General features: G+C 43.4%; 1 protein-coding gene across 1 annotated transcript; it reads left to right on the plus strand.

The window, feature by feature from the left end:
• The first annotated feature begins 31,356 nt into the window (after positions 1 to 31,356).
• Positions 31,357 to 209,865, plus strand: KATNAL1 (katanin catalytic subunit A1 like 1). Its single transcript, XM_073613365.1, has 11 exons — positions 31,357 to 31,760; positions 54,712 to 54,883; positions 70,427 to 70,587; positions 77,032 to 77,197; positions 142,941 to 143,068; positions 153,082 to 153,187; positions 158,750 to 158,908; positions 171,255 to 171,381; positions 181,947 to 182,081; positions 197,856 to 197,982; positions 209,463 to 209,865. The coding sequence occupies exons 2-11, from the start codon at positions 54,722 to 54,724 to the stop codon at positions 209,659 to 209,661; spliced, it is 1,470 nt and encodes a 489-aa protein (XP_073469466.1). The 5' UTR covers positions 31,357 to 31,760; positions 54,712 to 54,721; the 3' UTR covers positions 209,662 to 209,865.
• The last annotated feature ends 78,493 nt before the right edge of the window (positions 209,866 to 288,358 follow it).

Here is a 288,358-nt window from a genome sequence, read left to right on the forward strand (position 1 = left end):
GTGCATGGGAGGAACATAGATGGGAATGGGTTGGACATGGACAGGGCATGACTGGTCTTATCATGAGGGTAGAGTGGGCGGAGCCTTGGCTTGACTTTTATTTTGACACGCTAGGGCTTTCCATGGAATGTGAGATTCATTAGAGCACTGCCCCAATGATATTATGACACCGTGCTGTAGTCTGATCAGGAGAAGCATTATGCAAAAGAGGACAATGGAGGCATTTTGAGACAGAGGAAGCAGCGTTACCTCCTGATTAAAGGAAGAGGACATGAAACCTTTCAGCTACTGGGGGGAAAGGTAGATTTCTAAATAAATTTGCTTTCATGTGCAAAACAATGAGTGACATAATTAACATATTAGAGAGTTACATTACATATTTATTTTCTGGTTTTGACAATATTTCTTTTTTAAATCAACCACAAGAATAAAATGAAAGACAACCCCCCCCAAAAAATAGAACTAAAGGGGTATTAGAGGGGTTGACTGCCCAAAGAGCTAGCAATCATAATTAAAGCACATTTTTATAAATGCCCCTAATCTTTCGCCAACAGTTTGTCAGCTTCTAATTTATTGTCATTATGGCTGCTTTGTGTCCCTCATTTTAGAGTGTGGAGCTGGGTTATTAAAAAAAAAACCCTTATGGTCTTTCTAAAGCTAGCCATACACAAGTAGAATTTTGTTAAAAAATTTTCATTTCAAGAACGTTCCCCTGATTTTCGAACATTTGTGGGGTCAAATAGATGTTTGTTTTTGACCACAGTGATGAAAAATGTTGAAGCTGCAAGATGGAAGATCTTTCTTCAAGTGAATTAAAGAGGAACTTTAGTCTGAAAATTTAGTCCTGCTAGATCACTTCAGGCTGGCCCCTTTTAAAGGTATAGTTATGTAAAACATAAAAAATAAGTGTCTACACTGTGTAAAATCCAGTAATGCACTGTCTCATCCTGCTCTGCACATGCTCAGTTTCTCTCCATTTTTAGGCTCTTGGTAGCATGCAGAGGCTGATCTGCTGACCGCCTTAAAGCGGATTTAAACCCTCCTATCCTTTACATCCAAGGAAGCTGCTTCTGTTTGATCTGCAACTGCCACGGTGCTGCACATGTGATCAGTTATGACACCAGCCATTTGATGGTTTGACAGTTTGGTTGAGGACAAGCAAATGTGACAGCAATCCCGGCATTCCAGGAATGTAACTGTTTTTTTGAAACTGTTAAATCATAGGGTTTAGTTACACTTGATGATTTACTGCTGTTCAGGGGCTCTGGACTTCAGCAAAATGGCAGCCTCTGACAAGCAGGAGCAATGCTGGAGGCAATTTACAGCACACACTAATTTTGGTAGCATAATTATTAATGTGGAATGTATGTTCCTTGCTAAAGAACATTATTTTTTATCAAGTAGTTATGGGTAAAGTTTCACTTTAATGTCTAACAGTGTATGTGATTTTTGTTTGGGAAAGCCTATTCACTCCAAAATCGAATGTTAAAAGCAAATGTTTTTTTAATTACTTTTGATCGATATTCATCAAGTTAACTGTACTAATGAGAATTTTTGTATGAATGTTCAAATATCAATTGGTGTATGGCCAGCTTTAGCCTACTGACCATAGTTTAACCACTTGCCGACCGCCTCATGCATATATACGTGAGCAGAGCGGCACGGGCAGGCAAAATCACGTACCTGATACGTGATGCCTTCCCGCGGGAGGGGGGTCCGATCGGACCCCCCCCGGTGCCGTAGGCGGTCGGCTCTTGTTCGCGGGCGATGAGGGGTCAGGGGGAGGCCATCCATTGATGGCCACCCCCTCCCGATCGCTCCCAGCGAATCAAATGCTTCCTCTCCCTCTGTAATGTAAACAGAGGGAGAGGAAGTGATGTCATCTCTCCTCGAGCCGGTCTTTTTGATCCAACGCCGAGGAGAGAAGACATCCAAGTAAGTGCACCAACACTACACTTCCAGTAGAACACGCAGGCACACTTTTCACCCCCCTGTCACCCCCCGATCACCCCCCGATCACCCCCCTGTACCCCCTGTCACTCTGACATCAATAGCAGTGTTTTTTTTTTTTTTGCATTGGTGTCAGTTTGTGTCAGTTATAAGTGTTAGGGCAGTTAGGTTAGCCCCCTTTAGGTCTAGGGTACCCCCCTTTAGGTCCAGGGTACCCCCCTAACCCCCCCTAATAAAGGTTAACCCTGTGATCACCCTCCGTCACCAGTGTCGCTAAGCGATCGTTTTTCTGATCGCTGTATTAGTGACACAGGTGACGCTAGTTTAGGGAGGTAAGTATATAGGTTCGCTGTCAGTGTTTTATAGCGACAGGGACCCCCATATACTACCTGCTAAAGGTTTTAACCCCCTGATTGCCCCCTAGTTAACCCTTTCACCAGCGATCACCGTATAAGTGTTACGGGTGACGCTGGTTAGATAGTTTGTTTTTTGTAGTTTATTATAGTTTATTACAGTTTATTATAGTTTATTATAGTTTTAGGGCACCCGCCGTTTATTACCTTATAAAGGTTTAACCCCCTAATTGCCCGGCGGTGATAGAAGTTAAGTTTTTAGGATCAGATAAGGTCTGCGTCGCCCCAGGCAGCGTCAGTTTAGCGCCAGTACCGCTAAAACCCACGCACGCAGCATACACCTCCCTTAGTGCTATAGTATCTGAACGGATCGATATCTGATCCGATCAGATCTATACTCCCCAGCAGTTTAGGGTTCCCTGAAACGCAGTGTTAGCAGGATCAGCCCAGATACCTGCTAGCACCTGCGTTTTGCTCCTCGGCCCAGCCCAGCCCAGCCCACCCAAGTGCAGTATCGATCGATAACTGACACTTACAAAACACTAAGCACACATAACTGCAGCGTTCGCAGAGTCAGGCCTGATCCCTGCGATCGCTAACAGTTTTTTGGTAGCGTTTTGAATCAGTCGCTGACAGTCAGGAGCTTTTTTGCCTGTGAGTCTCACTAGTGTACCCCTAAATTTAGAGGCCAAAATGGCAAATCGAAGGTACACTAGTGAAGAGGCCTACAGGTTTCTGAGCATGACAGATAGTGAAGAGGAAGTCACTCATCTGTCAGATTCAGGCTCAGAATACGATCCTGTAGAGGACAGCGGCTCCATGACAGATAGCTCTGACGACGGAGTTGTGGTCCCTGCTAAGGTCAGGCGTACCAGACCCCAAACTTATTCTGTCCTTGAAGTGCAAGAACCGCAGGGCTCTCGTATGGAGCAGAGAAGTACTAGTGCCGCTATTCCTTCTGGTGAACTGGCAAGCACCAGCGGCCTAGTACACCCTGGTCGTACATCCAGCACTGCAGTAACACTTGGTGACGTAGCGAGTCCCATAAGTGCAGTTCAAGCTGGCGAGGTGGCAAGCACAAGTAGTGTCCCGCTGCCACCAAGAAGACGAACACAGGCCCGTCGTGCCCATAGTGCCCTTCCTGCTGCATTCGCCAATCCGAATTGGGTACCCACCACTTCTGCAGCACCCGTACTTCCCCCTTTCACTGGCCAACCCGGAATTCAGGTGGAAACAGTTGACTTTACGCCACTGGATTTTTATTCACTGTTTTTCACCGAAGATCTCTATAGATCTATTGTGGACCAAAGCAATTTATACGCTGGTCAATACATCGCTGCTAATCCCCAGTCCTCCCTTGCCAGAGATTGGAGACCAATTACGGTCTCCGAATTTAAGATCTTTCTGGGCCTTTCCCTCCTCATGGGGTTGAATAAAAAGAGTGAGTTGCGGTCATATTGGTCCACTGACCCAATTTACCATTCACCCTTGTTCTCTGCCTCCATGGCCAGGGCACGATACGAGCAGATTTTGCGGTTCATGCACTTCAACGACAATGAACTCTGTCGTCCTCGTGGAGACCCTGCATACGATCGGCTCTACAAAATTCGGCCCCTCGTAAACCACTTCAACCAACGTTTTGCAGACTTGTTTACTCCCCATCAAGTTGTCTGCGTTGATGAGTCCCTGGTTAAATTTTCTGGCCTCTTGTCATTCAAACAGTACCTTCCCAGCAAGCGTGCCAGATACGGGGTCAAGATGTATAAGCTCTGTGACAGGGCCACAGGCTATACATGTAGTTTTATGGTTTACGAGGGCAAAGATAGTCACGTTGAGCCGACAAACTGCCCTGACTACATAGGAAGCGCTGGCAAGATAGTGTGGGACTTGGTGTCACCCTTATTCGGAAAGGGGTACCACTTGTACGTGGACAATTATTATACGAGTGTGCCACTTTTTAGCCACCTTTTTGATCATCAGATTGGAGCATGTGGCACCGTGCGACCTAATCGCCGGGGCTTTCCCGACGGCTTGTAGATTCCCGTCTTAGGCTGGGGGAGAGAGCCTGCTTGAAGTATAATAATTTGCTCGCTATGAAGTGGAGGGATAAGAAGAATGTTTTCGTTCTCACCTCCCTTCATGCAGACACGATGGTCCAAATTCCTACGGCGACTGGTGTTGTGGAGAAACCCCTCTGTGTCCACGAATATAACCTTAATATGGGAGGGGTGGACCTCAACGACCAGTTGTTGGCGCCGTACCTAATTGCCCGTAAGGCCAGACGCTGGTACAAAAAGGTGTCTGTTTATTTATTTCAATTGGCTTTGCTGAATGCTTATGTGCTATACAGAGCTTCAGGACGGACTGGATCCTTCCTTAAATTCCAGGAAGAGATCGTCAGAGCCCTTCTGTATCCAGACGGTGCTCCACCTCACCATCCCCAACCAAATGCAGTAAGCCGGCTGCATGAGAGGCATTTTCTTTATGCCCTCCCGAGTACCCCTACCCAACGAACCCCCCAAAAAAGATGTCGTGTCTGCAGCAAGCGCGGATTTAGGCGTGACACCCGGTATTATTGTCCCCTCTGTCCTGGCAATCCTGGTCTTTGCATTGGTGAATGTTTTGAACGCTACCATACACTAGTGGAGTATTAGCGTAGGGTACAGCACTGCACAGACTAGGCACACTTCCACAGGGTCTCCCAAGATGCTGTCGCATTTTGAGAGACCCAAACCTGGTACCAGTTAAAAAAGTTAAAGTTACAAAAAAAAGTGAAAAAAACACAAAAAAATATATAAAATAAAAAAACCAAAAATAGTTGTTGTTTTATTGTTCTCTCTCTATTCTCTCTCTATTGTTCTGCATTCTATACTGCAATGTTTTATTGTTATGTTTTTATCATGTTTGCTTTATAGGTATGCAATTTTTTTATACTTTGTTTTTTTTATTGTTAACCACTTTTTTGTTTTCAGGTACGCCATTCAGCTGCAGAGCGGATTTATTTATCTTGACAGCAACAGCGTTTGCTCCCACGATATATAAAGCCGTGTCTCCAGCGCTGTCGGAGGTGATTTCACCACCACAGTTACATACTTCAGCATATATGCCGAAGCGTGAGGGCAGCAGTGGGTGGAGGAGCGATTTGCTCCTGCCTTTTGCGGGAGGATGCCCCCATGCTTCGGCATATATATTTTTTAGGTAGGCACAGGTTGCGTTAAATGTTTTATTTTTTACTATGTTTTTTTTGTATTTTGCTTTGCAGGTATGGTAAGTATTACTGTTATACTGTAATGTTACTTTGTTTTTTAGTTAACCATCATTTGCTTAGCAGGTACGCCATTCAGTTGCAGCACGGATTTATTTATCTTGACAGCAACAGCGTTTGCTCCCACGAGCTGCAAAATACTCACCATGCCTCTCAGCAAATAGCTTGGGGTGTCCCCGTACTCAGGAGAAGCAGCAGAATGTATTTTGGGGTGTAATTCCACATATGCCCATGGCATGTTTGAACAATATATCATTTAGTGACAACTTTGTGCAAAAAAAAAAAAATAAATTGTCACTTTCCTGCAACTTGTGTCAAAATATAAAATATTCCATGGACTCAACATGCCTCTCAGCAAATAGCTTGGGGTGTCTACTTTAGGTAGTGAGGAGTGAAATTACAACTTTACGCCCTTAGAAATCCTGAAGGCGGTGCTGGGTTTTCGGGGCCCCGTACGCAGCTAGGCTCCCAAAAAGTCCCACACATGTGGTATCCCCGTACTCAGGAGAATCAGCAGAATGTATTTTGGGGTGTAATTCCACATATGCCCATGGCCTGTGTGAGCAATATATCATTTAGTGACAACTTTGTGCAAAAAAAAAAAAAAATTCTCACATTCCCGCAACTTGTGTCAAAAAATAAAATATTCCATGGACTCAACATGCCTCTCAGCAAATAGCTTGGGGTGTCTACTTTCCAAAATGGGGTAATTTGGGGGGGTTTTGTGCCATCTTGGCATTTTATGGCCTTCAAAACTGTAATAGGTAGTGAGGAGTGAAATCAAAAATTTATGCCCTTAGAAATCCTGAAGGCGGTGCTTGGTTTTCGGGGCCCCGTACGCGGCTAGGCTCCCAAAAAGTCCCATACATGTGGTATCCCCGTACTCAGGAGAAGCAGCAGAATATATTTTGGGGTGCAATTCCACATATGCCCATGGCATGTTTGAGCAATATATCATTTAGTGACAACTTTGTGCAAAAAAAAAAAAAAATTGTCACTTTCCCGCAACTTGTGTCAAAATATAAAATATTCCATGGACTCAACATGCCTCTCAGCAAATAGCTTGGGGTGTCTACTTTCCAAAATGGGGTCATTTGGGGGGGGTTTGTGCCATCTTGGCATTTTATGGCCTTCAAAACTCTGATAGGTAGTGAGGAGTGAAATAAAAAATTTATGCCCTTAGAAATCCTAAAGGCGGTGATTGGTTTTCGGGGCCCCGTACGCGGCTAGGCTCCCAAAAAGTCCCACACATGTGGTATCCCCATACTCAGGAGAAGCAGCTAAATGTATTTTGGGGTACAATTCCACATATGCCCATGGCCTGTGTGAGCAATATATCATTTAGTGACAACTTTGTGCAAAAAAAAAAAAAATTGTCACATTCCCACAACTTGTGTCAAAAAATAAAATATTCCATGGACTCAACATACCTCTCAGCAAATAGCTTGGGGTGTCTACTTTCCAAAATGGGGTCTTTTGGGGGGGTTTTGTGCCATCTTGGCATTTTATGGCCTTCAAAACTGTGATAGGTAGTGAGGAGTGTAATCAAAAATCTATGCCCTTAGAAATCCTGAAGGCGGTGCTTGGTTTTCGGGGCCCCGTACGCGGCTAGGCTCCCAAAAAGTCCCACACATGTGGTATCCCCGTACTCAGGAGAAGCAGCTGAATGTATTTTGGGGTGCAATTCCACATATGCCCATGGCCTGTGTGAGCAATATATCATTTAGTGGAAACTTTTTGTAAATTTTTTTTTTTTGTCATTATTCAATCACCTGGGACAAAAAAAATAAATATTCAATGGGTTCAACATGCCTCTCAGCAATTTCCTTGGGGTGTCTACTTTCCAAAATGGGGTCATTTGGGGGGGTTTTGTACTGCCCTGCCATTTTAGCACCTCAAGAAATGACATAGGCAGTCATAAACTAAAAGCTGTGTAAATTCCAGAAAATGTACCCTAGTTGGTAGGCGCTATAACTTTTGCGCAAACCAATGAATATACGCTTATTGACTTTTTTTTTACCAAAGACATGTGGCCGAATACATTTTGGCCTAAATGTATGACTAAAATTGAGTTTATTGGATTTTTTTTATAACAAAAAGTAGAAAATATCATTTTTTTTCAAAATTTTCGGTCTTTTTCGTTTATAGCGCAAAAAATAAAAATGGCAGAGGTGATCAAATACCATCAAAAGAAAGCTCTATTTGTGGGAAGAAAAGGACGCAAATTTCGTTTGGGTACACCATTGCATGACCGCGCAATTAGCAGTTAAAGCGACGCAGTGCCAAATTGTAAAAAGTGCTCTGGTCAGGAAGGGGGTAAATCCTTCCGGGGCTGAAGTGGTTAAAGGCAGTGGGGTTGATTTACTAAAACTGGAGAGTGCAAAATCTGGTGCAACTCTGCATAGAAACCAATCAGCTTCCAGGTTTTTTTTTTATACTGTAATTGAACAAGCTGAAGTTAAAAGCTGATTGGCTACCTTGCACAGCTGCTCCAGATTTTGCACTCTCCAGTTTTAATAAGTCAACCCCAGTATATTATGGTTGTAAAAAATTCTCCTGGGGCGAACCTGTTGGAACATTCACTGCAACAGCAAATCTTGAACCCACAGGAATCATCTTGAACCCATGGTAGCCGTGAATCTAAATCTCATCCCTAGTTATTGCAAATGGGGAGACAGTAAACAAGATCATCTAATGGTACCAAATAGATGCAAATCTGTCAGTATTTGAAAATTAATGTGGACTATGTAGATAACACTGGGGATTTTCTTCATTCATTGTAAAACACAATTGCAGTTTCTACAAAAAGCATGTATTTAAACTGATGCTGCACGATTATTGAACTGTACTATGTTGCCTTGTTTATAACTTAGCCTCCAGCTTCTACAGAACATATTAGACCCCAGCAATATGCTGTAAAGAAGATTGCTGCTCTATGTGTGAAAGCAGCGGTCTCTCTGCAGCTGTCCAAAATGCTTCCTGCTGAGTCAGAGTTAAAGACTTTTTCTCTCACACAGATAGCAGCGGTTATCACTGTAGCATTATGCTAAGTTTTGAGATGGTCTGTTGAGGACAACCAAGTTGGCAAGTAGGTACCTTCTGCTCTGGTGAAAACCCTAACCATTCTCATTATGATATGCATAGTACAAAAAAATAATATAAAAAATGAAGCATTATGGGGTTATATATTATCCTTTGGAACAGTAATTAGTTAAATCACTAATAGGAAACGTGTGTCCATTCTTGTAAATCTTCTGCTATTGCCAGTGACTCATCTTTATAAAATTTCACATATATTTGCAAATACTGTAGCGCTTTAGTGTCTGTGATTGATATCATTTTCTGTTATACTTTGTGGGTATAACTATTATTCATAAAAAATAATGCTGTTGCTTGAAAGTAGAAAATAGGCAGGCGAAATCTGATGGTAGAGAAGTTAATAAATTTGATAGGAATAAGCAGTGTCGAAAATTGATAGCCATAATGGGACAATATATTCAAATGTTCAGCACCACGGACAGAGAACTCTGTAATGGACAATGTACAAGTATTTGTGAAACAAGTATGCACTGATGCACACGAGGGAACTAAAATCCACTACACTTCCAGCAACCTCTAAAACCAAAAGCATGTACATACAAGGCCATTTTTAAACTGGTAAATGAAGTAGAAAACAACTGTATATATTGAATCAGCAGATATTGTAAGTATTGGTGTAATGTTCACCTCAAAGCAATTTTTATGACTTTCAGGTTTTTTTTTTTTTTTTTGCAAACTTACTTTTCATCATTTTCATGACTTTATTTCAAATTAATATTAATAGATTTTCCCTCTAGTTGTGATTTGCATATCAAATAATCAGCATCCCATCTTGAAATGAGCTAAAATATAATCTCATGAAAAGTATTTTATTTTCATTTTCAGCGGAATGATAGACTTGCTTTGAGAAAGAGGAACAGTAGAAGACAACAATCGGGCAGCACTGTAGAGGGAGGAACCTGTATATGTAATGACTAGATATGGCTGCACCTATGTACAGTGATGATTACAAATTGTAAATAGTGTGAGGTACTGGCTGTCAGGATATGGACAGTGTATATGTGCCATATAGGTTTCTAATTAACACATGGTGAGGTCTCCAGGGTTTATGACTAAAGTGGAGAAAAAAAAAGTTTTCTTTTCACAGACTCGTAATAAATTCTGTTCTGTGTCCTAAAGCCTAGTGGGTTAACGGTCCGGACAGGAGCATTGCTTGGTCCGTGACCGGACCGCGGTCCGCTAATTAATGACAGCTGGCCTAGAGGATTTGTACAGCTTTGAGTGGGAAAAACGTACTAATCCCAACACACACGTTCCTGTTGAAATGGTTGTGCTTCTAACTGGGTGCTGTAGTGACCAATGGCTGGAAACAATTAAAGTCAAAATGAAAAATGTCACCAGCACACCAGGGATCTGCCTGATGAAGGGGTCCTGCGTGGCCCCGAAACCTTGCTTTCTGCTGTAATTAAATGATCACTAATAAGACTACTTTCACACTGGGGCGCTTTGCAGGTGCTACAGCACTAAAAATAGCGCCTGCAAAGCGCCCCCCGAAAGAGCCGCTCCTGTCTTTCCAATGTGAAAGCCCGAGGGCTTGGCTTTCACACTGGAGTGGCGCGCTGGCAGGACGCTAGCAGGTCCTGCTAGCAGCATCTTTGGAGCGGTGAAGGAACGGTGTGTATACCACTCCTCCACCGCTCCTGCCTCCTGCTGCAAAAATAGTGGCACTTTACCACTGACGCACCCACTGCCCCAGTGTGAAAGGGGCCTAAAACTTTATACCCATGTTGGAGATCCCTGGTTTCAGTAGCGGCCCGTCCATTAGGGGTGCCCCCTCTATCCATGACTGCCACATCCTAATTAATGCTCTATGATCCCCGACCGCTACCCCTTATTCATGCATCCGGCCCCCTTCAGGACGCCGGGCGCATGAATTACAGTGGCAGGTTTTTTTTTTTAAGCACCTGATTAGAGCCAGAGGCTCTAATAGGCTTCAAAACAAGTTGGGCTTGTGGAGCAGAGCATTGCGCCATGAACCCACCCAGGTGTTACAACAGCAAATTAATATTCGCTGTTGCAACACTGATCCTCCTCCTGGCCTGATACCCGTCACCCAATTGGCTGAAAGGACGGGTGATCCTATTGGATGCCTAGGAGGAGGGGAGGAGATGCACGGTGGAAGATAAGAGGAGAAGACACAGGAGCCGCTGCCCGCCACAGCCTGATGTCTGCCGCTGCCCAATTTCTGCCGCTGCCCAATCCCCACCGCTGCCCGATGTACCCGCCGATGCCCGATGTGCCCGCCAATGCCTGATCCCCGCCGCTGCCTGATATGCCCACCGCCTAGATGGGGTAAGTGCCGCTGGACCGGCAGACAATGAGGGGGGGTTTGAGGAGGTGCCACGAGACAGGGGTGGTTGTTTGCCGCCCCCCCAAACAAAAAACCACCAGCCACCACTGAATGGTGTGCTGGTAACATTTTTTTCTTTCGGTGGGATAAAGACTATATTTTCAGGGTCCACAGCTCAAGTCATAGCCAAACCTCATTACTAGTCTCAGATGTCCATGGGCCTTTTAGCTCACTGATGCTCAGGGGTCTGTCTTTCTTTCTGCTGCGGGTATCTGCTGCTTGGTGAAAAGTCTGAGTTCTAACAGATAACTAAAAAGGTACACGTGCTGGATGTTTGTTTTTGGGAACCCATTAGGGGCACCCTGTTCATCCGTTTTGTTAGTGACTTGACAAGTAGATGTTTTTTTTTTTTTTTATGCTATAGACTTCCTTTTCTGCTGCCAGGACAAATCTGCTTGGACTGTACCTGGATATCTCTGACTTGTGCATGCCATGTTTTCCACTGTGGATACCAGTAGTGTGTGCCAATCTAATAAGAGAAACAATATTTTCAAACACTAATACTACCAGGAATTGGATCACCTGCTAGTGGTACTGTGGCTCCCAGACCTGTAGGTTGTAGTTCCAGTGTCTGCCCGCAGGTGTCTCTCAGCAGCCAGCAGTCCCTGGCAATTAAGTATCACCTGAAGCTGGCTGCTGGGAGCATATTTAAGTCCCTCCTCTGCTACTCCATTTTGCCTTGGTGTTCTGCTGTGCGCCCTTGATCTGTGTGCCTCGTGACTTGCTGATGTTTTACTGGCATTATCCTTAATAAATCATATTGTTTTTATATCATATTTGCACCTGGTGTTCTCTGTGCAAGGCCATACATTTATGGTCACACCTATTTCATAGGATACCAACACTTGGTATTCCTGACTAATACATTGATGATAAAAGGGACAAAGCCACAAAAAAATAATGTGTGGTCAACAGAGATGCCCAGTAGCTAGAAAGGTGCTTCAAAGTGGATTCTCTGGGAAGGAGTGTATTTGGTTGGAATACTGATATTCATACTCATACTAATCACAGATTAAAACACACAATCAGTACCTTTCATGGTTCTTTAGTTGCCACTTCATCAGGAAAAGTTCTAAAGTACACTTTAATGGGTGTGCATTCCTTTAGCTCAGAGTAAATTTCTTATAGTTTTACTTAATATCAACTAAAAAGCTGTTCTGGGTCTCATTCATTATGCTATTGGCATCAGTAGCTTAAATTAAAAACTTAAGAGTTCAGAGCAGTCAACTGTTAACCTAAAGAAATGTATTTCTTAATGAACAGGAATTTAATTCATTTTTTGTTCTGGTTCTCTTGTTCAAGGTCATATGTAATCATCCTCTGGCATCAGGCTCTTACTTCATGAGCGCTCCTCAAGGGCATCAGCATAAAAAACAGATCTGCAGTATAACCTTAGGAATCCACAAAAGGAAAATAACAAACAATCTCAGAGCTATACCTGAGTCTTACTATATTAGTGGGGGTGTAACGTCAAATTCGGCTACCCATCACATTTTGCTACCCGCTGGAATGCGCGTGCGTGATGCCACCATATGCGTTCCAACACTGTTGTAAGACCACTTTGCCACAGGGCCCCTCGCAGGCTCGCTTCGCTTGCCACGCTTCACTCGCCACGCTTCGGGCACGGCCTCGCATCGCTCGACATAATTATAATCTAACTCTGTGTCCACTTGGATGGTGGGGCTTGAACCTGGACTCAGGGGTGTGGCCACAAAATTCTGCTCAAGCGCAGATCACCACAGTGTTGGACCGCATATGGCGGCATCGAGCATGCTCAGTCTAGCTGGTAGCCAAATGTGATGGGTCGCCATATGTGATGAAACAGGAGCAGAAAGACCATGCCTGCTAGGGTATTTTAACCTTTTTTCTCTGCTCCCGTCCAATGCAGTATATATATATATATATATATTTTTTTATATTTTTCTATATTTATATTTGTTTACACATTTTGGTTGTTGAAAAGTAATGGGAAAAAAATTCTAAAAAGCAAATGGCATGATAAAATATCACAATAGGCTTTTTTAATGTTTATTTTTATTTGTTACAGGTATTTATATAGCATTGTTAATTTTACACAGCACTTTACATATATATTGCACATTCACATCAGTCTCTGCCCTCCAGGAGCTTACAATCTAAGGTCCCTAACTCCCATTCATACATACTATGGCCAATTTACCTACAAACATGTCTTTGGATTGTAGGAGGAAACCCACATAGGGAGAACATGCAAACTCCCAGCAGGTAGTGTCATGGTTGGGATTCAACCTGACAACCCTAGTGCTGCCAGGTGGAAGTGCTAACCACTTAACCACTGTGCTGCCCTAGTGTTGGCTGAGGAAACCCAAGGAGCAATAGCTTAGTTGCCAACAGTCGCGATTTTCCCGGGACATTCACGGGTTTCAGGCCCATGTCCCGGGCTATGGCTGTCCCGATCAGTATACCGAAAAATCAGTTTGGTCTCGAGCAGGGACAGACTGGACTGGGGTGTCTGTTCCCACTTAAAAAAATTTGCATTGCTCCGTTGTCATCCAGTGTCATCCCAGGCCGCCCACATAGTCAAGTGGATGGACTAGGAGTCGGGATCGGGTGATTGAGGGAGGGATCTATCACAAGTGTGCTACTCTACACTGATTATAAATACATTACAGTCTGGGTAAAGGTATTATGTGTTTTATATTCTGTTATTACATGTGATGTAACTTGATATTTTATACAGCTCAGTTTTTTAATGAATAAACATGCAAAACCATAGTTACTTAAACAAATGTTTGAAAGTCTTACTCAACTTGTGCACATAGCATCATTCCCACTTTATTCTTTACATCTTTTGCAGAGATGTGATGTATATATATATATATATATATATATATATATATATATATATATATATATATATATATATATATATTACTATATCCATACTTCCATGGGGTGCATCCATAAATAGATTTCTTCATGCCATAGTTTCTTCTAATATGTTTGTTTTGGAAATTTCTTCTAATAATTTGTTTTGGAAATTTAAGTTTTAATCTATGACCCTCTACAAAGCTAAATAAGATTTTTTTCTAACCTATTGAATAGTTGCCAAAATTCTGAAAAAATGTATAGGGACACTTTTTAACTGTAGGTAGAGTCTTATTTTAATGAGCGGTGGGGCATTAATTTGTAGAAGTGGTCTGGGATGGGCTGAAAAAATGTGGCTCGTGAAAATGTGCGTGGTTTCACTTATGCTCAACTATGGGAGTGGCTTAAAGGGGTGTGGTTAAATTGAGTGTGAGATAACTTACATAGTGGAGAATATATAAGGAAAGGGGAATGGAGGGAGAAAGAAAGAAAAACAAGAAACTCTGCACAGATCTCTGATCACTGATACCAGCCTCTAAATAAAGTTATCTGCGCAATACTCTGCAGAGGCTGCACCACATTTCAGCCAATGGGTACACTGTGGGTTAGACTGTCCAGGTGCATGGAGCTGTTGTCTACATGAGTACTGGTTCAGGTGAGGAAGAAGGAACCTCTATGTAGTGGGCGGCATATCTCTCTTTCTCTCTTTTTTGGCTGTTGTCAGAGAACTGTGCAGAGTTTTTCACAGCAAACTTTCCATATGGGCTGCTATCAATCATCAGAGAACTGCGCAGAGTATTGCACAAAACAGGCTATGGGGGGCTGATATCACTGATCAGTGAAATCTGCAGTGTGTTGAACAGAAAACTTCCCATATGGGCTTCTATCAGTGGTCAGAGAACTGTGCAGAACATTGCACAGGTCTGATCCTGGGGAGCTGGTATTAAGGAACTCACGGATAACTCTCTTTAAGGAATGGTATGACTGATGAGAGAAATCTGCAGAGTATTACACAGGACTCTTCTTAGGGGTCTGGCATTAGGGAACTCTGCACAGTATTGCACAGATAACTTTATTTAGAGGCTGGTATCAGTGATCAGAGATCTGTGCAGTTTCTTGTTTTTCTTTCTTTCTCCCTCCATTACCCTTTCCCTATATATTCTCCACTATGTAAGTTATCTCACACTCAATTTAACCACACTCCTTTAAGCCACGCCCAGCAGTGAGCATAATTGAAACCACTCCCATTTTCACGCGCCACATTTTTTCAGCCCATCCCAGACCACTTCTACAAACGAATGCCCCACCCCTCATTAAAATAAGACTCTACCTACAGATAAAAAACTGTCCCTATACATTTTTTCAGAATGTTGGCAACTATTCAATAGGTTAGAAAAAAATCTTATTAAGCTTTGTAGAGGGTTATAGATTAAAACTTAAATTTCCAAAACAAATTATTAGAAGAAATTTCCAAAACAAACATATTAGAAGAAACTATGGCATGAAGAAATCTATTTATGGATGCACCCCATGGAAGTATGGATATAGTAAAATATATATATATATATATATATATATATATATATATATATATATATATACACACACATATACATACACACACATCACATCTCTGCAAAAGATGTAAAGAATAAAGAGGGAATATATATTGCCCATTACTCTCTTCCATAAAGGACATGAAAAGATACCCCTTCCTTTCCAACACAGAAAGGAGAGGCTGCTTGGGCACCTGGAAATCAGGTAATTTTACAAATTAGCAGTAGCGCAGCATGAAAATTTTCAAAGCACCCCTTGCTCATGCTATGTGCACAAGTTGAGTAAGGCTTTCAAACATTTTTTTAAGTAACTCTGGTTTTGCATGTTTGTTCATTAAAAAACTGAGCTGTATAAAATATTAAGCTACATCACGTGTAATAACAGAATATAAAACACATAATACCTGTACCCAGACTGTAATGTATTTCTAATCAGTGTAGAGTAGCACACTGTAATTAATCTCGTTGCCATTCTTTCCAAACACCAACTTGAAGAATCACTGGTGGACCTTTAAATCAGCAGATGAGTGCCACCATGTGGAGAAAAGTATTAATCCGAGCAGATGTGAAATGAGATGTGAAATCAGCAAATCTTTGGAACTCTCCTTAAAATAACTAAAGACAAAGAAAGTAAATCTGTTTCTTTTTCAATGTCCTTTAACAGACCAACCTGTTCAGCAAAAGTGACAACTTAGAAGGTTGAAACAAGCCATTTAACAATGACAGGAGTGCTTGCAATGGTCATTTTTTATTTATTTATGTAAAACCTTTTTCCCCAAAGGAAAAAAATATGTTGCTATACCTGCCTGAAAAACGTTAGCTGGAGTTTGGCTTTAATTTGATATTTCACCCAAATTTGCTAGTGCATCTAATGCCGCGTACACACGAGCGGACTTTTCGACTGGACTGGTCCGACAGACCGAGTCCGGCAGACAATTCCACCATTTGTGGGCTTCATTGGACATGCAGGGTACTTTTTCGTTTGAAAATCTGATGGACTTTAGATTTGGAACATATTTCAAATCTTTCCGAAGGACTCGAGTCCGGTCGAAAAGTCCGCTCGTCTGTATGCTAGTCCGATGGACGAAAACCGATGATAGGGCAGCTATTGGCTACTGGCTATCAACTTCCTTATTTTAGTCCGGTCATACGTCATCAAGTACGAAGTAGGGACTTTGGTGTGATCGTGTGTAGGCAAGTCCGTTCATTGGGAAAGTCCATCAGAAGTCTGCCGAAAGTCCGTCGAATAGACCGTCGGACCAGTCCGGACAAAAAGTCCGCTCATGTGTACACGGCATAACACCACCCTCTCTAAAGTATGGCAGTGCTGCTGTCCAAAGCTGTCAACGTTGCTCCATCCATCCAGAGTGGAGCTACCTTAAGACAGGAAGTGTGTTACTGGCTGAATTACCAGATGACAAAAAAGAAAAGCATAAAAAGAAAACCGATGCATCCACAACATTTAAGGATTGGTAAGCTGCATATAATAAATATTTGATTTTGGGTTTATATACACATATTACTATTTACTTTCCATAGGTGAAATTTGGTTTGGTATTCCCCAGTGCTGAGTTTCAGGTCTGTGCTCCCTAGGCTATGGCTATATTGGTTAATGGTGGTTCCAATACTTGGTATAAGATTGCTGATTACTGTTGGAGGTTGTATGCTGCCCACATGTAACTTGAGCTACATAGAGCTTTGTCACAACAGTTATGGTAAGAAAAATATATAAAAATAAAAATAGACCACATTAAATGCAAGCTATGTCAGATCATATTGTTTTTTTTCTATGCTTCAATATTTTTTTTAATTAAAGGTTTTTCACAAAACAAAATTAAAGAGATTTCAGCATTGATTCTGAACAATGCGTAACAATTTGAATAACATACTGTATAAAAATGGAAAGTCATACTTTATAATTACATAAGTACAACGAGAAGGACATATTACCACAATCCACATGGCTGTATGCCAAACTCCCTGAGACAACTTGCCTCTTATGTTTCAGAGGTATATAACCATAATCTGTAATAATGATGCTCTAATAACCACAGTCTTGATTGTTAATCTCAAAACAGGCTGCAAAACCTAGACGTCTCAGTATGTCCTTCTATGTTATGGTATCAACTCAGTTTAACATGATACAGGGTACACTCATTTTGCTAAGAAATATGCATGCTCCCATTCAAGTAGAGGAGGATGCTCCATCCCCCAAAAACGTGGAAGCACGCAGTCTGGGCCCCTCAATACCAAAATCCAAAAACGGGAAACCAAAAAGAATAAAGAAGGGATGAAACGAGGAACCAAGAGAAGAAAGGGGAAGGGAAAGGATTCTGCGCTCTGGTCCATGTCAACCAGAAGGAAAGCTAGGCAGTGATAGTCCGGGGATCATAAGTCAAATATCCTATCCATGGACCCCATACCTTTTCAAACACCCTCAATTTATCCTGTAAGATTGCTGTCAACCGTTTATTAAACATAAGCTATCGTAATTTTAGCAGAAACAAATATAAATGTGAGGAGTCGTCTCTGAGTTTTGGAGGCCTCCTCAACCTTACATCTCAGTAACGTGTGTTTTGGGGACAGGTTAATTTGAGTAAGAGTAAAAATTAAATTGTAAAAATTGATCCAGAACCACCGTACCATGGGGCATTGCCACCATATGTGGTAGGCGGTCCCTTCCTGCCCACAGCCCCTAAAACACTTAGAGGAAACCCCCGGGACAAAAGTAGCCAATCTGGCCAGTACCAAATACCACCTCAGTAATACCTTATAGTTTGCTTCTACAATAGATGTGTTGATGAGTGACCTCGAAGCTGCTAGCGCTATCGAGTGCCATTCCTCAAGTTCAAGGGTTTCCTGGATATCCTGTTCCCATCTAGCCATATGATCATATTGGGGTTTTTTTTTTTTTTTTTATTTGTCAAAATGTCGTGATTGTATTCCATGACTATAGAAGCAGCATAGTAGTAAAGATTCAGAATATTAACGTTAAAAATACATAGCTGCTACGCTTTATTAAAATTTCTGCAAGCATTCATGATTGACTGTTATTCTTCTTACATAACGGTCCTATTAATGCTGGATGCACCTTCATTAGGTTGTAATATGGATTGTGGAGATCAGTTGGAAATAAGAAATGTTTCTGTTTGCATACTTCCTGCTTGTATTGCATGTGGTAGGCACAATAGATTGTAAGAACTGGGAGACAGTGACTGATATGAACGGAACTACAGTATGTACTCTGTGCTATGTATTATGTTAATGAGATAAAACTAGTGGATATAAATACCCTGTAAATAAACTATTATTTAAAACATATGAGCTGTGATTTGAGACAGCTAACTTTGTATATGGAGTTTTTGGAAACAGTCTAGCTTCATGGTTTATGTGGGGGTGGCAGGGTGGGCTCCTGGCGGAGGGGGAGGCTTACTTACTTTCTTCTTTCCTCTTCCTTTTTTTTTCCTTTCCTTTCTTTCATTGTCTTGTGTAGCACTACCCCCTAAGGAGCCACTGTTATCTAACAAGATCTTTCCAAAGTTTAGTGCAGAGGCAACCAGGCACACAGCAACAGTTCACTTACTCTGGCTCAGTAATCAGTCTAGGGGATGTCTTTTTAGGATTTTTATTGTTGAAGAACTTGGATGGGATATATGGTGATATGGGATATTTCAAATTTCTGAATATTTGTAGGAGGACACTCTATTTTGCTATGCCTCTCTGAATAGTCTCTATGCAGGAAAAAGTATAGATGGCAGAACTGAGTCCTTTTTTAACAGCTATCCCAATCAGAGCTGCCATTGGCTCTTCCACCCAAAGGAAACAGCACACAGTCACTAGGACCCTGAGTTTAGGTCATTATTCACAATGTCACAGGATCACCAGATTTCTTTCTAAGTCATAATTGAGGGAGAGGTTGATGCTCACAATTAGAGTTGGGCGAACAGTTTGAGCCGAGAAAAAGTTCGGCCCGAACATTGCCTGTTCGCACGTTCTGCAAACACCCGAATTTGTGGGGTGCTCGACAGGATGTTTGCCTGCCGAGCGCCCCACAATGCGCTTCAAGATGTACAGTGCATTCTAAGCAAAGCTTTGACCAATCAGGGTACAGTGAATAGCTGGTTAAGGAGTGGGCTAGGAAGCCGGCCGCTGCATCCTTAACCAGTTGCCTACTTTGGACATGTTAGTATAAATAAAAGCACTGCTCTTGCAAAAATTTTCTTTTTAAAGAGGGGGCGGGGTCACCCATTACGTAACCTCGCCCCCTTCTGACGTCACGGGGAATGCCACAGGGAAGTCCCGTCAAGTCCCCATGCGTCAGAGGGGGGTGAGGTCACCGGGTGGCCCTGCCCCCGTTATTTAAGAACCGTCAGAAGAGGAGAAGCGTCACACAGCGGGAGCTTCCCTCCATGCCATCATGGATGCGGAGCGGCCCGAGGAGAAGAAGATAAGAAGACGCCGCGGAGGAAGATGCAGGACGAGAACACCGGAGGAAGAACCAGAAGAACCAGAAGAAGAAGAAGATGGAGGACGAAACCGCAGGAAGATAGAAGATAGAAGAAAGAAGATAGAAGAAAGAAGAAGCATTTAAATAAAGGAATTGTCAAAAACTGTCTTTTGTCATTTTTAACGTTTTTGACAGTTTTTTTGTGAAATGGTAGGGGTACTTTGTACCCCCTTACCATTTCACACAGGGGGGAGGGCCAGGATTTGGGGGTCCCCTTGTTACAGGGGGCTTCCAGATTCTGATAAGCCCCCCCGCCCGCAGACCCCCACAACCACCAGGCAAGGGTTGTGGAGATGAGGCCCTTGTCCCCATCAACATGGGGACAAGGTGTTTTGGGGGGCTACCCCAAAGCACCCTCCCAATGTTGAGGGCATGTGGCCTGGTACGGTTCGGGGGGGGTGCTCTCTCTCATCCCCCCCTCTTTTCCTGCGGCCTGCCAGGTTGCGTGCTCGGATAAGGGTCTGGTATGGAATTTTGGGGGGACCCCATGCCATTTTTTTTTTATTTTGGCGCGGGGTTCCCCTTAAAATCCATACCAGACCTGAAGGGTCTGGTATAGATTTTGAGGGGGACCCCACGCCATTTAAAAAAAAAAACATTTGGCCGGGGTTCCCCTTAATATCCATACCAGACCTGAAGGGCCTGGTATGGAATTTAGGGGGACCCCCACATCATTTTTTTTTTTAATTTTGGTTCGGGGTTCCCCTGTGGGGAATTCCCATGCCGTTTTTATCAATGAACTTTTATGTGTATTGTCGGACCGGCAATTCATTAATAGCCGCGTGTTTTTTTTTTAATGATTTTTTTTCCTTTGAAATGTCATTTTGCTGTCAGACTGTTCTAAACATGGGAAACATCCACCCCTTTACAGGCATACTATAGACACCCCCCAGGTACAAAATTTAAAGGGATGTTTCACTTTAAGCATTATTAAAATCACTGCTGTCGAAAAAACGGCCGTTTTCAAAACTTTTTTTTGCATTGATCCATGTCCTCTGGGGCAGGACCCGGGTCCCCAAACACTTTTTATGACAATAACTTGCATATAAGCCTTTAAAATTAGCACTTTTGATTATTCATGTTTGTGTCCCATAGACTTTAACGGTGTTCGCGTGTTTGAACAAATCTTTTGCCTGTTCGCAAGTTCTGGTGTGAACCGAACAGGGGGGTGTTCGGCTCATCCCTAATATATATATAAAAAACAAAGAATTTTTGCCCGTGGGACTTTAAATGAAGTGTCCATGGTGATCACATATAAATAGAAAGAGTATATAAGTAACAAGATTTATTGGAATAAATCATAAACATAGGTGACAGTTACATAAGAACTAAAGACATAACCATCATGACATAACATCAAAGTATAAAAAGTACAGATATACATGATACATCTCTAATCCGACGCGTTTCGCGAGCTCTCCTCGCTTCATCAGGGGCTGATGTGTATATCTGATGTCTGTAATAATAAGTAAAAATGTATTGAAGTATGGTTTGTAGTAGGACAACAACATGAAGTCAGAGCTAGTAATCCGATACCTACTTGTCAGGCACTTGACCCCAAAGAGGGCGGCCCCAGGCAGGGGGCGGCGGGAATGCATCTCCCCCGGGAGCTGAGGGGGAGGAGACCACGACGCGGAGGTCCAGGATCAGGCACAGGGCAGGCATGGCGAGTGAATGGAGAAAAGAAAGATGGACCCGACTGTCACCCATAATAGTTGAAGAGCGTACTCACTGTAATAAAGTATAACAAAAATGTATCTATATCTAAGATAGTGGCAGTAGCCATATCCAAAAATATATACAATAGTATGCTTGAGTATGGTGGGTGCAGGGTGTCCAGCAGAGCATGAAAAAGAGAGTATTTATTCCAATAAATCTTGTTACTTATATACTCTTTCTATTTATATGTGATCACCATGGACACTTCATTTAAAGTCCCACGGGCAAAAATTCTTTGTTTCTTTATGCAATATAGGGATGGAGGTGTCTCATGTTAGGGAGCAGCTCTCAGACTTTCTCCTTTTTTTTTTTTTATATATATAAAAAACAGTAAAGTTAGCCCAATTTTTTTGTATAATGTGAAAAATGTTGTTACGCCGAGTAAATAGATACCTAACATGCTTTGAAATTGCGCATGCTTGTGGAATGGCGACAAACTACGGTACTTAAAAATCTCCATAGGCAATGCTTCAAAAATGTCTACGGGTTACCCATTTAAAGTTACAGAGAATTGTGCTAGAATTATTGCCCTCGCTCTAATGATCGCGGCGATATCTCACATGTGTGGATTGAACACTGTTTACATTTACGGTGCGACTTACAAATGCGCTCGCTTCTGTGTGAACACGGAGGGACGAGGCGCTTTAAATTTTTTTTTTCTATTTTGTTTTTTTTATTTTTACACTGTCTCTTTAAAAAAATATTCTGATCATTTTTATTGCTGTCACAAGAAATGTAAACATCCCTTGTGACAGTAAAAGGCAGTGACAGGTACTCTTTATAGAGGACTCTGGGGTCTATAAGACCCATAATCCCTTCTTTGCTCTTAAAAGCATTCAAAACGCCAAGTTTGGCAGTTTTGAATGCTGTCATTTTTTAAAATTTGGCGTCTTTAAGTCTTCAGTAAAGCGGAAGTGATGTCAGTACATCGCTTCCAGGTTACTAGAGACGAGACCCGATTTGACACGAATTCCGGCTTCGTTCGGGTCTCCGACCAGCTGGCATGTCCCCCAGTGGGACGGGAGGGCCCGGGAGAGCCGTGGAAAGGCAGCAGGAAGGGGGGGGGATGTCCCCTCCAGCTCCTTGGTATAACAGCCGAGCGGTTGTTACCCCAAGAAAGCCAACCGCCAGCTCTAAAAAACGGTACCGGGGTGGTGAGTGCAGCTGCATGCATCACCCCGGTACAACCCCTTCAAGCTGAGGCTGCATATATGCGTATGGTCGGCGGGAAGGGGTTAAACTTACCTGCAAACAAAGCCCTCGTCGTCCCCGCTGAAGGCTGCATCCATCTTCACCCGTTTTCTTTCCGGATCCGCGGATTCCAGCTGTGTGACTGGCCGGAGCTGCGTGATGTAACTCCTGTGCATAGATTATAAGTTCAAAAACAAAAGGCGTGCCAAGGTTGCCCACACCTGTTATAGATTCTTCACTGGCACCTGTCTGTACTGAACCATTGAGCCTAGTACCATCTTTATGCAACTGTTTATGCTTGGCATGCATGTAGTAGACTACATGTAAAATGACTCCTAAGAACATTCAAAAGATATAGAAATGCTTTAGAATATGAAGGATTTTGTTTTCCATTTTTCAATACAGAATCAGTATATGTCAGTTATATCATATATTTTATATGATCTTCTATGATTTACCTGTTCTGCGCTTCCAATTGCTCAATTAAAGTAACCTTTTTTTTTTAAACACTTTCCCTTCAAAGCCAGAAACGCAGAGTAAAACAGTAGGAGATAAGATCAATGAAGGCAGATGTTGGCATTTTTGAATACCTGGCCTGTCTGCAGTATGTTATAGCCCTACCTATGATCCCTTAGATGTTAAGATCTGAGAACCTGGAATATATTTTTAGGTGTGATGTCCATTGTAGTCAAACAATTCCCTGGTCAGAGATGAAAGAGAGAAGAAACATTTGATCAATGCATTTAAAAGGAACTTCATATTTTTTTCTTATTCCTGTTGTCTAGTTCTACAGATGGGCATACTGGCATTCTCTAAGCAGAAAACATAAGATATTTCAGTCACTGTGTACCAGCTGACATTCCATCACTTCTATTCCCTTAAAAAGTGTAAAATGTCACAGGGTAAGCTATGGTACTATCTATGGTTCTCTTGTTATTGACATTCAGAAGGCAATATATAATACTAAAGGGGACCATAAGCACACCGTTACTCCCTTCCACAGCCCACATTCTTGGCGGTCCCATCAAGATCTCGCCCACTTTCTAGGTGGGCTTATTCTTATATATGTGGGAATCCCCCCATTGCAGCTGTTATCCCCTCAGTTATCCAGGACAGTTGGCATGTATGAATTAAATAAAGAAAATATTAGTATTAGTAATATTTGTACAGAGCTGCACCTGGCGGGCGTGATGAAGTCATAGGTCTGGCCCCGCCCGATGCATTTTGTCATCAAACAGTGTTCCCTTGACTATGCTGTTTGACAACTAAATGCATTGGGTGGAGCCAGACCTATGATGTCATCAGGCCCGCCGGGTGGATGCTGGCAAGGCTCTGTTACTTGCTGTTACAGAGGTAAGAGCAATCACAGTATGTGTGTATATATCTATTTTTTCGAATGATCATTTGGCGGTTTCTCGCTATGTGTGGCCTCTGTTCCACCCTTTGAATGTGGATGCTGTCAGATCTAACCTTGGAGGCATTTGAATTCTGAGGCTGGCAGATTGCTTTAACCATGGATTGATGCCTAGAGGCTTGCTTAAAAAAATGCTTGTTTGATTTCTGTTATGGGGATCCTGTTCATTTGTTATGAGGTCATTGTTACCTGTGGTGGAGGGCACAAGGTGTTTGGTAAACCTTACAAGATATCTACAAGGGATTGGTGGATTTTAAATGTCTCACCTTATTTCTTTGAACTTTTTTGAATTGGGTTGAAGATTATCACATCACAGAAGTTTAAACACATTTTTATACAACTTTGGTTTTGTGGCATTTATGCATTGTATGTAAGAATGGGATTTCTTCTTGACTTGCATTTTCATGCAGCAACATGCAAGCGTCTCACTGCATCAAAACAGACAAGGATCTATAATACTAATATTCTTTGATTTTTTTCAAGGTTCAACAATTATTAAAAAGAAAGGTGGTTTTATGGAAACGTTGTAAACATTATGGTAGAGCATGGAATCAGAATGGATTACACATTTAAGGATTGTCTCCCACTGACCAGAATGGGAAAGCAATGTGACGAATCATTTAGTATTTTGTTCCTGTTGAGCCCTCAATGTGCAGACTAATCATTGACTGTAGAGGAGTCGGTGATGGCATACAAACTGCATCTCTGCAACACACTTCAAAATGTTGATTCATTTGTTTTTTTTAGTTACCTGGGAGTTTTGCCAGCGTTACCAGCAGAATATTTTAATTCGGTAATGGACAGTGATAGTGTCTTCCAGACGATTCATTCATGATATTTTATAGAAAAACAGAGATTAGACTGTAGACATAAAGCTTTTAATATGCCTTAGTACAGAAGCCACAGATAAAGAAAACCATTCACTGTGACCAAATATAATGTTTACTTGAAAAATACTGCAATTAACCTAGTTTTTTTGCCCTTGGGAAGATTTCCCTTCCTGTGCAATAGCCAAAACAAGACATGGGTGGAACTACTTCTAAAGTGAGGGAATCCCTGGTTGTCACCAGAACTATTCTCACCATTGGAAGATTCATCCTCCTGTTCCTGTTCTAGGGACAACAAAAATTTGAGATTTTCTTTTACTTTGATAGTGATTAACCTGGACAAATTGAGAGGGGGAATATCCTGAACTGGGACACAGATAGAAATAAAGATCAGACAGGTGTTCTCATACCTCTCCACTGTATCTAAAACAAACAAAAAAGGCATGTCCTTTGTTCCTGGATGTAAGACATTGGTGGAGAGCTATTTCTTACACTTACACCAACTATGGAGCACTATTTCTCCCTCTTGTACTAACGTTAGGGCACTATTCTTCCCATTGACACCAATGATGGAGCACTAATTCCTTCCACTCCAATGATGGGGCACTATCCTTCCCACTGACAACAATGATAGGGCACTATTCTACTCATTGGCACTAATCATGGAGCACATTTCCTCCCCCTTAAACCAATAATGGGGCACTATTATTCCTATTGACACCACTGATGGAGAACTATTACTGCCACTGACACCAACTATGGAGCACTATTTTTCCCACTGATACTAACGATGGGGCACTATTCTTCCCATTGGCACCAATGATGGGGCACTATTTCTCCCACTGATGTCAATGATGGGGTACTATCCTTAGTGACACCAATTATGGAGTACTATTTCTTCCACTTATATGAATGATGGGGCACTGTTCTTCCTACTGACACTAATGATGGAGCACTATTCCTTCCAATGATAACAATGATGGGGCACTATTCTGACCACTGGTACCAACAGCTGGGCACTATTCTGACCACTGGTACCAACAGCTGGGCACTATTCTGACCACTGACACCAATGATGAAACACTATTCCTTTCACTGATACAAATGACTGAGCACTATTCTTCCCACTGGCACCAATGATTCAGTACTATTTCTCCCACTGATATAAACAATGGGGCACTTTTCTTCCAATTGACAACAATGATAGGGCACTATTCCTCCAAATGATAACAATGATCAAACACTATTATTCCCATTGACACCAAAAATTAGGTACTATTCTTCCCCTTTGCACCAATAATGGGGCTATATTCCTTCTACTGATACCAATAATGATTGACTATTTCTCCCACTGACACCAATGATGGAGTACTACTTATCCCACTAATACTAACAAAAGGCACTGTTCTTCCCATTAACACCAATGATAGAGCACTATTCTCTCCACTGATACCAATGTTGAGTCACTACTTCTCTTTTACTTTTACTTTCACTGCTCACAAACCCTGGGACATTTTTTTATTCCCACTGACACCAGGGCATTTGTTGTTCCCACTGGGCACAGTCTGGCTCCCTGAGGTCTAAAGAACAGTGAACTGGTCCTTTGTTTAGAAAGTTCAAGGACCCCTGAGTTAAATCACAACCACACACTCTGTTAGTTTAACAGCCATGTGTTTCACCATCTATCAAACATTAAATTGGTCAGCGGGTAAACTTTTGAGTGATCGATCACTGCGCCAGTGGGTACTGGTAAATTGACCACAGAAAACAAGACCACAACTACACCTATCATGTGCATCTCACTAAAAAAATTACAGTTAAATACTTAGTCATGTTGAATAAAGAAACAAGTCCATCTAGTTCAACCAATAGATAAAAGCAAACAAATACGAAATCCCCATATATACAATCCTAGACCCACAGTTGATTCAGAGGAAAGAAAAAAAAAAACAAGACATGATTCAATTTGCTTCAGCGGGGGAAACAAATTCTTCCTGATCCCCCAGAAGGCAATCGGATATTCCCTGGATCTACAAACCCTGGTGTTATTACCTATTCTTGTAAGTAGCCATTCACATTTGTGCATTTAGGAATGCATCCAGCTCCTTTTTAAATACAATCTACTGAGCTGGCCAGAACTAGTTCTTAAGGGAGTCTATGCCACATTTTCACAGCTCTTGCCTTTGATAACGTCCTGTGGATGGGACAAAACACGTCAGTTGACCACGGGTGGTGACGTCAGATCCGGCCGATGACACGCAAGTGGAGGTGGACTTCCGGTATCCGGTTTTTATGCTTATTTTACTTTGTACAAATATGAGTGGATTGCTGTGTTTAATCCAATTTTTAATAAATGGAATTACGCTATATACCTTCCCTTTTTTTTCCTGCCATTATACTATACATGTGGAAAGTCTCTATAAAGAAGGAGCCTCAATGGAAGACTACTAATCCCAGCATCTAAGAGGATTTGCAAAGCGTATATGACTTCTGTCATGGGAGTCTATAGCAGTTGACTACACATGAGGACAATCTATTATAAAGAAGGAGCCTTGTTGGAGGACAACTAATCCCAGCATCTAAGAGGATTTATAAAAGCACATATGACTTCTGTTATGGGAGTCTATAGCAGCTTTTGAGTGAGTGGGCACATAGGAGGGACTGCACTGATTCTGTCTACAGCACTTGGCACTACAGCTACAACTAATATTCGATTAAAAAAAACACCAATTATGATGACATTTTTTAAATAGATTTTTGAATTTTGGACATTTAAATATTGTATATATGAGTTTAATGTACTTGTTTAGATGCATTTGATATTAGGATTCACAGTGAGAGCTCCCTTTTTTTCACACAATCACATGATTTAAAGGCACCACACCTTTAAAGGACGTTGTGGGACAAAAATGTCCCACGACGTCCATTTATCTTCTTATATCGCTCCGCCGACGGAGGGAGGGGGCTGTTGTCTCGTCCCCCCCTCTTTTCCTGCAGCCTGCCAGGTTGCATGCTCAGATAAGGATCTGGTATGGATTTTGGGGGGGACCCCTACACCATTTTTTTTTAAATGTTGGCGCAGGGTTCCCTTAAAATCCATACCAGACCTAAAGGGTTTGGTATTGATTTTGGGGGCACCCATATGCCATTTTTAAAAAAAATTTTGGTTCGCCTAAATATTCATACCCAAAGGGCCTGGTAATGGACAGGGGGGGGTCTCCCTCTTTTTTCAATGAATTTAATCTATATTGCCGAGACCCGACAATTCATTACAGCCGCGATCAGTTTTAAATGACAATTTTTCCTTTAGAAATGTCATTTTGCATTTTTACTGTTTCACTTTAAGCATAAAAAAAATCACTGCTCCCGAAAAAACGGGCATTAAAAAAAATTTTTTTTTGCATTGATACATGTCCCCTGGGGCAGGAGCTGGGTCCTCAAACACTTTTTTATGACAATAACTTGCATATAAGCCTTTAAAATGAGCACTTTTAATTTTTCATGTTAGTGTCCCATAGACTTTAACGGTGTTCCGGCGGCTTTCGAATTTGCCCCGAACACAGCATATTGTTTGGTGTTCGCAGAACATCCGAACAACCAAAGTTCGGCCCTAAACTTATGCTCGGGCCGAACCGTTCGCCCATCCCTACTTGTGAATGATCTCAAGGTAGTTACAAAGTAGGTGAGGTTGAAAAAAGACACAAGTCCAACCTATGTGTGTGATTATATGTCAGTATTACATTTTATATTCCTGTATGTGGCGGCCGTTCAGGTGCTTATTTAATAATTTTTTAAAACTATCGATGCTCCCTGCTGAAACCACTGCCTGTGGAAGGGAATTCCACATCCTTGCCGCTCTTACAGTAAAGAACCCTCTACGTAGTTTAAGGTTAAACCTCTTTTCTTCCAATTTTAATGAGTGGGCGTGAGTCTTGTTAAACTCCCTTCCGTGAAAAAGTTTTATCCCTATTGTGGGGTCACCAGTACGGTATTTGTATAGTGAAATCATATCCTCTCTCAAGCATCTCTTCTCCAGAGAGAATAAGTTCAGTGCTCGCAACCTTTCCTCATAACTAATATCCTCCAGACCCTTTATTAGCTTTGTTACCCTTCTTTGTACTCGCTCCATTTCCTGTACATCCTTTCTGAGGACTGGTGCCCAGAACTGGACAGCATACTCTAGGTGCAGCCGGACCAGAGTCTTGTGGAGCGGGAGAATTATCATTTTATCTCTGGAGTTGATCCCCTTTTTAATGCATACCAATATTCTGTTTGCTTTGTTAGCAGCAGCTTGGCATTGCATGCCATTGCTGAGCCTATCATCTACTAGGACCCCTCGGTTCTAGTGAATCAATGTACAGGCCCCTCTGAAGTTTGCCAATTAACATGTAAATGAATCAGAGAGGGATTGGGAGAAAGTGCTGTGGTCAGATGAGATCAAAATTGAGCTCTTTGGCATTAACTCGACTTTTCATGTTTGGAGGAAGAAAAGTGCTGACTTTGACCCTAAGACACCATCCCTACAGTCAAGCACGGAGGTGGAAACATTATGCTTTGGGGCTGTTTTTCTGCTAAAGGTACAGGCTGACTTTGCATTGTGGGGCCAATGGATGGGGCCATGTATTGTATACTCTTGGGTGAGAACCTTCATCCCTCAGCCAGAGCACTGAAGATGGGTCGTGGATGTGTCTTCCAGCATGACAATGACCCAAAATATACCGGCAAGGCAACAAAGGAGTGGCTCAAGAAGAAGCACATTACGGTCATGGAGTGGCCCAGCCAGTTTCCAGACCTTAATCTAATAGAAAATGTATGGGTGGAGCTGAAACTTCGAGCTGCCAAGCGACAGCCGAGAAACCTTCAAGTGTAAGTTCACCTTTACATAAAAATCTGTAAGGTGAACTTACACAGGACCCCCTCCTCACCCCCCCTGGTCTCGCTGATCTGGACGGCGGCAATATCCCATTCTAAGCCCCGGGATATCCGCGTTAGGAGTCTGAGGCTTAGAAATTCCCTCAGATGAATGTCCAAAACGTACCTGATCAGGAGGGAGGTTACGGAGCATTCTAATTGGTCAGCACCGTCACATGGGCGGCGCCGACCAATCAGCAGCCGCATAGCCCATCCTGTCGTCTGGAAAGAAGATGCGTGGATGCCTAGGGGATTTCTAAGCCCCGGACTCCTGATGCGGATATACCGGGGCTCGGAACGGGAGATTGCCGCGGTCCATGTCTTACCTCTGTGATTGCCAACAAGGGTTTCTCCACCAAGTATTAAGTCATGTTTTGGGGATCAAATACTTATTTTACTCGCTGAACTGCAACTCCATTTATAACATTTGTATCATGTGTTTTTTCTGAATCTTTGGTTGATATTCTGTATCTATCATTTAAAATACACCTATGATAAAAATGATAGACCCTTCATTTCTTTGTAAGCTGGCAAACCTACAAAACCTGCAGGGGATCAAATAGTTTTTCTTTCCCCACTGCATATGACCCCCTCCACCCTCACTTCTCCTTTATACTTACCTGGGCTCTACCTCGCACCTTCGCTGTGTCTGTCTGCAATGGCAGAATCAAATCCTGTGAGCAGAGAGCGGAGCTGAGCCGCGCTGTGTGTATCAGTGGATGCACACAGCTCAGCTTGGGATCAAGCCCACAGGTGTGCCCCCATATAGCAAGCCAATAGGCAAGGGGGCACACAAAGAAAAGGGAGGAGCCAAGAGTGGCGGGGGAGGGGAGCAGAAGAAGGGGTTTGGGGCCTCTCTGTGCAATTCTACTGCACACAATAGGTAAGTATGACATGTTTGTTATTTTACAGGGAAAAAAGCCTTTGCAACTGCTTTATTACTCAGTTTATAGACAAAACAACCCAAGTGTAACCCTAATGCTCCTGTTATATAAAAGACACCTAGATTTTTTTTTTTATTTATTAATTTTTATTTTGTTTTGCTTACATATTGATTATTAATGCATGTTAATATTGATCTGTTTTGGGGTGGAGACGCACATTGTACATGTATCTGTGGTGTAATCGATCGCTGGATTGATGGGTGAGATCTGGCTGACATTACTAACCGTCCCCGGTGTGCTGGATGACTGGGAGCTCTTGTAGAACAGGTACATTGCACACCATAGAAGGACATGGTGGTGATCTCAGAGGATTAGTCCTCATTTCATACCTAATACAAAGGAAGCCCTGGAAGCTGTATTGTTCCCAGTGATGAGCCCTGTGCTCTACTCTACCCAATAGCCTGTTGTATAACTGACACCCAGACTCCTCCCCCCTCCTGGGTCGCAGCATCCGGCCGCAGCCATGACAACACCCCAAACATAGCCGCCTGCCAGACGAGGCGTGCTGCTTCTCACCTATACACCGGCTATTACCGAGGCCAGCCTGACACCCCATAATACCGCCCGTCCCCGGAGAAAAGCCCCGCGCAGCAACCCAATCATAATCCCTCAACCACAAGTCTCCACCAGCTGGATCGCCGACCCCCGCGCGGGGCATGCTGGGAGATGTAGTCTGCTGCTCGTGCACTGATTGAGACCTGTGGCCTTCTAGAACTACAAATCCCGGAACCCCCGCGGCCGGCTCCTCCATCCCTGATAACAGCTTCATTTATCCCTATTGTGGTGCTTCTGCTGGGTGAGAGGACGGAGCTCCCTCCACTGAGGAGGTAAGACTGTACTGTAATCATACACATACTAAGGAGAGAAGACTGGGCTGTCATAGTACATAAAGGGCTTCATTTACTAATACTGGGGAGTGCAAAATCTGGTGCAGCTCTGCATAGAAACCAATCAGCTTCCAGGTTTTATTGTCAGAGCTTAATTGAATGAGCTGAAGTTAAAAGCTGATTGGCTGCCATGAACATCTGCACTAGATTCTGCCATCCCCAGTTTTAGTAAATCATCCTTCCTCCAGGGAGGGGATGGCCGAGTTCTGACATCAGTCTGATACTGGGATTTATTAGGGATTCCTGGACCAGCGGGTTGGAATGACTTCTGTTTAGGTTCATTACCATGTTATGGTGGAGCATGTCAAGAAGTCTGCTATGTGGTGCATTTATTGGTGAAAGGTTCTCCTAATGAGTCACCAAGGGTCCAATAGACCCCTGATGTCTCGCCTGTCCCCCAATGAAATGAATGCAGGACTGGTGCAAGGATTTTTTACACCTTAGGCGAAACCTCATTTTGCTGCCCCCTGACCCCACCCACTTTTCCCTGCCCTTGTATACCCACCTTTTTAATGAAGAGCCCAGATGCAGCCTCACCAGCGCCCATCAATGCAGCCTCACCAGTGCTCATCAGATGTAGCCTCACCAGTGTCCATCAAATGTATCCTCACCAGTGTCCATCAAATGTATCCTCACCAGTGTCCATCAAATGTATCCTCACCAGTGTCCATCAAATGTATCCTCACCAGTGTCCATCAAATGTATCCTCACCAGTGTCCATCAAATGTATCCTCACCAGTGCTCCCATCAATGCAGCCTCACCAGCGTTCCCATGAAATTCAGCCTCACCAGCGCGCCCATCAGATGCAGCCTCACCAGTGCTCCCATCAGTGCAGCCTCACCAGCGCGCCCATCAGATGCAGCCTCACCAGCGCGCCCATCAGATGCAGCCTCACCAGCGCGCCCATCAGATGCAGCCTCACCAGCGCGCCCATCAGATGCAGCCTTACCAGCGCTCCCATCAGATGCAGCTTTACCAGCGCTCCCATCAGATGCAGCTTTACCAGCGCTCCCATCAGATGCAGCTTTACCAGCGCTCCCATCAGATGCAGCTTTACCAGCGCTCCCATCAGATGCAGCTTTACCAGCGCTCCCATCAGATGCAGCTTTACCAGCGCTCCCATCAGATGCAGCCTCACCAGCGCTCCCATCAAAAGTAGCCTCACCAGCGCTCCCATCAAAAGTAGCCTCACCAGCGCTCCCATCAAAAGTAGCCTCACCAGCGCTCCCATCAAAAGTAGCCTCACCAGCGCCCATCAATGAATGCTTGCTTCCATTCATTCAGGAGTCGGACACACAGTCCGCCACCACTGCGCCTCTGACACTATGTGTGAATGGAGTGGCCGCTGCCTGCTGATGCTGAGACTGCTGAGTTGCTTGCTGCTGAGACAAGCGAGTAGGAACACCAGTGGCCGGGCGCCCTAGGTAGCAGGGTGCCCTAGGCGGCTGCCTAGATTGCCTAGTGGTAGCACCAGTCCTGAATGAAAGCAGTGTAGATTGCACACTATTTGATTCTTCCCCAGCCATACTGGATGAGGACAGTGGCACTGGGACTAATGGTCCGCACACATGATCCGAAAATCAGATGAAAAATACCACTTTTGGATTGATTGTGCAATAATCGGATCGTTCGTACAGAGCTTTTGAGAGCTGATCACAACAGTTCATTAGATATTATCTGATCAGACAAACGCGAAGATTTTTCTTGTACGATTCTTGTTTAATCAGTACAGTTGTTGTCCTAAAATACAATGGAAATACACTACAACATATTACATAACTTTTGTAACTTTAGTAAACTCTCCATTTTCAATATGTAACTAGCATGCAAAAAAAAAAAATCTGCCGTGCGATTTTCGGATTGTGTGTACGGGCCATTAGTAATGACAGGAAGGGGAGATTAGCAAACAGATGTTTGCTGGTTTCCCTCCCCTGTACCTGGCAGTACCTACCATGCCAGTCCCAGGTCCATTGATGGGCACATAGAGCTCAGGAAGCTCAGGAAACATGGTGGGGACGTGTGGGGGGACTAGAAGTTCCCGAAGTGTATGGAAGCGATCAGTCAGCTCTACAGCTGCTGGATCACTTCCATCTGAGAGCTGACAGCTTGTCGGATTCAGCCTGGGTTCACAATTGTGCCTTACAGGCACTGCATGTGATTCGCACAGGAATCGCACAGCATTTCTGTGCACATCACATGCGATATCTGTGCGGTGCGATTTGAGCCATACATTTTGTACAGCTCAAATTGCATCACATCGCATCCACACCAAAATGGTGCAGGACCCCCTTTTTTTTTTTTTTCACTGCACCTTAATCGCATTGCATGGGGGTTCACCCCCATGCGACTCTGGCAATTGCACTGCATTTTGCGCTCTGTTTCAGGGTGTTGTTAATCTAACATTGACACCCGTAGCAGATCACATGAATGCCACGCAATTCAGCTCCCGCTGCTGTCAGTCATAGCCAGTGAGCCAATGAGGAGGGAACAGGGGGCATGGGCGAGCAACGTTTTGTGTGTGAATGGACAGCCTGCTCGAGTTCCCCCATAGCAAAATGCTTGTTATTGGGGTCACTTGGCAGGGGAAAGGAGTCAGGACCCAAAAAGAAGAGGATCCGGGCTGCTCTGTGCAAACCCATTTTACTGAGCAGGTAAGTATAACATGTTTGTTATTTTAAAAAAATTACAACTTTTAGATACATGGATCAAAATTAAGCTGGTTCAGCGGGGACCGGCCAAATTTAAATCCATGTATGGGGCAGTCTGGTTGTACAGAAATCGATCTACTGATTGACTGACTGCTGTACAACCAGCCTGTTGGATTTTCTTCACTCAATCAGTGCCGCCGGCTATAGCTGACAGTGCTGATCTGTGTATTCTGATAGTAGGGAAGTCTCCCCATTGTCAGAATACAATAGCTCAGCAGAGAGTATTCCCCCATCCATCTCAAACATGTAGATGGGGGAATCAAGAGTTTTTTCATTCAACCCGCTACTTGAACTAAAAAAAAAAATTGACTCGTGTATGGGTTACCTTACACACATTTCCAGCAGAGTGCATGTAAAACCCCCCACTGCCACCAACATACTGCATAGTGTGGCAGTAAAAGGGTTAAAAATACTTGCTTGCCAGCACAAAATGCAAATATGCTGGGCATACCTGCAAAAATCCTAGGCTGCATCATTAAAAACGGCATTAAAAAGTGTATGCAAACCTTAAAGCGGTTGTGAAGGCAGAAGGTTTTTTTATCCTAATGCATTCAAAGTCAGTAAGCCAATGAGGAGAGAGAGAGGGGGCGGGGCCGGGCCGTGGCTCTGTGTCTGAATGGACACTGTGTTGATTGTACATTCTGGCCCCCATCCACAGGATAACTGAACTCATGCACATGAGCAGGAGTGACATCATCCTGAGCCGGCCAATGAAGACCGCCACAGCCTGGCACCTGGAAGTAGGTGGGTGGAAGGTGCCAGTAAGGACATTGGGCAATTAAAGGAGAGTTAAGTATCATTGTTTTGTTGTTTTCGTACGTAGGTGCATCTGCCGCATGTGTTTATGTTCTTATAAGTATGTACATGGGGGAAACATTTTTTTATTTTATTATGTTACTTAGAGTGGTTCTAAATCTAAAATGTTTTTTTTACCAAAGGTAAATAACATTTTGCCAGTTGCTGTGTTAACCTCCCCAAACACTTATGTGTATTGATCCAGCGCTGTGCCCATCTGCAGTTCCTCTCCCCTGTCATTTTCTTATCACAGAAGGATCGGGCAGCAGTGGGAGCCATTGGCCTCCCTCGTGCTGCTCTCAGTCAAATGGGGGGGGGGGGGCGAGTGAATTGTTGGGGGCGTGGCCTGGTCAAAGCCCAGGCTGAGGTTACCACTCCATTCATTGCAGTAGGACATCATAGATGTGCGACTTCCAGGGGTCACCCTTCCTTTCTTGAACCTTTACAGGAGCCAGGACGGGCTCCATCCCCTGTCAGCACTGTAGCAGCAGAGGCACTGTCTACATACCCCCTCCCTATGGAGCCTGAGCGACCCACACACTTTTCCCTCCCCTGACCCCCCCACCTGTACAGTTTATGTCTTCATACACCACACAGCGGGCAGGGGTGGACTTGTAATGGATCTGTGGGTGGTCAGATGTAAATGGACTTGTGTCCATCAACATCAGTTTACCTGATCTGTAACATTAAGACCCCTTTCACACTGGGGCGCTTTGCAGGCGCTACAGCGCTAAAAATAGCACCTGCAAAGCACCCTGAAACAGTCGCTGCCATCTCTCCAATGTGAAAGCCCCGAGGGTCTTTACACTGGAGCGGTGTGCTGGCAGGACGCTCAAAAAAGTTCTGCTAGCAGCATCTTTGGAGCGGTGTATACACCACTCCTAAACCGCTCCTGCCCATTGAAATGGGGCAGTGCGGCTATGCCGCCGGCATAGCGCTGCTTTGCGGTGGTTTTTAACCCTTTCTCGGCTGCTAGCGGGGGTAAAAACCGCCCTGCTAGTGGCCGAATAGCGCCGCTAAAACGACGGTAAAGCGGCGCTAAAGATAGCACCGCTTTACCGCCAACGCCGCCCCCGTGTGAAAGGGGCCTTAGGTCTGGAAAAACGCAATCCTTTTCAATTTTTTATGTTTCTGGACCTAAATGGACATGGAGGTAGTTGTAGACCTACATGGCCATTTCAATTAGGTCTGCTTGAAAAACTGACAGACCCCCCTAATTGGAAAGCTTGGGTGAAAGGTTCTTAAAGCGGAGTGTTTGGGGGGCAGTAAAAACGCAGCTCTCCTGTGCATTTTTACTGACAACCCGCCCCCCCCCCCCCCCCCCCCCAAATGCATGTACAGTAGTGTCTTATGATCATCAGCATTAGGATAATCACACAGCACAGCAGGTGATCCACGGCTCTGTCAGTGTGGCTGTTGGGTGCTGATCTTGTGCTACAGTGTGTAACTCACAGTACATCCATAAACTAACAAAGTCAGCACCCAACAGCCATGTGGCACACTATACAGAGCCATAGATCACCTGCTGTGCTGTGTGATCACCTAATGCTGATGATCATAGGACAGAGTGAGGATTCTGGAGGCTCTATCCAGATATTAATGTGACATTCACTGTGTGCTGAAGTGCCCCATGCCACCCGCCACCATTAGGATTAGCGCTGCTGCTTCTCCCTGTTAGTGTCTCACATCAGTCTCTGTACCTGTCCTGGGGGAGCTGAGCATGTACATAAGATCACTCCGCAAGGGAAGGCACTGGAACTTTAGTTTAGCAGCGAAGGTTGCGGTGTGGAATTACAGTATGTACCTGCGCCCCGAAAATGATTAAGGCCCCTTTCACACGGGGCGGATCCGCTCAGCTCATTGGGGGGATCGCTCCGTTAATCCCCGCTGAGCAGGCGGATGACAAGTCTGTCTCTGCTCACTGTGCAGGGACGGACCTATCAGAGCCCCGCTGTTCTCAATGGGAAGATCGGATGAAAACAGACAGCATGTCAACTTTCATCCGATCCGCTGGACGGATGGCGAACGTTTTCAGTGGATCTTATCGGATTGCAGGCGGACACATCTCCACTAACATGCGCCTGCTCATGCAAGTCAATAGGTGGCCCGCTCAGATCAACCTGAGAATGGACAGGCGGATCTTTGCAGGCCGATCATGTGAAAGGGGCCTAAGGCCTCTTGCACACTGCATCTTGAAAAAGCTCAGTACAGCCTTTTTTTTTTTTTTTAACTGAGCTAAAATACAGCCTATTAATTGTAATGTGCCTATGCACACAGGTGCGTAAACAAGCGCCATGCATTCTGCAGTAAAAATAAAATAAAATGATCAGCTTTTGTGGTCAGTTATTTACGCCTCATGCACGTGAATGCACACAAATGCCCATTTACATATTGTGCAGAATGAGAACTCAAGAATAAGTTTTCGCCCATTTGCGCAAAAATGCATGCAAAGTTGCGCAAACACACATACGCGAAAATACGCGCAAATACATAAAAAAAAAAAAAAAAACATCTGAAAAAGTAGATGCTCAAACAGAGTATCCTGTGCAAGAGGCTTAAAAAGTTCATGAAATGCTCGCACCTCCTGGACCCCTCTGTTGACCTGCCGGGACTCAGGAATATGTATTTATACACTCCCTGTGCATTTAGGAGCAGGGGTGTATTTTAGTAAGCCATATTTCTTTATGAATTGTACTGCCTTATCAGCAGCCCTGGGTACGTCGCCCGACTTTGAATGGTTATACTGGGACAACGCCTGCAGCTGCAGCCATCATCCCGGTATTGATTTTTTTTTTTTTCAGAGCCGGTGGAGCTCTTTCTTGTGCAAGCAATCCTAGCGGCTAAATAGCATCCCACTGTTGCGCGTAAGTGGGAGGACGTCATATGACATCCTTGTGGGATTCTGCGTGCTCGGAAAAGGGTCTGGTATAGGTTTTGGGGGATTCCCCTTAAAATTCATACAAGACCAAAGGGTCTGGTACACCTTGGGGGGGACCCCCACGCGTTAAGCCTCGTCAGGCGTTTCTCTGCCTCTATTCAAAATAGAGGCAGAGAAACGCCTGACGAGGCTTAACGCTCTGTATACAGAGTTAAACCACGTTTAACAGCTTTTACCGGCGTCTGGCATTTTTACAGCTCTAGTGCCGGTCATCAAAACGTGCTGGTCCTGGGTTGTTTGTTTGTTTTTTTTTTTTTTTTTGGAGCTTAAAAACGGCTATGCCACTTACAGCTCAAAAACGCTTGTCTGTGTATAAGGCCATTGAATAACATGGAGAGGCATTTTTACGCTGTAAAAAAAAGCTCCTAAACGCGGCTGTAAAAACGCCCATGTGCATGAGGCCATAAAGTCAGCAGCTGCTGACTTTTAATAAACACACATTCACCTGTCCCACAGTCCAGCAATGCGGCCCCCCAAACCCTCGGTTCTCTCCCCTCGCCGCCAGTATCACTAGTGTGGGCACCCGGCTGTGACAGCTTGCGGCTTCACAGCTGGGTGCACACTGCGCATGCATGATGTGCGCTGTGCATTCTGAATGGCCAGGCAATCTTCTGGGACCTGTGACGTATCCCAGAAGATTGCAGGGAGGGAGGGGGAGAGGAGAACTAGGCAGCCTGAGTGTAAGTGGGAGCTGGGTACCTGTCAAAACTAGGTACCCAGTCCCCCCCCAAAAAAAAGACATGCTAAAAGTGGCATGTCAGGAGTCCTTTAAAGTGGAACTTCCACTTTTGGGTGGAGCTCCGCTTTAAGTGGTTAGTATAGCTATATCTACATATTAAATATCTATGTTATAGCACCTCATTATGGTTGCATCTGCACTTAAGGATTTCTCTCTGTCCCCCCTAAGCTTGCAGTGAATTTCATTTAACACAGCTCTCTGTGATGGTGAGGCAACAATGCTGCACTGTTCCTGAATTCAGAGCAGAGTTGCCGCTCTCGTGTAGGCTGTGCCTGTTTACTCTTTAGTGGGGAAAAAAAAAAAAAAGATGTTTCAGAGGGCGTGGCTATCAGTATTATCACAAGCCTATAGCCTGTCAATCAGCACCTGGCCACACCTAGTCCTGCCCACTGCTTTCTAGCTCTACAGCACTGCCTGTGTTGTCATATTCCTCCAACTGTGAGCTGCAGTGACTGGCACTGGGGTGTGTGAGACACAAATAATGGAGGAACTGATTGCCAGAAGAGGTAAAAAGAAGTGTTTGTGTGTGTGTTATGTTTTTTTATTTTTTTACTTTGAGGGTTTTGTGTACCATAGTAACTGACATTTGTTTAGAATGTCGTATGGGAACCTATAGTTGTAAATTATTGTACATTAAGAAAACTGTATACAATGAGACATGATGCCAACCATCATGGGAAAAAAAATGATTTAACCACTTCAGCCCTGGAGGATTTTACCCCCTTAATGACCCAGACCATTTTTTGCGATACGGCACTGCGTTACTTTAACTGACAATTGTGCGGTCCTGTGGCGCTGTACCCAAACAAAATTGATGTCATTTTTTTTCCCACAAATAGAGCTTTCTTTTGGTGGTATTTGATCAACACTGCGGTTTTTATTTTTTGCGCTATAAACAAAAAAAGACAATTTTGAAAAAAAGAACAATATTTTTTACTTTCTGCTATAAAACATATCCAATAAAAATATTAAAAAAAACAAATTTCTTCATCAATTTAGGTCAAAATGTATTCTGCTACATATTTTTGGTAAAAAAAATCACAATAAGTGTATCTTGTTTGGTTTGCGCAAAGTTTATAGCGTCTACAAACTATGGGATATTTTTATGGCATATTTATTATTATTTTTTTACTAATATTGGCAGCGATCAGCGATGGGTTTTTTTTTTTTTTTTTTTTTTTGTAGCGGGATTGCGGCGGACAAATCTGACACCTAACTGACACTTTTTTGGAGACCAGTGACATTACAGTAATCAGTGCTAAAATTATGCACTGTAATGTCCCGTACACACGGTCTGACATTGATCACACATTCCGACAACAAAATCCTAGGATTTTTTCCGACGGATGTTGGCTCAAACTTGTCTTGCATACACACGGTCACACAAAGTTGTCGGAAAATCCGATCATTCTGAACGTAGTGACGTAAAACACGTACGTCGGGACTATAAACGGGGCAGTAGCCAATAGTTTTCATCTATTTATTCTGAGCATGCGTGGCACTTTGTCCGTCGGATTTGTGTACACACGATCGGAAATTCCGACAACGGATTTTGTTGTCGGAAAATTTTATAGCCTGCTCTCAAACTTTGTGTGTCGGAAAATCCGATGGAAAATGTGTGATGGAGCCTACACACGGTCGGAATTTCCAACAACAAGGTCCTATCACACATTTTCTGTTGGAAAATCCGACCGTGTGTACGGGCATTACTGTATTAATGACACTGACAGGTAAGGGGTTAACACCAGGGGGATCAAAGGGTTAAGTGTGCTCCTAGCTGATGCTTGCTAACTGTGTGGGGGTTGCTCTGACTGGATGAAGACAGATCCATGTCCCTGCTTAGCAGAAACACAAGATCTCTATCTTCTTCCGTGTCAGAATGGCGATCTGCCTTGTTTACATAGGTAGATTGCCATTCTGCCTTGCTCGGGAGCAATCGCGGTTGGCCGGCAGACATCGGGTCAGCCAGACCCGCTTATTTGCTCCCCCACTGTCCAATCAGCACACTGTCCAATTGGCGTGCGCTCCCTCCAGAGTCAATTGCACGAAATCACGTACAGGTACATGGGTTTTGCGCAATAGAGCCGACATGCTGCAGTACGTTAGGTGGTCGGCAAGTGGTTAAAGTGATACTAAAGTGTTTTTTTTTGGGGGGGGTAAAAATAACACACCTGGTATACTTCCCTCCTCTGTGCAGTGGTTTTGCACAGAGCAGCCCAGATTCTCTTCTTCTTAGGTCCCTCGCCGGCACTCCTGGCTCCTCCCTCCTGCTGAGTGCCCCCACAGCAACCAGCTTGCTATGGGGGCAACTGAGCCGAGCCGCAGCTCCCAGTGTCCATTCAGACACAGAACCGCGCCCAGTCCCGCCCCCTCTCTCTCTCCATTGGCTCACTGACTTTGAATGCATTAGGATAAAAAACCTTCTGCCTTTACAACCGCTTTAAGGTTTACATACACTTTTTATGCTTTTTTTTAATGATGCAGCCTAGGACTTTTGCAGGTATGCCCAGTATATTTGCACTTTGTGACAATCGTAGCTCTTAGTGTGCCTACTTCTTGTCACCACTGGTGCTATGTTCTCTGCTGCTTCTATGGATTGATGGGTTCTCTATTCGTTCATTAGTTGGCTGCTGATGTGCCCAGGTTGCAGGCAGGTCCCTGATGTCCGATGTGCAATGCAAGACTATCGGTCCTGTATTGTATGTGATGGCATCATAGTGCAACCGCCGGTTGTAGGGACTAGGCTGGAGAGGAAGGCTGCTGGAGCAAGGAATAAGGTAAGTATTAAGGCCTATTCCTTAACCACCAAGACCTAAATAGAGATGCCCCACTGCAAGGGTATTTTTTTCTGGTGCCTGGAGTTGGGCTTAACTTGGACCCAACCACCTCAAATCATGTCTTAAATACTAATGCATTACCTAAATGATGCCCTTGCATTACGTAAATGAGGCCGTCTTTAATATTGATTGGACCCTGGGCAAAACTTTTCTTGGGGGGCCCCCCCTCCATGCAGTTTTGCTCTCGACCTGCTCTGAGACATACAATATAACAATAGCAGCTAGACTCAAAATCGGTTTACTGAATCAGATCAGGCAGCTATTGCGATTGGTTGCCAGAGGTTACAGTGTATCATTACTGTTCACTGACTGGTTGCTAGAGGTTACAGCACACATTATGGCTCACTGATTAGTTGCTAGAGGTTACAGCACATGATTTCTGCTTGTTGATTGGTTTCTAGACATTACTGTGGATATGACCTCAGGGGAGCATGATATACATACGAATGCCGCCGCTATTTACATATGAATGCCGCCGCTATTTACATCTGAATGCTAAATTTACAACACAGGGTCTGCTGGTGAGTCATCTGTACACAACAGTAGGGCAGAGCTGGGCAGCATTAGTAGCAGCACTTCACACTGAGATATTGGAACACAGCACAGGACTAAAACCTCAAGGGACGAGGGAATTTAAACCAGGATAGTTGTCAAGTATGAGGCAGCTACTTTGGGCCCCACAACAATGACAGGGCCCAGGGCAGCTGCCCCTTTTGCCCTGCCTTAAAAACAGCCCTGTTGAAGATGCTATATTGTACACAACACTGTACTGTACTTTGGAGATGGTGCACTACAGCATAGAATGCCAATTCTGAAATCTTCAGAGGGATCCCAATATTTACTGTGCAGTAGTGCAAGCCACTCAAACACAGCACAGTGCACAATGATGAGGGATTTTTGTCAATTTCCGACTAGCTGCATAACTCTAAAACATTGGCCAAATTGGGGGCTTTTCTGTTTTAAAAATGGAGAAACATTACATTTGTGTTGATCAAGGACCCCCTGTACCAAGGGTGAAGAGTCTTTATGATCGTTGCGGTTTTTCATTTTGACTGGTTTTCTTTTTCTTTCTGCCTAAGTAACCTATTGGGATGTAGCTGGTTTGGACAAACCACTGGTCATGAAGCCAATTTTCTAGTAAAACTTCAGGGAGGCAGATAAATCCAGACACAGAAATACGGCAGCCAGGTCAGGAGTACAAAGACAAGTGTGTCTTGCCTACAGTCAAGCATGGTGGTGGGAGTGTCATGGTCTGGGGCTGCATGAGTGCTGCCTGCACTGGGGAGCTACAGTTCGTTGAGGGAACCGTGAATGCCAACATGTACTGTGATATACTGAAGCAGAGCATGATCCCCTACCTTCAGAGACTGGGCCACAGGGCAGTATTCCAACATAACGACCCCAAACACACCTCCAAGATGACCACTGCCTTGATAAAGAAGCTGAGGGTAAAGGTGATGGACTGGCCAAGCATGTCTCCAGACCTAAACCCTATTGAGCATCTGTGGAGCATCCTCAAATGGAAGGTGGAGAAGCGCAAGGTCTCTAACATCCACCAGCTCTGTGATGTCGCCATGGAGGAGGGGAAGAGGACTCCAGTGACAGCCTGTGAAGCTCTGGTGAACTCCATGCTCAAGAGTGTTAAGGCAGTGCTGGGAAATAATGGTGGCCACACAAAATATTGACACTTTGGGCTCAGTTTGGACATTTTCACTTAGGGGTGTACTCACTTTTGTTGCCAGTGGTTTAGACATTAATGGCTGTGTGTTGAGTTATTTTGAGGGGACTGCAAATTTACACTGTGAGACCCCATTCACACAGGGGCAACACGACTTGCAGGTCGCCTCAGCGAGGCGACCTGCAAACGACTGCCCGGGCGACTTGCAAGACGACTTCTGTATAGAAGTCTATGCAAGTCGCCCCAAGTCGCCCCCGAAGTCGTACAGGAACCTTTTTCTAAGTCGGAGCGACTTGCGTCGCTCCCCTTAGAACGGTTCCATAGCACAGAACGGGAGGCGACTTGTCAGGCGACTAGGTCGCCTGACAAGTCGTCCCTGTGTGAATGGGCTCTTATACAAGCTGTACACTCACTACTTTACATTGTAGCAAAGTGTAGATTCTTCAGTGTTTGTTATTTTAATTTAAGAAAAGACTGAGCATTTACGATCACTTCAAGTTCCTAGGGATGGAGGGATCTGTACTTGAGTTTCTGGGTGATGGAATATCTCCATTTTGAGGTCCTGTGTCTGTGGTCCTTAGGAAGGGGTTCCATCCCCCCTACTGAAATGTTTTATTTTATATTATGTAGAATGAAACAGAAGCGGGGACATGCAAAAGTAGACAAGTCAATTGGCAGGGAGATCTCACACTTGCAATATCCGAGACAAAGATGAAACCAGGAGCTGAATAAGCTTGCCATGCTTCACATTTAATTAGAAAATATTACTTTTGGGTGGACTGACTCTTTAATCATTTATAGCACAAATATTTAGACTCTCCTCTACCCTAGTTAGGCTGATTTAGAAGCAATTAAAACGTTTTTCTGCACTCAGGAAAAGCAAGAAAACAGCATGCAGTTTAATGTAAGCTTGGTGACAGATTTCCTTTAAAGAAAACCTGTATAGTATAGCTTTGTAGAGTGCCTGTTACCAGAACAAAGACACAAAACTTCAAAAGCATTTATAGTTTTTGTCTAAAGTCGTGTTTCCCAGGAAACAGCAGATCTCGTTTAGGAAAGTGCCTAAAGGAGCAACTGCCTGTGTAGCCTAAAGGAATGACTGGTCTCCTTTCATTTCCAAAGCTGCACTGGAAGACTGTCTTGTATTCTCTTTGCAGAAGGTAACGGTACCCTCTTCATACAAAGGGATTATGTATTTTATATTTGTGTTTATGTTCAATAATATTCAATATACAGTATATTCTGTGCATAGTTTTACAAAAAGATGAATGATACTAAACATATACTGTAAATTTCTTTATAAAATAAAATTAAACTAGGAAATACGTAGAAATTTAAAATAAAAGTAATCTAGGTAAATGCACTGTATTACCAAAAGTATTGTGATGCCTGCCTATACACGCACATGCACTTTAATGGCATTGCAGTCTTAGTCCATAGGGTTCAATATTGAGTTGGCCCACCCTTTACAGCTATAACAGCTTCAACTCTTCTGGGAAGGCTGTCCACAAGGTTTAGGAGTGTGTCTATGTATGGGAATGTTTAACCATTCTTCCAGAAGTGCATTTGTGAGGTCTGGAACTTATGTTGAACAAGAAGGCCTGGCTCACAGTCTCCACTCTAATTCATCCCAAAGGTGTTCTATTAAAACATTCGAGGAGGAATGTGACTGTATGTGGAAATGCTTGATCTGTCTGACCCAATTATAGCAAACGAAGAAAAAACACCTGGTACCAAGGGTACGGTGAGGAGCCACTTTGGGTCGTTAATAGACAGATCAAATGGATAGTATAAAAATATAAATTTTATTACAAAATATCAATAATATACAAGTACAAACAATACATACAGAGCATAAAAGTCATATCTTATACCCTGATTGATACAATTGTATAGATGAATCGCCATCCTGGTGCAAAGGACTGGCACCAATAACACCTTACATGTTATGGACTGAAAGTCCTTCTTCAGAGATTTTATGTTATTGATTCAAATGGGGGTAACATTTCTACAAAGAAAAGGAAGTATATAAATAAATTCATCTTTAGTACAAAGTAATAATATTCATAACTGTTCATCTAAATAGCAAACCATGCAGCTCCTAGACATGACATGTGATATAATACATGAATTAGTTTTCTTACATGGCAAACAATTCACATAAGGCAAATATCTGAAGGAATTGACTAGTTCAGGAAACTCATTGGCCAATGGGACACGCACCCTCCAAATCCACCAAGTAACCAAACCATACATAGGAACTGGGGCTTGCTTCACTACGGAGGACTCAAACATGGTGGGGCGCAAAGTGGTCACCCACCAAAACTGGAACCATTGCTGTTATGAGGTGATATAAAAAGATGTATATATGTATCAAAATCAGATTTCTGTGGAAATGTATCCAACAATCAAATAAAGGATGCAGCAATCATATGCCCCGACATCTCAAAGAGTATATTTGTGCAGGGCAAAGAGTACCAGAACCTGTCAAAAAATAGTTGAACTGACCTTATAAATGGATTGTGGTTGCTCATAACCGACCGCTCCCTCAGCATCTCAAAAGAGGCCTGGGGGCCGGTATATGAGCACCTGTGAGGGGAAGAGGAGCCAATCGTGGTCACGAAGCAAAACAGCTGGTGCAGAAAATGGGAGGGCACCGCACGATATCATTGTGCGGTCTGTCTCCCTAGAGTTCTCTGGCAACACGGCGTGACCCTGCCCCCCAGATTGAGGGGTGGGACCACGTCATGCGTCATGCCACTGATGCGCAATGGCCACGCCCGTGCTTCACTGGTGGAACGCAAGTGTACGGATGCCCAGAGGGGACCAACTTGGCCAAAAAGGGGATGTCCAGAGCCACGCCACCTCCATAAAGTGGTGGAAGTGGGTCAGGACCCCTGCGTGCCGGGAGTAAAGAAGTCCAGTCCAGGTCCGTCAACGGATGGACAGGAGAACACCATGCCCACAAACCAACCAGTATAAATTACAAGAAGGGGGCATCTACTCTGCTGTAGATAGTATAACAGTCAAAAAATTGGTCAAACATGGTTAACAGAGCCCATAGGACAATTGAAATATATTGAAATGCAAAACATTGAAAAAATTAAGTTAGTTTTAAAAATCATGATAGTACCCACCATTACAGCGATAAGCAAATAGTTCATACGTATTTGGTTAATATAGAACATAGTACAACCACCAACTACTACTCCTAAAGTCCCTCCCTTTTTCTGCACCAGCTGTTTTGCATCGCCATCATGATCATGATTGGCTCCTCTTCCCCTCACAGGTGCTCATATACCGGCCCCCAGGCCTCTTTTGAGATGCTGAGGGAGCAGTCGGTTATGAGCAACCACAATCCATTTATAAGGTCAGTTCATCTATTTTTTGACAGGTTCTGGTACTCTTTGCCCTGCACAAATATACTCTTTAAGATGTCAGGGCATATGATTGCTGCAACCTTTATTTGATTACTGGATACATTTCCACAGAAATCTGATTTTGATACAGATACATATATACATCTTTTTATATCACCTCATAACAGCAATGGTTCCAGTTTTGGTGGGTGACCACTTTGCGCCCCACCATGTTTGAGTCCTCCGTAGTGAAGCTCCTATGTATGGTTTGGTTACCTGGTGCATTTGGAGGGTGCGTGTCCCATTGGCCAATGAATTTCCTGAACTAGTCAATTCCTTCAGATATTTGCCTTATGTGAATTGTTTGCCATGTAAGTAAACGAATTCATGTATTATATCACATGTCATGTCTAGGAGCTGCATGGTTTGCTATTTATCTGAACAGTTATGAATATTATTACTTTGTAGTAAAGATGAATTTATTTATATACTCCCTTTGTAGAAATGTTATACCCACTTGAATCAATAACCTAAAACCCCTGAAGAAGGACTTTCGGTCCGTAATATGTAAGGTGTTATTTACACTGTACTGCCAGTCCTTTGCATCAGGATGGTGATTCATCTATTAACGACCCCAAGGGGTTCCTCCCTTTACCTTTGGCACCAGGTGTTTTTTCTTTAACCACTTCAATACAGGGCACTTTTGCATCTTCCTGCCCAGGACAATTTTCAGCTTTCAGCGCTGTCGCTTTTTAAATGACAATTGCGTGGTCATGCTACACTGTACCCAAACTACATTTTTATCATTTTGTTCCCACAAATAGAGCTTTCTTTTGGTGGTATTTGATCACCTCTGCGGTTTTTAGTTTTTGCTAAACGAATAAAAAAAGACCGAAAATGTTGAAAAAAAAAAAAAGTTTCTTTGTTTTTGTTATAAAATTTTGTAACTAAGTAAGTTTTCTCCTTTACTGATGGGCACTGATAAGCTGCACCGATGAGGCGGCACTGATGAGGTGGCACTGATGGGCACTCATAGATGACACTGGCGGGCACTGATAGGCGACACTGGGCACTGAAAGGCTGCACTGATGGGTACTTATGGGTGGCACTGATGGCACTTCTAGGCACTGAAAGACAGCACTGATGGTCATTGATGGGCATTGATGGCTGGCACTGATTTCACTGATAGGCATCACTGGTGGCACTGGCAGGCATTTTTCTTTGGCACTGATTGGCAGCTGCCTGGGCACTGATTGGCATTTCCCTGGTGGTCTAGGGTGGTGTACCTGGTGGTCCAGTGTGGTGACCATCCCTGGTGGTCCTGGCAGCATCCTGGTGGTCCTGGGTGGGCATCCGAGGGAGGGCTGCACTGATAAACAATCAGCACAGACCCCTCCCTGTCAGGAGAGCAGTCGACCGTCTCTCCTCTACTCGCGTCTGTCAGACGCGAGTGAGGAAAAGCCGATCTACGGCTCTTCCTGTTTACATCATGATCAGCTGTGATTGGACATGGCTGATCACGTGGCAAAGAGTCTCTATCAGAGACTCTTTACCTAGATCGGAGTTGTGGTGTGTCAGACTGACACGCTGCAACAACGATCGCCGTGATGCGCACCCCTGGGGGCGCACAGCGGCTTGATATCCTGAAAGATGTTGTATGACGTCCGGTCAGGATATCACAACCACTTTGCCGACGTCATTTTGCTATATGACGGGCGGCAAGGTGTTCTATTGGGTTGAGATTAGGACTCTGTGCAGGCCAGTCAAGTTCCTCCACCCCAAACTCACTCATCCATGTCTTTATGGACCTTGCTTTGTGCACTGGTGTACAGTCATGTTCAAACAGGAAGGGCCCAAACTGTTCCCACAAAGATGGGAGCATGAAATTGTCCAAAATATCTTGGTATGCTGATGCCTTAAGAGTTCCCTTCACTGGAACTAAGGGGCCAAGCCCAACCCCTGAAAAACAACCCCACAACATAATCCCCCCCACCAAATGATTTGGACCAGTGCACAAAGCAAGGTCCATAAGGACATGGATGAGCGAGTTTGAGGTGGAAGAACTTGAATGGCTTGCACAGAGGGTGGGCCAACCTAATATTGAACCCTACGGACTAAGACTGGGATGCCATTAAAGTTCATGTGCATGTAAAGGTAGGTATCTCAATACTTTTGGTGATAGTGTCTCAAAAGTATATGGGATTCTGGTATAACACATTGGGATTTTGCAACATACTGGGGGTTATTTACTAAAGGAAAACCCACTTTGCACTGCAAGTGCACTTGGAAGTAAAGTCGCTGTAGAACCGAGTGGGACATACAACGAAAAAAAAAAAAACAGCATTTTAGCTTGCACATGATTGGACGATAAAATCAGCAGAGCTTTCACTCATTTCAGATCTACCCCTCAGATTTAGAGTGACTGCACTTCCAAGTGCACTTGCAGTGCAAAGTGGATTTACCTTTCATAAATAACACCTAATGCGTGTTTTCTTTTTTAAATATGAGCTCCAGGCCAGCCGCTAAATACTCAGTTTAAAACATCTAAAGGCATAGTTACACCTGACGAAGGATTTTTAGCCCTGTTCAGGCAGTCTTGTTATTAATCTACCTCTGGTAGAACAGCCAAGACCTCGACCTTCTCTGCGACAGCTGTATGGTCCGCAAAATACCTCCAGCCTGCTGATTGGTTGATGATGGAGCAGCTCCCACTAAATTATGACTAAAGCCGGCCATACATGGGTTGAATTCTTAAAGAATTTTCTTTCGAAAATCGTAATTATGAATTTTTCACAGTTCCGTCTGGGGAGTGATCTCAACAGTGCTACGCCAGTCACCTCTTAGGTGCTTGGGACCCGGTGCTTGTCTTGTGGCAACAGCGACTGAAGCCTGTGCCCACAGCCCCACATGCCCCACAGCTACACTGCACTCTCCTCCTCAGTAACCTATCCTGCTTTTCTTCAGCCTCCGTTCTCTATCAGGTACTGTCAAGGAGGGGGATTTGGGGGTGGGAGTAGAGCTCTTTACTGGGGAGGGGACGATTTGGGGGAAAAGGGGGCACCCCCTGCACTTTGCATGCAGTGCATCCTTAAACCCTGCACTCTGTACACAGTGCACACTCCTGTATCTATACCAAATGCTATAACTTTCATGCAAACCAAATGTACACTTAATGGAATTTTATTTTACCAAAGATGTTTAGCAGAATACATTTTGGCCTAAATTCATGAAGTAATTTGATTTTTTTTTTTTTTCAAAAAATTTTATTGGATATGTTTTTAAAGAAGAAAATACTAAAATATAAATAAAAATGCAGTGGTAATCAAATTCCACCAAAAGTAAGCTCTATTTGTCTGAAAAAAAATATATAATTTTAACCGCTTCAGCCCCAGAAGATTTTATTATTATTTGTTTATTTGTATTCTTCTACATATTTTTGTTAAAAAAAAATTGCAATAAGCGTATATTGATTGGTTTGCGAAAAACTTATAGCGTCTACAATATAGGGGATAGTTTTATGGCATTATTATTTTTTTTTTTACTAGTAATGGCGGCGATATGCAATTTTTTTTTTTATTTTTTTATCATGACTGCGACATTATGGCTGACACATCGGACAATTTTGACACATTTTTGGGACCAATGGCATTTATACAGCGATCAGTGCTATAAAAATGCATTGATTACTGTAAAAATGTCACTGGCAGGGAAGGGGTCAACACTAGGGGCGATGAAGGGGTTGTGTTCCCTAGTGTGTGTTCTAACTGAAGGGGGGAGGGGACTGTCTAGATGAGATGACAGATCGCTGTTCATACTCTATATGAACAGACGATCTGTCTCTTCTCCCCTCAGAGAACCAGAGATTGTGTGTTTACACACACAAATTCCGGTTCTCGGTGTGCCCCGAGCGATCGCGGGAGACAGGTGGTGATCGCGACCGCCGGGCACTCGCATTGGCTCCATGGGTGAGCAGGGGGAACGCGTGCGCTCCTAGTGGCCGAAATTGGAAGCGACGTAACATGACGGCAATTCGTTCAGCCGAGCCACGTTGCCGCAGTACAGCTGTGGCGGCTGGTCGGCAAGTGGTTAATGTGCGTACAGTGTTACATGACCGTGCAAATGCCAGTGAAATTAGAGCAGTGCCAAATAGCAAAAAATGCTCTGGTCATGAAGGTGGCAAAATCTTCCGGTGGTCAAGTGGTTAATGTCCCTTAAAGCGGAGGTTTGCTAAAAAAAAAAAATATTAAAAGCCAGCAGCTACAAATACTGCAGCTGCTGACTTTTAATATATGGTCACTTACCTGTCCAGGGAGCCCGCGATGTCGGCAGCCAAAGCGTGCGGCTTTACTTCCTGGTTCCCTACTGCGCATGCGCGAGTCGCGCTGCGCGTCCTCTCGGGTCCCTGCTTTGTTCTGTGTCTCACAGAACACAGCGGTGGAGGAGAGCGTAGGTGCCGGAAGTGGCGTAGGTCACCGCAAGCTCTGCGGTGATCTATGCCAGGAAGTGGGAGCAAATACCTGTATTAGACAGGTATCTGCTCCCTCCTCCCCCCTGAAAGGTGCCAAATGTGACACCGGAGGGGGGGAGGATTCCAAAAAGTGGAAGTTCTATTTTTGGGTGGAACTCCACTTTAAAGACCCTCCTTCTGTTAGTGCAGCTGGTGATACTGCTGTCGCCTTTTTTTAAATTTTTTTCATCCGCATGGTAATTTTGCATTGAAATACTATGTCACAACCGCAAGCCAAGAATTTGGCTTGTGGCTGCTACGCAGCCCCATTGAGCTCAGTGGGCATGTTTGACAGGCGATGCTGCCTGAGAAACTTGACATGTCGAGTTAATTGCCAGACTATGAATCTAAGCATCAAGTCCATGGCAATGTGTACTCACCCAAGCAGCTGTTATGTTCATTTAAAGGTAGGTGGTCAGGGAGCAGTTCTGTTTAATCATCCTCTTTTAGGCCACTCCCTCTATTAGAAGCAATCTGGTCATGCCCATTACTCTTTGGCATGCGTAACAGATCTTGCTTTTTTTTTAACTGTATGGTCCTTTCACACCAGCGGACCGGTTGGGGCTGCCTGTCCGTTTTTTAGGTGGACCTGATTGTTCTCTTTAGGGAATTTGGATGGAAATGGACTGCTTGTCTGTTTTACATACTCCTGCATCCAATCCGATCTAGGCCACCAAAAACAGATGTTCCCCATCCGTCCGGCAGATCGAATCGTTTGACAGTGTGTGTCCATCTGACCGCTCCATAGAGAACAGCGGGCCGTGTCTGTGTCTGCTCCGCATAAGTGGAGCAGACACAGACCTGTCATCTGCCTGCTCAGCGGGGATCAGAACAGGCGGATCTGCTTGAAGGAGTCCATCCTGTGTGAAAGGGGCCTATCCCAGTAGGCAATAATGGGAGAGTATTGTATAAAAAGATTAACAAAATTTATTAATGTAACAAATTTTAAAATATACCATGATATCACTAACCGCTATAAAGGTAGGGTTGGTCCACAAGACAATAATAGATGGGCCTATCAGGTGCAATTTGACAGCCTCCCGGAAATTCAGGTAGGCGCTGTGGCTGTTATTTGGCCATAGCGCGGATGTCAAGTGGTTAAACAAAACAGAGCAGGGCAGCACTGCTAAGCAGACATTTAGGCTCCGTTCACACTAGTGTGATTTCAGATGTGACTTGAGTCGCACAGAAATGCATGACAATGGAAGTCACATTGTTTCCAAAGGTGTCCATTCACATCAGTGCAATTCAGCATGGCGTGAATTTGGAAAAGGTTCCTGTACTACTTTGGTGAGATCAGGGTTGCCAACCTCCCGCAATTTGTTTTACTGACAGGACTTGGAAAAATTACTAACCGAGTACATTGTCTGTTGCACCTGCAGGGCTCTAATGAGGAAGGCGGCACTGTCTGCTTCCCTTTAGACATGATTTCCCTTTTTAGGAGGAACTCACCAAAAATGACACGTTTGATGCAGGGGATGCCCAAAATCTGATTAGTATCTTAGTGCAGACTTCTGGGAAAAATCAGTAAGCCAATCACACAAGCAGGAAATGACATTTCTGGGGGACGTTCTGTACACCAGCTGTGTACAAAACGCCTCCAGGGGCCATATTGCATTTTACAGTAAGATTACAAAGCTGCAGATTGAAAAGGAAAGGTAATTTTTAGGGTTGAATGGATATCGGTATTGGTTCCGATACTAAGCATTTGAATGAGTACTCATGCAAATGCTCGGATACCTAAAACTGATACCTTTTCCGGTGCGGTTTGAGCTCATACAAAATGAATAGGCTCAAATCGCTCTGCAAAGAATCGCATGTGATTTCAACAGGAATAGAGTGCGATTCCAGTCCGAAACGCATGCAGTTTCCCCCACTGCTCCTGTGTGAACCCAGGCTTGTCATAGTGACTCCAGTCTGGGTTCACACAGGAGCAGTGCGGGAAACTGCATGCAATTCGGACAGGAATCGCACCCCATTCCTGTTCAAATTGCATGCGATTATTTGCAGTGCGATTTGAGAACATTCATTTTGTATGGGCTCAGATCACAGCCTCAAGGGTATCGGTATTGGCGAGTACTTAAGAACAAGTATCGGTACTTGCTGATTTAAAAAAAAAAAAAAAAAAAAGGATCTGTGCAACCCTAGTCATTTTTAATAACATTCGATCAAAAAAATGACTTGTGTTGCAATTATATATGTTATAATATTTTATTTTTTTAGCTTTCCTCTTAAGGTCTTGTTCACACCAGCCTGCACACTAAACACAAGCTCTCTGGTGTGTGTTGTGTAGGGGCAGTGTGATGTGTTGTTACAATGCATTATGCTGTTTGCTTTATTGAAATTGACGCTTCATTCAAGTCTATGCACTGCAGCATGTTGCACTACATGAAATGCAGACATGCTACAATTTTATGCAGCTCATCACACTGCACCTCAAGAGTTATGGTGCAATCAGGCTACATAGAAAACATTTTTTTTTTGAGTACCCTTGCGTTGATCCTACATTGATCTATACATATCAACCAACAGATATTGTGTGAACGAGCGTAAAAAGGATGTTAAATGTGGCGTTGTATGGAGGCGATCAGCCTGTGGCACTGCTGAGGTGTTATGGAAGCCCAGGTTGCTTTGATAAGGGGGCCTTCAGCTCGTCTGCATTGTTGGGTCTGGTGTCTCTCATCTTCCTCTTGGTAATACCCCACAAATCTGTGGGGTATTGTCAAGAGAAAGATGAGACACCAGACCCAACAATGCAGACGAGCTGAAGGCCCCCTTATCAAAGCAACCTGGGCTTCCATAACACCTCAGCAGTGCCACAGGCTGATCGCCTCCATACCCCCCTGCATGGATGCAGTAATTCATGCAAAAGGAGCCCCAACCAAGTATTGAGTGCATACTATACTGTACATGGACATACTTTTAAGGAAGCCAACATTTCTGTAATAAAAATCCTTTTTTTTATTGGTCTTATGTAATATTCTAATTTTCTGAGATACTGAATTTTTGGTTTTCACTAGCTGTAAGCCATATTCTTCAAAATTAAAAGAAAGAAATGCTTGAAATATATCACTCTGTGTGTAACACTTCTATATAAAATATGGGTTTCACTTTTTGAATTTAATTACTGAAATAAATTACCTTTTTTGAGATGCACCTGTATGCAGATTTTTATTATCACTAAAAGATATAACCAACATCTGAATTTTTTTATATTAAGTTTTATTACTAATTTTCTCAACAGTAGGCTTGAAATTTTGTGTTTACAGCTGTGCGTTTTCTGCAGAACGATGTGACCTTTTCTACTGAATTCTGTCTACATTCTCTAGACTCCCAAGAATGAATCTGGCCGAGATGTGCGACAATGCTAGAAAGGGCAGAGAATACGCACTGCTTGGAAATTATGACTCATCTATGGTTTATTACCAGGGAGTAATCCAGCAAATTCAAAAACACTTCCAGAGTATTAGGGATCCAGTGGTGAAGACCAAATGGCAGCAAGTGAGTGCTCTGATTGTGTGCAGTGCTGTGTTGTTACCTTGTATTGTATTCCATGCCTTACACTGGGACATATTATGACTCAAAGAAAACTGATTTAAGTTCATGTATTTTACACCTGGGATAGGGTGGCACAGTGGTTTAGTGGTGAACACCTACAGTGCCTTGAGAAAGTATGCATACCCCTTGAAATTTTACAACCAAAAACGTACTTTATTTTATTGGGATTTTATGTGATAGACCAACACAAAGTGACACATAATTATGAAGTGGAAGGAAAATTATAAATGGTTTTCCAGATTTTTTACAAATAACTATCTGAAAAGTGTGGCATGCATTTGTATTCAGCCCCCTTTACTCTGATACCCCTAACTAAAATCTAGTGGAACCAATTGCCTTTAGAAGTCACCTAACTAGTAAATAGAGTCTACCTGTATGTAATTGAATCTCAGTATAAATACAGCTGTTCTGTGAAGCCCTCAGAGGTTTGCTAGAGAACCATAGTGAACAAACAGCATCATGAAGGCCAAAGAACACACCAGACAGGTCAGTGATAAAGTTGTGGAGAAGTTTAAAGCAGGGTTAGGTTATAAAAAAATATCCCAAGCTTTGAACCTCTCACGGAGCACTGTTCAATCCATCGTCCGAAAATGGAAAGGGCATGGCGCAACTGCAAACCTACCAAGACATGGCCTTGCACCTAAACTGTCAGGCCGGGCAAGGAGAGCATTAAATCAGAGAAACAGCCAAGAGGCCGGTGATACCTCTGGAGGAGCTGCAGAGATCCACAGCTCAGGTGGGAGAATCTGTCCACAGGACAACTATTAGTCGTGCACTCCACAGATCTGGCCTTTATGGAAGAGTGGCAAAAAGAAAGTCATAAGAAGTAATGTTTGCAGTTTGCAAAAAGCCATGTGGGGGACACAGCAAACATGTGGAAGAAGGTGCTCTGGTCAGATGAGATCAAAATGTAACCTTTTGGCCTAAAAGCAAAACTCTATTGCCCCGTACACACGGTCGAATTTTCCGACGGAAAATGTGTGATAGGACCTTGTTGTCGGAAATTCCGACCGTGTGTAGGCTCCATCACACATTTTCCATCGGATTTTCCGACACACAAAGTTGGAGAGCAGGATATAAAATTTTCCGACAACAAAATCCGTTTTCGGAATTTCCGATCGTGTGTACACAAATCCGACGGACAAAGTGCCACGCATGCTCAGAATAAATAAAGAGATGAAAGCTATTGACCACTGCCCCGTTTATAGTCCCGACGTACGTGTCACCGCGTTCAGAATGAACGGATTTTCCGACAACTTTGTGTGACCGTGTGTATGCAAGACAAGTTTGAGCCAACATCCGTCAGAAGAAATCCATGGATTTTGTTGTCGGAATGTCCGAACAAAGTCCGACCGTGTGTACGGGGCATTAGTGTGGTGGAAAACTAACACTGCACATCACCCTGAACACACCATCCCCACCGTGAAGCATGTTGGTGGCAGCATCATGTTGTGGGGATGCTTTTCTTCAGCAGGGACAGGGAAGCTGGTCAGAGTTGATGGGAGGATGGATGGAGCCAAATACAGGGCAATCTTAGAAGAAATCCTGTTAGAGTCTGCAAAAGACTTGAGACTGGGGCGGAGGTTCACCTTCCAGCAGGACAATGAATCTAAACATACAGCCAGAGCTACAATGGAATGGTTTATATCAAAGCATATACATGTGTTAGAATGGCCCAATCAAAGTCCAGACCTGAATCCAATTGAGAATCTGTGCAAAGACTTGAAAATTGCTGTTCACAGACGCTCTCCATCCAATCTGACAGAGCTTGAGCTATTTTGCAAAGAAGAATGGGCAAAAATGTCACTCTCTAGATGTGCAAAGCTGGTAGAGATATCCCCAAAAAGTCTTGCAGCTGTAATTGCAGTGAAAGGTGGTTCTATAAAGTATTGACTCAGGGGGGCTGAATACAAATGCACGTCACACTCGTCAGATATTTTATTTGTAAAAAATTTTAAAAACCATTTATCACTTTACTTCCACTTCACAATTATGTGCCACTATGTGTTGGTCTATCACAAAAAAATAAATATTCAAGGTGTATGAATGCTTTTTCAAGGCACTGTATGTGTTGCACCACTGGGGTCCTTGGTTTGAATCTTGACCAGGACAGTATTTGCATGGAGTTTGCATGTTCTCCCTGTGCTTTTGGTAATTCCTCTGGGTACTCTAGTTTCCTTGCACACTCCAAAAAAATGCTGGTAGGTTAATTGTCCCAAGTCAAGCAATTGGGGAGGGTCGAGGAAAGACTTGGTGATCTACTTTGTAAATAATTAGCAAACAAAAAAATCTATCAAAGGCTTTCAAGAGTATCGGAAGTGGTGCCCAAAGAGCTGGCCCATAGAACTACAAAGAGTTGGATACTACTAAAGGATTTATGCATACATACACTAAAATACTATGGACTATTATTATACAGGATTTATATAGTGCCAGCAGTTTGCGCAGCGCTTTACAACATGAGGGCAGACAGTACAATTACAATACAATTTATTGAAGGAGGAATCCGAGGGCTCTGCTTGTTAGAGCTTACAATCTGGGGAGGGGGGGGGGGTCAAGAGATACTAAAGGTAATAACTGTGGGGGATGAGCTGATGGAGAAAACAAACATACATTTGTTAGGTGGAGGCAGGATAGGCTTCTCTGAAGAGAAGGGTTTTCAGGGACTGTCTAAGACTAAATCTACACTATGCTTCGCTGACCGTGGTAGCAGGAAACCACAAAACCGCGTTTTTGCCTTGATTTACGTTTTCCCACAGCTGACAGTCAAAACGTTCCTATCCTGAACATGATTCTTCCATGTTCAGGAGATGGAGGTTTAACCTCACCTAAACGTGGCAGCTCCTAAACTCTGCTAAAAGCCTAAGTGTACATGGACACTCTTTTATGGAGTTGAGTTTAGGAGCTTTGGCAAAAAAACCATAAAAGGTTCCTAAACTCAAGTTTAGGAGCTGCTAATGTACTAGAAGCCTAAAAGTGGACAGACTAAAAGATAGGTGGACAGATTGGGGGTGAGCATTGGGGAGATGACAAGGGAGCTAGAGAGCAGGTGGTCTTGGGAGGAACGAAGAGAATGATTAGTTGTGGATGGCTTGGGAAGTTGTTGCTCATGTTTGGAGTTTAATTTGTCGGGTGAGCAGCAGCCAGTGGAGGGATTGGCATAGAGGCATAGCAGGCACTGTTGGTAAGGTGAATGAGTCTGCAGCAGCATTCATGATGGACTGAAGGGGGGGAAAGCCTATGTAGAGGTAAGCCAATGAGGAGGGAGTTTCAGTAGTTCAGGTGGGAGATGACCAGGTAGTGAACTAGGAGTTTTGTAGCATCGTATCAATGTACGTGTTTATCTGTGTGCAAGTGTGCTGCAAGCATGAAGAGAAACAAAAAATCACTTTAATGTATATAAAAGAGTTAATGCTGTGCTATCACCTATAATTTATGTGTGAGTGATAACCATTGTCCCTAATTTGATGTTCTGTGTGTTTTCAGCAATCATCAACCAATCATAAACGATAAAATAGCAAAAGTCTATATAATCGTGAATGTAGTACCATAAAACTTGTGATGTTTATCACTCGCAGGTAAGTGCCGCAAGAACGTGCAAGTAAAAATCGTGTCCTCTCCCTGGCTTGTGGTATTTTTTTTTCTTTAGTGCCTCTGCTTTTGTGCTTAGCACTATGACTTCCAGAACTACCACAAAGGTACCAAAGGTTCCACCCCCAGGCGCTGGGAAATCCAGTCATGACTCCACACTGTCATCCTCTCCAGAGATACCAGATGTGGCAAGCCAGGGTGAGTCATTGGAAGCAATTGGTGGTGCTACTGCTTCTCACTCTTCAGCCCCTGTATACGTAACTGAAGATGCATTTTCCTCTGCCCTGCAGGGCTTAGAAGGAAGATTAGCGGCTTTAATTGCATCCTCTATCCAAGGGGATAGGAAGCGTGCTAGAGGGAAGGGAACCAAGGGAACAGTGGGGACAGGATGAGATATTGCCCTCAGACGATTGAGAGGAAAAACAAGCCGATCATTCCTCTGCGGAGGAAACAACAGTTGATGATTCAGCTTCACAATCTGATGTACAAATCCTTACGGAAATGGTTTCGCTCCGCTTTCATGCTAACTGAAAGTCCGGTTTCTTTCTTGGGTTCTTTGAAACCTTTACAGCCTTTGCATGCGTTTCCGGTCCATGCATTACTAGAAAAGCTTATTTATGCTGAATGGGGTCATCTGGATAAGCACTTTCTCCCTCCAAAGAGATTTTCAGTTCTCTATCCCATGGAGGAGAAATTCACCAAAAAATGGAAGGTTCCAGCAGTTGACGCTGCGATTTGCAGTGTGAATAAAAGTTTAAATTGTAATGAAGACAATGCACAAATGCTTAAAGATCCAACAGAAAAAAAGTTGGAATTCTTGTTAAAATCTTCTTTTTCCTTGGCGGGGACCGTTACTCAGCCTGCATTCGCAGCAATTGGCATCTGTCAATCCCTAAAGGGCCAGTTCACAGAGGCTCTTAAAGAGCTCCCTGCACAGCAGGCCCGTGAGTTGGCCGAACTACAGGCATTATGTTTTGCCATAGACACTATGAAGGACTCTATTCACAAGAACAAGAACAGAAGAGAACTTCTGGCGTCCATCGATATCCGGTATGAATATCTGCATGTCCCTATATTTCCCACTTACCAAAGGTTTCTACGATTTTAAGTAGAACAGCAGCACTTTCAGTTTTGTAGCCTTGCCCTTCAGGCTAGCTACAGCACCCCGGGTGTTCACAAAGGTACTGGCCCCACCTCTAGCCAGGTTAAGGGCACAGGGCATAACAGTCTTGGTTTACCTACATGATTTATTGTTAATAGACCAGTCAGTGGCTCGCTTGGAGCAAAATGTACACATTACAACCAGTTAGCTGGAAAGTCTGGGTTGGATCCTCAACCTAGAGAAGTCTTCCTTAAAACCGCTAAGAAAGCTGGAGTATTTGGGCCTGATCATAGACACAGCCCAGAAAAAGGTGTTCTTGCCTCTGGCAAAGATCAGCTCCATACGAGAGCTGGTGCGGATGGTCAGGTCAAAAAGAAATTCCTCAATTCGCCTTTGCATGAGGTTGTTAGGAAAGATGGTGGCTTCATTTGAAGCAGTCCCCTATGCCCAGTTCCATTTGAGACTGTTGCAAAACAGTATCCTGTCTGCTTGGAACAAAACGATCCAAGCTTTGGACTTGCCAATGCGGCTGTCCCCAAGAGTGTCCCAAAGCCTCAGTTGGTGGTTACTAACCCAGAATCTGCTAAAAAGAAAATCCTTCAGACCAAATATCAGGAAAGTAGTAAAAACAGATGCCAGCCTTTCAGAAAGACAAAGACAAAATTACTGTCCAGGTACAGTCCTCAAAAACTGAAAGAGCCTTGCCTATCAATATCCTAGAGATTCGGGCAGTGCGTCTGGCTCTGAAAGCCTGGACTTCCAGGTTAAGGGATTGTCCTGTCAGGATCCAATCCGACAATGCCACAGCTGTGGCTTATATCAATCACCAAGGGGACACCAAGAGTCTCTCAGCGCAGAGAGAGGTGAACCATATTCTAACTTGGGCAGAAAAGAATGTTCCGTGCCTATCAGCAATCTTCATTCCGGGAGTAGAGAATTGGCAGGCGGACTACTTAAGTTGGCAGCAGTTATTCCCAGGGGAATGGTCTCTTCACCCCAACATTTCTCAGGCCATTTGCCAAATATGGGGGACTCTGGATGTAGATCTTCCAGCGTCCAGATTCAACATGAAGTTGATCAACTTTGTGTCCTGGACAAGGGATCCACTCGCATGTGGAACAGATGCGTTGATGACCCTCCTATTCAGTTGCTGCCTTGACTTCTTTGCAGGATCAAGCTGGAAAGAAGGCCGGTAATTCTGGTAGCACCAGCATGGTCATGGTATGCAGAAATCGTAAAGATGGCAGGATCCATGGTCCCTTCCACTAAGGCCAGACCTGCTCTCACAAGGGCCGTTATTCCATCCCACTTTTACGAACGCTAAATTTAAAGGCCTGGCTATTGAAACCCACATTCTGAAGAAACGTGGGCTTTCTGGGTCAGTTATCTCTACTTTGATTAATGCAAGGAAGCCAGCGTCCAGAACTATATATATTAGAGTCTGGAAGGCTTATGTTTCCTGGTGTGAATCCAAGGGTTGGCACCCTCGGAGATATATCATAGGCAAAATTCTTGCCTTCCTACAATTAGGCGTAGAGATGAAGTTGGCTTTGAGTACTATTAAAGGCCAAGTCTCAGCCTTATCGATTTTATTTTAAAGACCGCTTGCTACGCATTCTTTAGTCCAGGGTTTTATGCAAGGGGTGATGTGGATTAATCCGTCAGTTAAATCACCTTTAAGCTCTTGGGACTTGAACTTAGTTTTGTCAGTGTTACAAAAACAGCCATTTGAACCGATACAGCATATTCCCTTAGTCCTTCTGACAAGGAATCTGGTATTTTTGGTTGCTATTTCCTCAGCAAGGAGGGTTTCAGAATTGGCTGCTCTTTCTTGTAAAGAGCCATATTTGATTATTCATGAGGACAGAGTGGTGTTACGCCCTCGTCCAGTCTTTTTGCCAAAAGTGGTTTCAGGTTTTCACCTAAACCAAGATATTGTCCTGCCATCGTTTTTTCCAAAACCATGTTTCAGGGAAGAGAAGTCACTACATTGTCTTGATGTGGTGAGAGCAGTGAAAAATCTATTTAAAGGCAACTGCTCAGATTCGTAAGACTGATGTCTTATTTGTTCTGCCAGAGGGTTCTAAGAAAGGACAGGCAGCGTTGAAATCCACTGTCGCTAAGTGGATTCGACAAGTGATAATTCAAACCTATGATTCAAGGGGTATGATTCCCCCGTTTTAAGTTAAGGCGCCCTCTACCAGGGTGGTTAGTGCTTCTTGAGCAGTGCGTCACCAGGCCTCCATGGCTCAGATCTGTAAGGCCGCAAGTTGGTATTCAGTGCATACATTCACAAAATTTTATGAGGTGGATGAAAAGGAGGTATGAGGATATCACCTTCGGCGCAGTGTGCTGCAGGCAGCAGTACCAGTCCTCAGGTCTGGGGGTGCCCTACAGGTTGTCTATTCTTCCTTTCAGGTAGCATTGCTATGAGACGTCCCATTAAGTAATTACTTAGGCTCTGTTTCCCATGATGTACGATAAAGTAAATAGGATTTTTATAAAAGCTTACCTGTAAATTCCTTTTCTTGGAGTACATCATGGGACACAGAGGTCCCTCCCCTCTTTTATGGGGTTTACAGTGGGGGCGGAAAGACCCCCTTTAATTTTTCACTCTTCAGCTCTAGGAAGGGTTCTGGTCGCCCCAAACGTCTTCCATTTAAGGATTATGGAGGCCACTGTACTCTTAGGAACCTTAAGTGCAGCAGAATTTTTTTTTTTGTAACCTTGGCCAGATCTGTGCCTTGCCACAATTCTGTCTCTGAGCTCTTCAGGCAGTTCCTTTTGACCTCATGATTCTCATTTGCTCTGACATGCACTGTGAGCTGTAAGGTCTTATATAAACAGGTGTGTGGTTTTCCTAATCAAGTCCAATCAGTATAATCAATCACAGCTGGACTCAAATGAAGGTGTAGAACCCATCTCAAGGATGATCAGAAGAAATGGACACCACCTGAGTTAAATATATGAGTGTCACAGCAAAGGGTCTTGGGACCATGTGATATTTCAGTTTTTCTTTTTTAATAAATCTGCAAAAATGTCAACAATTCTGTGTTTTTCTGTCAATATGGGGTGCTGTGTGTAGGTTAATGAGGGAAAAAAATGAACTTAAATGATTTTAGTAAATGGCTGCAATATAACAAAGAGTGGAAAATTAAAGGGGGTCTGAATATTTTCCGTCCCCACTGTAAGTATGTTGCTTTGCTACAAAAACTGAGGTACTCCTGGAAGGAGGAGGGGTTATATAGGGGAGTGAACTTCCTGTATTGGGTACACCAGTGTCAACACCTGAAGGTGGCCCATAACCCATTAAGTAATTACTTAGGCTCTGTGTCCCATGATGTACTCCAAGAAAAGAATTTTACAGGTAAGCTGATAAAAATCCTATTTTCTTTCTCGAACATCACGGGACACAGAGCCTCAGTAATTACTGATGGGTTATATAGGTATCACTGGTGATTGGACACTGGCACACCCTATCGGGAAGTTCAACCCCCTATATAATCCCTCCCCCTTGCAGGGATACCTCAGTTTTTACGCCAGTGTCTTAGGTGATAGTTCCCGCAAAGGACCAGGGATTGGGCTTCTATTCCAACCTTTTTACGGTCCAAAAGCCAAATGGGGATGTCAGGCCCATTCTGGACTTAAGGGATCTGAACCGATTCCTAAGGATTCAATCCTTCCGCATGGAATCAATTCGAACAGTAGTTCCCACCCTGCAGGGAGGAGAATTTCTGGCATCAATAGACATCAGAGATGCATATCTGCATGTGCCCATTTTTCCTGCTCATCAGAAGTTTCTGCGCTTCGAGGTAGGAGGGCGCCATTTCCAGTTTGTGGCTCTGCCTTTCAGGATAGCCACTGCACCTCGAGTGTTCACAAAGATCTTGGCTCCTCCTCTGGCCAGATTAAGGGCTCAGGGTATAGCTGTCATAGCATACCTAGACGACCTGCTCTTGATAGACCGGTCGGTAGCCTCTTTGAATGGAAACTTGAGGACCACAGTCAGGTATCTAGAACACCTGGGTTGGATCCTCAACTTAGAAAAGTCTTTCCTAAAACCAGTAAGAAGACTGGAGTATTTAGGTCTGATTATAGATACAGGCCAGGAGAAAATATTTCTACCCCAGGCAAAGATCACTGCTTTGAGAGAGCTGATTCTGACAGTAAGGACCAAGAAGGTTCCCTCAGTCTGCCTTTGTATGAGGCTACTAGGGAAGATGGTGTCTTCATTCGAAGCAGTTCCCTATGCTCAGTTTCACTCAAGAATGCTGCAACACAGTATTCTGTCGACCTGGAACAGGAAAGTTCAGGCATTAGACTTTCCGATGCACCTGTCTCATGCGGTGAGTCAGAGCCTCAATTGGTGGCTCATACCCGAAAACCTGCAGAAGGGGAAATCGTTTCTACCGGTTACCTGGATGGTGGTAACAACAGATGCCAGTCTGTCAGGTTGGGGAGCAGTTCTGGAACAGGCTGCGGTCCAAGGGGTATGGTCCAAGACAGAGAGGACCTTACCCATCAACATTCTGGAGATCCGGGCGATACATCTAGCTCTAAAGGCCTGGACTATCAGGCTACAGGGTTGTCTGGTCAGGATCCAGTCCGACAATGCCACAGCAGTGGCTTATGTCAATCATCAGGGAGGCACCCGGAGCCGAGCTGCTCAAAAAGAGGTGAACCAGATCTTAGTCTGGGCAGAGATGCATGTGCCATGCATATCGGCAGTTTTCATCCCGGGAATAGAGAATTGGCAGGCGGACTATCTAAGTCGCCAGCAGTTACTTCCAGGGGAATGGTCTCTGCATCCCAACGTCTTTTGGGCCATATGCCAAAGATGGGGGGTTCCAGATGTAGATCTCTTTGCATCCCGATTCAACAAAAAGATAGACAGATTTGTGGCAAGGACAAAAGATCCTCTTGCATGCGGGACGGATGCGTTGGTGATTCCGTGGCATCACTGATTTACGCATTCCCGCCTATTCTGCTATTACCACGACTCCTTCGCAGGATCAGGCAGGAAAGGAAGTCGGTACTTCTGGTGGCCCCCGCTTGGCCCAGAAGGACTTGGTATGCAGAAATAGTAAGGATGACAGTAGGTTCCCCGTGGACACTACCGGAACGCCCAGACCTGTTATCTCAAGGTCCAGTGTTCCATCCTGCCTTACAAACGCTAAATTTGACGGTTTGGCTATTGAGACCCACGTTCTGAAGAGTCGTGGGCTCTCAGGTCCTGTCATATCTACCTTGATCAATGCAAGGAAGCCAGCTTCCAGGATGATTTATCATAGAGTCTGGAAAGCTTATATAACCTGGTGTGAATCCAGAGGTTGGCATCCCAGGAAATATGTCATAGGTAGAATTCTTGATTTTCTACAATTAGGATTAGAGATGAAGCTGGCCTTGAGTACCATCAAGGGCCATCAAGGGCCAGGTTTCTGCTTTATCAGTATTATTTCAGCGGCCACTTGCTTCGCATTCTTTGGTCCGAAACTCTATGCAGGGGGTGATGCGTCTTAATCCTCCGGTTAAAGCCCCCCTAAACCCCTGGGACTTGAACTTGGTCCTGGCTGTGTTACAGAAACAGCCTTTTGAACCAATAAGTCAGATTCCTTTGGTCTTGTTGACAAGGAAGTTAATTTTTCTGGTGGCCATCTCTTCTGCTAGAAGAGTATCAGAATTAGCAGCTCTTTCCTGTAAGGAGCCTTATTTGATTATACACAAGGATAGAGTGGTACTACGCCCTCATCCTAGTTTTTTACCGAAGGTGGTTTCTGATTTTCATTTAAACCAAGACATTGTTCTACCTTCCTTTTTTCCAGATCCCTGTTCTCCGGAAGAGAGATCTCTACATTCGTTGGATGTAGTAAGAGCAGTTAAGGCCTATCTAGGGGCAACTGCTCAGATCCGCAGGACGGATGTTTTGTTTGTGCTGCCAGAGAGTCCCAATAGAGGACAGGCAGCGTCAAAAGCTACCATTTCTAAATGGATTCGACAGTTGATCATTCAAGCTTACGGTTTGAAACAGAAGATTCCTCCGTTTCAGATCAGGGCACATTCCACAAGGGCTATTGGTGCTTCTTGGGCAGTGCATCACCAGGCCTCTATGGCTCAAATCTGCAAGGCCGCAACCTGGTTCATACATTCACCAGATTCTATCAGGTGGATGTCAGAAGGCATGAGGATATCGTCTTTGGGCGTAGTGTGCTGCAGGCAGCGGTACAGGGTCCTCAGGTCTGATTGCACCCTACTTGGTCGTGGTTCCTCCCCCTCAGGTAGCATTGCTCTGGGACATCCCATCAGTAATTACTGAGGCTCTGTGTCCCCTGATGTTCGAGAAAGAAAATAGGATTTTTTAAAACAGCTTACCTGTAAAATCTTTTTCTTTCGAAGGACATCACGGGACACAGAGGTCCCGCCCCTCTTTTAATACACTATATTGCTTGGCTACAAAACTGAGGTATCCCTGCAAGGGGGAGGGATTATATAGGGGGTTGAACTTCCTGATAGGGTGTGCCAGTGTCCAATCACCAGTGATACCTATATAACCCATCAGTAATTACTGAGGTTCTGTGTCCCGTGATGTCCTTCGAAAGAAAAGGATTTTACAGGTAAGCTGTTTTAAAAAATCCTATTTTTTTTTTCAAAAAAAGAGCGCTTGTAAGACCGCTGCGCAAATACGGTGTGACAGAAAGTATTGCAATGACTGCCATTTTATTCTCTAGGGTGTTAGAAAAAAATATATAATGTATGGGGGTTCTAAGTAATTTTCTAGCAAAGAAAACAGTTTTTAACTTGTAAACACCAAATCTCAGAAAGAGGCTCGGTCCTTAAGTGGTTAAATCTGTGACAAGCACTGCTAGCTGCTCTCCCTAAGTGGTTAATGATTAACCACCCATTGTATAAGCAAGCAAACGAACATCTATCTAATGTAGTGCTGTGGTATAAGGAAATTATATAACCAGGTGCACTATGAAAATTTTGCTGAAAACCACAAATAAAAGTTAAAGTGCCAAACTAATACACAATTAATATTATTAACACAAACCAATGGTAAATATGCGTATCTATAGTTTAAATAGTCATCAAACTTAAGCAAAGTCCCATGAACATGCTTGTGACAGAGCCAAATAACTTCAATAATGTAAACCAAGTCTTCCTTGTGCACCTGCCTATGAAAACAATCACCAGTGCTCCAACATAAATATATAACCTGGCAATCCAGGGTCAAATATAACTTCAAATGAGGATATGACACGTCCTCCACAAGGTTCCACCGACTCCAGACCCCTGGTTCCATTCTCAGTGTCTCCGCTCCGGATTATTCAGTGATGTATGTAAAGACTGCAGGAAGGAACTCATCGTGTTTGGCTTTATTAAAGTGCTCCCCTAGGATTTGCACTCCCATATTCATGTGCCCTCTGGGCACTCAGGATTTCCAGCCGTATGGGATACTGAATGGAAACGCCACTGTTCCGATGCCTGGAACCAGCATGCATTCCAAACACCCGGAAGTGACGTCACCGGCTGTGCCATCGGCATAGCAAGTCCCTTCTCAACGCGTTTCACCCAATTGGAAGGTCTCCTGAAGATGCCCGATGCAAATTTTCATAGTTCACCTGGGTATATAATTTCCTTTTATCACAGAGCTGCACAGGATATATATTAGTTTGCTTATACACTGGTTGGTCAATCATTATCCATTTAGGGGTGCAGCTAGCAGTGTTTGTCACAAATTTACTTACATATTAGTTTTATATGATAATATACAGTACATATGCATTTGGTTCCTGTATATACGTGTTAAAAGACTATGAGAACTTACATAGTGCTCACTGTTATTTAAAAAAAAAAAAAAATCATAAACATAGAAATCCACTCACATGTAGCAAGACCAGACATGAGCATATACAGCATATAGCGCTAAAGTTCCCATCTGCATCCGTCAGGGTGGAGGGCAATGGATTGGATCCTTCAATTTAAGTCTGTATTGTTAGCTTGCTCTCTCACTCTGTGCCATGAAGCCACAGCCAAGGCGTGGGATACACCATGGTTGATGTGTTTTTCTACTTGCGCATTCTTGCAGCACTTACTTGGGAGTATGGGACTACTACATTCATGATTATACGGACTTATGTTGTTTTATTTATAACTGGTTAATTTTTTTTTTTTCTGATTTAATTGATGATTGTTGAAAACACATAGAACGCCAGATTACAGACATTGGTTATTACTCACAGATAAATTATTGGTGATAGCGCAGCTTTTACTCTTTTATGTATACTAGAATACACTGGTGTATATTTAGTTTTGCTGTGGTCTGAATTATTAGGCATTCGTAAAATCATTGGCCAATATTCATTAAGACCACTTTCACACTGGGTCCGTGGCCACGTTAGCGTTAAAGTGCCACTAGTTTTAGTGGCTATTTAGCACTGTTTAAGCAGCGCTTTTTCAGCCGCTAGCATGGCGCTTGTAACCCAAAGAAGGGGTTAAAAGCGCTCGTGTTGCAGCGCTTCCGAAACGCTTTTCAGGTGTTTCGGAAGTGCTGCCCATTCATTTCAATGGGAAGGGCGCTTTGGGAGCGCTAAATACAGTGCTCTCAAACCGCCCCAAAGATGCTGCTTGTAGGACTTTTCCTAACATCCCGCAAGGGCATTGCCCCAGTGTGAAAAGACACACTGAAATTAATGGGAGGCAGTTTTCGGGCACTATTTCTAGCGCTAAAACATCTGAAAACTGCCTCAGTGTGTGTGTGTGTGTGTGTGTGTGTGTCCGTCTATATATATATATATATATATATATATATATATATATATATATATATATATATCTATATATCTATATCTATATAATATATTACACCTACTAGCACATTATGTGAAATTTGTCTTGGAACGAAGCCCCTCCAGAGATGCGCCAGTGACATCACCGGCTGCATCTACAGTAAATATCTCCTAAATGATGCAAGTTTAGAAGATATTTACAGTATCTAGAGGTAAGCCTTTATTCTATGCTTACATATAGATAAAAATTATGCATGGGAGTTTACTCCCACTTTAATACAAGTGCACCTGTATTTTCTTTCTATCTTAAATTTAAAATTGCATTTATCATTTTAAAATCTATAGCTCACTAAACTAAAGGAATAGTTGTTGTTCATAGCTTATCACATTCTGGCTGCTTAGAGTTGCTGTTTTCTATGATGTTCATATCCCTTTAATCTCCGTGGGCAATGTTGCCAATAGCATCTTTCCTTTGCTGCAGTTTTTTTACCCGATCCACACTGCGTTAAGAATTTTATGAACTGGCAGGATGTACTCTTTTGACTTTTCAATAAAGTCTCTTAATAGCTGCCTTCTCTCAAAGTGAAACTTATGTATTGACTGTATTGTAACTGTAATGTCTGCCTTTATTTTGTAAAGCACTGAGCAAACTGTTGGCCCTATAGAAATCCTAATAATAATAATAATATACTGTGAATTTTAGGAGACTTTTATTTTATTTTTTTTTACTGGAGAATCTTCCCTGCATCTTTTCCACGGATATTGAGATATGCCATACCAGTGAACTTCCTTAAAGGGGTTGTAAAGGTACATTATTATTTAAAAAAAAAAAAAAACAACAAAAAAAACCAAACATGTCTATACATGTCTACTCTGTGCAATGGAATCACACAGAGTGGCTGGGAACCTTCTCTTTTCGGGTCCTGCGCTGGTGCTCCTGGCTCCTCTGTCCAGTGTCCCCATGGACGCAGACAGGGACTCGGCCCCCACCCCCGCAACATCGTCACTGGCTTTGATTGACAGCACTGGGAGTCAATGGCTTTTCTGGTGCCCCAATGAGACCTGGAAGTGAGGGGAGAAAAGATCTGCTGACATGCACGGCGCTAGATTGAATGAGGTCTCAGGTAAGAGGGGGGGGGCTGAGGGAGCGATGTTGACACCTAAACATTTTTTACCTTCATGCAAGGAATACATGAAGGGAAAAAAAAATAAAAATTTCACATAATTTTTTTTATTAAGCATATCAAATAGTGCACATACAAAATGACACGTAGGTGAAACAGCATGAATGATGAATGATGAGAATATACAATTCACAGTATACCAGTCAATAGCTACTAGCCATAGAAGACTCTAACCAGAGTCCCAGATCCAAACCTGTAACCCAGTAACTCTGCTTTTTTTTTTTTACAATTGTACTTCAATGATAACAACAGGAGGAAATTAGCTGAATGCCCTTCCCCGCCCACAAGGGCCCACAGCCCCAGCAAGACCAGAGCACCCACCACCTTCCCCCTCAGGTATCATAACTTTATACATAAAACCATGGGCAATGGTACATAGAGTATTTTACTCTACAACCCCATCATTTATATCAGTGTGTTGTACCTATACCCCCACCCTCAGATCCACATCTTCCTCCAATCCTTCGAGTCAACCCACCTAAACCACGCCTTCCTAAAGGTAAAGAATGTTTAGACTTTACAACCACTTTAAATCTCTGCAATGGTTAGCTTAAAGCAGTAGTAAACCGAAGTTTAGGTAATAATTATGTGCTAGTATGCATCCCATACTAGCACATTATGACAGACTTACCTGAAAATGAAGCCCTCCAGCAGCACGCTGTCACCGCTGTGACCATCTTCACCCGGTCATCTTTCCAGGGTCATGGGCTTCACGATATGAATGGCCGAGATGATGATGATGTCACTCCCGTGCATTCTTGTGGGAAGCACTTGGAGAACACTGATAAGAACATGTTTGTAATGTTATGTTTTCTTCTTGCAGGTGTGCCAAGAGTTAGTGGAAGAATATGAACAAGTGAAAATCATTGTAAATACGTTAGAATCCTTTAAAATTGAAAAGCCTGCAGATTTCCCTGTTGCTTTACAAGATGAACCGGCGAGGGACCCAGCAGTCTGGCCTCCACCAGTGCCAGCAGAACACAGGTGAGTGTGTATATAATGGTGCAGAGTAATGTTAGCACTGAGAATCTCAGATGTTGGGAACATCTGTCTGGCTGCCTTTAACCTATGCATCCTGGAGAAAACTATCTGCAAATTCAAAACCTTCTCTTAAAACTGTTCTCTTGGTTCTCATAAAGGTTTTGCATTGTGATATTTTTGATATAATGAGGAGTGCTAATAGTTCCTGAAGCTGTAATCCTTTACAAACCTATTTTGGTCCTACAATAAACACACAGAGCAGGAGTTCTGGCTTAAGGGCCCATTTACACTGTAATGCCCCGTACACACGGTCGGATTTTCTGACGAAAAATGTGTGATAGGACCTTGTTGTCGGCTCCATCACACATTTTCCATCGGATTTTCCGACACACAAAGTTTGAGAGCAGGCTATAAAATTTTCCGACAACAAAATCCGTTGTCGGAATTTCCGATCATGTTTACACAAATCCGACGGACAAAGTGCCACGCATGCTCAGAATAAATAAAGAGATGAAAGCTATTGGCTACTGCCCCGTTTATAGTCCCGACGTACGTGTTTTACGTCACCGCGTTCATATCGATTGGATTTTCCGACAACTTTGTGTGACCGTGTGTATGCAAGACAAGTTTGAGCCAACATCCGTCAGAAAAAATCCTAGGATTTTGTTGTCGGAATGTCCGATCAATGTCCGACTGTGTGTACAGGGCATAAGTGTTAGTTATCAATGGGAAACCTGAGGCTGGGACAGTGCACACAACCAGCTTGATGAAATTAACTTCACATTAGAGGTCACCCCCTCACATTAGAGGCCTCGCTTTACATCTAAATCCCCCTATACATACGTCCCCACCATCACAGAGCCCCCAAATCACACAGTCCTCCCATCACAGATCCAACAACCACAGAGTCACTTCATCAAATCAGAAGGACCCTAGCTTTTGTCTCCAGCAGCATGGCAGAAACTGGAGGAAACAGACTTCTGTCCTCTTCTAAATGTTGGTGGCCACCCTGTATGGTGCTTTGCCTTGGAGCAAGGACATGCATTGCCATGGAGTGGCTGAGTCGGGTACTATTACCATGGCAATAAATAACGCTGTGCGTCCTGGCCCTAGAGCAGGGGTGTCAAACTGAATTTCATCATAGGCAGCATCGGCATTATGTTTGCCCTCAAAGGGCTGGTTGTATTTGGAAGACTGGATGTCCAGAGCACCCCACCCCATCTTACATTAGATGTCACGAGCCCCCCCTCATCATAAGTCAAGAGCCCCTCTGTCCTCCCTTACATCACAGTGCGCCCCCTTACTTTGTGCTGCTGCTGGGAAGAAACTGGTGGCAGAGCTGGAAAGCAGAAAATGCAGGGGCTGGAGGAGGACCAGAGGAGGGCTGGAATTAGTTGGCAGAGTCTGCGGAATGCTGAGACCAAGGTGACAAGGGGGTGCTGTGGCTGCACAGAGAGGCATAGGAGCTGGTGGAGGAGTTCAGTCCTCCACTCTGCTGCTGACTGCTGAGAAAAGTGGGGGGGTAGAGATGAAAGGGGTCCTGCAGCTGGTGGAGAGGTGCAAGGGCCACATGAAATGGCCTGGCGGGCCACATTCGGCCCTCGGGCCTTGTGTTTGACACATGTGCCCTAGAGTGTCATTGGTTGTTTTACAATGCTGGCAGCTGGCCCAAACTGCATTATGCCAACTCCTGATGCTAATAGAGGTCAAACTGGTCCCCAGGCACGCGGGGGAACCCAAACAGCACCCCAGGGTGCCACAGCGTCCTGGTTGGGAAACAATATGTATAAAACCAATCTTCAAACTCTCAATGCTTTAATATTTTTAATGGAACTTCAAAAGTAATTTTCAACATTTTAAAATCAGCAGCTTTTATTTAAACCATAAAAGAAGATGAAAATAAAATTAAACAGATCTTGTGCAATAAAATGGTTTATTTATTTGGTATAAAAATAAATTGACTTAAAGGCTTAAAAAAGAGGAGAATTTGCTAAAATGCTAAACTCCTCATGTAGTCCTTCATCTGGATGGAGGTGCCATCAAGAGACAGAGATTGCTGCTTCCCCTGAGCTCTTTCTAAGGAGTCCTGATGGGACAACTGACAGCCGCCAACAACTGTACTCCAGCCCCACCAGTGGCCACAAAGTGGGCTACTATTGCCTGTCTTCTCCTGGCCTGAGATGCGCTGTTCCTTTGCAACGAATTGTGAGTTGCCAATTTGTTTTTATACCAAATAAATGTTCTTGCACAAGATGTATGCGCTGGACAGGAAGTAGCTGATAAGAGAATAATAGGGGATGTGCAGCACTGAGATACAACAAAGGATAAGCAAAATGTATATTTAAAAAATGTCAATTATTCATGATACATAGTGCAATAGTAAACAAAATTTTGCTCAGTCAGGGTTTCTGCTGTAAAAACGCTCCAGGAAACTACAAAAACATTTTTTTTTTCCTGCTCCTAGACGCGGAAGCTCCAAAAACGATAATAGCCTAAAGTAGTGTGCATGGACACACATGATAACACTATTTAGCTTCTAGGAGCAGAAAGTAGAAACTGTTTGGTGTATTAAAAAAAAAAAAAGGAAAAAGAAATGCCCTTACACTCGAGATGGCTGTGAGTAATTTTCTTGTTTATTGCACAGCTAACATAAGCTTTTGTATACTGACTGCTATCTCTATGTACCCATGAGAATGTAGTTGAAGCAAAGTTTAAAAGGGAACTCTACATGTAAATAAAATACAAAATGGTGTCTCTACAGCAGGGACGTCCAACCCGTGGTCCACGGGTCACATGTGGCCCACAAAGCCCTCTAAAGTGGACCACAACCTCAAACCAGAGAAGCGCATACCCATGCTCTGGGATGGCAGGTTGGCAAGCCCAGATCGCAATCAATGGGTTGCCGACCCGCCATCCAAGAGCATCAGGGTGCATCAAGTCGGCGCCAGCAGCCGGAGAAGCAAGCTGCCATGTGGAAAGCAGAAGCTGCATAAGCTGATGCTTCCTCTATAACGCTGCCTCCTGTCCCATGCAGAGTGATACCTTATGCACTTCACCTGGGACCTTTTTAGCAGCCTTGAGAGTGATGGCAGCAGAACCTGGGAGAAGAAAAGGTCAGTGTATTAAACACATACACCGCTCTTTTGCAATGGGCATATTGGCACCTATATAAGAGTTAACAACTATTAGGCTGCTTTCACACTAATTGGCTTTCCTGGTGGTTAGCTGCACTGAGCCATAGACTTCTACTATATCCTGCAGGTTTGGTGCACTTTCAGAAAGTGCACCACACCCGCAAGATATAATAGAAGTCTATGGCAAAGCGCAGCTAGCCCCCAGGAAAGCTGCATGTGCACTGCGTTGCACCCGTGGTGCGGGTAAATCGCAGTGCATCAGTGTGAAAGCAGCCTTCTAGGGGGCTCAGGACAGTAAGGGCTTGTTTACATTTGCTGTTTAAGGGGGCAGTAAAACCCCATAGTTAAGACATTTTTATCATACACCCCCAACCACTAGTGCAGTGTCAGGAGTTGCATTGGCAACTCTGCCCCATGCTCCAGGGGACCCATGCAGCCTCCCTGTCACATTCTGTTTTACAGTTGGACAGAAAGGGATGTGGGGGTGGCATATATAGAAACCAATCCCTTTTCACTTTCCTCCTTTGGCCACTGAAATAGACATAGGGGTTGATTTACTAAAACTAGAGAGTGAAAAATCTGGTGCAGTGTGCATGGTAGCCTCTTCTAACTTCAACGTGTTTAGTTAAGCTTTGACAAAAAAAAAAAACTGGAAGCTGATTGGCTACTATGCACAGCTGCACCAGATTTTGCACACTCCAGGTTTTAGGCTTGGTTCACATATATGCGAATTGGATGCTTTTTTTAATCCCATCCAATTTGCATAACATGCCAATCGGACCGGCTTTCAATGGAGCCGGTTCACACATGTCCGGGGGGCCTCGGTCCGTTTTTTAAAAAAGGGTCCTGTGTGATCTTGGGTCTGGTTTAGGTATGAATTCAAGTAAAAATTAAAATCTAACCGGTGAACAAAACCGCACTGGACTTCTGACTGCAAACTGCAGCCGGACATGTGTGAACCCAGCCTTATGAAATCAACCCCATAGAGTACTTAAAAAGTTACCAAAGCCAGTGTTCACACTAGTGTCATCCACTCTTTCTTCTTGTGATTTTGATTAAACAGTAGGTAAACATCCATTGGGGATTGGTCCCATGGAAATGATGATCCTGATTTGTATTTTAATGTCTTCATTAGGCTATTCAAAATAAAAAAAATTTGACATTTCTGAACCATTTAATTTCATTGTGGCCCACGACCAGTTACCGAATCACTTAAGTGGCCCTCACTCTTCAAGAGATTGAAAGCCCCTGCTCTACAGCATAACTCTGAGTGAGGCCTACTTGCTCAAGGTTTCATTTTTTAGTCAAGCCCATCAAAATCAATAGGCATCTAACACTTCCTTAATCCCAGATTGATAACGCTTCTGTTCAAAGATGTCTCAGTTTTAAAAGAGAAGTATGGTCAAACCTTTTTGGCCATACTTCTCTCATGTAGGGTCCAAGGAGTACATTTTTTTTTTTTTTTTTTGTGCACCTGTGACCCAGAGTCAACTGATGTTGGGTCCGATTGACAACTGACTCTGCCTTTCAGCACAAAGCTGAGAGCCGTAGCCAGCTGTGCCCACGTCTCCCTAGCTTGGCGTTTCAGTGAGTGCTGAAGAAGCAGAGCAGAGAGCAGGGACTGACAGACTCTGCTTGGAGAAGCCAGAGATCTGACTGATCAGTGGTCATTGGTCATATGATTGTTTAATACTTGGTCTTAGAGTTGGCATGGGATGTTGCAGCATGGAGGAGAGTATGTATGTTTGGGTTTTTTTTTTTTTAGTAGTCCCAATCTTCTCTTATAAGACCAACACAGGTACTTTTGTACCAGTGCTGTTACATAAGGCACATTTTAGGGCAGGCTAATGCCACTTTAAGATTGCAAACCACTTTTTATGATTTCATCATTTCATTTATATTGAACATGTCAATGCTATCATTATGTCCACCATTCACAAACCCCAAAATCCATCATTATCTATCTGCAAAGCTTTCACAGTCTGCTTGCTGGAATCATGCTTCAGATGAATCTTCGATCGGTTTGACCTTGTAATAAATACCTAAAGCTATTTATTGTGGACGCTGTCTTTTTTTTCTGACATGCATTTCCTTGCAAAAGCTTCATTTGGTGGTTTTGTGCAATCAATAATACCTCCATTTGCTTGTAGGATTGTTACATCTGCTCAGAGGGATATTTTTATGAATTATCTCTTGGTTAGTCTGTTTTTATTTTCGATATGTCTGGTAGCTGAATGATTCCATCCATGGTGGTGTAATCTGTCTCAGAGCTACATTCTGCCACCTTTTATTTAAAAGCAGCGTGTTGTTGCGGAGCTATGAGACAGACGCATTTAATATTAGATTCTGCTGTAAAGACATCATTTGTCTGGCATTGACATGTGGACAAAGTTACTGGCAAAAACAGCTCATCTTGTTTTTTACAGCATTTGGTCTTCAGACAGCTAAAGCAATCCATTTTATTTATTTATTTTTTTTTTATAGTCATTCTATTTGTTCTATTTTCCATTAAGGTAGTATGGGATAAACATAATACCGGGGGTAACGTTTATATACATAATTGCACATCAGTTTGTGTATATGTGTTGTATGCAAAAATGTTAGCATTGATCTTTTGGTCTGTTTTGCATAATCATGCAGCCAAAATGTGTACAAAAAAATATCTGTCTTTAAGTTATTTTAAAGAAGTAGGTTAAGGGGCCGAGTCGGATCCCCGTGCTTGTCGCTCATTGGGAAAGGAAAAATCGTTTTTCCTTTCCTGATGAGCAGCTCGGCGCTGTTATCCACAGCTGACACAGTGCACTGCGATTACCTGCGGTTATGTGTGGATAGCTGCGCTAAATCGCTCTTGGACGCAGTCAATTCTATTTTTTCTATCTGCACAGAACCGCATGTATCTAATTTGCAGCTAAACGCAGTGTGTGAATGGGGCCATAGGAAAGCATTGTGTGTTTTTAGCTGCGGTAGAAAATGAGAAAATCCGCAGCTAAAAGCACCATTCTATCCGTCCGTGTGAAAGGGGCCTTAGTGTCCAGGAGCTCAGTGGTGCCATTTCTTTCACTTTCTATACCATTGACTTCTGTGATTGAGACCGGAAGTGAGGGAATAGTTCTTCGACAGGGACAGGCAACACCTGTAAGAGGTTAAAACTCTATCCAAACCTAGGAAAAAAAGGTTTAGCTGGAGCTCTAGTTGTGCATTCATAAGAACCAGCTTTAATTTTGATTGTTGGTGCTTACACAAGATTATAAGTGTAAAAAATGTATTGTTGTGAGAGCTAGATAAAAATAACATGTCTATGTTGTCTCCTCAGGGCTCCTCCACAAGTTAGAAGACCCAACAGGGATGTAAAGCCTTTGCGGAAAGAGCCTCCAGCAATACAGGCTCATGGGCCAGTGGGAAGAGCACATCCTATTTCAAAGAATGAGAAACCCTCAAACCGAGACAGGGATGTCAGAGGCAGGGCGAAAGATGACAAGGTAAAAATTGTGCATTCTATATTGTTACTTTTCAAAAACTGTAAGAGGCAAAGTGGATCAACTTCCTGTTTTTACTGCTCCGCCGATCACCCATTTAAATCCTGACTTTTCAGCCAGATGGTGTAGTACAAGCTTTGTGGCCGCATCAAATTTAACCTGACTTGCAGAGTTTGATAAACAGACTCTCCCATGGAGGTTAATGGGACCACGCCGCTTGGCTTGCAGTTGCGGCACAGTACTTCAATACAAAATCCACCTTGGGATTTACAAATGCCTCGCTTTTTAAAGGAGGGTAGAGATTGCTGCCTTTGTGAAAGAGCTCTAAGGCACAGAGCTTGCATACTGTAAGGGCTTATTCATATTTGACTAAATTTCTAATGCTTAACAAACGCTCCTTAAGCGTTTGTATGGCATTAGTATGGACGTCAGACAGGCATCAATGAGCTTTAGTATGGGCATTAGGCAGGCGTTTTACAAGCTTTAATGAGGAGTTAAAAATGCTCCCCAAATGCCCTATGAGCAGTTTTGAAGCGTTTGACAAGTGTTAAAACTGCTCCACAAACGCCTGTTCCATTACAGTAAATGAACTGATCTTAATGCCCCGCAACCGCCCCTCAACTGTCTGCCAGAGCATTTGCGAGGCCTCACCAGACTTGAATGGGAGACGTTGAAAGGCCTCAAACGCCTCCTGATTCGACATGAGGCTTCAATTTTGAAGCGACGCTAACGCTTAGTGTGAATAGCGCTATGTGCTGTCTATTGTATCTTGTGCATAGGCGTTTAAGGGGCCTTTTAACGCCTTTCAAATGCCTCCTCTTAATGCCAGTGTGAACTCAGCCTAAAATTCATTGCTTTAGATATGTCGATCACCAATGCAGATTCTTTAAACAAAAGCACTGTTTAGAAAATAACAAAGCTTATACATGGGCAAAAAAAAAAACCTATTCAGTACATCTTTGCAAATACATGCAATCTCCTCATTGTATATCCTTTGAAAAACTCTACAAGTACAGAATGAAATTGAGGACAGAGGACCATTTAGCGATCCCTCCAAGGCTCCTAGTGTTGCATACATCCTTACTGACTGGCCCCTCTACTTCATCCTGATCCTTCCTTACTCTGGCCATACTCTGATTCCCTATTTTTACCCTCTTGCCCCCTCTAGTTAACCCCATCACTCTCACAAGTTGATCTCTAGTATTACATTATGTTTCATTGTATGTTACTGTTCGTACTGTTTTATTACCCGTCCCTTCTGGAATTAACTTCCCTTGTGTTCACTGATGCAAACTTTGTAAAACCTCTAAAGAGGTCCAATAAAGATTTTGTGTTAAAAAAAAAAATAAAAAAAAAGTCAAGGAGAGGAGAAGTGTCTCTGTAAGGGCTCATTCATACGGGCGTACAGCATACGCTCATGCAAGGACTGTTAGCCCACACAGGGATGCACAGGTTTTCCGATCATCCCTGTGCAGGCAGTCCCATTCATGTCATATGGGAACCAGCGGCTGCAGGTACACAGACACTGATCCCAGTTTGACATCTGTGCGGATATGGATGCACGGCCCCGAAGAACACTGTTTGCGTTCAGGGTTGCACACCCCTATGGATGTCAAATTGGAAGCAGTGCTGCACATGCAGATGCTGCGTCCCAATTGACTTGAATGGGACTGCCTGCATGGGGATACATGGAACACCTATGCATCCTTGCACGTGCATATGTTGTAGTATGCCTGTGTGAACCGGGCCTAATCCAGCTTAAGATATGGACCTTTGGTTATGGAGCTGGAGGAAGTAAACATTGAACTACAAATACAGATCACCACACTTGCGTTCCATTGAGAACTACGATGCCCTCTGTCACAATGGCAGATGGGACTTTTCGTTTTTACATTCACGGATCCTGTTTGGCATTTCTGGCAGAACCAAATTCAGAATAATAGATGATGCTACGAGGAGAAGAACCGTGAAATGCAGATAAGCTTGAGTGAGGCCGTTAGAGGATGGGGGCTGCAGAACCTCACCATGCTACATGGTATATCCTAAATATGCGTGTGACATGAAACCTGGTATGAAAGGTGGATTTAGCCCTTATAGTGTATCTTATCCCAAGAATAAAAATATAATATATTGCAACCTACTTATAGTTAGATATGGTGGCTTCACTAGTTTTCTTTTATCAGGCTTTTATCTTTTATTTTCACCTGTTAATTTTACCAGTAACATACTTCCTGTCCTAGGTTGACACAATTCTCAATCACCATAGTGTATCTATGGAGGAGCAGTGTTGTCACTCTAGGACAGGACTACAATAACCTCCCCCTCTTCTCTGTACCACATTGGTTCTGTAGTCCTCAAATACATAGTGCATTCATAAAGTATTCAGACCCCCTGCACTTTTTCAATTTTGTAATGTTGCAGTCTGATACTACAGTTGTTTAAATTCATTTTTTTCCCCTCATTAATCTACGCTCACTGCTCCATAATGACAAAGTGAAAACAGAATTTTAGAAATGAAAATATCACATTGGCATAAGTATTCAGGCCCTTTGCAACACTTGAAATTTTAGCTCAGGTGCCATCCATTTGACTTCATCATTGCTGAGATGTTTCTATACCTGCATTAGAGTCCACCTGTGGTCAATTAGGTTGATTGGACATGATTTAGAAAGGCACACACCACTCTATTAAAGGCCTCACAGAAAACAATGCATACGGTATCAGAGCAAAAACCATGAGGTCAAAAGAACTGCCTGCTAAGCTCAGAGACAGATTTCTTTGGAAGACACAGATCTGGGGAAAGCTACAAAAAAATCTGCTGCACTGAAGGTGCTCAGGAGCACAGTGCCCTCCATTATTCTTAATTGGAAGAATTTTGGCACAACCAGGACTCTTCCAAGAGTTCACCCAGCCAAACTGAGCAATCAGGTAAGAGAGGTGACCAAGAACCCCATGGTCACTCTGACTGCACTCCAGAGATCCTGTGTCGATGGGCCAAATTTGCAAAAGGACAACCATCACTGCAGCCCTCCAGCCCTCTAGGCTTTATGATAGAGTGGCTAGATGAAAGCCTCTCCTCAGTGCAAAACACATCAAAACCCACTTGGAGTTTGCTATAAAAAGTACCTGAAGGACTCTCCAGACTGTGAGGAACAAGATTCTCTGGTCTGATGAAACCAAGATTGAACTGTTTTGGCCTTAATTCTAAACATTCTGTCTGGAGAAAACTAGGCACCATTCATCACCTGCACAATACCGTCCCAACAGCGAGGCATGGTTGTGGCAGCTTCATGTTGTGGGGGTGTTTTTCAGCAGTAGGGACTGGGAGACTGGTCAGGATTGAGGAAAAGCCGAATGGAGCAAAGTATAGAGAGAACCTTGATGAAAAGCTGTTCCACAGCGCTAAGGACCTCAGACTGGGCTGAAGGTTCACCTTCCAACATGACAAAGATACTAAGCACACAGGATCCAAGACAACACAGGAGTGGCTTAGGGACAAGTCTGTGAATATCCTAGCGTGGCCCAGCCAGAGCCCTGACTTGAACCCTATTGAATATCTCTGGAGAGACCCGTAAATATTGAAATAACAAACATGTTATACTTACCTGCTCTGTGCAGCCCGGATCCTCCTCTTCTCAGGTCCCTGGCTAGAGCTCCTGGCCCCTCCCTCCTGTCGAGTGTCCCCCACAGCAAGCAGCTTGCTATGGGGGCACCCGAGCCTAGCTGGAGCTCCATTTATCCATTCAGACACGGAGCTGCGGTTCGGCTTCCCTCTCTCTAGTGATTGGCTAACTAAGTTTGATTGACAGCAGCGGGAGCCTATGGCGCTGCCAATCAGGAGGGAGAGTCCCGGACGGCTGATTCACTCGTGGATGTCGCTGGATAGAGATGGCGCTCAGGTAAGTATTGGAGGGGGGGGGGAGCTGTTGCACACAGAAGACTTTTTATCTTAATGCATTCAGATATAAAAAACCTGACTTTACAATCACTTTAAAATACAACTAAAGGCAAAACCTTTTTTTTTTTAGTTTTTTTAGTTTTGGATAGAGATGGATTAGAATATCTGTCAGGGTTTTTTTTTTTTTTTTTTTTGTTCTCTGTGTCCATTAGGGAGATTTATAATTGAAAATATAACAAAGTAATAGAGGTGAAATCTTCCTATAGGGACACTAGTTCTGATGACCTGGGGGTCCCCAAGTGATTCCCTAAATTTCCTAGAATTTTCCCCCGCCTCCTGTTTTGGCTATGGTGCAGGAAGTAGAAGGTAAATCTCCCAAACAGGACACAGATGGCAAAAAACACTGACAGGGGTTATGACCCTCCCTTACTCTGTCCAAAATGAAGAAAAAAGTTTTGCCTAAAGTTCTACTTTAAAGAGGAAGTCCCATTTATTGTTTTTACCTATAGGTAAGCCTTACCTATAGGTACTGCAAATATATTTACTCTATATGTAGCTGTTTATGTCATCAGTGCATGCACTCTAAAGGAATGCCCACCCGTGCCGTTTCTTCAGAACCCTCTGGCATGACCGGCGGCTCCCACGTGCATGCATGGGAGTGACGTCACGTGGCTCCGGCCAGTCACACAGCCGGAGTCCGCGGACCCGGAAGGAAGATGGGTGAAGATGGATGCAGCCTCCATCAGTGATGACTGGGGCTTTGTTTGCAGGTAAGTTTAACATAATGTGCTAGTATGCAATGCATACTAGCTCATTATGCCTTTACTTTTGCAGGTCAGGAAAAAAAAAAAAAATGGCACTTCCTCTTTAACCTTGCAGTGCCCCCTTCCCTCACTGAAAGGATTACAAGGTCTTTTGCTCTAGTAGGATAGGAATAAGTACAAAACTTCTTATTTTTTGCTCACCCCCTCAACTGAAAATCTCCTCTGCTCTTTAATACCTCTGGAAAGTGAATGGGTGCAATTTTAACAAGCAACATGGACAAAATAAGTGGATTTACATACCCTTTGTCCTAGCCCTCTCTCATGATACAGATTTAAATGTCTGTTTTGTACAGTAACCATTACATTTCAGAAAAGCTTATTTTTTTTTTTTTTTTTTTTAATATTTATTTAAATTATTCTGTTGCCATGGTTGTTATCCCTGGAGACAGCGCATTCAAGACAATGCAAAAGTAATAATAGCCTTTGTTTAGCAGTACTTATCACAGGCAGAGGCCTCCCTGGAAAAGCGGCATTTTTACAGTAATGATATAGACTGTAATTTACTACTAGCAGCAATCTCCCTTTCCGGTTCTGTCTATGGCACAGTCTAGTGAAGATGCGTGTTGCAATAAATTGATGACGCTGCGGAACCATAAAAAAAAAAAGGAGAAACACGCAGCATATTGATCAGTGCTGCTTAATAACTCCCACTTGCCTAGCAGCATCTGCTGTACATTTTGTGTATCTGGCAGGCCTGTGGTTGTGTTCCTGCAGTAGTTTCCACCGATAACATCAGAGGAGTCACACAGAAAGCATGAAGAAACAGAATTTTATATGATCAAGGCAGCATTTCTAGAACAAGCTGACTTCATAATACTTTCCTCTGTTTGATTTTTTTTTTTTTTCATTTAATAATCCTATAATAATGTAATTACATTACTGAAAAAAAGTTTGTGAAAATATCTGAGCTGCCGCCTTTGCCTTGTCACACCTGTATGTTGAACACAATTCTTAAAGCATAACTCCACTTTTGTTGAGGGGGGAAAAAAACATTCCCCTCTGGGTGATCAATGTACATTAAAAGGATTTTAACAAACGTTGTTGCAGATTCCTACCTTTTGTTATTCTGAAGAAATCCCTGTGTGTTTGTCTGTATCCATGTGGGAGAGTGAGTCTTATGGGAGTGGTTTCATAATTCTCAATCAGCTGTGCACCTGCAGGGCTCTAATGAGGAAAGCTGCAGAGTCTGCATCCCTTTAGACGTGTTCCTATTGGGAGTATCTCACCAAAAACAACATTTTTGTTGTAGTGGATGCCTGAAATCTGGTTTGTATCATAGTGTGGACTTCTGGGAAAATCAGTGAGCCAATCCCACATGCATGAAATTGTGTTTCGGGGGGGGGGGCGTTTGGTACAAATTCAAATCCAGTGACACGGGAGGCGGGGGACAGGGCCGAGTACTGCTGTCTGTGTCAATGGACGTGGGGGCACTCGATGAAGAGGAGGAGCCAGGAACGCTGTTGGGGGACCCCAGAAAAGGAGGTTCGGGGTCGCTCTGAACCTTTACAACCACTTTAAGTCAGTTTTGATAAATCGAAGATTGTACAGTTCTATTGTAACATGCGTGAAGAACTTAGAGACTATGGGGTTGATTTACTAAAACTGGAGTGCAAAATCTGGTGCAGCTCTGCATAGGAACCAATCAATTTATTTTTGTCAAAGCTTAATCAAACAAGCTGAAGTTAAAAGCTGATTGGCTATCATGCACAGCTGCACCAGATTTTGCACACTCCAGTTTTAGTAAATCTACCCCCCCGTCACATTGACTGTTTAGGGGAAAATGATGGTATATTTGTAAAGGGCACCTCCCCCATGAACACCCTGATACCCCACTTGCTATCACTGCCTCTGCTGCAGCTAGCAACAATACCAAATGCTTCCAGGTATAGGGGAGCATGAGACCTTCTGCAGTATGAGAGTTCTTAAAGTTTTAAAAGCCAAATTCTCAGCCTGAGACTGTCACATTAATGGAGGAGAGACATTACTGCTCTCCTTCACATCAAACATCAGCTGACACTAAGGATTTCAAGCAGCGGCTAAAACAAGGGCAGGAGCGGCGAAGGTAATGCTAATTGGGTGAGTATCAGGGATTTGGTGCCAGGAGGAAAGGCAACCCATCCCATCATTATTAAAATCCAACCAACTGAATGTACCACAAAATTATTAAAGGATTGTTATGTAGACAAATGTGGCAAAATGTAACTTTTAAGCAAATGTACACTGTACAGTACATAGAGGAAAACAATCAATGAATGGAGGCCAGGCGGATGAACAAAATGCCTTCTCCATTCATAGGTCATGTTTCATTCATAGAAGCTATAGCCCAGCTTCTGTGAATGGAAGAGGTGGGCATAATAGGCACTATTGATGACTGCATATGACAGGTCCCGTGGCTATATTAACCCCTGCTGCACCAGAAGATTACAGAGGTGGGTGTGGGGGGGATCAGAGTGCATATGTGTTAAGATGAAAAACCTTCTGTGTGCAGCAGCCTCCCCAGCAGCTCCTAATACTTACTTGAGCTCCATCTCTATCCAGCAATGTCCTTTGGCTGTCCAGGGATCTCCCTCCTGATTGGCCGAGACACAGCAGCAGCGCCATTGGCTCAAAGTCAGTTAGCCAGTCAGGAGAAAGAGGGGGCGGGGGCCGAACCACAGCTCTGTGTCTGAATGGACACACGGAACTCGGCTTGGGTGCCCCCACGGCAAACTGCTTGCTGTGGGGCCACTCGACAGGCAGGAGGGGCTAGGAGCAGCAAAGAGGGACCTGAGAAGAGGAGGATCCAGGCTGCTCTGTGCAAATCCACAGCACAGAGCAGGTGAGTATGACATTTAAAAACAAATACAAAAAACAAACAAGACTATAGAGTCACTTTAAGAAAATTTTAACTATGCAGGAGAACAGTTAAAGAGTTCACTCTCTTTCCCTCGTAATAATGTAAAAGATTCCTGCCAATATGTATTTTCAATTCGTTTTAATGCTGAGCCAGAAGCATATATTGCTAATTTTACTGAGAGGAGGAAAAGAAAAAACAATTTACTGACCAGACTATAGGTAAACCTTATCCTATGATGGTGGAGAACATTCATAGGACTCATTTGAACATTAAAAAAAATGTATCCTCTTACCTGTCAATTAAGGCTTGAGAGGACAGAAACTATCAATTACTGTAGGGATATGCAATTAGCGGACCTCCAGCTGTTGCAAAACTACAAGTACCATCATGCCTCTGCCTGTGGGTGTCATGCTTGTGGCTGTCAGTCTTGCTATGCCTCATGGGACTTGTAGTTCTGCAACAGCTGGATCCCAACAATCACCCAACTGTAGGAGGTACAAGGTGGAATCCATAAGCATACTATACTTGAGCTTTTCCTTTGTAGTGCCACCTAGTGGCAGAAATGCATTATTCTCTTGTTTGAGAACTGCATTTAGAAGTACAGTGTTACTTGAATTGTATTCCAGGATTTGATTGTCTTCAGCTGAGAGAACTTTCAATAATTTAAGACTTTACATAAAGTCTCAAATCTTTCATTAGGTCTTCATGTTATAATGTTTGAAAACCATGTCATAGATATATTCTTTATCATTGTAAAAGAACATACTCAACACTTTATTTTTTTCCCAATTTTTCCGGGGGAAAAAAAATGGCTTTGAAAAAAAAAAAACTGAGGAAAACCATTTTTCCGTTGTTTTTTTTTTTTTTTTTTCCAGGCCTTCCCATCTTATGTCCCAGTGTCCCCTCCACTGGACGACCCAGAACATTTTATTTTATTTTATTTTTTACTAAACTTAGACTTTAATGCAATGGGTAATCTTAAGCAGGTTGTTCAAGCACCACATTCTAAAAAATAAATGTGCTGAAAAAGTTTTGTGTACAGAAACAAAAAATACCTTGTAACCATTTCCAGGCATGTCAAATTTTTTCTTTCCTATTGCCCATTTCTCTATATGCAGCCAGAGAAAATCCAAAAGGGAAGAATGTACTTGGAAGTATCATATTCCTCCCCCCCGCCTGTAAGACTGATAGATAAACAATTCTGTGCTAAGGGCAAATTGCCAATAGCAAGATCGCTAAATAGTCTGCCTGTCTGTTCCTGATGGAATCGCTTCCTTTGTAGGCAGACGCAGCAAGATGGTGCTCTCTTGCTTGCCCAAACACAGCCGAATCTCGATCACTAATGATGGGAGCGACATCTTGCTGCTTCGGCTACAGAGGTAGTGAGTGATTTCCTTAGGGACAAACAGGTAACCAATTAAGCTGGCCATACAGTCATATATTCCACCATCTAGCAGATTCCTTTATTCGCACTAAACAGCATGGATGAATGAATCTGTAGCCAAGAGTATTGTATTCTGACAACCAATGCCGGCGACTGTCACAATACAGTGGACACTGCCAAACAGTGACTGCATCTGCTTTTGCTGCAGTCACTGTTCGACCTTGAATTAACTGTCCAGCTTTTTTGATTTTTGGGTTGAAGGGAGTAGGGCCATTTCTCAGAAATTGTCTGAAATGTGACCAGTGTATGGCCAGTTTATTGATCTGTCACTGCTGATTTAGACAAATTGTTAGCGGCATTATCGCTAGCGACAGAGTCCCCCATCAGCCTTACTTTTTAATATCTTAATAAAATTTTGGGCCAGAGGGGGCAAATAGAGTGTGTGCTCCTAAAGGACATTTATTTTCCTAAATGGAAATTCAATATATTCTGATGACAGGGTCTCTTTGACTTTTGAGAATTTTCTGTTACTGTCAATAGAAGTGCACATTTAGTAGAACATTTTGGCTCCTAGATTTTTTTCTTATGTCATGTCTCAACGGATTCGGCTACAGTTTGTAATAATACATAAGATGTAGTCCTTTTTATAGTATTTGCTTAGAAGTGCCAAAACATCTTAAACACTTTACAAAGCACATATAATCATATTGTTCTTAACCCACAGGAGCTTAGAAAGTATTGTACACTTAAGCGCTTGTACATTTGAGAACAAATAACCTACCAGAATGTGTTAAGTTGGTGGAGGAAACCCAAACAGATACTAGTTGAGTAAAAGCCATAAATGTCTGACAGAGACATTAATGGCCATGTGTTGAGTTTTTTTGAGAGGACAGAAAATTTACACTGTTAGGGCCCCTTCAGACGTGCGGATCCGTATCCAGCCATCCGCTTGCTCAGCAGGGATCGATCCCAGCGGATGACAAGTTTGTCTCTGCACACTGTGCAGGTATGGATCTGTCAGATCTCCACTCTCCTCTATGGGGGGATCGGATGATTATGGACCACCTGTCCGTTTTCATCTGATCCGCAAGACGGATGAAAAATAGGGTTTCCATCCATCTGAATTTTGTGGAGCGGATCGGGGCGGATCAGATGTCAGCGGACATGTCACCACTGACATCCGTCGCTCCATAAAGATGTATGGAGCGACCTTTCAGATCCGCTGAAAAAACTGACAGGCAGATCTGAACGGTCCGCATGTGTGAAAGGGCCCTTATACAAGCTGTACACTCACTACTTTACATTGTAGAAAAGTGTCATTTCTTCAGTGTTGTCACATGAAAAGATAGAATAAAATATTTACAAAAATGTAAGGGGTGTACTCACTTTTGTGAGATACTGTATAGAATACCTAAATGCCTTTTTTTTATTCTTTTAAAAGTGATCATGTTACCTGTTTTAATTTGCATGAGGGTCTTGGAGAGGTGGAGGTGAAGACTGTAGTGGGGCAGAGAAGCAGCAATACACCGTCCTTCCCAGTGAAGAGCTATGCAGGGAATTATTGGCAGAACTCTGACCATTGGGGTACGGGCAGGATGTGCTCCCAAGTAGAATGCAAAAAAGAAAACTCACCACTCCGCGATGGATGTGCTTCCATGTCCTGGTGTGGTCAGTTTGAAATAAGAAAGCAGAAGGGCTGGCAGGATCACCAGGTATTTCACACAAAGGTAGCAATGAAACTAAAAACAGGATACTTTTTTTAATATAAGTGTGTTGGGCTAATAAGCTGAGTATTGGAGCAGAATGGATGCCATGCATGTATGCTCCAGTTTTGATAAATTCCCCCCATTGTGTTTATTATTTGGTGCCTTAGTACACATAATGTACCATGTATACAAAAAATGGAGGGGGGCATTGACCAGCGTGTGATGACTCTCAAGTCTGGTACACACCACCACTACATTGCTGTACTAACACAAGCGATGCTAGTACAGCGATGCCCCCCCCCGCTGTGCTATTGTGTTTACAAGCACTGATTGGATACTGGGCGGTTGTTGGTTTTCAAGCATGCTCCTTTGACAGAAGCTGGCATTAGGGATAAATTTGTAAAGCAGTGCATCTGACATTCACCAAACATACACTGCAGGTGAATCTTTCAGGGTCATGCGTTTTAAATGACAGTGACTGATTCATCACAAGTGACTGTTTAGTGAAGTTACTGCTTTATAAATATGCCCCCACCCACAAGTGTATTATAAAAGGGACTGGGGTTATTTTATTACCTTCTACTTGATGATGTTCCTCTGTTGCTTTGTATTCCGGTGCCCTGTAGTGACCATACTGTTCATTTACTACCAGCAAACGTGCTGAAGAACCCGAGTAGAGATGTCCTTCTGTAGAACAGCCATTATGGTAAATGATATGCAAATACACTTGCTTGACATTGACAGGTTGCAACAAAGCACGCCACCTAAAATTTTATATGAAATCATTTCAGTTTCACTTGTTAAATATTAGAGTTGACTCCTGAAATACTAATGCGAGCCACAGCATTTTTTTTTTTTTTTTTGCAGTTTGTATGTTTTAGGTTGGATGGAAATGTTTCATTTTTTTTTTTTTTTTTTTTCTGGATTTTGAAGTCATTTGAAGTTAGTTTAAAAATTTGAAGAACAATTGACTGATGCTATTCTAATTTGATTACTCTTTCATTGGATTTATGTCTTCCTCTTGGTAGTTTTCCTCACCTGATTGATGTGAGGATGAGGATAATAAAGGCAGAAACTTCAATTGCTTTAGTCTGCTTTGATCCTAACTTTGTCATCCAACATGAAGACACAATTGTTTTTTTCTTTCACATACTTTAAATGTACCTGTTTTAAAAAAAAAAAAAAAATAATTGTATGGCTTTCTCTTGTTTTTTTTTTAAAAGGCTGAAGTTTTTTTTTACCTTCATGCATAGAGTGTTCAGCCCCCTTAATACTTGCCTAAGCCCGATCTTGATCCAATAATGTGCATGAGAGCAGCGGCTCTCCCAGGTCTCATTGGCTGAAATGGCTCCCGCTGCTGTCAATTACAGCCCATGAACAGGGAGTGGAGGTGGGACTGAGCTGTGCTCTGTGTGTCTTATGTACATGGATAGTGGGGCTCGGGAGTGAGCAGGCACGAGTGTCCCCTTAGTAGAGCTGCATGATTATTCATTAAGAGATTGCAATGTCGATTCAACCTCCCACACGATCTTAATCCAGCATATCCACGATTCTATGTAACAAGTGCGGAGCAGTTCCCTGACTCACAGCTGTCAAAAAAAAAAAAAAAAAAAAGCAGCCGGCAACGTTCATCAACGACATTGCTCAGCGCTGAAAGAGATAAAAAGAAAACGTATATATTTCTGTTCATTTACAGAGCGAAAAGGATGAACTTCTGTCTGCAAATGAAGTAAAGCAACCTTGTCAATTAAAACATTTTTTTGTTTTTTTTTGTTTTTAATAACCACTTGCCGACCAGCCGCCGCAGTTGTACTGCAGCAGAATGGCACGGCTGGGCGAAACAACGTTATGTAATGTCGCTTCGCCCTGTGGCCACTAGAGCCACGCGCATGCCCGCTGCTCGCCCCACGGAGCCGATGCGAGTGCCCGGCAGTTGCACACAGAGAACCCGGGATCTGTGTGTGTAAACACACAGTTTCCGGTTCTTTGAGGGGAAAAGTGACAGATCGTCTGTTCATACAGAGTATGAACAGCGATCTATCTCTTCCCCTACACAGTCCCCTCCCCCCTTCAGTTAGAACACACCTATGGAACACAATTAACCCCTTGATCGCCCCCTAGCATTAACCCCTTCCCTGCCAGTGTCAAAATTGTCCGCCATGATGTCGCAGTCCCGATAAAAATTGTAGATCGCCGCCATTACTAGTAAAAAAAAAAAAATTAATAATAAAAATGCCATAAAACTATCCCCTATTTTGTAAACACTATAACTTTTGCGCAAACCAATCAATATATGCTTATTGCGATTTTTTTTTTTATTTTTCACCAAAAATGTATAGAAACTTGTAAACACCAAATCTCTGAAAGAGGCTCGGTCCTTAAGCAGTTAAGCAACAATTTTTTATTAATGTATTGGAAAGGTGTTTTTTTTTTTTTTTTTTTATCTGGAGATCCTACCAATAACAGCAATTCCTGTTGCAGAATGACAACTCCAAGCCACTGTCTCTCAATTGGCAACAGTATTGCCAACTTGTGTGCATGCTGGCTGTTGAGGTCCCCATCTGTTAGACCAGACAAGCAGCCCAGTGGCTAACTAATAAAGCACACATGGCAGGCTGAAAAATCTGGTCCTGCTAATTGCATTCCTTCAATTGGCCATTGGTCTACCTATTAGGTTTTTTTTTAAATAGGAAGGGCTGCCACTTTCTAAGGGCTCATGCACATCCAAACAGTGTAAAAAAAAATTGTGCGTCTTTCAGTGCCCGGGGGTCACAAATGGTGTGTACAGCCCGCTGCCAGCAACACAGACTTTCTGCAATGGGTACATACACTATATTGTCAAAAGTATTGGGACGTCTGCCTTTGCTCTCCCTTTACATGAACTTTACTGGCATCCCAGTCTTAGTCCGTAGGGTTCAGTATTGAGTTGGCCCACCCTTTGCAGCTATAACGGCTTCAACTCTTCTGGGAAGGCTGTCCACAAGGTTTACAAGTGTGTCTATGGGAATGTTTGACCATTCTTCCAAAAGCACATTTGTGAGGTAAGGCACTGATGTGGATGAGAACGCCTGGTTCGCAGTCTCCACTCTAATTCATCCCAAAGGTGTTCTGTTGGGTTGAGGTAAGGACTCTGTGCAGGCCAGTCAATTTCCTTCACCCCAAACTTGCTCATCTATGTCTTTATGGACCTGGCTTTGTACACTGGTGCGCAGTCATGTTGGAACAGGAAGAGGCCATCCCCAAACTGTTCCCACAAAGTTGGGAGCATGAAATTGTCCAAAATGTCTTGGTATGCTGACACCTTAAGAGTTCCCTTCATTGGAACTAAGGGGCCAAGCCCAAACCCTGAAAAACAACCCCACACCATAATCCCCCTGTCCACTAAATGATTTGGACCAGTGCACAAAGCAAGGTCCATAAAGACATGGATAAGAGTTTGGGGTGGAGAAACTTGACTGGCCTGCACAGAGTCCTGACCTGTGGACAGCCTTCCCAGAAGAGTTGAAGCAGTTATAGCTGCAAAGGGTGGGCCAACTCAATATTGAACCCTGCGGACTAAGACTGGGATGGCATTAAAGTTAATGTGCGTGTAAAGGCAGGTGTCCCAATACTTTTGACAATATAGTGTACATTGTTGTGCGCATATGGCCCTGTTTGCAAATACTGCTCAAATTTGTGTACAACTGCTGTGCATTTTAGCCTGTCATTGATTTAGACAGTCTGTACTTACCACCTGTGACTTCCAAGGTCCAAAATATGCCTTTTTTTCTCTTATGCTGTACGGTGAATGCATCCCATGTTCATGCGCCTTTAGAAAGTGACAGCCTTGGCCTTTCGTTAAATAGATTACTTGAAAAGTGAAGTCATTATCTAGGCCTTTTTATGTCCTTGCTAATGAAATATGTTTTTTTTTTTTTTTTCTACACTGTACGAAGAGCAATTTATTTTTGTGTGCATATGAGAAGATTGTCATAAAACGCAGCCAGACTGCAGTTTGTGTAGGATTCTGAACACGGTTTTGGGAGAGCGGCTCATTAGTGTGTGACTGGCATGCAGGCACACTGATTGAACAGCAGGCTTGCTTAGCAACCAGCCACAAGTGTCAGCAGAAGTGTTGCAGACGGCACCGCCGTTCCGATCATTTTTAGATCCTGCATAAAGGATTCTGTCCTGTGGGCTTTGCTTGGTGCCTTATTAATGTCTTGTAGAATATAGGCTTTATTTACCTCCTTTGTGGTCTTCTGAGATAAATGGGAAAATGGCTCTTGCTTGCTAAAAATCATGCTTTTTAAATTTCCCTGCACCTTAAGCTTTGCCAAAATAGGCTTGCAGCTTAATTATGCAATAAAGGATAAGAATCTATTCGGTAGACATAGTTATGTGAGCAGGAGTGGCAGAATTCTGCAGTCTGATTCATTTACAGTGCACAGCACATATTTTTTATTTTTTTTTCTGCAGACAATTAATCTGCTTGGCACAGGTTTAGTTTAAATTATCATGGAGGAGGGAGGAATGGGGTTACTACAAAATAGTATTGTGCTCATCTTCCAGGATGTACTTGTGTATACCTTAATACTGTCTGGCTTTTCTAATCATTCTGTGCAAGGAGCAAATATGTGCAATAGTTTGCAACTACCTATAGTTAACCACCCTTGATTTTCCAGCAGCCGACACAGTTGAAAGGCTGGTGCCATGTAAGCCGGCTAAAACATAATTTTATTATTGCATGTGAACAACAGTCAAAAAGAAACATCATCAGGCTTTAATTAGACATAATTAAGGCCCGACGGACGAAACGCGCTGGCTTTTTTGACTGTTGTTCACATGCAATAAAAAAACAATATTTTAGCTGACTTCCATGGCACCAGACTTTGGGCTTTTTTGCATGGACTATATGGAGGTTTGCAAAGACTTCACAGGCTGAGTGCTGTGTTCTTGAGGCTCACCAGGCATTGCACAGGAGGTAGTAGCTTGGATGCACCTGTTCTAGCTGAGACAGTTAGCTGAACCTTTGCTATGAGTTATGATTCATTGTGCCAGCTAACTCTGCACACCGATACATAAAATAAAAATCTTCCTAGTAATAAAAAAAATTAGGAATCAGCTCTGTTGTGATGCGTTTTGCGCTGTGCTCAGCACCTTCTTAAAGTATAAGTGCACCCTAACAGTAAAATCCCTACATCTACAGACATCCACAGTCTAACACTAACCTATCAAACCCTGTAAAGAAGAAATTAGTATACATACCTTTTTTGAAGCCAATGCGACCCGATTCCACACTGAGCTGTCAGCTGCGGGTTCGCTGTGGAGGAGGGTGCAGAGCACACAGCCGACAACGGAAGTCCCATAGTAGGTCTATGGGTGACGTCACTCCCTAATTATTTCACAGCCATTGTCGGCTATCTCCTCTGCAGAGCTTCCGTCTCTGGAGATCATGTCGGATCGGCTTCAAAAAAGGATTGTATACTAATTTCTTCTTTTATAGAGCTAGATAGGTTAGGCTTATATTGTGTATGTCTGTAGATGTAGCGATTTTTAGTATTAGGGTGGACTTTTCCTTTAAAGAGTGTGCAACACATCAGTAGAACTTGTTTCTGCTGGCTTTTAAGGCCTGTTTTACAGGTGTTTTAGGCTGTTTTTTTTTTTGCCTCTAAACTCCTCTTCATGATTGCCTATGTGTCTATGCACACATACAGTAGGTGTTTAGAGGCAGGGGATACCCAGTAACAAAATTTTTTAGTGTTTAGGATTAGCAGTTGCTAACTTACATTGTATGTCGGATCACATTTGAAGCCTGTAGTCCTGGATCCGAAGACAGGCCAAAAATAATGGAATAAGTGTGCACTGACCTAGAAGCTTTTTGCTGAATCATAGAGTCCCATGTGTTTAATTTGTATAAAATGTATACAAATCATGCATACATTTTAAATTGACCTTGCTAATCCGCAGTACTGATAGTGTCAGACATCTAGATTTGGGTCACTGCCTCCAGAATAAAAATGTGGGGAAGACTCTTCAGAGTTGCATGTTGAGGGTATAGTGAAGGAGCAGGTTTTTGAATAACATCTTATTGCTTATTGGTGATGGTGGGGGGTTTTACACTCCCATACAAATCTACAGGAATTCAAAAACCACTTAAAGTGGATGTAAACCAGAATTTTTTATTTTTTTTAATTTAAGGCTTGCACCTTGTACAGTATAGGATTTCATGTCATCTGTGCCCAGTCTTGCCACAAAGAGTTAATCCAGCTCTGAGCAATCCTCTTATCTTTTTTCATTAAGATAAAAACTGACACACAGAAAAACAGTAGTCAGTTCTTCCCCCTTGCTGTGAGTGACAGGTGATTTTACATATCTCATGAACAAGCCTGAGAGAGACATTCAGTGTACTTCCCATCCCCCCTCCTTTGTTCTCCAGCTCTCCCAGGAATTGCTGCTCCACATCTCAGGATGATTGGGCATGTCAAAGTTGAGCTTTCTGGGTTTTGACTGGATGTTAGTGATCATAGCAGTGTAAGAAATACACAGGATAAAATGCATGTTGACAAGAGGAGTGTAGAGGTGGGCGGGGAGTATACTGACATCACTTCATCTACATCACTTCAGGCATGTATATACCCTTATAGATCAGCACTATGGCAGTAGTTTAGAAAGGATGAGAGTGGGTTTACATCCACTTTAAAGCAGGTCAGAAGTAAGTCAACTGCAGGTCAAATGCACCGTCAGTGAATTCTGAATGCTCTCTGAAGTGTCTCAAACCGATGTTAAACTAATACCATCAACTTTAGCCTAAAGACCATCGATATAGGCCCTTTTAGCAGTGAGCAGAACTAGTTTATTGAGTCTCTCCTTATCAATCCCTATAATCTCTTATCTTTAATCTCTGTCTCATGTTTTCTTAAAAACTTTAAAGAGACTCTCCCCTCAAGTACCAACGTCCCTGTCTTTAACATTTCACACTTCTGGGAATTTAAAATGCCTGTGTTTCCTTTTGCGCTAAATAGTTCTTCTGCTATGTCAGAAATCAATGCATGCGGTAGGGGATGCAGGCATTCAACAATCCAAGGAGTGTTTCATGCTGAAGACTTTGCAGGAGACTGTAATGCTTAAAGGCAGTGGGATTGGCTTCTCGCCAAAAAGGTAAGTATCCATTGTCTTCTCTTGCAGGTTCCAAGCTTTTTCAGTTTTTGAGAAGTGACAGAATTGCTTTAAAGCTGAACTCCAGGCAAGCGGCTAAGCACGCTATTGAAATACATACATGGGGAACTGTAGCTTGCTGAGCAATTTGTAATTCTGCATAGCCACTTTAAAATTCCAGACACCTTGCCAACCAGGTTCTTGACAAGCAATGCAACAGTAGTACATTGTGGTCAAGAATACATCCCCAGACTGCTACCGATAGTTGGAAATTGAGAGAGCAGCAGCACATTGATGATGTCATTACTTAGCCCACTCTGCTGTTTCCCCCTTATACCATGTTTTTTTTTTTTTTTTGCGTGTTGCAACAAAGCCTGAATGCTGTTGTATGAAGTACTAGAGAAAGCTGATATTAAGACAATTTCAAATTTACACAAGTTGGATTTAATAAATTTACATAAGTGTGTTAATTTGGTGTTTTATGTCTCTTTTTAGGCCCCTTTCACACTGGAGCGGTTTTCAGGCGGTATTGCGCTAAAAATACCGCCTGAAAACCGCCCCTAAACAGCCTCCGCTGTTTGTTCAGTGTGAAAGCCCGAGGGCTTTCACACTGAAGCGGTGCGCTCGCAGGACGGTAAAAAAAGTACTGCGAGCGCTTCTTTGGAGCGGGGAAGGAGCGGTGTATTCACCGCTCCTAAACCGCTCCTGCCCATTGAAATCAATGGGACAGCGCGGCTATACCGCGGTAATACCGCGGCTATTGCCGCGCTGTACGAGCGGATTTAACCCTTTTTCGGCCGCCAGCGGGGGTTAAAACCGAACCGCTAGCGGCCGAATACCGCTGCAAGAACGACGGTACAGCAGCGCTAAAAATAGCGCTGTTGTACCGCCGACACCCCCACCGCCCCAGTGTGAAAGGGGCCTTAGAGTTTAGCTTCAATAGTAGTATACATTGCGTTCATTTTATGTGCTTTGCTTCTCTGACACATTTTCTCAATCTGAGGCAACTTTAAGTGTTTGAAGGCCTAATTCTTCCTGAGCCCCTTGCCCAATATGCAATTGATGATAAAGTATACTTTGCTTCTAGCAGCAAGACTCTAATGCTTGTAAGTGCTCTGAATAGCAGTTTCTTGGTACAAGCAAGTACAAGCACCTGGCAACTCCTGATGGATCAAAGTGATTGAAACCATTAGAAGCTGGATAAATATGACATCACAGCTTTTCTTTAAATCAGGTTTGACCTGTTAGGTTGAAATGGAAATAATATTGAACAATTACGAACAAAGCACTCTACAGCTTTAAAACTGTTTGAAGGTTGAAAGCAACAAGGTACTCATAAGATTAATATTTTCTTCCATCACAGTTCTCTGTTGCTAATGCCTGCCTTTCTCCCAGTTTTGTCACTAACCAAAAATCTAATTAAGCAAAAAAAATGGTTAAAATGGACACAATGGTTAAATGAGAACTGTATTTGTATTTAGTCTATATACGACCACTTCTGTTTGGTCCATTCATGTCAGGCTCCCATTATGCGCAATGGGGCTTCTCGCCTGCATCAGTTTGAATGAATCCCCACTGAGTTCTCTCCCAAACACGAATTAGCATGTAGAGCAGGGATAGGCAACCTTTCAGAGGTTGAGGTCTACCTGCACAACCTGGAAAAAATCAAAGACCCCAATGAGTCAATGATCTATCAAACTCATTGACTATTTATACACAGACACTAATTGTGATTTAAAAAGCCACAAATGTGGGACATTAACCTTTTAATTGCCATTTTAACCTGTGTGTGTCACCTTCTGTGTCTGTACCAAGGCCAAACATTCCAGGGTATGTAAACTTTTTATCTGGGCCATTTGGGTGATTTCTGTTATCATTATGATTTAAAAAGGATCCAAAAAACTATGTGATAATAAATGGCTTCATGTGATTGTTATCCTTTAAATAAAAGATTTTTTTGGCATGATCGGTCATATTTTCAATATCAATGCCAAAATGTCACAATTTCTGCTAGGGTATGCAAACTTTTGAGCATGACTGTATCTCATGTAAGCCAAGGACTGTGTAAACTCAAACAACTACTCCAGATTTCATGAAAATTTGAATAGGAATCATTTTGTAGATGTATCAACTCTTCCATTAGCCTGGTTCTATCTACCTCTCTAAACCAGTCCAACATAGTTGGTGTTTTCTTTGATTTCTATTCTATTTATTTTGGGATTCATTCTTTTGCTGCATTCAATAAAAATGAGATAATAGAAATGTTATATTTTTTTTTTCCTTGGCTTACTAGTAAACATTGCCAGGGATCTTGCCTAATTTCAAAATTGCTAATCATCTTAATTATAGAACTACAATTGTGCTCTTAAAGTGGTGTTCCGGCCGAAATTCTACTTTTTGAATAAAAATACCCCTATAATACACAAGCTTAATGTATTCTAGTAAAGTTAGTCTGTAAACTAAGGTCTGTTTTGTTAGTTTATAGCAGTAGTTTGTTATTTTATAAACTTACAGCAGGCCGTGGCCATCTTAAGTGTGGGCATCTGAAGCCAGACTGTATTTCTTCCTGGATCTCATCCTTGCAGATCTCACACATGCTCAGTGCAGCACAAGCAGTGTAATAGGTTTCAGGTCAGGTTTCCATAGCAACGACAGTTTCAGAGGAAGTTGCCGCCCCTTCCCAGAAGGCATTGCAAACAGGAAATGATGCGATGGGCCGCGGCCAGGGAGGAGGAAGTGAAAAATGAATACAGCAGATATACAGTAGGTGCTGAGAAAAAAAATAAAAAAATATCCAATTTGTTTACAGTGCACAGTTTAGTGAGGGATGCTGAAGAGTTGTAAAAGTGGGTGGAACTCCACTTTAAGTTTACATACCCTGACAGAAATCTTGGCCATTTTTCAGAGAATATGAATGATAACACAAAAACATTTCTTTCACTCATGGTTAGTGTTTGGGTGAAGCCATGTATTATCATTTAACTGTGTTACATAGTTACATAGTAGGTGAGGTTGAAAAAAGACACAAGTCCATCAAGTCCAACCTATGTGTGTGATTATGTGTCAGTATTACATTACATATCCCTGTATATTGTGGTCATTCAGGTGATTATCTAATAGTTTCTTGAAGCTATCAATGCTCCCCGCTGAGACCACTGCCTGTGGAAGGGAATTCCACATCCTTGCCGCTCTTACAGTAAAGAACCCTCTACGTAGTTTAAGGTTAAACCTCTTTTCTTCTAATTGTAATGAGTGGCCACGAGTCTTATTAAACTCTCTTATGCGAAAAAGTTTTATCCCTATTGTGGGGTCACCAGTACAGTATTTGTAAATTGAAATCATATCCCCTCTCAAGCGTCTCTTCTCCAGAGAGAATAAGTTCAGTGCTCGCAACCTTTCCTCATAACTAAGATCCTCCAGACCCTTTATTAGCTTTGTTGCCCTTCTTTGTACTCGCTCCATTTCCAGTACGTCCCTCCTGAGGACTGGTGCCCAGAACTGGACAGCATACTCCAGGTGCGGCCGGACCAGAGTCTTGTAGAGCGGGAGAATTATCGTTTTATCTCTGCATTTGATCCCCCTTTTAATGCATGCCAATATTCTGTTTGCTTTATTAGCAGCAGCTTGGCATTGCATGCCATTGCTGAGCCTATCATCTACTAGGACCCCCAGGTCCTTTTCCATCCTAGATTCCCCCAGAGGTTGTTTACTCTTTTAAATCCTAATCACAGCAGAAACTACCCAAATGACCCTGATCAAAAGTTTTTTTTTTTTTTTTTAACTTTCAAAATATTTTATTGAGTTTTCGAGAGAACAAAAACAAATATACAAAACCTTAGCATTAAATGCAGGCGTACATAGGAGAAAAAATGAAACCCCTTAGGGGCTACTTGTATACCTTATGACAGTAGATACAACTAAAAAAAAAGAGTTGCGTCCTTGCATGAAAACCTACAAATGACAAAGTTAGTTCGCATGGATCCAAAGACCCAGAGACAAGGATTAGTTTGGTGAGGAGGAAGTAGGAGAGACCGTCTGCACCCCAACTGGGAACACACTGTGCCTGAGCGGAGTACTCCCACTTGCCCCTGACACCCCCTTAGTTATTGCTAAAAGTCTCTGGGCATCAAGACAGGGAGTCATGACCTACTATCTATGCTGTCCTTGGGAGCTGGGCTCCCTGAGGTCTCTGCAATGGTCTGACTTAAGGCTGGAAAGTATCAACTTGAAAGATCAATCTGCTAAGAAACAAGAGAAAGGAGATACAGAGAAGAGAGAGAGGTGAGATTGGGGTGATAGAGAGGAGAAGGTAGACAGAAGCCAAACCCCGGGAGGGGACCCCCCAAATCCAGATACTGCTTGATGCTTCAGGGTATAACCCCTGGGATCAAGGAGATGCCCAAGAAATTAGCCCATGGTTCCCAGATAGCTTCAAATTTCTCTGTGGTATTATTCAGGGTACTGACCACCTTCTCTTGGGCCATGATCCATGAAATTTTACGGGAAGCCGCTTTGAAGGACACCTTGGGTTGTTTCCATGCCTTGGCTATAGATAACTTAGCCCCCAGCAAAATGAAGTGAATCAATCTACGGGACAATTTTGGAGTTTTGGGTAAATGGTCGTTTAAGAGCGCTATGGCGGGGGTTCTTGGGACCTGTACTCCGGTGACTTTTTTAATCATATGGAAAATCCTATGCCAGAAAGGCCTCACCCGTGGACATTCCCAAAAGATATGGGCCAATGAGCCCCTAAGAAGACAGCCCCTAAAGCACCTGGAGTCCGTGGAGGGGAACATTCTGGCCAGTCTCTCCGGTGGAAGGTACCATCTTGTGATGACCTTTACGCTGGATTCCACCAGTGAGATGTTCAGGATGCTCTTGTACGCCCTATTATAAGTGATCCTCCACTTCTCCAGGTCCCACTCCAGGGCTAAGTCAGACTCCCAAGCTACCATGTATGGAGTCTTGGCTGTTTGATTAGAGCGTGACCGGTAAATGATGGAGATTCCACCCCTCTGCTCCGTAGACCGACCGCACCATACTTCGTAAGGGGTGAATGAGTGGTTTGATGGATTATCTTTACCTCTATGTGTGAGGAAGTGTCTGATCTGCTGAAAGCGAAAGTTCTCAGAGTCAGGCATCTCTAACTGACTCACACAGAAGGCTCTGGTTATAGGCCCCATCGATGTGAAGTAGTGTCCAATCCGGTACATCCCCTTGTTCAGCCACCAACGGAATGCTTTAATGTCGGTTCCCGGGGGAAAGTCAGGGTTATTGAAGATTTGAGCCAGTGGTTGTTTGCAGGATGTTATGTTTGGAAGGTTTCTTAGAGAATCCCATAAATGAAAGGATTGCGAGAGGATTGGGGATAGTATGGGGGGACGTTTCTTAGGGGGAACCCATAAAAGAAAATCGATAGTAAAAGAGGGGACTGCCTGTCTCTCAATCAGTATCCAGTCCGGTCTCTCCGCCTTCGTGTACCGTCGAAATCTGAGCTAATCTGGCCGATTGAAAGTACCACAATAGATGCGGAAGGCCCGACCCTGATCAAAAGTTTACATACCCTGGTGATTTTGACCTAATAACATACACACAAGTTGACACAAAGGGGTTTGAATGGCTATTAAAGGTAACCATCCTCATCTGTGATGTGTTTGCTTGTAATTAGTGTGTGTGTGTATAAAAGGTCAACGAGTTTCTGGACACCTGACAGACCCTTGCATATTTCATCCAGTGCTGCACTGACGTTTCTGGTTTCTGAGTCATGTGGAAAGCAAAAGAATTTTTAAAGGATCTGTGGGAAAAGGTAGTAGAACTGTATAAAACAGGAAAGGGATATAAAAAGATATCAAAGGAATTGAGAATGCCAAACAGCAGTGTTCAAACTTTAATCAATAAGTGGAAAATGAGGGGTTCTGTTGAAACCAAACCACGGTCAGGTAAACCAACTAAAATTTCAGCCACAACTGCCAGGAAAATTGTTCGGGATGCAAAGAAAAATCCACAAATAACTTCAGGTGAATACAGGACTCTCTGAAAACATGTGGTGTGGCTGTTTCAAGATGCACAATAAGGAGGCACTTAAAGAAAAATGGGCTGCATGGTCGAGTCACCAGAAGAAAGCCATTACTATGCAAATGTCACAAAGTATCCCTCTTACAATATGCCAAACAGCACAGAGACAAGCCTCAAACCTTCTGGCACAAAGTCATTTGGAGTGATGAGACCAAAATTGAGCTTTTTGGCCACAACCATAAACACTGCATTTGAAGAGGAGTCAACCAGGCCTATGATGAAATGTACACCATTCCTACTGTGAAACAAGGAGGTGGATCGATGATGTTTTGGGGATGTGTGAGCTACAAAGGCACAGGAAATTTGCTCAAAATTGATGGCAAGATGAATGCAGTAGGTTATCAAAAAATACTGAATTTGCAATTATCAGCCAGGAAGCTGTGCATAGGACATACTTGGAAATTCCAACATGACAATGATCCAAAACACAAGGCCAAGTCGACCTGTCATTGGCTACAGCAGAATAAAGTGAAGGTTCTGGAGTGGCCATCTCAGTCTGATGACCGCGATATCATTGAGCCACTCTGGGGAGCTCTGAAAACGTGCAGTTAATGCAAGACAGCCCAAAAATTTACAGGAACTGGAGGCTTTTTGCCAAGAGGAATGGGCAGCTTTACCATTTGAGAAGATAAAGACCCTCATCCACAAATACCACAAAAGACTTCAAGTTGTCATTTATTTTAAAGGGGACAATACACGGTATGTAAACTTTTGATCAGGGTAATTTGGGTAGTTTTTGTTGTGATTATGATTTTAAAAAGAGTAAACACAGTTGATTGATAATAAATGGCTTCAGCCAAACACCAACCATAAGTGAAAGAAAATTTTTCGTGTTATCATTCATATTCTCTGAAAAATGGCCAAGAAATCATAAATTCTGCCGGGGTATGTAAACTTATGAGCACAGCTGTATATTTAATTTTTTTTCTCTTTCGTTCATCGACAGACACAGCGCCTCCTTAATCTTGAACATTGGGTTATATCGTCTCTGCAGGAGTAGGACTAGGCAGAACAAAAAACACCTGGCTATGCCCATGGGCTGTCCTCAGTCATTATATAACCCCCTCCCTGCTCTAGGTAGAGGAGGGGGTTATGTATTGTATATGTATAATATACAATACATACAATATATGTATATGTATTGTATATGTATTGGGAACACACCAACAGGTTGATTCCCCTGAATGTATGTGGAGATCTCTGTACAGTGACCAGCGGGATCTGTGAGTAAATTTAGCATGAAGAAACATTGCGAAGTGTTACCTATAATTGGGAGTGAATATAATTACTTGCGCACTGCTGGAATCTTTTCACGTTGCCATGCTTTACTTCACTTGAATCTGTTGCAATCTCCTATGTACAATGAATGAATATCTGAGCAGATTGGATCAGTATTGTGCATTTTATGCCGTTTTTCTTCAATGATGTTATATCTCCTTGTTCTCAGTGACTACTTACCTGTATTAAGCAGTCGGGACTGATTATAACCTTCATTACACTCACATGGAATGCGGATGTATAAATATTTGACTGCATTATGATATGCTCATGTTCAATCCCGTTGTCTTTTCAGCCCCACTGACTGACAGACTTATGACCAGGGTAGCTTTGTAGATATTATAGAGTGTGGTTCTTATTCTGTGCATCTTTCCATTACAGGATAGTGTGATAGTTTACATGTGTTTTACACAGATACACACTGCTCTGTTTTAGGAAAGCGCTGCAGGGATCCCGTTTTTTAGCTGGCTTTGAGACATTATTTAGGAATCAAGGTATTCAAAGTAATCAAAGTACTTCTTGGGCCTTCCTTCATCAAGCGTCAGTATCACAGGTTTGCAAGGCGGCCACTTGGTCGTCAGTGCATACCTTCAGTTAATTTTATAAAGTAGATATTTTGGCATCTATGGATGCTTCTTTTGGTTGCAAGGTTTTGCAGGCTGCTGTTTAAGAGAGCAGTTCCCTCTTGAGGAGTGTTTTTTCTTTTAAACATTTTTTATTTCAGATGGGGCACCTGTGACCCGGTTAAGGCTCCTGTGTCCTGGTTAGGGCTCTTGTTGTTAGCTTGGGTTATTTTGCCCACCCCTCATTTTTCTTTGGCACTGCTTTTGGATGTCCTAATGGTTAAGAGTAAGGAGGCGCTGTGTCCATCGATGACACGAAAGAGAAAATGGGATTTTTGTACTCCCGGTAAAATCCATTTCTTTGAGTTCATCAACAGACACAGCACCCACCCCTCTATGGAGTTTTTGATACTTCTATTACTGCTTGCTACTAAACTGAATACCTAGAGCAGGGAGGGGGGTATATACTGACTGAGGACAGCCCTTGGGCGTAGCCAGGTGTTTTTTGTTCTGCCTAGTCCTACTCCTGCAGAGGCAATATAACCCAATGGTCAAGATTAAGGAGGCACTGTGTCCGTCGATGAACTCAGAGAAATGGATTTTACGGTGCGTACAAAAATCCAATTTTTCCAATATAATTGAATCATTGGACACTTCCACCAAATATGGGCATGTGTTCCTTTACATCCCATTTTCTCCAACACTCCGATGCTTGCGCTGGATTAATCTTATGTAGTTTTGAATGAACATAATGCCACCTAGTCAACAGTTTGTAATTAATATCCTCATGTCTATTGAAGTTGAGTGTACATAATCAAAAGCATTATGCTTCAAGGCCTTTGGGATAGTTTGATTTAATTCATGCTCCCATCCTTTCAAAAAACATGAAGCCCCGGTGTCCAGGTGCAACATCAGCACCCTATAAATATTAGAAATACCATGTCTAATTATCCCCCCTGATCTATAAATCTCCATCGGATTGAGTTTATAGATTGATCGGAGTGGTCTCGGCAGAGAGTGCACGAAAGGCCTAAACCTCCAGGCATCCCAAGATGAAGAGCCATACCTGCTTCGTAATTTTGATAATGACCAGAGGGAATTTCCATTCAAAACCTCTTTTAATCTCAAGCAATCTGAAGTTGTCAATTTTAAATAGGCTTGATTCTCTTTCCCAGGTGCAAAATAATTTGTACCTGAAAGTGGCATTAAGGGCTGTTTTTTTGCTTTTCTTAATTCTATGCATTAATAGGATAGTTCTCAAAACATTGTCTCTCACTTCCCGCCCAGGGATAAATCCTGCTTGATCCTTCTCTATCCAATCTGGCATAAAGCCGCTCAGCCAATAATTTTTTTTAACAGAAAATTTTTATTAAAAAAAACAGCATTACATTACAAGATAATTTAGTACATTCAAAGCAGAGAGGATAATGACAGTAAAATCTAACTTCAACCTGTAGTCTCTGTTTATCAGATATTCCAGTTGTGCAGATGTCAGAAATATCACTTAACATACACCTTATTGCATTATAGTATTATACCATCGTAGATAAAATTATGTAAGTAACCAATTTTCAATCCAGCCTGATAGGGAGGGGGGGGGAGAGGAGGGAGGGGAGCTAAGGATAGGGAAGGGGGGCAAGAGGGAACGAGCACAAGGGGAGTAGGCAATGAGATATAGGATGTCCTCCAATGAGTTTCACAGCATAATAATTATGGAGTAGGGGGTTCAGGGACCCCAGAGGCGTCTACCCAAGAGGACCAGATTTTATCGAACCTCCCTGGGCATTGCCTACTTTCATATGTCAATCTATACAGGGGAAGTACCATGTTCACCGACCTTCTCCACGATGCCAAAGTAGGAGGCTCTGCTAGTTTCCATACCAGTAAGATTTCACGCCTAGCATAATATAATGCAAAGGTAAGACACAATTTACTATATCTGTCTCCCTCAAGATCCTCCAAATGGCTAAGCAATAGTATCTGAGGATCGACCGGTACATTTAAACCTGTAACATTGCTCAGTGTGGAGGCCACTGCTGACCAAAAGGGTCTAAGTTTGGGACAGGACCAGACCATGTGCCAAAAGGTGCCCACCTCCTGTCTGCATCTCCGACAATTGGGGTCCCTTTGATTGTAAATGCGCGCCAGTCTTTGTGGGGTGAAGTATGCTCTGTGTAGGAACTTAAATTGTATGAACCTATCTTTTGCCGCGATCATGGAAGGAATGTAGGAGATTAAACACTCCTTCCATTCCTCTTCATCCAGGGAAGGAATATCAACCCTCCACTTTTCCCATGTCTTAGTTAGTTTGGTGTCATACTCTACTGTGAGATATAGATATACTGTTGAAAGTGGCTTCCCCATCACACTAGAAATCAAGAGCCGTTCAATGGAGTCTGGTTCCAAAATAAGGGTGGCAGGGAACTGAGCTTCAAAAGCGTGCTTTAGCTGCCTGTATCTAAATTGGAAGGAGGATGGGATAGCAAATGATTGCCTCAGGGCCTGGAAAGTCATAAGCCTACTGTCCTGAACTATATGTTTTAGTGTAAGAATACCCTTTTTTGCCCAGAGAGAGGGGTCTGGTATACTGTGAAGGTGAGGGAGCATGGGGTTACCCCATAGGGGCATATGAGGTGAGATATGATTAGGTTTCCCACATATCTTCCTAGCCTCCTGCCAGACCCTTACGGTGGTTCGCATCGGAGTTGTCATGGACGGACTAGCCCTAAGTCCACGAAACGGAAGGTTGCTCAGGGCTGCAAAGGAACCTAAAATGCTGCTTCGAGAGTGACCGCAGGATTCTGTGTGGGCTGGGAGAACCACCACCGAATCGTAACAAGAACAGCTGCCCAGTAATAAATTTGAAAGTTCGGTGGTGCCATTCCCCCCCCCCCCCGATAGTGGGAGAAATAGGATCTGCTTAGCCACCCTGGGTGGCCTCCCAGCCCATACAAAGTGTATCAGCAGACTCTCCAACCTTCGGAAAAAGGCCCTAGGAATGTGTGTGGGTGTGTTGCGGATAAAATATAAATATTTGGGAAGGTAAATCATTTTTAGCAGGTTTACTCTGCCGACCGGGGTCAGTGGAAGGGAACGCCAAGCAGCGCACCTAGCCGTTAGCTGTGTCATAAGTGGTCGCAGATTGTTGTCCATATAATCCTGGACTTTACCACTAATTTTAATCCCTAGGTACTTGAAGTCCTCTACCCATTTAAGCTGCGCGTGTGGAACCCTAGGAGTCGACGGGTGGAGCGGGAACAGTATCGACCTATCCCAATTAATACGGATCCCTGAATACCCGCTGAATCAGTTGATCAGACCTAGTGCAGTCTGTAAGGAGGACGCCGCATCTGCTAAATATTATATTTAGCAGAGCGTCGTCCGCATACAGCGAAATCTTCTCCTCGATTGGGCCCACCTGAAGCCCCCTCACCTTGAGGTCGGCCCTCAGCAGTATAGCCAGGGGCTCCATCGCCAGAGCAAACAAGCCCGGGGAAAGGGGACACCCCTGTCTCGTACCCCAAAATAATTTATACTTCTCTGATAGGCAACTGTTGGTGCGTATTCTGGCTGAAGGGCTATGGTATAGCATGCGGAGCCATTTCGTGAAACCCGGGCCAAACTCAAATCGCGAGAGCACCTCCCATAAGTAGCCCCACTCGACGGAATCAAAAGCCTTCTCCGCGTCGAGTGAGGACACCATTTCCCTAGATGTCTCATCTGCCCTGTCTATATGAGTATAAAGACGTCTAATATTAATGTCCGTACCTCTCCCGGCCATGAAGCCTGTTTGATCCCTGTGGATCAGGGCAGTGATGACTAGGTTAAGCCTATTGGCCAATACTTTTGCCAGTACTTTTGCATCCACATTCAGGAGGGATATGGGGCGATACGAGGGGCATAAAGTAGGGTCCTTCCCTGGCTTGGGGATCACCACTATGATCGCTTCACTCATTGTATCCGGGAGTTTCTCGAGGCGCGTCGATGCAGAGAAGAGGCCCTGAAGTTTGTCTACTAGTTCTGCAGCGTATTGTTTGTAAAATTCTACAGGGATACCATCGGGTCCCGGTGTTTTCCCCGTCTGCATTGATTTAAGTGCCTGGAGTATTTCTAAGGATGTAATTGGGGAGTCAAGCTTGTCACGATACGTTACTGTAAGGGTTGGGATATCAATGTTATCTAGGTATGCTACCAAATCCTCTTCTCTATAGTCTGCCCTGGATGTGTAGAGGGATTCGTAGAATTCTGCAAAGCAGCTATTGATCTCTTCTGGTGTGTGGACTATCTGTCCCGAGGGGTCCCTGATGTGGGAAATGCTCATCCCCCCGCCTGTTCCCTGGAGAGCCAGGCCAGCAGACGGCCCGCCCTCTCCCCCTGCTCAAATATCCGTTGGGATTGAGCTAACATTTTTTTCTGGGTAAGAGAGGTACGAAGACGAACCACCTCCGTCGTCATAAGTTGTAATTGTGAATAGTGTATAGGGTCTCGGGTACGAACAAAGAGAACCTCTGCACTACTCGCCTCCCTCTCCGCCTTTACCAACTCTGCCCTGTGCTCCCTGCAAACTCTGGCTATGATGGTCTGGTAGTGTCCTCTCGTCGTGGCCTTGAAGGCATCCCAGACAACTGTGGGGTCAGCCGAGGCCACGTTTACCGCCCAGAAGTCAAGCAGCTCCGTTCTGAATCGGAAGTCCACAGCAGTGTCTGAAATCCAAAATCTCGAGAGCCTCCATATCTTGTCTACAGGACCCAGTGAAAGGTCCAATGACAACAACAGGGGCGTGTGATCAGATTCCTCTAGGCAATATTCGTATATCTGTGACCCGTGGGAGGACCGGACTTCCTGCGAAGACTAAGTCTATTCGGGAGAACGTTCTATGAGAGGCCGAGTGGCATGTGTATGCCCTGGTCTGGGGGTGTCTCCACCTCCAGACATCAGTCAGGCCATAGGTATCCGCCCACTCAGTCAACCCAGGGTAATGATGTCCCGCAGACGTTAGTCCATCAAGATCCGGGTCAGGGACCAGATTAAATTCACCCAATATGATATTGTTATCAGATGCAATGTCGGCTGTTTTGCTGGTGATCTGGTTGAGCACCAGCAATGAAGCCGGAGGAGGCAAATATAAGCCCACAATGGTCCACGTTAGAGAGTATATTTTAGCATGAATGATAACATATCGACCATCAGGGTCCAGGGCCAAATCCAGGAGCCGTAAAGGAAGAGATTTCAGTATCAGGATAGTAACACCCCTGAAGAAACTGGAGTGTGTAGAGTGGTAGTGGTAGCCCACCCACGTTTTTTTTAGGGCCAGAACCCTACTTCCTATTAGGTGCGTTTCCTGGAACACACATATATGTGGGTTATAAGCTTTAATGAATTGGAACACCAGGGAACGCTTGACCGGGGAGTTCAGTCTCCTAGTGTTCCAGATGATGATGTTAAGGGAGGACATGGTTAGTCAGAATGATGATAATGTTAGGATCAATGTAGGTCACGGCTCCTGAACTGGACCCCTGGACCCATAACGGACACACCTAGAAACATTGCAATGCTGATGAGTCAATTTTTTTAGTTCAATTATAAAACAAAAACAAAACCAAACTGAAAACAGCCCAACATCTAACGTAAATTAAAATAGCCCCATTAGGGGAACTATCAACACCCCCCACCCCACCCGACCCCCCCCCCCCCAACTGAGGCGGGTTTCAATCCCAAACCGATTCAGCTCACCAGCTACAACAGGGGGGTCCGTGGCTGCACACGGGGGGGTAAACAGCAGTTCAAGCGGCCTTCCAAATGTGAGATCTCCGCTAATGGACTATAACAGGCTGTGAGATATTAAAAGTCAAACGGAGGAGAAGTAAACCATGTTGCAACCCCACAGTAAAGTCGATCCATTATTAAGAGGATACCTAGAACAAGAACTTCAGTGCTCCTCAAGGGGGCATGCAAGTGTCAAGAAGCTTCATATCTCAACAGTCTCCTGACCATATTCTTTGGCAGGGGCATTAACTTAGAATTTCCTGGTAGGGAATAGTTAGTTACCCCCCTCAAGACCGAACACACCATGGGGTTGAACTGGGCACAACCTGTGCAACAAAACTAAGTCATCCATGGAGCAATTCGTGTAGTGACTCAGACCTGGGCCCAGGTTATTATGAGTAGACAATGAAGGGGACATTCGGCACATTCCGGTTAGTCGGTCAGCGGATCTGTGGTAGCAAGTCCAGCCAGGCAGAGGCCTCTCTCGGTGTGGTGAAGAATCGAGTTGTCTCGCCGTCCTGGACAATCAGACGAGCAGGGAAGAGTACACTGTAGCGAATGCTGCGTGATCTCAATGCCACTTAAACCTGGTCAAACGATTTCCTGAGTTTCTGGGTCTCCACCGAGTAGTCAGGGAAAATCATCAATTTAGTGTTCTGGAATCTGAGGTCCCCAACATTTCTGGAGGCGCGGAGAACTTCATTTCTGTCTCTAAAGTTGAGGAGACGGAGTATGAAGGTGCGGGGAGGGGATCCAGGAGGCCCTGGCCTAGGCGGCATACAGTGTGCCCTCTCAACTGTATAGTAGGGTGACCATCGGGCCTCCGGTAGAAGGTCACGCAACAAGCCTTCTATGAAGGAGGTAGGATTGTTCCCCTCCGACCCCTCCGGTAAACCGATAATACGAAGATTATTGTGCCGGTTTCTGTTCTCCGCGTCTTCGGCTCTGTATTCTAGGGCCTTTACTTTGGTTTGAAGCGTACGGAGTGTTACTCCATGTTCAGCCGTGGTGTCTTCAGTGGTACTCAGTCTTTGTTCCGTCTCAGTAACTCGCGACCTGAGTTTGTCTATATCTTGGATTAGACCCATATCCAGCTGGACAGCTTCAATTTTTGTTGTTAACGTGGATTGGCAAGTTGCGATGGCCGCCATGCCGTCCGCCACTCAGGGGGGACGAGAGTCGTCCGACTCCATGATGCTCATCTGTGAGGCTCTATGGGCGCTGCGTGTGGTGTGAGCCTCCGGAGTGGGACAGGTGGCCGTTTGAGGGAAGTCCGACTGTGGCGGAAAGGTCAACCTTTTGCCCCCTTTACTGTATTTTGCACTGGAAGACCTGCGCCTCATTCAGAATTCCGAAGCCCTGATCTGGGCAATATTCAGTAGCTGGCAGTGGGAGCCTGTCAGTGGGTTCAGGGGTATTCAGGCAATAGGTGCTGAGCTGTACATGTCCCCCAGAGAGTCTTCCCCCTCACCTGCAAGTTAAGTAGTACAGGAGCTATCCTCTTCAGACTTCCACAGGCCTACAGGAACATTCAGCTCATCCACAGCGTGTCTCACCCGGGGTGTCAGGGGTGGAGATGGTCTAGGGCCTGTTCCGCTGTCCAGGTAGAGGTCTCCAGCCATCTCCAGCCGTCTTAGGGCCCCCTCCTCCAGGCCCCTGGGATCAGTAATTTAGCATATCATTTAATATCATCTTTAATGATATTGGCCTGAAGCTGGAGCTTAATGCTGAGTCTTTCCCCTCCTTAAGGAGGAGCGAAATGTAAGCCAGTGGTTCTCAACCTCAGTCCTCAAGTACTCCCAACAGGCCATGTTTGCAGGTTTTTCTTCATCTTGCACAGGTGCTTTAAATTAGTCAATGACTTGGTATTTTGGACAGCTATTTTATCTAAGAGAAATTTCCAAAACATGGCCTGTTGGGGGTACTTGAGGACTGAAGTTGAGAACCAGTGATGTAGGCCACTAAAGCTTCCGAGTGCATTTCTTTACCTCCCCTCATAGAGTTCATATATGCCTGAAAATAAGGTATTAAAATCCCCTGGATTTTTTATAATACAAAAATGCAAACCTATCTGGTCCTGGATTCTTCCCAACTTTAGTACTTTTAATTATCGCTTCTATTTCTTCTTTGGAGACTTCCCTATCCAAATTAGTAACAATTTCTTCTGAAAGCATAGGGAGATTTACCTCTTTCAAGTATTGTTCTACTTTATACTTCCTCCATTGAGTTTTCTCAGTATTTTGAACATTAGAACGCTCAGATGTGAACAAGGGCCATTTAAATTAATAGGATTTTGATTGTTGGGCATTTTGGAACTTTTGAGATAACATTTTCTGAGTGTTTTATGAGCTGAAAACGCTCAGGTGTGAATGGGCCCTTACAGCGGCTGTACATCAGAGGAGTGAGAGGCAGCACCATGCTGGATGTAGGGCGGACTGGGAGCTGCTTTAGTTCTCTTTTCATGATTGGTTGCTAGTAGGAATGGGCTCGGGCGTGTTCAGGATCCTAGTCCCAACCCACCTGCCCAATCCCGCCAGGAAGCAGACACTGCACACCGCTAATCACAGGCAGTGAGACATTTCCCGGTCTGCAGCTGCACAGATCAGGAAATGTCGCACTGCCTGTTGATTAGCGGTGTGCAGTGTCGGCTTCCAGGTAGGATCGGGCAGGTGGTTTGGGACTAGGATCCTGAAACCGCCCCAGCCCATCTCTAGTTGCTAGCAACCAATCACCTGCTGGTTAACTTGCAAAGTTAACTAAAGCAGCTGCCATGCTCCCACCCTCCATCCAGCATGGTTTGGCCTCTCACTCCACTCTGCTAGTGAAAGGACAGCGATGCCGGCAGAGACTAGAGGAAGCATCGGCACATTATCTACTTGTCGGCTTCCCGTGATTGACAGGTAGATGGCACTCGATGGGTTGCCGACTCCGGATGTAGAGTATATGGCCAGAGTAAAACTTTCTTGGAGAATATTTCTCCTGGAAATTGTAACGTAGAGCATGCAATTGGGGAGACTGTGCCAAATCTTATGGATTATACCTTTTTACAGCTGTGTTCCTTTCACTTATTAACCGGACTTTCTCTCATAGGCCTAGCTTTAGAAAATACAGCTGTTTGGACCAAGCAGATGCGTGTTAGGAAATAAAAAAGTGCTGAATGTGTGTACTGCAGTGTTGCTTGATCATTTGACTTTGCTGGCTGTAAAATTCTCTATTTATTACGCGTTTAATGGAAAGTTTGAATTTTTTAGCTGACACGCTTTCAGTGCGTATTCTGTGTTCATTGGGCACTAAAGCGTAACATAGCAACAGTTATTCTGCATATCCAGAGAAAGCCATTTATACAATAGAACTGTTTGGGTTTTCTTGTGCAGATTGTTTCCCCCGGAGGCCAAATCACTTTAGTTTTTGTTACAGGGTCACTTTGGAGCTTTTCCATTTAACTGAGAAGAAATCCTACAATTTAAAAAAAAAAGTTTTTAGCAGAACTCCAACCAGTCATTTCTGAATTGATATTGTGACCAGTCTTATGATCATAATTCTAGATAATTCTTAAAGTAGAACTCCACTAAAACTTTTTTTTTTCTTTTTTCCTATCTTTGGCTAGAGACTGTTGTTAAAATCTAATCCTTAAAGCGGTTGTAAAGGCTGAATATTTTTTTCTTAAATAATATAATAAACCTGTTATGCTTACCTGCTTCGTGCAATGGTATGGAACAGAGCGGCTCCCTGCCTCCTTTTCTGGGGAGCTCCTTCTCCTCTCTGAGTGCCCCCATAGCAAGCTGTGAGTGTGATTTTTCTCTGCAGTCTAGTTCCTCTGCTGTTTGCATGAGTCACTTCTGGAGAGATTGCTCATGCTGAAACTTATCACAAGTCCAGAAAAGACTTATGAAGTCACAGTACACAATCAGATAATGGACACAGCTACAGAGACATTGCACAGAAAGTTCCTGAGTCATGGCACACTCTATGCTGACCTTGCATTTCTGGACCCAAGAAACTTCACTCAAAGTCCTCGTCTCTTTCACCACTGATGTTCCAAGAACTTGGTAAATGTCTGAAGTTTGACAGTGAAACAAGTGCTGAGAATCTACAGTGTGAATTAAGCAGTTTTGCTCTTCAGTGGGAAAGATTAAAAATATCTCCACTAGATGAATACAGGGTAAAAACATTGGAGAATGAGAGTGAAGACGAGCAGGTTGAAATCCAATGTAAGAAGTGTTCCTCATGTAAAGAATGCCCGCTGTGTTGCTACCAGATTCTCAGGAGGTTCAATCTAATGTCAAATGCCTACCACCTCCTAAGTCTTGCATACCAGTTCCTAATCACCCTGTCCATCACTCAGGTTGCTTGTGAGCGTACATTTTCAACACTCAAGTTCGTCAAAACCAGACTCAGAACCAAGCTGTCACAAGAGCATCTGGAAGCTTTTATGTTGATGTCAACAGAAAAGGACATCCTCTGCTCTTTTGACTCTGAAGCATAGGCGTCCTTAAGGTGGGGCTATTGAGGCTTGAGCCCCAAATGTGGGGCCAATAGCCCCGAGTGTCTAAGCGCCGGGTCCTGCAGTAGGGTTGCCACCTGTCCGGTTTGGACACATGTGCCCGGTTTTCAAGCCGCCTGAAACCCGTTCAGCCGTCCTGTGATCAGTGGCCCCAGCTGCAAGATCAGCGCATTCCGATTCCCGTGCCCGCCGCGATCAGTGTTATATCACATACAGCCTGTACGAGCACTGGGCAGCAGGCGCTCTGTCATTGGCTGTGCAGGCGGCAGACATAAGGGTCTGTGATTGGCCCGGTGGAGCTGCTGACTGGTCACATGTGGAGGCGGGGAGGGGCTGGACTGTGGGTGATCGCGGCCGCCCGGAGCCCCGCCTCCCTGCCTGGCGCATGCTGTGTCTCCTCCTGACTGAGGTCTCTGCCCTTCTGTCTGTCAGCGTGTCACTCTCTGTAAGCCCACCCCTCTGTCATCCCGCCCCTTTCTATAAGCCCACCCCTTTCTGTCACCACCCCCCCTCTCAGCCCACCCCCCCCTGTCAGCCCACTCTTCTCCATCAGTGCGCCCCCCCTCTCTTTTAGCACCCCCCCTCTCTGTCAGCCCACACCACTCTGTCAGCACCACCCCTCTGTCAGCAGTGCACCCCTCTGTCAGCAACCCCTCTCTGTCAGCAACCCCCTCTCTCTCAGCACCACCCCTCCTCTGTCAGCCCACACCTTCTCTGTCAGCACCCCCCTCTCTGTCAGCAGTGCACCCCCCTCTGTCAGCGCCCCTGTCAAGAACAGGTGTGACCAGATTGTGTGGGCTGCAAAGAGGAAACCAAAACACATGTAAAGTGAAATAAGAATAATGTTTATTTAAGATAAGTGATATAAATAAACAAACACCCCAAATACAAATAGTGCTCAACCAACCAACAGAAACCCATAGACAACAGATAATATATACAGCCAAAGGGAAGTACCAAAATCAAACACGTAAGCCAGGCCAAGGTCATACACAGGGGATCAGCAACTGAACAAGGGCAGGATAGGAGAGGGAGATAATGGATGGGATATGGATACAAGGGAATAGGAACACAGGAGGGACGGAATCAGGATGGGATCGGATACAGGCTCAGGAGCAGGCTCAGGTTCAGATACAGGTTTACAGGATACGGGATAACAGGTCAGGGCACAAGGAAGAAAGATACCAAGGCAAGCCTATGAGGGCTTGCCGGGTATTTATAAGGCTGTGGTAATTGACCTCATGTTACAGCTGAGCGCAGAGTGTGCTGTTTGCTCCACACTGCCGGAGTGCACCCGCTGGTGGACACCGGTACTACGGCCCAAGGATGCAACAGTGCCACCAGCAGGAGAGACCTCTTACTACAGGTCCCAGGTGTTGGAAGACACCCGCTGGTGGACACTGGTACTGCGATCCAGGAAACCGATAGCGCCACCAACGGGTAAACCCTCTCATGACAGTACCCCCCCCCAAAGGAGCGGCCTCAGGATGCTCCAACAAGGTGAAATTGTCCAAAGTTCATGGCCTCAAACCGAACAGATGAGGGCACATCAGGCTGGGCATCAGGTACATCAAACTGGACAGCGGGTGCATCCGGGCAGACAGCGGGCACATCCGGGCAGACAGCGGGCAGGTATATACCAAGCTGGGCAGCGGGCACTTCGAGCTGGGCAGCAGGCACGGGCACTTCGAGCTGGGCAGCGGACACTTCGAGCTGGGCACCGGGCACTTCGAGCTGGGCAGCGGGCACTTCGAGCTGGGCAGCGGGCACTTCGAGCTGGGCAGCGGGCACGGACACTTCAAGCTGGGAAGCTGGCACATCAGTCTGGGAAGCTGGCACATCAGTCTGGGAAGCTGGCACATCAGGCTGGAAGGCAGGCACTGAGACATCAGGCTGGAAGGCAGGCACTGAGACATCAGGCTGGAAGGCAGGCACTGGGACAATAGGCTGGAAAGCAGGCACATCAGACTGGGAAGCTGGCACATCAGACTGGGAAGCTGGCACATCAGGCTGGAAGGCAAGCTTCAAGACATCAGGCTGGAAAGCTGGCACATTAGGCTGGAGAGCGGGTACATCAGACTGGAAGGCTGAGACATCCGGCTGGAAGGCAGGCGTCGAGACATCCGGCTGGAAGGCAGGCATCGAGACATCCGGCTGGAAGGCAGGCATCGGGACATCCGGCTGGAAGGCAGGCATCGGGACATCCGGCTGGAAGGCAGGCATCGGGACATCCGGCTGGAAGGCAGGCACATCAGACTGGAAAGCGGGCACCGAGACTGCGGGCTGGAAGGCAGACATCAGGACAGACTGGACAGCGGGCACATCAGACTGTGAGGCAAAGACATCAAGCTGGGAGGTAGGCGCCGAGACATCAGGCTGGAAGGCAGGCATCAGGACATCAGACTGGAAAGCAGGCACATTAGACTGGAGAGCAGGTACATTAGACTGGAAGGTGGGCACATCAGACTGGAAGGCAGAGACATCAAGCTGGAAGGCAGAGACATCCGGCTGGAAGGCAGGCATCGAGACATCAGACTGAGAAGCGGGCATATCAGACTGGAAGGCAGAGACATCAAGCTGGAGGGCAGGCACCGAGACATCCGGCTGGAGGGCAGGCACCGAGACATCAGGCTGGAGGGCAGGCACCGAGACATCAGGCTGGAGGGCAGGCACCGAGACATCAGGCTGGAGGGCAGGCACCGAGACATCAGGCTGGAGGGCAGGCACCGAGACATCAGGCTGGAGGGCAGGCACCGAGACATCAGGCTGGAGGGCAGGCACCGAGACATCAGGCTGGAGGGCAGGCACCGAGACATCAGGCTGGAGGGCAGGCACCGAGACATCAAGCTGGAGGGCAGGCACCGAGACATCAGGCTGGAAGGCAGACACCAAAACACCAGGCTGGAAGGCAGGCACATCAGACTGGAAAGCGGGCACCGACTGGCAAGTGGGCACATCAGACTGAAAGGCAGGCATCGAGACATCAGACTGGAAGGTAGATATATTAGGCTGGAAGGCAGGCACCGAGCCTTCAGGCTGGAAGGCAGGCATCAAGAAATCAGACTGGAAAGCGGACACATCTGACTGGAAGGTAGGCACATCAGGCTGGAAGGCAGGCACCGCGACTTCAGACTGGAAAGCGGGTACATCAGACTGGAAAGTGGACACATCAGACTGGAGGGTAGGCACATCAGACTGGAAGGCAGGCACCAAGACTTTGGGCTGGAAGGCAGGCATCAAAACATCAGACTGGGAAGCAGGCACATCAGACTGGAAGGAAGACACAGGCTGGAAGGTAGGCACCGAGACTTTGGGCTGGAAGGCAGGCACTGAGACATCAGACTGGAAAGCGGGTACATCAGACTGGAAAGTGGACACATCAGACTGGAAAGCAGGCACATCAGACTGGAAGGCAGGCACCGAGACTTTGGGCTGGAAGGCAGGCATCAAGACATCAGACTGGGAAGCAGGCACATCAGACTGGAAGGTAGGCACATCAGGCTGGAAGGCAGGCACCAAGACTTTGGGCTGGAAGGCAGGCATCAATACATCAGACTGGGAAGCAGGCACATCAGACTGGAAGGAAGACACAGGCTGGAAGGTAGGCACCGAGACTTTGGGCTGGAAGGCAGGCACCGAGACATCAGACTGGAAAGCGGGTACATCAGACTGGAAAGTGGACACATCAGACTGGAAGGTAGGCACATCAGACTGGAAGGCAGGCACATCAGACTGGAAGGCAGGCACATCAGAAAGGAAGGCAGGCACCGAGACTTTGGGCTGGAAGGCAGGCATCAAGACATCAGACTGGAAAGCAGGCACATCAGACTGGAAGGTAGGCACATCAGGCTGGAAGGCAGGCACCGAGACTTTGGGCTGGAAGGCAGGCATTGGGACATCAGACTGAAAAGCGGGTACATCAGACTGGAAAGTGGACACATCAGACTGGAAAGTGGACACATCAGACTGGAAGGTAGGCACATCAGGCTGGAAGGCAGGCAGATCAGGCTGGAAGGCAGGCAGATCAGGCTGGAAGGCAGGCACCGAGACATCAGATTGGAAAGCGGGCACATCAGACTGGAAGGTAGGTACCTCGGGCTGGATAGCAGGCACTGGGTTGGCAGGTTTAGGTGGGTCATCAAGTTCAACTGGCATGAACGCAGGCTGGAACAGGTTGGTTGGTGTGGAAGCAAGTTGGGTTACTGGCAGGATTGTGTGAGTGGGGAAGAACTTACGTTTCTTCTTTGGCTTAACTGCTGGAGATCTGTAGGTGGCTGTAGGACTGTAGACAGGAGGTGAGGCATACTGAAAGGAAGTTCTTGTGGGGAAGTTGCAGGTATTAGAGAAGAGGCAGGTGGGTTAAAGGCAGGATAGGTGCAGGAAGTAGAAACAGGGCATTGATACCTGGTGGGGAGCAGGGTTTATTGGACTGCAGCTGAGGTTGCCAGGGGTGATGGGAGAAAAGACATCTGAGCAGGCAGGTGTTTAGTAGCAGGTCTGGTTTGTGGAGAGCTGACAGAAGCTGGGCATAACAGGTCTGACCATGCCTGAAGTACAGGTAGCACAAAAGTGGGCTCACATTCCTTCTGTCTGACCAGCGACTGCACTTCATCTATACAATCTTTCAACAACTGTTTGGGACAAACCGAATAATGCTCAAAAAAGGATGCAGAGTCATCCTCCAACAGCCATACTAAGGACGCAACCTGGTTAATGCTGAAGGGGGGAGAAAAGTCATCATGGCCCTTTGGGATACAAGGCAGAGCCAGCTCTGTACACATTCCAATCAAAGGCTGAACATCCTCAAACCGTATACTGCCCTGATCGACCACAGAGTGAGCTAAACGGATAATCTCCAGCAGCTGATCACTGGACCACCCTTCCAATGTCTGGCGGAGATATTCAGAACTCTCTGTTGCCAGCAGAGCATAATAAACAATTATATCTGAATTCATCCCAGCAATGTGAAACAGAACCGAGATGGTTCCCCTGTGCAGCCACTTCTGGTCAGAGATGGCCTTGGTATACTGCCAAGAACAGATGTGACCAGATTGTGTGGACTGCAAAGAGGAAACCAAAACGCATGTAAAGTGAAATAAGAATAATGTTTATTTAAGATAAGTGATATAAATAAACAAACACCCCGAATACAAATAGTGCTCAACCAACCAACAGAAACCCACAGACAACAGATAATATATACAGCCAAAGGGAAGTACCAAAATCAAACACGTAAGCCAGGCCAAGGTCATACACAGGGGATCAGCAACTGAACAAGGGCAGGATAGGAGAGGGAGATAATGGATGGGATATGGATACAAGGGAATAGGAACACAGGAGGGACGGAATCAGGATGGGATCGTATACAGGCTCAGGTACAGATACAGGAGATACAGGTTTACAGGATAACAGTTCAGGGCACAAGGAAGAAAGATACCAAGGCAAGCCTATGAAGGCTTGCCGGGTATTTATAAGGCTGTGGTAATTGACCTCATGTTACAGCTGAGCGCAGAGTGTGCTGTTTGCTCCACACTGCCGGAGTGCACCCGCTGGTGGACACCGGTACTACGGCCCAAGGATGCAACAATGCCACCAGCAGGAGAGACCTCTTACTACAGGTCCCAGGTGTTGGAAGACACCCGCTGGTGGACACTGGTACTGCGATCCAGGAGACCGATCCAGGAGACCGATAGCGCCACCAACGGGTAAACCCTCTCATGACAACCCCCCTCTGTCAGCACCCCCCTCTCTGTCAGCACCCCCCTCTCTGTCAGCAGTGCACCCCCCCTCTGTCAGCACCCCTTCTCTGTCAGCAGTGCACCCCTCTGTCAGCCTCCCCCTCTCTCTCAGCCTCCCCCCTCTCTCTCAGCATCCCCCCTCTCTCAGCGTCCCCCTCTCTGCCAGCACCCCCCCCATTAGCTCACACCCTCTCTGTCAGCCCATCCTCCTCTGTCAACATCCCCCCTCTGTCAGCACCCCCCTCTGTCAGCCCACCCCCTCTGTCAGCACTCCCTCTGTGTCAGCAGTGCACCCCCTCTCTGTCAGCCACCCCCTCTCTCTCCTGCCTTCTCCCCCTTTCACTCACCCCCCTTACCTCCTCCTCTCTCACTTCCCCTTTCTCACCTCCGTCACCTCCCTCCCCCCACCTCTTTTCCCCCCTCAGGGGGTGGAGGCACCCCCCTCTGTCAGCCCACCCCCTCTGTCAGCACCCCCACTGTGTCAGCAGTGCACCCCCCCCTGTCAGCACCCCCCCTCTCTCTCCTGCCTCCTCCCCCCTTTCACTCACCCCCCTTACCTCCTCCTCTCTCACCTCCCTTTTCTCACCTCCCTCCCTCACCTCCCTCCCCCCACCTCTTTTCCCCCCTCAGGGGTTGGAGGCCCCATGATTCCCAACAGCTGCCCTGTGAGTGAGTGTACCAGTTCAAATGTGTCTTGCCGACAGTGGGCACAGCGATGCAGCATCTGCCTTTACTTTGCCTTCTCCCCAAGCCCCCCCATACAATGGAAGGAAGGAAAATGGCACTACAGAAGAGCAGCTTCGCTCCGCCCCCAAACTCCGGCTCCCACACTTCCTGACTCTAAACGGCTCTTGGTAAGGCAGTCTAATGGTTGTCTTTAGGGGCAGGGGATACTGACGGGGGGGTCACTGATCTAATAGAGATCTCTAAGGGGGGTGCTGATGTAAAGGGACTCTGAGCTAATGTAGAGAGGGTGCTGACTACTGGTGACTCATTAGATCAGCAGTCAGTGCGTGTCAGGTAGGTCAGTGTATGTCAGCCAGGTAGGTCAGTGTAGGTCAGTGTGTGTCAGGTAGGTAACACCCCCCCCCCATACAACCCCGCCGCCCCATCATTCCCCCCCCCCCGGGCCGGGCTCTGACCTCGGGCTGAAGCCCCTGGTCTTTTTGCCACCTAGCAACGCCCCTGCTCTGAAGTGATCATTGACAAAGTTGCAGAGAAAAGTGAATTGTTTTCTAAGCTTCTTCTCTAGGCCCTAACAGTGATTTTGGACCTTTTTGGATGGTTAGCCATTTATACTGCCTTGTTAATTCGCATTGTATGTTAGAGTGGATTTTTCCCTGTCTTTTTAGGTTTGTGATTCCCACAAGTTATTGATTGAACTGTTTCTTGTTAATATTATATTCAAACATAAGATGTTATTTATAACTGTTTTCCTTATTTATGACACTGCCATTGAACGAAGTGTAACTTATACATTTCATTCCAAAGGCGTCTAATGTTGGAATGCATCTTTTTCTCTAAATAATAACAAAAAAAAGCCGTTTATACTTGCAGTGGAATGTTTTTACTTATTTTTTGCGCAATTGCGTATAGTTTATATACTGTTTTTGTGTGTGTTTGCAAAATTAAAGTGGGTCGGTCTGGATGAAGTCCAGGGCCAAATTTTTGTCCCAGTCCAGCCCTTGATGCAGCCGGTGACGTCACCAGTGCATGCGCTCTGAAGGAATGGTGTACCCATGCAATTCCTTCAGAGCGGTGGTGTAAACAGCGACTCCTGGGCGCATGCGCAGGAGTGACATCAGCTATTCATATCGCCGAAGCCCGCAAACCGGGAAGACTGGGTAAAGGTGGAAGCTCCTTCAGCAGTGACAGCGCACCGCTGGAGGGCTTCATTTTCAGGTAAGTCTGTCATATCTCATCCCACTTTATGACTTAAACTGCCTAGTCCCCATTTTTTTTTTTTTTTAATGCAGTTTACTGCCGCTTTAAGGGCCGGTTCACACCAGCCATGTAGAGGTTAAAGTGGTTGTTAACCCTTACATTTAACCAGTGAAGTGACTAGGCTCAGATTATACACGAAAATGAAACAAATCATACATAAGTAGTACCTGTTTACCTGCAGCCCTCTATTCTCTACAGTCTTGTAAAATACATAAATCAAAGGATTTTTCACATCTCCAGGAGACTGAGATCTGACCTTGCATGCTCTGCAGAGCTAGAGCACAGAGCCCAGTGAAATCTGAGCCCTGATTAAAAGGAAGGGCCCCCCCCCCCCCCTCCATACAGCACACATGATACAATGCCCAACTGAGGCTGTGAATCACAGGCTGTGTGCTAGAGCTTCCTGCCTCATCCCGCTCTCTCTCTTGGACTTGAGAAAACCTGTCAGGTATGGTTTTCTTCTTCCTTTTTCTTTGCGATGGCAATATAGACTGAACTTCCAGTTCTATCTCTTTGTCCTGCTCCTGCAATGTTTAATTTGCCCACAGAACAAATTTCTCTGCAGCTGCGCTAACTGAGGCAAAATCTCTTGACATATTTTTAAGACTTTCATGTGTTTCCATACCCATTCTATTAGCAGACAATATATCCATCCCCTGTGTTTGAAGGTATTTGGACAGTGGTGAAGTCTTCTCAAATAAGGTTTGTGCCGTCAGTATCATCTCATACTTCAGCAGAGCTTCTACAAATCCTTGTGCTTGAATGTGAGCAGTCGTTTGTAAGATAATAGCTTCTTGTATTGCTGTCAATGCAAGAATGACATCCACCTAGAGACAATTGTCTGGATTTGCAAATCATTCAAACACTTTCCTGAGAGTTTTATCCTTGGTCCACCACCGTGTCTCTCCAATTAGTGAGAGTCGTCTCTGGTGCTTATCTTGGCTCTCACTTTCCCATACATTCATCCTTTTATATGATTCACGAAAGAACACTGCAATGTCATTAAGCACTGCAAAAAGTGATCCACATTGAATTACTGTTTGGGTTGTGTCAGCCAAAACTAGGTTAAGAACATGGGCACAGCACAAAACATACACTTAATTTGGTGAAAATTTGGACATCGGAGTAGAAAAGCCTTTGTAGCGGCCTTGCATGTTAGAGGCACCACCTGTAGCATGTCCAATGTACTTGCTCAAGTCCAAATTGATCTTCTCCGCAAGCTCAGAAACAATATCCACAAAATGTTGTCCAGTAGATTCCTTACACTTGACAATGCTGATGAGCCATTAATGAATGGTGTCTGTAACATATCGCAAAACAATAGAACATTGGTCTTGTGAGGTGATGTTTTGTGTGGTGTCTCTCACAGTGGTCTGAATAAGGTGCTGAATGGCGTCAATGACAGAATTAATGGTTCTTGCAGACAGTAACGTAACCAGGGAACCTCTGCCTTTTGCCCCAGTCTGATGTAGCTTCTTAGATTTTTCAATGCATTATTTTAAATGCTCTTTCAGACAGACGTCATACTTGATTAACAGGAGTATAATCTTCAAGAAGTTACCATGATCAATATTGCTGTCATCAAGCATGTATGCAGCCTCATTCTGACCTATAGCTAAGTCCTCTTTTGCCAATCAATTTTACAACATCAACTACACGCTTCGGTATTTGTCGCCTCTTTCTGATTTGTTCTCTGTGTGAGGACAGCTGACTTCCACTAAGTAAATGTTTAACGTCATGCTCTTTTCATGTTCCTCTACGCGCTGATGCACATGTTTCCAGTCTGTCATACCACTTATGAATGGAGATTTGTCAGCTAACTTGGCAAATGCTATGCAGACAGAGCAATGTAATGCATGGCGTTCTTGGCAGTAAGTAAGCCACCGTCTATTAGTGCCATCCTTGCACCAGAACACTTTCTGTACTGATGGATTTCTTGATGTTTGTTGAGGATGATAATTAAAAAATATCTTCAAGTTTTCCTGGTGGGGACGAATGTAATAATCAATGTTTTCCTCGGTGACTTCACTTTCCTCTGTGTATGCTGCCATTTCTACACTCTCTCCTTGGTTTACATCTGTCATCTACTCTCTCATGCTTTGTCTTCTCCTCTCTCTCTAATCCTCTGTCTTTTTTCCCTCCTTCTCTCTCTTGTCTACACTCATGTTCCTGCTCATCTCCTCTAACATCTTCACATTCATCGCCTGCCTCGTGCTCTCTCTCCTCTCCACTCTCCTCTATTGTGGACCCAGCCTGAGAATGGACATATAGTAAGTCACAACTGTAGGCATAATATGTTCCAAAAAGTCCACAAATCTTTATGTTGTTTAAAAAGGAATAAAAAAATTAATGTCTGACTTACCACAGCAGTCAGGCCTGCACTGTTCTCAGCTTTTGCTGATGTTCCAGCAAATAATACATCTAGTTTACACATTTAGTGGCATCTGCCTCAAGTGCTTGCCTTTTTTTTTTCTCTTGACTTCTCAGCTCCTCCTTTTACGTTTAGTCTTGTGTTTTAACATGTTTGTTGTTACATGTCACACCTAATGGGTTTAGTTAAAGTGTTATAGGGCATGCACACGGTCGGACTTTTCGGCTACAAAAGTCCAACAGCCCGTCCGACAAACTTTCGACGGACTTTTGGCGGACTTGCGACGGACTTTCTAACGAACGGACTTGCCTACATACGATCACACAAAAGTCTGACGGATTTGTACGTGATGACGTACACTGGACTAAAGTGAGGAAGTTAGTAGCCAATAGCTGCCCTAGCGTGGGTTTTCGTCCATCGGACTAGCATACAGATGAGCAGATTTCTGGGTCTGGCGGAGTTACGACGTAAAGATTTGAAGCAAGTTCCAAATATAAAGTCCGTTAGATTTGTGTCTGGAAAAGTCCGCTAAAAAGTCCGAGGAAGCCCACACACGATTGGATTGTCCGCCGGATTTGGTCCGTCGGCGTCTGTCTGACTTTTGTAGCCGAAAAGTCCGACCGTGTGTACGCCCCATAATACATTATTTAAACATTTCTCTAGAATTTCAAAACTGCTTATATACTTCTGGAGTAAACTTCTATTAATCTTATGTTATTATCCATGGTATTAAGGTTTGAACATGCAATACAGACACATATATACCTGTCGTGAATTGGCAAAAGAATTGTAAAATCTAGGACAGGGCAACTGATCTGGAATAGGTTGTTGCATTGCAGATTTTTCATCTGCATTTCCCAAATACAGCAATGTGCCATCTGAAAAGTTTTCTTGGAAAAGTTTAATAGTGATTTTAACTTTTGTGTATTTTATTATTTTGCAGATTGGGAATGGAAAGTGTGATGGATATCAATGCAGATTGGGAAGGGATAGATAGGAATTAGGATGGATATAGATGGGATTAGGGGCTCCTCTGCTAACCAGTGAATTTAATGATTATTTTGCTGCCAAGAATGTCAATGGCTGTCTCAGTGTAAGGAGCTAAAGCGCTGCAGACACTAGTGCGACAAATAAGTCTTGGCATTGGGATCGCAGAGCTGGTGAAGGACTAGGGAAAGGACTATTGGATGTGAACATCGTTCCATGGGAGATGGACCATAACAAGTGTGCCTGGATGTCATAGGTCTCAGTACAGAAGATCTGTTGTTGCACAGTCATTCTACATTTGTGGCTGATGGACAGGGTCAGGGTCAGCGACTGTCTAATTCCACTCAGTGCATACTGCACATCTCTCTGTTATACTCCTGATCTGCTTAAAGGAGAAGTCCAGCCTGAGCTTGTTTGGCGGGGCTTCTCCTGTGGATCACAGGAGTGCAATTCGTTTCACACTCATGTGACCCATTTTCAGCAGAGAGTGGGCTGAAGTCTGCTCTCTACTGATGTCACAGAAATCAGTCCAGGCATCACGTCATCATGACAATAAAGTCTGGACCTGTCAGGTGCTTGGACTGATACATACTTCTCTTTTAATGAATTAAAAACTTGGCTGATGGTTGTTGTCAGTTTATATTACACAGAAACTAGCCTTTTAGTCCATGATGCAGGAAGCTCCAGAGAGTGGCAGCAACAGCAATGGTAGCAGTGGCAGCTCCTTCTCCAGCCATACCCCAGCCGATATTAAAGAAGAGGACTGCAGCCCAAAGGAGAGCCCTCCAGAAGTGTCCTGTTCACCTATTTCCAGGGGGATATCAGCTCAGTGGTGGATGAGCACTTCAGCAGAGCTCTCAGCCAACCCAGCAGTTATTCCCCAAGCAGTGCTGCTGCCAAGACTGCCAGTACTGTCACTGGTCACTGATGGATGAATGTACTGCCACTGGTCACTGATGCATTGATGGCTGACCAGTGGTCAGCCATTAAAGCATCAGTGGAAAGTGGCAGTACATTCATTCATTATCAGCGATCATGACCAGCAGTGACAGCACATTAATTCATCATTGACCATGACCAGCAGCGGCACTAGTAAATTCATCAGTGAGCATGACCAGTGGCAGTAAATTATTCATCAGTTACCGTGACCAGTGGCATTAAATTATTCATCAATTACCATGACTAGTGTCATTAAATTATTAATTTAATGCCACTGATCACGGTAACTGATTAATAATTTAATGCCACTGGTCACGGTAACTGATTAATAATCGGTTACCGTGACCAGTGGCATTAAATTATTCATCAGTTACCATGACCAGTGGCAGTACATTTACCCCTCCCCTTCCCCCCACCATGCTGCATATTACAGAAATCACAGACACTGACAGATAGTAACAGACTCAGTTTATTATTAATCATGCAGCCTGCATCCCGTATAGCATCCGAATAGCTTATTTATTGCTTCCTTACTTGTTACTTGAATCACACTGATTACTGACTTTGTCCCTGTCTGTGCTGTTGTCTGGACTTGCAAGGAATTAGCTGGTTCCTCCTCGGTGGTGCTGGCTCCTCTTGGTTGCAGTCTTGCAGCTGAGTTTGGGCAGCAGCTCGCTACGCTAATCTCATGTCCCCGGCGGCCCCTGGCCGTGAGTGAGGTCACGCTGCCGGGGCAAGGCTGTAACCTTACGGGGAGTGGCAGCGTCACGATGATGGGCGGTGCTTGTGTGTCGGGTACACGACCGGAGCATTATTGTAACATCCATCCATGAGAGAGAGACGGGTAGTGACACACTGTCTAACAACCGGCCCACTGAGCCATCGGCCCACTGGGAAACTCCTGGTAGTCCCAATGGCCAGTACAGGCCTGGCTGCATCTAAAGTAAAGAGAGAACACCCCACTATATACTTATGTGTTCCCAATCACATAGCATGCCTAAAAAATATATTTTAAAAACATGTTTCTTACTTTTTAAATTTTTCTCAGGAGAAGGTGTCATGGCTGACCAAGGATTTTTGAACAATGTTAAATTGAGTCTGTCCTCGTTAACCACTTGCCGCCCACGCTATACCTGAAAGACTGCTACAGCCCGGGCTTAAAATTGCCGGGAAGGCATCCATAGATATTCTCCCATTCTCGTGCTTCCCACATGCCCCCTGGGGCGCCTGGTCGGCGCACTCTGTAAAAGCTGTCTGTGAGACTCGGCTGATCATAGATCAGGTAAAGGGACAAGCAGGCCCTTAACCACGTGATCAGCTGTCAGCCAATGACAGCTGATCACGGAAAAAAAACAAATGCCGGTTATCGCTTTTTTTTCCTTCATGCTGTCAGCGTGAAGGAAAAAGAAGTCGTAGCTGCTGTTAGAGGGACATCAGTCCCGAGCGTGCTGCAAATCAGTGCCCACCAGTGCCACATATCAGTGCCCACCAGTGCCACCTATTGGTGCCCATCAGTGCTGCCAATCAGTGCATTATCACCAGTGCTGCCTATCAGTGCCGCTTACCAGCGACCATCAGTGCCGCCTCATCAGTGCTCACCCATGCTGCCTTATCAGTGCAACCTCATCAGTGAAGGAGAAAAATTACCTGTTTGCAAATAGTTATAACAAAATATGAAAAACGTTGTTTGTTTTTTTTTCAAAATGTTCAATCTTTTTTTGTTTGTTTAGCAAAAAATTAAAACCTCAGTGGTGATTAAATACCACCAAAAGAAAGCTCTATTTGTGTGAAAAAAATGATAACAATTTCATATGGGTACAGTGTTGCATGACTGTGCAATTGTCATTCAAAGTGTGAGAGCACTGAAAGCTAAAAATTGGCCTGGGCAGGAAGGCGGTATAAGTGCCCAGTAAGAAAGTGGTTAATATACAATGCAAAAAGGCTAGATTCTAAACTTTAACCTTTTGTTTTGAGATAAAGTACAGTTGTGGCCAACTTAATTTTCCTGTCCCAAGGACCTACACCTGGTCATGAGAACTGCTTATCTGAGTGTCAATCTAGTCATGGTTGGTAGAGATGGGCTTGGGCATGTTTGGGATCCCACCTGCCCCATCCCGCCAGGAATCCGACACTACACACCACTAATCACAGCCAGTGAGACCTTTCACGGTCCGCAGCTGCCCAGATCGGGAAATGTCTCACTGCCTGTGATTAGCCCTGAGCAGTGTCGGCTTCCTGGCGGAATCGGACAGGTGGGATCCTGAACACGCCCAAACCCATCTCTAATAGGTTGGGTATAGTGTAACTAAAACAGATACGGCACTAATCTTTTACAGTTTGAAGACGTTAGAAAATTGTTAGTTTCTAATGTTTTATTCCCTGTAAGTTTAGCACCATTGATAAAGTAATTTCTTTGATCACTCTGTTGTTGTTCTCCATACAGCATGTTTATTTTCTACACTTGTAATGCAATGAGGCTTAGCCAGCTTCTAGAGCTGATCCTCCCTCTTCCAGCCAAATTGCTGCTGTGTGAAGCATTACAGAAAGCTGACATCAAGACAATTTCATATTTGCTCATGTTGCATTTATTGAATTTTACATAACAGTATTAATTGTTGTTTTGTATGTCTTCTTAATGTTTAGCGTTAATAGTTCTGTACATTGCCTTTTGTGATTATGTGACAGCTGTCTGAGGCAGCTCTAAAACATTAGATTTAAGACTTCCTGTGCGCCTTGCCTAGCAAGATGCAGGTCTACTTTGAGTGACTCAGATGTAAAAGGCACTTGACGATAAAGTATACTTCACTTCTAGCAGCAAGAGGAGAAAGTGTGTAAGCGCTCTGAGTAGTAGTTACTTGGTGCAAGCAAGTACAGGTACCTGGCAACTCCTGATGGATTAAAGTAATTTAACCTACATTTCCTGTGATGCTCATGCTCTCTGCAGTGTAGTTGAGCATCATGGGAAACGTAGTTTCAAACCATCTGGGGTACCAAGGTTTGTCATCACTGCGCTAGGACCTGACTAATATATGACATTGTGTTCTTTTTGTTTTTGTTTTTTAATCTTGTCTGACCTGTTAGATTGAAATGGAATTCATTTTGAATAAAAGCGATGTAAAGCTTTAAACTGTTTGAAAGTTGAAAGAGGCAAGATCCTCATAAGCTCATGGTCTTCTCCCATCACAATTCTCTGTTTCTACTGCCCCTTCCCGCTGCTTTGTCATTTAAGTCCTAATTTAAACTTTAACAGCTATGAGTATGGAATGAAATACAGTATATTAATTATCACAGAAAAGCAATAACTGAATGGTTAAGATGGACACTTTATGGTTAAATGAAAACTATTTGTATATAGTAGTCTACATAGGACCTGTTCCGTTTGGTCCATTGGTGCGTGGACGCCGGTTGGTCCATTGGCGCGTGGACGCCGGTTGGTCCATTGGTGCGTGGATGCCGGTTGGTCCATTGGTGCGTGGACGCCGGTTCTGTTAGCATATGTGGCATTTCCTTACCATACAAATTGACCAAAAAAGGTGCAGCGTAAAAGACAAATTAGGATGTAGTTCGAGGAGAGCAGAGACCAAAATGGCCAATCCTTTGAAGGCAAATGAAAACTAAATGTAAGACTTACCTCTTAAATATGCATTAGCATGTAGAGAGTTTAGTGAAGATAAGACTTGTTTGTAGAACATAGAAAGGAATTGTTGCGTACATATCTGCTAGAGTATGGAGTATGTAAAGTAGTGCATCCAATTGGGGAGACTATGCCAAATCCTATGGAGTAGGCTTTTAACAGTTGTGTTCCTTTCACTTAATAAACCTGATTTTCTCCTAAAGGCCTAGCCATAGCAATTACAGAGGTTGCTTGGACCAGGCAGATGCGTGTTAAGAAGTAAAATGATGCTGAGTGTGTGTGCTGCACTGTCACTTAAGGTGGTTGTAAAGGTAGTGGAAATATCTCCTAAACGTGCACCGTTTAGGAGTTATTTCACTTGTAGTGCACCGATGATGTAGTCGGTGCATGCGCTGTGAAGAAACAGACCTCCGTGCCGTTTCTTCTCCCAGCGTGTGCCATTACTGACGGCTCCCGCGCACGTGCGATGGAGTGATGTCACGCGGCTCCGGCCAATCACAGAGCTGGAGTCCGCGGCCCCCGGAAGGAAGAGGGGTGAAGATGGATGCAGCCTGCACAGGGGACAGCGATGGATTCATTTGCAGGTAAGTGTCACATAATGGGCTAGTATGCATTGCATACTAGCCAATTATGCTTTTAATTTGCAGGCTTTCAAATCAGGGTTTACTTCCTCTTTAATCATTTGACTTTGCTGGCTGGTAACTTCTCCATTAATTACATATTTAATGGAAATCTAGAATTTTTCAGCTGGCACATTTAGTTCAAATTCCGTGTTCATTGGACACTAAAGCGTAACATAGCGACAGTTATTCTACAAATCCAGAGAAAGTCCCTAATAACAATAGAACTGTTCGGGTTTTCTTGTGCAGATTGTTCCCCGGAGGCCAAATCACTTTTTACTTTTTGGCTTTTTGTTAAAGGGTCATTTTGGAGCTTTTCTATTTAACTGAAGAAATCCTAGAAATGGAAAACAAGTTGTTAGCAGTACTTCAATCAGCTGTGCGCTCGTTTCAAAACCTGTGCAGTCTTGTGGACAGAATGATGGATAACTGTTAAAGTATAACTCCAATTAAACCTATTTTTTTCCTTTAACTATTTCTAGAGGTACAATTGTTAAAGTGGATCTAAGCCTTAAGTAGAGCTGCACGATTCTGGCTAAAATGAGAATCACGATTTTTTTGCTTAGAAGATAGATCACGATTCTCTCATGATTCTCGCGGCATAACATCATCTTTCACATTAAAACAAAAAAAATGTTTCGTCTTCTTTTTTTTTTTTTTTTTTTTATTCATTGAAGTGTATTTTTTCCCAAAAAATTGCATTTGAAAGACGGCTGGGCAAATACAGTGTGACATAAAATATTGCAGCAATTGCCATTTTATTCCCTAGGGTCTCTGCTAAAATATATATAATATTTGGGGGTTCCAAGTAATTTTCTAGCAAAAAATATTGATTTTAACTTAAGAAAGAAGTGTCAGAAAAAGATTTAGACTTTAAGGGCTCTTTCACACGGAGGATCCTTATGTCCGTTTTTCATCCTTCCGTCTTCGGATGAAAACGGACATACATATATCCCTATGGAGCGTCGGATGTCAGCGGTGACATGTCCGCTGACATCCGACCCACTCCGATCCGAAAAGTGTAACGGAGGAAAACCCTACTTTTCCATCCGTTATCGGATCGGGCGACGACGGACCCTACGGTCCGTCATCACCCGATCCCCCATAGGGGAGAGCGGTGCTCTGACAGGTCCGCCGCTGCATAGTGAGCAGCGACGGACCTGTCATTTTCCTGCTCAGCGGGGATCGGCGGAGTGATCCCCGCTGAGCAAGCGGGTGTTCACGGGGCGGATCATCACTGATCCGCCCCGTGTGAAAGAGCCCTTAGTGATTAAACTTCCTGCATTTACACGTTGTTAAAAACTTGGCAGATTGCCCGGATTATTTATTTACACAGAAGTTCTATCCCTTTGATCTAAGAAGGAAGCATTAGTTACAATGTTTTAAGTTAAAAGACTTGGTAGGATGCCGATGCTTTTTTTTGACAGCTGAGTGAGCAGATAAAGTCTCTCCACTTGTTTATATGAAAGAATTGGCAAACTCTGCAGGAGAGATCGTCAGGGGGGGTGAATCGAGATCACGATTTTTTAACGATTAAATGTGCAGCTCTAGCCTTAAGTGCATTACTTTTGTTTTTTTAAACATTGCCTTATTAAGAAATGCTGCCTGCTACTTTTTATAGCGCTAGCATTTCCTGTTGAAGAGACTAGTCATCCCTGCCAGCAAGGTGTGCCCTGGGTGGTGGAGAGATCTCCCCAACACCCCCTTTTTTCTGCATGTTGTGCTTATGTTCTGTAGTCAGGCAGACTTTCCTGTGTTATGGGAACAGGAAGCTCTTCAAGCTGGGGTTATTATGTCACTCGTAGAACTGACAAAATACCCTTGGCAAACAAGTTCATTAAACATGGTTTTATAAATAGGAGAAATAAAAAGAAATCCTAAAAATAATAATTAAAAATCTCCCCTACGTGGAAATTAAACCCAAAACCAAAATTGTAAAAAAATATAAAAATATATTGCAGCTTACCAACCATTAGACGTTGTGGCTGCATTTGTTTTATTTTTACTTATTACTAAACCCAGGACCCTGCATTCACTATATCTGGTCTCCACCAGTACACAAAAAATGGAAATGCAATTATTTTAGTAAATATAAACGGCTAAATACCATTTCTCATCAGCAGTATATAGCAGTCTTGTGACTTCTATCAGTGTCTGGTTAAAGCTTGTAGGAGGTGTTTTCATTCTCCTCTGACTGTTCTATGTGGCTGCATGACCCCTGACCCTCTGTCTGGACAGTGCTCATTGGCCCTGTGCTGATCACATGCACCCTTCCAAGAAAAAAAAAAAAAAAAAAAACTCTCCAGCAATATACACCAAACTGATCATGTGCAGAGTGACTCCAAGGCTCTTTACTATCAGGAGATGGATTGGGGACAGAGGAAGGGGAGGTTCAGAGAAGACAGGATCAAACAGCCTTTTTACACAATGCAGAGGATTAACCCCTTAGGTTCCACAGTGAGTATAACAAGTATGCTTTACTGCATATACAGACTGATTTTACTGTTGTGGGTTTAGTAACACTTTAAATAAAACCTGATCATTGTAAGCACCCCTGCCAGTGTTAAACAGTTTGCCTCATCTCTGTAACTGGTATTTCTACAAGAGAGCTTTTTCTTCTGAAAAAACACAAACTTACTGACCAGATCAACAGGTGAAACAAATAGAAAAAAAAAGCCTAAAAAAGGAAAACAAATGCAGGCATCACATCTAAGAATTGATAAGCTGCAGTATAATACATGTTTGTTATTGGGTTCCATTTTAAAATGTATCCAAGGTTGGATTTTTCTGTCATGAAGATAATGAAGAATTCTTTAAAATTGCATCCATTCATCCCATATGTAAATATATGTGTAAACTGTAGTGTATTGATTGGTCTCTTCAACCAATTATACTAATAACAGGGCAATGCAGGATAGTCTTTAAAGTAGAAGTTCAGCCTACTAACTAAATCTACATACAGCTACATTCTAAGACTAACTTATTTAGCCCTGTAAGGAAGAAATTGCTATACGTAGCTTTTCTGAAGCCGCCCCGGTCCCACGCTGAGCTGTCAGCGGCGGCCTCAATGTGTGGGAGTGTGCAGGAGAGGCAGCTGACAACAGAAGCCCCATAGTAAGTCTACGGGTGACGTCACTTCCCTGCCGTCTCCTGCACAGAGCTTCCGCCTCTGGAGACTGGACCAGCAGCTTCAGAAAAGATATGTATAGTGATTTTTGCTTTTACAGGATTAGATAGGTTAGTCTTAGAATGTGGCTGCAAGTAGATTTAGAGATGGTTAGTTTTAGGCTGAACTTTCACTTTAAGATGTAAATAAACACACTTTAGGATCTACAATAAGATTTTAACAGATTAATTCAAATAAAACTGTATAGAACTTCCATCTTGGAGCAAATAGGTTGGTGTCCATATGTTTCTCCAAAGCAACACATTGCCAGGAACTTTTTCAACCTTTCCTCATTAAAGGGGAAAATAAGTGGAGGAAGGTAAGAATTTTTCAGCATGTTAGACAACCTGTCCACATTCTAATAAGTATAGGTAGCCTTTAACACAGGTTTATTGTAGTTTGGTAGGACATTGCAACAAAGGTGGCCAATATAATCAATGTATAATTTTGACTTGATTTGATATGGGATTTGTACTGCGCCGAATGCGCTCCGTTAGGAGCGCGTCTAGGCGCACAAAGACGCTAAAATCAAGTGAGATTTCCAAAAGAACGTTAAAAAAGGAGCCTAGGGTGAGTAAAACAGAGAAAACAGAGAAGAACCCTGGGGGGGGGGGGGGGGGGGGGGATTGGAGGGACTAACCCTCCAGATGGGGGAGGAAAAAGAGCATACAAAATCCATATTTTTGTATGATTTCTATTCTTCGTTCAAAATTCTTCTTTCTATTTTATATATTTAGGCTAACCTTTGCACAACCTGAATGTTACAAGCCATGCTCAGATGGTTAGACTTTCTAAGTACCCACACCTGGGCATGGGAACAATTCCTACTTAGCTGAGTGCCAGTCTAGCCATGTCTGGGAACAGTATTACTATGACAAATATTTTACACTGAAAGTTGTTGACTAAATTTCTAATCTTACTATATGTTCCCTGTATGTTCTGCACCATATATCCTGCTCTGCGTAGAGTGTCTACATGCAATAATCACTGGATATTAATTTTGGAGAAGAAAAAAAAAAAGATTATGCTTGATAGAACTATTGATGGTATATTACTAGTATATCTGTATGTCACTCATTGTAGACACTTCCCATCCAAACTGTACTCTTCTTCTCTTATGACTATGTTCCCTTGCTGCTTGAACCAGCAAGGTTTAGCTCTGTTGCTTGTCCCTTGCTAGCAACACAGATTCTGCAGCATTTCTTCTAGCGATTTCCCTTAAGTAAACTGTCCGTTGCATTTTGATGATGCCACCATCTTGCCACTGTGACATGACCCTAAAGACCCATTTTAGACTACGTGTTGCGCTAACTAGTCTAGTGGCCAGTCCATTCATTTTTAAATGCATCATATTCCCTTATTTTAATGCAGATCAATGTGACCGATAATAGAGTTTTGGGTTGACTTTCAAAATTAATTATATGGCAGCACACCATAGTTTGCACGTAAACCGGTGTTGCAGTGCATAAGGAGATAACAGTAAATAGTCACAGCTTTCTCTTCTCCAACTGAGCAAAAGCGGTCCTGATGAGCATTCTAGTGTATACACAATTAGGCTTCATGCTGTCGCGTCTACTCCAACGTAGGTGGTCAAACACTATAGGTGGCTACTGTGTTCTTCACATATAGCAACCACCTTTCCCATAACGCAAGCAGGTCTACCGGTACTCAGTTGCCCCCAGGTCTTATATACAATGCTATAGTGCCTGGTCACCCCACCAGGGCAGGCGCAAACTGAGCAAAGCAAACAGGTACTTGCGATTAGCAGACAGGTAGCGTGGTTCTATAACAGTCCAGGTAAAGGCAAGCTTAGTTTAGGAATAGTCCAAAATCTGGTCCAAGGTAATACGCAGGTAAATCCAAACTAGCAGAGCAAGACAGACAGGAGGCTTGATCAGGGATTACACACGTATTACACTCTATCACAAGCATGCAAGTGTAGCTTTAGCTGGCTTATAACAAGTTTGAGTTACCACCCAGAGACTGACCACATCAATCAGCTTGCAAGTGGACAAAGACCAGGAGAATGCCATAGCCAAAACCTGGATGCTGGAATGAGGAGCAGGAGCGCTAGACGCTCCTGACACATGCACACTGTATTTTGTTGACACTTATAGGAGTTTAGCAGCAGCAAAAACACAGTAAAAAGCCGTGTTTTTGCATGTGCATTTATGCATCCTTTCACGTCTGCCATTAATACTCTATTGGCCAGAATTCTGGCCATTAGAACACATTAACGTGGGAATGCGCCTAAACACGCCTAGCGTTAATGCACGTTTAGGAACTTTTGCTCATTTTTTATGCTCAAAAGCTCCACTCCACTCCTTTTTGCCGCTAAACGCCCCTGCCTGTAAATCCCTCTAAACTTTTGTGTGTACATGGACAAATAGGTTAACATGGGGGCTCCGTTAGAGGCAGGAAAAAAAAAAAAGCTTAAATGCCTGTAAAAGCAGCGTTTTTGAGCTCAAGTGTGCATGAGGCCATTTTCTGCAGTTGCTTCAGTGTATAATAAAATGACTGATATAAAAAACGCATGGAACCTTTTAATGTTTTTCTCTAAGCAAAGATGAGGAGTATACAGGGTTAAGCATAAATGATTACACCCCAACAGAGTTGTCAAAAAACCTTTACTTTCAGAATCAACATTTTCTATGGGACACTATACTAGATAATACTCCCACAAATGCGGACCATTGATTGCAACCAAGATTTGTTAATTTGCACACACAAAGTATATTTCATGGTGTCAGCAATGGCACCACATAAAAGAGAAATGTCACAAGGTCTGAGAAAGAAAATAATTTCTTTAAGCTGGGTTCACACTGTCTTCGCAAGCTGCTCACGGCAGGGGTCCAGTGCGTCCCTGTTCTTCATTTCAGGGACAAATCAGGCCCACATTTTTGCCTGAATTTGGACTTGAAACAGAGCCAAAGATGCACAGGACCCTTGTACAATTCGCTCTGCAGCCACCCGGAGCTGTGTGAACCAGCTCCATTGAGAGCCAGGCTCACTCTCCTGTCATGCGAATCGGATGTGGAAAAACTTGCGTCCAATTCACACTAGTGTGAACCCAGCCTTACACAAGAAAGGTGAAGGCTACAATATCAACAAAGCTTTACTTATCAGTCAGAATACTGTAGCAAAAGTGATACAAAAATTCAACAAAGATGGAACTGCAACCATCTCACTGACGTCCAGGCTGTTCATGGAAGTTAACCCCTCTACAGGAGTGTCCTCTGATGAGAAGGGTTGAAGAAAATCACCATGCAAGTTCACTGCAGTTAACTAAAGAAGTAGAAGCCAGCCAAACTGGAGTGATTGTTTCCTGTGACATAATACGGCGTACACTGCAGAGGAATGGCATGCATGGGTGTCCTCAATGAAAGAAGCCTCTCCTAAAGCCCATGCACAAAAAGCCCACCTAGAATCATGCTGAAAAGGAAGACTACTGGGACTCTGTACTTTGGAGTGATGAGACCAAAATAAATGTTTTTGGAACTGATGGCTTCAAAACTGTATGTCGCAAAGGTGAGGAGTACAAAGAAAATTGCATGGTGCCTACAGTGAAACACGATGGTGGCACAGTGTCCTTCTGTGAGGCTGCATGAGTACTGCTGGTGTCGGGGAGCTGCATTTCATTGATGGTATCAAAAATTCACAGATGTACTGCTCTATATTGAAAGAGAAGATGCTACCATCACTCCATGCCCTTGGTCGTCATGCACGTTTCCAACATGACAATGTTCCAAAACACACATCTAAGGCCACTGTTGCATTTCTGAAGAAGAACAGGGTGAAAGTGATTCAATGGCCAAGTTATGTCTCCTGATCTGAACCCATCGAACACCTATGGGGAATTCTGTAGAGACAAGTTGAGCATTACTCTCCATCCAAATCCAGACCAAGAGGTCCTTTTTGAAGAATGGAAAAAGATAGATGTTGCAATATGTCACCAACTTGTTCATTCCATGCGTGGAAGTGGGGTTGCACTTTTTTAAGACCGAGTACAAGTACTGATACTTTTTTCCAAGTACTCGCCCATAACGATTACTGATGCTTTTTTTTTAATGTTATGTGACAGTGGCACTAATATGCAGCACTGAAGACACGTGGACTGTGTCAGTATTTTTTTTTTTTTAAGATTTACAATGCTTTTTTTTTTTTTTTTTTTTTGTGAGGAGGGAGTGGGCGGTGTCAGTGTGGTTTTTTTTTTATTTTTTTTATTTTTACACTTTAACCTTTTTTTAATATTTTATTTATTACAATTCTTTTTTTTTTTATGATTTTCTTCTTTTTTTTTTCAGCACTGTTGGGGGTGACTTTGCTGAGATATCGGGGGGTCTTAACAGACCCCTAACATCTCTTTTGAAACAGGGAAAGGGACTGAGGACACAGATTCCCTAGTCGCTTTCTCAGCAGCCTCAGCATTAACAATGAATGAACAGGAGACAGAGGCTCATGTTCATTAATTAACTGAAGCAGAGTAAACACTGTTTACCATGCTCAGTAACAGTTATGAATGATCACTGACTCTGTACATTCAGAAAAGGAAGGAGTGGGTAAATAACATATTTACTAGCTCCTTCCTCCGCTCTTCATCCTGACAGATCGAGCATGATGGGGGACCAAGGAGCAAGGAGGGGGACCGGAGCACGGAGGGGGACTGGAGGAGTATATTGCGGACAGTCAGGGACATTGGTGTGGCACCGATCTCCAGTATACACTTCAATAAAGCAGCTGAAAGCCGCGGGAGAGAGAGGAGGAGGAGAAGCAGCTGTCAGATGTTTTATTGAAATCTATACAGGGAGATCGGTGATTGTAACCCCCCCCCCCCCCTCAGGCGCTGCACTGATCATCCCTGACTGTCCAGGTATCAGATTAGGCATCAGAGCATTTGCCCGAGTACAAGTACTCGGGCAAATACTCTGTATAGGTGCAACCCTACCTAGAAGGCTTGGTGCTGTTCTTACAAATCATGAAGGTCATACAGAATACTTGATGTAGTAGTTTTTGTTGTGGGGTGTATTCATTTTTGCATCAACTAATTTGAGTAAAACTGAAGATTTTGTAATCCAAGTTATATTATTAACCTTACTTTCATGTAATGAGCTAAAAAAAATGTTCTATAGAACTCAATTTTGTCAACATTTTGGAAATTGTTCTTGTGTTCATTCAGATATTGATTATAATCTTACTTTTCAAGCACTGTATAATAGGTGTATCTACGGTATGTAATCAGATCTGAATGTCTCTTTTAGTAATGGTCACTAGATGGCAGGCAGGAAATGGTTTTTAAAAAGTGTGTCACATAGAATACTGCAGCTTTCTAAAATTCAGTAGGACAAGCAGAGATAAGTCTATGCACTCGACTCCTTTATAATGTTGTCTTGACAGCTCTATAAAAGATAGTGTTTTCCTTATAAACCTAGAGATGAAACCGAACCTCTCTGATAATTACATGTCAACTGTGAGATATTCAAAGAATCCAAAGTAACTGCAGCTTTTCAATATTCTAATAAGATTTATTATACTTTTTTTAATATAGAGATTATATTAGAATGTAGTTGGCTATTCAGGTCCCTGTGGAAGGCTTGTGATTAGTGTGAACGTGTCATGGCTTTACAAGGACTCAAAGCCCCAGGCCTTCAGACTATCATTTTTAAACTATACTTTTGCACAGGTTCTATCCCTAGGTTGCCCTTCCTAATATTTACAGTAAATAAAGATGGAGACCTCAGTACAGAAGACTCAATGGTAACAGCTAGCAGTTTGCCAGTGTATTTGCTGCAATTGTAACTACACTGCATCTGAGCGCCACAAACCAAAAATGCTGTTTAATTGATTCTTAATATTCAAAGCAAACTCCCCCATCCATCCATGTCCCTATGCTTTATTTTGCTGGGAAATCACTTTGCAACCCCCCCCCCCCCCCCCCGGCTTTTCTGGTCTGGATGTGGCCATGTTGAGTAAGGGCAGATAATTCTGGTTACTTACTGGAATTCATTTGCCCTTAGCTCAGGCATGCAGGTAGGCATGTGCTTAGCTGAGGAAACCCCTTCCACCCTCACGAAGACACCTGGGATGTATGTAATCATTTGCCTAGGCAAGAAACCAGGCAGTAATTGAAGAAATGTAAAAAAACAAGTAAATGTGATCTATTTTCCTATCTATTTACTAATGCTAACAGCATAAGGATTTAAAATAGTCAGTGTGACTGAGAGAGTAAAGTTCCGCTTGAAGTACCGTGCAAGTGTGAGGCAGCTTAGACTTCAGGCTGGCCATCCATCCATCCATTCATAAGTTTATGTTCAGGCAGCCCACAGAAGCATAGTAAACATGGGGCAAAGTGGGTTGACAGACTGCAAAAATGTAGTTTTAAAAAAGTATACTGTATGTAGGTGCAAAGAAAACTGTATTCAGTACATGTCTCCAATCCGTGCATATTTCTTCATGTTTTGTTGCTTTAAAAATACTGCAAGTACAGAAAAGTGCCTATTGATCTGCTAAAAATCCAGCGAGTTTCTGTATTTTCTGCCTCTGCTGCACCAAATTCCCAAAAAGTGCTGTCAGACCTTCCAAATTTCTTTACTGTGCACTACAGACCACCTCCCGCCTATTTTTAAATTGATTAGTAGAGGGGAAGACATTCTGTGTTCCCAACACACTTCCTGCCCTAGGGTGACAACGCACTTCCATAGATACAGTACAATGAGTGAATGTTGTCACTTTAGTACAGAAGGTATTGTCCTGGCAGGATGACCAGGTGAAATTAAATGGAAAGTAATAAAGCTAACACAGACACCATATCTAAGGACCGGTAAGCTGCTAACCAGTACATACACTATATTTCCCAAAGATTTGGGATTCCTGCCTTTACACACACATGAACTTTAATGGCATCCCAGTCTTAGTCCGTAGTGTTCAATATTGAGTTGGCCCACCCTTTGCAGCTGTACCGAACTCTTATGGGAAGACTGTCCACAAGGGTTAGGAGTGTGTCTGTGGGAGTGTTTGACCATTCTTCCAAAAGCGCATTTGTGAGGTTAGGCACTGATGTGGACGGGAAGGCCTGGCTCGCAGTCTCCGCTCTAATTCATCCCAAAGGTGTTCTGTCATGTTGAGGTCTGGACTCTGTGAAAGCCAGTTAAGTTCCTCCACCCCAAACTTGCTCATTTGTGTCTTTATGGACCTTGCTTTGTGCACTGGTCCAAATAATTTGGTGGAGGGGGGTTATGATGTGGGGTTGTTTTTCAGGGGTTGGACTTGGCCCCTTAGTTCCAGTGAAGGGAACTCTTAAGGTGTCAGCATACCAAGACATTTTGGACAATTTCATGCTCCCAACTTTTTGGGGGTGACCCCTTCCTGTTCCAACATGAGTGCACACCAGTGCACAAAGCAAAGTCCATAAAGACATGAATGAGTGAGTTTGGGGTGGAGGAACTTGACTAGCCAGAGTCCTGACCTCAACTCAATAGAACACCTTTGGGATGAATTAGAGTGGAGACTGCGAGCCAGGTCTTCTCGTTCACATCAGTGCCTGACCTCACAAATGGGCTTCAGGAAGAATGGTCAAATATTCCCATAGACACACTCCTAAACCATGTGGACAACCTTCCCAGAAGAGTTAAAGCTGCTAGAGCTGCAAAGGGTGGGCCAACTCAATAGTGAACCCTACGGACTAAGACTGGATTGCCATTAAATTTCATGTGCGTGTAAAGGCAGGCATCCCAATACTTTTGGTAATATACTGTATTTGTTCTTGGGATTAGATACACTCAAATGTTATTTCCACTTTAATGAGACTTTTTTTTTTGGACTTAGTGGGAGGGATAGAGCCTTTTTCAGGTTTTCATTTGCAGTCTGTGTTCCCATTGGGATGATTTCCCTAATTTCTTGGCTCTGTGATGTCGTTTGGAAATGGGGGAGACGTCATCACTGCAGTAGGAAGGCACAGATAGCAATACAGCTTTAACAGAAGTTCTAACCCTTCCCAGTATTTACATGTTTCCTACATGTTTCCTGCATGTTGGCGAATGGGCATCTCAGGCAGGAAGATTCATTCCCCGAGCATTTGGTGGCAGAAGTGCCATAGAGAGCATGATGTTCTCTTAGGCTGCATTCACACCTGAACGTAACATTTTTTTGGGCATTTGTATGTAAGTTTTTAAAGCATTTTTAAGCTTTGGTGTTTTTTTATAAGCCAGTAGAGAAAAATATAATTTGTTTAATCATTTGTTGCTATGTTTTTCAGCTTTTTCATCCGCTTTATTTATTATTATTTATTAATTGTTTTACTTTTTTAAGGGGTTATGGTAAGGGGTTACTTTTATTTATTTTATTTACTTTTATGTATTTATTTTGTTGGGTTAGGGATCAATATTAGGGTTACAGGTTTGGATTAGGGGTTAATGTTAGGATTAGAAGTTAATTAGTGTTAGAGGTGTAGGGTTAGGGGTCAATATTGGGGTTAGCGGTTGGGGGTCAACATTAGGGTTAGGGGTTATAATTAGGGTTAGGATTCGGGGCTAATATTAGGGTTAGGATTAGGGGTAAATATTAGGGTTAGGATTAGTGTTGGAGGTTAGGATTAGTGGTTAATATCAGGGTTAGCATTTGGGGTTAATATTAGGGTTAGGGGTATAATTAGGGGTTAATATTTGAGTTAAAATATTTGGAGGTTAAAATTAGGATTAGGGGTTAATATTTGAGTTCGTAGTTGATATTAGGGTTTTTTAAATTAATTTATTTTTTATTTAATTTATATATTTTATTTAAAAAATAGAGCGGAACAACGATCAAAAGCGAGCTAAAAAACTCAAAACTACCCATATCAAGCGTTTCCATGCATTTCTATGGAACAAAAAAACGCTTCATAAATGCATCAATCTGCCCGATTCTAGCTTTAAATAAAAGCTCCAGAACTTTTTTGAGCTTCAAGCGACTTGGAGTGGAGATATGAACCATCTCCAAAGAGAATAATTGATTTTTTTCTCCTCCAGTGTTTTGGAGCTTCCAGTTTCAAGATACAAAACGTTGAGGTGTGAATGGGGACTTGTACACCAGCAATTAATTGGAGTTGCTGGAACATGAGTGATTTAGATCTTTTAAATGGATCATATAGTGGGATGGAGTAGAGATGTCTTGAAACCTGCAGATAACAATAACATGCTGGTTCATTGTATCTAATTATTATTTTTTATCCCCTTAACATTTCATTTGCTTGAAAACCTACAGTTTACCAAGAGGTAGTTTGCCAACTTTTATTTGAAAATAAAGGTAAAAGCTAGAATCACTGATTGATTACTTAATTAATCTTGGTCGTTTCAGAGAGAGGGACTTGCTCCATATCACACAGATTTAAAGCAAAACTAAACCCATCGATTTAACTATTTTCCAAAACAGTTAGGCTGGGTTCACACTATTGCAAATTGGATGAGGGTTTCCTTGCATCCAATTTGCATGTCAGGAGACTGTGACCGGCTCTCAGTGGAGTTGGTTCACAGCTCCGGGACGGCTGTGGAGCAAATTGCAGGGGATTCCTGTGCGTCTTCTGGTCCTTTCAGGTCTGAATTCTGCCAAAAATTCAGACTGAAATCGGACCTGAAACAGTGAACGGGGACGTACCGGACCCCGGCTGTGATCTGCTCCACATGGCAGTGTGAACTCAGCCTTATACTCAAGGCATACCGTGAATGATAACTGCTATAATCCTATGTGCTCTCAATCAAACGGTCAAGACGTCAAATGGCAGGTGTCATAGTGATCACATGCAGCACCTTAGTGACTACAGATCAAAAAGAGGCTAAGATAACAGCTTTCTTGGCTGTAAAGGATAGGAGGGTTTAGTTCTGCTTTAAGTAAAAAATTCCTCAAATGATCAATGTAATATTAGCAGTGGCTCTTAGAATGGCTGCTGATTATAATGCAAGATCTTCTTCAAAGGACTATTGTATGTTTGCAAAACAAAGTCTGGTACTATTACACAGTGAGATGCCCCCAGCTTCTGTTACTGTAGGAGAAGTGCAGGACAGCGTCCAAAAGGCGAAGCTAGTTGGGAGGAGTCCGACTCAGAATGTTGTGGTGACCATCTTGAGGCAGACTCCCTCCACCAATATTCACCTTGAAGATGCTGCTAAGAGTGTCCCGAGTGCCGTGTGCAGTGTATGGGAGGAGCTGCAGGCCTTAAAAGGTGCTTTTTTTCCTGGCTGTCCTCAGTCTGTTTTGTTGCTGCTTTATGCTGGGTTAGCAAATAGAAAGTTATTCTTAATGTTTGGGTGAGAGTAGAATAATGAGGTGGACTATACTGTAAAATGTATATGTGTTCTGTTTTGATTGAGCTGAATCATGCTAAATATGTTTTTCCCTTCTTTGTGCAGGGTCGGAAAAATCAGCAAGACGTAGGTGGAGATGGTGAATTAAAGAAGTTTGATGGTGCTGGATATGACAAAGATCTAGTTGAAGCTTTAGAGAGGGACATAATTTCTAGGAATCCCAATATTCACTGGTATGTGTATAGTCTGCGGTGCTGTCCAGCACAGTTTCATAAGCCTTGCAGATGAAAAGAACAATACTGCTTCATTGTGACGATGATGTTCTCAGGGTGATGTGCAGCATTTGGCTGTCTGCTATGCTCAAAGCAATTAGTGCTAAGCCCAACAAGATACATTTTGACTGATCAGAACACCACTTTTTTCACATACAGTATTTGTTGCATCTTTCAAATGCTTTTCTTTATCATCCCATGAGGGACATAGGAATTCACAGTTGGTCCCTTAGTAGTAGCTATCTGGATCAGTGTTCGCCACTAGCTTGGAACACTATACTCCACTACACTGGATATGCAGGGCTAGTCTGGAATGTGACCTTTGGGCACTGGGCTCTGCATTGTGGCACTTTTCATACCAGAGTGTACTGCGTTAATTAGTCGTTGAGTGCTTTCCAGATCAAGAACCATGGCACAGCCCTAGGATTCACAAGGCATAAGGCCTGTCAGGTTGAAGCACAGGGAGCTGTCTTTGTTTACACCACTAAGTGCCTAAGGAGAAGAAATGTTTACTTATCATCTAGCATAGATTCTGCACCACATCCCCTAGTAGATAAATATATAATTCGAGGAATAATGTTTTGGGGATTTTAGAGGTGCACATTTACAACAGGTTATTTAGAAAAAATATAAATTTATTAGAAAAAATATAAAAACAAACATCCAGATGAATATGATGAATATTTGATACTACATTACATTTACAGGTGCAAACTGATTTGATCTCTACGTGTTTGGCCTTGGTTATTGGCTTCTTCAGGAGAATTTTTGATATCGGGCACAGTATACACTAGAAGTAGAAAGAGTTTTTAAGAAAAAATAACATAATAAACAGTCGAAATACATAACAGGTATTCAACAAAACATATACAACATTGTATATGTTTTGTTGAATACCTGTTATGTATTTCGACTGTTTATTATGTTATTTTTTCTTAAAAACTCTTTTTCTAATAAATTTATATTTTTTTCTAAATAACCTGTTGTAAATGTGCACCTCTAAAATCCCCAAAACCTTATTCCTTGAATTATATATTTAACCACTAGGTGCCTGTTTAAATTTCCTGCCACCGCTATTTTACTGCAATAAGGGCTAGGCTGGAGCGCAGAGTGCTACAGCATCTGGTGGATGGAGCGATCTGTATACAATGTGTTCTCCTTCCTGCCATTCAGCCTAGAGGAAGCACCAGGTGGATCTGGAGTCTGTTTCAGTTGCCTGCCTATAGTGACCTGGCCACCTTCCACCTTCATTAGCACAGGCTGCATGGGTATATGAGTACTATGCCGCGTACACACGATCGGACTTTCTGGCATACTTGGTCCGGCACACTTTCTGACGGACTTTGTCCGCCAGGTGCGCTGGACTTTAAAACGGACGGACTTGCCCACACACAACCGGACTTTCCGGCAGGCTAAGTCCGCCCGTCTTTCCGACGGACTTTCGCCGGAGTTACGGCGGACTTTCAGAATGAACGGACTTGCCCACACATGGACAAGTCCGTTCATTTTGAACGTGACTCAGGTGCGACGGGACTAGAAAAGGAAGTCAATCTTGCCGCTTTTATCGGCGAGATTGACACCTTGCGAGCCCCGTTGTGGGTCATACCAGGCCCTTAGGTCTAGTATGGATTTTAAAGGGAAGCCCCCCCTAAAATCTATACCAGACCCCGATCCGAGCATGCAGCCCGGCCGGTAAGGAAAGGGGGTGGGGACGAGCGAGCGCCCCCTTATGATGTCACAGTCCCTGAGCATGCTGGGACTGTGACGTTTTAGGGGGCGTGGTCACCAGGTGATGACCACGCCCCCTAAAACGTCACAGTCCCAGCATGCCCAGGGACTGTGACATCATAAGGAGGCGGGGTCTCCGCCTATATAAGTCACAACGGAGCCCTCAGAGAGCAGTCCAGCCGGAGAGAGCGTCGTGTCAACATCTGGAGAAGAGAAGAGGGAAGAAGACAAGAAGCCCAGAAGTCCGGACCTCCGCTGGCAAGAGAGCGGCCTGAAGACAGCGGAGGAGCCGGCCGAAGAACTGGAACACCGGGAGAAGAGGAACCGGAGGGATCCCCGAAGCCGGAAGAAGACCCCCGAAGCCGGAGGAAGACCCCCCCGAGCTGTTTAATAAATTATTTTAAAAACCTGTGTAGTGTGTTTTATTATTGACACTTTTTCCCTAGGGGAATGGGTAGGGGTACCATGTACCCCATACTCATTCACATAGGGTGGGGGGCCGGGATCTGGGAGCCCTCTTATTATAGGGGGCTCCCGGATTCCGATAAGCCCCCCGACAAGCCACGGCCAGGGTTGTCGGGAAGAGGCCCTTGTCCTCATCAACATGGGGACAAGGTGCTTTGGGGGGGGCCCCGCAGGGCGCCCCCTCCCCCAAAGCACCCACCCCCCCATGTTGAGGGCATGCAGCCTGGTACGGTTCAGGGGGGGGGGGGGCGCTCGCTCGTCCCCACCCCCTTTCCTGACCAACTTGTTTCAAATCTAGGTCCGGCGGGCTTTTGGGAAAAAGTCCGCCGGAAAAGTCCGCCTGAGCCTACACACGGTCGGATTGTTCGGCGGACTCTGGTCCGACGGCCCAAGTATGCCGGAAAGTCCGACCGTGTGTACGCGGCACTAGAGGCCGTGCATCACATGCATTACTGCTGCGCGGAAGCGATATGACTTCGTTAAGACACAGAAGGGACATTCCTTCTGCCGCGGGTGACCGTTAAACTAGGCCCATTCTCTTCTAGTGGTTCTGGGCAGGGGACGTGGACCTGGGATCCTCAGGGGAAAAAAACAGACAATTGTAATCTAGAACCTGGGACCCCTTTTTCTTATAGGGTCTTTATCATCGGAGTCTTCATCGGCTCCATTAGATGAGACAGTGGGGTTGATTCACTGAAACTGGAGAGTGCGAAATCTGGTGTAGCTGTGCATGGTAGCCAATACAAAATAAAAAAATCAATCAGCGCAACCCAATAATAGGTAGATATTAGAGGAATGCAGGCTGGACAATTAAGGCCATTTTCACAATACCTATATAAAACATTGAGAGCAACAAAAGTGCAGCGCAAACCAAGATCATATACAATCCCACATTAAAATGTTAAAACTGTAAAAAAGTATAAGATGGTCCATTTAACAATCCGGTGAAAAAGACGTGAGACTAATAGCCATCCAGGTGACAGATGTGTTGAAAACCACCACCACCACCGAACAAAAAGTTGGCTGCTCACCTCAATGATGTGACCCCTGAGCTAACGGGATGGTCAAATTAGGAATTCCTTAATGGGGTACATCCATAAGCCGAGGTGTCGGCATTAACTCTGCTCACTGTTTAGGGCTCCATCACATACGCTTGTCAAATAGGCATGAAAAAAGAAGCAACAGAATAGTGCCCTCCGTTTCACAAGATTTAATAATTCAAAGCTAAAATGAATACACTCACATTTATGGGCACTATCCACAGTGCAGGTAAAATCGCATGTAATATCCAAACAATCCGAACTGTTAGCAAGAAGATCGCCGCGGGTGATGCCTGCATCAACAAAAGGTTCCACCCTCTGTATGCGTTACGTCCTGGGCGGGACTCCGTCAGCAGGGATGGAACTAAGACGTCACCCCGCATGTAAAATAGCAACCCTCGAGCCATGGAAACCAAACGCCACTGAGTTATCGCGGCAGGTTCTATTTGGCTAAAAAGGAAACACTTCCTATAAATAGTGACTCCACACATATTAATGTGGCAGTGCATATGGTTAAAAAAAAAAAAAAACCTAAGGACAAATGAAAGTAACAATGTAAGACAAAAACCTTCTCACACAGTCCCAATTCAGAACAATAATATGCAAAATATTTAAAAAAAAAAGAAAGGCTAGAAACCGGAAAAAACCCACGGCTATCTCTCACATATTATACAGAATAGTATATAAATTGAAAAAATACATGTTCAAAATATACAAGACAAGGTAAAATAAATAAACTCATCTATCAGAAATTAAGCAATTCAGATCGAATTCCACATTTTAAGCCTGTAGGGACAGAGACTCTAGTCTCATATATCCAATATGATTCCCTACGGCTAAGCTGCCTAATGTAATTTCCCCTTCTCCAGTGCTTTCAATGCCCCAAAATTGTAGGCTACTTGGATTCCTATTGTGATGGATCCTAAAATGTTTGGAAACCTTATGGGATTCATCACCCCTTTTGATATTGTTTACATGCTCTCTAAGTCTTACATGGAGAGATCTCCCCACGTACTAAAGGCCACACCCACATTCCAACATATATACTACTCCTTTAGTATTACAGAGACGAGGCCAGCCCTCTTCTTTGCTGTCCCAGCCACTTGACTTGAAAAAGGCTCACGCCCAAAACGCGTTCTCATGACAACAGCTCAGCCCACTTCCAGCTCCCATCCGACTGGACTTCCGGCCGAGTAACTTTCCCGGATACATATCCAGTGTGCCGCTAAGTGGCACCGACCACACGCTGCCCAGGTGACAGCGGCATCTGTCTGTCTTTCCACCACAGTTCATCCTCGTACCATCAGGACCTGAACCCTTGGATTATCTGTGCGGAGTAGTTCTTCCTTTCACCGCAGCACTGGAGTGCTATTCCAAGGCTAAGTAAGCTATTGCAGTGGAGATGTCTGATATATGAGCGCATCTAGCAATTACTGGTTTACTTAAGAGCTACATGGGCTGTCACGTTTTGTTCACCCTTGAGATGTGAACAATGACTGTTCGTTTTTACTTTGAATACATTTTCTTATGTTTACATATAAACTGTGGCACAGTTACCATTATTGGAACCCTTGGGACTGAGTGCTGTAAAACTATATCACACAAGAATACTCCCTAGCGCTTGACCTTTGGAAATTTTTGGTTGTATATTTGCTTTTTTTGCATCATCCCTGGTGTATCTTTCCTACAAGCTGCTGGGGCGTTTCAGACTCATAAGACTTTATTTACATCTTGTTGGCCCCCCATTTAGAATCTGAACTTTTTAAGTTGATTTGACTAAACAGTTTTTGGGGATGAGGTTGATTTGACTGTATAAAAGGAGTGGATTAGTCCTATCAGGTTGATAAACATTTAAAATCTTGCTTTACAATGACCAGCATTTGTTGTGCTCAGTAGGTTTGTCTGGCCGTGTAGCTCTAGCTCCATCTTTCTGGCAATGTTTTCCTTGATATCATGGCCGATTAGGCCAAGATCTTGTTTCTCTGGGTGATATGTTGGAATAAGATAATCATACCTCCTGTTTTATATTATTTTTTCCTAACTAAAGCATATTGTATGTCCATATGCAGAAAACCAAGAGACGGCAGTGCAGTTAAACCCTGCTCTTTACAAAAGTACTTTTAGAAATTGTTACTGGCTTAAATGATTTATGCCAAAGTAAAATAGGGCTATATTTAAGTCTGTAAATCCTGCACCTACCTGGGAATTTATTCTCCAGTTACTTGAAATGTAATATGTATTTACAATAAAGCTGCATCTTTGGGCCGGCTGTTGTATTAGCAATGAGATGATATTTTTTTCATAGGAGAATATCTTGGTATTATAAATAAAAAGCTTGTGCAGAGTACTGGTAAATACTGCTTCAAAGTCCCATGTCTGGAGCTCATTTTAATAAATGCCATAGGCTACTATGTAGTGTGCAAAATCTAAATCCTAGCTTAATGAGAAAATATATTTCCTTTTTATAAGGAGGGTTTATTTTAATTCTCTGTGCATGTTCAGTAAAATAAGGAAACTTACTGGGGTGATATTTGGAAAGCAAAGAGAATTTGTATTTGCAAAAACTGTGCTTCTGTGGCCCTTTCTGAGAGTACATACCACTATTATTACCCATTTTTGAGTGCCCTGGGCCTTGTGTTTATTATGACTTTTGTCACTCATTAATTTATAGTCTAAGGCCTCTTGCGCTCGGTGTTGATGTTTGAACATCTGCATTTTTGGACATACTTTTTTGGCAAATTCATTATTTAAAGTATTCAGCACTCGAAATACAGAATACAGAGGAAGCATTTGTTAATATAGAGACATAGCTATGTACTAAAAACCAGTTTGAGGGATATCAACAAATACATCCATCATAAAGTGCAGAGTTAACCAGTCAAAGGTAACTAATAACAACACAGTCAGTATATGGGTGATTAGTATCGCAAGGATACAGTCGAACCCTCTCTAGACAAAAGCATATACCGTGGTCAGAGTGCCTAGGATATGTAAACCTTTCTCTTTAAGCCATATAGGTGAGGTAATTATAGGAAGGGGGGTGGAGGCAAAAGAAGAAAAAAAAGCATTTTCAAACTGCAGTGTGCAAGAGGCCGAAGTGTATCCAGATCCAAGAAAAATTATGTAATAAATTGCAGCTTAACAGTCTTGAGATGTGGTGGAGGATGATACTCACTAATTGTACCATATTTATAAAGGAGCAGTGTTGTCACCCTTGGACAGGGATACAACACATCTTCCTCTCCTCCATAACATAGGGGGAGGTGTACTGTATTCCACATAACTGGTAACCACTGACTAAAGTGCTGCACAGGTAGGGAGCACAGAAATAGCAAAACACTTTCAATGGTATATTTAACTAAAGAGGGAAGTTCATTTTTAGGCATCACATACGCTTTAATTTAAAGTTTTAGGTGGGTCACATCAATATTTTTGGATCTTATTACTATTTTTATATAGCACTTTTAGAATACTTAGCCCACTTGACTTACCACAATGGAGCTTATGTAAAAACTGCAGGCATACCATAAGTTAAGTCTAACGAAGTGCCTACTGCCTTGTAGACTTATCTCTATTACTCATATCTGACAAGTTTATTATGCTCCAGGAATATGACTTCCAGAGCGCCGATGCTGCTCACTGTGGTCTCCGTTCCTTCAAGAGCAGAGTCACTAAAACTGCTATACCTGTTCCTCCCCTCCTCCTGCTCTGGAGGTGACATGCACCTAATTGGACTTGACTCATAGTGTGCCTGCACATTCCTGAAATTCAGCTTTAGGATGTTTATGTGATTTTAAAAGTAATTTCAGTAATTTTAAAGGTTAAGTTCACCTTTTGTTACATGTTACACCCATATTCAGGGTGTGACATACTACAGACGCCTTTGCGGCTGTCAGCTTGTAGTTCTCGATGAACTACCAGGGCACTGTTGGTCACTCTAGGTAGTTCATTGAGCTTTCTGTCAGAATGTCACAGCCTGCCCATGTGAGGTACAAACAGACAGATACACAGACCGTCTGCAGGAGCCTGAGATTTCACCTACGATCAATCAGCAGATCGCGGGTGCAATACTTTGCAGGCTCCTAGTAAGAAATAAAATAAATGCACATTTTTTTACCTGAAAAAAGATAATGCATTTATTTAGTTATTTTTTTTTTTTACAAAGGTGAACTTATTCTTTAAGGTCCTGTTTCAGGCACTTTCTATTATGGTAAAATAAAAAATAACCAAACGCCCAAGCACTCCTATAAGTGAAAACTCAAAAATACAGAAATAACGTGAAGCCCTAAGGAAAGTCACATAACGCAACACATTGTGTGGAGCCAGTAACATCATGCTGTTACCCGGAAGTGAACGGGCAGCCATCTTGCTGGAGGTCTATCCCATTGCATTGCCCTATACTGCAGTGTACCCGTTTGTGCACTTTTAAGCCAAGTACAATACTTTTTAAAAAAAAAAAAACATATTTGTAGCAGAGAGCACTATATACCGTATTTATCTGCGTATAACACGCACTTTTTTTCCCTTAAAATCAGGGGAAAATCGTGGGTGCGTGTTATACGCTGATCCCCGCTGATTGTGAGTGGAGTGGAGCGGAGCGATCGCGCCAAGATACACATAGCCAAGTGTACTTGGCTCTTCTTAGCTCCGCTCACAGTCACGCCCAGTTCCGCCATTGGACCTGTGTTATGTCCATCATAGGGAAGGACTGGACGTGACTGTGAGCGGAGCCGAGAAGAGAAGAGCCGAGTACACTCGGCTATGTGTATCTCGGCTCTGCCCAGTCCCTGCGATCTCGGTGGCGCTCGCTCTGCTCCGCCAAGTCCCTGCGATCTCGGCAGCTCCATATTTAAATCTGGACAAGTCTGCAATGGACACTGGGGGCAAGGCTGCAATGGACACTGGGGTAGGCTGCACTGACAAGGCTGCAGATGGACACTGATAAGGCTGCGTTGATGGGCATTTAAATGTAAGTTTTTTTCCTTAAAGTTCCCTCCCAAAAGTTTTTTTCCTTAAAATTCCCTCCTAAACTTGGGGTGCGTGTTATACGCCCATAAATACAGTACTCTTCTTATTTTGAAGCTTTATATTGTCCTGGACCTTAGCATGATGGAGGATGGAAGTGGATTGTGAAACTTCTGCATATTGGAGTGGAGATCATTGCTGTGGCTTGTGAGAACTTCATTTAAAGGAGAAGGCGTATATGACCTAATATCTCATAGGTCTAGGTATAAGCTGAGATCCTAGGTATTATGGTAATGGGCTGTGCACTGCCTGAGGATCTACATATTTTAGTCACGGTGGGAAAATTAAGACCTTGAAATAAGAAGAAGCATTAATGATACATTTTGAGGATTAATAGAATAAACATATGTTAAATAGTATATGCGGACAAATTGAGTACATATGAATTTTTGGCACTGCATTTTGTTTGATATACATTGTGAAGATTTAAAGGAGAACACACAGACATTTTTTTTTCTTATTAATTTTGCATGTTGGTATATATGTATTAACTGAGTACATATGGATTTTTGCACTGAAATTTATGTGGTACACACAGTGAAGTCCTAAAGGAGAACACATAGACACTTTTTGATTTTCTCTTTTTTGTTTATTTTGTATTGTGGTACATTTGGACAAACAGAGTACATATGGATCATTTTATTGATCTTTTTTTTTTGTTATTGATTCTGGGAAGATTTTTAAGTAAAGTACACGGACACTTTGTTTTTCATATTATTCTTTTATTTTAGGTATAATAGCAATGAAGTGAACATTATGTTCTATATATTTGCACACATTCACCTGGTATATTATGTTTGAGTACTGCGCGGCACTAATTTATTTATTTTTTATACATTCTGTTATGGGGTGACAGCCATCTCCTACTTGTGCTACTCCAGCCTGTCAAATGAACTTCTACTTGAAACGAACTGTGCAGGGACACACTGTGCAGAGACACACATTAAACGGACAATGGTCTACTTTTGTCCCTATTGGTAAGCTGGTCTGGAGCAATGATGTGCAGTTTTTTTTTTTAATGGCGGTGATCAGCAACTTATAGCAGGACTGCAATATTGCGGCCGGCATTTGGACACTGACGCTTTTGACACTTTTTGGGAACCAGTGACACTAATACAGTGATCAATGCTAAAAAAATGCACCTGACACTGTACTAATGACACTGGCTGGGAAGGGGTTAAATGTGTGTCTAGCCAGTGTTTGTGTACTTTTTGTGGTGCTTTCAGTAGGAGAAATAATAGATTTTATTCCCTGCTTTGTGGGGAATTCATGACGATCGTCTGGTGCTAGCGGTAATCCATTGACCAGCACCTAGTACCCGGTGGTGTGCGCGCGTAGCCCCCTACCCGGAAGTGTCAGATCACATACTAGGTAGGGATCTGGCGCAACCGAGACACCTTGCCCGCCATATATCTAGGTTATACGATCAGCAAGCGGTTAATGAGAATAGACCCCCCATTAGTATCAATATGTTTCCAAAGTACCATGAAGTTTCCTTATGTTACAACACACAGAAATCTGTTTTAAATGCACATCTAACTCATGTAAACCTCTTTCATTATCATTGGAGGTTTATGTCTTTAGCTCCTAAATTGGCTCCATAGTGTCAAATCACATAGGGATGGATAAATTGATAAATCTTCCCAATGGTTTATGTAAAGATTATTGACGCTTTATAGGACTTACAGAATTTCTTTTGTCTGTCTTACTAAATAGGGAGGACATTGCTGATCTAGAGGAAGCAAAGAAGCTATTAAGAGAAGCTGTAGTCCTGCCAATGTGGATGCCTGACTTCTTCAAGGGTATCAGGAGACCCTGGCGGGTTAGTATAGAACCGATAACACTGATATTTTGTTTTTAAGGTACAGATACAGTAAAAGCGAAATATATAAAACATTTTAAAGATTAGTACACCCAACATTTTAAAATACAGTAATGGCAAGAAACTGGGTGCATACCTCGGCTTGTTGAGTCTGGAATTCTGGGGCCGGGATAGTTTAGTTGAATGTGTTAGATAGAAAGTTTAGGTGCACATCGCTGCAAGTCCTCTATGAAGGAGTATGTGACAGTCTCAGCAAGGGCTCCAACCAGGCCATGCCCCAACGCATTTCGCTCTGCCCCGGAGCTTAATCATGAGGCAGATCGAAATGTATTTGGGGCGTGGCCTGGTTGGAGCCCTTGCTGAGGCTGCCACATACTCTTTCACAGAGGTCTTGAAGCGTTGTGCGGCTTATGGGATATTTTTCCTGCTACTTAATTAAATGGGTCCTTATAACATTTTCCTGCTTACCTTGACCCTGTCTCTTTTGCCGGCCATCACAATAAATGACTGATTGGGGTGCTTAGAAGGTAGTCTAAGGTTATTGCAATAAATTCAAGATTTGCATATACATGAGGTGCCTCTACCCCATTATCTTTTAGTTGTTTCGACATATGGTTTCCCCTGAAGTTAACTTCTTGTGCATTTTTTGATCATGCTCTGGTTAACATGCTCTACTTGAATTGCCTAGATGTGTGAAAAGTTCACCAAAAAGAGCCCTTGCACACCGGGGCGGGGTCGGCGTCGGCGTTAAAACGCCGCTATTATTAGCGGCGTTTTACCGTCGGTATTTGGCCGCTAGCGGGGCGGTTTTACCCCCGCTAGCGGCCGAGAAAGGGTTAAATACCACCGCAAAGCGCCTCTGCAGAGGCGCTTTGCCGACGGTATAGCCACGCCGTCCCATTGATTTCAATGGGCAGGAGCGGTAAAGGAGCGGTATACACTCCGCTCCTTCACCGCTCCGAAGATGCTGCTGGCAGGACTTTTTTTACCGTCCTGCCAGCGCACCGCTCCAGTGTAAAAGCCCTCAGGGCTTTCACACTGGAATACAAGCAGCGGCACGTTCAGGTCGGTTTGCAGGCGCCATTATTAGCGCAATAGCGCCTGCAAACCGCCCCAGTGTGCAAGGGCTCAAAAGAGAATAAATTCCTTTATCTCGTCACTAGGAGAATCCATTGACTAGCTCATCCCTTGACCTACTTATACTCACCTTTCCCATGCTTTAATGGCCTGATCTTTCTTTGCTCCCACAAAATACCCTGTGCTTCTGGATATGGTGGAGCATGTTCCCAAGATGCAATGCTTGGGCCTGAACAGCCAGTCACCAGGCCCAAAACTGTTACTTGACAGAAGTGACATCATAAATCTTGTGTAAGTTCTAACACCAATGATTACAGAGCTTACACAGGGTGCTGACTGCAAAGGAGGAAGGGGCAATGAGAGAACACAGTGAAGAATGAATTGGGTCAAGGAATCGGTTTTGAAGGGACCCTGTCATTTTGCCCTGAAACCGGCAAACTTTCTGTTAGCTCAGATTCAGAGGAAAGACCGCTTGTATGTGTTCCACTGACACATTCCTCTGCCCGGGTATGCACCTTTTGACTGGCATACAGTGGTCTGTTGGTGAAACTGTTTTTTTTTTTTTTAGGTTGTGACTGAAAATCGGTGTACAGTTGCTCAGCTGATGAGCAGTACAATTCAACTAGATTTCTCCCACATGGAGACTTCTTTTCCAGTCCTCAATGCCAAGAAAAAATTAAAAGCCACAAGACCCTGTGCAAAATGTAAACTTATACCTTCAGATAAAAAAATATATATAGATATATCTATATATAGATAGATATATCTATCTATCTATATATAGATATGTATATACCGGTATATGTTGCATACAAAGATCTTTGAGTAGCAAGTGTTTCAGATGCTAAAAATTGTAACCTGTCAGAATATAAAAACCACTAAACTGGCATAATAAAATAGCAGCTGTCTCAGGTTCCTGCATGTACATTCACATAACTTATTTGCACCCTGGTGAGCTTTTACAAGATAAATTAGGGCACCCGCTTCTCAGAAGTTACTATTGGTTTTTCAACATTAGGACCAATAGAAGTTGAAGATGAAGGTAAACCAGTGTATGACTAGGATATTACAACTTCACTGGGGTTTGGGGACCCATGGCCATTTATTAATGCCAGTTTAGGCAATTTTTTACACTAGCAGGTCTACCGAAGGGCTCATTCACACCATGTGCAGTGATCTGCGTTTTTTTCCATGCTGGTTCAATGCAGTTCACTGTAGGGGCACATAGAAAACAACTGAATAAAGATCTAAAAAAGTTTAATCATTAGGATTTTGAGCCATCCAGGGACCCGCCACTTCACAATTGATGATATGAAAATGCATGGCATGCATGAAAATGTCACACAATGTACATCAACACCACATACATTGTTGATGCTTAGCTGTAAATTTATGCATATGTTCAGTATGGTGTGAAAGGAACCAAACAAAAACTGGGTAAAGTTTTACATTTCTAAACATTTCTAAACCTATATATAAACCTACCATGGACTCCAATAGCGATTAGAATGTAATAAAGCAGTGGTCATCAACTCCTGTCCTCAGGGTCCACTAACAGGCCAGGTTTGCAAGATAACTGAAATACATTCCAGGTGAGATCATTTACTGCTCAGTGATTACCATATTCTAGTCTGCGTCTCCACCAAGGTAATACATAAAACCTGGCCTGTTAGTGGGCCCTGAGGACAGGGTTGATGACCACTGTAATAAAGCATATAGATGAGTTAATGGATTTTCTTAAGCCTTGTATACACCACTAGTTTTTGGGTTTGAACGAAAAAACTGACAGCTCTGGTCAGAGCCGCTGTACCAACAATTTGATGTTAGCAATCTCCACTACTGTTCTATTGTGTTCTAAAAGGGGGTGCGCCCCCACGGCAGAACACTCTGGTCAGCGCTCACAGCCGTTGGCAGACCTTTTTCGGTCATGAGCCTTTGACGCGAACAGCCGGCTTCTGTCGGACCGGTTACCATGCACACGGGCCAAATGCTAGATGGTTTCTGTTAAACCGGCCAACATTTGGCCCGTGTGTACTAGGATTAATGTCAGTGAAAGATATGCATTTTCTATAGAATTCAGTGGGATAAGCAATACTAGCTTTTGAATTATTTTACCAGATGGAATTAGAATAAAATATACTTCAAATGGTTTCATTGAAAGGGACATTACTATCTAAAACATGTAAAATGCACATAGTTCAAGTTACTTTGCTGCATACAGTATATCTGTCAGTTTAATAAACACTCTGTAGTAATAAGCTTATGTAGTGATATATTATACACTGGAATACTTATCAAGTGGCACCCAACTGCTATTTACTTATTTAAAATAGATTAGATTTGCAACTTTAGCGCACAAAAAAGCAGTTGGAGCGCAAGCTGAATTACATACTAGTAATTTAAAGCTAAACTAAAGCAAGGCATAAAAGACATGCATTAATGCAGCATTTTATGCAGTAATAAATCATTAAAGCATATTTATGGTCAAAATTTAAGGTCGTATATTCATTTCCACATTGTACAATTATTTCTAGCCTACTCCTCTTAATCTGAATGATCTTGAAGTTTATAAGCTTACCTTGTGGAACTTTGCTTTCTAAAGCTACATTAACTATTTTTAACCCTCATGCTGCTAGCATTAGTAAATAGATAGGAAAGTATATTCTATTTACTTTTTTTAAACCTTTTTTTTTACATTTCTTCACTTACTTCCTGGTTTCCAGGCCTATGAAAATGATGTCCTACATTCCAGGATTCTTCTGGAGGGGAGGAGTGGTTTTCTCAGCTAAGCAGATCCTCCTGCCTGCATGCCTGAGCTAAGGGCAGATGGATTTCAGGAAGTAAATGCTACATCAATCATCTGCCCTTACTCAAGATGGTCATGGCCAGAATTGCTGGGGGGGCTGTTCTTCAAAGTGATTTCTCAGCAGAATAAAGCGTGGGTGGGTGGGTGAGTTTGCTTTAAATGTCAAAAATGAATTAAATAGTGTGTTTGGTTTGTGGTGCTCAGATGCAGTGTAGTTCCACTTTAAACTCTCCACACCCCCCTAAATTCTGTGACATGTATTCACTATGCCCTGTGAGTAGTCATTGCTGTGTCACACATTTTACAGAACCTGACTTCTGAACTACAGAGGTGCTGGAAGGAATAGTTTCAGGATTTGGAGTAAGTACAAGAATTGCCACTCACAGGCAGCAAGGTACCATGGGATATATAGTCCTTAGAAATTGAAAGTAAAGAGCAGAACAAAAGCGGCAAAGCTTGAAGGGAAACCAAGAGGTTGTGGAAAGAGATAGCCAGCAGACAGGCAGAACTCACAACATGAAAGTAGATTTTTTTTAAATAAGCTTTTTTTGGATTGTCAAAAATAACTATTGTTTGTATTGCTATTACAATGCTGATGTTATAAAATGTATGCTGTAACCGTAGAACTCCTTTCAATTTATTTTTTTAAGCTGAACTCCAGGAAAAGTAACAATTTTCCCTTGCAGTTGGGGCTAAATGCTTGCTTATGTCTAGGGGATTGGGGAAAGCAGTTTTGCTTACCTGATCCTCCACTCCTGCAGGCTCCCACACACTGCAAGACTGGTCCTTCAGCCTGTTCTCCCCAGTTGGATGCCCTCTAACGTTGGGACTGATGCAGGGCTCATAGCCTTGCAATGGACATGAGAATGCTGAGGAGCAGTCTATTACTAGGATGTAGGGGAGCGCTGGCTGCAGGGGGAGCAGAGGGTAGGGTAAGTAAAACTGCCTTTCCCTTCCCCCAGACATAAATGAGCATTTAACTCTTGCAGTGCAGGCACAGCCCCGCTGTAGGGGAGGATTTTTACTGTCCTCCAGTTTTGGGCTTTAAATGCAGTTAGTGCACGTACCTGTGTTTGACTTTGTATTAGCTCCCTAGGTGAAAAGAATAGAGTGAGCAGACAGATGACTACATCAGCTTGCTGCTGATCTCTAATGCCACGTTCACATGGACACTGTCAGGTGGCAACAAATGGTTTGAAACAGGTTTTTAACTCACTTTGACTGACAAAACCATGCAATGGTCACTGGAGAGCTTCTCTTCTCTTAATGCAAACAGGCGAATGGAAATTTTTAGAGCTGAACTAGAGTACAAAAAGGAAACCCATGCAAGCACAAGGAGAACATGTAAACTCCAGGCAAATTGTGTCCCGGCCAAGATCTGAACTGGGGACCCCAGTGCTGCAAGGGAGATTTGCGAAGTCACATATCTGGCAGACAGCATAGGCTCTGCACCACAGCCTTGTTCATGAATGCCTTGTAAAGTGAAGTAAAATCTGATGTGTTCAGCGAAGAGCAGTATCAGCTCTCCTTATAGATACTCCCCTAATCTTAAAATTTGATTTAGATTTCTTTAAAACATTGCAATATATTAAATAGAGGTCTTTTTTTTATATTCTAAGTTTGCCTATAATTTGCATATAGACAAGACTGTAATATAAACCCAATATTTTCCCTTTCAGGGTGTTCTGATGGTTGGACCGCCTGGAACTGGCAAAACTATGCTGGCCAAAGCTGTAGCCACAGAATGCGGAACAACATTTTTCAATGTTTCTTCTTCAACATTAACGTCCAAGTACAGAGGGGAGTCTGAAAAGCTGGTCCGCTTATTATTTGAAATGGTACATTATTCTTTGTAAATCACTGCATGATTCAGCTGCATCTGTCTAAAATGTTAAAAGCAGCAAAAATAATGTTTAAATGAGAATAAAATTAAAGAGAGAGTAGCGTGTGAGAGTATTTGCAGTGTTCTGAAATGCTGATTTAATATGGTAAGGTATGGAAAGTAGACAAACATTCTGACTACCAGTATGACAAATATGGCTGGTTTGTATGGGCTTCTACTATGAAACAAGATAGGATCCTATAGTGGACCATGGACATACCAGGGTAGATGAAGGAATATCTTTGTCAGCTGTCACATAAATGGCTCACCCAAATGCACATACTAATATGAAGAAAGTAAAAAGAAAAACAACTTGACAATGTTTTACCATTCCTTACTGTGTACAAAAAAAGAAAACATCTAGCTTTTAGCCAGTTGGGTTGCTCTCTCCTCCCAGGTAGTGGTCAATTGTGGGTTATCTGTTGCCACCATAGACATAAGATTGTTGTCTAGTCCAGTCAAAAACAGAAATATCTGGTGATTATCATCTCTCCTCTATGGACAGCTTAAAGTACACTGGATATCCTGGGTCTGTAGACCTGCTGTGGCGCTTTTAGGGGGCATTCTGTGGCGCTTTTAGGGGGCATTGTCTCTCCAGAATGTTTTTTTTTTAAGGATAATTTCACAAATGCATATAATGCAGGTAAAAAGATCTGCATTTACTAATTTGTTTTAGGAGCCTGGAAAGCATTGTACCAGCAATCAGAAGATTGCTGGTGCCATGCAGGACTCCTTCAGACTGTCAGTGTAAGCTGTATTCCCGTACATCGAACAGGCAGGCAGTTTCTCACTGATAGGAAGAATCCATGAACTACCAAAGTGCTCAACAGCGCCGTGGTAGTTCATTGAGAGCTACAAGCCGACAGTCGCAAAGGATGACGGTACTTGTAGTTCAGTAATTTACAGAACTCTGTGAATGAATGACGAAGCCCCACACGGCTAGTACAGGGAACTTCCCCCCCATACTGCTGTTACACAGAGGCAGCAGATCCCTGACAGGCTGCAGGAGTGGGAACATGTTACAGAGGACAGAGAGAGAGTCTTGTGTTTTGGCAGGAAGATCTCACTGTTAAAGCTCAACTCCAGCCAAAACATTTATTTTCTAGTGTTGTATAGTAGAGGGGTTTAAAGCCTCTGTCAGGGTTTTACTGCCGTCTTTGTCCTCTTTTGGGCAATTTACTCTCCCTTGTCCCAGAGACGGGTGTGTATGATGACAAAAAGAACACCAAAAACACATGTATTTAGTAAAGTGGGGGAATTAGACTTCTGGTTTTGATGGCCCTCTGTGTCTTCCTGTCTTGGTGGTAGCTGCACCTTCCTTTTTCTTGTCTCTGTCCCATCCGGACAGAAAGTACGATGGCTTCAGGCAATGCTCTCTGAATGATGTATGTAAGTAACTCTGTTCTTTTGAAGAGAATTATTTTCTAAATAAGCATACTAGTTGATCATTTTGTTTTTCTTCCTATAATTTTCTGACATGACTTTTGTAGCCAATCATTCAATAATTCAATTTCAATTCCTGTGTACAATAGCTTCTAAAATAGATGTTTTTGTGGCCCACAGTTTGAAACTTAAGTACCCTTTTTGTAGCATTCTGTTATAATGCTAAAACTTCAATTTCTTGTACAAAGTGTGGACACGGACGCTATTCATGAGTGGTGATGACAAGCACAGCTGAGAATTTCCAAGAAGCAATTGTGTTAAAGGAAAAACTCTGGTCTCAACAAAAACATTTTTTTGTCATTTTTAAAGGCAGAACTAGTCTTTATAAATAACCAGCTAACTGGTTTGTTTTGATTTCTAAACTGGATTGTATGGCTGATACAAATAACGGTAATCCTCTAAATTGGGCACCTTGCTGCCTGTGCCTGCCTTATTGTCAGGTCACCTAGAGGTTGGGTGACAGATGCACACCGTTGGGATCAGGAGTGCACCACAAGGCAGTGGACCCTACGGCTGACTGCTGCGGATGGGAGGGTGGTAAGGAATGCAGGGCCGCTGGGACACCAACACTGATCCCACCGGGGTTAGAGCGGAGGATTCCCTGGGGCGCGGAGTCTAAGAGCCAGCAGGTGTTCACCAGAGCCTCTAGAGGTGAGGATGGACTGGGCTGCAACTGGCTCCAGGTCGCGACCCCCAGCTCACACCCACAGTAGGCAACAGGAGGATAGGGAAAGTAAAGGAATAAGCCAAGGTCAGGGCCACAAGCAGACAAGTACAACAGAGTTCACGCCAAGGTTCAGGGTCACAGGCAAACGGGGATAGTCTGGGACACGCCAGAGGTCAGGGTCACGAGCAGACAGGAATAGTAGAGAACACACCAAGGTCAGTAACAGAAACAAACATAGAGCACACGGCAGGCAGGAACAGGAAGCCAAACACACAAAGGTTGATCAGCAGGGCTGGCCTGCAGTGCCGAGGTTAATATAGAGTTCTCTGATAGGAGCTGGGGTGGAGCCGTGCTAGGGGAGAGTTAAAGGGGTTGTAAAGGTAAAAATTTTTTCACCTTAATGCATTCTATGCATTAAGGTGAAAAAACTTTTGACAATACCGCCGCCCCCAGCCCCCCCGTTTTACTTACCTGACGCCTCGAATCTCCGCTGCTCGTTCTCGTCATCTCCATTGCAGCTCAGCATGGTCGCTGATTGGCTGCAGTGGATGGATTGAAAGCAGCGCAGCCATTGGCTCGCGCTGCTGTCAATCACATCCGATGACGCGGCGCGCCGGGGGGCGGGGCCGAGTGATACAGCGAGTGGCTATAGCCGCCGGCTGTATCACGGGAGCGCGCCCGCAAGCACTCACCACCATGCGAGGGAGCTCGCATTAAGGTGGTTAATGCTTGCGGGGAGGAGCTGAAACAGCTGCCGAGGGACCCCAGAAGACCAGGTTCGGGGCCACTCTGTGCAGAACGAGCTGCACAGTGAAGGTAAGTATAACATGTTTGTTATTTTTAAAAAAAAAAAAATTTACCTTTACAACCCCTTTAATAAAAGCAGTCAGGTGAGAGTCAGCTGGTCTTTAGAGATGAACACATGGAAACAGGTAAGCTGATAGACAACACTATTGCATAACCATGACAGTACCCCCCCTCTTACGAGGCCTCCCCCTTCCCCGCTTGGGACCAGGTTTAGAGGAGAACTTCAAATGAAACTTCCTCAACAGATGAGGTGCAAAGACCTCAGAAGCCTTGACCCATGACCTCTCCTCAGAACCAAACCCCTTCCAATGCACGAGGTACTGGAGAATGCCTCTACAGAGTCGGGAATCCAAAATTTGGCTAACCTCGTACTCCTGATCATCCTCAGAGACCGGCACTGTGGTAGAAAGAGGACGAGAGAACTTATTGAGGACTAAAGGCTTCAGAAGGGCAACATGGAAGGAGTTAGAGATTTTGAGGCTTTTGGGAATCTGGAGCTTGAAACAAATCGGTTTCAGTTTGGAAGTTATGGTGTACGGACCAATAAATCTTGGGGCAAATTTGAGAGAAGGTACCCGGAGTTTGATGTTCCTGGTGGAGAGCCAGACTTTGTCTCCTGGCTGAAGAGAAGGCGGCTTACACCTGCGACGGTCAGCAAAATTCTTGAATTTGTTGGCAGCTTTCTGGAGGGAATCATGAACGTCAGCCCACATGGAATTGAATGATTCCTGAACAGTAGCCAAGGCTGGAATGTCGGAAGAACAGGTCATAGGAAGAGGGAGTTGAGGATGTTTTCCCATAAACAGTGATAAAGGGTGTTTTCTGAGAACTGACGTTGACATGATTATTGTGGGAGAACTCTGCCCACGGAAGTAGTGATGCCCAATCATCGTGATGAGCCGAGACCAAGGTACGGAGAAAGACCTCCAACTCCTGATTAACCCTCTCAGTCTGGCCATTGGATTGGGGATGGTAAGAAGAGGTCAAATCCAAGGTAATGTTGAGGGATTTGCAAAAGGCTCTCCAAAAACGGGACGTAAATTGAACACCCCTGTCCGAAACGACATGGGAAGGAATACCATGAAGGCGGAAAATCTCTCGTACAAAAATGGGAACCAAGGCAGAGGCAGAAGGGAGACCAGGAAGAGGAACAAAATGAGCCATCTTGGAGAACCGATCGATTACCACCCAAATGGCTGTATTATTCTCCGACAGTGGAAGATCGGTGATAAAATCAATGGCGATGTGAGACCAGGGCTCCTTAGGAATGGGCAAGGGCATGAGAAGACCAGCAGGTTCTTGTGTGGAAGATTTAGACTGAGCACAGACATGACAAGCCTTAACATAATCTTTAACATCCGAGTGGAGGTTAGGCCACTAGTAGAGACGACTGATGAGCAGGAAGGATCAGAGGAACCCCGCATGACCTGCCATCTTGGAATCATGTCCCCAACGAAGGATCTTAGCTCCGTGGGAACAAAGGTCTTGCCAGGAGGAATTTTTGATTCCAGGGTGGTAGAATGGGCAACAATGCATGAGGTTGGAATGATCGGCTCAGGATCAGGGGTGGACTCCTTGTCCAAAGTTTCAAATGACCTAGAGAGCGCATCAGCCCGACCGTTGCAGGAACCAGGTTTGTACGTAATCGTGAATTTAAAACGAGAAAAGAAGAGACTCCACCTGGCCTGTCTGGGGTTCAGACGTTTAGCATTCTGTAGGTATTGTAGATTCTTATGATCAGTAAAGATCGTAATGGAGTGAGGGGAACCCTCCAAGAGATGACGCCACTCTTCCAACGCCAATTTAATTGCGAGAAGTTCCCGATCACCAATGCCATAATTTCTCTCTGCCTGAGAAAATTTTTTGGAGAAGAACGCAGATGGTTGACGTCTCTTCTCAAAGAACTGAAGAAGCACACCTCCCACCCCCACCGAAGAAGCGTCTACTTCAATAAAAAATGGTTCCTCAGGATTTGGTCTCCTCAAGAGAGGTCCAGAAACAAAGGCCTGTTTCAGATCGTGAAACGCAGAGACAGTCTCGGGAGGCCAGTCTTTGGCATTCGCACCCTTCTTGGTTAAAGCGATAATAGGCACGGCAATGGAAGAGTAATTCCTTATGAACTGCCTATAATAATTTGTGAAGCCAAGAAAGCGCTGTGTTGCCTTAAGGCTAGCAGGAAGGGGCCAGTTGGTAATGGCCGAGACCTTTCCGGGATCCATGCGAAGACCCAAACTAGAAACAAAACATCCCAGAAACAGGACCTCAGGACATTCAAAGGAACACTTCTCCAGCTTGGCATAGAGATTATTCTCTCTAAGGCGCTGAAGTACGTTGCGGACATGGTTCCTGTGAGCAAGCAGATTTTCAGAAAAGATGAGAATGTCATCCAGATAGATGACAACAAACTGGTATAGTAGATCCCTGAAGATTTCATTGACAAAGTTCTGGAACACAGCTGGAGCATTACACAAACCAAAAGGCATAACCAGGTATTCGTAATGCCCGTCCCTAGTGTTAAACGCAGTCTTCCATTCGTCACCTTCCCGTATTCTAATGAGGTTGTATGCACATCTGAGATCCAACTTGGTGAAAATGGAAGCCCCATTCAACCTGTCAAATAGCTCAGATATTAGAGGTAAGGGGTATCGGTTTTTGATAGTCACTGCATTTAACCCTCGATAGTCGATGCAGGGTCTGAGGGTACCATCCTTTTTAGCAACGAAAAAGAACCCTGCTCCTGCAGGCGACGGATGAAACCTCTCTCCAAATTCTCGGCGACATACTCAGACATGGCCTGGGTCTCTGGAATGGACAGAGGGTAGGTACGACCCCTGGGTAGAGTTGCTCCAGGGACAAGGTCAATGGCACAGTCAAAAGATCTGTGGGGAGGAAGCACCTCAGCAGACTTCTTACAGAACACATCCCGGTAATCGCTGTATGCCGAGGGAAGATCAGACGATACGGATGTGGTAGCAATGGGAAGTCTCTCCTTGGGGACCACCTTGAGAAGACAGGACGAGAAACACGAAGGGCCCCAAGCCAGGATCTGCCCAGAGACCCAGTCCACATGTGGAGAGTGGAGCTGTAGCCAAGAAAGGCCTAATACAATGGGGGTAGAGGCCTTGGGTAGAATGAAGAAGGAAATCCACTCCTGGTGGAGTATCCCTACCGACATCCTAATAGGTAGCGTCTGGAAACGGATAGGGCCCCCTGGGAGCACAGTGCCATCAATTGCTGAGACTACCAGTGGTGTAGCGAGGGGAGAAAGGGTAAGCTTCAAAGAAGAAGCAGTTCTCCAATCCATAAAATTGCCGGCAGCCCCGGAGTCCAGATATGCTAGGACCGATTGGGAAGAAGGGCCTACATGGAGGAACACCCGAAGAAGAAGATGATGTTTCTGGGTCCAATACTCCACCTTCTAAATGTATTAGACCCGAGCGTTTCCCGGACGAAGCGAGCAGGAGTCACGAAAATGACCCTTGCCCCCACAATAAAGACACAAGCTCAGAGTTCTGCGTCTAGCACATTCTTCGGGGGTTAGTCTGGTCCGGCCCAGCTGCATAGGTTCCTCAGCAGGCAGAGGATGCTCCACAGGGCGACGGGAGAAGAGTTCTGGCTGACTAGGACCTTGGGGGTGCTGGCGTCTTTTTTTTCTAGGGACCTCTCCTGGAAACTAATGTCAATCTGATTGCACAAGGAAATTACATCGTCCAGACCGGCGGGGATGGCTCTTCCTGCTAATTCGTCCTTCACTCGGTCAGAGAGGCCATGTAAAAAGGTTGCGACCAGAGCCTCATTGTTCCAGCTCAATTCAGCTGTGAGGATACGGAACTGAAGCGCATATTGTCCCATTGAACAAGATTCTTGGCGAAGGCGTAAAAGGGCACTAGCCGCTGAAGAAGCCCGAGCTGGCTCCTCGAAGATATTACGAAAAAGCTTCAAGAAGTCGGACAGGCTGGAAACCGCCGGGTCATTCTTCTCCCACAGGGGGGCAGCCCAAGCTAAAGCTTCACCAGAGAGGAGGGAAATTATATAGGCTACCTTAGCCCGATCAGACAGAAAGATTTGGGGCTGGAGCTCAAAATAAATGGTGCATTGGCTGAGGAAGCCCCTGCAGGCCTTGGAGTCCCCAGAAAAATGGGACGGAGCTGGCAGTGAATATGAATGTGTGGCTGCGACTGGTGCGATAGGTGCAGCTGCTTGAGGCTGCAGGTTTGGGTTTCCCAAGGAGGCCTGGAGCTGCTCGAAGCGGGAAGCCAGATCCTTAAGGAATCACATCACCTGAGTCTAATTAGATTCCTGGGCCTCGAGTCTGCGAACTATGCCCTGCAATGGATCGCCTGCAGGAAGCGACACGTCAGCCGGGTCCATGGCTGATCAAACTGTCCTGTCACCTAGAGGTTGGGTGACAGATGCACACCGTTGGAATCAGGAGTGCACCACAAGGCAGTGGACCCTACGGCTGACTGCTGCGGATGGGAGTCCGGGTGGTAAGGAAGGCAGGGCCGCTGGGACACCAACACTGATCCCGCCAGGGTTAGAGTGTAGGATTCCCTGGGGCGCAGAGTCTAAGAGCCAGCAGGTGTTCACCAGAGCCTCTAGAGGTGAGGATGGACTGGGCTGCAACTGGCTCCAGGTCGCGACCCCCAGGGTCCCCCAGCTTACACCCACAGTAGGCAACAGGAGGATAGGGGGATAGTAAAGGAATAAGCCAAGTTCAGGGCCACAAGCAGACAAGGACAACGGAGTTCACGCCAAGGTTCAGGGTCACAGGCAAACAGGGATAGTCGGGGACACGCCAGAGGTCAGGGTCACGAGCAGACAGGAATAGTAGAGAACACGCCAATGTCGGTAACAGAAACAAACGTAGAGCACACGGCAGGCAGGAACAGGAAGCCAAACACACAAAGGTTGATCAGCAGGGCTGGCCTGCAGTGCAGAGGTTAATATAGAGTTCTCTGATAGGAGCTGGGGTGGAGCCGTGCTAGAGGAGAGTTAATAAAAGCAGTCAGGTGAGAGTCAGCTGGTCTTTAGAGATGAACACATGGAAACAGGTAAGCTGATAGACAACACTATTGCATAATCATGACACTTATTTTGTAGCACATTACAGACTGAACTGTTCACATTAGTCACAATCTTTAAAGCAAAGTACATTGTAATGACGCTGCAGTCATTTAAGCAGCTTCATAATATCGTCAGCAAATAAACTGAAGGTGCATTTTTGTGTTGTGCAGTAAAATTACTCAAACTTCAGGAGAACTAAGTTTTTTCTTTATTGTACATCACGGGACACAGAGCAGCCATAACTAACTGGGTTATACGCCACCTATAGGTGAATGGACACTGGCAAATAAAAAAAAACAGGAAGTCCTCCCCTATAAAACTCCCTCCTACACAGGAAGTACCTCAGTTTTTTTGCCAGTGTCTTGTAAGGTGATGGTCATGGTTGGAGAAACTTTCCATGATCTAGCTAATAGAATGGTCCTGGAAACAGATCCTAAAGGATTTAAGGCACTATGTAATCTGATCCATCCGGAGGGTGATAATGAAATGGATGGTACTCGAACCTTGATTACATAGAAGACTAGGGGGTGTTGCCTGTAATGTTGGGCACTGGACCCTGGGATCCGGACCCTTGGTAAGAAAAACTCCAAAGGAGATCCGGCAGGGTGCTCTACAGGTCCAAGGGAATGGCCCCAAATTCAAGGGGACCCGGTCCTTGAAGGTCCAAGAGACAGAACCCCACCGTGATGGGGGGAAGATTGGAGTCTAGCTTTTTAGGCAGTCCTGCGGCGGGATTGGTAAGTGTTTTAAAACTCTTCTCTTTTGCACTTGCTCAAACTGTAAAAAAAGAAATACACAGCAACTTACTTTTGTGGTGAAACCAGGTGTCATGTTTTCTCTATCCACTTGGGGACAGTGATGTCGCGGATCCAGTAGGGGCTCTCTCATGTGAAGGCTTCCAGCCTTATTAAACCCAGCAGGAGGCGGGCGGCTCTTGGATCCTCCTGCCGGCACACCTAGTTTCTGCTCAGAGCTCAGGGAATATTGGTTGCAGGATACCTGGACAATCTATTATTGATCAAACGGTTCCAGACCTGGGGTGGAATGTAACCCAGACGGTTCAGTTCTTGGAACGCCTGGGTTGGGTTCTGAACTGATCAAAATCAGCCCTGCAGCCAGTTCAGCGCCTAGAGTGTTTGGGGTTGATATTAGACACGGTAAAGGCAAAAGTATTTTTGCCACCACTGAAAGTCAGAGCCATGAAAAACCTCATCCAGGTCATAAGGGGGAGAAAATATCCCTCCATTCCCCAGTGCATGAGGCTACTAGGGAAAATGGTGTCTTCATTCGAAGCAGTCCCTTATGCACAATTCCACTCCAGACCACTACAGAACTGGAACAAGACTGTCCAGGATTGGTCTGGATTGGCACATATCTCTTCGACTGAAAGTGCGTCAGAGTCTCAGTTGGTGGATGATGGCCAAGAATCTGGAAAAAGGAAAGTCCTTTTTACCTATGGTCTGGAGGGTGGTGACGACAAACGACCAATATTTCTGGATGGGGGCAGTTCTAGAGGAGGCCACTGTCCAGGGAGAATGGTCCTGGAAGGAGAGGAGCTTGCCCATCAACATTTTGGAAATTTGGGCAGCTCGCATGGCCCTAAGCTACTGGACTTCCAGACTACGGGGATGTCCTGTGAGGGTCCTGTCTGACAACGCCACAGCTGTGGCATATATCAATCACCAGGAGGCACCAGGAGTCAGACAGCACAGAACGAAGTGGATCGCATGCTGACCTGGGCAGAAAGATTTGTTCCATTCCTATCAGCGGTGTTTATTCCGGGAGTGGAAAATTGGCAGGCAGAGTTTCTGAGTCACCAGCAGATGTTTCCGGGCGAGTGGTTCCTAAATCCCAAAATCTTTTAATTGATCTGCTGTCGATGAGGGGGTTCCAGATGTAGACCTGCTGGCGTCCAGGTTCAACAGGAAACTAGACAGTTTTGTGTCCAGAAACAGGGACCCGCTTGCATTAGGGGCAGATGCCTTAGTATATGCGTGGGATCAGTTCTCTCTGATCTATGCCTTCCCTCCAATCTGGCTGTTGCCAAGGCTACTGCGCAGGATCCGGGAAGAGGGAAAGCCGGTTATTCTAGTAGCTCCAGCCTGGTCCAGAAGGACTTGGTACGCACAAATTGTAAGATTGGCGCTGGGAAATCCATGGGTTCTTCCACTCCGTTCGGATCTGCTCTCGCAGGGTCCAATATTCCATCTTGTTTTACAATCTCTAAATTTAACGGCTTGGCTATTGAAACCAGGGTTTTAAAAGACCAGGCATCTCTGGGCCAATATTGTCTACCATATTAAATGCTAGGAAGTCAGTCTCTAGTACTATCTACTATAGAGTGCGGAAATCCTACATTGCCTGGTGTGAGGCCAGGAGATGGCATCCCCGAAGATATATCATCGGGAGAATTCTGCCATTTTTGCAAAAAGCGGTGGAAATGAATCTGGCTTTTAGTACAGTCAAATGTCAAATTTCGGCCTTAGCAGTTTTTCTTTTAGAGGCCTATTGCTGCTCACTCCTTAGAATGAACATTTGTACAGGGGATGATTCATGTGCTTCCCCCAGTCAGGCCACCTCTGTGCCCATGGGATTTAAATGTAGTCCTTACAGAGGCAACCTTTTGAGCCTATTCGTGAGATTTCTCTGGTTCTTTTGGTTGCAGTGACATTGGCCAGAAAGGTGTCGGAATTGGCGGCTCTGTACTGTAAAGAACCATATTTGATCTTCCACCAGGATAGGGCGGTTTTGCGGCCACAACCGGATTTTATGCCTTAGGTAGTGTCCGATTTTCATTTGAATCAGGATGTCATTCTGCCTTCCTTTTTTTCCAAATCCGCAATCTACAGAGGAGAAATTATATAATTCTCTTCATGTAGTATGAGCTATCAGGATCTATCTGAAGATGTTGGATCAGATTCGGAAGACTGATGCTCTGTTTATACTGCCAGAAGGTCCCAAGAAGGGACAGGTAGCGTCTAAGTCTACTATTTCCCAATGGATTTGCCAAATGATTGTTCAGGCATATGGATTAAGGGCACACTCTACCAGGAGGGTGAGTGCTTCATGGGCTGTTCATCATCAAAGATCAATGGCTCAGATTTGCAAGGCTGCTACTTGGTCTTCGCTGCATACATTCACAAGGTTTTACCAAGTGCATGTTAGGACTCAGGAGGATGTTGCATTTGGACACAGTGTACTGCAGGCAGCAATATAGATCCTGTTGTTCTGATGGTGTTTCTTTGGTCATAATGGGTTCCCTCCCCTCAAAAGCATTGCTTGGGGATGTCCCAGTTAGTTATTATGGCTGCTCTGTGTCCCATGATGTACGATAAAGAAAATTGCATTTTTTTCTATAGCTTATCTGTAAAATCCTTTTTTGGAGTACATCACGGGACACCGAGATCCCTCCCCTCTTGTCTGGGAAAGTTATTGCTTGCTACAAAACTGAGATATTTCCTGTGTGGGAGGGGTTATATAGGGGGGGGCTTCCTGTCTTTTTTTGATTTGCCAGTGTCCATTCACCTGTCCCGTGATGTCCGCCACAGTGTCCCGTGATGTACGCCAAGAAAAAGATTTTACAGGTAAGCTGTAGAAAAATTCCTATCTTTCCAACCAACAATGGTGTCCCTTTTCTGATATGAACCCCGGACCTGATGCTGCAGTACAACAGTGTTTCAGTACAAGTATGGACACTTGCGACAAATTCAAGTAATCCTTACTACCCCTGCTTTAAGAACACGTCGCTATGGCATTGACAGAATTACCCTTAGTTCCCAAGTTAGGAAACTGGCAGTAAATATGACCAGCTCTAGGCTGGTATACAGGGGCATGCCAGTTCTCAGAATGGGGCATCTCTGTGCTGGGAAACTGTCAAAAATGACACCACTTCCCATACATCTATTCCCTGACAGATTTGGCTGTTGGCTTGGATATCCACACACTGCCATCTGCTGTCAATTAGAAGCAAGGCAAACCTGATGGAGAACTAGTCTTTAAGTTCTCTATAAGGCTCCACCCATACCACTTAAACCAACCAGGAAGGGAACGCACTGTGGAAGGAGTGACCAGTGTGCACATTCCTACCTCATAGAAAACAGACAGATTCATGTACCTTTTTTCTGGCAATTGCAGTTTTGAGGCCCAAGAAAATTCTAAGGGGCATATATGAAACCCTTTATGAATTACCCCCATATGTTTTAGTTTACATTACTGAAAATATATTTTCCTTCATGTAATTTTGTTATACATGCACACCCATACATTTATGCTTTTCTATTGTATATTTTATCAGTAACAAAGTTATTGCTTCCAACAGGCAAGATTTTATGCACCTACTACTATTTTCATTGATGAAATTGACTCAATTTGCAGCCGTAGAGGAACATCTGATGAACACGAGGCCAGTCGAAGAGTCAAGTCCGAGCTGCTCGTTCAGATGGATGGTATGTTAACCAACTGTCATGTCTGTTCATGGATTTTCATTGTGTGACATGTATCTAAAAATGTATCTAGCTCAATTGCAACCAAGTGCTGAATTGCATCAGAGAAACCAGGGCCACTGGCTCTGATGGGGGCAATTTTTGTTTAATTGTTGAAAATACCATACCAATTATCACATAATATTTACAATGGCACCATCAATTTACGTAGCAATTTACAATACTGTACATTCACAACAGTTCCTGCCCTCAATCTAAGGTCTCTATCTCACATGTATACATACATGGACCAATTTAAGACAGGTGTCTATTAGCCTACTGGCATGTCTTTGGAGTGTAGGAGGAAACTGTAGTAACTGGAGGAAACCCACACAAGCGAAGGGATAACATGCAAACTTCACACGGATAGTGTCCTGGCCTAGATTCGAATTCAGAACCTCAGTGCTGCAAGGCTTAAATGCTATGCACTGAACAACTATTTTGTCCTAATATAGTGTAGAATTATAGGTTACATTCCACTACTTTCAGTTGATTGAACACTCAAAAGCTTTTCTAGGTCTGCCCTCAAGTGTACCCATATAGCCCCACCCACTCCATGAGGTTGCAGTTTTTTGCTAGTGTACTTGGGAGATGGATGCCTTCTCTTCTTGGAGAAGAATTTCTTGCTATTTTCACCAGATTTAGTTTACCTCTCTTTACTGACCCTTCTATCAATATCTGACTGCTTATTGCATTCATGGCTTACTAGCAGTTTCCAGATTGGTTACCCTTGACTATACCTTGATAACTGTAGCCAGACCTGTAATGTTACTTTAGGGACTGGATCTTGCATTTGGCACTCCCCTTAGCATGTGGTGCATTGAGTGAAGTTAGCCGCAGGGTGCTATACAGGTGCAGGACTGTGATCCATTCTTATGGCACCCAGATCCTAGGAGCACTTTGAGGGTATGTCCATCATGGTGAGAGAATCCTGGACCCTGAACTCCAGCTATGTGGAGCAGGTAAGACACGGTTTCCCTTTACCCTTATTCACACTGGTTCCTGGCTTTTACATGTCTTGATGGACAAGAAGTTTGCAAGGCACACATGTTGGGGGGCCTTACAATCTCAGGATTTTTCCCTATCTTTTTTATTTTTTTCACTCTTAGGCAATTATAGGTAATGTTTTCATAACATTTACATGTTTAAATTTGGTGGCGTTTTTTCACCTAGCTACCAAAAGTTCTTCTAGTAGTGCCATCAGTGCTTATCAGACTCCTAACTACACTTCTGCTCGCCATTTTCTTCTGAAAAATCCAAACTGATAATTTGCCATTTCGCCTGTTGCTGGATTTATCAGAGACACAAAAGTCGATTTGTGCCTGGGTTAATGCATTCCCTCAGTCTTTCAGTAAACCTGTTGGACGGATGTTGGTGTGCAGCTAATTTCTTTCACTTGCATTCTCTCATGCTAGACACACATTGAAACTCCTTAATACATAGTAATTCTGTGAATGTGCCTCAGGAGAATACGCTTACTTTGCAATGGAGGATTACAGGTGCTTGGGAGCAGGGGAACATGGGACAGGTCTGTGGCACGCTCTGAGGAAACTCCAAGTTTGTGGATAGTGGTACCCTTTGTTCTGCAGCAAGGTCTCTCACTGACATCACTCCAGCCCTCTGACTCAGGCACCCTTACTGGCACGCACCACGTGCCTGTGTAACTAAGGCAGAGTTTAGTGCCACTATGTCTGATCTAATCCAGAGGTTTTTGCCACTTCTAGAATCGGCTGGGGATATCAGTCTATAACACTCCCCTCCCTATGTTCTTGGGTCAAACCTAAAATTGCTTAGCACTCCTACTGTGCCAGAAAACAAATGGGATGCAGATATTTTAGCAGAGGAAGCGCAATACTTTCACCACCACAATTTAGGGAAATTACTCCCTTAGCTTCTTGCCATATGATGTCTGCTTTGGACTCATTCATCAAGGCAGTGTGCACTAATCTATGCATAGCACTGCACAGGGCCATTTGTAGAACGCTTTTTCCTGCTCTGGATCGGGCAAGTTGGGGCTTATACATGCCGACTTGGCCTTTTACAGGCTAAAGTGGCTATTGTGCTCGTACCTTCTCAAGAACTTAACCTTTGTGCCAGTTGGCTTCATTCACCAACTTTGTATTGGGAAAGGTCCCCATCCCCCTGTTACCAGGGTACCCTTTAGGTGATAGCTTATCCTCTCCACTTGCAGTCTATAGAGGCGTCGGCATTTGCCTGCCTTGCTCAACAACTCGTCTGGGGCTTACGGCAGCTCCACAGCCTTGCCCAGTGATTTCATAATATTCCTACTCCTGGTTATTCCCTAGGAAGGTACATCCCAACCTCTAAGTTAGGTGTGCCCCTAATTCTCTATCCATGCAAGTCACTTCCCCCTTGCTCAGTAGTTTTCTGATAGGACAGTTTCACCTAGTAGGCTAATAGGGAAACTCATTCTGGGGTTTGCCCTTGTTCATTATCCTGTACATTTTCTGTCTGGCACTGCTTTCAGTATAATACTTTGTACCCTGTAACATCGGTTAACCTTGTATATCCTCTCCCTTACTCCATAGCACTTGTGCACCCTGTGCACTTCCTGCTGAATATGGCTCTTCATTATCGCCGTCTGGGGCTCCTGCAGGACTTTTTGCCAAGCAGAGCCCTCCCTTTCTGTTTTTTGTGGCTAAGATTTTCATAGATTTCTTATGAAAATGGATTTCCGGTTCTCTATTACTTCCGGCAGCAGCAGTTCTGATTTGGCTTTCTTCCTTGCAGAGAGGTCCCTTCTAGTGCTTCCCCCTCCTTTTTCAACCAGACTGGGTTGCTATTTGCCCTTTTTTAAATAGGGCTTCTCCCTTCAGGAAATTAGTCCTTCCATTCCTGCCAGAGTCCATTCTCCTGTTGAGGTTGGGTCCTTGGGCCTACGCAGCATCTAGAATCTGTTCCTTTTTCCTTGTGCAGAGCCGCCACCTAATTCTGTCAACCTTTCTCACAAACAGTTTTTTTGCAAGGTGGCTGTTTGAGCTGTCGCCATCGCTTGCTCTGGCTGCAGGGTGCTTCTGCTGCTATTTTCTTTTTCCCGTGGGCTGGCTGCTGTTTTAGGTGATTTCTTGCTCAACCCTCAATTTATTGCTTGGGGATGTCCCATGCTCGATGAATCTATTCCTATGTCCTGTATAGTATGATAATGATAGGAATTTTGGCGTACTCCCCACTTTTCTCTGTGATCTCTTTATTGCTTGCTGAAAATACTGGAGAATTATGCAATAGGCAGGGGTTATATTGGGTACACTAGGGGGCAGACCAAGCAAAGCTCTTGCCAGTGTCGGTTTACCTGAAGGTAGTGGCATGTTATCCATGGTCTTTGAATCGATTCCTGTTTCACATACTGTACTCGGAGATATGACATTCGAAAGGTACTTCAAAATTCCTATTTTTTCCTTGTTTCAAATAAGCCCACAGTACGTAAAAAAAAACTCTGACAACATGGTGTAACAGCACAGCACTGCACACAATCTAAGCACTCACTTGCTTCCAGCCAATCTTCACCACTGGATCCCAAATATTCTAGAAGTGTTTCTGAATTTGCCTGTTTATTCCCTTGTAATAAACCATGGATGAATCCTAATTTACAAGAAGCTAATGTTCTTAAAAAAAGACGCTGAACTCAAACTAAGTGGTGAATTGCATGGTAGAACTGCTGAAGGCAAAATTAATTTATGGATGAACACACCAATTATAAGATAGCTATAGGGGTATATATAAATTTGCAAAAAAAAAGAAAAAAACTGTATGAGAATATTACCATTTGAACAAAAATATTTTATTTAAAAAAATATGTTTTAAATACATTTTTTGATTATACTACAACATTTTGTAATGAAAAGCCATAGTGACTTCTAGAACAGTTCAGGGTCATAACCAAATTTAAAGATGAATTCCAGGCACAATATATTTTTACATAGTTGCATTAAATATAGCTTTGGCCAATGTAAATTTTGTATATACCATACCTGATTGATGCCGCTGGAAGCTGGATCTCCTCTTTGTTCCAGGTTCCGTGCTAAGCGGCCAGCCTGATGCATTGTGAACACAGGAGGTTGGCTGCTTGGCATGGGTGCCATTCAGAGAATGCTTTGCATTTTCTGAATAAATATAAAGTGTTCTCCAATTGGATGAGGTGTAGAGGTTGGGGGTTATGTCACGCTCTCCATCTCATCCAATCAGAGGCTAGTGCCGAGTGGCCGACCTCCTGTGTTCACAGTGCATCCGGCCAGCCGCTTAGCACGATAGGGGCATCGCCCAGGTATGGTATGTACAGAGTTAGATCAGAGGTAGTCCAAGCTGGCAACAACTTAAAAGTTTGGAATTTCCCTTACTTTCAGTTGTGGTAACAGTGGTCATCAGGACACATCAAATGAACTGCCCCATTAAGGGCATAGACAGCAAAAAAAATAAAGAAGTTCCAGCTCTTTCCCAGTTTATCCAAAGCAAAGAAATTATGATTTTATATACAGTTAAAGTATTCTGCTGGGTAAGGCACAAAATGATAATTAGCGAGATTTTCCCTAATTCTCTTTCAGGACTGCACCTGAGAGATCATATCTTCCCCCACCAGAGACTGGAAACACTTCACTACCAAAGTTTAAAAGGAGGCTTCTCCCCACCTAGAACACCTAGTAACTTGAAGGAGGCTAGGATCCTTCAGGGCTGTCCTGGAAGGCAGAAAGTCTCCTCTTACCTATTTCTTTTCTTATGAGGTTTCTCCCAAGCATCCTCTTGGTATGTGTGTGGGATATTATGGCTCCTTCTCTCCTTTCTGTGCTTGGAGAAAGCCTGTACTGACTTGTTGTCTTGCCTGAGTTTTTTCCTCAGAAACAGTGCATGGCAAGCGATGCTGTGTTTCTGGTGGCTAAGACATGTCCCCAGCCATGTCTGGGGGTGGATTTGTAATTTCTAAAAGGAGCTGGACTTCAGGGTCAGGCTTGTTGCATTATTTCTGGCTGCAGAGGATGCAGGGGGGAGGAGGCAGGACCCAGTTTGTACCTATTTTGTGTTCTGGTCTGGTGCAGCAGCATTTCAGGACTCCAGAACCAGCATCCCAAGCCACGCTTTGCACTGCAGGCTGTGCAGGATGGAGGAAGCAGCAGTGGAGCAGAAACAAAGCCCAGGTAGGGATCTAACTCTGGGCTTTTCTGTTTTACTTTTGGTATTCCCCTGGTGGCTGGTGCCTGTCTGGGCATGTGAATTTGTTTTCCCCTATTCAGTGCACCTGTTATTTTGAACATGGTGCTGTAGGTTCCTGTTGAAAGGAAGTGCCCCTAATGCAGAGTGTAGCTGGGGGATGCATGAAAAAAAAAAAACACTGTGCAAAGGCTGTATTGCTTTTCTAGTTTAGGATGAATCTTCAGCAGTGTGTAATGACCTAACTTCCTCAGTCAAAAATGAGCTCTGTTCTACATTTCAATCTTTTCGCCCCATGCTGTCACACAAGTTTCTGCAGTTTTAGAATCTTTGCCCATCCCACAGCCTTCTGCCATTCTTGGTGCAGAGCCTGGGGGATCTTTTTTCCAGGAAGGAAAAGAGGAAAGTTTTTTTAGCTTTTAAATACGAATAATTTCTGAAAGAAGTTGATGGTCTTCTTAAGCAGTTCATGCTATGCTAAGCACTGGGGAAGATAAAAAAAAAATGTATCTTCAAAACCATATGTACTTAGGTCTTGATAAGCCTAAAGGGCTGGTATATCCAGTTCATACTCTGATTTACAACTCTGTTAAAGAATGGTATGGCCTGTAAAGAAAACTTTTTTTTTTTTTTCCTCAAAAGCTTGTAAGAGGAGATTCCCTTTTGAGAAAGACCCATAATCTATATGGAATAAAATGCCTAAGCTAGACATGTTTTTTTCCTAGGTCTCAGAAAGTATGAATTTAGCTTTTGAGGCAATCTAAAGGAGCCAATTGGACAAAAGGATGTATCTGCTACTTAAAGTGGTTGTAAAGGCAGTAGGTTTTTTTTATCTTAATGCATTCTAATGCCGCGTACACACGGTCGGACTTTTCGTCTACAAAAGTCCGACAGCCTGTCCGACAGACTTCCGGCGGACTTTCGGCGGACTTGCAGCAGACTTTCTAACGAACGGACTTGCCTACACACGACCACACAAAAGTCCGACGGATTCGTACGTGATGACGTACACCGGACTAAAATAAGGAAGTTCATAGCCAGTAGCCAATAGCTGCCCTAGCATGGGTTTTTGTCCGTCGGACTAGCACACAGACGAGCGGATTTCGGGGTCCGTCGTAGTTACGACGTAAAGATTTGAAGCATGTTTCAAATCTAAAGTCCGTCGGATTTGAGGCTGAAAAAGTCTGCTGAAAGTCCGGAGAAGCCCACACACGATCGGATTACCAGCCAGCTTTAGTCCGTCGGCGTCCGTTGGACTTTTGTAGACGAAAAGTCCGACCGTGTGTACGCGGCATAAGCCTTCTGTGTGCAGCAGCCCCCCTAATACTTACCTGAGCCTCATCTCTATCCTGCAATGTCCACGAGTGCCTCGGCCGTCAAGGAGTCTCCCTCCTGATTGGCTGAGACACAGCAGCGGCGCCATTGGCTCCTGTGCTGCCAATCAGGAGAGAGAGGGGGCGGGCAGAGCCACGGCTCCGTGTCTGGATACACGGAGCTGCAGCTTGGCTCAGGTGCCCCCATAGCAAGCTGCTTAGGACATATATGGCAGATACTTCCAAAGAGGAGGTTTGAGAATCTTTCTCGACTTTGTTTAAGGCTAAGGGTTACATTGCAGGTGCCCCAGCGAAATCCATACGGCTGTCGGCCAGATCAGCGGCACTTACAAACTCCACCAGGAGAGCTTTATGGCTGAAAACATGGCCGGGAGAATCCGCTTCTAAAACAAAGCTGTGTGGTATTCCATTTTCTGGTGACCTTCTTTATGGGCAAGATCTAGAATCAATTCTGACAAAAATAATTTTTTACTGGTTAAATTGAAGAAAGTGCAGTCATCTAGACATTTTTTTTTTTTTTTTGTCCCCAAACAACTCAAAGAACAGAAAAAGGAAAACTTAGACCTTTCAAAAGTAGAAAAAAGTTTCATCCTCCTGCGCAGTTCGAGAAGTCCCAATGACTGCAGGGGTTTCTTCCACAATGGGAGACCATCACTTCTGTTGATTCAGTTTGGATATGGTCTCCGAAAGTTATGTCCTATAATTTGCAGGTGCCCCCTGTCCCCCCAAAGAAATTTAGTAACAAATATTCAGAAGAATACGATCAAATCTCTGGCCATGAAGTCGCTGATGCAGAACTGATTCTGCAGAGATTTATACCAGTACTGCCAGAAGAACAACAGCAGGTGTTCTCTACTCCCTAGTGGAAAAACCTTCAGGAAAGTTTTTTACATAGTTCTCATTTTGATACCACTGAACAAATTGGTCCAATGCAGAAACTTTCAGATGGACTCTTTTCTGGTCAAAAATCTACTCATGCAAGATTGCTGCCAGGGCATTGATAGACCTAAGAGATGCCTGTTTCCACATTTCTATTAACCCGCAATCTCAGAAGTTCCTGAGGCTAGCATTGAAATTGGAAGATTGGGAGATTGAATTCTGCATCAGTTCTGGGTTATACAGTTTGGCCTTTCATCCACCTTGACAGTATTCACAAAGGTAATGGCAGAAGCAATGGATCCTCTACGGATGAAGGGGATAGCAGTAAATCTTTATCTTGATCATCTCCTTTTCTTTGGAGCCTCAGAGGAGAGGTTGTGGCATGATTTGTGTGTAGCTTGCAAACATTTGGAAGCTCTTGGTTGATTTTCGAATATCCAAAAGTCAATTTTATTTCCTGCTTGTTTGATCAATCTCATGGAACAGAAAATGTTTCTTCCAGGAGACAAGAGGGAGAAGTTGCAGGCAAAGTCCCAAGCAGCAAAATCCCAAAATTGGAGAGTGTTAAAGGCTATTGCAATGGCCTTATCAGAAGGCACAAAGAGCAGAGCATTACAAACTTTGGCAGAGGAGATTCTTGTTTGGGCAGAATGCATCTTGGCATCCTTATTGGCAAGCCGTCTCAAGGGCACTTTGAGTTTGGTGGCCGACTTCCAGAGCAGGCACTGGGTATTAGAAGAAGATTGGACTTAAAATCTGGAAATTTTTTGGTTTCTATCATTTCAAAAATATGGGGTAGTCCTCAGGTAGACCTCTGCAAATCAAGAGAATGTAAAGGCCCCTCTGTTTTTTATTTCCTGAACAGAGAAGACCGTTCCCTGGGAATCGATGCTCTAGCGCATCCCTTGGAGTTCCAACTTTATGCCTTTCCTTTTTTTCAATTGATCTTACAGGTTCTAAGGAAGATTCGGAGGGAAAGAACGTCAGTCCCCTTAATAGCACAGTTCTGTTCCAAAAGAGCATGGCTCTCCATGCTTCTTTATCTGGCAGACAAGCCATATTGGCCTCTTCCAGTCAGACAAGACTTACTGCTTCAAAGGCCTTTGTTACCAAGAGGTAACTAAATTAAACCCCACAACCTGGTTTCTGCGGAGCAGCTTTTAAAAAAAGAAAAAGTTCTTGGAACATCTGGTCTCTATTCTGACAAATCATAAGAAAGTGACTACAGTCATGTAGAGAGTATACAACTTGTGGTGTGTTTCTTCTAATAGTCTGCCAGAAGACCTCTCCTCTATTCTAGAATTTTTACAAGGGGGTGCAGACAAAGGCTCTAGCAGTCAGCACCGCAAGGTGCATGTAGCTGCTTTAGGTGTATTTTTGGAAAGCTCCATTTTTATCTGAACCTTTTGGTTGTAAGATTTTTTTTTTTAAGGCTCTGGTTCAGTCTATACTTGCGCCGATTAGTCTTTCCAAAATGTGATCTGTCAGTAGTACTGCAGGCTCTAATTAAATAACTTTTTGAACCGTTGGATGCAGCATCTCTGAAGTTCATTACTTTAAAGGGGGTTCTTATGATAGCAGTTACTTCTGCATGCAGAATCAGCAAACTTCATGCTCTGTCTCTACTAGGAAGCTTTTTTGACAGTGTTCCTGGATCAGATTATTTTAAAAATATAGCCGGGATTTCTTCCAAAAGTTTATCGCCGTTCTGAGGACATTGTCCTTCTGACCTTTTGCCCAAATCTGTTGGGGGAGAATGAAAGAAATTTCCATTCTTTGGATGTGAGAAGAGTAGTGTTACATTACCTGGAGGTAACCAAGGAATTAAGGAGCTCAGATTCCCTTTATGTTCTGTATGCTAATGCCAAAAAAGGCCAAAAGGCCTTAAAAGGGTCAATAGCTAGATTGCTAAGGACGGCTATGTCAAGAAGCCTATGTCTGTATGGATTTGGTCCCACCTTTGGGGAGTCATGCTCACTGCACTAGATCTCTGGCGGCTACATGGACAGAAAGGGCTAGTGCCACCCCAGAAAAAATCTGCAGCAACGTGGTCAAGCTTATCCACCTTTGTTTGCCACTACAGATTGGACCTATTGTTTGCGAGAGATTGGACCTTTGGTAGAAAGGACTTGCAAGCTGTTCTCCCTTCCTAAGATTGGTAAATTCTTCTTTATCCTCTCAGGTGCTGTCCTGAAAGATGTTTTGGGAAATTCAAGATACATTTACAGGTAACTTTCCAGTAGTCTTTCAGGACAGCAACTGTTGCCCATCTATCTGTTATATTATACTCTCTTGTGCTTGTGTTTTTCTGTTTGGCTGTAGGTACTCTACTACAACTGACGATGTGTGGGGAGAAGTCTCCTTTTGGAGGTGAAGTGTTTCCTTTTTATGGAGGGAGGCGCTACGATTTCTCAGGTGCTGTCCCGAAAGACTACTGTAAAACAAGTTACCGTTAAGTCTAACTTGAATTTTTTGCTGCTAAATGTTCAAAATGCTTGCAAACGAAGCTGTCAGAATACAATTAGCCAGCAGGTGGATTCTTCCAACTGTGCTGTATAACTTGGATAGAGGAATCTGTTACTGGTAGAAACAAATTCTATTCTTGTATGTACAGCATTAGAGTATAACAGAAGTTGTATTCTGCAGAATTTATAGCCTATATTTTCTAATTATGAATAACATCAGGAGAGGACTGAATACATCTATAGCTGAACCAGAAAAAAAATCATAAAAGCAGCAGATATACCAGTGAAACTGCTGTAAGTGAAACTAGCTATATTCTCCTATGGGCTCAGCTTAACAAAGAAAACATTAGTAATTGCGGTTTGAGGGCAGTGAATACAGTTGTATATGTAACCCATTTTCCTCTGCAAAGCGCTAGTTATTTTATGTTCAACCTTCAAGGTTCAGTTTCCAGTCTCTATGTACATAGATACCATCTGAAAGATTGCCTGAGTCATTCTGCTTTATAAATGTATAACTCCTTGAACTACCAGAGCAGTCTTGTGAGTTTCTGTGATGTAATGACAGAATTTCAAAATCCTTATTAGCATTGATGGGAAGTTTGTTTGACAATGAAATAATGCTGCATATTTTGTTATACTAGTTTATTCTCGTTGTTTACTTCTGCTAACATCATCTTCTTTAATACCCTAGGTGTTGGAGGTGCCCTGGAAAATGATGATCCATCAAAAATGGTGATGGTTCTGGCTGCTACCAATTTCCCATGGGACATTGATGAGGCTTTACGAAGGAGATTAGAGAAAAGGATATACATAGCCTTACCTACAGGTGAGGACGGAGAAAGCAGTAAATCATTTTTAATCACTCCTGCTATATCATCTGTATCCGTAATGGGTTATCCAAGATACCAAAATACCAATCGTAGTTCAGGTTAGATCAAGACTTAAAGCCTGACTCCAGCCAAAACATTTTTTGTTCTTGAATGAGTGGGTGCATTTTAGAACCTCTTAAGTTATTATTGCTTTGTGCATCCACATTGGTAGATTCTCTTGCTTCTTGTCTTGGTGGCACTTAGTCTCATACTGATACATACGGTATCACTTGGGACAGGAAATGCAGGCAAATCTACCCAACTGTAACACAGTCAGCAATGCAATGCCGATGGAGGGCTTAAAGTGTTAATCCAAAGGCAAACCTTTATTATACTGCAGCTTACCAGTTCTAACATGTGGTGGCTAAATTGTTTTTATTTTTTTAAGCTTTCTTTCCTTTTTTTTTTTTCACCTGGTGATCTGACCAGACAAACCATTTACCACTTACAGAGGTCTTACAATGTTCAGCTTTTATTTCTGTAAAACCTTTATCCCAATAGGAAAATAAACTTTTCTGTACCTGCTTCAAGAGTGTTAGCTGGAGTTTAAAAATCTGCTAGTACATCTAACACCCCCCCCCCCTCCAAGATTAACAATGCTGCTGTCCAAAACTGTGTGAGATGTGAGTAGATGTTCCAAATAAATCATCTAACTTGGGCTTGAAGAATTCTAAGAATGTGTGAGGGAACCTATATTGGGAGCACTCAAAAAAGGTAAAAGTGATTGTAAAGTAATTTTTTTTCCCTAAAATAAACACGTTGTACTAACCTTCTCTGTGCAGTGGTATTGCACAGAGTAGTCCCGAACCTCCTCTTCGGGAGTCCCCTGCTGGTGCTCTAGGCTCCTCTTCTATTGCATGTGCCACCATAGAAAGCTGCTTCCTGGTGTGGTACATGTGCAGACTCGCTCCTGAACCGGGCTCTGTGTGTCCATTGGCATGCATCGCTCCCTCCTCACTGGATTTCACTGACAGCAGCAGAGGCCAATGGCTTCTTCAGCCAAGCCTGTGAGAGAGAGAAGAGAAGTCCTGCAGATGAGCACAGTGCTGGATTCATACAGGACTTTAAGTATAAAGTGGGGTGGTAAGCGTTAATTTTGTCAACGAACAAAATATTTTCATTGACAAAATTAACCCTATTTTAGTCGACTGAAATACAACTAAAACAATTCAGATGACTAAAATACGACTAGAACTAAAATGGCATTTCAGTCAAAAAGCTAAAGCTAAATTGAAATTTGATGTAAAAGTTAACACTGATTATACAGTGGGGACGGAAAGTATTCAGACCCCCTTAAATTTTTCACTCTTTGTTATATTGCAGCCATTTGCTAAAATCATTTCAGTTCATTTTTTTTCCTTATTAATGTACACACAGCACCCCATATTGACAGAAAAACACAGAATTGTTGACATTTTTGCAGATTTATTAAAAAAGAAAAATTGAAATATCACATGGTCCTAAGTATTCAGACCCTTTGCTCAGTATTTAGTAGAAGCAAACTTTTGATCTAATACAGCCATGAGTCTTTTTGGGAAAGATGCAACAAGTTTTTCACACCTGGATTTGGGCATCCTCTGCCATTCCTCCCTGCAGATCCTCTCCAGTTCTGTCATGTTGGATGGTAAACGTTGGACAGCCATTTTTAGGTCTCTCCAGAGATGCTCAATGGGGTTTAAGTCAGGGCTCTGGCTGGGCCATTCAAGAACAGTCACGGAGTTGTTGTAAGCCACTCCTTCATTATTTTAGCTGTGTGCTTAGGGTCACTGTCTTGTTGGAAGGTAAACCTTCGGCCCAGTCTGAAGTCCTGAGCACTCTGGAGAAGGTTTTCGTCCAGGATATCCCTGTACTTGGCCGCATTCATCTTTCCCTCGATTGCAACCAGTCGTCCTGTCCCTGCAGCTGAAAAGCACCCCCACAGCATGATGCTGCCACCACCATGCTTCACTGTTGGGACTGTATTGGACAGGTGATGAGCAGTGCCTCATTTTCTCCACACATACCGCTTAGAATTAAGGCCAAAGTTCTATCTTGGTCTCATCAGACCAGAGAATCTTATTTCTCACCATCTTGGAGTCCTTCAGGTGTTTTTTAGCAAACTCCATGTGGGCTTTCATGTGTCTTGCACTGAGGAAAGGCTTCCATCGGGCCACTCTGCCATAAAGCCCCGACTGGTGGAGGGCTGCAGTGATGGTTGACTTTCTACAACTTTCTCCCATCTCCTCTCTCCTCCGGGCAGTGGACCCTGCAAAGTGGAATCCTGGACACCACAGCGCTAAGGCATTCCTGCAGGGTGTTTAAACTGTATATGCCAAGCATGCAGTGCTTCCAGAAGGCAGCTGTGGGACACAGAGCAGACTCTGAACAGGCACTTGCAGCGGTTCATTTCTCCTTAGACGGTTCACGTGAGTCACCAAGTGTTACTTGCCAGGCTAAGGTGCTTAGCAGGATTGTTGCATAGCTTGGTGAGCCCTATTAAAGGGTCTTCCTTCTGAGGTATTTTAATACCACACCCAAGTACTCTTTTTGTGGCTAGTAAATGTCTTAAAAAAATTAGTGGCACTAACACTACAGGGAAGGGCACTCCTATGTCGTCAGTAGTTACTGATGAACCTAGTCGTATCCCTAGTTTTTTGTATCCCCTGAAGGACCAGAGGCTTTCAAGCAATCTGAGCCACTACGCCTATCTGGTATTGTGCCTACAGTCAATGCTCCTGCTTCACCCTTTATCACCAAGGATGAACTGTCCTCGGCCCTAGCCGGGTTAGAGCACAGGATTGCTGGCAGGATTGCATCCATCCCGCAGGGTGGCAAGAAGTGTGACAGATCCCCCTCCCTGGAACCTCCTAGTTTGGAGCAGGAATGGGTTGAGAATGAGGAAGAACTAAAAAGCTCAGGATTCTGTGGAGGGCCTGGCGAATGAGTCTGCTTCCAAACAATATGGACAAAAAGATATCCAGTTGATGTCTGTCTCTCAGTCGCAAAGGCTTTTCACCCTGACTCTGACCGAAATGTTTTGTTCTGCCTTTAAGTTGCCTCTTGCAGAGGTGACTGAGCCCCCCTGGTCCTTTTGGGATCCCTGAGGCCTCTTCAGGCCACACAGGCTTTCCCCCTACACCTCCTGCTAGAACAGGTGGTGTATGCTGATTGGGAACATCCTGACAGGATTTTGTTCCTCTTAAGAGGTTTTCCCTTTTTATAACCCATGGATGAAAAGTTTGTTAAAAAAGGGAGCATGCCAGCTGTAGATGCAGCAGTCTCTTCCTTAAACAAGAACTTAACTTGTCTGGTAGATAACGCACAGAAATTGGAGTCATTATTAAAAGCTTCCTTTTCTTTGGCCAGTTCAGCTATTCAGCCAGCTGTTGCAGCAATTGGTATCTGCCAGTCTGTAAAGGATCAGGTCAAACGGCCTGATAGGCCTAACCAGGAGGATAATCTGCCTGAAAATAAGACAGATATTCCTCGAGCACTGTGTTTTGCTGTTGATGCCTTAAAAGGATTCAATACAGCAGGTTCCTCGTTTGGCTCTCTTGTCTGTGCATATGCGCAGACTTTTTTGGGTTAAGAACTGGTCAGCCGAGCTTCCTTGTGAAAAGTTATTGGCAGGTTTCCCTTTTCATGGGGAACGTTTATTTGGTGATCATTTGAACAAATATATCCGAAAGATTTCCGGAGGGAAGAGTTCTCTACTTCCTGTGAAGAAAAGCACCAGGCGTCCCTCGTTTAAAACTTCAGGGACTGCTTCCTCAAATGTCTCAGCGCCAGGGCAGTTCTGCTGCCAACAGGGCGCTATATAAGACACGTATTCAGACGTACCTATCTTTCAGCCTCATCAGAGGTTCCTGTGATTTGCAGTAGAGGAACGTAATTTTCAGTTTGTGGCTCTACCCCTCGGGCTTGCTACAGCTCCCCGGGTGTTTACAAACATCCTAGCACCAGTACTGGGTCTTTAAAGGGCCCAAGGGATCCGTGTCCTTGGTATCTGGATGACCTGCTCAGAGATCACTCATTAAAGGCTCTAGAACAGAGCATAACGTGCACAGTGCGGTATTTGAAAAGCTTAGGCTGGATCAGAAATACCGAAAGGTCAGCCTTGAAACCAGCTCAAGGTCTAAAGTATTTAGGTCTAATCCTAGATACGGTCCAAGCAAGAGTATTCTTGCCACCCGCAAGGATCTGTACCCTGAAGAATCAGGTGCATCAGATAAGGGGCACCTGATAACCCTCCATTCAGCTCTGTATGAGCCTTCTGGTATCCTCCTTCGAGGCAATGCCCTATGCCCAGTTCCATTCCAAACATCTTGTTGGCCTGGAACAGAAGAGGACAAGCCCTGGATCAGTGATGACGAACCTTGGCACCCCAGATGTTTTGGAACTACATTTCCCAAGATGCTCATGCACTCTGCAGTGTAGTTGAGCATCATGTGAAATGTAGTTCCAAAACATCTGGGGTGCCAAGGCTCGCCATCACTGCCCTGGATTATCCAATGTGCTTATCTGCTCGGGCCTGCTTAAGCCTAAACTGGTGGTTGCAGGATCAGAACCTGCAAAAGGGAAAATCCTTTCTCCCGATAACTTGGAGAGTACTGACTGCAGATGCCAGTCTCTCAGGCTGGGGAACGACCCTAGAAGGACTCACAGCTCAGGGGAAATGGTCAGGGACAGAACAGATCCTGCCCATCAACGTCCTGGAATTACGGGCAGTACGTCTGGCCCTACAGTTCAGGACAGTGGAGCTTCAGGACTGCCCTATCGGGGTTCAGTCCAAAAAATGCGTGGCCTATATAAGTCACCAAGGCGGTACCAGGAGTCGTTCAGCTCTGAAGGGGGTGAACCACATACTAGCCTGAGCAGAGGGACATGTGCCAATTATATTGGCAGTCCATATCCTGGGAGTAGAGCACTGGAAGGCAGATTATCTCAGCTGCCAGCAGATCTGCCCGGGGGAATGGTCCCTACACCCAGGGGTGTTCCAGGAAATTTTCCAGCGTTGGGGATGGCCAGAGGTCGACCTATTGGCATCCAGGTTCAACAACAAGCTACAGCAATTTGTGTCCTGAACGAAGGATCCTCTGGCAATCGGAGCAGATGCTCTGATAGTTCCATGGAGCCAGTATTCCCTGGTTTATGCTTTCCCTCCGATTCCTCTCCTTCCACATTTGTTGCGCAGGATTCGGAAAGAGTGGGTTTCAGTCATTCTGGTGGCACCAGAAGGCCCTGGTTCCCAGAGATTGTGAGACTGACAATAGATGGGCCATGGACGCTCCCATGTCGCCCCAATCTACTGTCTCAAGGTCCTAAATTCCATCCCAATTTACAGTCTCTAAATTTGACGGCAAGGCTGTTGAAGCCAGGGTGCTGAAGGACCGTGGCATCTCGGGATCAGTAGTGTCTACCCCAGTGAATGCTAGAAAAGCTGTCACTAGAAAAGTTAATCATAAGGTCTGGAGACTTGTATTGCTTGGAGTGAAGCCAGAAAATGGCATCCTCGGAAATACGTGATTAGGAGAATTCTCTCCTTTCTACAGTCAGCTGTGGAAATCAAATTGGCTTTGAGTACAATCAGAGGTCAAGTTTCGGCCCTATCAGTATTCTTCTAAAGGCCTTTAGCCTCCCATTCACTGATCCGAACTTTTATGCAGGGGGTAACTCGCTTGCTTCCCCCCATTAGGTCACCTATGTGTCCTTGGGACTTGAAATTATTGTTGTCTGTTTTACAGAAGCAACCATTTGAACCTATCAAGGAAATTCCATTAGACTTGCTGTCACACAAGGTAGCCTTCCTGATGGCCATCACCTCGGCTAGAAAGGTGTCGGAGTTGGCGGCCCTTTCGTGCAGGGAGCCATACTTGATCCTTAACCATGACATGGTCGTGTTACAACCTGTTCCATTCTTTTTGCCAAAAGTGGTGTCAGTCTTTCATTTAAATAAGGACATTATTTTGCCGCCTTTTTTTCTCCAAAGAGAGACGACTGCACTCATTGGACGTTGTCTGGGCAGTCAAGGTTTATTTGTCTAGATCTGCGGAGATCCGAGGATCAGACTCCTTTTTTGTTTTACCAAAAGGACTCAAGGTGGGGCAGGCAGCTTCCAAGGCTTCCATTGCCAATTGGGTCAGTCAGTTGATCATTCAGGCCTATGGTCGGAAACATAAAACTCCTCCCTTTAGGGTGAGAGCTCATTCTACCAGGTGTGTAGGAACCTCCAGGGCTTTTCGCCATCAGGTATCTGTGGCTCAGATTTGTAAAGCTGCCACCTGGTCTTCAGTGCATACGTTCACAAAATTTTATCAAGTGGATGTTTGAGAAGCCGAGGATTTGGCTTTTGTCCACAGTGTACTGCGTGCTGCTGTAAAAGTTCTGATGGCTATTGTTTGGCAGGGTGTCTCCCTCCCCTCAAGGCTATTGCTCTGGGATGTCCCAGTAGGTAATGAATATTAGCCTGACTCTGTGTCCCACAATGTATGAAAAAGAAAATTGGATTTTTTCATCATACTTACCTGTAAAATCCTTTTCTTTGAGTACATCATGGGACACAGAGATCCCTCCCCTTTTTTTTGCAGATTCGGTGCTTGCTACAAAACTGAAGTGCTTCTTGTGTGGGAGGGGTTATATAGGGAATCACTTCCTGTCTGAATACCTTTGGTCTACCAGAGTCCATTTACCTGGAGATGGAGTATAACCCAGTAGGTAATGAATATTAACCTGACTCTGTGTCCCATGATGTACTCAAAGAAAGGGATTTTACAGGTAAATATGACAAAAAAATCCTATTAGATTTTTACTCCAGGAGTATAAAATGAGTTTGGAAATTCTAGTGAAACGCTTAAATAATGCATTACAATTTAACGAAACCCATTCGATTTTAGTAGACTAAAATTATTTTAGTCTGCTAAAATGTAGATTATAGTCGACTAAAATATGACTAAAACATTTCAGATGACTAAAATACGACAAAAATGCCATTTTAGTCAAGACTATCACTATGACTAAAACTAAATCGAAATTTTACGTCAAAATTAACACTGGTGGTAAGAGGTTACGTAGTGAGATGATAGAGTTGGTCTTGCAAAGAGACATAGCATTTGTTATGTACCTTGCCAAGTACAAGGCCCTGAATATTAATGTTGGTCCTTATCAATTGAGCCAGAGGCTCTGTGAGTTTGTGAAGCTCTCTAATTATGTATTTTTGTTAATTAAGATATATTTATGTCTGCTTGCAGAACTGCTTACAACATTCCCTCTGACTGAGTATTTTTCTGCTTCATTGGCAGCAAATTAATTACCTTAGTCAGCAGGCATTAACATTTAGTTAGTGTTTGCTTTATATCTAAAATGACTTAATCGAGCCTTCGTATCAAAAATTTCTGTATGCATCATAAACATGCTGCGTTAAAGCGAAACTCAGCCTGCCGTAGGATCTTGAAGCTCCTGCCATAATGTGCAATGTATCAATCTTCCTCAGCCAAATATCTGTGAACAAATGTTATCTGCAAAACATATTTTATTAAATGTAGACACGGGGCTGTAGTCATAAACTATGGGTTATATTCAGCCTACCTTCAGGTAATTGGACACTGGTGAAGAACTTTGCTAGGACTGCCCTAGGTGCACTCTCCTGTAACCTCACCCACTCCATGAAACTCATTTTTTTTTGCTAGTGTCCATAGGTGATAGGACTCTTCTGCTTTTGGAAATGTTGTTTTCTCTTTTTAAACCATTTCTTTTTTCTTCAAGCGCTTCCATTAAGGATTGACCGCCTATTGCCCTTGCGATCTAGCAGTTTACGTAGTGAGAAGCTGCGCTAAAAATTTTAACCTAAAAAAGTGATTAATTACAGTAGAGTTAGATATAAATATCTCTGGTGCATAAAATTGAATAAATCTGTGAAGAAAAATTCTCATTACATTTTTTTTTTTTTTTAAATTTAAGGTGAATGAATAACCCAAAAAAACAAAAACAAAAATTCTGTGATATGCTAATTAAACTCCAAAGTAATAAATGTTCCAGTATTTCAAATAATAACACTCAGTGACTTGACATAACGAAGTGTATCCCCAACTGATGAATGGCATGCTTACCAAAACGTAAGCCAATTAAACAGGTGGCTTAACCCAAGTTGTCAAGTCACTGAGTGTTATTATTTGAAATATTGGAACATTTATTAATTTGGACTTTAATTAGCATATCACAGATTTTTTTATTTTTTTGGGTTATTCATTCACCTTAAATTTTTCAAAAAAATTTTTAATGAAAAATTTTCTTCACAGATTTATTCAGTTTTATGCACCAGAAATATTTATATCTAACTCATACTGTAATTAATCACTTTTTTAGGTTAAAATTTTTAGTGCAGCTATTCTGCTTCCTATTTGTTTTGTGTATATCCTACAATAAGCTGCTGCTTATTTGATTCTTCCAAGCGCAGTTTTTCTTCCCTTCACTGTAGTGGGGCTAGCCTGTAATGTTTGCTGGGTCCTGCGTTATGCTGCTCTCCTTGGCATGTTCTTGCAACAAGTTTAGTGAGCCTCAGGGTGCTATACAGGTCTATGGTCAACCTCTATGGTCTGTTCAGTTTCTCATGACAGCCAATCAGATAACTTCTTTTCTGGCCATATTTAGGGTTCATACGGCCTACACGACACAATCCCAAATTTGTATGGTAAATACATCCCAGTTTTAACCCGCTGTTGAAAAATGAAAGCTGTAAAACAAGGAAACGGAGGCGCCTCTGGGTGCAGACTTTAAAACAATTTAATCTAAAAAAGGCAACAGCAGGGTTTGCACTCACATTTAAGAAGGAGGTTTCAAGCATAAAATAGCCCCAAGGCAATCAAGGGGGTCCGCGAAGTCATCTCTCTCAGCGGTGGATATGTATCCTCTGGACTGTCCCGAAGCGCTGGATGTATACCGGCCGACAGCGAGGAAGAACACCAGAGCGAGGCTCGAGTAGCAAACAGTGATCCAGGCGAGGGATGATGACGTCACACACTGTGCGACACGTTTCTTGAGCCGGCTAGCCGTGAGTGACGTGACGGCTGCGCTCCTTTGTCAAGCTGATTGGCTAGGGGCTAAGGAGGAAGTATATATGGAGAACTGTGGGGAGGGGAACAGAGGAAAAAGAAAGGAAAAGGGGGAGTGGCCTGGAGAACTGTGTATAGGAGTGTCAGCAATGACGGGGGGCATTAAAAATTGATAATTGGATATAGAATAAAAAAGTAAAAAGAAAAAATGAGAATAAAAATAAATATAAAACTGGAGGGGGAAAAAAATGAACGAAAAATGAAGAAAGAAAGATATAGTAGAAGAAACGAAAGGGGGGGGGGGGGTTGACAATAAAAACAGGGTGCGAAAGAAGTGGTGGATGAGATGAGAAAAAGTAAAGGGAAAAAGTAAAAGTTTTGCACCCTGTTTTTATTGTCAAGGACCCCCCCCCCCTCCCCCCTTCGTTTCTTCTACTATATCTTTCTTTCTTCATTTTTCGTTCATTTTTTTCCCCCTCCAGCGTTTTATATTTATTTTTATTCTCATTTTTTCTTTTTGCTTTTTTATTCTATATCTAATTATCAATTTTTAATGCTCCCCGTCATTGCTGACACTCCTCTACACAGTTCTCCAGGCCACTCCCCCTTTTCCTTTCTTTTTCCTCTGTTCCCCTCCCCACAGTTATCCATATATACTTCCTCCTTAGCCCCTAGCCAATCAGCTTGACAAAGGAGCACAGCCGTCACGTCACTTACGGCTAGCCGGCTCCCAGAGCTTCGGGACAACCCAGAGGATACATATCCACCACTGAGAGAGATGACTTCACGGACCCCCTTGATTGCCTTGGGACTATTTTATGCTTGAAACCTCCTTCCTAAATGTGAGTGCAAACCCTGCTGTTGACTTTTTTATATTAAATTGTTATAAAGTCTGCACCCAGAGGCACCTCCGTTTCCTTGTTTTACAGTATCTTTTGGGAATATGGCTTTCTCTCCCACCGGAAGGTTGCCATGAATGTGGACTACATATATCACCTCCATCATCTCAACTGCTGTGCTACATCACGGACTCTACTCTTAATACCATTTCCTCATCCTATTTAGAGTTCATTTATGTACATTGTTATATGATTTGGATTTTTGCTTTTAATTCTTGCGCCGAATACTTGTCGAAAAATGAAAGCTGAAATTTAATCCCGTGTGTTAGGCAACACAGACCCTTTACTTTCATTTATTTTTTTTATAAATTAACTCCATTGCGAACACAGTGCTGGTAACCAGGCTCCCGCTTCCCAAAGATGTTTGACAGCACCTCTGTTCCTGCTGTTCTTAGTGTTTCCTGTGAGACCAGGAAGTGAGTGTAGCCGAGACTGCGCTGAATCAGTGATGCAGTCAGGTAAGTGTCTAGGAATGGTGGTGGGTAGATTAGATAGTGGGGAGAGTTTTACCTTAATGAAGATAATGCGTTGTCAGGGCTCAAAATTTCAAGTCCTGAGCTACTAGCCAGGCCTCAAGGGTTACTCGGCACCAGTTGCCCCACCCAACCACTACCCTGCCCCGCCCCTAATTCCACCCCTATACACACCCTCATAAATTATCTCATGAAATTACACTTAAATGTTTTATGCAGAATTAAGTTTCTAAAATAAATGTTAACAACAACTTTATCAATGCCCCTCAGCACAGCCTCACTAGTGCCCACCAATGCAGGCCCACCTGGGTCCATCAATGCAGGCTCACCTGTGCCCATCAATGCAGGCTCGTCTGTGCCCATCAGTGCAGCGTGACCTGTGCCCATCATTGTAGCGTGACCTGTACCCACAATTGCAGCCTCACCTGTGCCCATCATTGCAGCCTCACCTGTGCCCACAATCGCAGTGTGACCTGTGCCCGCTCCACTCACCGTCATACACAGCCCCACCTCCTCCTGACCCAGAGCCTGTGATGGACAGAAAGCCGATCCAATGCTGGGATGTGTTCTGTCTATCACAGGCTCTGGGTCAGGAGGAGGCGGGCTGTGTATGACCGCGAGCGGAAGCAATTGTAATGTAAGCTGTAAGAGCGGGCTATCCCGCTCTGTGATCCCGTGGCTCTCCTTTTCCTCCATGCTCTCTTTCCCCAGGGCGATCGCTAGGAGAAAGGCTCAACACCCCAGCCGCCGGCGTTGCTTCCCCCCCCCCCCCCACTCCCAGGCAGCCCAGCTTCTTGCCAGCCCTCATTTTCCACTAATGCGCATAGACAAGTGGAAAATATGAGGGCTGTGTTAAGTTATAAAGAACATTTTGAGTTTAAATGCCTCACTAGATACAAAAAAAGCTGAATTGATTAGATTAAAACTTTGCTCAGAGACGAGCAGTACCCTGAAAATCTATCTTTTGCTTTAAATTCCTGCTGAGAAGTATTTCCTCCTGAAGTGTGACGTTACAAAGGCACTCTTGTAACTGTAGCCTCTAATGACTGCTTATCAAACTGTTGTGCTAGTTGGTGATGTCACAGTTGTGCTGCTTACTGTTCTTCTATGGGCCTGCTCAGAGGTGGGCTTGACACCGGGAAGCAAAGCTCACTTCTTTACCAAGGTAGCCGCTTTTACATAGGAAATTGATAAAGTCATAAAAAGTAGGTTCTGGAGAAAAGATCACCTGCACAGAGGCTATAGTATATAGGCAATACTGGTGATTAATCAGTTGCCCTCCATTTTGATTTTTTTTTCTTTTTTGGCAACAGTTGGCAAGTGGAATATATGAAAATAGTTAGTCACTAGAAAGATGGACATGAATGCTTAAGGGTAATCAGAAATAGGGAAATTATTTAGTTATTGGAAAAAACCCTCACCTTACTCAAGAACATTTTTATCTGCTTTAATCTCTACATCAAGATAGGCTTCTGGCTAAAACCTATCTTTTGTCCCTCACCTGAACTGGTATCCCTAGAGCAGGGGTAGGCAACCCCTGGCACGGGTGCCGCAAGCGGCACATGAAGCCTCTTTTGCCAGCACTCAACTCTCTCCCCATCAACAGAGCAGCGCAGGGAAGTGTCAGTGAGACACTAATGCATTCCAATTTCAGAATTCCCCACGCCGCACTGAGGGGGAGGCACTGTGCCCCCACACATTGTAAAAGATGGGAAACATTGTTTGGTTCTCTAACTTTGCTGTAGCTGCAATCGTCAGCTTTTGTGATGGGGAAGAGATTGGGTGCAGTTCTGCTGGGGTGGGGGGGGGGTCCCTGTTTCCAGGAGGAGGAGGAGGACTGTCTTGGCCACTACTAAAGCCAATCAGCCATCCACCATCTGGAGGAAGATGACACGCTTGGCTGCCACTACCATTCTCAGAAAGAAGGGATTTCACTGTGATTGAGAAAACCACATTCAGGTGACAGTTTGTGGAATTACTGTTGAGCTTCTGGGAATTTTGTTGAAATTATTCATGAACCTTTGCGTCACTTACTACAGAACCCCTGCACTCTGTGTCCCTTTAAGCCACAGCCAGTATTCAGCACAATGAAAATCACAACCAACCACTTTTTTTCTCAGCTGCGGGGGCCCAACTTATGATCTTGTACACAGGCCCACTGCAGAAAATACCCCTGACTTAAGCTCATCATTGCGCATCCATTTCAGATGCTTGTATGTGACATCACATACAAGCACGTGGGCTGGATGCGAGAGGTGGATCAGCAGGATGAGTGTGCCAGGACAGGTAGATGTGTCTCATCTCTGCTTCCTTTCACCACTCTGCATATCACGCATATCATAGATGAGAAGAGGGTACAGCGGTGGAGCAGATTAGCAGGAGGGTACAGCGGTGGGGAAAATGAGCGGGAGGGGTTCAGAGGTGGAACAGAAGAGCAGGAGGGTACAGCGGTGGGGCAGATGTGCAGAGAGGTACAGTGGTGGAGGAGATAAGGGGGTTCAGCAGTGGGACAAAAGAGCAGGGGGGTTCAGTGTTGGGCCAGATGAGTAGGGGGGGGGGTTCAGTGTTGGGGCAGAAAAGCAGGGGGGTAAAGCAGTGGGACAGATGTGAAAGGAGGTGTATTTGGTGGGGCAAATGAGCAGGGGGTTACAGTGGTGGGGCAGGAGAGCAGGGGGAACAGTGGTTTGGCAGGAGAGCAGGGGGGTACAGAGGTGAAACAGATGTGCAGATGGGTTCAGCGTTAGGACAGATGAGAAGGTGATTCAGTAGTGAAACAGAAGAGCATGGGGATAAGGCGGTGAAGCAGATGTGCAGGGAAGTACAGTGGTGGGGCAGATGAGAAAAGAGGTACATTGATGGGGCAGATGAGCAGGGGGGTTACAATGGTGGGACAGATGTGCAGGAGGTACAGTGATGGGAGGGATGAGAAGGGGGTTCAGCGTTGGGACAGAAAAGCAGTGGGGTGCAGTGATGGGGCAGATAAGCAGGGGCTTACAGTGGTGGGACAGATGAGCAGGGGGAGTTCAGTGTTGGGCCAGATGAGAAGGGGGTTACAGTGGTGGGACAGATGAGCAGGGGGAGGTCAGTGTTGGGCCAGATGAGAAGGGGGTTACAGTGGTGGGAAAGATGAGCAGGGGGGGTTCAGTGTTGGGGCAGAGGAGAAAGGTCGTACATTGGTGTAACAGATGAGCAGGGGGTTAAAGCTGTGGGGCAGAGGAGCAGGGGGTACAGAGGTGGGGCAGATGTGCAGAGGAGAAAGGAGGTATTTTGGTGGAAAACATGAGCAGGGGGTTACAGTGGTGGGGCAGAAGAGCAGGGGGAACAGAGGTGGGACAGATGTGCAGGAGGTACAGGTGTGCCAGGGGTTGCCTACCCCTGCTCTAGGGATACCAGTTTAGGTGAGGGACAAAAGATAGGTTTTAGCCAGAAGCCTATCTTGATGTAGAGATTAAAGCAGATAAAAATGTTCTTGAGTAAGGTGAGGGTTTTTTCCAATAACTAAATAATTTCCCTATTTCTGATTACCCTTAAGCATTCATGTCCATCTTTCTAGTGACTAACTATTTTCATATATTCCACTTGCCAACTGTTGCCAAAAAAGAAACAAAAATCAAAATGGAGGGCAACTGATTAATCACCAGTATTGCCTATATACTATAGCCTCTGTGCAGGTGATCTTTTCTCCAGAACCTACTTTTTATGACTTTATCAAATCATAAAAAGTGGTTACAGTGGTGAAGCAGATGAGCAGGGGGGGGTTACAGTGGTAGAACAGATGAGCAGGGGGGTTACAGTGGTAGAACAGATGAGCAGGGGGGTTACAGTGGTGGGGCAGATGAGCAGAGGGGTTACAGTGGTGGGGTAAATGAGCAGGGGGGTACAGTGGTGGGGCAGATGTACAGTGGTGGGGCAGATGAGCAGGGGGGTACAGTGGTGGGGCAGATGAGCAGGGGTGTACAGTGGTGGGGCAGATGAGCAGGGGGGTTACAGTGGTGGAGCAGATGAATAGGGGGGTTACAGTGGTGTAGCAGATAAGCAGGGGGGGTACAGTGGTGGGGCGGATGAGCGGGGGGTGCAGTGGTGGGGCAGATGTGCAGGGTAGTACAGTGGTGGGGCAGATGAGCAGGCGGGTTACAGTGGTGGGGCAGATGTACAGTGGTGGGGCAGGTGAGCAAGGGGGTACAGTGGTGGGGCAGATTAGCAGGGGGTTACAGTGGTGGGGCAGATGTGCAGGGTGGTACAGTGGTGGGGCAGACGAGCAGGGGGGTTACAGTGGTGGGGCAGATGTACAGTGGTGGGGCAGGTGAGCAAGGAGGTACAGTGGTGGGGCAGATGTACAGTAGTGGGGCAGATGAGCAGGGGGGGTCACAGTGGTGGGGCAGTGATCTGAGGTGTGGAGTTGCAGGATGTTAATTTCTCACTACTAAAGTAGTTTACAGCATTTACTTTATAAAAAAAATCCTTTTCGTGATTGAGAGTGTGAAGTTGACATTTTTTTGTTATAAAATCGTCACGCTTAATTTCTTTGAAAACATTTTTCGACACACTGTGCTCAAAAGGTTGCCTACCCCTGCCCTAGAGTATATGTTCTGTCCAATAGAGAGCCTAATGCCCTGTACATACGATAGGATTTTCCGATGGAAAATGTGTGATAGGACTTTGTTGTTTGTTTGTTGAAATTCCGACCGTGTGTAGGCTCCATCACACATTTTCCATAGGAATTTCCGACACACAAAGTTTGAGAGCTTGCTATAAAATTTTCCGACAACAAAATCCGTTGGCGGAAATTCCGATCGTGTGTACACAAATCCGACGCACTAAGTGCCACGCATGCTCAGAATATATTAAGAGACAAAAGCTATTGGCTACTGCCCCGTTTATAGTCCCGACGTACGTGTTTTACGTCACCGCGTTCAGAGCGATCAAATTTTCCGACAACTTTGTGCGACCGTGTGTATGCAAGACAAGTTTGAGACATCTGTCGGAAAAAAATCCATGGATTTTGTTGTCGGAATGTCCAATCAATGTCCAACCGTGTGTACGGGGCATAAGTGTCATTCACTACTGCTGTATCACAGGTGTTATATGACAGTTGTCCACTGTGCGTATAGGTCTTTAATTGAAGTTAATGCTTTTGTTTTATCATTGAATATTGTAGATAAAGTTAATTCCTTTTGAGTGGCTAATATTTTGGAGAAATTGTGCCTAGTCTTTTTAGATTAGAATAAACAAATGGAATATTGTAAAGTTCTGGTTTTATTGTAGGAAAAATTAAAATTTCTCTACCACATTCTAACCAAATCACAAAGAAACACATTCTCCTTTCCTTACAGCTGCTGGAAGAGCTGAACTGCTTAAGATAAACTTACGAGAAGTTGAGTTGGATTCTGGAATAGACTTGGATGTCATTGCTGAGAGAATTGAGGGGTATTCTGGTGCTGATATAACTAATGTTTGCAGGTATGATTTTTTTTTAATTCTTAGTTACAGAAAGCAGAGACGGTGTGAAATGTTAAAACTTTGAATTACTACATGTGAGGTAAAGAATGTTTAAGAGATGTTGTTTGGTTAGTGAGTAGACTCTGTAGAACTGTTAAGGGTGGGGCTTGTCCAAGATGACTGACAGACCCAACCCATAGCTACTACTCCTCAGCCCCTTTCAGCACGAGTAATGACCTCAACACCTTCCTGAGCTGCCCACAAGGTTGCGGACATGACTAGGGGCAAACAATCAGCACTCCTCGAGCAAGCTCAGTTATCTGGCTCAAATCTTCACTAGACATGGCCATGGCCTTCACTTTTAACATGACAATGCAGATGGAGCAGGAGGTAACTGATTTGCAAACTATTACGCTTGTCATTACAACCTGCCAGTTGACCATAACATCAAAAAATAGATCAACCACAGAAGGACATAGGACTTATCAGAAGAGAACTGTTAGGGGTACAAACTGTGGGAGCTAGAAATGTGTTGAGACGGAAGAGCGTTAACTCTATAGTTGAGTAACCAATGGTAGGTGGTAGGAGTTGTTAAGGAAAAGAGTTTAGGCTGTAAAGAGTTGTTGTAGGACAAATTGTGGAGACTGAAAAGTTATGAAAGGGGCAAAATGTGGGAGCTGCATGGAAGTTGAAGGGGATGGAATGTGTGGGGGTGGAGGAGTTGCAAGGATAGAGGTAGTCTTTAAAGTCCATTTAAAATAACATATATAGCTAAGACTACCCAGTCTATAGGGTGATAACACTGCTGTTCAAAATAGAGGGTTGTTACTCTGTTAAAGGACGTGAAAAAATAAGTACAGTGGGGACGAAAAGTATTCAGACCCCCTTAAATTTTTCACTCTTTTTATATTGCAGCCATTTGCTAAAATCATTTAAGTTAATTTTTTTCCTCATTAATGTACACACAGCACCCCATATTGACAGAAAAACACAGAATTGTTGACATTTTTGCAGATTTATTAAAAAAGAAAAACTGAAATATCACATGGTCCTAAGTATTCAGACCCTTTGCTGTGACACTCATATATTTAACTCAGGTGCTGTCTATTTCTTCTGATCATCCTTGAGATGGTTCTACACCTTCATTTGAGTCCAGCTGTGTTTGATTATACTGATTGGACTTGATTAGGAAAGCCACACACTTGTCTATATAAGACCTTACAGCTCACCGTGCATGTCAGAGCAGATGTACAGTGGTGGGGCAGATGAGCAGGGGTGTACAGTGGTGGGGCAGATGAGCAGGGGTGTACAGTGGTGGGGCAGATGAACAGGGGTTAGAGTGGTGGGGCAGATGTGCAGTGTAGTACAGTGGTAGGGCAGATGTGCAGGGTAGTACAGTGGTGGGACAGATGAGAAAGGGGTAGGTTGGTGAGGCAGAGGAGCAGAGGGTTACAGGCGTGGGCAGATGAGCAGGGGGGTTACAGTGGGAGAGCAGATGATCGGGGGGTACAGTGGTGGGGCAGATGAGCAGGGGGCTACAGTGGTGGGGCAGATGAGCAGGGGGGTTACAGTGGTGGAGCAGATGAGCAGGGGGGTTACAGTGATGAAGCAGATGAGCAGGGGGGTTACAGTGGTGTAGCAGATGAGCAGGGGGGTACAGTGGTAGAACAGATGAGCAGGGGGGTTACAGTGGTGGGGCAGATGAGCAAGGGGGTTACAGTGGTGGGGCAGATAAGCAGAGGGGTTACAGTGGTGGGGTAGATGAGCAGGGGGGTACAGTGGTGGGGCAGATGTACAGTCGTGGGGCAGATGAGCAGGGGGGTACAGTGGTGGGGCAGATGAGCAGGGGTGTACAGTGGTGGGGTAGATGAGCAGGGGGGTTACAGTGGTGGAGCAGATGAGTAGGGGGGTTACGGTGGTGGAGCAGATAAGCAGGGGGGTACAGTGGTGGGGCAGATGAGCAGGGGGGTACAGTGGTGGGGCAAATGTGCAGGGTGGTACAGTGGTGGGGCAGATGAGCAGGGGGGTTACAGTGGTGGGGCAGGTGAGCAAGGAGGCACAGTGGTGGGGCAGATGTACAGTGGTGGCGCAGGAGAGCAGGGGGAACAGTGGTTTGGCAGGAGAGCAGGGGGGTACAGAGGTGAAACAGATGTGCAGATGGGTTCAGCGTTAGGACAGATGAGATGGTGATTCAGTAGTGAAACAGAAGAGCATGGGGATAAGGCGGTGAAGCAGATGTGCAGGGTAGTACAGTGGTGGGGCAGATGAGAAAGGGGTACGTTGGTGGGGCAGATGAGCAGGGGGTTACAGGGGTGGGCAGATGAGCAGGGGGTTACAGGGGTGGGCAGATGAGCAGGGGGGTTACAGGGGGAGAGCAGATGATCGGGGGGGGTACAGTGATGGGGCAGATGAGCAGGGGGGTACAGTGGTGGGGCAGATGAGCTGGGAGGTTACAGTGGTGGAGCAGATGAGCAGGGGGGTTACAGTGGTGGGGCAGATGAGCAGGGGGGTACAGTGGTGGGGCAGATGAGCAGGGGTGTACAGTGGTGGGGCAGATGAGCAGGGGGGGTTACAGTGGTGGAGCAGATGAGTAGGGGGGTTACAGTGGTGGAGCAGATAAGCAGGGGGGGGTACAGTGGTGGGGCGGATGGGCGGGGGGTGCAGTGGTGGGGCAGATGTGCAGGGTAGTACAGTGGACTACTGATTGGACTTGATTAGGAAAGCCACACACTTGTCTATATAAGACCTTACAGCTCACCGTGCATGTCAGAGCAAATGAGAATCATGAGGTCAAAGGAACTGCCTGAAGAGCTCAGAGACAGAATTGTGGCAAAGCACAGATCTGGCCAAGGTTACAAAAAAAATTCTGCTGCACTTAAGGTTCCTAAGAGCACAGTGGCCTCCATAATCCTTAAATAAAAGACGTTTGGGACGACCAGAACCCTTCCTAGAGCTGGCCGTCCGGCCAAACTGAGCTATCGGGGGAGAAGAGCCTTGGTGAGAGAGGTAAAGAAGAACCCAAAGATCACTGTGGTTGAGCTCCAGAGATGAAGTCGGGAGATGGGAGGAAGTTGTAGAAAGTCAACCATCACTGCAGCCCTTCATCAGTCGGGGCTTTATGGCAGAGTGGCCCGACGGAAGCCTCTCCTCAGTGTAAGACACATGAAAGCCCGCGTGGAGTTTGCTAAAAAACACCTGAAGGACTCCAAGATGGTGAGAAATAAGATTCTCTGGTCTGATGAGACCAAAATAGAACTTTTTGGCCTTAATTCTAAGCGGTATGTGTGGAGAAAACCAGGCACTGTTCATCACCTGTCCAATATAGTCCCAACAGTGAAGCATGGTTGTGGCAGCATCATGCTGTGGGGGTGTTTTTCGGCTGCAGGGACAGGACGAGGGAAAGATGAATGTGGCCAAGTACAGGGATATGCTGGATAAAAACCATCTCCAGAGTGCTCAGGACCTAAAAATGGCTGTCCACCAACGTTTACCATCCTACCTGACAGAACTGGAGAGGATCTGCAAGGAGGAATGGCAGAGGATCCCCAAATCCAGGTGTGAAAAACTTGTTACATCTTTCCCAAAAAGACTCATGGCTGTATTAGATCAAAAGGGTGCTTCTACTAAATACTGAGCAAAGGGTCTGAATACTTCGGACCATGTGGTATTTCAGTTTTTCTTTTTTAATAAATCTGCAAAAATGTCAACAATTCTGTGTTTTTCTGTCAATATGGGGTGCTGTGTGTACATTAATGAGGAAAAAAATGAACTTAAATGATTTTAGCAAATGGCTGCAATATAACAAAGAGTGAAAATGTTAAGGGGGTCTGAATACTTTCCATCCCCACTGTATCTACTGACAGGATTAACGGGTAATAAAAATATTTTATGATGCTCTTTAATGTGCGTTTGTCTTGGTGTCATAGTATGCCTTTATGACCACATTATAAATCATATGCTAAAAAACATTCCATTCTGTTTGACCACTCTAAAAAATAATGGATGGCCAAGAGCTAGACACAAGGTGCTTGAATATGCACAATGTTAATGTGTAATTTTCCTTCATTGTAATGCCCAATTCATTTGTCTATTTAACGCTAAAGGTGAAACCTCACTGGATGAAACCGTAATCTTTTGTTAATAATTTAGTAGTCCATTAGCTGTCACAACTGCCTGTATAATTAATCATCTGTTTTTAGTTCCTTAGAAGTGTAATTACAAATTGTAATATCTCGCCAGTATTTTTGCAGTTTTATTTAATTATTTTTAGCAAGGCTGTTTCTCTGTAAAGATACATTTTTACACAGACATTAAAGCATAAGTGTACTTTCAAACATAGTACACTTATCCTTTTTATCTTCCCACCCTACCCCCAAAGGGCTAAATGGTCCAGCCTTTTTCCTGTTCAATATCTCTACATGTTTGATGAAAAAGTACAGGTAATAAGACAGTGGTGTTACAATTTTTTAGTACAGCAATACAGTTACACAAAATGTGTATGGCATAGAACATACAAAGATGTGTGGTATGGAAAAACATTGTAAAGTGGCTATGCTTCAGTTTTTACCAGGGGTGTATGATTTGTAGGTATCAAGATTATATAACTAAATGGATAGATAGAAAAAAGCAAGAATGACGAAGATAGGAGGTAGGGATAGCTGGGAGGAGGGGAGGTAGCGATAGAGTGTGATAAGACAAAAGTCAAAATTCCTTGGGAGGAATATAGTGCCTGAGGTTCCCAGGTTTTTTCATATAGAGTCATTCTGTCCATTATTTTGGCCATCTGTTTTTTGAAGACCATGGTCTGAGACAGTCACACTTTTACTTCAGAAAAGGAAGAAGACACTACTGTATATAGGGGCAGAGGACACTATTGTGGTGGGGATGATGTGAACGGGAGCAGAGGACACTACTTTGGGTGGGTGTGGGGTCACAGGACACTATGCTGTGTTTTTCGGGGGCTTGATAGTTTATTCTTTAAAGGGCCCCCCCCCCCTTACCCAAGTATCTTTGATTTCCTCCATGTTGTCCAGGTAGATCTCAACCTCTGAAAGGATGCCTACCCTTGATTTAGAGAAATGTATGTGTAACCCTTAAATGTTACGAAAATCAGTAGCAAATAGGTTAGGTAAGGATTTCATCAGGTTTGTGATTAAATGTGTGATATCCCAAAAAGTTTGTGGTGGAAGCCAGCTACGGCAATACCCATGTTATTAGGATTCTATCAGATAAGTTGTGCCAGTGGTTTGATGGACAACGTAAGCGGCCTACTCCCTTTTTTTTTTTTTATTTATACATCCTTCGCTGTTCATTGTTGCACATTGCAATGGACATTTATAAAAGTCTACATGGACCCACAGTGTAGACACAGGATATAAAAAAACAGTGGAGGTCCAACCCTATTCAAATTCGCTAGGTGCAAACAATAAGAACACCAATGATTAGCAAAATAAAAAAAAAAAAAAAAGAAGACCTTAACTTAGATCCAGGCTTTCGCCTCGTTAGGTGAGGGTGTTGCCACTCCTCCTGGAGAACTTGAGGATCCCAAACCACAAGAATGTACTCCTGCACAGGACAGTCTTCTCACAATGGTCACCTCCTTCCAATGCTTTATCTTTTTATTTATTTGTAACTAGGCCCATTCCAGGTGCATCAAAACAAAAGATGTGCAAAGTCTTTCGGTTTGTTTTCTTTAGAAAACCACAGCTTGAGTAGAACTTATCCCCTGCAAGTATGCTGAAAGAGAAGGACCCTTGCTCTCCATGTTGAGACAGTCTTTTTTGATGAGGCAGTATCTGCTGTGTAAAGAAATTGACGCTTTTTTGTTTTTTTGTTTTGATGAAAAGTATTTAGCGGATCTAAAATGCTTAACGCTGAACTGCACTCACCTGCCTGTTTTCAACTCCAGCAATGACAGATGAGAGCTCTCCCTCACCACTCCATTTGCTGGAGCTGCCATCCTCTACAGCACTTTTCCAAGTCCCACGTTGCTGATGTCCTTTCCTTCAGTGGCCACTTCTGATGCTTTCCCAGAATCCTACAGATACCAGAAATTATCCAGGGTGTACACTGCATTGTGCATTCTCCACAGGCAGTGTGCACAATTTTAAAAATTGCTATGGGGGGTTGCTTTCAGCAGAAAAGATATGCAAAGTCTGTTCTGAAAAAAAATAATTAAAAAGGGGCATGCCCTGGCCACTGCCGAAGATGGCTGTGAAGCTCCACTGACACTCGCTCTCCAAATCGGCTCACAGCATCCCAGCCATCCGCAACTGCCTCACAAGGGACATCACCGCTCAAACACACAATCGGGCTATGTCCCACAAAAAAAATCAAAGCACCAGGATCGAGCCGCCTCACGGACTTCTACATGCTGTCGGCTGGCAGACGAGCACAAGATGGCATCGAGGAGAATCTCCTCCTTCGCCTCCCCCACAGTCAGAAGAGGCGCTGGAAAATCTCTCAGACATGTAGGAATCCCCTTGCCATCCCTCCTCAGCCTCACCAGTGGATCAGGGTAAGAGAGCTGCAGATTCCTCTGCACATTCCCCTCACAAGCTCCCTTCTGCAAAAAAGCAGCACTCGGCTGACACCTCAGGCACGTAAGCAGAGCTGCGAGCAGAACACACAGCATCTCTAGCAGCTTTCTCTGCCTCTGATGTCCCTGTCTCTAAGAATACTCTGAAGGCCATGCTCCTCTCCCTCTAAATAGGCTTGCAAAATGAGCTGCGCTCCTCAATATCCCACCTTACTAACAGAATTGATGATATTGATGACCGCACTGAACATCTATTAAACCAGATAACTGAAGTGGTCAAAGCACATGATGAGATGGTTGATGCACATGAAGAACATGCTGAGCAGATCCGTAAACTCCAAATAAAATTGGTGGACCTTGAAGACCTCTCGTGACGAAATAAGATAAGGTGGGTCCGTGAAGCAGTTAAGCCAAATGACCTGATCCCATATCTGCAACAACTTTTTCTGAAGTGAATTCCGGACCTGACCCCCAGAGATCTCCTCATGAATAGGGCACAGAGGATGCCAAAACCTGCCCACCTTCCAGACACAGTCCATAGAGACGTCCTGACAAGGATCCATTTTTACCACATCAAGGAGTGGCTTCTCCTTGCGGCTAAAACAGCTCACAACCTCCCTCATCCATACGCTGGAGTACTTCTATACCAAGACCTGTCGGTTGCAACCTCTCAGCACAGAAAAGAATTTGCGACCATCACAGCAACTCTGAGAGACCACAATATCATCCACCGCTGGGGCTTCCCCACAAAGCTCCTAGTCTACTACCAAAGCCAACAAATCCTCATAAACACCCCAAAAGATGGATACAAGAAGCTGCAAAACTGGGGCCTCTCCCTACCTCTTCCGTCCAATCCGCCACGGAGCTATGCAAATCAAAAATCCTAACTATGTCAACAACTCTACTGGAACAATAATAAAATAAACCCCGGTTAGCTCTGTTTGCCACCTTATCCACTAACTTAGTAAATAGGCTGGTTCATATTAATCCTGTTACACAAGAGCCCCAAGTATTGGGAAATTTGTGAATATTCTTTTTCTTTCTTAGAAGTTCATACTGGACTTACAGTTGTGATTAATTCACACACACCCCCAGCACGAAGTGTGCTACACATACAGCTTTGTAAAAGCATAATTGTTACCGCTATATTCAATACAAGTTGTTCTGTGTATCTTTGCTCTTCTTTATTTCATATACTACTGTTTTGTTTTTATTATTGTAAAGAGCACAAGTACAGGTATCATCTCCCCCTCCCTACCTAGAAGTGCCTTAAGACTGTTGTAGTGATTATTCTCTGCATCTGCGTTTCTTCACCAACAGCATGCAAACATGTCAATACGTATCACTACCATTAACACAAAAGGCCTCAACTCCCCTTTTAAACAATCCAGACTGTGGCAAGAAGCCTTATCCCAGAGAACTAACATTTTGTGCGTGCAAGAGACATACTTTATGCACGGTAAAGCTCCCCCATGTATTCATCGGTCATACCCGCACACTTTACATGCACACACAAAAAAGGGCAGGGAATACTATACTGCTACTGTAGGTGAGGTGCTGGAAGACCCATTACAATAGATGAACTTCAAAAGGGCCATAGGGGCCACTAAACCGGGGAAAGCATCAGGACCAGATGGCTTCACCATAAAGTACTACAAGACACTACTCCCCTCTCTAGGTCATTTTACGGTCAACGCATTGGGATCAGGAACGTCTCTCCCGAGGGAAACCCTACAGGCCCACATCTCAGTAATCCCAAAAGAAAGCAAAGATCCTACCTCTTGCGGGAGCTATAGGCCAATATCCCTACTAAATATCAACCTCAAATTATTTACAAAAATTTTAGCGACCAGATTACAGCAACATCTACCACATCTAGTTCACTTAGACCAGCTAGACTTTGTACCATCTAGGGAAGCTAGAGACAATACAGTTAAAGTCCTCAATCTGCTCCGTGTAGCCAACACCAACCACACTCGGTGTATCTTACTAGGAACGGATGCCGAAAAGGCTTTTGACCGGGTTAATTGGCCATTCATGTTCTCAGTCTTAAGATATTGGGGATTTGGCCACACTATGCTTAACTGTATTTCTGCAATCTACCCAAACCCTACTTCTCAGATCAGAGCAAATGGTGTTTTATCCGAACCCTTTACGATAACCAATGGGATGAGGCAGGGGTGCCCCTTATCACCCCTTCTCTTTGCCCTCTCATTAGAGCCATTCTTATGTAAAATACGACTGCACCCAGTGATCACAGGTATTAACGTAGGAAACTCTCAACAGATAGTGTCGGCATATGTAGACGACATGCTGTTTTCTCTTTTATGAATCCTGCAATCTCGCTACTGAACTGAATCTCCTACACAAATTTGAAATTTATGGTGCACTATCAAACCTGAAAATAAATTTTGCCAAGTCCAAAGCCATGGGGGTGGGTATACCACAGCCTCTTCTATCACATCTTCAAGCAAGCTTTAAACTAAAATGGATGAAATCCGCCTTGAAATATCTAGGTACGCTCATCCCCCTAAACTCTCAAAGTTTGAATTTTCCTAAATACATGGCACACTGGACTGCATTTTTGGTTTGGCCACTGCAATATACTCAAAATGAGTATCCTTCCCAAATTTACATACCTATTTCAGGCTCTGCCAATTTCTATCCCTTCTAGCTACTTCAAACAGACACAATCATTGTTTACGGACTTCATTTGGACCCACAAATGTCCACTACTACATAGAAGACTACATTCATTACCCAAACAACATAGGGGATCGGCAGTGCCAGACATACGAAAATACTACCATGCAACACATTTGGGTAGATTCTTTGACTGGTGTTGACACCAAGACGCCCCAGTTGGAACAAGCCCAAAGTGAAGCGCCTCTTCGCAGGGCTCCTTGGTGTTATTAGTCACTGCCCAGAAATATGAAACGCCACCCCCTTATTGGCCCCACTACACAAATTTGCTCACATCTTTTCCTCCAAGCCCCTCTCTCCTCTAAAAACTCGCCACTATTCCCCATATTAGGGAACTCATTGTTTAACTTTGGATATCAGGATGTCGCCTTCCAAAATCTATCGGACTCCGGCCATTTTCAAGCATCTTACTTTCTAATCTCAGGGAACTGCCCATCGCTGCCTACCCTTACGAACTCCTCAGGTACGTTCCAGCTAGACCTTTGGAGGGCTCTCAACTTAGTCATTTCCTAAAGTCCATACCGCCCTCAGGTAATTTTGGTCAACAACTCGCTACTTTTGAAGAATACTGTTCGGACGGCAGTGTCCTGCCGCATGTGCTCTCTACCACTTATAAATTATTGATTACACCCCAGAAACCCACCAGCCACCCTGTCTAACTAAGTGGGAACAAGACCATAAATTCAGTCCAAACCAACGAGAACACATCATTCGGTTCACATTCAAATCTTCCATCTGCACTAGAATACAAGAGACTAATTTTAAATTTCTGAAGCAGTGGTATCGTACACCATCACCATTACATTCTTTCTGTCCTTCGACCTCAGATCACTGCTGGCGATGCCAGGAAGAGCGAGGAACACTCCTCCACATCTTTTGGTCATGTCCCAAGCTCAACCTATTCTGGAAGGGGGTCCGTCAAACCATACAAAAATTCACAGAACGTCCAATCCCAGATGACCCAGCTTTCTTTCTTTCTTCTCCACGCCTCCACTATTCCAGAAAAGATCTACAAAAAATCAGTTATTCACCATCTTCTTGACTCTGCCAAAATGTGTATCCCTCTTAACTGGAAGAAAAAAACAAAATGGAAGATCCTTTAGGCATGGCACCAACATGACCGCTATTCCAAAACTTGGACGTTATGGATTATGTTCGTCTTCCCTGAGGGACAAGAACTTCTTGTATGCGATACAGCCGATTGAATTCACTTAAGGGAGACATATGAACTCCAGAGACAAAAATAACCTGCATAACATTTGTGCATTCTGTGAGTCCATATCCTTTTATCCCCCCCACCCTTCTTTTACTCTTTTTCTCTCCTCCCACCTCTTCTTACCCCTTCTAACTTATTTTTCTGCCTTATTGATCTTTTCATCCTTCTATTTTTCTCTGTATCCTTACGGCTCTACTGTAGAATTTCTTTACATCAGGGAACAAAAAAAAGAAAAAAAAAGAAAAAATGGTCTAGGCAGGTTCCATGGAATCATTTTAATTTGCCTCTCACTGACAGCCTTTTTCCACCTTTGAGAAGATACATAGCTATGTCTTGAATGTATATGGGCCAAGAACATATGGTACAGTCTGAACACTAGTAGTATATGTTATTTTGGCTTTGGTTTCTTATATGATGTTGTATGATTGTGTACTATGTTGTAATGTATATTCTTTTGTCTTTACTGCGTTGATTCTATGAATCACGTCTTTTGATTAAATAAAAGATTTGAAAAAAAAAGTGCAGGGAATAATGATCGCCATTCGGAACTCTATCTCTTTCCAACTCCAACACCTTGATGCCGATTTGTCTGGCAGATACAGTATCTTAGATGGCATCTTTGACAATACACTACAAAGAATACACACACTTAACAATTAGGCCCACTGGGGGGCGAAACGCATCTGAGGGACCTCTCCTGCGGGTGGAGAGAAGAACTTAAGCCATCCATACTACTTGGTTCAGTTTTGGTCACAGTACGTCGCCATCCTAAGTGCGATTGGCCACTATTTTTCTGTAGCATATTGAAGCCTGACAAGCTGTTTTGTTCGATCTGCATCTGCACATTACATATTAGGTTGGCTGATATCCATGATAGAAATAGATTCAGGGGCATTCCAGGCTACCAGCTGCTGTAGGTATTTTGAAACTATCCAGCTTCAGCTGATTTTGCAACCGACTCTACGATATGTTATGAACACTACTATATCTCTGTGTTGCAGTTTTTGTAGCATATTACATTCTTTATGTTGACTTGTTTTCCAGAGATGCCTCCATGATGGCCATGCGCAGGAGAATCCAGGGCTTAACTCCAGAACAGATCCGTGCACTGTCGAAGGATGAACTACAGATGCCTGTGACAATGACAGACTTTGATTTGGCATTAAAGAAAATCTCAAAATCAGTTTCTGCTGCAGATCTAGAGAAATATGAGAAATGGATGGGCGAATTTGGTTCTGCTTAATGAATTTATACGTGTGTGTGTGATTGATTACACTGGTACTTTGTGTAGGTTTCATTTTTACTCCTTTTTTGATATTGGCCAATCACTCTTCACGTTATTCACTGGAAGACCTATACTATGTTTTCTCCATGGCGCAACCTCCAAAGATTTGTTTTTTAATATTAGAAAATAACCTTATTGTTTATTAAAATGTGACTCATTTTATTCCTATCTCTGATAGCCTTTACTGAACTGAACTGTGGGGGGGTCATTTACTATACCGCCAATATGTGATCCTGCAGTCCCAGAAAATAGCGCCCAATTAAGGCCAATTAGTACTTCAACTCTCAGAAACTGGGCATACATGCAAATGGAAAGTCGCGCTATTGCCGGCGAACATGCCTGTCAGATCGGCATATGCGGGAATAGTGGAAGTCAATGGGGCTTGAACCTGCAAAATTCAAAGTTCTCACTGAAGGCTTGTATGCAAGTTCTTTGCCATAAAAAGTGTATGGGGACCCGGGTCCTGCCCCAGGGGACATATATCAATGGAAAAAAAAATTTTAAACGCTCGTTTTTTCAGGAGCAGTGATTTTAGTAATGCTTAAATCGAAACAATAAAAATGAAAAATTTCTTTAAATATCGTGCCTGGGGGTCCCCTTAGTCTGCCTGTAAAGTAACGCATGTTTCCCGTGTTTATTACTGTACCGCAGCAAAATGCCATTTCTAAAGGAAAAAATGTCATTCAAAATTTCTCGTTGGATCCCGGCAAAATAGATTAAAAATAAAAAAAAAATGGTGTGGGTTCCCCCCAGTCCATACCAGGCCCTTCAAGTCTGGTATGGATATTAAGGGGAACTCCACGCTAAAAATTTTTTAAAAAATGGTGTGGGGGTACCCCCCAAAATCCATGCCAGACCCATATCCGAGCAAGCAGCCATGGCAGGCCAGGAAAGGAGGGGGAGCGAGCAACGCCCCCCCCTGAACAATACCAAAGCAACCTTGTCCCCTTGTTGATGGGGACAAGATCCTCTTCTCCACAACCCTTACCCGGTGATTGTGGGGGTCTGCGGGCGGGGGGCTCATCAGAATCTGGAAGCCCCCTTTAACAAGGGGGCCCCCAGATCCCGCCCCCCTTGTGGATGGGTATCGGGTACATTGTACCCCTACCCATTCACCAAAAAAAGCAGTGAAATGTGACAAAAGACAATAGCCGGTTTTTGACAATTCCTTTATTAAAAATGTCTTCTTCCTTCGGTCTGCTTCTTCTTCCTCTGATTCTTCCTCCACCTTCCTGTGGTCTTCTCCATCTTCCTCCGGCTTCTTCCCCCGCTTCGTCCTCTGGTCCTCTTTCTCCACCACCGCCGCTCCCTGCTCCAATGCTACGATGGGGTGGATGATGTCATTCCGAGACCCCGCCCCTTGTGACTTCACCGCTCTGGGCATGATGGATCAGTGATATCACAAGGGGGCAGGGTCTCCGGCTGACATCATCCACACCCCATAGTTATATATGCAATGTGCGCTATGGAAGCGGAAAGATCGGCTGGCCACAGCGTCGGAGGAGGGTTGCTATTTTCATGTTCAGCAGGTCCGTGGCGGTGGAGGAAGACCGGAGGACGAAGCGGGGGAAGAAGTACCTGGAGGAAGATAAAGAAGACCGGAGGAAAAAGCGGGGGAAGAAGAAGCCGAAGGAAGATGGAGAAGACCGAAGGAAGATGGAGGAAGAAGCGGGGGAAAGAAGAAGACCTTTTTAATAAAGGAATTGTCAAAAACCGGCTATTGTCTTTTGTCACATTTCACTACTTTTTTTGGTGAATGGGTAGGGTTACAATGTACCCGATACCCATTCACATGGGGGGGCGGAATCTGGGGCCCCCCTTGTCAAAGGGGGCTTCTAGATTCTGATTAGCCCCCCCACAACCACCGGGCAAGGGTTGTAGAGATAAGGCCCTTGTCCCCATCAACATGGCACCCCAAAGCACCCTCCCGATGTTGAGAGCAAGCGGCTTGGTATGGTTCTGGGGGGGCTCGCTCGCCCCCCTTTTTCCAGGCTTGCTGTGGCTGCTTGCTCGGATAAGGGTCTGGTATCGATTTTGGGGGGACCCCACACCATTTTTTTTTTTAATTTTAGCGTGGGGTTCCCCTTAAAGTCCATACTAGATCCGCAGGGTCTGATATGCACTGGGGAGGGGGGGGGGCTACGCCGGTTTCTTTTTCCTTGATTTTTGAATAACTGGATTTTTGGAATTCCACACCATAATATTATTGAATAATTACATACTATTGCATACATTTGAAGAGTTAAAATGATGGAATAAACCAAACTGATGTGCATTCGCTAATTATGCTGCTGAGTACAATGCACGTTTTCAGGAGGTGATGCCATTGGTGGGATTCAAACCCATGGCTTGAGCCTTATGAAGGTAGCAGGGCATACCTCTACGCTACGGAGTTGAGCACAATCAGCCATAGAAAATACAATTACTAATGTTTGATTCATTTCATTCTATACAATAATGTTTTGCATTTGAGGCATTACTATTATGGTACCAACCATGCTCATGTGGCATTGGCTATTGGGTAGGGATGAGCCGAACACTCCCCAGTTCGGTTTGCACCAGAACTTGCGAACAGGCAAAAAATGTATGCAAACACTGTTAAAGTCTATGGGACACAAACATGAAAAATAAAAAGCGCTAATTTTAAAGGCTTATATGCATGTTATTGCCATAAAAAGTGTATGGGGATCTGGGTCCTGCCCCAGAGGACATGTATCAATGTAAAAAAAAAGTTTTAAAAATGGCCATTTTTTCAGGAGCAGTGATTTTAATAATGCTTAAAGTGAAACAATAAAAATTAAATATTCCTTTAACTGCTTTGGCCCCGGAAGATTTGGCTGCTAAATGACCAGGCCATTTTTTGCGATTCGGCACTGCGTCGTTTTAACTGACAATTGTGCGGTCGTGCGACATTGTACCCAAACAAAATTGACAATCCTTTTTTTTCCTACAAATAGAGCTTTCTTTTGGCGGTATTTGATCATCTCTGCGTTTTTTATTTTTTGCGCTATAAACAAAATAAAGAGCGTCAATTTTGAAAAAAAACACTATTTTGTACTTTTTACTATAATAAATATCCCCATTTTTTTTAAAAAAGCAATGCATTGATTACTGTAAAAATGTCACTGGCAGGGAAGGGGTTAACACTACGGGGCAATCAAGGGGTTAACTGGGTTTCCTACGTGTTCTAACTGAAGGGGGGATGGGACTTGCTAGGGGAAAAGATAGATCGGTGTTCATACTTTGTATGAACACACGATCTGTCTCTTCTCCCCTCAGAGAACCGGGATCTCTGTGTTTACACATAGAGATCCCGATTCTTGGCGTGTCACGAGCGATCGCGGGAGTCCGGCGGTCATCGGGACCGCCGGGCACTCGCATCGGCTCTGGGGGTGAGCAGCGGGCGCACACGCAGCCGAGCTATTCTGTCATTGTAAAACTGCAGCGGCTGGTCAGCAAGCGGTTAAATATCGTGCCTGGGGGTCTCCTTAGACCCCTTTCACACCGAGGGCGTTTTACAGGCGCTATAGCAATAAAAATAGCGCCTGCAATCCCCCCTCAAACAGCTACAGCATTGTCTCCAGTGTGAAAACCCGAGGGCTTTCACACTGGAGCGCTGCGCTGGCAGGACGCCAGGAAAAGTCCTGCCTGCAGCTTCCTTGGAGCGGTGAAGGAGCGGTGTGTTTACCGCTCCTCCACCGCTGCTCCCCATTGAAATCAATGGGGCAGCGCTGGGATACCGCCGGCAAAATGCCGCTATTGCGGCGCATTGCGGGCGGTTTTAACCCTTTCTCGGCCGCTAGCGGGGGGTAAAAGCGCCCCACTAGCGGCCGAAATGCTCCGCTAATCCGACGGTAAAACACCGCTAAAAATAGCTGCGTTTTACTGCCGACGCTACGGGCGGCCCAGTGTGAAAGGGCTCTTAGTCCGCCTGTAAAGTAGCGAATCTTTCCCGTGTTTATAACAGTACCACAGCAAAATTACATTTCCTGACACCAACATGGCAGCATACTAGTGATAGAGCTTCGCCTCTTGACCACTCCCTCAGGTCCAGTGAATATCATAAAAAAAAAGGAGTTGTTTGATGCCCCCCATTCTTCTACTTTCCTCATACCTCCACGCACCAGTGAAGGTATGTAAAGTAAGCAGTATTATGTCCCCCACGTCTGCCGCTGAGCAGTAGCCGTCTAGGTTCAAGCCTCTCCCAGGGAGCCCTTGTCTTGATGGGCCGCTGTAGTGTTTCCTCTTTAGGAACGAAATCTGCCATCTAGCTTAACTAAGTTCTGGAGCTTGAGGGGGGGGCCCAGGCTTATCACTTACTTATTTTTAAGGTCTCCTCTGGCCCTGCAGGTTATGTCTTTACCTGTTCTGTCAGTCCTCTTTCAGCGTTCCTTTTCCTTGTCTTTTTCTCTCTATCCTCCTTTCCTTCTGTTCCGGCAACCGCCCCACAACTATAAGAAGGCCAGGGCTCCTGCTGCATGAAGCGGCTCCCCTCCCACCGGACCAGTAAATTGAAGCCATGGCATGGCCGACGAACGCTGTATTTACCAGCCTAGGGCGCTCCCGATGTCATTGGGCCACGCCCGGTCCGCACATGTGCACTGGCCGACAGAAGCTGCGGGTGCCATTTTGGAACGGGGCAAAGTATCCAATTTTGCCCTCAGCAATAGGAGGAGCCTGGGGGCGGGTTCTCCCATACCCGTGAGCATTTAAAATGGTTAGTGGGCTGGAGGGGGCAGGTAGTGTACAGCCTCTTGTCTTTGGCTCCTGGCTTCCAGTTATCCTGGACCCAGACTCAGAAAGCTTCTGTGGCACCCTCTGCAGGTAGGAAACTTTTTTTCTTCTGTAAGAAAAAAAAAAAGGAAGGGGAATTATTATTTTTTTATCACGCTAGAGGATTACTGGCTATCTCCATCATTTTTTTCTCTGTTTCAGCTAGTTCTATTTTCTGCTGGCCATCCCTTTATCTCTACTACCATGAGTCAGTCACCACTTATGCAAGACCCTCAATGCTTAAGGTAGGGGGACCATCAGTTGGTAAGTTTGCAGGAGACCTTAAAAGAGTGCAAGGAAAGAGAGGACAGGCACTCCTCAAGGGAGCATAGTTCTAGACGTCACTCCCAGTCAAGAAAGAAGTCCAAAAAGAGACATCACACCTCCTCTTCTCCAGAGCAGTGCAGACGTCCCAGCAAAAAATCATGCTGGGCTTGTGGCGCAGTTCCCCTATTCAACAAATTGGTGTGCAAAAACTGCCTTGAAGAATTTGCAGTGGACAGGAAACAGGAGACTGCGGAAGACTCATCATTACTAAAGAAGGTAGTGCGAGAATCATCTGAATTTACATCCCTGGTCCCATCAGCCCAGCCACCTGCTAAAGAGGTCCCATTGGATTGGAAGGTCAGCCGGAGACTTCAGCAGGCAGTATGACCCTGCTCAGTGCGGCGTCCTTACAGTCTGGTCAACCTGCAGAAGATAATTCCTCCTCATCTGAGGAGCAAGAGCAGCTTGGGTTCAGTTTTTCACTAGTAGAGCCCTTCATTTAGGCAATAAAACAGGCGATCGTATGGGAGGAGGAGGTGCCTAAGAAGACTAGCGCCCTGAAAGTCTGGACTCAAAACATCGAGACAGCGTTGAACTACTAGGTGCCAAAGGGAGGATATAATTCGGGTTCTTGAGGAGCCGAAGGTGTTGGCTGACTTTTTAGACGAGGTAGCAATAGACACGGGCAAGTGCTCTGCCAGGGCTATGTTGCACACAGTTGCAGCAAAAAGGGTCCTATGGTTAAAGCCATGGTTGGCGAATCCTTCCTCAAAACAGTCTTGGTGCAAAATACCTTTCGATGGCAAGTTCCTCTTTGGTTCCAAGATGGAGACGGCTATCTCGAGAGTGTCGGGGGGGCAAATCTGGTTTGCTCCCACAAGACAAAAAGCAACGGAGGTCAAAGCCTTTTTCCAGTAGGTTCTAGCCCTCCAGAACCAGAGACTCGAGATTCTTTTTGCAGTCCAGGGCCTCGGCCGGCGGCTGGAGGTGGACACAAGCAACTTTCCTTAGAGTTCGCAAGCAGAAGATGGCGAGTGCCCCGCAGGAACCTAATAAGTCTTTTTGACGGTGCACAGTCCCAGATGCTCCCAGTAGGAGCCAGGCTGGCACACTTTGCAGACATCTGGGCAAGAAACTGTACAGACTCTTGGGGTAAGAACCACGGTCACCCAAGGCCATTCCTGGAGGTTCCTCAGTACACCCCCTCCAGATCACTTTGCCCACCAAAATTCCAGAGTCGCAGCAGAAAGCGGCTGTCCTACTTCAATACATTCAGTCTCTCCAAATACAGCAAGCAGCAACACCGGTCCCCTCCTCGGAGAGGTCCTCAGGATTTTATCCCACCCTATTCATGGTACGCAAGATGGTTGGTGGCGCCCAGTCATCAACTTAAAGAGACTGAATTATTTTACTCACTTAGAAAAATTAAAAATGGAGTCCATTCACATGATCATTCAAACCATACAGCCGGGCGACTGGATGCTCTCTCTAGATCTACAGGACGCATACCTCCACATTCCAATCTTTCCCGCCTTCCAGAAGTACCCGAGGTTTGCAGTAGGTCAGACACATTTACAGTTTACCAACTTACCCTTTGGTCTGTGCACGTCTCCAAGGACCTTCACAAAAGTCCTCATCGCCATACTAGCCCTGCTCAGGGTGCAGGGACTTTGAGTCCACCACTACCTGGACGATGTCCTACTGCTGGCCAGGGATCGGGAACAATTACTGTCACACAGGGAGATCCTCATCTACACTTTGCAGAAATTTGGGTGGATCATCAACTTCAAGAAAAGCAGAGGAAGCGGAGATGATCAGGAAGAGAATTTTAGCAGTGGCAACTACCACTCACCTATCAGCCTCTCGGTGCCTCAGCCTACTAGGCACAATGTCATTGTGCATCCCAATGGTTCCATGTACCCACTAGCATCTCCATCAGTTTCAGCTAGGCATCCTCACGTAGTGGAGAAAGCACAGATCATAACCGTGTCTTTCGTTATGAGAAGGAGCCTAAAGTGGAGTCCCTAAAGAAGTCACAGCCCTTAGGTCCATTGAGTTGGACCATTGTTATGACCAATGCCAGCGAGGCAGGCTGGGAGGGCACACTGCGAAGGTCAGGTGGTCCAGGGCAGATGGGGCTTCCCTGCCAAGGGAATGGTCTCCAATGTGCTGGAGCTATGAGCAGGCATTTTGGCTCTCCGGGCCCTGCGCCACAGGATCAAGGATCACCCAGTTACACTGCAAATGGACAACAGGGCCAAAGTGGCCTATATTCAACACTGGGGGGGGACTCTCAGCAGCACATTGACGAAGGAAGTGGAACCCATAATGGCCTGGGCAGAGGTTCACCTACAGTCTCTGAGGGCAGTCTACCTTCTTGGGAGGTTGAATACACAGGTGGATCATCTGTCACGAAAATTCCCGGATCATACGGAATAGGCCTTGCACCCCAGAATATTCTCTCAATTGGCCCACAGGTGGTGGGGTCTACCTCAAATCGACCTCTTTGTTTCCCACAACAACAGCAAGCTTCAGAGATTCCTGTCCAGGTTTCTGCAGCCCCAGGCGGAGGGAACAGATGCACTGGTTGCACCCTGGAATTGCAACCTGGCTTACGCCTTCCCTTCAACGTCTCTAATTACGAGGTTCCTCCTGAGGCTATTGAGAGAACAGGTGGCAGTCATAGCCATCCTCCTGTTCTGGCCACAGAGGCCTTGGTTCCCCTTGGCAATACACCTCAGCAGACAGCATCCAATCCCCCTACCAGTATTCCCGCACCTACTAGTACAGGGCAAGTTCCTGCACCCTAACATAGGCAAGCTGGACCTTCGGGCTTGGGTGTTGAAAGGGGGAGGCTGGAGAGCTTAGGATACTCCTCTGGAGTTATTGCCACCTTATTGAAGGCCAGAAAACTCACTACTAATAGGGTCTATGCCAAGATCTGGGACAGATTTGCACTCTTACTAGCCAAAAGAAGCCTGGATCCTGCAGCCCCACCTCTATCAGCAATATTGGACTTCCTTCAATTGGGCCTAGACATGGGCCTTAGCCTCAGCTCAGTAAAGGTGCAAATATCTGCAATCTTGGTAATAACAATGCTCAGATGGGCTGAGGAGCCGTTAGTCAAACAATTCCTAAAAGCCGTCATCAAAATTCACCCACCGAATAAAAAGAGTATTTCCCCAATGGAATCTGTCAGTTCTACTAGGCTTTCTATCGGCACATCCCTTTGCTCCCACCGAGGAGTGTTTCATAGTACAACTACTCACTCACCCGCCAACCCACATCACATATTTATCTGCAAGATTATAGAAACATACTTAACAGTCATTATTCTTACAAAGCATTCCAACATAATATTTAAAATGGTACATATTCAAACTATAACATCTACCACCACCCCACAATCCACACACATACATTGGTGACCATGTTCTGCTGGAAGCTGCATCTCTGTGTACATGATTAAGCAATGAGATCACAGAGTAGAAGGTCAGCAGATGCTTCCAAACCATGAATGCATGGTCAGACAGGAACAATACGCACACAGCTTTGACAGCATGGCAACATAAACCCATTTTTGATGGGAAAAATGCACAAGAATTTCAGCAAACAGCCCTAGTTGGGTGTTTGTCATTATGCACAATATCATTCCTTCTACCCCACAAATCACAGCAAAAAACCTGGCCTATTATCAGACCAAACAAACCCCGCCTACAGCAGTCCTTTATCTAAGATAGGTTGTATTGTTAGCACACTGACACACGCCCAATAGAAGTACACGTCCCTGGGCATGATTAGAGCTAACAAACATTAACATCGGACAGTTCCTGGCTGCAATGAGCTTCCAATCTAAAGTCCAAAACTAACTTTCTTACATTAGAGACTATTTCAACAGGAGAAAAATAAAATGCCAGCATGTCTTTAGATTGTGGTGAGAAACCCACACAGGGAGAACATATAAACTTCAACACGAGCATTAGCATGTTGGGGAATTGAACCAGCAACCTCACTTCTGCTAGATGGAATTGCTACCCACTTAGCCTGCAGGCAGCCTCACACATGTAGTCTGCATCTCTGTGGTGTGAACCATCCCTAAGTCCATAGCTATGCTCAGTGTCACAAGCAATATACAATATATTGTCCTAAGTAATGGGGCGCCTGCCTTTATACGCACATGAACTGTAGTGGCCTCCCAGTCTTAGTCTGTAGGGTTTAAAATTGATTTGGCCCACCCTTTGCAGCTATAACAGGTTCAACTCTTCTGGGAGAGCTGTCCACAAGGTTTAGGAGTGTGTCTATGGGAATGTTTGACCATTCTTCCAGAAGTGCATTTGTGAGGTCAGGCACTGATGTTGGATGAGAAGGCCTGGCTTACAGTCTCTGCTCTAATTCATCCCCAAGTGTTCTGTTGTGTTGAGGTGCAGCCCAGTCAAGTTCCTCCACCCAAAACTCACTCATCCATGTCTTTATGGACCTTGCTTTGTGCACTGGTCCAAATCATTTGGTGGAAGGGGGATTATGATGCGGGGTTGTCTGTCAGGGGTTGGGCTTGGCCTCTTAGTTCCAGTGAAGGGGACTCTTAAGACATCAGCATACCAAGACATTTTGGACAATTTCATGCTCCCAAAATTGTGGGAACAGTTTGGGGATGGCCCCTTCCTGTTCCAACATGACTGCACACCAGTGCACAAAGCAAGGTCCATAAAGACATGGATGAGGGAGTTTGGGGTGGAGGAACTTGACTGGCCTACATAGAGTCCTGACTTCAACCCGATAGAACACCTTTCGGCTGAATTAGAGCAGAGAATGCAAGCCAGGCCTTCTCATCCAACATCAGTGCCTGGCCTCACAAATGTGATTTTGGGAGACTGGTCAAACATTCCCATAGACACACTAAACCTTGTGGACAGCCTTCCCAGCAGCTGTTATAGCTGCTAAGTGTGGGCCAAATCAAATTTTAACCCTACGGACTAAGACTGGGCTGCCATTAAAGTTCATTTGTGTGTAAAGGCAAGGGTCCCAATACTTTTGGCTAGATAGTGTATCTGGCAAGATTTACAATGGTGGTGGAACCCTCCTTCACATAAATACTATATTTAGACATAGTTTTAGGACCTGAGTTAGGAGTTGTGTTTAACAAGAGAGATGAGACAACCTCTCTACGTGAAGCGGCATGCTTGGGATTAGAACCCAGACCCTCAAGGATGCTTAGCAGAAGTTCTAAACGCTAAACCATGGAGCTGCCACGTGTGGAAGCCTCCTCCACATAAATACACATATACTGCTTTTCTTTGGACATATTTGTTTGGTTGGAATTACATGACTCATTAGTTATTCTTCTTGATTTATTCTGTGATATTTGATGGTTCTTGGTGGATGAGTGTAGAATAGTGATGTTACCCTCTAATTTTTAGGAATTACATTTTGATTTCTGATGTTGGTACACATCACAATTTTTGGGCTCAAATTATGATTATTTGGAAGTAATAAAGAGCACACAAAATTGTGACTCATTTTAAATTTGCATTAGCAATGGTATTGTTTGTGGTTTGTAAAGACACCTGTGTGAGTTTGAGTAAAGATTTTTGTGACATGGAGAGTAACAAGTGAAAGTGACAGAGAAAAATATATTTTATCAAAACATTCCACATTCTAGCATTCTTAAAAACAAAATATATGAAGTAGAAGCAACATTGTTGCAAGGAAAATTTCTTTCAGAGGAGGATACATTTCATCTCAAAAGTATTTATTTGGGGAAGTTACAATTGTACCATTAGAATCAATGGTTGAAACTTGCATTGGACTATATAGCGCAGATTTTCACTCTCAAAAACGCATTTTAGCCCAGCGCTAATTTTGGTATTTATTATAGCGCCCTGTAAAAAAAACTATGGGAGTTAAAATGAGAGTAGTTTGCAGGTCTGAGCATGCTCAGAGAGCTATAGTAAATTCAATTTTGGGAGTATTTTTTCCCCAGTGATATAGTGAATACCGTTTTAGCGCGATTAGCAGTAATTGGCGCTAATTAGCACCGCAGCGCTATGGTAAATGACCCCCTGGGTGTCTTATGTAATGTGTTTGTGTTGATTGTAGCAATGATAATCTAGTTCTCATTTTATAGTGCAGACAAAAAATGAGAAATGGAACCAGAATGGTTGTAATGGACATAAACTACATGTTTGGAATGTGAGGCCCCCACTCAATGTACAGAAATTTATTTTAAACTTAAAGTTGAACTCCGACCAAAAAATATTTTTGGACATTTGCTCTGTAAAAATAAATTGCCACTAATGAAGCCATTAACATCTGGCTGCTGCTGGATAAAGAAAAACATTTACTTTCATCCAGCTTGTACGGTAAGTGCCAATTCACCAGCTCTGAAATCTACAGATCATAACGGGTTGCTTGCTTGATACTTCTTCCATTAAAAAAAAGTCTTGAAATATTGTCACAAAATTAAAGATGTTCTGTGAATGGAGGAGGTGCTGACGAACATCAAAATCTCTCCTCCTCCATAAATGGAATCTGGATTTAGATTGGAGGAGAGTAGTCCATTCTCTGTACCCTAATGATTTAGGATTCATTGGAGAGGGACACAAAGCAAAAGTCACATCTATCCTCCACATAAGTGATTGACAATTACTCTGTGTCCTTCTCGCACTGGCTGTTTGTGCAGCACTCTAAATGGCTGCACAGAGTTGCAATATAGAGTGTGAGCGCGCATGTTGAGGAGATTTACACAGGACTCCATATGTCCCAGCAGTACCGAGGGCACAGAGAAAAAGTAAGCCCTGAGGAGGAATGTGCATGTTTTGTTTGTTTTATTTAATTTAGGAAAATACATTTTTTTTTAATTATTTTAAGAGCAACTGTGTGGTAGGTCTTGCTCATCACACAATTATTTGCAAGCCTTTTGCTGAAGCTACCACATCCACACATTACAACTTTGTGAATGTTTGAACCAAAGGCTGGGTGGCATCTCTGCACATCTGAGACGTGGAAATATGATGTTGAACAGTCCAAAATGCTCCTGTGGCTCTAGTGGAAGGAGTAGGGAATGGAGGTACCTGTCCCTTGAGTAAGACATTGTCAGATGAATCCTTCATGTGATCGCTGTACTAGAAGCCAAAAAGTTCTTTAGAGGGCCTTCAGTATGGCAAATATTGATTCTGAACAAACAAAAGACTACTGATGTATACTTATACTGCTACTGTTATACTTATACTGTTTGGTCTTTACGTGGGAAATCTTAATAGAGAAACATCAGCAGGGGTGTGCTATATCCATGCACCAAGCCCAATATGACCTAGAACTTAACTTTTATTCATGACTGTCCAAAAATCTATAATGTAGAAAATGAAAGGAGGTCATAAGAATGCCAGGTATATAACCTTCTAGAGCAATGTGGGATTAGTGCAGAAATGCAAAATGATGGAACAGATATATAACTGCCTTTATTATAGGGGGATAGCAACAAGACAGCAAGTATGTCTTTAACTGCCATTGGTCAATCTTTCTGAGTAGAAATGTGTATAGGGTAGGGACAGTAATCTGGTCGCATACCACAACCCAAAGGCATGTGATACTAAGGGTTACTGTTATTACTAAAAGGCTCAAATACCCATCAAAAAATATTCCACAGTGTCCTTTGCAGCCTGGGAAAAGAATGCACTCCTGTCAATCCACGATCTCCACCAGTCCACAAAAATCTCCCTTTTCCTCCCACAACTAGATATTGAATCTGGATTGCAAAAAAACAGCAGTGTAGTTCATGTAGATTCTGATTGCTCTCACTACATCCAGAAACTAAAGAGTAATCTCCTTATGATGGAAAGGAGAAGAAAAAAAGAGGGCAGAATTATGTCTTTACAAATGTGGTAGGAATACACTAACTTTGGAAGAAAGGATGAATGTGGTTTAAAATGTCACCTTGTCCTTATGAATTAGGATGTGATTGGGGTTTGCTGCTACCATAAGCTTAAGGCCGACATGTATGAGATTTATGGTCTATAAAAGGGATTGTGGATCTGCACATCCCACTGACTCAGTTACTGCAAGACACCAGACCAGTGAACATAACATTTTGTGTGATACACAGGATACAATGTCCGGTACATAATCTGTCCAGACAGTAAAAAAGTCTCACATGTGGTATCACTAGGAGGAGTAGCAGAATGTGTTTTGGGTAGTATGCCCATGCTCTGTGTGAGAAATATCTTATTACATTGTCAACTTTTGTGTAAAAAAAAATAATAATTTTCTTTCTACATTTTCCAAAAACTTTTGGCAATAAAATGAAGACTTCAAAAGACTTGTCATGCCTCTTAAATACCTTGGCGTGTTTATTCTCCAAAATGTGGTAATTTGTAGGTGTTTCTACTATCCTAGTGCTCCAGGGCCTTCAAAAATGTTATAGGTAGTCGTGAAATTGGCCCCTCTATATGGCTAGGCTATGAAAAGTCTCATAAGTGTTATATCACCATACTCAAGAGAAGTAGCAGAATGTGTTTTGGGGTGTATTTTCTAGGTATGCCCATGATGTGTGTTAGACATATCTTATTAATTGACAACTTTGTGTAAAAAATGCATTTTCATTTTCTTTCTTGCACTTTCCCAAGACTTGTGGTGAAAAATGACTTTTTCAAAAGACTATGCCATTCAGAAAATACCTTAGGTTGTTTGCTTTCCAAAATGGGGTAATTTTTGGGGTGTTTCCACTGTCTTGGTGCAAAAGTTTTATAGGCAGTCAGGAAATTAGATGCATAATTTATACCCCTTGAAAGCCCAAATGTACTCCTTGCATTTTGGCCCCATATATGCATTTAGGCTGCGAAAAAGTCTCAAATATATGGTTTCCCTATAATCGGACAGGCATAGCAGAATTAGTTTTGGGGTGTAATTCTAAGTATGCCTATGCTGTGTGTAAGAAATAACTTGTTAAAATAGCAACTTTGTGAATAAAACACGTTTTTTTAATTTCTTCATTTTACAAAAAATTGTGAGAAAAAAATTACAGCTTAAAAAAACTCACCATCTCTTACTACTAAATACCTTAGGGTGTCTACCTAAAATTTTGGGTATAGTGTTCCATGAGTGAGTAATTGTCATTCAAAGTGTGACAGCGCTGAAATATGAAAAATGGCATGGGTATGAAGGGGTGAAAGTGTTTTTCAAATTGAGGTAGTTATTGAGACTCTGTCACTTTGCCCTGAATGGCAACATACTCTTATCTTCTTTGTCTGGTTTCACTGCTAGTCTTTACCATTAGTGTGAGCTATTCTCTATAAAACAGTACTTTATTTATGAACAGCAAGGCAAGCGGATCACCTAAACAAAATCATAGTAGGTAAAATAAAATCCTAGGATTAGGTAATTCGTCTGTCCCTCTTGGACAAATGCCAACATTTCTTCCTTTGTCAGCAGTCTTTGTCTAAAGACGTTGATCAACTCATTTTGCAAATATGGCTATCAACGGTATTTAATGCGATAGAGAGCAGGAAGTTATAAAGACTCTCTCTGGAGATGGATGTATTGAAATAAAACCAGCTGATAAAGGCAGAGACATTATTATTATTATGCATACATTTTTATATGAACAAATGTGTGAGAAACTATTAAAAAAGGAAAGAATGGTATGTCAAATCCCAAAACAAACTACTAAATATCAAAAACTAGTTGTTTGGAACAATTGCTTTTTGAAATGGAAAGAAAACTATTTATAAAGAATTGATAAAATAGTTCTGTTCCTTAAAGCCTATCTCTAGATTCACTGTCACTTTAAATAGTTTGTTGAATAACCTCTGATTTTCAAGCATAGTTTGGAGCATTACTTATATTAGTGTGGAGAACATCTGTGGAACAGCTGACTGCATGAGGAGAAACATATAAGCTGATTACCGGCTTGTGTTTATATCCTGTGATCAGCTGTCATTGGCTGACAGCTGATCGCGTGGTAAAGAGCCGGGGCTAAGCAGTGCCCATCAGTACTGCTAAGCAATGCCCACCAGTTCTACCTACCAGTGCCCACCAGTTCCACCTATTAGTGCCCATCAGTACTGACAATCAGTGCCCATCAGTGACACCTCTCAGTGGCACTGATAGGTATGTTTTTAACGCATACTATTAGACAGGTTAATTTGGTTTGTCTCTGCTGGTCGGTAAGTAGAGCTTGGAATTTTCCTTGGATTTATCCTTGGTTGTTTTTGTTACCACCTCTCAGTGCCACCTCTCAGTGCCCTTCAGTCCAGCCTATCAGTGCAATTGATCAGTGCCCACCAGTGCTGCCTTATTAGTGTAGCTTATCAGTGCCCATCAATGCAGCCTCATTAGCGCACATCAACAAAGGAGAAAAATTACCTGTGACTATAAAAACTTTTTTTCTTCCAAATTTTCCATATTTTTTTGTTTGTTTAGCAAAAAAATAAAAAACCCCAGTGGTGATTAAATACCACAAAAAGAAAGCTCTATTTCTGTGAAAAAAATGATAAAAATTTCATATGGGTACAGTGTTACATGACCGCACAATTGTCATTCAAAGAGTAACAGCACTGAAAGTTGAAAATTGACCTGGGCAGGAAGGGGGTATATGTGCCCAGTAAGCAAGTGGTTAAGAAGGTGGTCTGCTTGCTAAAGGGCTGGAAAAATATTTGTCTAATGAAGCATTTTGTAATTTTATACAAATAATTTTGGTCGATACACTAACCTTTTTTCTTTTGTCTCATGTTGTTAAATTTTTAACGTCTGGTTATCAACTAGTTATTCATCAAGAAAATTATAATTGCCTGTAATAAATAATATTTTTTTGCCTTTCCCCTGTCTGTACAAGGCAGTTGGAGACAAATGTTTCTCTTCCCCTGCATACATTTAACAGGCAACACCAAATATGGTACAGGACTACAAAACAGAAACATAGACAGGGCAGGCAGGAGGCAAAAGCAAAAACCAAGATGATCAGGAGTAAGTAGCGAGTGTACCTCTGCTTCTCTTCTAAAGTTTGACTGTCTATCCACTAATACACTTTAATGTGACAAATTATTCAGTAAGAAATGCACCATTATCATATAATAGATTAGAAGCAGCAAAGCCCTTCTGCACATGTAACAGTTAGGGATGAGCCGAACACCCCCCTGTTCGGTTCGCACCAGAACATGCGAACAGGAAAAAAGTTTGTTCGAACACACGAACACCGTTTAAAGTCTATGGGACATGAACACGAATAATCAAAAGTGCTAATTTTAAAGGCTTATATGCAAGTTATTATCATAAAAAGTGTTTGGGGACCTGGGTCCTGCCCCAGGGGACATGGATCAATGCAAAAAAAAGTTTTAAAAATGGCCGGTTTTTCAGGAGCAGTGATTTTAATAATGCTTAAAGTCAAACAATACGAGCATAATATCCCTTTAAATTTCTTAGCTGGGGGGTGTCTATAGTATGCCTGTAAAGGGGCGCATGTTTCCCGTGTTTAGAACAGTCTGACAGCAAAATGACATTTCAAAGAAAAAAAAGTCATTTAAAACTACTCGCGGCTATTGCATTGCTGGTCCGACAATACACATAAAAGTTCATTGATAAAAATGGCATGGGAATTCCCCACAGGGGAACCCCGAACCAAAATTAAAAAAAAAATGACGTGGGGGTCCCCCTAAATTCCATACCAGGCCCTTAGGGTCTGGTATGGATTTTAAGGGGAACCCCGCGCCAAAATTAAAAAAAAAAAACGGCGTGGGGTCCCCCCAAAAATCCATAGCAGACCCTTATCCGAGCACGCAACCTGGCAGGCTGCAGGAAAAGAGGGGGGGAAGAGAGAGCGCCCCCCCCTCCTGAACCGTACCAGGCCACATGCCCTCAACATTGGGAGGGTGCTTTGGGGTAGCCCCCCAAAACACCTTGTCCCCATGTTGATGAGGACAAGGGCCTCATCCCCGCAACCCTGGCCGGTGGTTGTGGGGGTCTGCGGGTGGGGGGCTTATCGGAATCTGGAAGCCCCCTTTAACAAGGGGACCCCAGATCCTGGCCCTCCCCTACCATTTCACTAAAAAACTGTCAAAAATGTTAAAAATGACAAGAGACAGTTTTTGACAATTCCTTTATTTAAATGCTTCTTCTTTCTTCTTTCTTCTATCTTCCTTCATCTTCTTCTGGTTCTTCCTCCGGTGTTCTCATCCAGCATCTCCTCCACGGCATCTTCTATCTTCTTCTCCTCGGGCCGCTCCGCACCCATGGCATGGGGGGAGGCTCCCGCTCTTCTCTTCATCTTCTTCTCTTCTTCATCTTCTTCTCCGGGCCGCTCTGCATCCATGCTGGCATGGAGGGAGGCTCCCGCTGTGTGACGCGTCTCCTCTTCTGACGGTTTTTAAATAACGGGGGGGGCGGGGTCACCTCTGACGCACGGTGACGCACGGTGACTTGACAGGAATTCCCTGTGACATCACAGGGAATGCCACAGGGAAGTCCCGTCATGTCCCTTGCGTCAGAGGGGGGCACCGTGTGGCCCTGCCCCCCGTTATTTAAGAACCATCAGAAGAGGAGACGCGGCACACAGCGGGAGCCTCCCACCATGCCAGCATGGATTCGGAGCGGCCCGGAGAAGAAGATGAAGAAGAGAAGAAGATGAAGAGAAGAGCGGGAGCCTCCCCCCATGCCATGGGTGCAGAGCGGCCCGAGGAGAAGAAGATAGAAGACGCCGCGGAGGAGATGCTGGACGAGAACACCAGAGGAAGAACCAGAAGAAGAAGATGAAGGAAGATAGAAGAAAGAAGAAGCATTTAAATAAAGGAATTGTCAAAAACTGTCTCTTGTCATTTTTAACATTATTGACAGTTTTTTAGTGAAATGGTAGGGGTACTTTTGTACCCCCTTACCATTTCACACAGGGGGGGCGGGATCTGGGGGTCCCCTTGTTAAAGGGGGCTTCCAGATTTTGATAAGCCCCCCGCCTGCAGACCCCCACAACCACTGGCCAAGGTTGTGGTGATGAGGCCCTTGTCCTGATCAACATGGGGACAAGGTGTTTTGGGGGGCTACCCCAAAGCACCCTCCAAATGTTGAGGGCATGTGGCCCTGTACGGTTCAGGAGGGGGGGCGCTCTCTCGTCCCCCCCTTCTTTTCCTGCGGCCTGCCAGGTTGCGTGCTCGGATAAGGGTCTGGTATGGAATTTTGGGGGGACCCCACGCCGTTTTTTTTTTATTTTGGCGCGGGGTTCCCTTTAAAATCCATACCAGACCTGAAGGGTCTGCTATGGAATTTAGGGGGACCCCCACGTAATTTTTTATTTTTTTTTAATTTTGGCCGGGGTTCCCCTTAATATCCATACCAGACCTGAAGGGCCTGGTATGGAATTTAGGGGGACCCCCACGTCATTTTTGTTTTTATATTTTGGTTCGGGGTTCCCCTGTGGGGAATTCTCATGCCGTTTTTATCAATGAACTTTTATGTGTATTGTCGGACCGGCAATGCAATAGCCGCGAGTAGTTTTAAATGACTTTTTTCCTTTGAAATGTCATTTTGCTGAACACGGGAAAAATCCGCCCCTTTACAGGCATACTATAGACACCCCCCAGCTACGAAATTTAAAGGGATATTACACTTTTATTGTTTGACTTTAAGCATTATTAAAATCACTGCTCCTGAAAAAATGGACGTTTTTAAAACTTTTTTTTGCATTGATACATGTCCCCTGGGGCAGGACCCAGGTCCCCAAACACTTTTTATGACAATAACTTGCATATAAACCTTTAAAATTAGCACTTTTGATTTCTCCCATGGACTTTTAAAGGGTTTTCCGCAGCATTCGAATTTGCCGCGAACACCCCAAATTGTTCGCTGTTCGGCGAACTTGCGAACAGCCGATGTTCGAGTCGAACATGAGTTCGACTCAAACTCGAAGCTCATCCCTAGTAACAGTGTCTAGACACACTTTGTTCTTTCACCTGCATGGGAGTTACCTATCAAAACTCAGGAGTTTGATAGGCATATCTTGTCTGCTTCTTCTGATTACTGGATTAAATTGATGGAGTCACCAGTAGAAAGTGAGCGTAATATCTTCCATTCAGTGTCACAATTGGTTTCCTGAAGGGGAATTAGTCTAAGATTGGATTAAAATAGATTTATATTCTGCAGATAATGTAAATTTGTGCTAATATAACCACTTCTTTAGAAACTGTTCATGAGTATCAGAATAGATAAGACCCTCCATTCTGTTTATATATTTGACCTTAGTCAATCTCATAGCAATTGATGGGGGGCGATTTTGTTTCCAAAGATCAGATATGTAACTTTTGGTTGCATTAAAAAGGTGGGGTAGAATAGATTGTTTATAAGTATATAAATATATCATTAAAATCTAGCAAAGAGAACAATTGCAAAAGTAAAACATTGAGAGGGGAGGGGGGAGTAGAGACAGGAAGAGCTTCTAGCAGAAGATGTGTCTGTGTGTTAGGTGAAGGTTACAGAACACATTTCAACAGCGTGACAAATGGAGTCTCTTGTGCTTAAATGAACAATACAGTGAAAGTCCATTCTTCTCCACGTTACATTCAGCCGATTGCTGGTAACTCCTGTTACATTGGCGCAGAGAGACGGCATCTTGTTCACCTCTCTCCTAGTTTTCTCACAATAATGGGTTCATCAGGACTGGGGGACCATTTGTTGGTACAGTGGGTAGTCACACAGAGGCATTTACTGTCGATGTATCATCTCTTTATACTATAATCCAACATCACCAAGCATGGGAGGCAACTAAATGGGTTCTGAGAAAATTTAGTACATTAAAATGTACACAAAGAAAGTTCTTAATCAAATGTCTTGAGTTCTCATTAAAAAATAATTATTTTTGGCATGACCAAAAGTACTATAAACAAACTACGGGAATTGCCATGGGTGCAAAGTTTGCGCCAAGTGTGGCCAATGCCTTTATGGCACAATGGGAGGAGGAATCAGTGTATAAACATCAACCTCACGAACTAGGACTATTTAAAAGGTTCATTGATGACATTATTATTATATGGAATGGAAGTAGAGAGTCACTAGAGGAGTTTCTGCGTAATCTAAATATTAATGACAGGAATATACAACTAACATGGAACATAAATGCCAAAAAAATAGAATTCCTAGATTTAGAAATCACTATTGAAGAAGACTCAGTAATAACTAAAACCCACTTTAAGGAAGTGTCAAGAAATAGCTACCTACCCATTACCAGCTGCCACCACAAACCGTGGCTATATAACATTCCGAGAGGTCAACTTGTGAGAATCAGGCGCAACTGCACCACGGATAGAGATTTCAAGACCCAGGCTAACATGATTGGACAAAGATTTGTGAACAAAGGGTATGAAGAAGCTCAGATTAAAAGAGAGATCCTATCGATCCAAACAATGAACAGAGAACAGATGATACATGCACCCAAGAAGCCACAACTATTTCCAGAAGCACCAAGTCTAATTTTAGACTACAATGTCCAATTCAAAGACATAGAAAGGATAATTCGAAGACACTGGCATATCCTAAAGGAAGATAAGCATTTACAAAGAATATTACCAGAGAAACCATCGATTATTTATAAAAGAGCATCCACTTTGAGGGACATTATTGCTAAAAATGTGGTTGAACCTCCCCCCAAAAACAAATTTACATTTTTTGATGGCAAAGGGTTTTATCCCTGCAAGTACTGTTTTGCATGTACACATGCAAAAAAATTTCAGGGTAAAAAACACGAGTTTAAAGCAACCAGTACAGGAAATACTTACCCTATAAAAGATTTTATTAATTGTCATACAGAAGGAGTAGTGTACATTCTACAGTGTGCCTGTAATTTACGGTATGTAGGGAGAACCAAGAGAGCACTAAAAACCAGAATCAAAGAGCATAAAGAAAACATTATAAAAGGATGTCCGAAACACAATGTATCTAAGCACTTTGCATTAAAGCATGATAAAGACCCCACGGGATTGTTGTTTTGGGGTATAGAGAAATATAATAGGTCGTGGAGAGGGGATCACAAAATTAGAACACTCAGCCAGAATGAATCTAAGTGGATCCATAGAATTAGAACATTGGCACCTGAAGGGTTAAACATAGAATTTGACTTAAACTGTTTTATAAGTGATTTTTAACTTTTTACTGATTCTTGTAAACCCACTATGTCCCTTCCGGTGTGCCTCTAGTTGTTGTCACAATTTGCCCTATCCCACTGTATAGGGGGTTTTTAATATATATCTTTAATATATTTTTAAAAAATTAAAAAATATTTTTTATATATACACCCATAGGATTTTCATGCAGGCACATGCACACGCATGTTTACCTGGATTTAGGATTTTGACCATCCACCTGATTTAAGAATTCAGTGTTTTTAATTTATTTATATTTGAACCATTAGTGGTCATTTTATTATTATTATTTTTATGTAGCTCGGGGTTGTTTACAACACGTTTTGGTTTTAGGTATCCAATTTTATATTTAATATACCATCATGGGGATTGCCATAGTTATTCATTTATCTATATTTGTTTGAACGCATTACTATGAGTGCAGGTTGAGAGATCGTGGATCCGTGCTGCATCAGTCATTTAGCACATCTCCCTGCAGTCCAAACATCCAGGCTTCCCTCTTTTTTTACTTCTTTGTATGTATACAAAGAAACGTTATTAAGACATTACCAGCGTAACCATCCTCCGCAAGATGGCCGCGGTACTAACACACATCCTGTCTACAACAAAATGGCGATCCGGCCCTAATGATATAAATACACAATGACAACAGCCAATCCGGTGCCCTGAGGAAGTCATGTGACATGACGTAACGCGTAGGACGTGACCGGAAACACAACACACGCGGACCGGAAGTGACGTAGCGGGGATCGAAACCGCTGTTTTTCACTGCTGCCCAGCGCTGTTTTTAATGTAAGCAGTTATTACTTTTTAATAAAACCTTTGGTCATACTATATCACACTATTGGAGTCCCCTCTTTTGATTACTCCCCATGTGGAACCCATTTACTGGAAGGAACATTGCCGATGGCCTATCCATAGGCACTCCAGAACGCCAGCATTGATTCAAGTGGAAGGATTTCTACACCCAAGGGATTCTAACAGGCACTTTTAATTGTGTCATCAAGGTGAGAGTTCTGGGAGCCCCGAGTGGGGACCAAACACCACGAAAGTCACCAGATCTCCTATCAACGCACGTGCACTTTGTTCAATCACTGTATATTTATGCATTAGTCACTTCACTGTATATACCAGCACTGAAGTCACTTTAGATGTTTGCTTTTTATAGAGCATTACCTTTTATAGATGCACTTATTGTTATTATTCATTGCTCACTTTTTACCAGTGGATAGTTTTTTGCGCAGAATCACAGACACATTTTATTGTTGTGGTATTTATAGAATTGTAGTTAGTGGAGTGGTGTTCACTATTAGATTTTGCAGCAATACACAGAGCATTCCCTAATCACTTTAGTAGCGCAGAAGTCCATCGCAAGATACCTCACATTCATCACACAGAGGCATAGCCTGATGAGGAAGTAAATAACAAATATGAGAAATAGGAACATCACAATGTAAGCGCCTAGTTTCTGTATCCATGTTACTATGCCATATAAAAAGTCACCAAAACCTCCTAATCCCTTAAAGGGGTTCCATCCATCTTTAGCAATATCTCTGGCCTTATTCTGTAGTAATCTTATCTTAGCAGGATGCCCTTTAATAATGTCCTCATTATCAGAAATGTATATACAACAGTCAGTGTGAAATACCTTTCACATCCCACCTTGAGCTGCAGTAAGATAATTTAGCGTTATCTATGCTCTAATACTACTTTTTTAAGCTGAGCCATTTCTTCACTTAATAAACCTATATCAGTGGTAGCAAGGTTAATAATCTCATCTACAATTCTTGTGTAATTATTTATTCTTCTCATTGCTTCAATTCCCCATCCTGTCCAGGAAGGGAACCATGACCATGTCATGTCACCTTCAGTGAACAGCTCTCTTTTGAACACTAAAGGGTATTCTGGACTTTGATCTGGTCGCGCTGTATCTTGGCGAACAGCCTAAGCAGGTGCTAACTTCCCAATATAACATGTACCTGTAACATTAGTAAGAAGCCAGGCGTAAGCTTTATCTCCACATATAATATAACCCTCTACGTATGGATGGTATACCTGCTCCTAAAAAAACTGGAAGCAATAACATGGAATCTCAGGTAACCAATAACCAGTAACCAATATTTTCACATATTGGGAACTGTGAGCAATTTTTACTATAAAGGGTTCTATTTCGTTCTGGATCTGGAATATAATAATATTGACCATAGTTTCCTCCATAAACTGTAATTTTTGCTGCAGTGCAATCTGAATTGCCCAACCGTGTACATTTAGTATTAAACGGGCATGTAATGTTTAGACATATCTGTGGAGCGTCTATCTGTTTTGAAACCATCAAAGTTACTGATCTGTGCTCATTAGCTGTGGAGACTATGTATGAGCCATTTATTCTGGTCCTGTTTAGATCAGTGCAATTGAGAGGTATTGCTATCATGGGTATTGTTCTTGTTTGGGGATGTAAGTGAGAACACACCCAGCAGTTACTAGTGTTGCTTTGGGTTTCATACAATTTTAACATTTGGATGAAAGGGTTATTTTTCCATATCTCAGTTCTCATAAACAAAAAGAAAAGAAACAACGTCATAATTTTTTCAAAGGATATTATATCTTCAGGATTTTCTTGCAGTGACTGGCGTGAATCCAGGTAGGCTTTCCTTCCAACTTGACAGCAGAACCGGTTGTCAAAAGCACCAAATGTAGTCCATCAAACTTTGGTTCTAGTGGCTTTCTGACGTGTTGCTTGACCACCACCCAGTCACCTGGTTGGATTCTGTGACTACCTGAAACAGAATCTGGGTCGGGGATAGATTTATAAACACTTTCATGTATTTTATTCAATGTTCTTTGCAAAATCTGAACATATTCTAACAGACTAGAGTGAAAAGCCTGCAACTGTTGGGGAAAATATAGCCCTGTTTTGGGTGGCCCCCGTGTGGTTGTTTACGGGTAGTTCATACAGAATATAGGGCTAATGGCAAAGCTTCCACCCATCCTTTTCCTGTATCTGCTTTAATTTTTGCACATCTGTTTTTCAAAATTCGATTAAGTCTCTCAACTTTACCACTACTTTGTGGATGATAAGGTGTATGGAAAGCTTGCTGTATGTGAAGGGCTTCCATTACCTCTTTCATTATTTCCCCAGTAAAATGGGTTCCTCTGTCACGCTCAATAGTTTCAGGAACTCCATATCTACAAACTATTTCATTCAAAATTTTCTTTGCTGTTGTTTTTGCATTTGCTTTAACTACCGGCTAGCACTCAGGCCAACCTGAAAACATGTCAACACACACTAGAGCCTACTCATAGGTGCCTATTCTGGGCATCTGAATGTAGTCTATTTGAATTCTTTGGAAAGGGAAATCTGGTTTAGGAGAATGCTTTTGGGGAACATGGACAGGCCTCCCTGCATTGTACAGAGCACAAATGAGACATGAAACACAAAACCTGGCTGCAAGTGCACTAAATCTAGGTGCTATCCAATAGCAGTCAGTAAATGCCACCATCGCGCCCTTAGCAAGATGACTGACTCCATGTGCCAGTTGTGCTAAAACTAGATACAAACTCCTGGGTAGATACCACCTGTTAGCGCTCCACAGGCCCTGCTGATTTTGGGTAGCATTACATTTGATCCACTTATCCTTCTCTTCATCAGGGTCCCAGTTCTGCAACTGAATTAAAGTTTCTATATCCCACTGCTCTTGATGAGGAGAATCTGTCCCCGCTACCTGGGCGACCCCTACAGTGGGTGTGACTCTAAATGCCATAAGGGCAGCATCCTTTGCCACTTGGTCTGCTAAAGTATTTCCTCTGGCTGTCATGTCATTTCCCTTTGCATGTCCTTTTACCTTCAAGATGGCAACTTCTGCTGGTTTCTGAAAGGCCTCAAATAGCCGCTCTATGAGTTTTGCATTTCTTGCTGGCTTCCCTGCACTAGTAAGAAAGTTCCATGCTTTCCAAATAGGCCCAAAATCGTGAGCTATTCCAAATGCGTATCTGCTGTCAGTGCAAATGTTTCTCCTTTGATTCTCTAGGAGATGACATGATTTGACTACAGCACACAGCTCCGCTACCTGTGCTGACATCTGGGGTATCAGTGCTTCCTGATGTAAAATGGTGTCTGTAGTGGTTACAGCAAACACTGTGTGTGGCTGACCATCATCAGTGTAAAATCTAGAACCATCTACGAATAAGTGTGTGTCACAATCTGATAAAGGCTCATCTTTTGCTGGTGTGACAGAGGCCCTTTCTACCTCCATCAGGGCCATACAATCATGAGAAAAACTCTCAAGTTCTACATCAGTACCATTTGTTGCATCTTCCTCATCAATTATAGGAAGAAGAGTAGCCGGATTTAAAGTAACACATCGTTTGATTGTTAAATTCGATGGAGCAAAAAGAGCAAACTGGTACTTGTCAAATCTACTGGCAGACACATGTCTGGTATTTACTTGATTCATGATTTCCTGTACTGCATGTGGCACATACAGGGTCAGAGCAGAATCTAGTACAAGCTCAGTTACTTTGTCTAGCAGCAAAATGCAGGCTGCTATGGCTCGCATACAACTGGGGGAGCCTTTAATGACAGGGTCTAATGGCTGATACATACATCATAGGCCTCTGTTTGTCTCCATGTAGTTGGGTGAGCACACCTGCAGCAAATCCATTGACTTCATGATAGAACAATGAGAAAGTGTTAGTATAGTCAGAAAGTCCCATGGCAGGAGCTTCAGAAAATTTTTAATAAGCTCCTTCATCTGCAATTCATTGTCCCATGTGAGTTTGAAAGGGTTTGTGGTGGTAGCCTCATATAGAGGAGCCGTAAGTTCTGATGCATTTGGAATCCAGTCCCTAATATCCCACTAACCTCAGAAAGGCACGTAGCTGCTGTACATTTCTTGGCTTTTCTAATTTTTGTAGAGTTTTAACTCGATCTTAGGTGATGGATTCCATGTGAAATGCAGTGACCCAGGAACATCACTTTCTCTTGGCAGTATTGTAGCTTATCTTTGCTAACTTTGTTGTTACTCTTTTAGAGAAACATGAGAAGGCTTACTGTTTCTCTGCTACAGATGTCCTTTGTATCAGAACAAATAAGCAAATTGTCTACGTACTGAAGCAAAACTGTGTTTGGGTGTGAGGGGGACCATTGGTCTAATACTTGCTTTAACGCAGTATTATAGTCAGAGGGGCTACTTACACAGCCTTTGGGCAATCTTGTCCATGCTAACTTTTGGACATCATGGGTAAATGAAAAAGGGTGGCAGCAATTTGGGTGCAGGGGCACCGAAAAGAAAGCATTTTCAAGATCAATCACTGTAAAGTAGGTGCTGGAGGCAGGTATTCCACTTAGTAAAGTGCGGGGGTTGGGCACGATTGGGGTATCTGCCTCAATTATATTGTTAATGGCTCTCAAATCATGCACCATGCGGTATGTTACTTGCCCACCCTTCTTGTCTGGCTTATTTGCAATTGGGAACAGGGGTGTATTGGCTTGGGACTTAATTGGTACAACAACCCATGCTGCTTTCAGTTGAGTGATCTGATCCTTTATCCCCTCAGTCTGAGCAATACTTAGTGGGTACTGTTTAATCTGTGAGAGATGGGCTCCTGATTTAATTTTTATTATAACTGGGGTGCAGTCCAGCAGACCTACATCCTATTTGCTGGTTGCCCATAAATCAGCGGGAATCCCTTCCAACTCTGGTGGAACTGGTGGAGTGGAGTCCCGGATTAAAAATACTCCACAGGCAGAATTTAAAACTTCTCCTGACAGACTACTGATCACTTGGACTCCTGTAGGAGTGTAGTCTATGTTTGCTAAAATTTGGTTCAAAATGTCAGCTCCCAAAAGATTGGTAGGAACTGTGTCTGAAAGTAACACTTTAGTGACAATTTCTGTTTGATGTCCTAGCCTGAGTTTAAGTGGCTTGGACTCAACCAAATCAGTAGAGGTCCTGATTAGGCCAATCTGTAGATAATAATCCTAGAGGAAAATCCTCTATATTAAAAATGCTTCGGCTTGCACCAGTATCTATTAAACAGGTTAATTCTGTTTCTCCTCCAGGACAGGGGAGTTCTTGTAAAAATACTTTTACTCTGGCCTCGGGACCATTGTCTCCCCTATTTAAAATGATTGATACTGGCATGCCATTTTCCTATGCCTGATCCACTGCTTTTGGCAGAGAACTGGGATCTGCATGAGGTGCCTCTAAGCTCCTTTCCAGTCTACGGTCAGGAAGATGGCAGAATTTGGCTATGTGTCCTTCCCCATTACAATTGTAGCATATAATTGGTCCCTGATTGCCATGATTTCTGAAATTGCCTTTGGCTCTTCCTCTTCCTCTCTGCTTCTCCATGTACATAAACTTGGTTTGCTGTCTTTCTGGTTAATCCTGAATTCTATAGATAACAGGATAGGCAGGAGGTCTCGAATAAACATATTGCCTGCCTCAGGACTTGCTGTGAACAACTTTTCTTTCAACTGGGGTATTAAACCCTCAAGAAAGCTTTGTTTCACCAGTTGTGTAGATGGACTTGCAGTTTCTCCCGCCTTCTCTTCCTCTATTTTAAGGCCTGCTTTCTCAGCTATATCACTTAACCGTCTCCAAAAAGCCCCTGCGGGTTCCTCTTTCCCTTGCTTAGCATTCATAAATTCAGCATGTCTGGTTTGTCCATATATTTGGGGCAATTTTTCCTTCAATTTTTCACAAACCTTCCGTCCACTAACCATCTTATCTAGATTTTTGATGTCGACACAAGCAGACAGACACTCCACATTCTTTAAGTATATAGCCAGACATGTTGCTTCCCACTGCTTGAATAAGAAGCTGATGAATGTCAGTAGCAGAAGCCTCATATGCTTCCTGTGCAGCACTAAGTTTGTTTGCAAACCCAATTGGATTCTTTCTAGGATCTCCCAATCCCCCTAATATGGCTTTCATTTCTTGGGGTCTAAAAGGTACATGCCACTTGTAAATCAAAAGTCCCTTCAGATTTTAAAGGTTTAACTGTTCATTTTGTCCATTCTACCCATTTATCTAGGGGCTCAGTATAGGAGGAACCGTACCTTCGGTTCATATATTCTCTAGTGCTCATCTTGCGCTGGGTATTTTCTGAAGGCCTCTCACCCTTCCCTCCCTTATTTAATTTAATGCCCATAATGACTGGTCAGTCTTCTCTACTTGTGCCTATACCCTCTTGCCTCTAAAATAAATAGTACAGCAAATCTGCAGATTTAGAATAGTCTATTTTAAGATTTAAGAATAGTCTCTACTTATCTACGTGAATAGAAGGGGTTTATGACAAAAGACAAAACACTCACTAAGAGACCCTCCTCATCTCTTCTCTTCTCTGTGGGTTTTAACTGACCCTACCATGCGCCTCTGACCCAGGTGGCCCACAAGGAGTCAATGCAGGGAACCACAGAGGATTCTCCCTATCCACACACAGTCCAACCCATGAAGAGGGACACAAACACATTCACACACACGTTACCCAACCAGAAAGGTCCGAGAGTGGTCTGGTTTCCTTGAGAACCGACAGATAGGATACATAGGAAAGGCAGAAATATAGCAAGCTTAAAGACAGCTTACCTAGCCATCATTTAGAGGTCTGTGTTCCTGATGATCCCGATCAAAGCGCGGTTCCCTCTGGAGACTCTGCCAAACTCCTGGCTGGCTCGCCAACTGTTATGGAATTATTTCTGATTGGGACTCTAAAAACAGAAGTTAATACTGCAGCTGCAGGAACAGATTCATAGGATGAAATCAGTGTCTTTAAAATGTCCGTTCAGTGCCAAAGTTTTTATTATTACATGTTATTTTATACATAGATAAGAAAGGGGTGGTGTGAGATTTTATTAAAAACTAACAAATAGAAATATATTATTAAATGCTAGTGAATAGAACAATTGCAAAAGTAAAACCTTGAGAGGGGAGGGGGAGTAGAGATAGAGAGAGCTTCTAGCAGAAGATGTGTCTGTGTGTTAGGTGAAGGTTACAGAACACATTTCAACAGCGTGAACAAAATGGAGTCTCTTGTGCTTAAATGAACAATACAGTGAAAGTCCATGACAATGACATCCTAGAAATAGATAATGATATCCTAGCTGGCAGGAAGCATTCCGAGTCTCCAGCTAAGCACCAGCTTCCATAAGCAATATGCTGAGTTTTCAATCCTGTGGTTGGAGGCAAATAGGAATTCCCTGAGTTTGATACCATTGTAACTGAAACGTGATTGTAGAACTAAAGCAAGACATGAACACTGACTTCCAAATGTTAGCTTGCACACAAATAGAGCATATTCAATGGATAAGAACAAACAATTTTGCTCCAGAAAAGGTGGCCTACCAACAGACTTGTCATTAATAGCTAATGCATTCAGTTCACTACACTAGTTCACACCTAATGCTGTCCTTAGACATATTGAGCCTTCCAACAATTCTGCATCTTGGCTGCAGACAGAGAAATTGCTATACATTTGGTCATCTGCTCTGGTAGCCAATTCTAAACAACAAATATTTTCTGTTTACATGCTATAGTTCTGCCCACAAAGGGGATAGTATTGACATTTGTAACAAGGGTTAGCATACAAAAACAGCCATAATGGGGCAATGTAAATATGAAGAAAAAAACAAGAGCTAACACAGCAGGAGAGAATAGGCCTTTATCATAAAGCCCTAAGAGCCAAGGGGTCTTGAGGAGGTTCCCTACAACAATGGAGCATCCCTTGGGCCCACCCATATCTATGCAGTGGTGGAATGCACAGCCTATACAGATCTGAAAGGAAAGGCAGATCATAAATAAGAAGGAATTTAGGCAGAAATTTGGCGCTAAAGAAAGAGACTGTGCACCTGACAGGTAGGGAGCCAGGGAAAGGCTAAGGGAAGCTAGAGGAGAAGGGAGGCAAGAGGGTTAGAGGCGGAAAGAAGGGGGAAAGTAAGCGCTCGGGAGTATCAGGACCCTCCGTCATAGGCAGCCCAAGCTGGCTGGGGGGAGAGTAGGGAGGGCATATGGCAGCTATGGATCCCAAACTTTAAGGAACTTCGCATGAGAGTCCTTGCGGATGCTAGAAATCTGTTCATTAAGCATCAATGTGATCATGCAATTTCTCAGCCCCTGGAAGGGGACATATGTTTTTTTCCCAGGCTTGGGCAATTGTTCTTTTGGCTGACAAAAATTGGTAGGAAGCGAGCTTCCACTGATAGGCAATCAGGCCTGGAATTGCTAATCAACATGTATTTTCAACCAGACTATCAAAAGGCCATATCATATCATACAGGGAACACTAGAAATGAACATAGCGTTGACGTCATCAACAACGCAGCCCTGTCCTAGATGCCGCGAGTATGGAAAGTGAGGTGAACAGGGAGTGCTGAGTCTCGGTGAGCCAAGCTCGTATGTCCGCGCAACACCAACCCGAGTCAATAGCGGGAAGACACTACAATCGCTACAGGGAGGAATCACATATCAGTATGTACACGTCTCACATACTTTGTCCCAGCTTTTGATTTCGGAGGGGGTGAGCTCTTGGGAGGTTTGAATTTACTGCCAACCCAGCAGCCTACGGTGACTAAGTGAATCTAGCCATCCAATGCGAGTGGCTAAATACGTAAGCTATTTGACTTCTCTATATATGAAGTGTCTCCTGCACCTCCTATTCAACTTATCAGAAAGTATGCTTGCAAGCCGAAGACTCCAATTGTAATGTTTGCTGATTTTATTACCATATATTTTTAATACGACCTTATCTGATTGACTATGCGTTTTTATCCTAAATCATTCCTTTGATTATTGGACTTTTTGTCAGCGCTTTGCAAGAGTGAAATCTCAGTATCTACAGCACCAATATTATTTATTTTTTTCAATATTCTGATTGCTATTTAGGACTGTTATTTCCATTAACTCTTTCAGTTAGCTGAATAATCATCATGGATATACTCAGTGCAACACCTATATTGTCAGTCAAGTTTATTTCAGGCCGTGCCAATCAGCTCACCGAGCAGCCCTCAGACCCCTTCCCATTCCCATCTCCCCTTCTCCCTCCATCTATTGGATCTGCCAGCAGTCATTCGGTCACATTTAGGACACGGGGACCATAACATTCCCCAACAGATAAATTCATCCACAAATTAATCTGAATGACTACTGGCTAACACAATACATCCGGACAGTGTTTGATGTTGTCTAGTATTGTTTTTATGTTTTGTCCTGTCTGTTGATACAGTTCATGGCTATCTTTTCAGTGTCCAAACCTGGACTTGATCAGTCTTTGGCCCCTTTCACACGATCGGACCGTTCAGGTCCGCCTGTCAGTTTTGACGGCGGACCTGAACGGGCGATCCATGTTAGCCTATGGAGCGTCGGATGTCAGCGGAGACATGTCCGCTGACATCCGACCCCGTCCGATCCGCTAAAAGCAGACGTATGGCTCTACGTCCAGATCCGTCGCTGGCGGATCGGATCGGGTGAGATCTGACGAAAACGGACACGCTGTCCGTTTTCGTCCGATCCCTCCATAGGCGGCAGCGGCGCCTGACAAGCCCCTCCCCGCTCAGTGAGCAGAGAGGGACCTGTCATCCGCCAGCTCAGCGGAGATCAACGGACTGATCTCCCGCTGAGCCGGCGGACTGAGGCGGGCTCCGTAGAAACGGAGCCCGCCTCGTGTGAAAGGGGCCTTTATGACACTGCACTTTACCAATTTATTCTCCCCCTTTTGATACATGTAAAGTTAATTGTTTAAAAAAATTCATTGTTTATATTTTTGACTTTTTCAGTTTGATCAATTATTTGTTGTTAAAAGTAACCTCTTACTCGGTCCCTTCCACACCATGTACCTCTCTCTTTTTTATATGTATGCTTATGGTTACAGCAACAGACACCCATTAGGTGTATGATCCAACAGGTCATGTTATTTACTTGACCACCATTAGGTGATACTTGCTCCTTCCCCTTTCCACTTCTCCCTTTTCCCATCCCTTGTTTAATAATAGAAATGAACATGAGATCCTCTAGATGCAAATGGAGCTCTCCATTCAGAATTTACAAAATTCCTTGGATGTCAGCTGAAGCACATACATAAGTGGCCGTTGGTGACCTAGGTAGAAATGAGATCCCTTATATTAGTTAGGATGATCACCTCCCTTGTGTAAATACCTTGTTAAGTCACATAAATATGAGAAACATTTCACCATATTGAGAGCATATACCACAAAAACTTGTAAAACTTTCCAAGCCTTTATTATACGTAAATGCAATCATTAACATATAACATAAGCTTAAACACGTTAATGTAGCCTACCGTATATATAAGCCGAGTTTTTCAGCACATTTTTGTTTGGGCTGAAAGTACCCCCCACGGCTTATACTCGAGTCAAGCACTTTTCTGGTGCAAAGAATGACATTTTCTGAACCAAATTTGGGGCCCCGTATCTTGGGACCACTTGGTGCTAGGAACGCCAAATGTGGTGTGAAAACCCAGTGGAATGAGCACTACAACGTATCCAAAGTTGGGGTTCCTAGCACTAAGTGGCCCCTAGATATGGGGCCCCAAATTCGGTTTGGAAAATGTCATTCTCTGCTGCAGAAAAGTGCTTGACATTTTCCGAACTGACTTTGGGGCCCCATATCTCGAGGCCAGTTGGTGCTAGAAACCCCAGCTTTGGATATGTTGTAGTGCTAATTTGGGGTTCCTAGCACCAAGTGGCCCCGAGATACGGGGCCCCAATGTCGGTCAACTGTGTCCATCTGCAGAAATGTCATTTCGGGACTCTTTAGGTCCAGAGACCCCAAATTTTGGCTGCAGCTAGGGGGCATCTAGGAACCCTTAACTACTGAGTTTGAAGTTTGGGGGACCTATGGCTGCAAATGGGCACAGTGAGGCTGCAAATGGGCATTGTTGACCCTCTTTTCGACTTAAAGTAGCTGCGTATTTCTCACCCTAGGCTTATACTCAAGTCAATAAGTTTTCCCAGTTTTTTGTGGTAAAATTAGGTGCCTCAGCTTATATTCGGGTCGACTTATACTCGTGTGTATATACGGTAGCTTTTATTTATAAAATACCTGGTTGTTCCTGCTATGAAGATTTTGTTCAGGGCTCCTCTTATAGTCTGACAGTGCACTGTCTCTGTACACTACTGGACTGAAAGGTGTTTTTAGAATCTGTGTGTTGAGACAGTATTTTCATTTTGGCAACAAGCAAAATGTAAGCATTATTATTTAATTCAATGGCCAAATATTTTAAGGCGCATGCCTGTAAAGTGTATGTAAAGCCATACTTTTTTTCCTTTTGGATAGAATATGGCATGGTTAAGACCCTAAGGTAAGATTTAATAATTTATATTAATTTAAAGATTGCAGTCTGTGTCCCATTTTGGCGATTTCCCATCACTTTCTGTTCCAGAAACATAGCAGAACATAAGAAGAGATCTTTCCAAAGTGAGGGATGGGACTAGGTGGTAATGCTAGTAAACTGGCCTATGCCTGGATGATACTAAAAAAAAAAAAAAAAAGATAGTATTCTTCTGGGAAGATGCACCCTGCAATTCAGATAAGGGGAGTGGTTTGGGTTTTGGTGTTTATACCATGTTTCAATTTACACCCTAAATATGAGTGAAAAATGGTAAAAAGTATTGAAACTTGGACTATACTTAAAACATTTGAATGAAATTAGAACCTCTCTAACTGCAGTTGGCATATAGTGCACCGGCAACATCAGAAAGTTATATAACATCACTACTTTATAAATCAAAAAGTAATTGCCGTAATTTTTTATAATAAAATAATGATAATAAAAGTTAATGATTTTTTTGTTGTGGTCTTAGTAATGGCAAGCAGCCATTAATTACCTACCTCCTGATTGGCCATTGTTTTTTAATGGATGTTGGGAAACCTGATATTGTAATAGGACATTTCTAAACACCCTTGTTTTTACATTGGGGTGCATGTGTGATACACAGTGCCTATTGGAGTGGATCTGTGCCTTGTGATCACTGTGAATCAATCAAAACAATCACAAGGGTAAACACAATCATCCATTTCCACCTCTGCCACTGACCTACCGGACACCAGCATTACATCTCTCTGTAGCAACCACCGACAAATAGGGGTCTGTATGAAAAAAGTGAACAAATATAACATTACCACACAAGCAAGGAAAAGAATGTTAGAGACCCAATGACAGAAACAGAGGAAGAGTCCAACAGCCAGTGTTGGATTTAGACCTTTGGGGGCCTGGGGTATTTCAAGTTCAGGGTCCCTTTAACATAGTAATTAAATTATATGACATATAAAAAAAAGAGAACTGAAATGAATGATAAACCGCATTTGTTCTAAAAAGGTTCAAAAGAAGACACTTGTCTGATTTTGTTCCCTCAAATTTATTGACTGTAATGCCCTTATACACGGTCGGATTTTCCAACGGAAAAGGTGCGATCGGATTGTGTTGTCGGAAATTCCGATCGTGTGTGGGCTCCATTTGACTTTTTCCGTCGGAATTTCTGACACACAAAGTTTGAGAGCAGGCTATAAAATTTTCCGACAAAATCCGATCAGTTAAATTCCGATCGTGTGTACACAAATCCGACACACAAAGTGCCACGCATGTTCAGAATAAATTAAGAGACGAAAGCTATTGGCTACTCCCCCGTTTATAGTTCCGACGTACGTGTTTTACGTCACCGTGTTCAGAACGATCTGATTTTCCGACAAATTTGTTCCGACCGTGTGTAGGCTCCATCACACATTTTCCATAGGAATTTCTGACACACAAAGTTTGAGAGCTTGCTATAAAATTTTCCGACAACAAAATCCGTTGTTGGAAATTCCGATCGTGTGTACACAAATCCGACACACAAAGTGCCACGCATGCTCAGAATAAATTAAGAGACAAAAGCTATTGGCTACTGCCCCGTTTATAGTCCCGACGTACGTGTTTTACGTCACCGCGTTCATAACGATCGGATTTTCTGACAACTTTGTGCGACCATGTGTATGCAAGACAAGTTTGAGCCAACATCCGTCGGAAAAAATCCATGGATTTTGTTGTCGGAATGTCTGATCAATGTCCGATCGTGTGTACAGGGCATAAGAGTACACATTACACAGGTAATTGGAACTGGCAAGTCATGCATCGCAGTTATGCATTACACTACAAATTTTACAAAAAAAAGGTGCTTCCTGGACTTAGCATCTGCAATGGTTTCTTAACAGTGCCAATTTGCTGAACGACCTTTCTCCCGAAGTGACCATCATGCTCAAATATATTCTAAGAGCTACATTAACACCTGGAAATGCATCAGCAAGCCCTTCATCATGTAATAAAAATGCCTGTTGAGATGGAGTGAGACATGACTGGACAGACATGACCTGACTGGTGGCTAAAAACTGGACAATTTCATCAGCTAGCACACTACTAAAGTCTTTTTTTTAATAAAGAAAGTCTGGGCCCCCCTATGGCAGGGGGGTCCTCTCTGGCAGGGGGCCCAGGGCAATTGACACTTTTGCCCCTTATAAATGCAGCACTTCCAACAGCCATGTGTCCCCTTAACAGCTCAATAAATTCGAGAGGTACCAAGAGTTGGAGCCCACATCTTCATACCATCCCTATAGGCAGGCAGATTAAAGTTTTTTTTTTATCTCAATGTATGAAAGGAGGTCAAAGTAGTAGGTGAGCAGACTGTATACTCATGAAGTGGCGTGCACGGGTGTTAGAGATTTTTTTGGTGTGAAGATAAGAGACACAACACTTTTTCTTACATTGGTGATTGAAGACAACTTTCAGGACATTGGACTCTTCTATGCATATATTTTTGTTTTTATATATATTTTTATTTTTTATTTTGTTAATTTTTGATAATTAGCTTATCGTATCATATTTACACTGCACTTTATTATTCTATTGGCAATAGGCATGCACCTCTGTGCTTAATGGCAGCATCTGACCCTGAAGACAGTCCACCCTCAGTGGTCAAAATAAAGTTCTGTATATACAAACATCTGAGTTTACAGAGTTTCCTCAACCACCCTAATACCAGCATATTTCCCCATCCTTCAAAAAAATTGTGTCAAAAAATGAGATCTCCAAAATACTCATCATGCCTCCTAACAAACACCCTAGGGGGTTTCATTTTCCAAAAAGAGAGCTTTTCAGGCGGTATTAAACAAAATAAGACCCATCTTTTAAAAAAAAAAAAAAAGTATCAAATTAAGTAATTGTAATGGTCAGCCAAACTATCACAGTACTGAAAGCTAAAAAATGGCCCAGAAAGGAAAAGATTTAGTATGCTGACATTGAGGTGGATAATCTTTATCAGGCAAACTAACATACAGCCTAAACTTTGGGTGTGCACAGAACACGAAACCAGCTTTTGCCTATGTAGTTTGAAATTAGCCATTGCATACAATGCTGTTTGAATGCTTCCTAATTCAGAGTTGCTGAGAAAAAATTTTCATCCCTTGCTGAAGGGATTAATGTTGCTTACAGTTAGAAGTTGATATTTCATTCTTGTTACTGGAGTTTTCGGAGCTAAATTATTTCATATGATAAGTCTCTGCTTTACCAATGTGATTTTCCCAGATTGCACACACTACAATCCTTTTGTTGTGCAACTTGTGTATGTAGCTGAACTATTCAAGTAGGTTTTTAAGAAGATCTCTTACTTTCTAGAAATTTTATCAGAAAACTTGAAGCTGTAAAATGAGTGTTTGATTGAATGTGAATTGCTGATTTCTTGCCCAGTAGTTCAGCCACTTACAATTTAAATTTGGCAATCGCAGCTTATTTTCCTTGACCTCACGTTTTTAAGTTATGCAGTTCAATTTGCGATGTTATGATAAAGTAAGTTGTCTTGTTAAAGCTGTCAGTACCAGTTTCCTGGAACACTTAATTACGCTCCAATGAATCTTGGCTTGTCACTAATCATAGCAGAACTATGCGATACTTCTTTGTGACATCAAGTCAGTTTATATCAGACTGCCTGGTGGACAATGAAGTTTAATAATACCGGTGCCACATTGTCAGAGATTTGGAGGGTTTGTTAGACAACATTTTCATTAAAAGAAAAATATTAACGTTAAAAATCTCAAATCGCAATATAGTGTAGCCATAAGCAGCCCAATAACTGCAAGCAATGTCCCCATTTCTGAGCACAGCTTGCAATTAGTAATAGCCAAGCTCTTTCTGACCACCAAGGGGATAACACCAAAAGCTGTTGGTATTTAGAAGTATTGTTATCTCACAGAGAGATTTTTTGTGTTATGAAAATTCTTCCCTATAATTCTCTCCATTCTTTGATCCATCTATGTAGAACATAGAAGGAACCAAAAATACTGAGAATTTTGTTAGGTTCACAGCTCCAATAGCTCAGATTGATGTCTCTCTGCCAGGGTATGATGGTGTCTAATGCCATGTACACATAACCGGACTTTTCGACCGAACTGGTCCGATGGAACAAATCCATCGGACAATTCGATCATGTGTGAGCTTTATCGGACCTTTTCTGTCGAAAAATCTGTCAGACTTTAGAAATAGAGCATGTTTCAAATCTTTCAGACGGACTCGAGTCCGATCGAAAAATCCGTTCGTCTGTATGCTAGTCCGACGGATAAAAAAGGACGCAAGGGCAGCTATTGGCTACTGGCTATGAACTTCCATATTCTAGTCCGGTCGTACGTCATCACGTTCGAAACGATTGGACTTTGATGTGATCGTGTGTAGGCAAGTCTGTTTCATTGGAACTCCGTCAGAACTCCGTCGAAAAGGTCCTTCGGAGTTCAGTCCTACGAAATGTCCGGTCGTGTGTACACGGCATTAGACACACTGAAGGATGGCACTCTTTTGTACAATCCCAACACACACACGTACACACGACCGGACTTTTCGTCGGACTGAACCCCCGAAGGACCTTTCGACTGAGTTCCGTCCGACGAAAGAATCCGGTCGTGTGTACGCGGCATTAGACACACTGAAGGATGGCACTCTTTTGTACAATCCCAACCCCTTGTGTCACTTGTTTCTTATTTTAGTAAAAGCGAATGATAGAATTTACTACTGGAAGTATGCTTTACTTTATACACAGTACTAGTTTTTAATTCTACTTGCTGTACATCTAAACAAAAGGAAGGAGAGAGGGTTTCATATTTCCTGAGCAATAAAGAGGCTTTCAACTCCTCTCTGCATTTCATACACCTCATTACTCCTATATAACTTGCTGAATTTAGCAATGCATATCCAGATGAGGATAGAAGAGGAAATTAAATTATAGCAACAGTTTTCCTGATTTGTAAATTTGGAAGCTTGGTGCTGTTCCCCTAACCCCACGTCCCTAGGTATTTTCCCACTTGTGTCATTACAATACTGTTCCCTCTGTTTCTTACCCAGTGTTCTTAGGGAGATATCTGTTTATGGCCAACTGTATATAGGGTAGTTATTAAAACAGCAACCAAAAATGCATGTGAAAGGACATTTTTGGCACTATAATGTGATTGAAGGTGCACATATTCATTAACAAACAAAAATGTCATGCCCCCACCTATAACTGGCCTTCACAGCAAGGAGCAAATGGAAGGGAAAATGCCAAAAACAGAACATTCCATAGCTCAACTCACCAACCAGTCTGCTGACCAACCGAATTAACCTGTCCAACAGTCTGCGTTAAAAACAGGGGTTTAGTTAGCACGCATTTGCAAACGCATGCGTAAGCTTCAAGGCCTCTTCACGGCACCCTGTGTATGCTTACAGTCCTAAACGCTACTGAATTTATGAGTGTCTCCACAGTGGAAGCACATGCATTCAATGGATAGATGAGGGGCAGGTGGGCCTGGAGGCAGCCCAATCCCTCATAAAGGAACAGGAGCACACTGGACACCCAGCACGTAGCAGAGTGGCAGCAAAGGTGCCCAGTGTGTCCCCTGACCATATTTACACCAGTAACAAACGAATGGCCCCTACCCCCACCTATAACTGGCACAAAGGGTTACAGCAAGGAGCACATGGAAGGGCAAACTCATAAAAGACAAAAACAGAACATTCCATAGCTCAACTCACCAACCAATCTGCTGACTAACCGAATTAACCTGTCCAACAGTCTGCGTTTTGCATGCGTTTGCAAATGCGTGCTAACTAAACCCCTGTTTTTAACACAGACTGTTGGACAGGTTAATGACATGTATCCAGGGAATCATGGAGATATAGTTTCATATTGCACACTGAATTAAATCCAAAATACAAACAACAAAATACAAAGCCATTCACAACTCTGCCCCAAACTAAATCACCAATTCTGTCTCCAAATATCATCCAAACCATCATCTCTACTCCTCCCAAGACCTCCTGCTCTCTAGCTCCCTTGTCTCCTCCTTCCATGCTCGTATCTAGGACTTCTCCAGAGCCTCTCCCATCCTCTGGAACACTCTGCCTCAGTCTGTCCGGCTATCTCCTACTCTGGCTGCCTTTAGGCGATCCCTGAAAACTCATCTCTTCAGGGAAGCATATCACACCTCCAATAACTGAAGTTATAACACTTCCATCAGCTCATCCCCCACAGTTATAACCTTTTGTACCACCTGCCCCACCCTATTAGATTGTAAGCTCTTAAGAGCAGGGTCCTCTTAACCTTCTTGTATTTTATTGTATTGTAACTGCATTGTCTCCCACAATACATCACAAACTGTTGGCACTATATAAATCCTGTATAATAATAATAATAATATAGAAAATGGTTAGAAGACATTTCCTATGGTTATAATTTTCCCATTTATAAACCAGTACCAAAGGTAACTTATACTTACCCCCATGTCCTTCTCCAAAAGCTAAATATAAATGGTATTCCAAGGAGCCCATTCCTGTAAAGGGACCCAAAGACTGACGCAGTTGCTGCTTGTTCAAATGCCATCTACTGTCTATGGTCACCTTTATATGTAGATTTTAAATAGTAATCAGATGCTAAGAAATTATTTTACCATCGCCCAGCATGTACACAAACATATATGCAGACAGTTATTCTGTGTCATCTGGTGAACTAACCATGGATATGATACAGTGGCCTGCATGTATGTGAGTTTGAGCCCAATAAAGACAGAAGCAGCATTACAGACAGGCTTCATTGCCTGCCATAGGCCTCAAATTCTTCCAACTCTTCATCAAAGCTGTATACTCAATAAATTGTATACGTTGTGTTCTGATTGAAGTTCTTATTTAAAATAACCCTTTTTATAAAAGAAGAAATGAGGTTGCCATTATAGATCTCTGGAGAAATTCTAGTTGCTTGGCTTTCATGCTGGTGCTTTAAATTTCTATCACAGACCTGGGACAAGCATATATCCAAAATTCTGCCATTTATCTAATTCCTATTTGCTGCATGCTTCTTCCAGGTGGTATGTCTGTGAAGGTTCACATTTAGCCAGATCATGGTATAGCTTGTGTGTGCTCAACTTGTTGCCCTCCAGTACCATCATGCTTCTGCCTTTGGGATAACTGTCAGCCTTGCAATGCCTCATGGGACTTGTAGTTCCGCAACAGCTGCAGGACCACAGGTTGAGCACCCATGGTATAGCAAATTATAGTTAGTCATGCTTAGCTAGGGGCCTGTTCTATAACGCGGAGGACTTTTTGTAGCTTATCCAAGCCACTCGTTCAGTTCTAATGAGTTTCTGGATCATACCCCAGCATTTTTATCCATACAGACAACACAGGTTCCTTTATCCAATCACCATGGAATGTGTAGATGTTGATTTTTCAAGAACCAGGATTGGAGGTATGAGGGTTATGGAACCACCCTGGTAACCTAGCTCTGAGGAAAGGGGATACGCCCCCCGAAATGCGTCAGTGACACCCCTACATCATGTAACTGGAGTATGTGTGTCCGCACTGCATGGCATCTTACGTTTCATTGACTTTTATCAGTTGCTACTTTGTGAGTATCCATTTGTAGCAATTTTTTTATATCGCTAATAAATGTTTTTAGTGATGCACTAGGTGCGTGCGCCTTCTTGTGCGTTTGTTTTATGAAACCACCCTGTTCTAGTTACCAAATCCCATCCCTTGGTGTCAACATTGGTGTTAATAATTCGATTTAAATTGTCAGATGACCAGAGTTACAGATGTTAAAATAGCACTGGGGTAAGGTTGCCACATCATCCCTTTAATCCAGGACACACATTAATTACACGGGTTCTGTGGCTGATTAAGGTGGTAATTAAACTCACTTGGTGCTTTATCTGCATTAAATCAGCCTCAGAACCTGTGTAATTAATATGTGTCCTGGATTAAAGGGATGATTTGGCAACCCTACACTGGGGTAGGTACCTTACACTCAGTAGAATTGGTTTGGATAAGATACAAAACAGCTTTAATATTACAAAACAAGTTGAATGTGACGTTTCTAATACCTCTTCAAGGTCCATATATCAAAAGTATGAAAGACAGGTACAGCCAAGCAATTATTATTTAGAAGAGCAAAAATTGCATCCCACAAATTTCTCATTACAGCTGTATTTTAAGTCAATTTATATTTTCAAAATCCATATGTGATTCTACTTGACTTCAGGTACCTTTAAAAAGAAAACACTTTTATGAAGCCTGAATCTCCAATACCTTTATTATGAGAGTATTGTGCAATGTCCTCCAGTATGAGCTGCTGTGATGCGCTAGGAAGTAATTCACCAAAACTGAAATAAAATATTCTAATCAAATCGCAGCTCAATACTTCCCAAAAGCTTTCAACATTATTTCCTCACTCGTTTTTTTTAAGGGTTGCGAACAACAGTCGCTGCAGGCAAAGTGGAAGCTATTTTATTCATTGGATTTTTTAGTAAACGTGAGCTTATTGATAAAATTTAAATTTGGTCAGTCTCCCCTTGCTATTGATTTATTGCATTTTTAGTATTTCTTTCTTCATCAGCAGGGAGGGAGCTAAAGTAAATTGGCTACCTTTAAAATATGTTTTTGTTGAATTCTCTACACAGTATAAAACACACATTCAAATTCATAAATAATAATGTTTCCATTATAAGATGTTTATGCCCACGGTCATCTTTGAGTTTTACAAGTATCATGTGTGTGCATGTTATGCCTACTGATTTGTGGACCTGTGCTGACACCTACTGCGTCCTGCTAAATCCTCTTACAGGTTGAAAGGAGCTCCTCCAATGACAGCTGCCAATACAGGCAGCCTTAAAGCAGAACACCATGTTTGCTTAACCCCTTCCAAGGCCACTACCAAAACTATTAAAAGCATTCATACCTTTATTCTACAAATCTTCACATATTTTTTCTCTTCTAGTTCAGCGGTGGCAGCAGGCAGTCCTTACTCCCACACCGAAGGGTGCTAAGTTACTAAGGTATGAGCACTATCTAATGCAGTAGCATGGTGAGCCCAGGCTGCCACGATTATGTATCCCCAGAGGGTGTGTCCATGACAGCCTGGGTTTAGTGGAAGTGAATTAAATAGGGCTGGGTGTCATTAAGCCTGGAAGACTGCCAACATCAATTTTTTAAAAGGAATTATTATGGGGCAGCTCCAGATGGAAGATATTGCAGTAAAAGCTGCTTTTTTCTTTTTTCTTTCAATGAACTACTTGATTTGATTTATTTTGTATGCACTAGAAATGCGCGTGTACACGCTTGCTCCTGATGAGTGACATCAAGTCACTAAACGCGTTGATGTCGTGTTCAAATTGTATACTGTATCCTATCATGTCATTGTGGCTTCTGTTCATGCATTATGTATTTGATTATATTCCAGTCATGTGCTATCAAATTTTGGACTTTTCTATATGTATCATGTGCTATCCATTTTTTGGATTATTTATGAATTATGTACTTATGTATGAAATAAAGTTTTTCATTCAATATTTTACTCTATGCAGGTATTCAACTATAATGTATAGCATATTAATTTTCTACCGAATATGACAAATGTCCTACTCTTTTACACATATTATAAATATGCTAATTATAATTCCACACAACACTTGACCCTCCGTGTACTTCATTTAAAGTCCCTCTTCCTTGTTCTCCTTTGTATATTTTAATAGAGATGGAAGCTGATGATAACGCCATCTCCTCATATAAAGTCTCATAGACCCCTCTTTCAGAGAAATAAAATAAAATGAATTCTATCCCAAAATAATGAAAACTCCAAAATATTACATCCTGAAATGAAAGTGGAAAAATGCAGCAAAGGGGTCGATTACCCAAAGAGCTAGCAATCCTAATTAAAGTAAGTTTCCTAACAGTTTTACTAGCTCCCTATGCAGTTTGTGAGCTTTGCCTATGCTTTTCCTACAACACATACCAATTCATTGACACTGTGCCTACTCTGTGCTCCCCATTTGTAGTGAGGGGGCTGGAGTATCCTAAAGACCCCTTATTGGCCCTTCTAAGCCTGCTGGCTATAGTTTAACAGCCACATAGTTCATTATGTATCTCTAAATAAGTGTAGCACAACAATAAAATACTGTGCATCAAATATCATAATAAAAAAAATAAAATTCTCAATTTAGCCCTTAATAACAGTGATATATATCAAACACTGCAGTGCAGTTAGTGACATAAATCTTTAATCTTCCTCTTGTGTCAGGTGTGCTGCCACCAAATAGGTGAAAAACCTGCTCACCTCCATCTAAGACCTTATAAATTGGTCAAGATTTGCTCATCACACCAGATATGTAAATCACTTGTGTCCAGTAGGAAACCTCCTTCTCTGATCCTCCTCTTAGCACCAATTCCAAACACTATCTTCCTTTCGATGTACTCAAGCACCATGCCATAAGGACACTTGCTCCTCTGCTTCTCTCTGTCAGACTTTCGCGCCTAGAACCAGCATGCCAAAACCACTACCATTTTATACAGGATGCTTTTAAAAGACAAAGTACTTTGTAGAGCATGGTGGGTCTTCTAATAAGAAAGACCAGCACTGTCTGCTGACTTGTTTACTGCATCTGCCTAATTGAATAGTTAATACGGGTCCATGTCCGGTTGGAAGAGAGGGACGATAATGTGTCTCATTTCAGCAATGCCACATGTCAATATTATTGCATAATGATCTTGTTTACTTTATTATACTTTGCGAGTAATGCTTTTTCACAATACTGAGTTGCAGTAAGGGCTTGTTCACACTTGACTAAATAACACTTAAATTGTGGCTCTACATAAAGATGGCTTAGGCTATAAGAAGAAGATTGCCAAGACCCTGAAACTGAGCTGCAGCATGGTGGCCAAGGCCATACAGCGGTTTAACAGGACAGGTTACAACTCAGAACAGGCCTCGCCATGGTCGACCAAAAAACTTGATTGCACGTGCTCAGCATCATATCCAGAGGTTGTCTTTGGGAAATAGACATATGAGTGCTGCCAGCTTAGCTGCAGAGGTTGAAGGGGTGGGGGGGGGGTTCAGCCTTTCAGTGCTCAGACCATATGCTGCACACTGCATCAAATTGGTCTGAATGGCTGTTGTCCCAGAAGAAAGCCTCTTCTAAAGATGATGCACAAGAAAGCCTGCAAACAGTTTGCTGAAGACAAACAGACTAAGGATATGGATTACCCTGATGAGACCAAGTATATATGTGGTCTGATGAGACCAAGATAAACTTATTTGGTTCAGATGGTGTCAAGCATGTATGGCGGCAACCAGGTGAGGAGTACAAAGACAAGTGTGTCTTGCCTACAGTTAAGCATGGTGGTGGGAGTGTCATGATCTGGGGCTGCATGAGTGATGCCGGCACTGGGTAGCTACAGTTCATTGAGGGAACCATGAATGCAAACATGTCCTGTGACATAATAAAGCAGAGCATTATCGGTTTTCTGTACTAGTTAAATATGTTATTAGCCTGAAAAAAACTAATGAGGCCACCATACCCAAGGACTGGTAATATACAATATATTACATTTTTGTCATTGGGTTAAAGGCAAAACTTTTTCTTTTAGTTTTGGATAGAGTGCAGAGAGATTAGAACACCTGGTTTTTATTGCCACCTCTGCCCCCATTAGGAGGATTCACCCTTTATTTGTCCTGTTTACTATTATTATTGAAAGTGAAACTAAAAGAAAACCCACATTTTCGATTGTCCCTAGAAAAGTAATAGAGGGGAAATCTTCCAATACGGACATTAGTTCTTTTTACCTGGGGGTCCCCAAGGAATTCCCTTAATTCACAGGTATTTTATCTCACTTCCTGTTTTTGCTATGGGACAGGAAGTGAAGGTAAATCTCCCCAATGGGACACAGATGGCAAAGAATAGACTGATAGGGGTTATAACCCTCCATTACTCTATCCAAAGAGAAAAAAAAGGTTTTGCCTATAGTTCTACTTTAAGTTACTCTTTAATGCTTTCACTGCCAGGCCCTAAGCTATTTTTTAAACCTCGGGCCAAACAATAGTAGCAATCTTCCACCTTTTTACCACATTTTTGTTTAAACTTTCAGGGTTTGTAAAAGACCCCACTAGAGTAAAGAGATTTGAAAATGTTTATCAAAAATTATATTTTTTATTAAAAATACATTAAAATCATTATTAGCGCTGATAAAGGCAACATGAATTCATACAAAATCTAAAAACCAAAATGATATTGAGTTAATAAACAACAAATATTTGTACCTTTTTAAATAACGCTTTTTTAATGAAAAGATGAAAATTGAAGATATTCAAAACTGTAAGTAAGCAACTTACTCCAAAAATCTGGAGGTTATCATTTTTTTTTACTTACAGCTTACAGAGTTTGTGAAAGAACTCCCAAACCATACACTTTCTGAAACCATAGGATCAATAGAATAAAAAGAAAGTACCACTGATTTTGAAGATCCCCGTGAAAATGTTTATCAAAAACAATATTTCAATAAAATACACTAAAATGCTTTATTAACCGTCAGAAACACAACCAAACTTACACAATTCCTGCTAAATCTAAAACTATATTGGGTCATTAATAAACAAATATTTGTAAATTTTAAATTGTGACTTTTTGCAAAATGGTGAAAAAGGTATGCAAAACTGTAAATAAGCAATCTGGAGATTGGCTTTATATTTAGGCATTGTGCTAATGCCCAGTCGCAGTGCCATGTGTACTGCATTGAAGTGCATTGTGATAAAATGATGCAGGCATGCATTTTATGTTACAATGCGAGGCAATGTGCTGATGTCCCCACAGAGGCAACAGGTGTACTGGCTGTGTAGCGAATACTGAGTAGTGAGTTGGAGTATTTATAGAGCAGTAAATCTCAGGTTCACAACCTCGCAAAGTGGTGTGGACCAATCATGGAAAGGATGCGTATCAGCTGTTTGGAAAACTCGTCCTGGAGCTTGACGAGTTCAATCCAAAACAGCTGTGCTATTCAGTGCTGACGATCCCTTGGCACCGGCGTGACCGCGTCATGAGGCACGATGATGTCAGATGTCGGGGGGGGTGCTGACATGGGAAGTGGGAGAAACTGTCCCCAGCATGATGGAAAAAGCCGACCGCACATGCGCAAGCCAGCAAGCAAAGACCCAGCCCACGGGGCGGGAGTAGGGGATGAAAGCCCAGAAAAAGGCCCAGAGGCATGTAGACACTGTGGGGCCTACCCGTGCTGGGGACCCAGAAGCTGACAGCGCCAATAGCGCAATGGCTGGGCAAAAAAGCAGAGGAAAACAAAGTATATAGATAAATAGTACCAAATGGTTGTAGTATATATAAACCAGGCGATGGGGCATAGACCTTACATAGAGGCGCATGACCTGTAAAGACACAAAGCAGGAACATGAGTACAACAACATATGGGTGCATATTCAGTATAGTTAACAGGATATAGATGGTATAACAGTGGCAATGACAATCAAAAAGGCATCTTTGAACACATAACAGTAAGGCCATAGCCATAAACATTTTAGAGGATGAAAAGACATGGAAAATATGAACATTTGAGGAGAACAAATAGCATAGAACATTTGTGATGGATTGGTAAATCACATAGTATCTAACATTTAACTGCATTTAATGAATAATATACAGACATTACATTGTCATATACATCATAAATGTCGTGAAAAGGAGAAATTAAATATAGAAGGAATCCCATATATGCAAATAACCAAACAGGACATTTTATTTTACATGTCTTTCTCGAAGCCACCAGATGAAAAGCCCTGTAGAAAGGGCTTGAAATTGAAGTCTTTGGCCTGGGGCGAGGCAGCATTTAAGTCTGAGATCCATCTAAGCTCGCATTGGAGGAGGATCTTGTTAAGGTCACCTTCACGGGAGCTTGGATGAATTCGATCTAGCACTAGAACTGTAATTTTGGGAAAACGGCCGTTGTGAACTTGAGCTACATGTCTTCCTAAGGGTAAATCTCGATTGCTGATTTTCATAGCGGCAATGTGTCGATAGATTCTTTTCCATAGTTTTTGTATGGTTTTGCCTATATAAAAGCAGCCAGAGTCACATTGTAAGCAATATACAACTAAGGTGGTCTGACAGTTAGCATAGTGTCTGGGGATGAAAGTCCAGCTGTTGGGCAAGCGTATATCCTTTCAGGTGTCCGTGTAGCGACAATATGTGCATGAGCCGCTGTCATGGTTATGCAGTAATCTTTGTCAGCTTACCTTCTCCATGTGTTGACCTTTAGAGGCCAGCCACTCTCACCTGACTGCTTATATAATCTTCCCTCAGCATAGCTCCACCTCAGCCCCTAATTAGGAACACTATATTAACCTGTGCATTGCAAGCCAACCTTGCTGATCAACCATTGTGTATTTAGCTTTCGTGTGCTACTTGCTGTGTCTCCTACGTCTTATTCCAGTTACCGATCTTGGCCTGTTCTCGACAATCCCTGTCTATTTGTGACCCTGAAATATGGCGTGTTCTATGTTTATCTTTGTCTGCTAGTTGCCCCAACCTTGACTTATCCCTTACTATCCTTGTTTTTCCAGCCTGCCGCTTCCTTCCTCTTTCTCCTGTTGTCTACTGTGAGCGTGAGCTGTGAGACCCTGGGAGCCACGACCTGGAGCCAGACTGCAGCGCAGTCCATCCTCACCACTAGAGGCTCTGGTGAACACCTGCTGGCTCTTAGACTCCACACCCTAGGGAATCTATGCTCTAGCTCCCAGTGGGATCTGTGTTGATGCTCTAGTGGACCTGCTTCCTGAACCTCCCAGATTTCAATCTGCAGAAGTCAGTCCTAGGGTCCACTACCTTAGCGGTGCACTCCTGACTCCTACGGAGTGCATCTGTCACCTGGACCCAGGTGACCTGTCAGCCGCAAGGGAAAGTCGACAGCAGTTTACATGGATCACCACGAGTGCTTCCTTTGAATTCACTTTTTACCAACATGTCCCCGACAGAGGAAGCTCATCTATAGGTGACAAAAGGGGCTGAGGGAACAAAGGGTCCTATTATTGGATCAGAGGCTAAAATGTGCCAGTATTTGTTGAAAATTTGTTTGACCTTCAGATGTTCGTTAGAGTAAGTAATAATAATTCTAGTGTATTCATTAGAATTAGTTGCATCCTTCGTCATGTCTGTCTTTATTGACAACCCGATTAAATGCTTTCTTCAGGCATTTGTGACTATAGCCTCTTTCCAATAGGCATTGTTTAAGACCCTTTGCTTCGTGTTGAAAATCTATATAATTTGAGCAATTTGCAGGTACTGACTGTAGAGAATTGAGGGACCAGAGGTCTAGGGTGGAAACCCCATGAATGTAGAATAGTGTTACCTGCGGTAGGTTTCCTAAATAGTTTACATGATAATAGATTATTGGAATCTTTGTAAATTTCGGCATCTAGGATGGTGATTTTGGAGGAATTGGATAACATGATAAAATTAAACTTATTACAGTTCAAGGCAATCAAAAATTAATCCAACAGATTGGTTAGTCCATACCAGAGGATGAAGATGTCATCGATGTACCTGTGCCACATGATGACATGGCACAGGTACATAGAGAGATCCTCACCCTCAAACATGGTTCACTCCCATTCCCCCAGGTACAGGTTGGCATAGCCAGGGGCACAGCAGGTGCCCATGGCTACCCCCTGTACCTGGAAGAAATGTCAGCCATCAAAGGAGAAGACATTGTGTTTCAGTAAATATTCAAGTGAGAGTAGTATAAATTTGTTGAAAGATTCTTCATGGTGACTGGTTTGGGACAGTATTTTTTTGAAAAATGCCAATCCTTTGGTGTGTGGTATGGAACTATAGAGAGTTTCTACGCCTATAGTCACCGAAGTAGAATAGGCAGGTACCTGTACTCCATCAATTATTTGTTTATAGTTATTTGTAAGAGATAAATAGTGTCTCTAACATAAGAGGGTAGAGATAATACAAAAGGTCTTAAGTGTTCGTCTACTCCTTTTCATAGATTCTCTGTAATAGCACCATTCCTTGAAATTAAGGGTCTGCCAGGGGGATCCACATTGTTTTGGTGAATTTTGGGGAGCGAGTAGACCCTGGGGAAGAGAGTACCAACAAAATTCCACATCTGTTTAGAGATGACTTTGTTGTGATAGGCACTGTCAATGAGCAAATAGAAGTCCTCATTGAAAACACGGATAATCTCAGGTCTTATGGGTCGATACCAATCAATATTGTTGAGAATTTTATTACACATAGATACATACTTGTCATTGTCCATTAGGACAATGTTGCCCCCTTTGTCTGAAGCTTTGATAGTTATAGTATAGTTGGTAGATACTTTTTTCAAAGCCGTCCTTTCGCATATAGTAAGATTCCCTTGTGGGAAGGGTAAGGTGTTTAAAGCTTTATGTCTTGAAGTTAGCTTAAAAAAGGTAGCAATTCCATGATTGGAGCTGGGGGCTGGGTACATATCTGACTTTTTCTTTAGTGTTGATTGAGTGTCAGGGGGCGTTTGTGCTGGTAAGAGGTCCGTCAACTTGTTTGAGGAAGGACTCGAGATCAATTGTATCAATTAGGTCTCTTGGGTCACTTTCCTCCAAAAGTTCATTGAGGCTTGCCTGCCGTTTACTGATTGAGCGGCAACCATCGGGTCCTAATCTGTCTTTGTCATACATGCTTCTAAGTAGAAGCTTCCGTGTATATAAATGTAGATCTTTAATTGTTTCAAATTTGTCTAGTTTCCGGCAGAAAGTGAGCTCTTTGGATAGTACTGAAATTTCATCAGTGGTAAGGGAGTGAGAAGAAAGGTTAATCACATTGAATTGAGGTGAAGGAGGATGTGGAGTGTTGGAGGGACATTCTAGACTGGGGGAGTCGGAGGGTCCCCCAAGTTTTTTGGAAAAAATATAGTGGGAATTTAGTGTGTTTGGGGGAGGGAGGGACTGTCAGGACTCCTGTCGGGGCCGGCATACCTCCCGTTCCGTGTGAAGGTTTGCGAGTGGAATGTTCAGATGATCTTTTGGTACAAGCATTGGTCGAGGGGTTGTCACCATCCCTTCGCCTTTTGGGTCATCTAGTGCGTCTAGATTGCTTAGACGTGGCGTGAGAGACATTAGATGAGATAGAAGAGGTATCTGACATAGCAGATTGGTTTGTTAATGCCATTTATAGTCCCTTCCTTCCTGGAAGGCCTGTTTGTCCCTTAGGAATTTATTTTCTTTATTTTCTTTATTTTTCATCTATAGGCTTAAAATCACTTTTTGGAGACTCCTTTCCCAAATGATCCATGCTATGGTGCTACCTTGAGACGCAGACCATGATCCAAGCAGGACCTTGATGTGTACTATGTTTTATCACAATTGGATATTGGTTAAGTACTATCAATTTCCAAAAAATGTTTCTCTTATTTCTATTCCCCCATGCCTCCCTCCCAATTATATCCCTACATACATTTTTAAAGTACATATACGATTGATTTGGCTGACCTCTATTTTCTCTTTGCAATTGTACCATTAGACAATACAGCTTGACTCAAATCAGCCTCTGAAGAAGGAATTTAACAATTCACAAATATTCTGAAACATGTTGGGAGCTCTGAACTCATGTATATTGATTGGCCTCCTACCATGAGACCCATTTCATGACTTTTTGCTGTAAATTACTATATATTAACCACTGTTTTTTTTATTTTAAAATCTCTATATGTAATTTTGTATGTCTTATAAACTAATACATTTTGTATTACTTTTTTACATATGCCTTCTACTCCTCTATCAGGTTCCATAAAATCCCTGGGGCACCTAATCTTTTCCTTTTCTCGCAACAATGCACTGCAGCACTTGTGTATAATACATACCATCACACTCAGGTGACCACTGATGTAAATGAGCACATGGTTTAATCTTTTTTCCCTAGTTGCTTTTTCATTAATACCTGAACAAATCTACACAATACGTAAAAACAGATTATAGTAAAAGTGTGGCAAATAAAATTTGACTTAGTACGGATTTACTCAAAGTGTATTTTTACTTTTGCACCCATATTGGGTTAACACTTACTTTTTATTTGTTACACATTCCCATTAACATTGCATAACTTAAAGTCTAAGTTAAAGTACACCTGCATACAGTTTTTGAAGGAACTCAGCAGGTAGGTTGTTCCAAAAATCTTGGAGAACTAACCACAGATCTTCTGTGGATGTAGGCTGCCTCAAATCCTTCTGTATTCATGTAAACCCAGGCAGACTTGATGATGTTGAGATCAGGGCCCTGTGGGGGCCAAACCATCACTTCCAGGACTCCTTGTCCTTCTTTATGCTGAAGATAGTTCTTAATGATATTAGCTGTATATTTAGGGTCATTGTCCTGCTGCAGAATACATTTGGGGCCAACCACATGGCTCCCTGTTGGTATGGCATGGTGGAAAGTATCTGCCTGTATTTCCCAGCATTGAGGGCATCATGACCAAATCTCCAACTCCATTTGCAGAAATGCAGCCCTATTGCAAGGAATCTCCACCATGCTTCCATGTTGCCTACAGACGCTCATTATTGTACTGATCTCCAGGCTATTAGTGTATAGCCTCCTGCTACAGCTGAATATTTTTAAATTTTTTATTATCAGTCCAGAGCACCCGCTGCCATTTTTCCATTTTTTTTTACTTCCTTGTTTGTACCCTTTGCTTAGCCAGCTTATAGTTGCCCTGTCCCAACTTTTTTGACATGTTGCTGCCATTAAGTTCAAAATTACCTAATTTTTTATTTATTTTTTTTCTTAAAATGGTGCATTCTCTCAGTTTAAACGTTTGATATGTTTCCACTGTGAATAAAATTTATGAGATTTGCAATCACTGCATTCTGTTTTTATGTAGATTTTAAACAGCGCTCCGACTTTTTTGGAATTGGGATTATATTACCCCCATCCGTCTGAGAACAGAACATCCTCCATTACATCTACCCCACCTGTGGAAGGCACAGAGAAGCCCCAATTAGCTCCTCCTGTAGAAGAGGCAGACGTGCCTCTATTTCCACCATCTGTAACAGTCTATATTAGATGTAGAAGGTGCAAAGAAGCCTCTGTTCCTCCCACCCTATGAAGGGACAGAACAGCCTCTCCTACTTCCACCACATTAAAGAACAGCCTCTGTACCTGTAGAAGGGTTATGAGAGCCTCTCTTACCTGTGACAGAGACACATTAAACTTTAAATCTGTAAAATAGCTGTTGGGAGTCAGACTAGGTATCTACTCAGCAGATTTTGCCAGTAGTGCGTGCTGTGCAGAATAGTGGCATTGCCTGGCAGTGGCATGTTGTCCATTCTCCTAGTCCAAGCTCTTCATATAGATACAATATGCAGTGCACGCATCCAGCCTATACATGTGTACGTTCCATTCTCCTGTGGCAACCCTTGTACTTTTCTTCTCTTTACTGCGCTATGTCTGCTCAGTCTGCAGTCTTTGTCACTTTGCTGTTACTTTGTCCCCTCTCAGCTTGCCCACATCTCTCAGCCTCTATTAGCAACCAGCAGCAGGTAGCTCTAGCAAGTACCACATAGGAGATCAGTCAGAGACTGGGATAAGGTCTATGTATGTTTGTGTGAGCAGGAGATGTAAATGATCTGTAACTGATAATAAATGCATTTTCTAGGATGCAGCTCACCTCCTGCAGCACCGCAGCTCTCTCCACTGGAGGAACACTGGAACTGCAACTCTTTTCAGCTGTCAATGAAATTCTCTCTGGAGTTACACAGTGAAAAAAGTAAAATGGCATTGTTGTCTGACCCCTATCAGCAGTACAGTTTCACCGTGCAGATTACATTTCCTAATGAAAGGGGAAAATCAAGTTACAATCATCTGTTATGAGAAATTGGTGTAAATAAATGCAGCACTCAAAATATTAAAATGATCCCATATGTATCAAAATAATCAAGTGAATAATAACAATTGATGGGATCAAAAACTGTAGTAACGTAGTGTTTACATCATATGCATAGTGTAAGAAGTGTCCTTTAAAACATTGAGGGATAATAAAATTCATAAGAAAGTAAAGATGATCAGCAGTGTAAAAAGCTTCACCTTGGTGTTCTTGCCTCCACCAAACATAAAGAGTGCAAACTCACCAGAAACAATTGTTGTCTGGCATATAGAACAGCAAAACTCGTTTATTACTCTCTGTTCCTCCTCTCAGGGGGTATATGCAGCATTCACTGGGTATGAATCTTCTGACTTTATACACGGACATCAGAGGGAAAACTCATCCGCACAGTGAATAACCAATACCAGAGAGAAAAGGACTTAGGCTGGGTTTACACCTCCTACGGATGTGGCTCGCAGCAGGGGTCCGGTGCGTCCCTGTTCTCCGTTTCAGGGACGAACCAGGGCTGAATTTTGGCCTGAATTCGGCCCTGAAATGGAGCCAAAGACACACAGCGCTCCTGTGCAAGTCGTTCCCCAGCCGCAACGGAGATATGTGAACCGGCGCCATAGAGAGCCGGTCACATTCTCCTGTCATGTGAATTGGATGCAGGGAAACCTGTATCCAATTCGCATAGGTGTGAACCCAGCCTTATAGTGTAGTATTTATTTCTAACAAGATTTAAAAAGTATATAAGATCAAAAAACACACAGTAGTCCGCAAAATTAAAGTTCTATGACATATACTGCTAGGTCACACCACTTACAATATTTCACATAAGTGAGTACACCCCTCACATTTTTGTAAATATTTTATTATATCTTTCATGTGACAACACTGAAGAAATGACACTTTGCTACAATGTAAAGTAGTGAGTGTACAGCTTGTATAACAGTGTAAATTTGCTGTCCCCTCAAAATAACTCAACACACAGCCATTAATGTCTAAACCACTGGCAACAAAAGTGAGTACACCCCTAAGTGAAAATGTCCAAATTGGGCCCAAAGTGTCAATATTTTGTGTGGCCAGCACTTATTCATTGTTGACTATCTTTTATGAAAGAGGAACTGCAGGTTTACTGGCAAAATAATTGCAACTTTGTTCAGCGTGTTAATTTTCTACACTTAAAGTGACACTAAACAGTATCCTTATTCTCCAAAAATAATCTATACACATCCACTACTTAATGGCCCGGTGATCTATTTTGCACAAAATGTCTTACTTTGTTTTTCTGCCTCCTTGTAATGTCCTCTATGAGCCCTGGAACCTCTTGTTTTTCTCTCTAACTTTAGTTTGTTTGAAACGATCAGTGCACGTTAGTTGTGGTCATGTGCACTGCTCTATGTACACTACAAATGCCATAGTCCATCTCGGGAGCAAGCAAGGGAGGGTGGCTACATGCATTGAGACCATGGAGAACAAACACAGCCACCCTCTAACAGGAAGGAAAATCACACCAGCAAAAAAATAGGAATTTGGAGTTTTGAGAGCAAAAGAAGGTAATTTTTGATTTAAAGCGGAGGTCCGCCCACCGCTGCAAAAATTAAAAGCCAGCAGCTACACGTACTGCAGCTGCTGGCTTTTAATAATCAGACACTCACCTGTTCTGGAGTCCAGCGATGTCAGCACCGCAGCTGATGTTTCCAACAGCAGTGTAGCCTTGTGAAGTGGGGACAGGATACCTGTGAAAGACAGGTATCCTGTCCCCCTCCCCCCTGAAAGGTGCCAAATGTGGCACCGAAGGGGGAAGAGTACAATGAGCGGAAGTTCCACTTTTGGGTGGAACTCTGCTTTAAGAATACATATCTGAATAAAATATATATATTTTAAACCATAGTTTAATATCTCTTTAGGCAATATAACTTAGTCGCTGCCCTATCCATTGCTGGAGTGCATGTAGACAGGAAATGGAGGAGATCATTAGCTTGGAAATGTGAAAAAGGCTAAAAATGTGAAAACAGGTTATTTTTTTTTAAAAATCGAATTTTTTATGTTACACTTAACGCTTTGCGTTTTGGCAAACTGTGATCCAGTTAGGGTTTGCATCTATTCAAAGTGTAGTTTAACCGCTTCCCGACCGCCTCACGCAAATATACTGCGGCAGAAGGGCACGTACAGGCAGATTAACATACCTGTACGTTGCCCTTTAAGAGGCGGCTTGCGGGCGTGCGCACCGGGAGCTCCATGAGAGTGATCGCGGGTCCCGCTGACTCGATGTCCATGGGGATACCCACGATCGTCTCACAGTGAGGAAGAATGGGGAAATGCTAGTGTAAACAAGCATCTCCCCATTCTGCCTAATGACACTGACACTGATCTCTGCTCCCTGTAATCAGGAGTGGTGATCAGTGTCGTGTCACACACAGCCCCTCCCCCCCACAGTTAGAATCACTTCCTAGGACACACTTAACCCCTTACAGCGCCACCTAGTGGTTAACCCCTTCACTACCAGCCACATTTACACAATAATCAATGCATTTTTAATTGAACTGATCGCTGTATAAATGTGAATGGTCCCAAAGTTACACCAAAAGTGTCCGATCTGTCCCCCATAATGTCACAGTCACGATAAAAATCGCTGATCGCCGCCATTACTAGTAAAAAAAATTATTAATAAAAATGCCATAAAACTATCCCCTATTTTGTAGACGCTACAACTTTTGCTGTTATTTATCAGTGGATCTGCGCTTCAGGGTGTTTTAACAACTGCTGCCCCCCTATGTAAGTAGGGAACACCTCGGTGTAACCCCAAGGGAAATAAGACCAGAAAATAGGGAGTGGCGCTGTGTTATAAAGAGGGAGTATCGGTATACAATTATCCTACTTGCTAAAGTGACTAGTGCATCTGTGCAACAAATCAATCCTCTCACGAGTGTAAATTGGTGGTGTAATAATAAATTAATAAGAAATTAATTAATAAAAGTAAGAAATCGATACAATAGTGTATACTATAAATATAAAGTGATAAGTGTTAATTGGTGCAGAAAATGTTATAGACTGTCTGTAAAATACGTTGATGCAGTCATGATCCCATATATAGAAAAAAACAGAAAAATCATATAATATCAGCACTGTTTGCTTTGTGGTGATCCGTCTTATATAAAATCAACCCACTATATAAGAATCCAAAGTGACAAGTGCAAAATTATACCAAATAAATAACGTGATATTCAAACCACTATACAGTGGTGTGCACAAATCCTAAAAAAAATATATCTATAATATGTGCTTGTATTAAATCCTCAGCTAACTGTATATATCAAGGAAGAGTCCCATATGATGTGCAATAAAAAACGTTCATAAAGTGATATAATGTGTCTTCCAACCGAATTCCTCCTTTGTAATAAAAAGACATGCAGTAGTTCTTAACACTCTCCCCCTGATGTGATTGCACTCACCGGAGCGCTCTACCACTGCAGGGGTGTGAGCGTGAGATATTACTTCCCAAATACTGATGTCCTTCCGATTCCAAATCGCTCAATCAGGGTCATCCACTCGCAGGGGGGAGGGAGGTAGGGGGAAGGACTCGCTGTCCCCTATTCCAATCCAGTTCCCGGACGGACATCCACTTTAGTGCGTTATATAGGAAAAAGAAATGATCCAAATAGCGTAACTCCGTGTTAATTATTTTATTTGTAAATAGTAATAAGTCCAAGGAGAACCATTGTATAGCCAAAAAAACTCAGAAACTGATGTTTAAAAATAGGAGAGGGAGCACACAGACTCTCTTTCTCTCCACGCGATCCGGGGAAGCAGCGCTGCCTAGGACCGCCGCTTGCGTTCCACCGGTCGAGTAACCAAAACCACGATCTCAGGATGTGACGTTGTGCGTGCCAAGATAGTACTGACTTACGCGTTTCGTCATACGGACTTCATCGGAGGCGCTGCCATCTTGGCCCTCCCATCGTCTTTTGTCTTGGGTGTAATCAACGCTGCAGCCAATCCCCGCTAGATGCTGTGGACGAGCGTCAAGCGGATCCAATTGGAAAATCGCTCACCGTGGAGATATAAGCCCAGATACCATTCTATTTTCAACCTCATTAAGGAGGGATATCAGCATGTGGACATATAGAATCTCCTTGGGCGCCATCTAGTGGTACATTACAAACAATATTATTGTTTTTCTGAAGTAGCAGCGTTGAGAAAACACCTTGCAATACAGATATTGTCTAGTAAAACTTTATGTAAAATATTAAAAATCCTATTCAGATAACAAACGGATATCTTTAAAATTACTACATATAAAAATAGTGTGAGAAGATATGTTCCAATATTCCCAAGAGATGTCAATATAAAAAAATATATAAAAAAATAATAAAAGGGAAGAAATATGAATAAATGAAGAAGAGAGATAAAAAGAAAAAGAAAAAGAAAATATATAATAATAAAGTGGATAAAAAAAAGTGTTAAAGATAATAGAAATAGTAAATAAAAAATAATAAATAGAGGAATATAAATGTGCATAAGGCAAGATACTCTTTCTATTGTAATGGGTGTGTGACAGTGTAATCAGAGAGTGTATAAATGAAGGGATTAAAAATTAATAATTAATATGAGGGATTGGAAATTACTGTCTGTAATAATTTCCAATAATTTCTGTGCATTATATTAAGGAAATCACTAAGGGAAAGACTTATTAAATTCTGTGTGCTATATGAAAAATCTCCTAAAATCTGCAGGGATCTAAAAACAAGCTTCATGTAAAAAACTAATTCAATGTAACCATTATAAGTTCCATTTTTTAAAAATTGGATAAAAAACAGTTCAGATCGATGTCCACATTCAACCCCCTAGGAACCAAACTCCCTAGGCGGTATATTCACTTGGTTTCATTCTGGGATACTTTTATTCTTTTATTGCCGCCTCTCCAGTAATCTTTAATCAAAATGATACTGTAAAAAATTAATCCCGTGGGATCTCTATTGTGGAACTCATCAAAGTGCCTAGAGAGGTTATGTTTTGGCAAGCTTTTTTTAATATTATTAATGTGTTCTCTGATCCTGACAAAGAGAGGCTTAGTGGTTCTTCCCACATACTTTAACCGACAGGGGCATTCGATCACATATGTGACGTGAGTACTATCACAAGTAATTAATTCCCTAATTTGGTACTCTCTCCCAGATCTAGATTTAAAAGATAATTTTTTCTTTGGCTGTTTTTTGCTCACCCTACAAGGCAGGCATGTTTGACATCTATAAAACCTTTCATCTCGGGGAACAGTCTTATCGTCTTGGGTGGGTCGATCACATTGTGTACCAGCTGGTCCCTCAGATTGGGGGCCTTTTTATAAATAAATCTTGGCTTCTTTGAGAGTATCCCTGCCAGGACTCTATTGGATTTTAAAATCGGCCAATATTTCCTAATGATATGTTTGACCGAACGATATTGGTTATTAAATCCGGTGATAAAGGCCATATCCATCCCGGAGGAGTTGTTATCTTTCTCCTTTTTTCTCAATAGGGAATCCCGATCTAAACCTCCTATCTCCATCTTCTGCCTAACTAAGGGTTCTTTTTGGTACCCTTTATCAATAAATTTCTTGATCAGGGTGTCGGCTTGTGTGTAATAATCATCTATCTTACAGCAGTTTCTTCGTAACCTCATCAATTGACCTTTCGGAATATTCTCCTTCCACTTGGGGGGTGGCAGCTGGATAACTATAACTTTTGCGCAAACCAATCAATAAATGCTTATTGCGATTTCTTTTTATCAAAAATATGTAGAAGAATACGTATCGGCCTAAACTAAGGAAGAAAAAAATGTTTTTATATATTTTTGGGGATATTTTTTATAGCAAAATGGAAAAATGCTTTTTTTTCAAAATTGTCGCTATTTTTTTGTTTATAGCGCAAAAAAAAAAAAACGCAGAGGTGATCAAATACCACTAAAAAAAAGCTCTATTTGTGGGGAAAAAAGGACGTCAATTTTGTTTGGGAGCCACGTTGCACAACTGCGCAATTGTCAGTTAAAGCAACGCAGTGGCGAATTGCAAAAAGTGCTCTGGTCTTTGGCCAGCCAAATGGTCCGGGGCTTAAGTGGTTAAAGCAAACATCCAAACTGGGAAAGCCATTTGTGCCTCTTTAAGCAAACCTCATCTCCAGCTCCTATTTGTACATTTGGTTTTGGGTGGGCTTGTAAGGTGGTATCACTTTAATTCATACTCCCTGTCTCTTGGGGAGTGTATTCCTCTAGTGCCCTGCTCCTTTGCTATGTACGGTAGGGGAGGTACTGTTCTGGGGTCCTGCCTGAAAAGAGAGCAGCCATGTGGAAGATGTTAAAGTTGACCTCTTCCTCTTCAGGGAAGATTCCACAAGGCCAAAGACTGAGAAAGTTTTATTGTAAGTAGCCGAGCACTACAGCTCCTCCTGATTAGGTTTTAGTGAGACTTTATTCCTTATTAAGGACTGAAGGCTTTGCCACATTGTTTGGACTAAATGTTGCCAAATGTTTGGAACTGTATTACACACAGAACAGAATATTTGTGAATATATTTTTTGGAAAAATAGTTAAGTTCTTCAACAGCCACTGTTATGCCACGCTACTGACTATGGGTGCAAGTGTGTAATGACAAATGACATTATTGCAGAGAAGTCATGTGACTTTCGGGTGGCAAGAAGCACAATCGGTACCTAAGAGGTGTATTTTAGCAGCTGGCTTGGGAGTGGTTGGTGGTCTGGTGATGGCAGCTCTGGTAGTGCGGTGGTCGGTAGGTTCCATGGATGCACTCACTAGATTGTTTGGGCTACTGCAATACTGTCACAGAGTTGGCCAGGGACCAGACCTGAGGCTATAGAGAAAATTCAAGGCCTTGAGAATTTAAAGTGGGTACAGGGCTGGTGGGGTGGTTTGGGGTTGGGCCATTGTGGTTCACCCCTGCAAACCTGCAATGTAGGCAACTGGTCTGGGAACTGGATTACCACACGGTCCCTGAGTGACCTGATCTTTTTATTTTTTATTGGTAAGGTTATATGCAGGCTGCTTTTATTTGGTTATTCCCAACTTGTAGAATTATGGGGAAAATGAACCGTGCAACAGACAATAATAATTATAAACAGACAAAAGCATCATAGTTGTTATTTCCGGTGAGAAAAATAATGTATAAGCATTTTCAGTTTTTATAAACAGGTACTTGTATAGTGAAAGTAACATATATCTTCTGATTACAAAAATAAAAAGTATCATCTTAATCTCACATGGTGTTTTGCAGTGTTGGGGTTCAAGCCTCATAGAGGACTCTCATTGTCTTGGTTCCTTGCAGCCCATAAACACATTACCAGGTTATTTGCTGTGTGATTACGTTTTTTAGGTAAAGATCAATAACAGCTTAGGAAACAGCAAGAAACAAATATGCAGTAGTGCTACAAAAAGTTGTGGTTTTCTACCACTACCACCGAATGCTTCCCATAATCCAAAGTTGGGCCTAGCATCAGGGGTGTAACTACAGATGATAATTTACCCAGTGAGAACTGTTAACATAATCAGTAGACTTTTAGGGATGGGAGCCATGGACAGAAGTTGTCAGGGATTGACGGCCATCAGTTGATGGAATTAACTTTTAATATTTATTTCCCACCCAACTAGAACGTCTTCAATAGCTTACCAGCTACTTGTTGTAGTAGCAATAATATTGACCAAGACACTTTATTTATAGAGTAGAACCACGCCAAAGTACTGAATTGTATTAGTGCACTGCAGCTGTTCTATCGAGGTGAACTTAAATCTTGATGCATATAGGGTAACAGCGCTGTGTCAAAATTCAATGTACTAAACATTTATATCAAAAAACATGCTAATAAAGTGTTAATGTGCTCCAGTGAAATTCTCAGTACTAACAATCCTCATACATTTTCACATTTCAAGGCAAAATACAGATAAAGTGCACGTGCTATTGTGCAGATGATTACCCCTTGTAAATTGTTAATGAGCTATTGTGATACAAACAATTAATTAGTTCTCATAAATAAACCTTTGCAAAAATAATCAACATAAATATGTGAAAGTGGAAAAAAAGTCCCGTGGCTACTATGTAAAAAGCTTGATAATCAAGAACAATAACAAAAGTCCTCATCAGTTAGCATATCCTCTTGTGTGTAAATAAACGTTACACTAAAAGAGATCTGTCTCTTCAAAGTGCCCCTTCTCTTTTTATTTTCTTCCTCCCCACACCTTAGTGAAACCACCGCCACCATTTATGTCCAAAAATGACTCATCAGATGTAATTGCTGGTGAAGGGATAAACCAGTGAACAGCGCATTCCCTTTGGGGAACAATCCTCTGTAGAAACCTCAGATGTGTGATCGTCTGTCAGAGCTGTAGATGTATCCGATCCTCAGGTGGCATTTATCGCAATATAAGAGAGAAAAAAAAACTCCATATGGCATAAAACTAAAAGTGTCTCACATCCAATCCCCGCCCTACTCAAGTTTTGTCAATGGACGTCCTCCCAGGGCAGAGAGAGAGACATTTTGGACTAATGAAGGTAATAGTAAGCGTCTTAAGGCATTTCCTTTTTTACAAATCCAAAATGGAATATAAGTTCACTTTAACCTGCCCACATACATAAGCCAACAGTGTTGACTCTTTGTGGGTGTTTTGTCCTCCAAAATTTTTTTTGTGTGTGTTGGCAGTGTCACTTCTCCACTGACAGTGGCAGTTCAGAACCAAGGGAAGGCCCCTTCTCTTATCTGGTCATATGACACAGCTGAGGGGAGGACCTCCTCCCACTCTGAACTGCCTTTTTATCTGGTGAGTGAGTTTAGGAGAGGGAGAGTTTGTGTTTAGAGGTTTATGCTAGATGGGGGAGGCTCTACTTAGAGGTCTTTACTAAAGAGAGCATGAGTCTATACTGACAGGTCTGTGCAGGGGAGGGTTTTGTACAGAGCAGGGACATGCGGTGAGGTCAGTGGCTGGTGAGGCACTGGCTAGTATCAGAGCCAGATACATACAGGTTACATACGCTGCGAACGTTAGAGCGAGAGCAATAATTCTAGCACTAGACCTCCTCTGTAACTCTAAACATGTAACCTGTAAAAAAATTTAAATCGAAACCTTTGGAGATTTTTTAAGGACCAAAGTTTGGCGCCATTCCACGAGTGTGCGCAATTTTAAAGCGTTACATGTTGGGTATCTATTTACTTGGAGTAACATCATCTTTCACATTATACAAAAAAAAAAAATCGGGCTAACTTTACTGTTTTCTTTTTTTTTTTATATGCATGAAACAGTTTTTTCCAAACAAAAAACATGTTTGAAAAATTGCTGCAAATACCGTGTAACATAAAAAGTTGCAACAACCACCATTTTATTCCCTAGGGTGTCTGCTAAAAAAATATATATAATGTTTGAGGGTTCTGAGTAATTTGCTAGCAAAAGAATGATGATTTTTACATGTAGGAGAGAAGTGTAAGAATTGGCCTGGGTGGCAAGGGATTGATAACCATAAGTAAGTAATATACAAATAATTATTATATATTGTTTTTAAGGCAATTTACTATCTTTTCAAAAACTGTACTCAAGCAGGTGGCTTAACGGACAAATTACTGGTACTGAAGTTTGATGTTATAACTTCAAACCAGTAATTTTACAGTAAATAATAAATTATTATGTTATAACAGATAGCATATTAATATATGATTTAGCTTGAGTAAAACAGTACCTTTTCAACAGTAGGAAAAACCCCATTCTCCCTCTTAACTGTGTGAGAAAAACATGGGATTATGGGCAGTGGCGGCTGGTGCTCAAAATTTTTTGGGGGGGCGCAACTAAATACCACGAAAAGAAAGTTCGATTTGTGGGAAAAAAGGTCATCAATTTTATTTGTGTACAGCGTTGCATGACTGTGCAATTGTCAGGTAAAGTGATGCAGTGCTGAATAGCAAAAAATGGATTCCTATCTGTGGCTGATCACAAAAACTTGGACATGTCCGCTGCAGACATATGCTGATCTGGGTGGTATACGGCTCTAATTGGCCATGTGCATGAGATATAGGACAACTATCATCTTATCTTACCTGTCTCGATACCTAACACACTTAAGGTAGATGTTAACGACTATGACAACAACATTTAGCTTGCTAAAGCACAGTTTATCGTAACAAATGCCATTTGTTATTTTTCTTTTTCATGCAGTTGTGCATCTTAGCACTTCTGATTTCCCGCAGCCTCTTAACAGCCACTTCCCATTTATATGCATGCCCCCTGCACCAGCTGCATGTCATTGGTTAGCAGGATATTTATGCACATGTTGCCACATTTATCTCCACCAGAAATATGTGAAACCAGGTGACAACCCAGGAAATTAATTGGCAGAGGGGGACAAAGCGTTGCCACTATAACAAGAAGTGCCTGAACATGGACTTTCACAGAAGGATCGCTGGGTATTATTACTGTGACAGCTGCAGATCTGAAAAGATTGACAAGAACTTTGGAAGTAACATTGACATGATGAAGATTGGATGAGGTTGGATGCACAGGTCACAGATACAATCCAGCTGTGGGAACTGTCACAGTACAGATGACACACATATACATCATCATACATTGCTTTCTAATTCTCCCAAACGCATACCTCCCAACTTTTTGAGATGGGAATGAGGGACACCTATCAGCAAAAGTATGCAGGCATAGGACACACCCTCTGCCACACCCTCTTAAAGGAGAATTGTACAATAAAAAACTAAATTGGTTAAACCCACAATTGCTTTTTTTTTACCACTACTATTCCTTTATATTGGCTTTTGGAATTTACAAATGCAACAATTTAGAAATCAGATGAAAGGTTTAGCGCTGGAAGACACTTTTTGATAGATTAAAAGTGCATTTTATATACATCTATATAGATCAGATCAAAATGAGGAACAAATGAGGAGGAATGAGGGACAGAGGGACATTGCTCCAAATCAGGGACAGTCCCTTGAAATCAGGGACAGTTGGGAGCTATGCCAAATGTAATGAGAAAGCCTGTCCTCTTATTGGATGAGATGATCAGTGCACTCATAGGATGTCTGACAAGGGGAATTTTTTACAGAATCAGCAAAACATCCATCCTGAAACGTTATTTCTCTATTCCCCTCAGGAATGCAAGCCTGATTTCCAAACAAAGACTTTCCCAGCCGTGTGAGCTGGTGGCACATAAACAAGACATTGGGTGGAAGAGACAGGGATGGAGCCTGGGATGGATGGATGGATGGTGGGTGAGCAGAGCCCATGTGCTCTCACTGACCTCCCTCATGCAGCAGAAACTATGGGGGTAGGGGTCCTGATGATCACAGTCCCAGGATACACAGTGACAGAGGCAGAGCATTCACTTTGACAGCAGCATGGGAAGCAATTGTCCACACAGACAACACAACCCGCTCCCATGTCTGTCAGTCCAGACACCCTCCGTCCCCTGTACACAGCCAGACCTTTCTTCCCCTTCATTGTCCGATGGTCAGGGGATGATGAAGGTGAGGAGTTAAATGTCTGGTGTGTCCTGGGATGTTCTCTGTTCTGTCACTTCTATAAGTTATCCTGTTCTCCCAGCAGCAGCACCATCAGATCCCCTCACCAAGACACTCAGCCCTGGTCCTGTCTGATAGTATAACATGGCGATGTTCTGATCAATCAGTACAGTATAACATGGCAATGCTCTGATCCATCAGTACAGTATAACATGGCAATACTCTGATCCATCAGTACAGTATAACGTGGCAATGTTCTGATCAATCAGTACAGTATAACATGGCAATGCTCTGATCCATCAGTACAGTATAACGTGGCAATGTTCTGATCCATCAGTACAGTCAGGGCCGGACTTACCATTGGGCTTGACTGGGCTCAAGCCCATGGGCCCCGCCCAATAGGGGGCCCTGCGGGAACCAGCCGAGTGTACTCACAGTCATGCCTAGTCCCGCCCTATGATGGACATAACACAGGGACTGGGCGTGACTGTGAGCGGAGCTAGCCCAGTACACTCGGCTCTGTATGTATATCGGCGGCGCTTGGCTCCGCTCACAGTCACGGCCATTGGACCGGTGTTATTTCCACCATAGGGCGGGACTGGGCGGGACTGCGAGAGGAGCCAAGAAAAGCCAACAGGAGCGGCTCTGTGTATCTCGGCGGCACCATATTTAAACTGCAGTGACACTGACAAGTCACTGCAGTTTAACTGCAGCCTGGGCAAGGCTGCAAATGACACAGACAAGGCTGCAGATGGACACTGATAAGGCTGCAGATGGACACTGATAAGGCTGCAGATGGAGGCTGCAAAGCTGCAAATGACACTGACAAGACTGCAAATGACACTGGACAAGCATGCAGGTGGACGCTGTGCAAGGCTGCATTGATGAGCATTTAAATGTAAGGTTTTTTTTCCTTAAATAGTTTTTTTTCTTAAAATTCCTTAAACTCTTATCTTGAGGTTTGCTGATTGGTTATTTGCAGTTATGTAGTGCCTCGTTTACTGCCATTGAGAAAACCTGTCTGCATTAGACAGTGATGTAATGGTGGACTAACGGTATCAGAGTGGTGCGCTTAAAAGAAAACTAAAGGTTTAAAGTAATGTATAGAAGGTAGGGCCCAAAAGTGACTCAAGCCCAGGGGCCCCCACCACCATAAATCCTGCCCTGAGTACAGTATAACATGGCAATGTTCTGATCAATCAGTACAGTATAACATGGCGATGTTCTGATCTATCAGTACAGTATAACATGGCGATGTTCTGATCTATCAGTACAGTATAACATGGCGATGTTCTGATCTATCAGTACAGTATAACATGGCGATGTTCTGATCAATCAGTACAGTATAACATGGCGATGTTCGGATCTATCAGTACAGTATAACATGGCGATGTTCGGATCTATCAGTACAGTATAACATGGCGATGTTCTGATCTATCAGTACAGTATAACATGGCGATGTTCTGATCAATCAGTACAGTATAACATGGCGATGTTCTGATCAATCAGTACAGTATAACATGGCGATGTTCGGATCAATCAGTACAGTATAACATGGCAATGTTCGGATCAATCAGTACAGTATAACATGGTGATGTTCTGATCAATCAGTACAGTATAACATGGCAATGTTCTGATCCATCAGTACAGTATAACATGGCGATGTTCTGATCCATCAGTACAGTATAACATGGCGATGTTCTGATCAATCAGTACAGTATAACATGGCAATGTTCTGATCAATCAGTACAGTATAACATGGCAATGTTCTGATCCATCAGTACAGTATAACATGGCGATGTTCTGATTCAGAATATTGCCATGTTATACTGTCTGTACAGATGGATCAGAAGAACATTGCCATGTTATACTGTACACATGAGGATGTCAGCACAGCACATAATGGCATTTAAAACACTGACAGGGTCAGGGATTACCAAAACAATCTTCAATTGATCTGCAAATAGGCCCCGCTCGGACCGGCATTCCATCCAAGCAGTGGCGATATCACTTCCGGCTTCTCACTGCCACAGAGAAACCGGAAGTGACGTAGAGGGAAAGCACCGCCTACGTCCTACGGTGGTGCCAATCAACAAAAACACACCAAGAAGAATGACACTATGGGAGTGTAGAGGCACACTGCATTGCGCCACAAAGCATCAGAAAATCCTGCAAATGAAGCGTCTCGCCTGCAATCACATATTTTTTTTTCTTAAAGGGCCTTTTTTTTTTACTTTTTTTGTGACTAGCTTTTGGGGGTGGGGGGGGGGGTGCGCCCGTGCGCCCCTATGGAAGGGTCCACCTTTTATTATTGCTTTTTCCTTCTAGTTAAGAGGGCTGGGCTGGAAGGGAACATTTGTCTTTTAGACACATGCCCCCTTCTATAACACTGCAGTGAAAGGACAGCCTCCACTGCAGAATTTTTATTGGACAGCTTGTTCCAATGGTGCTTTACCATTGGTCCAAGGCTCCAAGGTGTCCATTAAGCTCAGTGCCTCTGACAAGAAATGAGAAGCACTGTGAGCTCATCCTCTCAGTCTGCTGCAAACAGAGTGTGTCAGTTTGTATTTAAACTGGCCGCTCTGTATGTAGCTTCTGACAGGCTGCACAAGAAGCCCCGTATTTCCGGAACTATAGGTGGCAGGAGCCCCAAAATTTGACCAGTAGTGGGGTAGGACTTCAGCTACCTACCCATATTTGAGGTCTTTTTTTTCATGTTCATGGCAGGTAAGGCTCTGCCTCACCTGCCTCCCCTGACTACATATCACTGGTACAGAGGGTTCTATAATGTGGGGGGCAGGGGGGATTTAGGGCTGTGAAGAGTCGCCCTCTCCTGGCCACAACTGCACATTACAGCCCTGTAGACTTCTGTGGGGCCAATTCCCGACCAGGAGGTGGAGGTAGACAAGCCCCATAGAAGTCTATAAGGCTATAATGTGTAGGCACAGGCAAGCGAGGGAGCCTTTCACAGCTGGATGTAGACAAACAATGGAGGTCACAGCTATCAGACCTTGATAAGTATACTTTTCTGGAGGGTGAAGGTGGAACCAAAAAATAAATGAACTTTGAAGGTCACTTTTTCCTAAAGGCTGATTAAGGGTAAAACAAATCTTAATGTCTGAACACAGTTTTACAACTTTGACATGTTTTAGTAAAACTATACATACAACTATACATACATATACATACTATACAAATGATACCTTGTTTTTTTCAGGGTAATTTGGGCTTTTATTTGGTGGTAATGGATATTTAATTACTTTTTTATTATCAAAGAAAATCTGGCACAAAGTAGTGAAAAAAAAATGTTTTTAATATTATCATAACCTACCACCAAAGAACATCCCAAAATGTATTCTCCTGTCCTGATGATCACAGCGATTCCACTTGTATGTTATTTGTCGTTTGCACCCATAGTAAGGCCCAGAAACAATAGTGCACATTTTATTATCTTACCTAAAACACACTGAACCTGACATTAACTTTAAATAAATAAAAATGTTTTTTTTTCATCCTACCTAATATTTGCTGCCCCTGATTTTTTTTACTCTGACCTTGACCTTGGACCCCCAAATTTGACCATAACTCTAATCCTCTGACTGACCTAGATTCTTCTTTTTCTCTATCAAGGAGAAAAGGGTACAATGTAACTTTTTCTCCATTTAAGAGGAGAAAAAAACACACACATGGGCAGGCTATACTGTAACAGATCACTGTGACAGCCAATTAGAGGCTATTACAGTGATCAGGTGATTGGGTGCCAGGCCTCCCAGTTCTTATTACATATTTCTGCTAGTTGCTGGTTTAAGAACTCTCATATAGGAGTAATTAATGGGTTTACATTTTAATTGGAATGTGGAAAGATTAGACCCTCTAACAGATTTTTTTCATGTCTGTGTCCCCAATAGGTAGAGTCACCCTCTCTGTTTTGGTGGCAATTGTCACTGAGACAGAAAATGATGGGAAATCCAAAATTCTACATTTGTCACCGGAATAATAACAGAGGAAATCTTCCAGTGGGGACACTTGTTTCAGGCACAGCTGTCTAAGAGTGATTTCCCTTCTTTTTTAAGTGGTTTCCTCTTACTTCCTGTTGCTTCTCCGGGTCAAGAAGTGAAGAGAAATCTTCCTAATAGGACAGGAGCAGACAGGAGTAAGTGGGACGTTCAGGGTCATTAGCAGCAAGATTTTCACACAATTTTCTAAAAATTATTCTCGATATTATCTGTAACTGGAAGATAGGCACGTGAACAGTACTATAAAGAAAAAGGAAGAATTGAAAAGCAAGAGAAACATAAAGCTGAATGAGTCAGTGGCAGCCATTGCCCAGCAGTCAATGTTGAAAAACATAACAAAAATCGCTTTTAGGAAGGTGCTGGCGGGTCTCCAGGATGAGATCAATGTATCTATGTATATTTTAATGTTATTGTGATAAAGTATATCCTGTGTGACCTCACTGCATTCAGTGACATGACTGCAATCTAAACGAATGATGGTAATAAAAAAAAAAAAATAAAAATGAATATTTCAAATAGCATTACCTTAACCTGACCATCTGTGTGCAGTTCTGGGACAGACACAGTCTGCATGCTTAGACTATTTCAGGACAAAGTCTTGTCAATCTCTTAAATAAATCCTGTACATTACTCAGCAACAACAAAAAAGTATATATATATATATATATATATATATATATATATATATATATATATATATATCAAAATGTATAGAAAATACAGCGCTGTCAATGAGAGTTATATGACATGCAAAATATGATCTGCTATCTGTACATATCATTAAGCTGCAGTTAAAAAATATGGGATACCCACATAAAACAAGATAGTAACAAAAAGGAAACTGCGCTAGAAAAAACAAACAAAACTCAGTGTATGCACACATAGAGTTTAGAGTCCATCCGTAGTATATACACAGGTATCAGTTAACAGTCCGTGCAGAGTTCACAAAGGCATCTGTCCACATTTCTTAACAGGGTGACAGCACACTCTTAACCACCGCAGAAACAAGTGTAGAAGATAGGACAGTCCTCCACCTCTAAGTCAACTGCCTCTTACCAGCTCCCTTGATCTCTGGTAAGGAGATCACAGACGCTTTTTAGCTTATGACCCAGCTACAGTCTTGGGATGGAACATCAGATAAAATCTCCGTGGTTTCTTTACGTGAGTCTCATCAACATATCCATGGGCCAGTCATATGGAAAAAAGAAAGGCTTCCATAGTGTATAACGTCTAAAACTTTTATTGTATAAAAAAGTAATGCACTTACATCAATCCAGATAAGATAAGGCATCAATCAGAAGGCAAGCCGGCCGGCTCTCTAAAAACAAACGCCCGTAACTTCCGGGACTGCGTGTTGGTATGTTGGTGGCGTCAGCACGCCGCTCTCCCTACGCCGTTTCGTCAAACCTGACGTCGTCCAGGGGCACGGGCGGCGTGCTGATCACCACCAATTATATCCCTATTCATCAGAAAAGGGACCGCCCAGTCCTGAAGTCCGAGCTGTCCGTGATGCAAGTGCCGCCATATTACAATGGGGCAGATGCCAGTAAATTGTCAGGGAGACATTCCGGTGTTTAATAGATGTTCTCCCTTAGCCTAAAGTGAAAATGTGCATACATCGCTTATGTTTAATGAATAAAGAGGGGGCAAAACTCTAAGAATGCACCTCTCATTCACATAGAAATTACTATCAGTGCCAATAATATGAGATCAGCAGTGCGGAGTGGTGACATCTAGTGGTCAGATTCCAGATTACATATTTGATTACCCTGAATGTGACCACCAGGTCCAAACCTAAGAGTCTGAAGGCCTAAATATTAGCACATATAATAAATACTATACTGCCCCACCCCGATAGAAAAAAGAAAGAAAAAAGAAAAACGGTATAACCTACCAAAACGAAAAGAATATACAAAATGGACCTTAATATATACCTCCCACCCTCACGGAGCCACAAGGAGCTCAGGACTGGTTCACATATGGTTTCCTTAACTATTATCGATGAAGGAGTTGACATCTGTGTCTATATTGAGGCCATAGGGAGTGTAACATCGTACTCTATGAATCCACGCCATTTCCATCTTGGATAGTTCCCTGACTAAAGATCCACCTCTCCAGTGTGCTTCATACTTATCTATTGCTAGAAAGATTGTGTTGGCCGGGTCACGATGGTGGACCAAATCGTAATGTTTGGAAACAGAATGGAATTTGAAGCCTGTTTTGATGTTGGTTATGTGTTCCCCGAGACGGACCTGCATGGTGCGTTTGGTTCTGCCTATGTATTGTAAACCACATGGGCATTGGAGCAGGTATACTACCCCAGTGGAGCTGCATGTTATAAATGGTTCTATTTTGTGCTCCCTAGAGGTACTAGTAGAAGCAAATGATAATGTTTTCTTGTTTTTAATTAAATTAAGCTTACAGACTTGGCACCTACGGCATTGGTGGTAACCAGAGAGGCCTTGGAAAAAGGACAATCTTTTACCAGGAGGGTCAACTACGTTTGGGGCAATAATGTTCCTCAACGAGGGGGCCCCTCTAAATATTACCTGAGGTTTTTTAGGTAAAAAAGTATTGATCAGTCCATCGTTGCCCAACAAGTGCCAATGTTTACTGATAATTTTTTTAATTTGGTAATGCTGAGTTGAATAGGAGGTGATAAAGGGAATGACAGGGCTCTCCTTCCTTCTTTTAGGGGCCATATCTAAAAGTTCTGATCTGTCCCGTCTTTCTACTTGCTCTATGAGGATCTCCAGTGGCTCACCCTCATACCCCTTTTCCAAAAACCTTTTTTTCAGAATATTTGCTTGAACTCTGAAATCTTCCACATTTGAACAGTTACGCCTCATCCTAACAAACTGGCTCATAGGTACCGACTTGAGCCAGCTGTCCTTATGGCAACTGTCAAGGGGTATAAATGCATTTCGATCAGTCTTTTTGAAAAAAGTGATCGTTTTGAAAGAGTCCAATTCCCTATAGATAGTCAAATCTAGAAAATTGATCTTTTCTTGGCTGGCTTCATGCACAAACCTTATCCCCCTCTCATTGTTATTAATATGGGAGAAAAACTCATCCAATTCGGGAATAGATCCTTCCCAAAGGAGGAGGACGTCATCTATGTACCTGGCCCAAAAAACCAGGTGTGGATTACGGTCCTTATAGATGACGTCCTCCTCCCACTTGGCCATGAAAAGATTAGCCAAGCTAGGGGCGTACTTGGCGCCCATAGCAACCCCTCTTTGCTGACGGTAGTACTCCTGATTGTACCAAAAATAATTATGGTTCGCCGCAAAATCCAATAACTCCATGACGTAGTCCTGCTGTTTCATTGGAATTTTGGAAAGTGCATTAAGAAAATGCTTAACAGCTGCAAATCCCAGATGATGTGGGATTATGGTGTATAATGAAGTTACATCCGCTGTAACCAACCATGTTCGACTATTGGGTTTCAACTGGGATAACAAATGTATCACGTGCTTGGTGTCCTTTATGTAGGAGGGCATTTGCTGTACCAGGGGTTGCAGAAAGAAGTCAATATACTTGCCCACCCGGGACGTGACCGAATCGATGCCGCTGACTATGGGTCGTCCCGGGGGGCAAGTCAGACTTTTATGGATTTTGGGCAAACAATACAGTATCGGGACCCGTGGAGCCTTAGGGACCAAGAAGGTTCTCTCTTTATCATTGAGTATCCCCTCCTGGTACCCCTTGGTTATTAGTTTTTCTAGGTCACTCTTGTATTTGATCACTGGGTTGCCTGGTAGGAGGGTATACGTGTCTTGGTCGCCCACAATGTTAGACATTTCTTGTAAATAGTCGCTCCTATCAAGAATTACTATCCCCCCACCTTTATCGGCAGGCCGGATAACAATTCCCCTATTGTTACACAGGGAATCCAATCCTTCCCTCAGTGTGTTGTTGATTTTAGGATCAACCACTCTGAGGGAATCCAGATCTCGAAGGACCACATCCCTAAATACCCTTAGAGAAGGTGCCAAGGAACCAGGAGGATTAAAAGTGGAAGCATTAGCCAACCCAGTGTGTTGATACTCCTGCTGGACCGATGGTCTGGACCCTTCAGGAATGTTAGCGAAATGTCTTTTGATGTTGATCCTTCTGATGTATTTGTGAACGTCCATGTATGTTTGGAATTTATTTAATTTTTTTGGAGGTGCAAATTTTAAACCCTTATTCAGTAGCGCCAGTTCAGATTGAGACAGAACCTGAGCGCTAAGATTAAAGATGCCATCCCCCGTTATACTTTTTTCTTTTTTGGATCTTGCTTTCCTCCCCCCTCTGGTTCCTCTTTGTTTTCTACGGGCCTTTTTAATCCCTGATAGGATCTGGGAAAACCCCAAGGGTGTGATTCCTGATTCCCACCATAGGTACTAGCAGGGGGGTCCCTTACTGACCTGTAGTATCCTTGTTCGTAATTGGGATGGTCACCTCTATCATATTGCGTGGGGCCTGCTCTATCCCTTAGAGGGTAGAAGCGGTTATGAGTATCAACCCCATAATCCACCTCATCCTCATCCCCCTCATTCTCATAATGCTGGGGATTCTCAGCATGATGGTACTGCCTAGATGGTGTATCGTATCCATACTCATTGTATCTTAGTTGATTGCGATCATTACCAGAATATGGAGTTGTCCTATAACTCTGATATTGATTTTGATTGTGCTGTTGTACCTGTCTGCGTTCCCGATTTGCATTAGGATTATGTTGTTGATAACCGCCACCCTTCCGTGTATGTTGGCTACCCCTATTGGGGACTGGTGCTCTCTGGGGTGATTTATAGGATACTCGTCTATCTTTTTTAGTCTGTTTGGATTTGAATTTTTTGGGGGTTCTCTGAGGGGCAATCCTAGATGGATACGATACACCATCTAGGCAGTACCATCATGCTGAGAATCCCCAGCATTATGAGAATGAGGGGGATGAGGATGAGGTGGATTATGGGGTTGATACTCATAACCGCTTCTACCCTCTAAGGGATAGAGCAGGCCCCACGCAATATGATAGAGGTGACCATCCCAATTACGAACAAGGATACTACAGGTCAGTAAGGGACCCCCCTGCTAGTACCTATGGTGGGAATCAGGAATCACACCCTTGGGGTTTTCCCAGATCCTATCAGGGATTAAAAAGGCCCGTAGAAAACAAAGAGGAACCAGAGGGGGGAGGAAAGCAAGATCCAAAAAAGAAAAAAGTATAACGGGGGATGGCATCTTTAATCTTAGCGCTCAGGTTCTGTCTCAATCTGAACTGGCGCTACTGAATAAGGGTTTAAAATTTGCACCTCCAAAAAAATTAAATAAATTCCAAACATACATGGACGTTCACAAATACATCAGAAGGATCAACATCAAAAGACATTTCGCTAACATTCCTGAAGGGTCCAGACCATCGGTCCAGCAGGAGTATCAACACACTGGGTTGGCTAATGCTTCCACTTTTAATCCTCCTGGTTCCTTGGCACCTTCTCTAAGGGTATTTAGGGATGTGGTCCTTCGAGATCTGGATTCCCTCAGAGTGGTTGATCCTAAAATCAACAACACACTGAGGGAAGGATTGGATTCCCTGTGTAACAATAGGGGAATTGTTATCCGGCCTGCCGATAAAGGTGGGGGGATAGTAATTCTTGATAGGAGCGACTATTTACAAGAAATGTCTAACATTGTGGGCGACCAAGACACGTATACCCTCCTACCAGGCAACCCAGTGATCAAATACAAGAGTGACCTAGAAAAACTAATAACCAAGGGGTACCAGGAGGGGATACTCAATGATAAAGAGAGAACCTTCTTGGTCCCTAAGGCTCCATGGGTCCCGATACTGTATTGTTTGCCCAAAATCCATAAAAGTCTGACTTGCCCCCCGGGACGACCCATAGTCAGCGGCATCGATTCGGTCACGTCCCGGGTGGGCAAGTATATTGACTTCTTTCTGCAACCCCTGGTACAGCAAATGCCCTCCTACATAAAGGACACCAAGCACGTGATACATTTGTTATCCCAGTTGAAACCCAATAGTCGAACATGGTTGGTTACAGCGGATGTAACTTCATTATACACCATAATCCCACATCATCTGGGATTTGCAGCTGTTAAGCATTTTCTTAATGCACTTTCCAAAATTCCAATGAAACAGCAGGACTACGTCATGGAGTTATTGGATTTTGCGGCGAACCATAATTATTTTTGGTACAATCAGGAGTACTACCGTCAGCAAAGAGGGGTTGCTATGGGCGCCAAGTACGCCCCTAGCTTGGCTAATCTTTTCATGGCCAAGTGGGAGGAGGACGTCATCTATAAGGACCGTAATCCACACCTGTTTTTTTGGGCCAGGTACATAGATGACGTCCTCCTCCTTTGGGAAGGATCTATTCCCGAATTGGATGAGTTTTTCTCCCATATTAATAACAATGAGAGGGGGATAAGGTTTGTGCATGAAGCCAGCCAAGAAAAGATCAATTTTCTAGATTTGACTATCTATAGGGAATTGGACTCTTTCAAAACGATCACTTTTTTCAAAAAGACTGATCGAAATGCATTTATACCCCTTGACAGTTGCCATAAGGACAGCTGGCTCAAGTCGGTACCTATGAGCCAGTTTGTTAGGATGAGGCGTAACTGTTCAAATGTGGAAGATTTCAGAGTTCAAGCAAATATTCTGAAAAAAAGGTTTTTGGAAAAGGGGTATGAGGGTGAGCCACTGGAGATCCTCATAGAGCAAGTAGAAAGACGGGACAGATCAGAACTTTTAGATATGGCCCCTAAAAGAAGGAAGGAGAGCCCTGTCATTCCCTTTATCACCTCCTATTCAACTCAGCATTACCAAATTAAAAAAATTATCAGTAAACATTGGCACTTGTTGGGCAACGATGGACTGATCAATACTTTTTTACCTAAAAAACCTCAGGTAATATTTAGAGGGGCCCCCTCGTTGAGGAACATTATTGCCCCAAACGTAGTTGACCCTCCTGGTAAAAGATTGTCCTTTTTCCAAGGCCTCTCTGGTTACCACCAATGCCGTAGGTGCCAAGTCTGTAAGCTTAATTTAATTAAAAACAAGAAAACATTATCATTTGCTTCTACTAGTACCTCTAGGGAGCACAAAATAGAACCATTTATAACATGCAGCTCCACTGGGGTAGTATACCTGCTCCAATGCCCATGTGGTTTACAATACATAGGCAGAACCAAACGCACCATGCAGGTCCGTCTCGGGGAACACATAACCAACATCAAAACAGGCTTCAAATTCCATTCTGTTTCCAAACATTACGATTTGGTCCACCATCGTGACCCGGCCAACACAATCTTTCTAGCAATAGATAAGTATGAAGCACACTGGAGAGGTGGATCTTTAGTCAGGGAACTATCCAAGATGGAAATGGCGTGGATTCATAGAGTACGATGTTACACTCCCTATGGCCTCAATATAGACACAGATGTCAACTCCTTCATCGATAATAGTTAAGGAAACCATATGTGAACCAGTCCTGAGCTCCTTGTGGCTCCGTGAGGGTGGGAGGTATATATTAAGGTCCATTTTGTATATTCTTTTCGTTTTGGTAGGTTATACCGTTTTTCTTTTTTCTTTCTTTTTTCTATCGGGGTGGGGCAGTATAGTATTTATTATATGTGCTAATATTTAGGCCTTCAGACTCTTAGGTTTGGACCTGGTGGTCACATTCAGGGTAATCAAATATGTAATCTGGAATCTGACCACTAGATGTCACCACTCCGCACTGCTGATCTCATATTATTGGCACTGATAGTAATTTCTATGTGAATGAGAGGTGCATTCTTAGAGTTTTGCCCCCTCTTTATTCATTAAACATAAGCGATGTATGCACATTTTCACTTTAGGCTAAGGGAGAACATCTATTAAACACCGGAATGTCTCCCTGACAATTTACTGGCATCTGCCCCATTGTAATATGGCGGCACTTGCATCACGGACAGCTCGGACTTCAGGACTGGGCGGTCCCTTTTCTGATGAATAGGGATATAATTGGTGGTGATCAGCACGCCGCCCGTGCCCCTGGACGACGTCAGGTTTGACGAAACGGCGTAGGGAGAGCGGCGTGCTGACGCCACCAACATACCAACACGCAGTCCCGGAAGTTACGGGCGTTTGTTTTTAGAGAGCCGGCCGGCTTACCTTCTGATTGATGCCTTATCTTATCTGGATTGATGTAAGTGCATTACTTTTTTATACAATAAAAGTTTTAGACGTTATACACTATGGAAGCCTTTCTTTTTTCCATATGACTGGCCCATGGATATGTTGATGAGACTCACGTAAAGAAACCACGGAGATTTTATCTGATGTTCCATCCCAAGACTGTAGCTGGGTCATAAGCTAAAAAGCGTCTGTGATCTCCTTACCAGAGATCAAGGGAGCTGGTAAGAGGCAGTTGACTTAGAGGTGGAGGACTGTCCTATCTTCTACACTTGTTTCTGCGGTGGTTAAGAGTGTGCTGTCACCCTGTTAAGAAATGTGGACAGATGCCTTTGTGAACTCTGCACGGACTGTTAACTGATACCTGTGTATATACTACGGATGGACTCTAAACTTTATGTGTGCATACACTGAGTTTTGTTTGTTTTTTCTAGCGCAGTTTCCTTTTTGTTACTATATATATATATATATATATATAAAATCTTATTTTGATAATAAAGACCCATTCAGACCTATTTGACCTGTTGCAGAGCATCATAGTTGAACCCCCCGTGGATTTTTTTTTCCTTACCTGTGTATAGTGGGTCCCCCTCTGCACTGCAAGGGTTAACCGCTTCCTTTGCCTAGTGGATGATATCTAAGGTTATATGCTTACCTTACACCTTGCTCCCACAGGCTTCCTCCTTTTTATGTGACTGGTCCACTACTGTCTTTACCCTTTGATGCCTGACCTTGAGCAGCTGATTTCATCCTGTGTAATTCAGGACTAGCTGTCCTAGATTGTACAGGAGGACAATGAGGGCCTGCCTACAACCCAGGACTAAGGATTACCTCAGGTGTGTTTGAATGCTAAACGAGAAGAAGGAGCTTCTAAGTGCAGTAATATAACAGTTTAATGACAAGGAAGGGTTAAAAACATTTACAAGATGGAAGGGAAAAACAGGCATATCAATGAATCCATAATGTCCAGTGGATGCCTCCTAGGAGTAAAGACAGCTGCAGGTGGAAGTTCCAGCCGACCAGTGATGGTAAAGACTGTGTCTCTGATCCAAGATAGAGAGCCGTGCTGTCAGGGCCAGCATGAAATACAGGCAACTGGAAGTGACGTCAGAGTAGGCGGGACATGTTTTGGAGCATGCTCAGTTGCTTCTTCTTCAAACCAATTGGTTTAATGGTTTGAAACCAATCTGCTCCTGAATTCCATGTCGGCCCTGACAGCATGGCTATCAATCTTGGATCAGAGACACAGTGTTTCCCACCGATGGGCGGCTGAAATTTCCACCTGCAGCTGTCTTTACTCCCAGGACATTATGAATTCATTGATATGCCTGTTTTTCATTTCCATCTTGTAAGTGTTTTTAACCTTTCTCTATCATTTAAGTGTTTTATTACTGCACTTAGAAATGCCATCTTCTCTGCTTTGTTTTTCCTATAGAGTGTGCTTCCCTCTTCTGAAGTGCTACTGTGGTGCATTAATCACATTTTAAGAGCCAGTCGTGTACTGTTTGTTAAAGTCTCTTTGTTATCCAGAGCACCATATTCTCCACACTCCATATTTGGATGCTATTCTTAACCTACATGGCCAAGCCTGGCAGGAAGCTGTCACCTGCAATGGGCCAATAAT

Source organism: Aquarana catesbeiana, linkage group LG02, assembly GCF_042186555.1.
Source record: "Aquarana catesbeiana isolate 2022-GZ linkage group LG02, ASM4218655v1, whole genome shotgun sequence".
NCBI classification, from domain to species: domain Eukaryota; kingdom Metazoa; phylum Chordata; class Amphibia; order Anura; family Ranidae; genus Aquarana; species Aquarana catesbeiana.

Excerpts from the sequence above, each read along its gene's own strand:
- KATNAL1 (XM_073613365.1), top strand. The coding sequence starts at position 54,722 with ATGAATCTGGCCGAGATGTGCGACAATGCTAGAAAGGGCAGAGAATAC. Across the intron at positions 70,588-77,031 it reads CCAGTGCCAGCAGAACACAG|GGCTCCTCCACAAGTTAGAA; the intron begins GTGAGTGTGTAT and ends TTGTCTCCTCAG. Across the intron at positions 158,909-171,254 it reads TCCGCTTATTATTTGAAATG|GCAAGATTTTATGCACCTAC; the intron begins GTACATTATTCT and ends TGCTTCCAACAG.